The 288,358-nt window shown below is 46.3% G+C and overlaps 1 protein-coding gene across 2 annotated transcripts; it reads right to left on the bottom strand.

Annotated features, from left to right (window-relative positions):
- Positions 1-43,007: 43,007 nt before the first annotated feature.
- Positions 43,008-196,277, bottom strand: SPDYC (speedy/RINGO cell cycle regulator family member C). 2 transcript variants are annotated; one of them, XM_085627978.1, is made up of 7 exons: positions 196,137-196,277; positions 141,634-141,887; positions 140,918-140,976; positions 135,417-135,502; positions 85,481-85,652; positions 52,721-53,015; positions 43,008-43,365 (listed from the first exon to the last, which is right to left on the bottom strand). In XM_085627978.1, the coding sequence occupies exons 2-7, from the start codon at positions 141,848-141,850 to the stop codon at positions 43,304-43,306; spliced, it is 891 nt and encodes a 296-aa protein (XP_085484104.1). In that variant the 5' UTR covers positions 141,851-141,887; positions 196,137-196,277; the 3' UTR covers positions 43,008-43,303. The 2 variants fall into 2 exon arrangements, with proteins under 2 accessions (XP_085484104.1, XP_085484105.1); XM_085627979.1 differs by lacking the exon at positions 196,137-196,277 and adding an exon at positions 195,869-196,004.
- Positions 196,278-288,358: the final 92,081 nt, after the last annotated feature.

Here is a 288,358-nt window from a genome sequence, read left to right on the forward strand (position 1 = left end):
TATCATCAGCTCAGGCACCCTCCCAGTATCATCAGCTCAGGCAGCCTCCCTGTATCATCAGCTCAGGCACCCTCCCAGTATCATCAGCTCAGGCAGCCTCCCAGTATCATCATCTCATGCACGCTCCCAGTATCATCAGCTCAGGCAGCCTCCCAGTATCATCAGCTCAGGCACCCTCCCAGTATCATCAGCTCAGGCAGCCTCCCTGTATCATCAGCTCAGGCACCCTCCCAGTATCATCATCTCATGCACGCTCCCAGTATCATCAGCTCAGGCACCCTCCCAGTATCATCATCTCATGCACGCTCCCAGTATCATCATCTCAGGCACCCTCCCAGTATCATCAGCTCAGGCAGCCTCCCTGTATCATCAGCTCAGGCACCCTCCCAGTATCATCATCTCATGCACGCTCCCAGTATCATCAGCTCAGGCACCCTCCCAGTATCATCATCTCATGCACGCTCCCAGTATCATCAGCTCAGGCAGCCTCCCTGTATCATCAGCTCAGGCAGCCTCCCAGTATCATCAGCTCAGGCAGCCTCCCAGTATCATCAGCTCAGGCACCCTCCCAGTATCATCAGCTCAGGCAGCCTCCCAGTGTCATCAGCTCAGGCAGCCTCCCTGTGTCATCAGCTGAGGCACCCTCCCAGTATCATCAGCTCAGGCACCCTCCCAGTATCATCATCTCATGCACGCTCCCAGTATCATCAGCTCAGGCAGCCTCCCAGTATCATCAGCTCAGACAGCCTCCCAGTATCATCAGCTCAGGCACCCTCCCAGTATCATCAGCTCAGGCACCCTCCCAGTATCATCAGCTCAGGCACCCTCCCAGTGTCATCAGCTCAGGCACCCTCCCAGTATCATCAGCTCAGGCACCCTCCCAGTATCATCAGCTCAGGCACCCTCCCAGTATCATCAGCTCAGGCAGCCTCCCAGTATCATCAGCTCAGGCAGCCTCCCAGTATCATCAGCTCAGGCACCCTCCCAGTATCATCAGCTCAGGCACCCTCCCAGTATCATCAGCTCAGGCACCCTCCCAGTATCATCAGCTCAGGCACCCTCCCAGTATCATCAGCTCAGGCACCCTCCCAGTATCATCAGCTCAGGCACCCTCCCAGTATCATCAGCTCAGGCAGCCTCCCAGTATCATCAGCTCAGGCACCCTCCCAGTATCATCAGCTCAGGCACCCTCCCAGTATCATCAGCTCAGGCAGCCTCCCAGTATCATCACCTCAGGCACCCTCCCAGTATCATCAGCTCAGGCAGCCTCCCAGTATCATCAGCTCAGGCACCCTCCCAGTATCATCAGCTCAGGCAGCCTCCCAGTATCATCAGCTCAGGCACCCTCCCAGTATCATCAGCTCAGGCAGCCTCCCAGTATCATCAGCTCAGGCACCCTCCCAGTATCATCAGCTCAGGCAGCCTCCCTGTATCATCAGCTCAGGCAGCCTCCCAGTATCATCAGCTCAGGCAGCCTCCCTGTATCATCAGCTCAGGCACCCTCCCAGTATCATCAGCTCAGGCACCCTCCCAGTATCATCAGCTCAGGCACCCTCCCAGTATCATCAGCTCATGCACCATCAGCTCAGGCACCCTCCCAGTATCATCAGCTCAGGCAGCCTCCCAGTATCATCAGCTCAGGCACCCTCCCAGTATCATCAGCTCAGGCACCCTCCCAGTATCATCAGCTCAGGCAGCCTCCCAGTATCATCAGCTCAGGCACCCTCCCAGTATCATCAGCTCAGGCACCCTCCCAGTATCATCAGCTCAGGCACCCTCCCAGTATCATCAGCTCAGGCACCCTCCCAGTATCATCAGCTCAGGCACCCTCCCAGTATCATGAGCTCAGGCAGCCTCCCAGTATCATCAGCTCAGGCAGCCTCCCAGTATCATCAGCTCAGGCACCCTCCCACTATCATCAGCTCAGGCACCCTCCCAGTATCATCAGCTCAGGCACCCTCCCAGTATTATCAGCTCAGGCAGCCTCCCAGTATCATCAGCTCAGGCACCCTCCCAGTATCATCAGCTCAGGCAGCCTCCCAGTATCATCATTTCAAATCCCTTCAGTGATGCAACGGAGCAGGCAGCAAGTCAGCGCTTCCTCTTCAGGGAGTTCCTTATTCCAAGCAACTGTGCAATCAGCAATGTGGAACAGGCTATGTCTGTCAGCAGTCCAATGCCTTTCAGCTAGGTTAGCGCTATGTAAATATCAACATACATAAATATGTGTCAGAAAGTGGAAGAGCTGGGAAATGCCAAATCACTCCTGCGGTGAGCTGCACAAGGCACTACTCACATTTGAGCAAAGTGTGCACTTTTAGAGCTGGCCACTTCCACTGGGTTTGATTATGGCGGAGCCATAATCTTCAATACTCTGTCACTCCCCCCTAATTTCCTCACTCCTCCTCATACCCTTAACTCTTTCCTCAGCATCTCACACTCCCCTCACCATCTTCGCTTTCCACTTACCCCTTCACTCTGCAGTCACCATCACTCTCACCTCAACAGTGCCCACAGTGCCTCCCTCCCATGTGACCTTTTCAAAATATATTAATTCCAGTTGTGCCCATGTATACCTTCATCCACCTTCTTAGCACCACTTCAGATAAGATACCTCAACAGTAGCATACCTGAGATGATGATGGCTGACAATGGCCCTCTATTCTACAGAAAGAAGTACAGAATCTTGATCACTATACAGTTTACATCCTAGGAAGACTATACGGTTGTAGCCGCAACCAATGAATGCCCCGTTCACACAAAAGCCAGTTTCTCAAGTACATTCTAAACGATGAGAGACTAGCGAGACACACCAAATGGTACCACTGGCAAGTCCCCCACCAAACTGTTATTTGGGAGTTAAGTGAGGTGAAGATCCTGATCTTAGAAGGAAATCTTCCTCTACCACCCAGCTCCATGAAACCTGACCGGTGATCAAGCACTATATAAAACCCTGTAACATAACACTGTGACATAAATTGGAATGAGGCATGTAGGGATCAGGAACAATGCAGGGAATTAAAGTGTATGCGGACAAGAAGAAAATAAACAAACCATCAAGCTGTGACAAGTGAGCATGGTGACGGCCAGCGCAAAGGCTCATCCAAGGAGGAATCGCCATTTGATTTACAGCCATACTTGATCACTGATATCAAGGTGTTCAAACTTACTTTATGGCACACAGGATATAAAATGACAACAGACCCCTCACATTTTCACATGCGGAAAGGAGACCCATCTATACCCTGATTGGCAGGGAATGACACAATTAGTAATAATTTCCTGGAGGAAATGCCTCAGTCTAGTGATTACACCTTCCTAGACCAACTTTAATATCCCCAGTGCTACAGTCTCTTGTCTGTATTCCCACTTTCTCACTTTTCCAGTTCCCCATAGCACCTGACTCCCAATCTCAATGCCAGATCAAACCATCAGACCCCAGAAAAATGTAACAGATTGGGCTACAACAATATTTGACTTGTTAGCAAAGTAAGGAACGATGTAGCATCATAATTCATGAGCATCAGTGCTCCAATAAAAGCACATTAGGTCAAAGCACCTGCTGCAGAGATCTCAGTATATCCTCCAAGTCACATGCTCACAGTTCAGTAGGGTGGTCATATTGCTCTGTGTTATGAAGATGCTTTCATTTTTGGAATTTGCTTCCATAAATTAGTTTAACCTAGTGTGTTAATCTAGTTGAGTCCATGGAAGCAAGCAAAGAGTGAAAGAACTGGTTGGCTTTCATTTGTGAAACAAATGTGTGGGCACGAACACTTATTTTGCTTCATCAGACTTTGACTCACAACAAGAGAGAGAAAAACACAGAAGGAGCGAAACAATGAGGAAGAAAAGAGAAAGAAAACGATGGAAAAAGAGTGACAAATGAAAAAAAGAAGGGACGAAAAAGAATGGACAGGACTGAGATAAAGCAACAGGGTGTAGTGAATCAGCCACTTTTGTGGTCTGACACCCTATGATGACCCTCAACCACCACCATTCTGTACTGACTTAAGTGTGTTATGTTACCTTAGCCTTAATGTAGGATGGGTTTGCATATGCCTACTTTTCTTCTGTCTTTTAGTGGAATAGTCTTTCCAAGAATAGAAGGTATGGGATGTTGAGGTGCAGTGCTGTGGGTGGTGGTGCACACATGTGCTCAATGTTGTATACTGAGGGATTAAGTGTATAATGTTATTTAGGTTAGGTGAATTATGACTTTGATCTATTGGCTTTGACGTGGTCTAATGTCATTCTGCCTTCTGACTTGACCTTGAAGCAGGCTGGTACTGGCTCTCATGAGAACTAGGGGGCGTGGCTTGCTAGAAGCTTCGCTGTGTTTTGAATGTGTATTAAAAAGGGGAGTCTACACTGGCTCGGTGGAAGTTCATCCGTGAAGCAGACGTGTTGTCACGGAAAGTGGGGTCACCTCTGAGCTTTCGCCCGGTTCAAGCAATGGACTCCCCTTGAGCAAAGTGGGGTGAAATGATGAGGTCAGGTGTCTCTGCTACTAACTGTCTCTGAATTCTTTCCTTCTTATTTTCTGATTCTCAAATATATATATATATATATTTCTAAATATATATTTGTCTTGATTGAGTTTCAATCATACTATTGATATGTTAGAGTCTGCTATGTTAGGTGCATTCGGCTTACTGTGTGATGCTATTTACTAATAAATACATCCCAGATATACCAATTCGTCTTTTCCTTGTAGCAGGAGGTGTGGACTCTTCTTGGCCAAGTATTCTGTTGTAGAAGGATGGGTGAATTCCCTTCTAGCAGGTAATTGTGTTATAGGAAGTTGGCGCTACTCCTCACAAGTGATGCGCAAATTATTGTTTTCTTGCCTTGCCTTTGGGGGAGTGTTGAAAGTTTGCCCACCTTAGGAAGTGCTGTGCATAAGTTTGGAACTGATATTCTCGCCCTGGGAAAGTGACGGTACATTCCTTGGTCCAGGGGAGATCTAAGGTTTGTCATTACATTTTTGGAGTAGTCGGTTGCAGGATCTGAACATTGATTTAAAAGGGGAAGAAATATGTTTTTTTTAGAAATTGAAAGCAGACTCTTAGATATCAATTGATTTATTTGCATGGGGGTAGCCCATATGATGTGCTGGCTCGTGAAGTGAGCTAATTGTGCTGAGTTTGAATTGGTGTGTGTGTGTGTGTTTAAGTGTGTTTTGTAAAAAGTGCTTATAAATAGCTTGCTATGTTAGGCAGAAAGGGCTGGATCCCTTTCAAGTGTTTGTTAAGGAATGCATATCAAATGTTTTCAGTTGCAAAGTGAATGTAAGATGTCAGAGCATAACTCTGAAACGTGGGACTTCGAGATTACAAACTCCGGAGTTGCAATGAAGGGTGTTAATCAGCAGGAGATTAATGACATTTTAGACAGAGACAGCGGTGTTATTTTAAATGTGTTGGTTAATATGCATCAAACATGTGAGCATTTGCTAAAAGAACGTAATGAGTTGAAAACAGAGCTAGTTGATGCCCAGTTTGAAAATATATCTTTGAAGACAGAATTAAACGTGTACCAGGCTGTGAAGCGGTTTACTTTGACCAGCCAGAATGATTCAGATGTGATAAATGTTACAGAGAATGCAGTCAGTCTACGAGCTACACAGACAGTTTTAATTAATTCTTCTGATGAAGTTTTTCAGCTACAAAGGAATGTGCAGGAAGGTAAACAGACCAACGGTGAGTTCATTCAAGAGCAATGTGCCCTTTTTAGTTACAGGAAAGTGCAGGGAAATAACAGGTCACTTTTAAATTCAGATGCTGGACAAATGTTGTGCTTTTGCGCACCAACAGATACTGGACAGAACAGAGTTAGAGAAAATGTGGTTTGCCTATGGGAGATTGCAATGGTTATTAAGTGGCATGTACAGACAGAAAAACAGTTTGCACAGGATTTGATAGAAAGTCCTGAAGTGGAGTTTGAAACACGAGATTTTCAAAAGAAGGTGCCCCATGTTACAAAGGAAATTCATTTGGAACAGTACAGAATGCCAGATGGGCGTGAAGGGATCAGTGAGATCATTCAGGGCTTGACAGATTGAGGTGGTGACAATTCTTGGCGCATGACAGTTGATTATTGCGAATTGGACAAATATATACCTTCTTTGACTGATGCTGTCCCAGATATTGTTACAGAAGTAGCATGGGACTTGATATGTGACTTTTGATATTGCCAATACTTTTTTCTTTTTGATATGTCAAGAGCAGTTTAGTTTTTTGTTTTCATGAAGTTATAGACTAATGACAGTTAAGAATTTGCTTGAATTAGTTAGACAGAATGGGGGAGCATTTTCAGATTAAAGAATGTGAAGCCTTCCTGGAGGTAAGGAGAGGTTAAAGCTGTTTTTCCTCTCAGACATGTAAAGAGTTGTTCATTTGAAAGCGTCTTTCAGATTGATGTTTGGGAGGCTTGCAATGAGATCATCCAGCAACGCTGAGAAGAGCTCAGGCTTTCTGTGAAGACTGAGGAGGAATTCCTACGGGAGGGGTCATCCCAGCTCCTCTCCCCAGTAGACAGAGACAGCTTCTTGGAGATAGATGTCTGGGAGGCTTGCAAAGGCGCAGGTTCTCCCCCCCCCCCCGAGGAGAGTCGCAGAGCAGATAGGTACAGACGAAAGTTGGCAGCAGGAGTTCAGAGCACGTTGACCTTGAAGAGATAAGGTGTGAGCTAGAGACAGCAGAGACGTCTCTGCTTGTTATGTTTGGCGAGGGGCCATTTGGTGTCCGCAGAGATTTGTGAAGGGGGGCAGCACCTGTGACGGGTGCAGTGAGAGAAGTGAGAGAAGGAGACTGCCCCAGCCCTTCTTGCTGTGTATAGAAAAAGAGAGATTTTACCAAGAATTCAAAGGCTAAAGCGTTGGTAGTATTCTTAGACAATTCCCCAGAGCTGGAGGAGACCTATGTAGTAGAAATGCAAGACGGAAGAAGTGTACTTTTGAAAAATGTTTTTTGCAAGAAGAGTGTTGCTTGTTTCTTTTTCAGATTCGCCCAGTTCTCCGCCTATGAGTGGAACTCCCTTCTCCCGTGTGAGTGGGGCCCTCCCTCTTCCCCCCTCCCCCCTCCCCTCCCCCCCAAGCCTGGAGTGATCGCCAGACCAGACGGTGGCGGCTGATGCCTGTGGCCGACCAGAATGGATGGGGTCCTCCCTTGTCAAGGAGATACAGATATATACCAGAGAGCATGATGGACTGCTTCTTTCCAAGCAAAGAGGGATCAGCAAAGTGTGGAACTGTTTCCTTCACATGAGGCCAACTTTACATGCATGAAGGCTGTGTGTCTTTCACACAGGGTAACTCCTTATATAAAAGTGAAGAAGAGGGAACTACAGGATGTGCTTTGCCAGAACTGTTTTATCAACGTGAAGTTCAGATGCGATGGGAGACGGCTGTGTGTTTTTTCACACAGAAGGACTGTTTTTGTTTTTAGGACTGGAGACCTATAGAGACGCTTTGCTGCGATCGTTGTAGATATTTTCTGAGTTAGTGAACAGTAATAACCTGTAGCTGTTGCTACAATATATGAGTTTGGCAGTAGAGTTTCCAGTTTAACCATTAGAGGCATTAGGAGCATTCAAAAGCTTGATTGATTTATTTTGTGTATTCATTTAAACATGTATCCAGATATCTATGAGCTATTTCTAGATGCACCTGAGTTATTGCTTTTACATGTATTTAGAGAATGCAGAATTTATTTGCTCTAAAGTGATTATCATATACTTTTGATGAGTTTTTCAGTTTTGCAATGGAGCATTTCGATCATAGTTGCTTTTTAGTCATGATTTGTTTTGAATTATCTATTTTTGTGTAGCCACTTCAACACATGAGTTGCTGTTTCAACATGTGCTTTTTACTAGTTGTGACTTTTAATTTAGACATGTGGTTTTAAGTGGTTTTGCTTTCAATTGAGATATGCAGTGATTTAATGATAGTTTTGTTTTTCAGTTATGTATTTGCTAGATTTTGTTTTTGACATATGTGAATGGTGATGATCAAGGGTCATGGGGTGCAATGTAGTGAATCAGCCACTTTTGTGGTCTGACACCCTATGATGACCCTCAACCACCACCATTCTGTACTGACTTAAGTGTGTTATGTTACCTTAGCCTTAATGTAGGATGGGTTTGCATATGCCTGCTTTTCTTCTGTCTTTTAGTGGAATAGTCTTTCCAAGAATAGAAGGTATGGGATGTTGAGGTGCAGTGCTGTGGGTGGTGGTGCACACATGTGCTCAATGTTGTATACTGAGGGATTAAGTGTATAATGTTATTTAGGTTAGGTGAATTATGACTTTGACCTATTGGCTTTGACGTGGTCTAATGTCATTCTGCCTTCTGACTTTACCTTGCTGTAGTAATGTAGTCCAGACAGGTTGAAGTATTTCAAGAGGATTTATTGTAAGATGTTAAGTATCCTGGAATAAGCCCCACCAGGAGCAGCCAGCAGGCAGCTCAGCCCCATCACAACTGTGGTTTATCTTCAACCAGCACCCAACATTCCGTAGTACATCATAGTGCAGAAGCATTCCACTAGAAGGGCATTGAGTGGGTAAAAGCAAACATAGAAATATGCAATAGATAGAATATAACATACCTCCTTTCCTTCCACAACAGAAAACTAAACATAGAAACATAGAAACACCTGAAGGAGAAAGCGTACCAATCATTAGCCTCTATCACACCCACTGGCCAGACAGATGTGACAGAAGCCAATGCACAGCATGCAGAAAATAAAGAAAAGAAATGATAGAATAAAATCAGACACATTCCTTCTCTGAGAACACAATGCAAGACAAAATGCAGAAAATAGAACAATAAGACTTAAGTACTATTCTTCCCTACTCGAACGAATACACAAAAGGAACAGAAAGATAGAAAGACTAAGAGAAAACCACCAGAAGGTACAAACACAAATAAGTACTCTTATTCCCTTCTTCATTAAACAACAAGAAAGAGAATAGAAAGATATCAAACAGAGAGGCAGAGGAATATACCAAAAGATCCTTCACACCGCCCTGTAAAACAGCATTAAAAAATTAGATTGAATATTATTGAACATTTGAAAGAGATATAACCCATACAGAGACAACCTAATAAAATGGCTACACATTGAAAAAGCACGGCTCGATAGAAATTCCATTGTAACCTTGAGAGGGATAAACCCCAAATCGACAACCTCGAAAACATTGAATAGTTGAAAAGAAATAACCCAAATTGACAACCTCAAAAGGTCACAAATTGAAAAACATTGAAATATTGACCCTTTACAACTAGAATACATGCAAAATGATAAATCGATAGAGAAACACATTTCTTACCAAGAAATACTGGACGCATGCATATACCTTGATAATTGAGCAAATAAATTGATATGTGCAATTCCTACAGAGAATGCTGCACACATGTTAACGTTTACCATGCAAACTCTGTACAAGGAACTTTCCATGCACAAAATTGAAAACTGGAGAAAAATTGAGAAATTGAATTTTTGAAAACCTGCAAACCTGCAAACTGTAAATGGAATGTAAAACAGTGCGTTTAAATATCACAGTGAACCTGCAAGTAGATTGATACATTTAAAAGAAAATTGAAAAATCGATTTGTTGAGAGCATATCACTAGAGTCATAAAAAAAAATAAGTACCCTATTACTAAAATAGAAATCTGAATAGAAATCATGCTCAGCTAGACCTGTGATCAATAGCTTGAAAGTGCACCCAAAAGACATTGAAAAACAACAACACGCTCCTTAAGTTGACCTAGAGCTGGAGCTATCCTATTGGAAACAACCAAAATAAAAAAAAACAATTGAAATTAAGCATATTGAACGAACAAAACTTGCAGCTTCGTGATGCACTAGATGGTCAAACTGACAATCTCATACAACTCCATAAGTATTGACACAAGGCATACAAAAAACAACCACAAGATGGCAGACTTGTGAAGAAATAAAAAACCTAACTCGACTCGTTTGTGCTCGTTTCTGTTTTCATGTAGATTCCTGAAATCGATAAGTCTCCGTGTTTACAGATAATACCATTGAAAAAAAACATGTTCCGTGCACAGATTCAAAAATAGGTAGTGTTGGCTACCAAAATTATAAAACACTGTGTGTTATGCTTAGTTGAGCATGCGCTCGTTTCCCTCTAAGTTTTGAAAGATGACGCCAAATTGAGACGGGCATTAACAAGAAGTTAGAGTTGAGCTTACTTGCAGAACCCCAGACCGGCAGAAAACAGTTCCAATGAAAAACACCTCCTGTCCTGGCTTTAATAGCTCTACGTTGTGCTCCCGTAACCAATGAGAACACAATACAATAATGGCGGCTTGAACAGTACACGTCCCAACCTCGCTTTACTTGCTCTACGTTGCGCTCCCGTAACCATGGGAACACAGCACAAAATCAATGCTTGACGTTGAGTAAGCCTACGAGGTGACGTCCTCATAGTCCTTCAGAAATCGAAGGATGAAGACGCTAGATGCCAATGACGGATTTTTCCGCTGGTACACAAGAAGATTCGACGACGTCATCAGTCTAAGGATGACAGCGTGAACGAAGGATTGCTCAACTGACACCCGGTGAGTGAGAACACGAGCATAAATACAGACACACCAGCAATTGACTCACGGTTAAATCGGACGAGTTCGAATACCACAGCTCACATTGCCGATTTTCTCATAACAGCAAAACAGGAACACCGAATAGCAACAGCTGGGCTGAATATGATTCATTTGAGTTTCATTAGTCCGTTTGCAGCTTGATTAATGTCAATGTTCCTTGAGTCTTGAACATTTTACCGCGTTATTCAATGTAGGCAGCTGTAGTATCTGGGCATCCGCTGGGCATTGATTTACTTGTTTGCAGAATCCCCCTTAGATTTTCTTGAAAAGTTTCTTGGATGGCAAATATTTAAGTTGGTGAAGCGCAGCATTTGTAAATTGATATTTCATTTTGCGCTGGGAACCATTACTTAATATTGAAATATTGTAGATTCTCGTTGAAGGTGTTTAAAAACACAGAGATCGATGAAATTGAGGAAGAATCTGGCTTGAACCGGTAAGGGCGACTGGTGAGATGGTCACTGGTGGGGCTCTGAAGCCAGAGTCTTAGCTTGATGTTTGATGAGGTTTGAAATTTCTTGCCTTCTTGAAATATAGAGTTCTTGAATTGACGTGTAGATAAATTGAAGTAGATTTAAAATAACTTGCCTTCTTGAAACTTGACTATTTAGTTACCTTCTTGAAACAGCATCTTTAGTTGCCTTTTTGAAACTTGACTTCTTTGGTTGAGCACGTAGGTAAGATCAACTCTTCGCCAAAAAGATGTAGTAATGTAGTCCAGACAGGTTGAAGTATTTCAAGAGGATTTATTGTAAGATGTTAAGTATCCTGGAATAAGCCTCACCAGGAGCAGCCAGCAGGCAGCTCAGCCCCATCACAACTGTGGTTTATCTTCAACCAGCACCCAACATTCCGTAGTACATCATAGTGCAGAAGCATTCCACTAAAGGGCATTGAGTGGGTAAAAGCAAACATAGAAATATGCAATAGATAGAATACAACACTTGCTTCAAACTTTTCTGTGTGCACAGTGGTGCTTGTAAGTTTTGTGGAGGAGAATTGCGATTCTCATATTAGCATGACTAGAGAATCTGGATTTCATTAAAGACACGGAGGCTGACATTATGCATTATCTTTTAATGCAGTCTCCAAGCAGCCGCATTACATCATAGTAACAAGTATTCCAGAATAGAATATAAACAACACATAAAGGGCATGAGCCAAGACCAATCTGCCTCTGAAAATGCGGATAAGTAAGATAAAAGAACATGAAATAAACGTAAATATGAAATGTCCAAAAGGTTTTAGAGTGATCTTCAGGAGTACGTCTGGAGAAGAGATGAAGAGAAGAAGAAGAATCCAAATGCTTCGAAGTTATGAAGAATTACCTGAAAAGAGAGAGAGAAGCTGAGAAGACTATTCCAATAAAAAAGGAAATACATGCGATAATAAACAGCATACATAGTGAATTATTAGCACTCTAAAATATTTGGCATATATCAAAATCAGATTAGTCATCCCAGGGAGGGATGGGAGGGATAATGTCAGCCTCCGTGTCTTTAATGAAATCCAGATTCTCTAGTCATGCTAATATGAGAATCGCAATTTCATTACAAGAACGGAGGCTACATTATGCATGTTGGTAGCTTTGTAAGACTACGTCAGACATATGCTCGATAGGCTTGCAGTAGTGTCGAGCAAAAGTGCTAGCGTTAGACCAGTCTGCAGCTTTGAGAATGTCGTCTAATTTACCACCAGACCAGAGGGATTTACTGGCCATAGCACCTCTAAGTGAATGAGCTTGATATTTTTTAAGATCAATACCAGCTAGATTCATCACGGTTTTAACCCATCTAGCAATGGAGGTCGATGTTATAGCCTTATGGGGTTTAACAAATGAAATGAGTAGTTGATTAACGTTAAGTGCACGAAGAGTAGACATTCTGTAATCATATTCTCTCATACAATCAACTACACAAAGTTTAGGACATGAAACGAAGCGTGGATAGAATATAGAATCAGACATTGTTTTAGTTCTTCTGTAAATCTCAAAATTAACACCAAACATGTTATAGGATCTATTAGAAATATCTAAAGCTTTAACATCAGAAACTCTTCTACATGAAATTAGACATAAGAGTGTAGCAAGTTTGATAGAGAGGTATTTTCTGTTTAGGAGGGAATTCTCCGGCCAATTATTAAAAAGATCTAGAATTAAATTTACGTCCCATAGAGATTCGTATTTTGGTTTAGGGGGTCTTTTCAGATGGATGATTTTCATTACTCTGCAGATAATAACATTTTTACCAACAGTTTTGCCGTTAATAAGAGTATGGCCAGCTGAGATAGCTGATCTATAGCAATTGATGGTTCTATAGCTGAGGCCTTTATCAAATAGTTCGGCGAGGAAGTTTACTATGTCTACAATAGGAGCTTCCAAGGAATCCAGGTTCCTTTCCATGCACCAACGAACCCATGTTCTCCAGATGTTGTTGTATCGATAGTGAGTCCCTGGGGCCCAAGAGTCTTTAAGGAGATTTGTAGCTGATGACAAAAGTCCTGAGATTTCGTTAGATCTCCTGACACTTTCCAAGCAAGAAGGTTCAAACTCCCTGTTTGAGTTAGTGGGTGACTTCCGCCATCTATGTCTGTTAGGAGATGGTCTTGAGAAGGGATTAGGAAGGGGATCCTGTAGGATAGTTCTAGAGCAGTGGGGAACCATGCTTGAGACGTCCAAAATGGAGTTAATAGGACGATGGAACATTGATCCTGTCTCACCTTCTGTAGAACCCTTTGGATCATTGCAAAGGGGGGAAAGGCATAGGCCTTGAGACCTTTCCAAGGTTGAAGGAAGGCGTTTACTGCTAGAGCACCCGGATCGGGCATCCAGCTGAAATACTTGGGAAGTTGGAAGGTTAGTCTGCTTGCAAAAAGATCTATTTCTAAGGGTCCCCAAATGTTGTTCAGCGAGTTGAAGACTAAGGGGTTGAGTTTCCAATCGCTTCGATCTAAGAGAAACCTTGAATTCCAATCCGCGGAAATGTTTGATTTCCCGGGGAGATATTCTGCTTTCAAAGAGATTTTGTGTTCTAGACAAAACATCCAGAGTTTCTTGGCTAAATTGGATAGATCCGAGGATTTGGTACCGCCTAGACGGTTTATGTAGGCTACTGCCGAGATGTTGTCCATTTTTAGAATGACAGAGCTTCCCTGGAGAGAGTGTTTGAAACTCATCAGAGCGTAAAGACCGGCAGTCAGTTCCAAATAGTTTATATGATGAGAAGATTCTTGTTGGGACCAGAGACCGCCTGTGTTCTGGTTTAGGAGACAGGCTCCCCAGCCATGGAGACTCGCGTCCGATTCTAATACGAATTCTGGTTCCGAACCAAAGATCGCCTTGCCATTCCAAGCGTCTAGGTTCTCGAGCCACCATTTCAGTTCCATTTGAGCTTCTTGATCTAAACAGATTCGATCTTCGTACCATAGGCCAGATCTTAGGGCTTTTGCTTTTACCCTTTGGAGGGCTCGATAATTTAGAGGTCCCGGAAAAATTGCTTGGATTGAAGAGGAGAGGAGACCGAGTAGTCTCGCTAGATCTCTTAAAGGAAGGTCTTTTTGTTTCAAGACATGACGAATTTCCTTCCTGATTTTGGTAATCTTTTTGGAGGGGAGTAAGAGAAGGCATTGGGAGGTATCTACTGTGAAACCTAGGAACTCCAAGGACCTGGAGGGAGTTAGGACCGATTTTTCTTTGTTGATGATGAAACCTAGACCCTCTATTAGGTCCATCACTGTCTTCAGATTTTGATATATTTGAGAAAGCTCTTGAGACATTAGGAGGATATCATCTAGGTAGATGATCATACGGATGCCTCTTTCTACTAGATAGGAAGTGATTGCCCTCATGACTTTTGTAAAGCACCAAGGGGCAGATGATAGACCGAAAGGAAGTGCTTGGAATTGGTATAGATGATTTTTCCATAGGAACTGAAGGAAGGGTTGATGGATCTTGGCCATAGGGAGTGTGAAGTAGGCATCCTTTAGATCTAATTTTACCAACCAGTCTCCTTGTAAGAGAAGGTCTCTGAGAAGATGGATTCCTTCCATCTTGAAGTGTCTGTAAATCAAAAACTTGTTGAGTTGTCTTAGGTTTATAACAGGTCTCCACCCCTTGTCTTTTTTCTTTACGAGGAAGAGAGTGCTTATGAATCTGAGTTCTTCCAGGGGAACTTCTATTATTGCTCCTTTCTCTAGCATAGAGGAGATTTCTTCTTCTATTATCATTTGTTGATCTAGAGAAAGTGGAATGACTGAGGGGAGCGAGCTTTGTTTGGGTATTTCTGAGAAGTCTATAGTAAATCCCTTGACAGTATTTAAAACCCATGGATCTTGAGTAATTAGTTTCCATTTCTGGAAAAAGAATCTGAGTCTCCCTCCTACCTTTGGGGGGAAAGAAGGGGGTGTAGTAAGGTGAAGAACACTTACTTGTCTGGTTGTTGAAGGAGGTTCCACATGATCTATAGCCTCTGGAGCGCGTGCCTCTCCCTCTTTGGGGGTAGAATTGAGGATTGTTGGGTTGTTGGAAGCCTCTTCCGAACCCGCCACGTGATCTTGAAAAGGGCCTTTGGTTGAATCGGCCGGAAGGGAGGCCCCTTCTTCCGGCCCTGCCAAAAAGGTTGGGATTGAAGACCCTTCGCATGTTTTGTTGGGCCTTGTCTAAGGCAGTAAAAGTAGAGACATATTTGCCCAAGGATTTGATAAGGTCTTCCCCAAAGAGGAGTCCATTTGGGTTTACAGAAGTCTCTTTGTCAGCCATGTCGGAAAGTTTAGGGTTGATTTTGGTTAAGACAACTCTCCGTCTTTCGGCATTGAGGCTGGCATTGGCATTGCTAAGGAGGATTAAAGACCTTTGGCTCCAACCTCTGATTAAGTCAAGGTCGAGGGGGGCGCCATTAACATGGCTGTCCTCAGTAGCATCAATGATTCTAGATAGAGGGCCTAGAACGTCAAGAAGTCGGTCCTGGCAGCCTTTGAGGGATCTTTCCATTCCTTTTCTAGGATCCCGACCAAGCTTAAAGAGAAATTTAATAAGTTCAGGGTCTAGGTTTTGAGTTAGACAAGTCTTGTTTTCAATAGAGGGTCTAGAGCACTCCGCTCTTAGGATGTTGCGAGTATGAGGTTCAAGTGGGTACCTCAGCCATTTATTAATAAATTTGGCCATGTGTTCTTGAGGGCACCATTCGGAACTTCTAGGGTGTTTAAGGTTTAGAGGTGAGAACATTTCTTCACCTAGTGGGTTAGTAATAGTATCCTTGGAAGATGATGTGGCATCTTCGGGGTTAAAAAGGTCTTGATCATCTTCCTCATCTAAGTCAAGAATATATTCGTCCGGTGTATCGGAGGCATTGTCATCATTAAAGTCAGTAAATTCATTGTCTCCCATTAAGTCATGAGCACTCAGATATTTTGTGCCGCTAGGGACACCCGGATAATTTGTGCCGCTTGGGACACCTGAATATTTTGTGCCGCGAGGGACACCTTGGGAGTTTGAGGTGCATTGACCTCCGTTAGAAAGTGAGGTGCTAGGACCTCCCAAATTAGTTGAGGTGCTAGGACCTCCCGTTGTGCTCTTCGGGGTTAAGTTTTCTATATTTTTTGTCTTCTTTAATCTTTTACCCCTGGAATAAATAGTATCATCAATAATAATTTCATGTAACTGATGTGCCTCGGAAGGAAGAGACCTTTTGGAGGAGATGACCTTATTAATAGTGTCGAGCATACAGCTTTTCATTTCTGAATGTAAGATTTTTTTGAAGCTTTCATGGTCAAAATTAGCAGTAGGGGCGGAGCCATCATCTGAGTCTGAATCAGACATGATTTAAAAGGGTGGTAGTATTATTGAGAGAAGAGGCTCCAAAATGGACCGGTAAAGAAGGGGTTAATATTGGATATAGGGATTAAATAGCCTCAAATATATATATAATATAGATAAATAAATAATTAACATTCGGTTAGGCCTCTCTCTCTTTTTTTTTTTTTTTTGGCATGAAGTTTTAAGGAAGCCCTTTTTCCTTCTTTTTTTTTTTTTTTTGATAATTGTTAACTTGCCCAGTAGAAGGCGAAGCAGGAGCAGCCGATCGGGAGTTGTTATCGAGTAACTGACGTTAAATCTCCCGATCGGCTGTTGTCCCGCGTTGCTATGTAATTGTGTCACGCGCTTGGAGCGCGAGGGAATGTCGGCATTGTTGGTGAAGCAATAGAGGAAGGCACCTTGGCAACGCGAGTGTGCGACGTCGCTGTTGCCAAGGATCCTTCCTCTAAAGTCAGCGCTCGACGGATCGATTTGCAAAGAAGCGGAGCGAGCGCTATTACGGGCCAATGTTTATGAGGGAAATCATTTAGAGATTCGGTTAATTAAAGGTAAAGGTTTGTAACGACTAACTCGTTTACAACTAATAACTCGCTAGATAATGCGAGAAGCTGGCAAACTGAATGGGGATAATAATTGAAAGAAAGTAGGATACATAGTGAAATAATACTTACCGGTCCTGAAAAGGAAAGGTTAGAGTAATGCAAGCATCATTTCAATAACGAGGTGGATTGGGGAATTTCCGTAAATTGGAAATTGGTGTGGAGGCAGAGGGGGAAAGGAGGGGAATTAACCCATGATAAGATAAAATCAAGTGAGCAAACACCAAATGGCAAAGTCTAATAAGAACAATCCTCAGATGATGGTTTAGAGTAAGAAAAGTAGAGTACTTATCTGCTCAGAGCCGCATTTAAAAGAGGCAGATTGGTCTTGGCTCATGCCCTTTATGTGTTGTTTATATTCTATTCTGGAATACTTGTTACTATGATGTAATGCGGCTGCTTGGAGACTGCATTAACCCCTTGTATGCCCCGCCCTTTCCCCGCCCAGTGCCGGGCGTTGAATTAGCGGGCGGGGTTCATGACGAGATAGTCTCGTCATGGGCACAGCGCAACCGCGGCCCATGACGAGACTATCTCGTCATGGGCACTCAAGGGGTTAAAAGATAATGCATAATGTAGCCTCCGTTCTTGTAATGAAATTATAGGTGCTCCTTGCTTTTTTGATTCTATCTTGCTTTGGGCCTTTGTGTGCATGGCTTAACTAACTCTGAAGCCATTTTCTGTGAAGAAGAGGGCATGTTTTGCTTTCCTGCTGTTTTTCGCATTTTACTGACTAGAGAGAACTGGTTCTTATCAGAGGAATGTACATGGTTTGACTTTTAGTCATAACAGGGGCCTGATCAACCCTTGGTCTGACCTTGAAGCAGGGTGGTACTGGCTCTCATGAGAACTAGGGGGCGTGGCTTGCTAGAAGCTTCGCTGTGTTTTGAATGTGTATTAAAAAGGGGAGTCTACACTTGCTCGGTGGAAGTTCATCCGTGAAGCAGACGTGTTGTCACGGAAAGTGGGGTCACCTCTGAGCTTTCGCCCGGTTCAAGCAATGGACTCCCCTTGAGCAAAGTGGGGTGAAATGATGAGGTGAGGTGTCTCTGCTACTAACGGTCTCTGAATTCTTTCCTTTCCTTCTTATTTTCTGATTCTCAAATATATATATATTTATTTCTAAATATATATTTGTCTTGATTGAGTTTCAATCATACTATTGATATGTTAGAGTCTGCTATGTTAGGTGCATTTGGCTTACTGTGTGATGCTATTTACTAATAAACACATCCCAGATATACCAATTCGTCTTTTCCTTGTAGCAGGATGTGTGGACTCTTCTTGGCCAAGTATTCTATTATAGAAGGATGGGTGAATTCCCTTCTAGCAGGTAAGTGTGTTATAGGAAGTTGGCGCTACTCCTCACAAGTGATGCGCAAATTATTGTTTTCTTGCCTTGCCTTTGAGGGAATGTTGAAAGTTTGCCCACCTTAGGAAGTGCTGTGTATATGTTATATTCCATAAGTTTGGAACTGATATTCTCGCCCTGGGAAAGTGACGGTAAATTCCTTGGTCCAGGGGAGATCTAAGGTTTGTCATTACACAGGGAGTGCTTGGTGAGAGGTGGATTGAAGACTATGCAGCTTTGGGACTTGGCACCCCCTTATGCAGCGAGGGCAGCTTCTGGGCAAAAGTTTGGACCTGGCGCTTATTATTTTACAAATTAAGCACTGTATAGTACTTAGATATACTCTCCATAGTGGGCCAGATGGGCAGTTATTAAGGTCCCCTCATGAGATACTGTCAGCCTAGGCAACGCAAAGACTGCCCTGATGGTTTAAGTCCTCCACTGCAAACATTGTTCCACCTGCCTGGGAGATACCCTGACAGATGTGATGATTCTAAAGGGCTGGGAGGGGTGTGGCCAGAGTCAGTCCCATGCCAGCCTCAGCAACATTTGACTGTTTCTAAACCAGATCACAGACCTTTCAGGGACGCCTGGCTTTTGCGAAAAGTCATTATGTCGTAGGCCGACCGTCTCTGGAAACAAAATAAAATATCTCTGGGAAGGTTACAAGGATGTCGCATCTCCATCTGGGTACAGTTATACCAATTTAACAGAATTTTCTTTTTAAATTCGTGGCGCTGCGCCAACGAGCACTTTGCTTTTTTCGTATTCGCTTCATAAATATTGAATTTCTACAGCACTGGTTCATGCAGGTTGCAGGTCTCGTTTCACCTTATTCTATGCTTCGACTCGTGACCCCATTGCCTGCATTACTTTACAACTCTCTACAGGTGTGTCCTGTAACCGCATGTGCGGCAGGAGGAGAGTTTCACGAGGCTGTATGAGTAACAGTACTTAAAATGCACAGTACAGAAATCTAGTCGTACCAAATGTCTCCTTTAGGTCATCCCTCAACTGTACTTAATTAAGAAAATATATACAAAATAATAAATGCAGGGGCCGAAAGTTTTTCCTGGGACCCGCCCCCGTGGTGGCGAAAACCAAGGCTGTCTAGTCTTGATCCCAACTCAGGCCCCTTTTCCCCACGACACAAGACTTCTTGTCTCTTTATCTCACTTGAAGGTTCTTTTCCGCCCCACTCTTCGCCTTTCTCACTGCTTTCCTAGCCTTCGCTTCCTCCTCCTCTTTTTAGGTCTCGCCTGACCCAGCGCATGCGCTGGTCTGGCGAGACTTATTGAGAGGGCTCCAAAAAGTGCTACGAGGCCAGCCTAGAGCTACAGTGCATGTGCGCGGGCACGCGCGCCGCGCTTTACCGCAATAACTTTCACTTTCGGACGCACGGCCGCTTTGATGTTTGATCGCAATCACTTTCGCGGCCACACGGCATTGGTCTCGCTTTTGGGACCTTATAAGTATTTAGTTACGCAACTGTTGCATGGCTAAACACTTATATGGTCTCAAAGGCGAGACCTATTGGCTATGCCAATGCTTGTTCGATTCTGCCTCTTGCTCACTAGCTCTGGGTTAAAATCCAAATATGAAAAATAAGTCTTTGTCTCCAACAATGAGCTTCGGGGACCAGCGGCACAAACTGAGCACTGGATTTGTGTATTTTCCATCAAATAATGCTCATTTGTAGAGGCCTGTACATTTCACAAACCACATGTATACTTCAGCACAACACTAACATATTAACTCGTGAAAGCGCCAGGTTCAGTGCCTATTCCAGACATATCACATAATCATGTTCACTTTAGAAATAGGTTATTTGAGAAAGCATAGGCAAAGCCAATAGGTCTGCCGTTGGCCGCCAGCCTTTTGGCAATTCTTGCTTTGTGTTTTCATGGTTTTTGCAAAACTTTGTGTGCTAATCAATCTGAAAAAAATATTGGCTAAAGGCAAAAATGCTTTTGGGGTCTCAAAAAGCACACATTACCATAGTACCTCCTAGCTTTGAAGATAACTACTTTGTGTGTGGATGTGCTCCTTGTGAAAGAGCAGCATGACGTAACTTGTACTGAAGTCAGCCCATGGCTGAGGTGGGCTGACGTATAGCCCCTTAAAGCATGCGAGATTGGGTCAAATTGGCCGCTTATTAATTCACAACCTAGAACATTGAAGCTTTTGTTTAGTGTATCATATTGGAAAAGATATAAATATACTTCACTGCGTGCATAGTAAAAAGAGGATAAAAATACAGAACAGTTTCACATGGAAGTAATCTGGTATGCTTTGAAATAGCAGCAGTCAGATAAACAAACGTCTCCCCAAAAGCAATTTACCACAGCATTGGCAGGAGACAGGAACTGATAAAGCTGGAATGTGTCCTGTGCTCACATCAAAAGCGTCCTGCTATCACATCAGGCTTTAAACACAAAGGCAAAACTAAAGTAATTATAAAGTAAAAACATATACACTGGCCCTGAGGGATACAACCTTGTGTGCAGATGTGCTCATTATGAGAGAGGAAAATGCAGTCACTCAATGTAAAGCTACCCAGTGGCTGAAATAAGCTGACTCATTGCCCCATGCTGTATACTGTAGTGGGCAGAAGCCAAATGTGAATGACACGACAAAAGACCAATGGATAAACAGAGGTGGCTGAAAGCCCCTTCAAGTAACCATGTTGCATATAATTGTTTTAGTAAAATGAAAAGGTCTTGGCTAACGCCAGACCTAAAAAGACAATCTATACATGTTTCCAGATGCTTCTGTCACTTCAGCATATGTGCTGCTCCGACAGTCAAGTGAAACAAAAGATGCCCCAGACCAGTTGTTAACTCCATCTCATTTATGCACTATTATGTACGCAGGTATGTGTGCAACATATTTGGAGGCTTTCTCTTTTGTATTATAAGCAAGTTTTCATGTGAAACTACATGGTGGCATCACTGAATATGTTTAAAGTTCGATTCATGTGTCACTAGGGCAAATATGTAGGTCCTGTCTTTCCAGTCAAGCCCCTAAACCAATCTTCTGCCACCGCAAGTGTGGAAATAAAGTTGAAGTGGCAAGTGTGGGTTTTGTGTTTTGATACATGTATGGTGAATGACCTGAACTCACTCTCTCGTTCTGCCACTTATGGGACAATGATTCCTACCTCATAACTTGCAGATTTCTTGCTGAGGTAGTATTCGACAGGCAGTGTTTTACACATAAGTCGGAACACACTGTATCCTGTGGGACTAGATGTTTACTGCTACACATGCTTTCAATGTTGTTCATAGCAACAAAAGCCTCATCACAAGTAATAATGGGATCATTTTAAAGTTCTGTGACATTCTGAAGTCAATAATCTTACAATTAAGTAATTACATGTTTTCCTCAAACCCTGCAGTAAATTTGAAACTAAGAGAAACCATGCATAGCTGCCAAGAATTCAGTTTATGTGTGTGTGACCCTTCCATATTTTTGCTGTACTTTTGTGTGCCACTTCAATGCCTTGCCAAAGACACACTGAGTGACATGTTATCATCAGGGGCGTAACACAGGCCCCCGCGGTGCGGGGGGCCCCCGAGCTGCAGGGGGCCCCCTCAGCACAATACTCAGACCCAAGAGCTCCGGATTAGAGCCCCTCCTTATACGTAGCAGGGGGGCCCCCTCAACTTTCATTACGCCCCTGGTTATTATGAGTATATGAAGGCAGAATTATACCGAAGCCCTTTTTACTACAAAAAAATCAGAGGACAAGTCCTAAAAAAAGAAGTGGGGGGACTAACCTAGTTAAGCAGTATGCAAGTGACATCACGGTGCACGACATCACACATGGCATCACATGAACTGACATCATAGAAAGTGGCATCACAAGCAACGACGTTACATGAAGTGGCATCACAAGAAGTGACATCAGGTTTAAAACCCTCACATATATGTTTAGCAGGTCTATCATGTGTACGTTTGAGCGCATTGCAAGGATACTAGCACAGTGAGCTATGGAAGATGATATGTGACTTCTATACCTTGCAATACCCCAGTTTCATCTAACACATCCTGTATCTTCACTTACACACATATATAATTTATTGTACATGTAATATGCACGTGTTGATGTAAAGCGCTCTGACACCCTGCATTGGAATGAGTAGGGCTATACAAGAAACAATAGTGGTACTTAAATTATTTCAACGCCTCCTCAGGGGGAGTAAGCTCTATAAAAATGCAATTTGCTTTGCCTAAATACTGGGAAGACCAACACATCTGATATTCTCACAGTGCATGCATATCTCCTAAACAAGGACTGAACAAAGTGAAAAGCTGCCTGTCTTAAGTATGTGTGATATGCTAACAAGGTGTGAGCCTTTATTTTCCCTCTGCTTCATTTGCATCAGGTGTGAGGCTCCTTACTGCTCCCAGCCAGGGGACTCAAACAAAAGGAGACCTGATGACCCCTCAAATCCGGCCTTTGTTATGGGCCCAGCAGGAGTCTTAAATAAGAACGCCGAGTCCCCGCCTGCATGTCGTTGCTTGTTGCAGAAGGAAAGCAGACAACGTGAAGGCGACGGCGTTGCTGAAAGTGTCTAGGTGTTTGGAAATTACACCGGGACGTGTTCAGCACATTATTCAGTGGGGTCAAAATTCTTTGCAGGGTGGACGGCGTTCACCCTGTGAAAAAAGTGGGTGGACGCCGTCCACCAGCGTTTATCCCCGACTCGTGCCCTGAAAACAGTCCTGACTCAACCTATGCGACAGCCAGTGCTTAATTTGAGCCGTGGTTTCTAGTGCTTGGTACTGGCCCTTAGTCTGCCACAAGGTGGCGCTGTATGGCTAACTTAGGGATGTGCACAACAGTTAATTATGAATTGAATATACATTAAAAATTACTATTACCTGCACCCAAGCCAATCTTATAGCCTTGGGGGCTTGAAATAGTCCGATTGTCACACTTGTAGGAGTGTGATGGTTAGTAGTTATGTTGTTACTATCATTGCCAGCCTGGCAGGGGCCATGTGTGGTGCAAGCTGCAGTGGCCGCCTGACGAGCACTTTTTTTGTTTTGTTTACACATTAAGCACCACCAACTGCCAACCTTATAGCCTGATGAAAGGGAACCCACACACTCAAAACAGGATTGTTATCTACCTCAATTGCAACCTACACTAGAAACACTGCTTGTCATGTTGTTCTGAAAAATCAACCCTGAACTATTCCAATTAGACGGCCCCATCCACTTTGACCTGATACAAGGATGCACTTCCAACGGGAAACCGTCCCATCCATAAACAAAGTGAACTGGTGAATTTTTCTCACATTAAGTAAATGTAATATTTACTGAACTCAATGCATGCTTTTTTAATGCTTTTGCTTAGGTCTAAGTCCTTTATCTGCTTTCACTGTCTCCAGAGCCTATTGTGACATAATTTAACATAAAAAAACAACCTACCATGTCCATACAGAGCCGATTAACATACAATATTGTTTGTTCTTGTTTGTACAGAGCTCAGCTGTCACTAACAAGGGCTTCTTAGCTCTGGTACATAAATGGGTTTCAAACTAGGGGGCATATTCACAGGCCCCAGTTGCCATCACAACATCACTTTCAGTGACTTTGTGATGGCGATAGGGGCCTTGCCTTATTTACAAGGCAGCGTTAAGCAACTTAACGCTGCCTTGTAAAAAAGGCCCCTTTCAGGCTATTCTTTGCATGAAAGGGGAGGGCAATGGGTGTTGCTGTGGGTGTTCCACCGCAACACCCATTGATTCTGACCCTGCCTCGTATTTACAAGGGAGGCGTAAATAGGAGGCAGCGCCAGAAATAAGACTGGGGAAAACCTGGTCTTACCCTGGCGCAACGAGGAGAAATGAGTTGTGCAGCACACATGAAAACAGCAAAAATGCCAATGATTGTTTATGTACAGGACGGTCACCCTGTCTGCACTTTAAAAAATCATCTTTTTAAAATGCCATTTTGCAACTTCTGTGTGTGCTACATTAAGCAGCACACATAGAAGTTACAATGCGGCCTTTAAAAGTTGTTTATGTGCAGGAAGGGGGACCTTTATGCACATAAACGATCTTCCCGTGAACGCAGACACCTCTAGGCAGATAAAATTAGCGCCAGCGCACGGTTAAACGCAGGGCTGCAGCACATTCTTATAAATACAGTGCAGCCCTGCGTTACAGGAGTGGCGGAGCATGTTGTTAAGCCAAGGAGGCTAACGACACGCTCCACCACTTCTTTATAAATATGTCCCTAAGTATACAAAGTGAAGCGACATGAAAAACATTTTCAGCATTGTGATGGTTGGGTTGCAGGCTGTAATGGATGCAAGCCAGCCCTTGCACAGTCTATGCGTAACTGCCACCAATAATAGCTCAGTGAAGGCAGACGCGGCATTACTTATTTATATCCCCCCTTCTACTTTGGGAAGAAAAATTATGAACCAATGGGATCCAAACCCAGAAACTTAGTTAGAACTGATGTATCTCTGTATTAACACACAAACATAAGACCACAAACGGAGAAACAAAAGCGAACAGATAAAAGACCGAGATGAACACACAGACAAGAATACACAAAGGTACAAACATGCATGAACACATAAACAGTCAGACATGTGAACATGCGCAAACATAAACCAACACAGAAGCACAGGCCAGCGCACTCACAGCACGTACGCACAGCTATACGCTCACATACGTGCAGTGGTGCACACAATGCATTCATTACCAGTTGCACAAAATGTATCAGTATAGACCCTACACACGTGATGGCACACCTCCATAACACCACACACACACATAGAGATAAATACATCGGAAACAAAGTGCACACCAACATGCACGAATACCCACAGAAGGGGAGTAAGGTTGGAATTTATATGTGTCAAATCTTAGCGTAGACAGTCGGTGAGTGGCAGAGGCAGGCAGGGGAACCGGCGTGGCGCAGCAGCAAAAGTGAGGGCAGATGGCGCAAAGCATCGGCAGGGGAGGCTGAAGAACAATTGAACACGCTTTACACTTCAATAGACTCGCCTTGACAGTGACAGACAATACGGTTGAATTTTTATTCGTCAGAGGAGGACTCTGTAACAGGTCTATTTATCTGCTATTTGAACACTAGATGGCAGCCCTCCCTAAAGAAAACGCACAAGCCACATACCGAGCGGTCTGAGTGGAAAAGAAAGAACGCTGAGATCGAATTTTAAACCAGGACTAGAGGCTTCAGATTGTGTTTCGCTTACTTTACAGCAAAAACACAACAGCCAACCATATTACAATAAAATACTAAAACGTAATTTCCCATCACGTGATCAGGGCTTGGGAAGGCCTACAAGACCCCAAGTATCATTGTGCTCTCCTCACTCTTTCTTTGCTGCTCCAGCAGCCGTAACATAAAGATGAGTGTTTTCCTCGGTGATGTTTGAATGGTATATATAATGCTTTTGATAACGTGTTGAGCGCATTTCTGATGTATTGCACGTTTATCTCCCACTTTGTGTGCTGCACTGGTTATGACTGTTGGCACGTCGGTGTGCGCGCGATCCCTCGATCTGCACTCCCGACGGCCGCCACATTGATCTGTTTGACAGCGCTCTGTTTTTTTAATTGTTTTTTTTTAAATTTAATTTTATGAAACATAAGAAAAAAAACAGAAACATATACATCGTGACTAGGCATAACACCTTTTGAAACCAGTTAGATGGTAAGGCGAACATAAAAAATAAAAAAAGCAGCAAGTTAGTGTAATTTCCACCTGGAGCATATGAATAACCCTCATAATGTCCATAATCCAAGAATGTCTCTGTTGAGTGTAGCCGAAAACAGTCCCAACATAGACATTGCGCAGACCCACTTCCACATGGTGCATGCACCACCGAATTGCAGTGCCCCTTCACCACATTTGCTCAACAGCTGTCAATGCATTCTACCCCTGTGCCCCCACCTCAGAACTTTCAGCGTTGTCAGCAGTGGTCGAAGTGGGCGGGATCGGCAAGGCACGGCGTGCCCCCACTTTAATTTCAAAGATTCAGTTCCACTACTTTTTTAGGTCGATGGACCGTCCGGTCTGCCAAAGGCAGAACCGGAAGTCCAGAGATCTTATGATTCTTAGAGTGGCTATTTAGCCCGCCTCTCTTTTTGCCTCTCCTCCATTGGCTGACTTCCTAAACGGAGGCCAGCCATTGGAGGAGAGAGCCGTCCCTCCAAATAGGCTCCGTCTTTTTCAGATTCGGGGGCGTGTTCCGTGCTCTTCTTTCCACTTTTTAGCCACGCCCTTTTTTAGGCGTGTTTTTCTCTCCTCCAGCCAATGGCAAGAGGAGAGAAAAAGAAACACGCCCCCGAATCCGAAAACGCCACTGCGTTTCTCCGAGGCATTTCTGCTTCGCCTCGGAGAAAGGCAGTGGTGTGCTTATTCGAGTGTGTTCTAAAAGCACAGCACAAGTTTTTGGGGGTCATTTTGTCCGCTAAACATCCTTATTAGCACTCCATTATTTTGAAACTGGTGACTTCGGCACACCTTTAGGTCTCAAGGACTTAACGATGAGGAAATGGAATCCTTTGTGCCCTTTTATCGGGTAATATGATGTCTTTGCGAAGGGAAGACAGTGAGCGGCTGCCATGTTGCAGAATCGTCTTCGATGTTTGCAGCTTGCCCAGCTGTATTGATTCTCAGCTCTCGCTGACCCCGCGCTCAGCAGACGCACTATTAAATCTTGAATGACACTGGAGACGGCCGTCTTTTACTGCGCACTGTAGCTGCTGGGTGTGAGGGCGCCAGCTTCTTTTCCACCGCTGTCTTTAGCTGGTCGTGGAGAGCCACAACAGTATTAAATAAACAATTTGTCATATCCGGCAAATGAAGCTCTAGCTCTATCTTGGAATTTTATATTCTTCGTTTTGACTGAAGTTTCTAGTGAAAATACATTTTCACGCTAATCCAGGTTTAAAGTTACCATTGTGGCCCGTTTCACTTAATTGTGGTTTCTTTTTCTTTGATGGGAATTCCACTGTTTTAAATGAAAGGCTGATTTAAGATTTTTTGCCCCTGGCTTTGCGACTCAACTTATTAAAATTGAATATTGATTTTATTTACTATTTCTGTTGTAGATGGCACTATCTTTTCAGTCTGTCTTTTATTTTCACCGGATAGTTAATAAAGAAGTGCTAATTTACTCTGAGAGAAAACAAGTCAGACTGCTAAACGGCCCCCCTCCCCTGACTCACCGATCCCCCAGCCCCCCTCCCACCCTCACCTCACACCATGTAGCTGTGTGTGGGGGTGTGGCTCTGTGTGTGGGGGTGTGGCTCTGTGTGTGGGTGGCTCTGTGTGTGTGGGTGGCTCTGTGTGGGTGGGTGGCTCTGTGTGGGTGGGTGGCTCTGTGTGGGTGGGTGGCTCTGTGTGGGTGGGTGGCTCTGTGTGGGTGTGGGTGTGTGTGGGTGTGGGTGGGTGGCTCTGTGTGTGGGGGTGGCTTTTTTTGTAGGTGGCTCTATGCGTGGTGGGTCTGTCTGTGTGTGGGTAACTGTGTGTGTATGTGGCTCTGTATGTGGCTCTGTGGGTGGCTCTATTTGTGTGTGGGTTGCTCTATGTGAGTGGCTCTGTGGGTGGCTCTGTGTGTGTGGGTGGCTTTGGGTGTGTGGCTCTGCGTGTGGGTGCAAATGCAATAGGTCTCGCATTTGAGAGTGATTAAGCTATTGACATTGTAAATAACAATGCCGTTTCTTTAACCCCTTCGCTGCGGCGCGAATTCCGCCGCAGCGCTGGGGGGGGTTTGGGGTGAGCGCGGCAATGCTCATGTCGGAACCACGCCGTCATGAGTCACGGGCGAGCTGTGCTCATGACGGCGTGGTTCCGTCATGACGCCACCCACTTGCGCAGATCACCCGCACAGGCGGGGAAACAGCGCCGCGTGGGCGGAGCGGCCGCCAACAGCCGCAGCATGACTGAACCACTCCGTCATGAGCACACGGTGTTGTGGCTCATGACGGAGTGGTTCCGTCATTAGCATGCAAGGGGTTAAATGTTTTAAAAACAAAAACAAACAAAAATAATGTCATGAGCAATGCCAATAGCTTTAATTTTAACAATGCAGAGACCATTGCATTGTAAATGCTTGTTTTGTTAATGCGTCCCAGGAAGGCAGAAATAGCCAAGGCCCATAGATAAGCCTCGGCGTTCATAGCCGTCAGGCGAGGGGCGGTTGGGCAGAGAAGGAAATGGACTGTGTCTTTACCTTCTAGTCCAGAGAAGACAAGGACAGTGTCGACTTCTGCTCTGCCGCTGGCAGCTGCCCACCCCTCTTTCTTACTCTTATTCGCTCTCCTTCTGTCTAGCTCCTGCTCACTTACTTTAAGCTGGTTATCACACTCTCTTTCCTCCTGTTGTGACTTCAGCGTCCCCCCACTTCTTTTTTTAGGACTTGTGCCCTGGATATTAGCGATGGACACTGAAATGGGTCCCTTCCAGGCCCTGTAGCCATGTCCTTAACTTTTCAAGAAAAAGCACTCACTGATTTTGTGTATGGGTGAGTGATTCAAGTTGTGTGACTGCAGTGTGCTGTTTTTTGACCTGGATACGCAGGCACGTGACGTACCCCGATAGTGTGTGTCACTATTTCTTCAGTAGTGTGATTGCCAGTGTGTGACTAGTGGTGTGTGCCTGCGATGCACAGGCAAGTGACTTACTGTGCAACTACACCGTGTAGGTGTGAACCCATGCCATGCACAAGAGCCCTTTATGCAGGACTTCGACTCAAACACACAGAAATGTATCCAACATGCAGGTGTGTGTCGGGCACTGCACAAGTGGGGGGGGGACACAATGTAGTGTGGGCCTCTTGTGGGTGTCGGAAGATATGTACGGCCTGGTTACCTGAACATTGAGGCAAGTGGTGAGAATCACAATGTACTCTGCAGTGATGTGAGGGTGCAGGTCATGGGAATCAGGGATGCTCTGCAGTTATAGAAAAGTGTTGAAGGCTCTGCAGAAGGCCGGTCTCACTATCAAGTCCAGTAAGTGCCAGATAGGGCAGAGATCTAGGGTGCACTTATGGCACCAGGTAAAAAGTGACCAGGTGATGCCCTGTGGTGTTCTCCGGCTTCCGCAATTACGATGCGGGGAAGCGACCGCCGGGAAGTCGCGACTAGCGGCCTAGGCTCCGACACATAAAAACCCAGGAGACCAAGTATGGTGTTATAATGTCCGCCGTCGTAGCCCTAGTGGCGTACGTACGTGCACGACCGTCTTTTATTAATTGTGACTTGACGTGTACGCGCTAGGCGTATCGCGTCACTGTCACGACATTACATTCCTCCCCAACAAACATGAAGAAACAAATGAAACAAAACTGCAACCCTCCTCACGTTGGGCTCCCCGCCCAGCGTTCACCATTAGCAGAAAAATGCCACATCTCTAACAAACATAACATGGAACATTCTTACGTGAGGTAGTCCTTTAAACGACAGGATGGCTCAGGATTGTTCCTCAGGCTGTACTGCGACATACCCCGGCGTTGAGAGTCTCCGGTATCTCCACCTTGCACCTCAACAGGAGTCAAACTCTCTTGAGACGGTAGCCCCGGAATCATCGCTGTACTGGATGACGCTCTCCGCGGATATGACCTGGGAGTCTCAGATTCTCCCGAGTCTTCCCTGGCTGGTTCCATTTCTCCGCCACCAGTTCTGACGTCTTCCATCCGTCTTGTGTTGAAAGTGTCTTCCCCCTGGTTGGGGAGCATTTCGGCTCACTGTGGGTAATACGTGTTAAAATGCGACACGTTTCTGGTTATTCTCTCTCTCCCGCGAGTGGCGGCGACACAGGTTCCCCTGACGGACACCACTGTCCAAGGTTCCTTTTCAAAACTCAGGCAAAACTTGCTTCCCTGAACCCGGTTCTTGAGCAGAACAACGTCCCCTCGGCGGACTTTTGGTACAGCGGCCCTGCGGCGGAGACTAACATGACCGTGTGCTTTCCGGCGCCAGGCGTCAATGATGCTGTCCTCGGGCGTTTCCGGTTGCCACTCAGGGTGATGAGGGATGGTGTCAGTGACTATTCGTCCCATGAGTAGATGCGCCGGAGCCACACCAGTGGTCGTGTGAGGTGTCTGGCGATAGCTCCGGAGAAAAAGAGAATATAGCCAATTCTAAGGATTGAGATTTGTCATGTGCAATGCGTATTACTTTGTTAAGTGTCCGCAGAAATCTTTCAGCTTCTCCATTCGCCTACGGCCAGCAGGGGGGTGATACCGGCGATGATGGATGCCTAGCGCTTGCAGGTATGAGGCAAATTCTTGACTTTGGAAAGGGGACCCATTGTCAGTTCTTATCTCTTGCATGAGTCCATGGGCAGCCATGATCTTCTCGAGCTTTGGTATGACTTCAGTGGCGCTGAGGGCTGACAGTATTTCCACTTCAGGATATTTAGAGTGGTCATCGATAGCTACCAGGGTATGACGCCCATCTGGAAGACTGCCAAAATCTACACTCACTCGGGACCATGGGACCCTCGGCCGAGGTGCCACAATGATAGGGGCAGGTCGAGGCACCTCCCCGGTGACCTGGCACGATGGGCAAACCCAGACCGTGGCCTCTACAAGGTCGTCCATTAGTGGAAACCAGACTTTTTGTGAGAAGCCGCGACTTCGTTTTGACCATGCCCTGACGTCCTACATGGGCAAGGTCTACTACCCTCTGGGTTAGAGATGTCGGGATTACTAGCCTATGCCCTCTTAACAGGCACCCAGTATCATCCTCGGTGAGTTCGTCCCGGACATGGTGCAAGCTGTGCATTATTCTTTATGCCGTGGCTGTTAAAACTCTTCCACTCCTCCTTAGCTCTGTGCCAGCCATTGTTCCGGATAGCTCCCTTGGCGCGCTGCAGACAGTCATCTTGGTCCGTGGCCTCCCGTAGGCTTGTCATGGAGATGGGTATCGGGCATGATCGAGCGGTGACACACCTAACGTATTCTTCAGTGTCAGCTGCATCCTCCATTTCCTGAACCGTGGCTTTCCAAGGATGGCGGGACAGGTAATCGGCCGATTTTTGGACCCTGGTTGATACTCTACTTTACAGTTATAGTTCTGAAGTTGGAGCATCCACTTCTCAATCCGTGGCGGCGGCTTGGTCGAGGTTCCTGAAAAGAGTGCTTCCAGCAGCTTGTGATCTGTTGCGACTACAAACAGTTTTCCATACAAGTACAAATGGAAGTGGTGGCACCCCCAGTGGATGGCGATGGCTTCCTTTTCTATTTGTGAGTATCTCTGTTCAGTGGCGGTTAGGGACCGGCTGGCGAATGCTACGGGGGCACACTCTTCCTGAGGGTTCCTTCTTTGCAGGAGGACAGCTCCTAGTCCGACCGGACCAGCATCCACTGCGACCAGTGTCAGTTTTGTGGGGTCAAAGAACGCCAGGGTGGTGGCTTCGGAGAGAGCCTCCTTGATTTTCTCGAAGGGCTTGTTCACAGCCCCACTTCCAGGTGGTGGATTCTTTCTTTGATCAGCTCCCTCAGCGGTGACGTCAGGTTGGCCAAGTCTTGGATAAATCTCCCGCAGTAATTGACCATCCCAAGGAAGCTGCAGACTTCTGTGACGTTGGTGGGAGCGGCCGCTTCTTTAATGTCCCGAACTTTCTCAGGGTCCGGGTTAACCCCTTCCGTGGAGAAGGTATAGCCAAAGAATTGCAGCTTTTTAAATAGGAACTCGCATTTCTCTCGGTGAAGGGTGAGGCCTGCATCCTGCACCCTGCGTAGCACTTGAAGTCGCTCATTGTGCTCTTGGATGGTTTTCGCGTGTATCATGATGTCATCGCTGACAATGATAACCCCCGGGTTACCTGCGATTAACTCCTGTATCACATTTTGGAATACCTCTGCGGCACTGGATACTCCAAAGCTTAACCTGGTGTGCCTCCGGAGTCCCACTTGTGTGGAAAACGTGGTGATGTTGCGGGAGGCTTAGTCCAGCACCAGTTGGTGATATCCAGATCTCAGGTCCAGTTTTGAAAACCAACAGGCTCCTGCCATTTCCCCCGATGAGATCATCTATTGTGGGGGTGATGTGCCGTTCCCGCTTGATCGCGACGTTAGGAAGCCTCATGTCAACGCAGATTCTCACCGCGCCCGGCTGTTTGGGTTTCCAGGCGATAACGATGGGGGACACCCACGGTGTGGGACCGGACACTTTATCGATTATTCCTGCTGCCTCTAGCTTCTTGAGCTCCTCCTCCACCAGTGGCCTCAGGTGGAACGCTATTCGCCGATGTCGTAAAGCGACAGGCTGGACCGTTGGGTCAATGTGGAGGTGAATTTCTTTTCCTCTGAACTTCCCGATCCCCTGGAAGACTTCCTCGAACTCGGCCAGGATGTTCTGCAGGGACTCCTGGTGCACGCCAAAGGCAAAAGTTACGACTCCCAGGTCCTCGGCCGTTCGGCACCCTAGCAGCATCCCTTGGCCATCCTCTGTGATGTAGACGTTGGTGGTAACAGACTGCGTGCCGTGGGAGATTACCGTCCGGAACCGTCCGCGTATTTTCAAAGGAGCCTCCTGGCCATACGCAAACACCGTTATCATTGAGGGGTGTAGTGCTGGCTTCGGTTCATGGTGCTGTGTAGGGCGGCGGCCATGATGTTAATGGTGGCGCAGGTATCCACAACTGCGGTGACCTCCTGAGACGCTACTCGGCTACTGCATTGTGGTAGGCGTCTTGCCTTGCGGGTGGTGGTGCCAATCATGTGGATCTTGTGCACCACTCTCTCTTCCTCCTCATCATCGTCCATGTCGCTGGGTGCTGGGTCTTCCTCCTTGAGAGTGTTCGCCAAATGTCGGGGTTTGCGGTACCTTTTTGACCGGCATACTTTTTCAAAGTGATTGAACTTCCCGCACCCCGAGCACCTTTTACCTTTCGCAGGACATTCTGCTGCTGAATGCGGCGACCCTCCGCAGTACCCACACGACTTAGACTGTCCTTGGGAGGATGCACCCGTTCCTTTCTTGCCCCACCGCTGGGTGGGTCTGGTCGACACCGCGTTCACTGGTTCGGTTTTCACCGGCACTTGAAGAGCGGCTTCCATGTGCGCCGCCCGCGCTTTCGACAGCTCTTTGGTCCGACCCATGGTCAGGTTTTCCGCCAACGGCTTCCCCGACTCTTCTAGTATGCGCTCTCGCAGCTTGGCCGATGCACAGCCCTGGATGATCTGCCCCCTGATTTCTTCTGTCTCATCCCGGAAACCACACGTGGCCGCAAGGTTTTTCAGGCGAGCGTGGTACGTATCTAGCGATTCTTCCAGAAGCTGGCACGCTTGTCGGAAGATGAACCTCTCATAGTCTTGGTTGGCCATTGGTTAGAAGTGTTCATTGAGGGCGGCTATCAGTGTCAGGTGTGTTCTGGGAGTGGCCTCCGCTAGCGTCTTGACAATGTTGTGGATGTCTTTTCCACCCAGGTGTATGATCATTGCCCTTTTCTGGTCCCTATGGACCTTGGTGGCCTCGAAGAAGATTCGCACTCGATCTTCCCAGTCTTTCCATTTGGCCGCAATCGAAGAGGGTGGTCCCTCTACTATGAAGGACTCTATTGGTGGTATCGTGGCCATCATTATTTATTTATTTATTTTTGTTCAGCGCTGTGCGTGGTCCTCTCTGACCTCTGCGTTTATGTAGGCTGCCCGACTTGCCTCCAGACTTCGTGGGCCGTCCTTTTCCTGGGGGACTCTCCGCTCGCAGCGTCCCGATGCACTCCTTGATACAGGTGTTGCAGGGGCGTGTGGGCGACCCCTCCCCTTCGCCTTATGTGCGTGTGCTTGGGGTGATCTTCTGTTCGCTGGGCTTGCCCCTGACGGCTCAAACCTCCCTCCGGTGTACATTTAGGGAGGACAGGGCCTCTGCACTAAGTGATGGGCTTTTCCCCTCAGTCTATCCAGTGATTAGGGCTTTCCAGGAACTGCTTTCCCTTCTCAGCATGAGCAGCAGTCACCCTCGGGGCTCAGCGCGATGGGGCGCGTCACCCGGCACTCTTCTAGGCTCCGACCACGTGGCTGGCTGGCGCGCGAAGTTCAGCAGCACTTCAATCGGTTCGTGCGACCGCACCTCGAGGTGCGCACAGAACACCGCTCCGCGAGCTGGGGCACGAGCGCCGCGAGCCAGGAGGAGCACTCGCGGCGTGCCACACTAGCGCACCACACTTCGGCGAGGGCACGCCCGACCTCGTCGCCAGTTTATGTGGTGTTCTCCGGCTCCCGCAATTACGATGCGGGGAAGCGACCACCGGGAAGTCGCGACTAGCGGCCCAGGCTCCGACACATAAAAACCCAGGAGACCAGGTATGGTGTTATAAGGACACGCCGTCATAGCCCTAGTGGCGTACGTACAAGCGCGACCGTCTTTTATTAATTTTGACCACGTGACTTGACGCGTACGCGCTAGGCGTATTGCGTCACTGTCACGACATTACAGTGCCCCTACAACCTAAGATCAACCCCATTTTGGCTTGGGAACCCTCCCCAAGACCCAGACAGAGGTGAGAGTCATTTTAGGTCTCACTGCGCCTCATCCCTGGTGGCCAGTGGTAGGCCTTGGGTTGTATCACTGTCGCTGTCTGTCTGTCTTTCCCTGTACTGCTCATACTGTCTTCCGGTGTCTGTGACAGCTGTTGCCTGTCTCCCCCCTGTGCCTGCATTCTTTTCTGTGCCCGTTTGTGACCGCTGTTGCCTGTCTCCCCCCTGTGCCTGCATTCTATTCTGCGCCAGTTTCTGTGACCGCTGTTGCCCGTCTCCCCCCTGTGACTGCATTCTTTTCTGTGCCCGTTTCTGTGACCGCTGTTGCCTGTCTCCCACAAAGTGTTGATATCAAACATTCTCAGCATTGGCGAAGAGACTGAGCAGGGGTTCTCCCCACTGCTGGAAGACACCCTGCACCTCCCCAGGGTGTAACGGTCATTCTTAATCGGTTAGGCTCAACAGGTCGAGTTCTTCAGCCATGGCATTCAAAGACCCCATCAGGTGGTTCACAACCAGGGAAAGCCCTACAGCCCACCCATTTGCAGAGTTTCCTGGCACAGGACCCAGTACCTCACATAGTCCTGCTTGCTGCAGCACCACAAAGCAGTGGTGTTGTCCATGAGAACCTAAACCCTTGCTAAGACAGTCGGTAGGAAAACTATCAATAAAATGGTCCATAAATCAAACAAGGGGGTAGGTGGGGGGGGGAGGGAGGAGAAGAAGGAGTCCACTAGAGAACAGAGGCCTCTGATCTAAAACTATCACAGGTGGCCTTCTGAGTGGGGATCTTGGGGCAGCAAATGTGTCAGTCCAGTTACGTTCGAACAGAAATCACTGCAGGTCTTCTGAAGTCTCCTTCAAAACCTGGATGGAATTGGCACTTTCCTTGGTGCAGAGTCCACTAATAGTACAAATACCACATGTGCCATCTGGCACCGTCCACATGCAGGCAGCAGGAGTCCAGGAAGCTTCTAAACCACTCTCATTGAGTACACATGACAGCAGAGAGGCAGTTGGGGAAATCTGCACAGGTTATGTACAAACCTATTCAGTGACAATATTAGAACAAGTGTATATGCTCAAAAGGTTATTGTACAACGACCACCCCACGTTGTAAGAGATGTAGACCTAGGTCCACACCAACATATTAACCTAAAACCAATAACCTGAGCAAAAACTACTTAAGTAAAGCACATATGAATCCAAATAGTAGCCTTGGAATAAAGCAAAGAAGAATTCATCAAAGTCTTGATAAGTGTACATCCGTATTTCAGTCTTCATTACAACAGACTGAGCCACAAAGCATGCCAACACGTGTTTTGTTTAGAAGGCTTTAAACCATAGACTTCATCAGGGCACTTGTAACCATTATTTGTAGCTAATATAGTCGTGATTGTCACAAGACATCAAACTGTGCTGTCACAGAAAACCGCATATCCTTATTCTTCCATTTGGGTGACGGAGAATACTCCTCGTGTAGCCAGTGGAGTGTTGCCACTCTCATTGAGACCCAGGGCTGAAGCCAACACATCGGAACCACACCCAGAACGTTCAACTCATTGAACCGGAGGAAGGTTCAAAACTGAACCGTATCCAGAATGCCTGGAGGACAGTAAACTGAAAATACTTTCTGGGCCACCTTTAATCACAGCAGGTCCAGCTCTGGCATCCAGTCTCCAGAAACTAGGGCAGAGAGACCCTGAGTCAATGTGAGCATCTTGTATGTACTCTTTTTCAGGAAAGGTGTATGCTGGGGGTGGAGGCGCGTGTGTGTGTATAGGAGGGGGGGGGTGCAGGTGTAGAGGGGGGTGCAGGTGTAGAGGGGGGTGCAGGTGTAGAGGGGGGTGCAGGTGTAGAGGGGGGGGGGTGCAGGTGTAGAGGGGGGGGGTGCAGGTGTAGAGGGGGGGGGGGTGCAGGTGTAGAGGGGGGGGGGGTGCAGGTGTAGAGGGGGGGGGGTGCAGGTGTAGAGGGGGGTGCAGGTGTAGGGGGGGGTGCAGGTGTAGAGGGGGGGGGTGCAGGTGTAGAGGGGGTGCAGGTGTAGAGGGGGTGCAGGTGTAGAGGGGGTGCAGGTGTAGAGGGGGTGCAGGTGTAGAGGGGGTGCAGGTGTAGAGGGGGTGCAGGTGTAGAGGGGGTGCAGGTGTAGAGGGGGTGCAGGTGTAGAGGGGGTGCAGGTGTAGAGGGGGGTGCAGGTGTAGAGGGGGGTGCAGGTGTAGAGGGGGGTGCAGGTGTAGAGGGGGGTGCAGGTGTAGAGGGGGGTGCAGGTGTAGAGGGGGGTGCAGGTGTAGAGGGGGTGCAGGTGTAGAGGAGGTGTAGAGGGGGTGCAGGTGTAGAGGGGGGTGCAGGTGTAGAGGGGGTGCAGGTGTAGAGGGGGTGCAGGTGTAGAGGAGGTGTAGAGGGGGTGCAGGTGTAGAGGGGGTGCAGGTGTAGAGGGGGTGCAGGTGTAGAGGGGGTGCAGGTGTAGAGGGGGTGCAGGTGTAGAGGGGGTGCAGGTGTAGAGGGGGTGCAGGTGTAGAGGGGGTGCAGGTGTAGAGGGGGTGCAGGTGTAGAGGGGGTGCAGGTGTAGAGGGGGTGCAGGTGTAGGGGGGGTGCAGGTGTAGGGGGGTGTGGTTTGACAACCCAGTCTCCGAGGATGAATTCAAGCCACTGGCCTCTTGAACGTCAACACAAAAGATGGTCACAGCCATAGTAGGGAGGAGCATCAACCCCATTGTTGTCCTCCATATCAACTTCGGTATGGAGTGCTTAAAGGAGACTCCTTGGAAGTAGTAGTGTTTTGTCGGAGTTAGACAAGATTCTGGAGTCTTCCTCCAACGTTTGCATCAAAGCCAGCATCATGTTCCATGACGTGCAGTTTGGCTTTGCGCTACCAGATCGTCTTAATATTCCCCTTGGTGCAGTGTTCACAGGACGACTAATCCATGTGACAACCTGTCAGGCAGACACCAGTTCGAGGAGTCCAAACAAAGTTTAAACGCTGGGGTGCAGCAGGGACATGTCCCCGTACACTGGAAAAATAACTGAGGAGAGGGAGATTCTTTGCGAGTGAGCTCCAGACCTGCGCCCGAAAGTGCAGAAAGATAGAACCTGTTAGTACACAGGGGAGGTGTGTATGTGTGTCGCAAATGTCACCTACAGGGCGAGATAAAGCAGTCAGAGGTACACGATGACACCTGCTGGTGCACAGGAGCAATGCTGAGAAAAAATATCCAGATCCATTCTGGTGTATTCACAAGATGAGGAATCGAGCAGGAGGCATCTACTAGGATGTTTCTACAGGGGCTATGCTGCAGAACCTGTTTAGGTGGGTCTTCTTTCAAATGCCCCTCACAGCTGGGTAGTCTGTGCCTTTGTTGGGGATGCTCCAGGCTACAAAGGAGTGAGGTTTCAGCACTCCTGGGTCATCCGCATCAACCAAACCGAAAGATCGAGACAGCCAATAGGATGGGCCTTGCACAATAGAATCTCCTTTCAAAGTTAGCATCCGGCCGTTACTTTACACCTGCACCATCCCAGACCTGCTCTCCCCGCTGAATCAGTCCTATGGCAGCCCAGCGGCAGACGGTTTGCTTTACTGAGGCACCACCAGCTTACCCAATACAGCACTATGTCCACATGCAGATATTTGTCCACAGTCTTGCACTCTCTAATTGCACGCTCTCAAACATGTCCCATCTTGCACAGAACACTGATCTTGACTGAACGGTAGTAAAAAGCAACATTAAAAGTATAACGGTGAGATGGAAATCAGAGGCTTTAAGTAATGTGCATGCCTCTTTTCTGAGAACAACCGCTGAGCAACATGCAGGTGTGCCATCATCTCTATTAATGTATTTCCCCATAACTCATTTCCAAGATAACAGCCCTTCGTTTTTTGGGAAAGTGACACCGCCACAACCCAACACTACCTCATCCCCTCTAGCGCCTCTATTAACCCCATCAAACATTAGATAAAAACAAAGGGAGTTAGGTGTGCTCAGGGGAGGGAAACGTTCATGCTATTACAGAGAAACAGGGTGACCAAATGAAATGGTATGCTGGAGCAAACAACTATTCCCAATCGCCAACTGTAAGAAGTTGGGAGGGGAGGGGGGGGCGGGCGGGTTAGAGCAGTCCTTTCAAATAATCACTGTCCGACTGACTCACAAAAAGATAAATTACAAATTTGAAAATAAATAAAATCACTAAATAAACCTGCGCTTAACCCTCAGGTAGCTTGGAACAAAATCAGTCTGGCTTACCTTCGAGGCAATGTGAATATCTCTGTAGCGCTCAGTGTAATAAAGCAAATGCACACAAAAAAAATCCCAAACCAGTTTACAAAAAAAGTGTAACATTTAATAAATAAAATGCCACCAAAATGACAAATCCAATAAGTAGAAGCTGAATAGATAGGAAAAAAAAAACCGAACAGTACCACTCACAGGTATCTGGTCACATTCGAATGGGTCAAAGTTCAGGCCAACCTCAAAGGAGTGTGGGTCAGATGCAGGAAACCGGTTGTCCCAGTGAAGGTTTTACCTTCGTAAACTCGTGGTGGACACGAGCAGCCTCAGCAGGAGCTTCACATGTCTGTGAGGAGTTAGTTGTTGGTGCAAGGAGCAGTCACCGCTGAAACTTCATGTTGACAAGTGACTTAGTAAGTCACAGTTTGGGGCAAAGAGGAGGCTGCTGTAAGAACTTCGCATTGGAGACACCATGACCGTTGCGGACACAAGGAGCCCACTAGAGTCTGCAAAAAGCACCAAACATCTGGATTTCCACCTTTAACTTGGTTTCGGGTGAGAGAAAATACACAGATGCCAGCCAAGAATCCAGGATATTGGGGGTGTGGGGGGTTGGGATCAGTACTCACACTAGAGGCCAGCAGCAGGGCGCAGGTAGGTTTAGTTGGTGCAGTCTACTGTGTCTTGAAGCTTGTGTCCTATTACTCAAATAGGAGGAAAGCAAACTGACAGTTGACCACTTCTGGGGAGCTTGGGCTCAAGGCAAGCAGGTCCAGGCATCTTTCAGATGGCAAGCAGTCCTTCTGAATCTTCCACAGGTCCAGGAGCGTTCTTATGAGTTTCTGAAGGTGCCACTTTTATGATCAGTGCCAGCATTTGTGTGGAAGGCAATCCCCCTCATGTACTCCCAAACCGATTCTAGTAAGTTCTTCCCCTGGGTTTGGCTCCAAACTGAATAGGGTGTCGAAGCAGGCATGGTGTCCGTTTTTGTGTGTGCTGCAGGCAGTGTACTTTGTAGTATAATCAAAGCAGGACACAATTCCTCCACATTCATCTCATCAGGAAGTCCCACTCCCTCTACACCCAGTCCCAGTTTGTGAATAGGTCTCCTTTGGTGGGTTCTGTATACCTTCCAGTCATGTGTCCCAGGACACCTACAAAAAGACACGTTTGGTTTAGGTAGAAAAATGTCACATTTCCCCCCAAAAAAAGTCTTGAATGGTTATTTTAAAATGCCACTATCATATAGTACAAGAAGGTAGACCAGTGTTCAGTATGGGAGAGGGAGAGAAAACCTTACAGTGGAAAAGGACTATAGGACCTTTTTACTGCCAGGACATGTACTTTTTAAATGCCAATAACTCGGCCCCATGAGCCTTTAGGGCCAACCTTCGGGGTGATTTGTGTGTATTAAAAAAGAAGGTTTAGTTAGGCCTCGGTAAAAGGTTCAACTTGCCAGGTCAAAATGGTAGTTGAAAACTGCACTATAGGCTGTAGTGGGGAGGCCCGAGACATGCCTTCTTTGATGGGTGGCACTACGAGTGCTACAGCCCACCAGTAGTATTTAATTTATAGGCCCTGGGTATACGCAGTACTATAAACCAGTGACTTAAGTAAATTAGATGTACCAATCAGGTATATTCCAATTTGACCACATTTAGACTGGAGCGCACACACAATTTACCACTCAAGAGGAGTAAAGTGCACAGAGTCCTAAATGTCTACAAAAACTGGATCAGCAAAGGAAGGCAAGGCAAAAATTTGGAAGTAAAGGGTTTTCATACGTCGGGGTAGTAAGTTAAACATAATTGCAAATAAATTACATTGAAAGCAATCACCTTGCACAAAGCAGCGGAGAGCCTGGGGTGGTTTATTTTCATGACTTGGTTCTCCAAACATGCTCCTGATGTAGACAGTTTATTCACATTCCTAGTCTGCAACCTCAATATAAACTTTGGACCCAAATGTATCCAGTTGTTTCAGGTTCAGAGTGGATTCTCAGAACAAGGTAAACCAGAAAGTACTCTTAGCAGCTGTGATCAAAGGTTATAGCTGATAGCCAGCCACGCAGAGGAAAAAGGACACCACCTGAAATCTGCATATCTTGGAGAAGCTGTAGGTCTGCCTAACACCTGGGAACCTGCCTAGCAAGGAATGGTCTACCAGAGAATGAGAAGCCCCAGCTTTAGAGACTGGGAGAGGAGGGGACCAGAAAAAGCTTTTTGCACAAGCAAGTGGCCCAGATTCAACCTCTGTGGACCAAAGGGGCTCCTAAACTACCTGCTCAACCAAGAACTAAGTTTATCAAATATTCTCAGCACCTGCTTCTGCAACCACCACAGAGAACATGGAGAACCTCTGCTGACTGCCATCACCGTGCCAGAGGAATGCCTCTCAGCTCCCAGATCAGAGGAAAAGCATTATTCATGCCCAGTTGCTGTACAGGTCATCAACTGGCAGATGAGGAGGCTGGCAAGATAAGTCCCTTTCATCGAGGGTGCACATTCTCACCCCCATACAGAGCGCACTGTACAATGCATGCCACCACTTGGACGATCCAAGCCCACACCAGCACTTTATATACAGAAAATTAACCAGCTAAACAGAACTGCTTGACAGCACTTTGAGTAATATCTGAAGTGTATACCACAACTGTCTAGGCACGTCAAAGGACCGTTCTGTGTGTCAAGAACCAATCAACAGATCAGTCTACAGAAAGGAAATTTGCAGCAACATAGCAGAACAGGCCGTAGGCCATAGGCTATAAACAACCCCATGTCCAACCCTGAAGCACAGTAACTCCTGCATGCCCAGTGCCTCCTCCTACCCAACCGAACAGATTCCAACAAGGGAGGTTTATAAAATAAAAATTAAAAATAGAAAAATGATTAAAAAGAAAGTCAGATAGCCTGGTTAACAGTGCCACTGATAACTAGTTGACTTGATTGTCTTGGCCATCCGACAAAACTAGCAGAAAATTCAAAGGGCAAAACGAAATTCTGACACTCATTAGAAGTCACCAACTTTTGTTCCTGTAGAGGGAAGAATCTGGAGGTCTTTTATCTTGTCCTCTCCGGTCTATCTTAAGAGTGCTGTTGAACATTTTTGGAGACACAGCATTTAAACAGAAACCTTTTCAGAGCCAGCTCTGTGCAAGTATAAGCCGCCAGCTCTGTGCAAGTATAAGCCTTTTCTTCACTGTTTGAATGCATGTCATCCTTTGACCAGATGAGCAGGGTGTATGCAATAAGTGCAATGCAAGTAGGGGTCAAAAGCAGATTTTTTTTAAATCTCCGGTCAGGATTTGAAAAGGGACTTCATTGTCCTTTCCAACCTGGTGGAAACCCCTTACTAATGCAATGTGTAGCTTCCCCATGGTCCCTCTACCCAGAAGACAGGCACAGCGGTTATCTTTAAGACACGGTAGAAGGCAGTTAAGATTACTGGGACATGAAAAGCCTTTTTTTGCGGGAGGAAAGTAGTCCGTTTCTGAAAACGAAATCGTCCAAAGCAGATTAAGCAATTCTCGTTGGAAAGAGTTTCTCCTTGCACCAGAAAATGTAAGCAATGTTAGTCTCTGGTGCACTACACCTCCACCAAAATGGCTGTCCAGTAGCTACAACAATTACGCCGATAGGCTGCACACAGTACTATACAATCATTCCATTCTAAAACTGCGGGTCAACATTTCTACCAAGCATTCAAGACTGGGAAAAAGTAATTTAAAGCATGGCTTGATGAAAAATTCAGTGATGAGAATTTACCCAAGCATGCATTGCTAGGACAAAAAAAAACATTGGGGGAGGGGGGGGGGGGGGGGGTGCGAGGGCAAGTGGTAGATGAGCTGCAGTTCGCCAGGCAGGTTTAGTCCAAGATCACCTTTCAATTCGCATACTACACAATTGTGTTCCTGGATGTTTTATTCACAATCTTGCCATCCAATACAATATTAAATATACATCTATATACAGGAAGCAAAAATATGAGATCAGTAAACAATTTTAAATATTTAAACAATAACTTAAATAGCTTTATACAATTTCCATGTCGCCCTTCCATCCAAGAGCTTCAAAACTATGTAAAGTGCTTTCAATCCTGGTTCTCGTGAGCTGTGAACGTGTGCAAGGTCTGTGCCACCTTGCGCTGCAGCATGAAGCATGGCACCTCCGCCAGAATCTCAGGTTTTCGCAGGTCATTGTTACATGGGCCACTCGATGGCCGTTCCTCCAGGTTCTAGTCCAACCAATGGTTCTTGAAGTACTACAAAAAAAGAAAATATATTTATAAAATAAAATCAAAACTCACCATTCAAGTGTTCACTTTTTCACAGGAGACACCAGGGGCCGCATTATACACGCAGTGCATATTCCTTCATTGAGCTGGGCACACCATTAAAAAGGTGCGCCCAGCCAAATGAAGGAAAAGTCACCATATTATGATGAATGCACTGCCCCAGGACAACCTGTGAACTTATGCTGCCCCCAGGGCAGTGCATTCATGTGAAGAAACGGAGCAGCTGCTTTGACGCCGCTCCGTGTTTTCACAGTGCAGGCAGCAAACCGTCTGCACTTAAAAGGGATTAGAGATCTCCTTGCAAGCGAGTGCAATCAGTGACTGCACCCACTCGAAAGGGATGTCAAGCGGTGGGGGGAGTCCATGGGCCCCCATTTCCACCCCTCAAGAAGGTTGCTCTCAGGAGGTGCACTGTCAGTGCGCCTCTTGAGAGCTTCTTTGCCTCTGCGCCCAAGTCTGTAATACGGCGTGGGAGTACAGGTAAAGGGATTCCCTCATTTGCATGGCTATCGCTATTACAGAAGGCATCTCCCAAGCATCTGCAGCCCCTTCTGTATTAACAAAGTTGCCAAGGAGCGCACAAAGCGGGCGAAAACGCCCATTGCGACCCCAAGGCACTGTTGTAATACGGCCCTAGGTGCTGTACAAGCATATTCCATCTTCAGCATTTCCTCCAGGGCCGAACTGGTTGTAGTGTTGGGGTTGTTGGTGGTGGTGGCAGTTTGTTACAGGGGGCTGGCAATATTGGCCCCCCTGTACCAAAGTCAGCCGAAACCATCCCTACCAAGAAGCTCGGCCAAAACCCCTCAGGGGGGCTGGCCAAGCATTTTACCTGGGCCAGTTTTGGTTCCCAGTCTGGCCCCGATTGCCTCCCGCCAGCAACCCCACGTCTCTAACCCCCCCAAACCCCCATTGTTTACTCGCACGCAAGGGTAAAATGAGTTTGTCCAAAAACAGGAAAGCTTGCAACATAAAATCAATGCTTTCTGCCAAAATGTTTAGTTTTAGTCTGAAGCAAAAAAGGAACGCTTATCAGCCATACTTACCGGAAAAACGTGAAGACCAAGTTAACACAACTCCGGAAGCGGAGGTTTAGAATTCAAAACAGTCTAGAAGCGCGCATGTGAGGAATGGAGTTTCAGGGAGGATTGCAAGTGTGTCCAATCCGTGGGTTAAGATGGATGTGTTGCCTCAGTAAGCACACTTAATGATTAGAATAGCGGGGCAGAATTAGGTGTAGCAATGGATTTGGGCCTAAGCAGCAGACTGAAGTGAACATGCTGATTAATAAAGATGCCACTTGTTACTATGGACAGGGATGGAAAACAATGACCATTCCCTAGAAAGGAGGCCAAACTAAGGACATTTCAACTAAATACAACTCGAATCCTCATTACCACTCCAATACTACGTCCAAACAACATACCTTGAGTGCATGAATGACTGGAATCCGCCTCCACACTCTGATCCCACAGTACTAAACTGTCAGCCCAGTGGTTTAAACAAGGACCTTCGGACTGGTAAGAAACAAACGCTTTGTGCGGAAGTGGCAGAAAAGCTAGAATTCAGTTGACAAAATTACCTATAAATTATCACTAAAAAAAAAAGTATCACTTCGAGATCTGCCCAGCCAAAAGCGCTTATTTTGAGGTAAGAATAGCCGAGTGAGACTATACATCCAAAGTTTTTTTTAAAATTATAAAAACCTTTACAAATCCTGACAAAGTTACTAGTGGCCTAAGCCGAACAGTGCGAACTGCTGGCATCATATTTTCATGATGAAATTTCAAGCATTCAAGCAATCTGCTCGTTGACAGTCAGATAACAGCAAATCCGAGTTAGCAAATTATAGTAAGACCATTCCCGGGATGCCATCTCTTTCCAACTTCCTACCCACTTCCTTGGAGGAATCACTGGCTGCCATTAAGAGCCTTAAAACAGGGTGTCCCTCTGGCCTATGCTCTCCCAACATACTTTGTCAAAGCGGTACAAGTCATCAATCCCATTTCCAGCACCATTTTGAATACCTCCGTCATCAGGAACTGTACCAAGTGCAATTGCAAAGGGCCAAAATTCTACCTTTGCTTAAAAAGCAAATGGCTGATCCCAAAGTTTCAGCGAATAATAGGCCTATTTACCTTCTCCCTGCTTTTTTTTGGAAAGTTTAAGAAAAAACGTGTGAATTCACAACTCAATATTTTGATATGAATGATCTGCACCAGAGTCAGTCTGGATTTACACTGCACATTAATACTGAGACAGCCCTGTTAAGAGTTTGTCAGAGCATATCAAGGGCACCCTACACAAAGGAGGGAAGGCAGTCTTCATCATGTTGGATTGATCAGCGGCCAGCGATACGGTTCCCTACTTAAACTCCTTGCCCGCCTCTAATCTATTGGGATTGGTGGCCTAGCCCTGAAGTGGCTCATTTCTTTCTAGGATGAAAAAGAAAAAAAAATGTTTGGAATGCCCATTTCTCTTCCACAGTTCGTGAGCTAACAGTTGGAGTGCCTCAGGGTTTGGCACTCAGCCCCACCTTATTCAATGTTCTTGGCCTTTAGTAATCAGCTGAGACCTGGGGGCTAAGGTAATCTCATATGTTGACACCCAGCTTTTTACCGGTGGAATGTGAGAAGAGTTAGTCAGTCAGAGAGGCCATGAAAAACTGTGTCGCTATACTTTGGTTTTAGAGATTATCTTCTTAACAGCCTTAAAGTGGTGCAGAACTTGGCAGCAGGAGTCCTTCATAACTTTCCCTAAGAAATCCTTTTTCCTAGCATTTGAAGACACTTTACGGGCCTCCTTTTTTAAAAAAGGATACTTTTTAAACCGCTAACCCTTGTTCATAAAGTTCTGCCCAAGACTGGAGCTGGCTATCTGAGAGAAAGAATTTGTGACTATGTTCTCCCAGAAACCTACGGTCCGTCGATCGAATGGCTAGCGTTCCAAAAAAGGTGGCAGGTCCTTCACCCATCTTGGACCGGTAGCCAGGAACAAAGATCCTCTGGAGCCATGTACCACAACCAAGCAATTAATCTTTATAAAAAAATTAAAACACGACTTAAGTTTAATACAATCTGCGTTTTGTAGGTAAACTCTAATCCAGCACCAAGACACTCCAGGGAGTATCGGTGCGCTTTCTAAATCTTCTGAAACGAATTACTACCTTCACTATTTTTTATAACTGGGAATGGAAACTACTTCATGATTACTTGGGATGAGGTATGTATTGTGGAACACAGCATGGTTTAGATACAAGTATCAGTACAAATGTGAAATTTTCTTTATTAAATCATTCTGTTGGCCAGGCTATACAACTAGCCAGGAATCAAACTTAAGTCATAAAAAGCATCTGCCTTATGTAGAAAAGTGCAATTTTTGTATGGCCACACCACACACACACTTTTTGCTCCAATGCTTGAGGGCAGCGGACGCGGCAGAACCCTGACTCCAGGTGATGCTGCTAGCTGTGCTGTTGCTCTACTAACTCGTTCATTCTTTAAAAAAAAAAAAAAAAAAAAGTAAAACGTTCTCAAACGTGCAACTACTGGCACGGATCGCTCTTGCTGCCATCTGTTAATACTTGTATTATTGCACAATCGTTGCTGCCGTTTAAAATACTTGTACTTTGCACATTTAATTCTTACCTACATTAGATTACTCCTTCGCCCTGGTCCGACGCAGCAAGTGCTGTTGTGCGGAGGGCTTCTTGGGAGTTTCAGTAAGGGCAGGCACTTCCGGTAGTGGTCAGCATGCTAGTCTTCCGTGCCCCACCACTACTTAGATCGATGCCGCAGCGGGCGCGCCACTGGGCGCCAAAGGCAAGCCAGTCTGCACCCGTCCGGGGCTAGGGGTGACCCACTATGCCCATTTTATGTCCTACACAGCAACTGAGTTGACACAAGATAATTGGCCCATTAATTCCTGTACAAAGGCTCATCTGCATACTACAGGGATTCTCAATCCCAGGAACTTTCTCCCTGAACTCTCTGCCCTACCGTCTGAGCAGAGTCTTCCTGCTAAATTTAAAGACTCACATGAATCGATCACTCCCCTGCCCCAGGAAAATAACCCTGGTAATTAGCTATTTAAAAACCCGTTCGCTGGCTAAACAGCAACTAGAAATATTCCAGCTACTCAACTCCCGACAAACCAGATCTTCTGTCTGAAACATTGCTCACTACCTAATCCGTACCCAACAGCCTGGCAGCAGTGCCCACGGGTTACTATATACTTCAGGCCAACAGACCTTCAGGGAAGCCTGGAGGCGGGGTTGCAGTCATCATCCACCACAAACTCAGATTTACCGCTATTGAAGTCGCTGGCATACCCTCAGTTGAGAGCCTCATTTTAAAATTTGATTCTCCACATTCCCCTTTTATCTGCGCCCTCTTTTACAGACCACCCCCACGACATGCCCTCTTTTCCTCAACTGTTAAGCGAAATGATCTCCCAACTAGTTATCAATAATGCCAAAATCATCATCATAGGAGACTTTAATTACTGGCCCACCGACGTAAGGGAGAGCACCAGTTCGCTAGAATTTACAGACCTGTCTGCACCCAGCATGTGCACGTCGCTACCCACATTAAGGGACATATCTTGGACCAAGTCTGGACCTCCAACTTTGAAATTACACAACCCCTAATCTCACCATGGTCAGACCATCAGATTATCCCATTTTACATGGACTGCACCCCCCCTAACAAAACCTCCACTTCTGGGCAACCACCTGGCTAGAAACTGGAACCAGGCTAACATCGACGAGTTATGCGCTTTATTAAAAGATTTTGGAAGCTCATGTAGCTAACTGCCTTAGCTCTTTTATCGAACACTCAATTCCTCGGCCCCCAGCAGGCAGGATTTATACCAGCACACTCTACGGAGTTAGTCATCCTAACAGTTATGGACGAGGTTAGGAAGGGGGCTGATCAAGGTATCACCCAGGCCCTGGTACTTTTGGACAGGTCGGTGCCCTTTGACACAGCCGATCATGATCTCCTGATCGCCCGTGTCAGTCGTGCTGGCATCCAGGGTCTGGCTCTGAGATGGATCTCCTCCTTCCTAAACAAAATCGATTCTAGGCAGTCCGCCTAGCCAGCTTCTCAGCTGAGAAAGTTAGGCTGACCTGTGGGGTTCCTCAGGGGTCTTCTCTTTCACCCCTTCTTTTTAACCTATACATGTCACCCCGATACACTCCTTACGCAACAGTGAAGTTGCTGCTTTTAACTACGCCCACTACCTTCAGCTGATGTTCAAAGTGGACTCCTCTGCCACCTCAGCCTCCAACTTTCAGTCCACCATGAACCTCATTAGTAACTGGATGTACGCCAATCAATTGAAGCTCAACCCTGACAAGACTGAGCTGATCTTGACCGGCGGCACCTTCAATCCTTGGAACTTTAACTTCTGGCCTCCTCTCCTAGGCAACCCTCGTCACCCAGCAGAATCCGTAAAAAGCCTAGGGGTCATAATAAGCAAAGATCTGTCCATGAAATCCCAGATCGGCGCGGTGGTATCGTCCTGCTTCTTCCACTTACGAAGAATCCGGAAAATGTGCAGATTCCTAACCACCGAGGCTCTAACTAGTTCTCCTGGCTCTGGTCATCTCCCGTATTGACTACGCCAACTCACTATGTTGGCATCCCAGCTTACCAGCTCCATCGCCTAAAAATGGTTCAGAACAAAGCAGCTAGCCTCATCTTCCATCAACATGTCCGCCCCTTGATGAAGAGCCTCCACTGGCTCCCGGTGGCCAAACGCTGCGCATTCAAATTGGGTTGCACCATCTTCAAAGCCCTGGTCGGTCAAGGCCCGGCGTGTATCTCCTCTATGATACATCACTATACACCCTCACGTGAACTTCCCTCCTCCCACTTGAACTTGCTCACTATCCCCTCCTCCAAGCCAAAAAAACAGTGGTCTTAGATTCTCACTCCTGGTCCCTCAATTCTGGAACTCCCTTCCCACGGAGTTCAGATCAGTAACCTCATAACAGATTTAGAACACTCCTTAAAACCCTTGTGTTTTCCCAGGCATACAAGTAAGCGTCTGTCACTACACTACTGCCGCATCCCTTCCTCAGCACCATGAAACCGCTTGGTGTAAGCGCGCTCTACAAATAACTAACATTACATTAACATAACAATGCTGATGATGGACTCTGAAAGTACACTGAAGTCCGCTGCCCAGGCCCCAGTGCTCTCTCCCTAAAACGGATACATGGGAATTGGATGCGATGTTAACCGCCTAATAAGTCACCAATATGAGGTAACAGTGGTACCTAGGGCATGTCTGTTAAAGGGGTCACCAGGGTAAGAAGCACCGTTTGCGCCACCCTAGGTGACCCAAGTAAGCGTGTGACAGCAGTCCTGCCATTGCAGACTGCAGGAGCATTGCAAACTGCTTGAAGTCCACTTTGGCCTCACCATGTGTGGCAAAGTCAATACACTATTTGTAATATACGTCTGCCACCCCAAAGGAAGCCCCAAGCCCAGGAGGCAGGGTGCATTATATTAAAGAGGAGGGCATAAGTACAAAATGATATGTACCTATAGTGGCCTGTTCTATTAAGGCTATAAGTGCCCTGGTGCCAGCCCAGGCAGGGCTCGACAAATCCACTCGACCACTCGCATTTGCGAGGTACATTTGAGGTCGAGCTATTTTTAGGTCCTACTCGCCCTTTCTGGTGAGTAGGAAAACATACTGACTTTTGTCCTCTGTCTTTGAAAACAGAGCAAATGTGACAAGATAACAAGATTTAAAGGCCTTTTTATTGCGCACAAACGAAATGAGCAATAAAGATGCCTTTAAATCTTGTTATCTTGTCACATTTGCTCCGCTTTCAGAGACGGAGGTCAAGTAGGTTACTGTTAGGTCGAGGAGATTTTTCAAGGTACTAGTCCTGCAGGACTAGTACAGTTTCAGATTGAGAGCCCTGCCAGGTTATCCTATGGACTGTTCATCAAACTCTAGGTTGCCGGCTCCATTATGGTACCGACAAAATGTGTCATTTTTGGTATCAAACAATGCGCCTCATCACTCCTGACGATGTGGCATGCACCCTGGAGGCTACCTTAGTCCAACTAGTTGCCCCAGCCTTTCTGTGCTCTGGCTGCCAGCCCGCTTGCGCCATGATGGGAATATAACACCCCTGCTAGGAGATGTGAACTCTCCCCGACGTCAAACAATGGCCTGGGCGGGAAGGAGGTTCCACCACCCTCCCCGACAGTCAGTAAAGGCGAAACTCAGTCTTTATGTGACACTTCAATGGCAATCATGACATGCAACCAGGCTGCCTCCCAAAGGAGGAAACAGCCTTCCCCTGCCCCATTTTCACCTGGGTAAGCGAGAGAAAAGGGTGTATTTAGAAGGTGCACTCTCTCAGAAGGCTAGCCACACCTCTTGGGTCAGCTACCTGGTCTGTACAGTTAAAGGTTTGCCATTTTTAAAAGTGGCAGAAGAGGGTTCTGGGTAGACCCACAGCCCCAGATGTGGGACCTGCATCACTTTTACCCTTCTTGGGTTCCACGCAATTCTACATGCAAGTGACATGGTCACAAGTGCTTTTTTCCCCATTGAACGCAATAAAAGTTTTGCACATAATTGCTTTTAAAATCTTTAACTCTGGTTATACTTCTACAATGAACCTTTTTGGGGTCTAAATCTATATAAAAATCCACTTTATTTGTATAAATTGGTGCCGGATCTCTTTCGAGTCGTGTCATTTACTGATCAGCCCTGTTGGCACTCTGAAATGTTTAACCCATGTTCCTCTAGTAAAGCCGGACTGCTCTTTGCCACTCTACGAGGACTGGAGCGAAGGATTTATTATTGTGAATCCAAGGACCATCTCTGGGGTACGGAAAGCATTGCATAGTGAAGCCTAACCAGCATCACCACATAGTACTCCTACACCTGCCAAGCATTCAAGTAAAACATGTACCTCCTAAACAAAAGCTGCACCTTTCGAAAGAGAGATCAACTTCATCATACTGGCCAATGCATAAATCGTTGGCGAAGAAGTTAAGGCATTTTTCCTTCATTAGCAAAACATTCTACTGGAGGACAGCCTTACAGAGGGAATACAGTTTAGGTGTTTGGTTTTTCATTTGTGCATGCCTGATCCATGAGTAGGTTGTGCTCCTAGTAAAAGTTGGGCAATCAACAGACAATGGGCTAATCAGAAAGTATTGAGTGAAAAGCTCTTTAGTGGAAAAAAAATTAATTCTTTTTTATTCAGATATCCATCTCTTAGGTAGTGCATTTAGCATCTGGAATGGCCCTAGATTTCAATAGAAGCAGCTGCATCCAATTTATGATGCAGACTGAAAGGTCCCAAGAAAGGCAAGATAGTCCCCAACTTCATAACCAGGACTTCCTGAACCAGATTCAACACAAGGCTGCGGACCTAGACAACTATACTGAAAAGGGAGAAGTTGCAGCCTCCCTTATAAAGTAATTATTTGCATGAAGTACCTGTTAAGTTAGGCACAGTCCTCAGATCTATACAGCACACTGAAAGCTCCGGGGTCTGCACACAAGTTAGAAATACGGTGCCAGCTAAGGGTATCGCAACAATTAGGAGTGTTAACGAAAAAGCAGGATATCCAAGGCGGGCCTGGTACAAAAGCACATACCAGTGCACAGGAACGGCCCTAAATTCCTCTGCAGTAAGAACTACTCTAAGGTGGTGCATTGAAGGCCTCACCTCAACGGGCAGCATATGGTATTTAATAAAAGGGGTTGGGAAACTCATTAACAAGAAGTTGTGCAAAGAACTGCAGCCTCTTTATCCAATTTTGTCAGACTTACAAAGTCAAGGGCTTTGTACTAATCTTGGGGTTACTTCTTAACAGGGAAGACAAATCAAATAAGAATGTGATTAAAGAATGTTACCCATTCCAGAAAGAGGGTCCAGAAACCAATGCTAAGGCACCACTTAAACTGCAAGGCGTCTCCCTGTACTCTATCTACCCCGAAGCAGAGAAAAGGCATCTGGCAGGAACAATTTGCACAGCTTGGGTGTGTGGTGAAGGCTGGGCCCCATATGGATAAAGGGGCAGTAGCTCTACACAGGGCCTACTAAACAGTTTTTCTTCATTCACTGCTCTGGTTCCAACTCTGGAACATCTAATCAACTGGGAATGAGTGGCAGCAGGTACAACAAGTACACAACAAATCTTACCTTAAACACTTTAAAATCCCAACTTTGAATTAAACCCACCAGAATGATTCGTGACTTTCATCAAACAATGAAGAAAGAAAGCAAAAAATTGAAAATCAAGGTAAGATCTAGATATGCCAAGTAGGCAGTACTCACTGTGTATATCGTATGTTGCCCCCGGATCCAAAACAAGGTCTGGCGGTAGAATGAGAAGGTCTTGGGGCCATTTATCTGAAATCTGAAAAGGATCACTCTCTGGGGAGGTAGTATTTACAGTGCCCTCTGTACTGAAGCTCCCGGCCCGCCTGCAGAGCTTGCAGCTCACTGGGGTAAAGCCTGGTCCTCGGGGGAAAGAATCCTCATCACTCTTTAGGTAGCTGCGGATCGCTCCGCTGTGGTGTGGAGGACGCTCGCGCAGCCAGGCCCAGTGAGTTGGGTCCTTGGATATGACCTAATGAATATACACCAATGGTAAAGTTTTAAAAGATAGTTTGTGCATCAGTGACAAATATTTGCAAGTTTCAGTCAAACTATCCCCATTCAACAGACTAAACTTCATGCTTTTGGATTAGGATGCACTTATGACAAAGGTTGAGCATTAGAACTTTCCTTTCCAACTGGCAAGGGAACTATTCCCTCAGTGAAGGAGAGGTTTAAAGTGCAGTGAATAGTTCACAAGGACAAAGTCAGTCAGAAACACTTGATGACCGGCAATTGCCCTAGAATGAAACCAAGAATTTTGCTTCATCTCCACTAGGCCAATGACTCCGTTATGGGAGTGTGTGCATCTGGAAGGATAGAAGAGAGGAAGGAAGCATAGTATACAAATAATTTGCCTTGAGACTGCCGGATATGAGTGTATACGTATGTTCACTTATTTACAAACTCAATCTGCAGATTTGACAAGAGTTAAAATCAGACTTCACTTTAATCACATGAAGACTGCATTGAGTCAAGAGTCTTAACGTGGGAGCCCCAAACCTCACAGTCACTTCTCGGAACGTGGCAGTGCGGAGGTCAATACTCGCATGCAATCCTGCAGTGACCTACCTGAATAAAAGCGACATCTGCATCCAGGAGACCTGGGCTCCAACTCTAACGGTTCTATACAGTTACTATGAGCTCTTTAAACCAGCAAAACGGACCTCTCTTTGGGCGCCCAAGAGGAGGCCTTTCAATTTCTATCAAACACTCCTGCAAAATTAAGGCAGTATTCCTCCACCGAAACTTCCCAGCCTGGCAAGCAGCTCTAATATTCAGGATCTCAAACTTAAGCCTCCGCACTACTTCTAATAAACTTATCACAACGCAACCAAAACACTCAAACTGCCTGCCACCAAACACTCTTACGACTGCTTGGAAAATCTCCCACTAGAGTTACATATATTGAATGCTAAAAGAGACAAGCATTTACAATGCAATGGTCTCGGCAATATTATAGGTAGAGCTATTGGTATTGCTCATTTTTTTATCATTTTTGTATCCCTAAATAAATGGCATTGTCATTAGTTTTTTTGCATAGGTGATACCTATTGCATTAACAGAGAGATTGAGGTATTGAAATAGAGTGAGGTAGTGAAAGAGTGAGTTAGTGAGTGAGGTATTTTCTGACGTAGTGAGATAGAAACAGTGAGTGAGGTAGTGAGATAGAGAAAGATTGAGGTAGTGAAAGAGTGAGGTAGTGAGGGATGTTGTGAGGTATTAAGATAGAAACAGAGTGATGTAGTGAGGTAGTGAAAGAGTGTAAGTGACTTAGTGTATTTGAGAGAGAGAGTGAGGTAGTGAGATAGAGAGTGAATTTGCGAGGTAGTGAGAGAGGGAGGTACTGAAGTTTTGAGAGAGTGTGTTGTGATAGTGAAGTAGTGACAGTGAGATAGAAATAGATAGTGATGTAGTGATAGAGAGTGAGGTAGTGAGAGAGAGAGAGAGAGAGAGTGCATATAATGTATTTTAACCTGCGTGATTGTTGGGAAATCTGACGTACATACACAACCCCCCCCCCCCCCAAATCTTCCTGAAGAAGCTGCCCCCTGTGCATTATGCAAGGCCGACTGCAAATAATCGAGTCCTGCATTTCACAAGAACCATTGACCAATAACCACTGACAAGAAGAGCTTGTGCCCCAAAAACTTGCCCAGGGCTGTCTGCCTTGCAGAAATAGCAGAATACCTGGGTTATTGTGGATATTGATTATTGGTATAAGATTTTCTTATATAGTTTGTATTTTCTGAATATTCATAGGGTTTCAGAGACTTTATCAGTAGGCGATTTGGGCATGCGGTATTGATGTATTTTCTGTTTTTGTCATAGTACTAGAGTGCATGGCAGCTTCTGTTAATAGATTATTGTTCCTGAATATTGATAGAGTGCCTGTGAATTTTAACTAATGGGTTACTGTTTCTGAATATTGATTGTGTACGAGGCCTTGTATTGATAGGTCTGTTTCTGGATGTGGTGTTTGGGACATTGTATGAAAAGATTATGGCTTTGTTCCTTACAGGTCTGTTCCTTCATGGAATCCTTAGATCAGGGGACACCAGATTGGGCGAGACCACCCGTGGTATTCACTGGGAGTGAACCAATGTAAAAGGCCTGCACATGGCCTAGTCATTTGTATATTGTTACTGTTGTGGCATCTTGAATGCTTAGAACCAACCACGCACAAAGGTTTTCTCCTTAAGCCACTCACTGGTATAAAACTGGGAGTGGGGGATCCGAGAAGTGGCATGTTCACCCCCCTCTTCTGGGCGCTACATCTGATGCCGTTTGATTGAAGTACTGGATCTTACCCAGGAAGAGTGGCATAACTAAGGCCCCCCGCAGTGCGGGTGGCCCCCTCCGCACAGTAGCCTGGCCTGAGAGCCCCTGAGTGAGGGGGTGGGGCTTCAAGTTTTGGGACACCACTCCCCATGAATACTTCTGTAGCCTGGCCCGTGCAAGACCAGGAGAGACAGGCCCTCTGCAAGAAGGAAGCGGTGGGAGGTGGGGAAGGGCGGTCTGTGTGTGTGTGGCCTGTTAGCCACCGAGCCCAAAGTTGAGGCTCCCAAGAGGCAGAACTTCAGATGGTCGTTAAAACATAAAAGGAAGATACTCGTGAACATGTGTGACGCAGGTCTCGGAAGTGAACGAGAGACTGCGGAACTGTGGGGATAAAATCACCCTAACCAGGCTCGGGGTGTTTTGTTTTAGGAAAGGAACAATGTCGGCGGATATGGTCGCTCCTGGTGACACGAGGGAGCACCTGAGACACACAGCAAAGGGCGCGTGCAGCTCTCTGCACACAGGCCACACACAGCAGCCTCTAAACACTGTTCTTCTGCATGAACTGCCAGTGTCGTATTCAACCCTAGCTTTTAACCAACTTATCAGTCAGGGGCTTGTAAAGCACTACTACTCACCCATGAGGGTCTTAAAGCACGGGGGGGAGGGGTAATCTTTGCTTTAAAGACTCGTGGGGGGTATGTAGGATGTATGACACTCTCGGACTCAAAACAAACAGAGCTGAAACAGGCGGTGCTAGGAATTTTTTTTACAGAAGGCGCTGGTGCCAAATTTGGTTTTGCCCTTGGCGCTATTTACACGAAGCCCCCCATGTGTTTGTATGCTTGTTGGGGTGGTTGTACGCAAGGCGGATTCTAGTATGCCAATGGTTGCGAATTAAGAGCTGGCAGCTGATGTATTAAAGCAACCTTCCACACAGCACTTAGCAGCGCTGGCGTAACTCAAAATACCCCCCTCCCCCACCGCAAGATGTGATGGGGGGGCTGAGTCTCCCACGTCACAAATATTCAGATGTCTGGGGCTGAAAGGGGCCCTTAGAGATTGGGGGTGGCTGCGTTTGGCCCCTGACACTCCGAGGATCACTGTGCCGTTCCTCTCAGGCGCTGTGCACACATGGGTGACTCCACCTCCCTCGAATCCACACAAAGGCGGCCGGGCCCGCTAGATAACAAAAACGTGTCCGGGAGGGCCTGCGCCCTTCCACGCAGGGCTGAGAGCCGAACCCCGGGGGTCAACACTGTGGAGCTGCGAGGATATCAGCGAGATTCCAGGGAGGGGGGCGGGGCAAGGGGCATACACGAGCACACAAGCTTCTCTAAATAAAAAAAAAAACACATACTACTCAGGCAGTTTCAAACCCAGCAATCGCACACACGGTAACCAAACAGGAAGAAGCAGCCACCACGGAGGCAGACACACAAACTACTGCAGAAACAGCCATACAAACAGACAGCACATGCATAGACATTCCTGATATCACCTGCATGACTTGGCTCAAAATGACAGGGACGCTCCCTTGGCTCACAGCTGACACCCCGCCAGCGACAGATGCCACCGCGAGGCAGTGGTGCATAACTGGGGAGCGAACTGGTTCCGGGACAAGAGGCTAGAGAAGTCTGAAGAGAGCGCACTGAAAAGGAGATGACGGAGCGAGAAGGGAGCGAAAGAAAGGGAAGAGAAAACGAGAGAGGGGAAACGCACGTGGGCAACTGAGTTTTATGGCTCCGGCGGCCATGTTAATGTGACAACCCAAACAAGGCAGAGCAAAAGGCAAGCACACCACTGCCTTTCTCCGAGGCAAAGCAGAAATGCCTCGGAGAAACGCAGTGGCGTTTTCGGATTCGGGGGCGTGTTTCTTTTTCTCTCCTCTTGCCATTGGCTGGAGGAGAGAAAAACACGCCTAAAAAGGGCGTGGCTAAAAAGTGGAAAGAACAGCACGGAACACGCCCCCGAATCTGAAAAAGACGGAGCCTATTTGGAGGGACAGCTCTCCTCCAATGGCTGGCCTCCGTTTAGGAAGCCAGCCAATGGAGGAGAAGCAAAAAGAGGCGGGCTAAATAGCCACTAAGAAACATAAGATCTCCGGACTTCCAGTTCTGCCTTCGGCAGACCGGACGGTCCTCGACCTAAAAAGCATGGCCCACTTCTGAAACTATATTAAACCTCGATCCTCCAAAACCACTACAAGGAACGCACTACAGGAAGACTCCTGGGTGCGACATGTCAAAACGATACAGCAGTAAGCCTTTAGGCTCTAGCAACACCATCAGCGGGGGCGGAAGACAACATGCCAGGGGAAACAAACTCTGGCCACACCCGCCCAGATCTGCAGATATTTAAAAAACTGGAGCCCCAATTCACAATGGCATCCCTGCAGGCATATTTAAATGTGCTAAGGAGGACTGGGCTAAGATGCTACCCCCCTTTTCAATCAAGCCTACACTGCACCATAGATCCCACTCATGGAGGGGCTCGAGCCTATGCCCAATCTTCATAAAAGGAGGCCCAATCATCACTTCAACTAACGACTTATAACCCTACGAGATCTAGAGGCCAAAGTCAATGCCTGGTACCGTCTCAAATTGCTAGAGGCATGGGCAGCAGAAATGAACATCTTACCTTTCTTCCAAACTGGGTTTTGCGCGCCGCCTCCACAATAGACATCACAGCAATTGCCATTTGAGTCACAAAGCAGCCCAAAAAAGTCAACCCCCTCCCTACTGCAGTTTCATCGACTACAGTGGCACTTTCGAAAAAGTGGTCTGCAACACCCTATGGAGAAAACTAAATTACTTGGGGATACCCCGGCAGCTGCCTTGAGCCTTTATCCTTCTGCACTCCAACACATTGGTACGGGGTGAGACCAGGCCCCTCTAACGTATCCTCAAAAATTTCTACCAACGACAGCCTGAAGCAAGGGTGCGTCCTCACCCCACTCCTTTTCAACCTCTACACAGCAGACCTTGGGCGATTCCTGGAGCACAGCTGCGAGCTTCCACCCTACCTGGACCATTCCAAATTGCACATTTTACAATATGCGGACGACAATGTCATAATGGACTACACCAAAATCAGAATCTGATGCGCCTTGATCAGGTTATAGCAATAGAACTACACCAACTCTCTCAAATTCAATCAGAACAAGACCCAAGTCCTGATTTCTGGCCACCACAGAAAAAAGAATCTCAACCTGGAGCATGGGAGCGGCATCCAGCCAAAAACTCTAAAGTAGAACTATCTTGGGGTAAGGTTTAGTGAGTCCTCCAGACCCTCGGTCCACCTAGCCGCCCTGAAATAGAAAGCTGGAGTCATAATACAGCCTGACAAGTCTCCACAAGATCATAAACGCCACCTCAGCCAACCCCATATTAAAGGTTATGAAAGCCACTCTTCAGGCCTTTCACTATTTATAAAGTTTTTTATAGCGCGAACAAGATCCAGAGGGATAACAGAGCGCTTTACAATGGGCAAAAGGCTTTTCCAGAGGTATGCGGGGCAAGCCCAGATCATACCCAATGCTGGCCCTACAAGCGAGTACTAACTCCCCAAATACATACGTAGGGATAGACTACAGCTGGAGCTGGGCCTTCCAAGACAATCACTCACCTGAAAGGCCAATATCCTGAAATTCTACATAAGTGCTTTAAAAGCTCCTGAAAACACTCTTAAAGCCTGCCTAAAAGAAATATGTTTGAGAGCCCATGGAATCCTTGGTACCGACAAATTCAAAAATCTGTTAACTCACTAGAAATTGAAGGCCCAGCGCTAAAAATCGAATCATTCCCTACACAGCCTGGAAAAGAGTCATAAACAGGCAGCTGAAACTAGCCTCCCATCTGCTGGATACCCGATCTTTAATTAAGGGGGATAAGATGGTTGAGGCTTTTACTCTTATTTACCGGGGGAAGTCACAACCATACCTTTCAGACAGCCTAAACGGTTTGGCCTATAGAAATGTACTGTTTATGCACCTGTTAGGCCTGCAGGTAGCAGACTAACCAATGGGCTCCACAGGGAAGGATGGTGGCCTACAGATTATGAAATTATACGACCGAATCATGACAACACCTCCTGTGCTGCTGGACTCCTTAAGATCTCTAAGCCACTATAAAAAAAATAAAAACAACACAGACATCCCCCCCCCCCCCCCTTATGCCTGGAGGCACCGGCTTACTGCTTTTCCCCACACCTACACAAAAACCCTATCGCGATGTGACAAATACGTCAAGAAGCTTGAAGACCTACTCCATCCCTGCCCCCCTCACTCCGCCACCGCTGTTAAAAAATATCCATTTTAAGGTACGACTTTGCACTCTTCCTTGCCACCAAGTCCCCTCACCGACGGGGACATCAACAACCGCACGATATCAGTTTTAATTACGGCCCAAGAAGGAATATAAACATAAGGTACATTTCAGCATAAAAGGAATTCGTAACTGGATTCTTGGCCGGTGTAACCACCTTTGTGGCTGAAGATCTCCACAGAGTGCGGCTGTTTCCAGGCCCATAAAGTCCACTCAAGGGACAATACTGTAGGAGGTAGGACACTCGTGCCAGTGCCATAAAATTCTAATATTTAAAAGAGCATAAAGGGGTGTAGAGGGGAGTCCCCAGAGTGGCCAAAGTGCTCAACTATAGAGACTGGGTCCACATCATGTAGGAGTTTCGCCGGGCTAGGAACCTGGTCCATGGCCCACAAGGGATTAGGATTTTCCGCCCTTTAGGTAGGTAGGTGGATGCATCAGGTTTGCTACCTAAAAGGGTTCGGTGGGTGGGATAAGATTAGGATTTTCAAGGTGGGCGACATCCACAAGGGAGGGCACCTTAAGTCCCATCAGGTGCTGCAGAAAGAGTTTGGCCTGCACAGTTATCAGTTCTTTTGGTACCTGCTGTTGTGCCATGCCCTGGAGAAACACTTGTTCCTTGGAGAATGTTGGTGTAGCACCTTTGCGTCTCAGATTCTTAAGGGATCCATCGGAGGAGGATTTCAAGAATTTACAAATCCTTATAGTCCATTCCCAGTAGGGGTGGGGGTCTGTGAGAGTCTGTTCCTCAAGGCCCATTGGGAGCAGCGGGTGGGGCCCCTGGAAGATTCGGATGGCACCTAGAGTGTGTGTTCCCTTCACAGTTCCGGCTCATCCTTCTCAATGACCTGAATGACCTGAATGACCTACAAAAACACCAGTGCTGCCGTGAAGGAGTCGCTGGCATGTTGGCCCTGCTCAGGGTCACCATTATCATAAGGTATGGGAATGTCCACTGCTAAATACTCTGTAGGATCATTGAAATCCTATCTACAGTACTGGGAAAGCCTATTAACAACTATTCGATACCCATCCTACTGGGAGTCCTGGAGGGGGATGTGAGATGTTAACACAGATTAGAGGGGGCTGGATTAGTGCACAAGGCAAGAGAAGGCTATATACACGGTTAGAGGATATGGTCCGATTGGGAATCACAATTAAGCCCAGGCACTCCCAAAAAAGTGGCGCACATTCGCAGATAGGGATCACCATCTTAGTCTCATTGGAATCTGGCCTTTTTTTATTTTTAATATGTTGTGAGCTTACCCCCAAGGCATTGGAGCAATGAACATTAGCACCACTTATAACACAATTCATTTCTATTTTAGGTATGAGATTAAGTGGATTTGCTCAGGATCACAGGCTGTTGATCTTACGCTGGGACTTGAACCTAGTTCCAACATTGGCAGTTCTAACCACAGTGCCACATGCAATTTTATGCAACCCCCCTCCCCAACAAAGCCTAAAATACACTGAGGCGACAACACCTGGCCCCTAGAGAGACCACTTCTTACTCGCCCCCTCCCCAGCTGACTATAGCCTCAGGGCTATGACCCAGGAAGGGGGGCCCTCAAGAAAAGCACACGGCCCCTGCCGCTCAAGGATGACTTAGGCCAGAATGGCCCAATAGTGCAAAGTCACCTGGTCACCACCAGAGAGGCTCCAGCATACTACTACCCTTCCCACACCCAAATAGCCTAAACGTTATGACCCCAGCAGGGTTTAGCATGGTTTCTGGCAGGGCAGGATGCAGAGGTGAGAATGCCCCAAAGGCCAAAGCAACTCCTGGACCCCAGCCTCAGTTTACAGCAAGGCAGAGGAGTGACCAAGATACTGGCACCACATTAAAAAGGCCTGGCGTGGACTGGGGAAGAAATTACTTCTCTGGGGCCAGTTTACAGAGGCCCAAAAAATAGCCTCCAGCTGATCACAAGGCACCGGCCCATCACCCAATGCCAGATTGGCCGCCATCCCAACCCAACCCTGCTAAGGGGTGCCCCAAAAAACACGTGCAAAGGTATGGGGGGGGGGGAGGGGGTGGAAAGAGTATCGTGGATTGCTTTGAAATGCAAACTCTAGTGGGATGTGATTTGTGTACAACCGGGGTGGGGGGGGTTGGGGTATTGAATGGGTCTATATTTTTCTGGAAAGTGTGTGGATTGTTAAATGTTCCAAAAATCAATAAAATTCCGATTCTTTAAAAAACAATTAAAAGTCTGCAAGTGGTGCTAAATGATGGATGTTGGGAATAAGGGGTGCTAGAGTATGAACCAGATTCGTTCTAGCCATCAGGTTAGGTCATCCATACAGTTTGTTGTAGAGTTGTTTCCACTGGGTTTGAGGATGGCGCAAGTTTCAAAGTAACAATTGCCAATACTGGAGCAGCATTCAGAGGTGCCTAATACTTGTAAGATTTTTTTTTTTTTAAGTTTGATTTTTTCAGAAAGCTAGATAAAAAAAATATATACACACACACTAAAGCCATCCATTCCAACTGAACTCTATGGTCGGAACTACCAGGGATTGCAATGGTCCTGAATCTCAAAAGCAGATTTTTTTTTTTTTTTTTTTTTAACTTCATGTAGGTCTGGAGAGCAAACCGTGTTTAGCATATGGTCCATCCGGGGTTCCCAGGAGGTTTCAAACTATTGTCAGATGTCCCATGGATCGTAATTTATCTTTCCATTGCCACAATCGACCAAAGTCGCCTAGAACTCTTAATGTCCGATGCTGGAGATTTTTTTCCAGTTGGTCATGCAATTCAGATCTTGCGGCTAGCGGTGTATGAAAAATAACTGACCAAGTATGCCACTTGAGGCCTTCCTATTGTGAGGGTCGCATAACCAGAATCATAAACAGGTATTACTCTGGTATGTGGAATCCCCTACCACATACCCGAAGTAACGCAGAATTTCTTCCCAGAAAAGGAGTTATTTTTGGACATGTCCACTGTGCATGCAACGTTGTCACTTCTTTGCAGCAGTCTTTTCAATCAAGACCATCACAATCTGAGAACATGTTTGTTTACTAGGAGTCCTAATATCAGTTTATAGCAAGTTTCTCTATTCTACATAGTTTGTGTGGTCGGGGGAACAGGGTGGGGTGGGGGGGAAATCTAACTGAGAAATTGGGTTGTTGGTTGACTGGGGTGTGTCTCCTGGTCAAGCAACTGCCTCAGTCCTAAACCACAAAAGTCACCAAATTAACCAGTGCTTGGCACAAAAAGCAGTCAGGCAGGCTTAAATTGGAGGAACTGTTTAAAGTATTTATGCAGCACAGAAACAGTAATACATTGAAAAACAATGAGAAAATTCCAAACCCATTTAGAAAAATAGAGTACATTTTTTAAATTGAGACACCAAAATTACAAAAAATCCAATCAGTAGAATCAGTTATTTAAGTATTTTAGTAAAAATAGCACCAAAAAGCACAAAGCGTGAACAATGGTTATCTGCTCGAGCTGAACTGGGTCAGAGTCACAAGTTCAGACTGACTGCGATGTAGTGCAGGTTGGCTACAGTCACTAGACTAGCCCTGCTTAAGGGTTCTCTGCAAAAATCAGTGCCAAGAGTCCTGTTCACAGTGGAGGGGGCTGCAAGGAACAGGGAGAGTATCGCAATAGGATCCCTGAGTAGAGCAAAGAGCAGGTCAGGCATTGCAGATTGACGTTGCATTGGTGGCCCCCTCGAGCAGTCAATGCTGTAGCACAAAGTAGTACCTGCCAGAGCTGCATGCTGAATGGCGGCACGGGTGGCAAGATATTGGCGCGAGCGGGCAAATATGCGGTTGCTAAGAGCCCAAAATCTTCACTACAGCTTAGGCCACACCAAGTTTCCAGGACCTGAGGGGGAACTACTTGGGGGTCAGGAATTCGCTTCAGCTGGGTCTAGGGGGTGGCGCTGGATGTTGGGGAAACTTTTAAGCTCCTGAGGCTCCAAACAGGAGGCCAGTAGACAAGTCCTTAGAGTTACTCTGGTAGCCCTGGGTTCAGGGTAAATTTGCAGGTCCAGATCTCATTTCCCAGGCAAGAGGGCAGCAGTCATATCAGCAGCACAGCAGTCCTTACTGGCAGAGTCCACAGGTCCAGAACTGTACTGAAGCGTTTGTGTCCGAGTCCCCGTTTTTACACTCGTGCCCTATTTCTGTAAGGTGGAAGAAGCTTTTAGATAGTGGTTTTGAAGTGAACGGAATTCCCCGACTCCCCTACCCTGGGTCCAAGCTGGCTGCAGTGACAATGTGGAGGCAATAGGCCTTTGGGTAAGGGAAGAACACTCCCTATTCAGTTGTAAGTGAGACTATGCTCTGTTCTGGCCCCTCATTCTGCTAGCAGATTACCTATTCAGGCACACCTAATCTCCATTGTGTGACTGTCTGGGAGGCATTCACAAATTCTGTCAGTCACATCCACTCAGATGACCCAAGACCGGCTAAAGGCACAAAAGGGCCAAGGGCAGAAAATTGGCAATTTTTTCTACAGGCAAATCAGACACGGAGAAGGACCTTCAAATCAAAATACAAGACATTTTTTTTTTTTAGGGTGAGGCCAACAAAGTTCAAGAAGATACAGAGCTACAAATCAACCGTGCACACAAGACAGTACTTTAAAAACCAATAAAATAATACATTGTTAATTTGTCACCAAGGATCCTTACGGCTGAGAAAACTTATTTTGTAACTTGGGCTCTCATTTGTCCCTTCAGATTTCTGCACCCAAGCAAGCTCAGGTTTTAGGTGGTGGTTTATAATGGGTCACAATGGAGAGCTCTGAAGTGGAGGCCAATGGAGGTGTGGGATTCGCACAATGCCCGTCAATGGGTCCAAATGTTGTTCAGAATACTATGCATCCAATTGTTGATTCCCTCTGCAGAGCGCACAAAGAAATGGTACCATTGTAAATGGGATTATATGCAAAGGTACGTGTGATGGAGATACAAAACACCTTAAACAGCTAAAGTAAATGAAAATGCATTTTACAGGTAAGGGGATGATTTCACTACACCTTTTACATGCCCCAGCAGCAGTGACACTTCTGTTTGCCATGCATCTTTTAGAGACTATTTTTTTCATCCCACGTAAAGCCATGGTGACATGTACAACTTCTCCTTTCGCTGGCAGCACACTTGAGACATCATAAAATAGCTGACCCTTTGTCATGGAAGGGGAGGGAACACAAATTATCTACTGGCTGCAGCCCACAGCAAAGTGGCGAGTAAGAGGAGGTTCGCAGGCCAACCGATTAACAGGGAGAGCTGAACCAAGTGCCAGCTCTGGCTCTAACATCTAATTCGCAAGCAGAGTTCTGAAAATATTTGACATCTAAATATTGCAACAAACATCTCATTAGAATACAAGTTTTCTTCAAGATAGCTTATATTTTTTAACACACAGAACCATCTCACCTTGGCATAACAGTTTATTTCAAAAGTGAATCTTAACATGAACTGAGAAACCTTCCTACCCGTACCTGGCGACAATGCTTTAAATGAACAAAGAGGCACATCAGTGGTCATGCATGCAGAGTACACGACCTAAATTCTTATAAATGGAGCAACTTTATAAGCCAAATAATCAAGCAAAAGAGAAGTGTTTTGTGCCCTGTACATCCCTAACTCAAGTATTTGAAGATGCTCTCATATGGTTTTTCTTCAACTGTTTGAGGTGTTCTTATCTTATACGTGATAAACAAAAGGGATGCTCCGTAAAATAATGTATTTGCCTAGGATATCACAATTTGGCCAAGAATGGATTTTCTAGTTTCACACTATACAATTCAGCCTTTAGAAATGTATTTATTTATGCCAAAGGTTAATGCTTACTTAATGTGAATAGATTTTGGCGACAGATCGAATCCTCATTTCAATTTGTGCTATTTTATTCATCACAAACCTGGGCAGTTTTATCACGCGCATTACAAAAGACTCCATTTATTAAGCTCAGTGTCATTGTCAAAAATACATCAGTTTCTGAACTCTGTAGCTGCTAAATACGGACAGGACCCCCCACACTAATAGAGCAAGCAGCATGTGTAACAGCTGACTGCTGAGTTCTCTCATCTGTGACAAATTACGTGTAGACAAGAGGAAGACTGCCTTTCACACGTATTCTGCACCTCCATCCGACCTTCTAAACTCGTTGCTAATGCACTTGGTTCCTCAGATTCGACGAACCAAAGACTGAAGACCGCTGCTAGGCCAGGAACTGAACCACTGTAGACTGAACATTGCAAGAACCCCACCACATGTAGCCGGTTTCACAACCGGACCTGCTGTCCTTCCAGAAACCCTGCCAGGCCTCCAAGAAACCCTGGAGACCTTTCACCAAATCGCCAAGAACCTCCCTTTGGGCTAGAGGCTCTAGTCCCCCAGGGTCCGCCAGTACAAGAACTGCAGCAGTAGAGGACCACTATATCTGTCGATGCGGCTCACTACTGCTAAAGAACCCCAAGACACCAGCGGTTGAGGACGGACACTTGTGTCTATGTAACTCTGCCCTGCCGAAAGAAAGCACTATAGCTGGACGGCTAACAAACTAAAGGGATCCTCTCGGCCCAACAACCCAAGCTGTTCATAGCTCTGTTCGAGAGCCTGTACCCTCCTGCAAGTGGTGCTGTGTGCCTCCTCCTGTGTCGCCTGCACGACCACTGCTTCTCTGTGACGGCCCTACGACGACACAACTCCATTTGATTTACAGTAAATTGCTAGCGATGACCGCAACAGTAACGGTGCTGGCGGTTTACTGAATCCTATCCATCTCCATTGCTCTCCGCCATGGTAAATATAATTTGCCAGTATCTACCACTGCGGCGTAGATACTGAATCCAGCCCTCTTCGGGTGCCCCCAGTCTCAACTGACTAACCTTGGGCTCTGTGACCTCTGCCCCAGTGCAGTACCTACCTTAAACTGAGCTTTGCTCAGTGTTGGTCTTAACCTTCAGAGACTGGAAGAGAGCAAGTCAGATTGCCAGTACAAAAGTATTTCCAAGACTATAAAACATTTCTACTGCATGTTGAAAGTATTACCTTTGTGAAAAGTCGACTTACCTGTAACTTAGTTTGAATTAGTTCCTACAATAAAAGAAACTAAAGTAATATTTTCGCAAAACATTGGTCTGGAGTTAATCATTGAGTAAGTGTTCCTGTCTTGTACGAGTGTGTACAATAAATGCATTCACACTACCCTCTAATAAGCCTAAATGCCGAGCGCAGCTACCTCTAAAATGGAGTGTAAGGCATGATCTACTTTATCCTCTGCTACACCTCTGGGGACTCCCTGGACTCTGTATATACACTATACTAAAAGGAGGTATAGTGTGCAGAGCCACCTTCCTACAGACAGCACTTTTTCCAACTGTAGAACAAAGAAATTGTATACGGAATCTTGCGTCCCAGCCAACAACTATACATTGGAAAATTTAGACAGGAGATCACACAAAGAAAGGCAATTACAGCACTAATTGTCAGTCACTTAACAGGAGACAGCGAAAAGGATTTTAAACCAACAGTCTTGATGGTAATACAGCACAATTTAAGAGGGTAAGATCTAGAGGTAGTTCAACAGAAGCAAGCAGATCTAATCTTCCGTTTTAATACCACAGTTACGGGATTAAATGAAAAGTTTGAATTATCATTGACCGTAAAGTGGACCAGAAGGAACAAACATAGGTTATACAAATATACCAGGCATCAGCTAGGATCAGACACCATTGTCACAGATGGTAAAATGAACATTAAGTGAAATTCGTGGAAAGACCATAACCAGGGGTGCAGAATTCCTACAGCCAGACTCCCAGGACATAGTTTGGGGTCAAGAATAACGGAGTTTATTTTGTCCTTGGGACAAGCAGGCCCAACCCCCTGCAGCACAAACCCTTTGGCTGCCAGTTTACAGCACCAAAGTATGGGTCAGAGAAGGGCACTGTCTACAGTTAGGGTAATTTCTGTGTCCAAATGTTAATGTTGTTCGAACTCTTAATTATGGTTCATTAATACAAAGTCTTTTTTTAGAACGAGTGCTCTAAGGAAGTGTTGTAAGCTCAGACTGAACTACTGCCAGTGGTTTGTGTAAAAACGTGTACACATTGCACAGTTTAACAATGAGGCTACATCCAATGCGCACAGAATGCTCTAATTAGTTGTAATAAAAAAACGATTGGCTAAACTACTGTGAAATTGTAGGTGACATTTCTTTGAAGTATAATTTAGTAAAATGTGTTGATGCACGATAATATTTCCAAAATATATTAATAATGGAAAATCAGTGCAACCAGTTTCAACAAGCTTATGGAAAACATGGAAATAACAAGTATCAGCAATGCCAATAGGTCTGATGTCGGTGGTAAACATTTTGGTTTGACAATGCGTGCATTTTATATTGTTTTTTGTAAATTTTGGGAGCCCTATTAGCACCAACATTAGCAAAAAGTAATATCATTTGGTCTAAAAAAGCACACATTGCCACAGTAGTACCTGGCATTGATCAAAACTACTTTGTGTGCCAATATGCTACTTGTGAAAGAGCGAAAGCCAGTCGATGGATAGAAAGATAGAATTGTAATTAGATTTTTTCTTTTTCTTTTTTTTTTAAAAAGCTTTGTTAACTCGAGACCTAATTAGAAGCTCAAAAATTAAAGGAAGTCACAAAATTGCACCCATGGTATACTTCCTTGCATTAGTGCAAATTTACAACTTTCATAAATTCACAAGAATTTACAGAAGTAGTCCAGAAGTAGTACTCCTAGAAAATATTTGTCTGCTTTTTAGAAAGAGCAAATATGCAGGTACAGATTTACTCAAGCGAAAACCTGTTGAGGGTTTTCCAGTTCACTTTCTGTCCAACCACTTATTTCCTAGGAAGAAGTTTTGCTTCTGCCATGGTCGGGAGTAAATTTCCAACCTTACTCAGTACAGGGAAATATTAAAGAGCTGGTGAAAACCCCTAAAACATGCAATTTAGTAATGCTGCACACACTTGAAAGGGCATTTCAACCCCGCAACTATTGCATAACGCCACCTCAAGCCTTAACATGTAGAGCTGCGGAAAGGTGGCAAAATAAGGAAATTGTTAGGATTCAAGCCCTACTGTAGTACGAGCCCTGGCATAGTCAAAGGCTAATACAGCTTTTATATAATTAGATTGCCACTATAATTGGTCGCTGCACTACGTGGCACCAAAGGGACAAGTGGATTATTTTACGGGACAAGTAGATTTATAAAGCAAATTAATCAAATATTTACTTGTCCATGGGATAAATTCCACACCACTGAATGTCACATTGTCCCAAGATTTAAGGACTAAATGCAAAATGTAGAAGTGGAGGTCTAAAGGGCAAAAATCATACAAAGCACTACAAACTCCAGAATGCCCTGGCATAATCAATAAATCAACTACTAAGGTCTAGCCCAAAGATCAACATTGTGATTGTAATTGTAATTAACAACTTGACCACTTGGCAGGGAACACTGCAGCTAAGGAGCTCAACAACTGGAGAGAAGACGAGAAACTTAATTAAATGAAAATAAATAAACAAAGGCAAGGAGATTTGTATGTTGAAAAAGCATTTTTTAAACTCTGAAAGTTGAGATTTATTGCAACAATTTAGCAGGATTTCCGGATTGATATACTGAAACACTGGTTTAAAGATTAGAAGGAAAGAAATACTTTCACTTCTTACCTTTCATCTCAGCACAGAGCTACAGACTGAAGTCTGTAAATGCTGCACTTAACCAGAGGCATTGGAATCAAGTTGGAAAATGAACAATTAACACAGTGGCATGGCAAAGCTTAAAGTAAACTTAAAATAAGATGGGATTACATTTTTATCTCTTCATGAAAAGAACGGTGGCTGCATACTAAAATTCAAAACTAAATACAAAGAAACTAAGAAAAACAAAGCACACGGATGGCTTGAAGTGCTCAATGCAATCTTTGGACATACAACCCCTTTTAAAGAGGGAAAAATGAGAAGTAAATGTCAACAAATTAAAAAGGTAAAGAGAACATATAGCCTCTTCCTTTGAAATAACAGTCTACAAGAGTGTTTTTCTAGATCAACAGCCGGCATCAGTCTAGAAACCAGTCTTGTGCCGGAGCATATCCCATAAGGAGAATTTGAAACATGCTGAGCGTGCTGCACAAGGGAGTTGGCGATAATTAATAACCACATCAAGGCAATCTAAAAATGAACATTGGATGCCTTGCTCTATCCAAACAAAACAGTGGTACAACCCCGTTAATTGCGTAAAAATAAGGATTTAAAAATAGGGCAGAATAGGACAACTCATTCTATTCTTGAATTAATCACTGGTGTAATTGTGTTTATAGTACTATATTTTGTTATTCATTTGATGGTTGATCTAGGATTCATGTACTTTGTTTTGAGTTTGTGGGCTTAAAATATTGTCAAAAGTGCAGCATTGGTCTTAAGACTAACACAAAAGTATAAATATGTTTAAAACAACAAGGTTTAACTACATGGTCAAGAAAATTAAAAACTTGATCACTTTCAAAAAATGCATGGACAAAATAATCAGCAAAGGTATCTATTGCTTGATTTATAAGTGGCTCAACCTTGCTGAGAAAATAGGCCCAATCCCCCTATTCCGTAACTTTCTAAAAGTGCAATTTTCAAAATTGTAATAAAATTTTTAAAAAATAGACCATTAAATAGGGTTTTTCATCAGAAATCAAAAGACACCAAACAGGACATAACTATCTGCTACCCATTGGCATTTACAGCTTATTACATGTAATAAGGAATCCCCAATGTTAACCTATGGGAGGGGTAGGCCTCTGTAGTGAAAAACAAAGTTGAGCACTACCAGGACATGTAAATCTTAACCGGGCATGTCCAATCTTTTAACAGCACCAGCTCTATGGGCTACCTAGGGCCTATCTTAACAGTTACTCATATGAAACAAGGGAGGAGGGGCTTGGTAAGGGGATTGATTGTCAAGCCAACAGTTTAAATCTGCATTGGGACTGCAGTGGCATGCCTGGGGCATGTTTTACAGGGCTACTTAAGTGAACGACAATTAGTGCTGCAGGACAACTGGTAGCATTTAATTTACAGGTCCTGGGTATATAGCATACCACTCACTATAAGGGACACAAGTAAATTATATATGCTTATTGGGTCAAAACCAATGAATGTAACCATGTTTCAGGGAAGTGAGCACAAGCACTTTACCACCGTTAGTCAGTGCTAGAGCCCTAAGGCGTACAAAACAAAAACTTAGCAAAATGTGGAGGGGAAAGGGCAAAACGTTTGAGTGACCATGCAGAGGGCCAGATCCAAAACAAAGCATATGGTTTCCCATGGTTTGAGGTGTTTCCTTCCCTGCTAGCCACCCCTATTGCTTCAATGTATGGTCAAATGCAATTAATTATAAATAGCAGATATCGGACCATTAGTAGCTTTGTAGTGAGGGCAGAGAGCTTTTAAAATTGTGAGGTTGCGAGGGCCACCCTTAATTTGAGGGTTCAGTACCCAGTGTTGCAGTAGGAACCATCTAGCTCTCGTGTTTTCCACCCTAATGTCTTTGCTACTATTTTGAAACAATGTTTAAAGACAAAAAAACAAAAACAAAAAAAGTTTGTTAGCATTAAGCAATCTCCCTTCCTTCACGTGGCAAACTGTCATCCGGGGTGGAACTAAAAACCATATTAACATGCAGACACAAATGTGGAAGGGAAGGATGTCACTAGCTCAGTCACAGAGTCTCATATCTCTAGGGTCAGTCGAAGAATGCCTGAAACATACCGCTGCCAGTCGAGGCCACTTAGGCAACCAGAAAAGACTTCCTTTTGGACCTGCTCTGGATACCCCTCAATCGCTACACATTTTTGGCCCTTCCCCGTTGCAGGCATGTGGCCCACCCACACAAGTGAAGTATCATTTTTATTGGGAGACCAAGGGGAATGCTGGGTGGTAGGATATTTGTGCCAGCACAGTGATCCCACACAAAAAATTTTTTTTTAAAGCAAAATGAGGTTTGCAGAGGATTCTGGGTAAGAAAATGTTGGGGACCAGACAAGCCACTTTTTGGGTCCCTCGGTCACGGGCAGTAGGCTACCCACACCATTTTTTATCAGGAGACTGGGAAAAGCTGGGTGGATGAAAGTTTGCGCCTCCCCACAGATTGCAGAACTGTCACAGGTATGTGAGGAAAATGGGCTTTTTAACATCAAAGTTTGAGGATTGCAAGGGATTCTGGGTTAAAAATAAAAAGGTGAGAGCCATGCAAATCAGCCCACCCAGGATACCCCTAGGTGTCTAGTTTGAGAACGTGCACAGGTTGGCTAGGTTTCCCTAGTTGGCTGATGAGCTTGGGTCCAAAATCTAGAGCTACCCACATTGGGGGAAAAAAAGGCTTAGTTTTCATTGGAAAAATAAAATGAATCCATGTTGCATTTTGGGAAGATTAAGGTTGTGGGCAGTGGGCCTACCCACACAAGTGAAGTACCATTTTTTATCAGGAGACATTTTGGACCATAGAACAGTAGAACATTTATTAATACATTGGAATTTGCTGTACTTTTGCCTTTCAAATGTAAGCCAGTGTATAAAAAAAAAAAAAAAACGACTTTCAGAAAAATACCCCCTAAATCCTGTGCAGGTACCTACAAATTCAGAGATGTACAAATAACCACTGCTCCTAAACTCCGCATCTTGTGCCCATTTTAGAAATACATGGGTTACCTACAGAACCATTTTTCACTCTGCCTATTGCACTATATGAATTGGTCTAGAAGCTGTACTCCATGCAAAACCACTGGAACACGCAAGTCAGTTGTTGGCTAGGGTACCGTGGTTTCTTGGAAAGCCTACAAACCCCATATATCCACGCAAACAGATGGGTCTGACCAATGTAATGGTATATTGTTTTTGTAAATCATCCATCATGACAAAGTTACAGATGAAAATGTCAAATGCCTGTTTTTTCCTACTCATTTTCAATATTTATTATTTCAACAGTTCTTTTCCTTGTGTAAAGCCTTGAAGGGAATAGGCGTCCTCTTAGACAAATGCCAAAACTGTGATACAAATTTAAGTTTTCCGATTCAGCTCTGCAGTTTAAGGGGCTAAGAAATTAACAGCACTCCACAACATGCCCAAAGAGAGGAAGGAGTCGAGATGTTTCATGTAGGTTGATTAATTTATCTGGTTTCTTCTCCCTTGTTCATATAGCCTATCTTTCCTGATCGTAGGCCTGAACTACCAGGCTTGTATATGTCCAAGCCCCTGTCACTCCCACAACAGAATTTGAATTCCCAGATAAGTGGTGCATGATACAATACTGTGATTAGTCCAAGGTCTATCTACCCTCTGTTTCAGCGGAAGTACCTCCTCTACTAATCTATCGGGATGCTCATCTTTCATAATCGAAAGCAGCCTAGTGATGTAAGCATAGATTAGTAATGTTACGCATAGATTAGAGATGTTATGGCTATGCAGATAGGCCTGTCATCGTGTGGATTAAGATAGTGATTACGTTTGTAGGTAGCTCGAAACGAGACCCTGTCATGATGTTCAGGGCGTTGCAATAAAGTTTTATGAAGCTAGATGCAAAAACAAGTCTAGTTTCAGAGAACCTCATCCACCATTGTCGTGTGCGCAAATGGATGCAAAAGGTCACAGCTGGAAATGTTATTTGTGAGGACAATGTAAGAAATACGCTGCTTCGCTACATGGGCTTAACTTGGGAATATAACATTCAAGCATTGGGGGAATTGAATTATGTACACTTGTGTCACCAGTGGGTGAGAAAGCAAACCTTCGGGCTGAGGCAGACCGTTTATGCAACAAGCTTAGTTTCATTACAATGCATCTTGGATGTTCCCCAGTTCAGATAGTGGCAGGCCTTCTCGGTGCACTCTTGCGGTCTGTTAGGGACCGCATTCTGCTAGGATGTATTCCGAGCAGTTCACTGAAGTCTTAAACATTCTGTCCCTCCATGGTTTCTCTGGCATGGTGAATCTGCATATTGTTATGCAGAAGGCAATCTTCTAGATTTTCATACTTTAATCAGAGGTCTTCGACCTCTGTCAACATATTCCATATGGTAGTTTGGGCTTCTTCCATGCTGGACTACAGTGTTGCAAGTACTCCCTCGTTGCTGCTTAGTACCTATTCCCAGTGCAAATTGATTTTGCTACTTACCAGTATGCATCTGTTCTTGGCATGTAGGGCTGCTGACATTCATCTGTGCATAGATCGCCGCCTAGTGTTGGGTCCGGATGATTGCACATTGTTGTCCTGGAAGAGTCTTAGAAGTATCACGAGATAGGTGGCTCTTCCCCTGGACTACAGTGCGCATGGGCATCCTCTCCATCCTTAAATTGTTTTTCGCCATTGTGGCAGTGATGGAGTAGATACAGTAAGTGATGACCATGCTATACAGAAAATACTGAGTGCTGCAGCCGAGACAGGCGCCGGGGAGGAGGGTGGGAGATATGAATGTCAGCAGCCCTACATGCCAAGAACAGATGCATACTGGTAAGTAGCAAAATCAGTTCGAGGCATGTGGGCTGCTGAATTCATATCTGTGCATAGAATATATAGCAGTACCTCCCCTAGAGGCGGCTACCTGTGCCAGCTGCAGCGGTCTGAAAAAGTTGAGAACAGCCTGTCCTACAGCTGCTTGCTGTTTTGAGTGTACATCTACGCAGTAGTGTTTGGTAAATGTATGTATAGTGGACCATGTGGCTGCTCTACAAATTTCGTGTAAAGGGATGTTTCCTAGGAAAGCCATGGATGCCCCTAACTTTCGTGTTGAGTGGGCTCATGGGGGAACCGTTAATGTGCGTTTAGCTTTGTGATAGCAAATCTGAATGCATTTAACGATCCATCTGGCTATTCCTGCTTTGGAAATGGCGTTGCCTTTGTGTTGTGGAGAGAAGGCAACGAAGAGTTGTTTAGTTTTTCTAAAATCCTTTGTCCTATCAATATAGTACATGAGAGCCCGCTTTACATCTAGTGTATGGAGCATTCTTTCCGCGACATTTTGCGGATTTTGGAAGAAAACTGGCAGTTCGATAGTTTGATTAATGTGGAACTGTGATATGACTTTGGCCATGAACTTGGGGTTGGTGCGTAGGACAACCCTGTTTGCGTGGACCTGAACGAATGGCTCCTGAATGGTTAGTGCCTGGAGTTCACTAACTCTTCTTAACGAAGTGATGGCCACCAGGAAAGCCACTTTCCAGGTGAGAAATTGAATCTCACATGAATGGAGAGGTTCAAAGGGCGGACCCATCAGTCTGGTGAGGACCAAGTTGAGGTTCCACACTGGTGCTGGTGGGTGTCTTGGGGGAATTACTCGTTTAAGTCCCTCTAAGAAAGCTTTGATGGCAGGTACCTTGAATAAGGAGAGGTGCTGCCTGTTGGAGGTAGGCTGCTATCGCGGTCAAATGGATGCGTATTGAGTTGTATGCTAGATTACAGCGGTATAGGTGTAAGAGGTAGCATATGAGCTTTTGAATAGATGCGTCCAGTGGGTTAATGTCATTGTTGTTGCAGTAAATGACAAACCTTTTCCATTTGGCCGCATAGCAGGCTCTGGTAGTGGGTCTTCTGGCTTCTTTGATAGTCATACAGTCAGGTGGTAAGTTTAGGTAGCCAAATTCTAAGACCTCAGGAGCCAGATTGCCAGGTTCAGTTGCTGGGGATCTGGGTGTTGAATTTCGCCATGGTTCTGCGTTAAAAATGCTGGTTTTATCCGCAGTCGATGAGGCACCACGGAAAGTTCCAGAAAGGTGGTGTACCACAGCTGGCGTGCCCACGTTGGAGCAACTAGGATCAGGGTTAGTGAGTGTTGCCGTAGTTTGCGCACCACCAGCGGTATTAATGGTGCTGGGGGAAAAGCGTACGCAAATCTGCCGGACCAGTTCATCCATATCGCATTGCCCTGCGACTGGGTGTGGGAACCTGGCGGCAAAGCTTTGGCATTTTGCGTTTTCTTTTGTGGCGAATAGGTCGATCTCTGGATGACCCCACCGCTGGAAGTACGGTTGGAGAACTGATGGGTGTAGCTCCCACTCGTGCATCTGGTGGCTGTGTCTGCTGAGCAGATCCGCCATCTGGTTGTCCTTGCCCGGGAGGTGTTCTGCCATGAGGAATATGTTCCTCTGAATGGCCCACTTCCACATGCTCGGAGCCAGATGAGACAACTGTGGAGAGTGTGTTCCTCCCTGCTTCTGTATGTAGTACATGGCAGTCATGTTGTCCGTCCGGATCAACACGACTTTGTTGCACAAGTGTACTTTGAATGCCTTCATGGCTAGGAAGATTGCCATCAGTTCCAGAAGGTTGATGTGCATCCTCTTTTGCTGTGTCGTCCATAGTCCCTGCACTGTGTAATTGAGTACATGAGCTCCCCATCCCTGGAGAGACGCGTCCGCTGTCAGTATGATTTGTGGAACAGGCTCTTGGAACGGTCGGCCCTTGCAAAGGTTTTGTGGATTCCACCAATGCAGAGAGTTGTATGCCCGACCGCTCACCAACACTAGGTCTTTTAGTTGCCTGTGAGCCTGATTCCATGGACGTGCTAAGCACTCCTGAAGCGGGCGCATATGTAGTCTCGCGTGTGGGACTATGAAAATGCAGGAGGCCATCATGCCTATCAACTGCATGAACACTCGCGCCGGAAGGGAGTGTTGAGGTTTGAATTTTGAGATCAGCAGTTGCATGCTGTTGATTCTCACTAAAGTTGGCTGAGCTGTGGCAGCCAGTGTGTTGATAGTACTTAGGCGCAACAGTTGTACGTGCGCAGGTTGGAGACTTGATTTTGGGTAATTTAGTGAGAATCCCAGATCGTGAAGAAGGTGAATGGTGTGGGACATGTGGGTGGCACATTGTTGTGCTGACTTGGCCTGAACTAGCCAGTCATCCAGATAAGGGAAGACGCGAATGTTTTGTCTTCGCAGATGCGCGGCCACTGTAGCCAGGCACTTGGTAAAGACCCTGGGTGCTGTTACTCCGAAGGGGAGAACTTTGAACGGATAGTGATTCCCTTGAATAGTGAATCTGAGGTATTTCCTGTGTGAAGGGTGTATGGGTATGTGGAAGTATGCATCCTTCAGGTCTAGCGTAGCTAGGAAATCCCCCTGACCGAGTAGTGGGAGAACCTGCTGGAGGGTGAGCATATGGAAATGCTCCGACAGAATATATAGGTTTAGGGGTCGCAGGTCTAGAATAGGTCTGAGCGAGCCGTCCTTTTTGGGGATTAAGAAGTACAGAGAGTACACCCCTGCGCCCTGCTCGTCGATGGGCACTACTTCTATTGCCCCTTTTGCGAGCATAGCAAGCACTTCCTGCTGGAGTAAACCTAAGTGTTCGGCTGACATAGGACGGTGCTTTGGTGGTATGTTGGGTGGAGTGGAAGTTAGTTCTAGACAGTACCCGTGCTGGATGATGTCCCTGACCCACCTGTCCGGGTGATGTTCTTCCACGTGGACAGGAACAGCTGGAGTCGTCCCGACAGGTGTTATGTGGTCGGGGGGTAAGGAGAGGGCGTCACGGTTTGTTCTTTGGGGAGGACCTGGTGTTGCCATAGCCACGTCCCCTGCCCTTGGTGCTGGATCCACGATATCCACCCCTGTTTTTTTGTCATAGGTGCTTTGTGTGCCACTTTTAGCATACTGCTGTTGTGACCCCTGAACCCTTGTTGTTCCCCTATTTCCGGTGCGACAAAAGGAGCCACTACAAAATTGTTGCGTTTGTAGAGCCCCCATTGATTTCGCAGTGTCAGTGTCTTTCTTTATTTTTTCTAGGGTAGTGTCAACGTCTGGGCCAAATAAGAATTCTGTGTTAACTGGTAAGTTCAGAATATTGTTTTGGATCTCGGGTTTGAAGCCGGAGATGCGTAACCAGGCGTGGCGTCGCAGCATGACACTTATGTTTATTGCCCTGGCCGCTGTGTCAGCTGCGTCAAGGGCGCATTTTATGGATGCATTAGTGAGGAGTTGTCCTTCTCTAATGAGGAGTTCCGCTGACTCTTTATACTCTTCTGGTAGATGTTGGAGCAGTGACTCCAGCGTGTCGTAATGTGACCCGTCATAACGTTCCAGGAGTGCCTGTGTATTGGCAATGCGCAGGATATTCGCTGCTTGCGCTGCAATGCGTTTGCCCGATGTTTCTAGTACTTTTGACTCTGTATGGGGGAGGAGCATCACCAGTCGTTTGTGAGTGGGCTCTTTTGCGAGCGTTGGCAACCACCATAGAGTCTAATGGCAACTGACCCCTAATGTATTTAGGGTCACCGGGTGCAGGCTTATATTTCTTTTCAATCCTGGGGTTTAACACTCGGGCTCTTGTGGTGTCCTTGAAAATGTCTTTGGCAGGTTTTAGAACCCCTTTTAGCATGGGCAGAGTTTTGACAGTTCTTTCTGAAGATGCGAAAGTGTCAAGCAGGAAGTCTTCCTCAATGGCGTCAGAATGGAGCTCCACCCCATGATGAGCAGAAGCCTGTTCGATGAGGGCATTAAATGCAGCCGTGTCCTCTGTAGGAGACGTTTTTACGTTGTAGAGTTGCGCATCTTGAGTATGTGGCGCGACACTTTGGTCTGTGGGATCATCCCACGCCTGATCAGGGTCTTGTAGTTGTTCATCGGGATCTACGTCCCCGGGGTAGATGGTATCCTCCCTGCCATAGTCCTGCATTGCGTCCGATTCGGAAGGGGTAGGAGAAAAGGACTGTGGATCTGAGTGGAAGGGTTGGAAGTGTTCTTGTAGCACTGGTTCCTGCTTCGCTGGCAGCTTGCGTTTAAGAGGAATTTTGTATGGCTCCTCTTCCCTGACTGGCGTTATTTTGCGCTTATGAGCATTAACCTGCCAGTGTCGGCGTCGATAAATTGTGGCCCCGAAGAGTCTTTTTCTGTTAGGCCAGAGGTGGTGGACTGTGTGTGGAGGACACGTGTCCGAATTTGAAATAGTTTCGGTGCCGATGTTGGTGGCAGCCCAAATGTAATGTTGGTGGGCTCCGAGTGCACTCTACAAGGTGAGGTAGTGTCGGGACCCGAGATAGAGTGGAGGGTTGCCCGGTCACGGATGCGTTATAAAGATGCAGAGACCTGCTGCACAGTGAACGCAGATGGCGGTTTGATGGGCACCTTGGTAGTAGACGTCAAGGCCGGCCCCGACTTTGTCGGAGGGGGGCCACTGGCCTGAAGGGCTGCATCTACAGTCGACGTAGTCGAGGACTTATTCGGCATCGGTGCTTTAGGCGTCGACGTAGCCGGGGCGGCCATTTTGACTGCGGAGGTTACGGCCTTCGGTGTCGGCGCCGAAGGTCGGTGCCTTGTGGTGCCCGAGGGTGTGCTTTTTCTGTGTGTCGACCGCATCTGCTGCGGTGAGCTCGGCGCTGAAGTCCCTTTGTACGCGGTCGGAGCCGACGACTTTTTTCGGCGTCTGGGCAGTGGATTGTTTCGACGTCTTCGATCCGACCACCACCAGTTTCACTTTCGATTTTGAAGGGACTGGAGCGATGGATGGTTTTGGGTTTAATAACCCGGTCGTCTTCGGTAATAGTGGCTCATGCAGAGTGTTCGAGGCCGGACCGGAAGGTGGGGCCGAGGAACCATGTATTTGATCTTGGGTAAGGCCCGAAGGCGATCCCTCGACCGGAGCCTGATGACGACATACAGTTTCGGCCTCCGTTTCGACGGTTTGGCCTAGGTCTTCGGGAGAGCGGTCTTCTTCGGCCCAGTAGGCCTCGAAGTCTCCTACCTCGTCGACGGTTTCTTCACGTCGAAAGATCACTTCATAGTCGTCGTCCAATCGGGAATCATGTTCTGAAGCAGGGCTAGAGACTTCTTCCATGCTCTCGACGTCCTCGGTGCTGAATATGTTGGTGGGAGCGGGCGCTGCTTGCTGCGCCTCGAGCCCCGCTGCCCGTCGATTCCGCAGAGTCTTCTTAGATCAGAACCGTGCACAGGCCATGCATTTCGATTCGTCGTGATCCGGCGAGAGACATTTATTACAGACTGGGTGGACGTCGATATGAAGGTACTTGGCGTGGCATAACGGACACCTCTTGAACGGAGTCCTCGATTCCATCGTCTTTCATGCTTCGAAGTTTGGACCAATTCGGTACGAAAGTCGGAAGAGGGTGTGGAGCACTAAAGCTAGTAGTCGACACCGAACGGTAACTGTACCGACGACAACTAAAGGCCTTTTGGCCTAACACTAAGTATTCCTAAGTTGAGCTAAGATAGTCACATCCGAACCCAATGGCGGAAAAAAACAATCTAAGGATGGAGAGGATGCCCATGCGCACTGTAGTCCAGGGGAGGAGCCACCTATCTCGTGATACTTCGAAGACTCTTCCAGGACAACAATGTGCAATCATCCGGACCCAACACTAGGCGGCGATCTATGCACAGATATGAATTCAGCAGCCCACATGCCTCGAACATTGTAGCTTGCATCTCTGTCTTCATGGCCTATAATTGCGAGGTAAGGGAGCAGGTCAGAGTGTCTTGCATGTCTGCCAGACATTAAATCAAACAGTACTTGTTAAAGCTTGATGGCTCTCTTTTTTGGCTTCCCAGGTAAGTCCGCTTCTGAAGAACTCGGATAATAGTGGTAACATCTGTACTAAAGTGGTCTTTCATCTGAGGAGACAGATTGGTGTTACCAGTGGGGTCTAGTGGAACCATATAAATACACAACCCCGCAATATTGCCTCACATGGTGTTCATAGAGCAGAGCAATCGGGGGTGCGATATCTAAAATCTGAGAATCTTATCTGTGCGTCTTCCCCCCAGTGTGTTGGGTAAATTTCTAAAATTGTGGATAGCTTTACTGTAATGTTCCAGCATCACTATTGTAGGGTCTGTATGAACCATGGTACCTAGGTACCGGGTTGACTCGGTTTTCCATTATAGGGGGAATTCCAAATCTGGTTGTGCAGTAGAAGGGGTCATGGGGAAGATGGTAGATTTAGGTCTCTGGATAAACTGGAGCAAAAGGGCCCAAACCAAACAACTGCCACAAGAATAGGGGGCAGGTTGTTCTTGTGGTCACAAACCAATATCAAGGTGCAGGGGCTAAGCTACAATGGCATATCACAAGGGAGATGGGGCATCCCTGCCGGGTTCCTCGCTCTCTCGAGAGAAGGGCTGTGACATGATTTTTTACCTGTACTTTGGCTGATGGAGCCTTGTAGAGTTACACAATTGGGCACAAGAACACTTCACCCATCCCAATTTTGCATAGTACAGCTTTCATGAATACCCAATCAAGCCGAAAGCTTTTTCGGCATCTAAAAGAGCCGTGGCTTCCACATCAGGGTCCACCTGTTGGAGCGAGCCAAACATGCAAAGGTTATAGGTGATGCTCCTGCCAGGGACAAAGTTCGCCTGTTCGGGCGGACTATACCTGGTACGGGCAACTGGGGCCCACCGCACAGCTTCACGCCGCCGCAGGTCATTTGCAGTTATCCCCGGCCCTTCGGAGGTCCGGTGGCAGAGCTGGGGACCTGTTGCAGGGCAAAACTGCAGCAAACAGAGCGGATGGGACCCTGGAGGCGAGGGCAACAAGTGGTGGCTGCCATCTTGCTGTGGAGGGCCGCCAAGTCCTTTGGTTTCGCAGCGGCGCAGAGACCCCTGCCAAGGCCTGCTGCACCTTCGCTGTCGGCGCCTGGGATGTTCCTGGGGCTGCGATGGCGCATACTGCTGAGAGCGGCCTTACCGGGACTTTGATCCGGAAACTGCAAACAGCGCCTGCCATTTTGGACGCAAGGGGCTGACCCGCTTGAGCAACCTGGAGCGGTGCATCTGCGGGAGTTCACCCAGTGCTGGGAGGGAGTACATGGAGCCACTCTGGGTCTAGAGGACTGTTTGGGACCAATCGGCCAGGTGCTGTGAGGCGGCAGAAGCTGTGTGCCTGACTTTAAGATGGCACCCGGCCAAGACGCTCCATAGATAAAGGAGCAAGCAACAATTACCACAGTAACTCTGGGGCATTAATAGGGGCAACAAAAATACCAATAAACCTTTTGGGCTCCTACCCAACCACCCACACCAGGGAAATAGCGGCGACCCCCCGACAGCACAGCAGGTTGACCCCAGGACTAATGGCAGACCCTTCGTGAAGTGGTGAGGGGAAACTGAGCACTGTGGCAACAAGGGAGAAAAACCATACTGCACAACAGGAGGATGGATGCCGAGACAGGCCCCAGAACGACTCCACCCCACTAAAAAAAAAAAAATCACCCGGTAGGTGGAAAAGATGTGAGGGTGCTAGGTCCCTACACCACTGAACTCGGGGAGACTCTGGACACTAGAGAGACTGGTACTGATATAGAGCTTGTCTATGCAGCCAAAAACACAGTAAAATAGAGTTTCCTCCTACTTCGCCATCACAGCCGCCAAAGACTCACAGGTGCTGACAACAGGGGAACACATGGCGAACTGAGCATCATCCTCTGCACCCAAGAACTTAATATGATAACATCTGGATTGCTGATGTGCAGCTTACTATAAACTTCTGTGAATCATGAAAAAAATTAGAATTACTAACTGCGCTTCATGTCCTGGATGGCAAAGCTTCTGGAATGGCCTGGGGTAGGCTTTTACCTTAGAGATGGTGCAAACCCCTGGCCAGAGAGAAAACAGTCCGTCCCCCAAATTGATGCGGTTTGTTCCCATTTAGTACACTCACCTCTCGCAACAGATGGGGAAATGATACCACTTCCCCATGGACCACCGGACTTTGGACGCAGCTTTGACTCGTCTACCGGTTTGGGTCCTGTCTCCCTCCCCTTCTCTTTCCATGCTGTGTCTCACCCTCCCCTCCTCGTTCCCTCCTCCATACTCTACTTTCCCTGCTCCTACCCCCCTCCCCTGAATCTCTCTCCTTGACTGCTTTTTCTCTTACGTATATGTCCTTCTTGTTGGTCGCGACCTTACATGTAACTATGTTGACATGCTCTAATAACTGTGTAACCTTTGTAACGATGTAACCTGCAACTATGGTCTGATACTCATGTAAAGCGCTCTGATATCTCTGGGTCTAGCCAGCACTATATAAAACCTTTAACATAAATAAATACGATGGACACAAGGCTATTAGCAAGTATCTTGGCCTGAAAGTACAGTAGCAAGAGTGGCCTATAAGATGCACAGTTTTGGGGGGGGGGGGGGGGGGGGGGGGGGGAGGTGAGGCGGCTTATCCGGTCTCAAAAGGGTTACTAAGCACCTCCCTCATGGAAGGTGGCATGACCTTCTCTGTCATTTCCCCAAAAAGGGTAACCAGGTGGGGAACCAATAGAGCCTGGTAGGCCTTATAGAATGCAACAGAGTCCATCCGAACCAGGGGGGAGCCAAAGGTGTGCATTCCCAGATTGCAGTGCGGATATATGAGGATGTCAGGGGGGCCAGGAGGTGTTCCCCGTGTTCTAATGTAAGCCAGGGCATGTGAATATGTTCTAAGTAATCCTTCACGGCTCCCACATCAGGTGTAATGCAGAATCGATAAAGTTAGTAGCTACAAAACTGTTCACCTAGGTTTTCCAAGTCATGTATTGCTTGATTGTTCTCATTCAGTATTTCAGTAATAATCCCAGTTTCTCGTCTAGGACGCGCTCTTGCAGCTAGACTGGCACACAGGCGTTTACCTTCCCCCATGTACTCTAGCCGAAGCAGATTCATAGCTTGGCTATATTCAAAGTTCAGTTCTCATAGCTTTTTTTTTTATTTGGTTAAATTGTCGACTGTCTTCTTGTACTTGTTGCCTGAAGTCAGGCTACAGAGACAAATCCATGTCTTCATAACGTAGCACCTTCAGCTCTATCTTTTCGGAGGGCAGCATCTCAGGCGCTGTAGTTCATTAGATGGCCAATAATGGGGCGCAGACTAGAGCCAGGGATGGGTCTTGGCATTAGAGCGAGGTGTACTCGTTATACCACAAGAACTTACAAGTATGTATCTCTCCCAAGGGCGGTCACTAGTAGTTGCTCCACAAAGCATATCACGCTTTCAATATTAGTTCTTTCCCCCACACCAATTATGCGAATATTTTTGCGCCTTGAAGGAGCTTCCAAGTCTTCGACCTTGGCTAGTAGGGTGCTGAGAGTTTTGTCTAGCTTAGGGTGGGCAGTTGCATTCGCTATCAGTGTCTTCCGCATCCGAGAGTCTTTTCAACGGCATCCAGTCTCTCGGTATGCTTGTCAAGTCTCTCGGTCATGCAGTCCATTCTATAAGTTATGGCATCTATATTACCATCAATTATGTTTAGGCTAGTGGAGACCTTTGGGGGGCTGCGCAACGCAACCGCCACAGTACGCCAGCATCTAAATCTAGCAGCTTGGAGCGAACACTGCAAGGCACTGGCAGGATCACAGCCCAGAATGTCACCCTGGTATTAACAGTAGGCCAAAGGAGTTTCTGGGTGCCATTCGCCGCTTGCAGGGTGGGCCTGGGGCCCGTGAAACCAGAGCTTGCGTTTTCCAGTACAGGATTATCCCAGTTGCTTTCAGAGTGCTGGGACACTGTAGGGCTGTAGGATTACGTCAGAATAATGATGTGGCTCACAGAGCTCTGCCAGTCTGGGGCCGTCTTCGAGCCAGGCAAGCTCTGCCTCCCCATAAAAACAAAAGATTATAAAGTAATAGAAGAGCACTATGCAGTAAATAGCTGAACTAGACCTGGTCTACGTTAAGAGCCAATGAATTCCAAATAGTACAAGTCACAGCTCTGCAGCATTACGAAATAACCCACTGGTCCCATCCCATCAGGTAACATCCCAAAACGCAGTACTGAGTTATGTGCATTAGACTACAAGTTAAGAGTCTTGAGTTAGGTTAAATAGATCTGTGCCTGAAATGTTTCCAGAACCGGTTTAGATGGAGGTCCAGCTGGGTTTTTTTTGTTTTTAAAAATGGCCAAACTGAACAAGAACTGAAACCGAAGCAAAACCATAATATTGCTTGCTACAATAAAGTGGGACTGCTTTTACAAGCAATTCAACCACTATTTAAGAGAGACAATCCTAACAGCAATCTGCAAGATCATGAACTCCTTGCTGCCCTCCCACATAGTGCAAGGAGCCAGCAAATCAGCACAAAATAGCTAGGACCTCAAATGTCCCCTACAGAAGCAGTTAACCTTTTGAATTCTGTAGACCCACCCACCGCCACCATGAATAATTACTGAAAGCTGGGGTGCCGGGGCTCAAATTTAACAATTCACAAATAAGTATCTAGCAAACGAATACATTTGGCAAAATTTACAAATGTTTATTTTTTTATTTTAATGGGAAAGTTGGGGCTTTAATATCGTTTTATACCCATGAGGGAGAGATATGCTAGAATCGAACAGAATATGCTGTAGTTTATTTTTGCACACAATGTCTACTTTTTGAAAGACACATACCAGTGCTTCTATTGAAGCCATCAATTTCCCACACTAGATAGTTTGCTGCACTTGCACTGCTCACATGAATAAAGCTAAAGATGCAAATTTAATTTCAGATAATTTTAAAACATTTTAAAAAACTTTCAATTTTGTTTTCTGATGTATACTTTATTAATCTGTTAATCTTTGATTTTCTAAACCGGTGCAGAATGCCCCAGTAGGCATTGCAGGCCAAAAAGGGTGAGCAGAGGTCAGTTGGAAAAGTTGGCTTGACCGTCAAAATTCAGCAAGCAGCCCATTAACCAACTAACCGTTAGACCATTCTTCTTCCTTAGATCTCATTTGCCTTCAGGAGGCAAGAGCAGTTTAGTGATAAGAGTTCAGACTAATTATGGATTGCAATAAAAAAAAAAAATACTGATACTGTGGGAACCGGTCTGAACCAGACCCCCCCCCCCCCAATCAAACAGATGCTTACCTCTTCACAGCACCTCCGGCTGACCACAGCTCGATAGTTCAGTTTAGCCCAAAAACTATCTCTCAACCTCAGGAATTGAGGGAAGAGCTCCCGCCAGTTCTCACCAAGTGCCCATGGAAAGATCTCATACTTGTACTCTTCCTCATCCTCCTCCATGTCATTAGCCAGGTACCTAAGAATAACAAGAGATTCAAGACTGAGGTCAGTTATGCAATGAAAGAATAATAAGAGGGAATCAAAATGCAAAAGGAAATACAACACCGAATGGAAAGAGGTTGACTGAATCTTGAGCCACTGAAACTGTACAAGATCTAGCATTTTCAGCAGAAATGCTCGAGGTCACACTAAGGCATTGGGGAACTGGTAGTTGAGTATAGTTCAGAGTAGTGGAATGGGTTGTGAACATTTTATAGAGCATAAACTTTCAGACCATGTGAATTATAGCAACCCCCTTGCAAAAGCGGTAGAATAGATCCACAAGACTAGAACAAAGGGTGGAGTACTGGAACATGAGGAAAAGGAGCATCAAGATGAGCTTAAAATTAGTATACATTGTATGGGCTTCGTTTTAGACCATTTTCCACCTTTAAGAAGGTACCCTAGGTATCCAACCGCCAAGATGTAGCCGAGATTTAGTCAAGGCTTTATTACACCCAGATCAATTTCAACTTTAAGCTGATTGTACAGTACCAAAAAAAGCTAGTTGCTTGGACAAAGTTGAGTAGCGGATCCCCTATGAATAAGGATCTAAACTGCAAACATCATTCACACACACCATTTTATTGGAGTCCAGGACTAAAAAGTCAAACAGTATGTCATTGCAGTGCTCCACAACTCAGAAATACAGCTCCATGTACTTGGATGAATTCCAAAAATTTCCAGTAATATGCAGACACTATTACCTCATTTTTCTTTTCCCCCCACTTTGCCTTGTTCCCATTTTTCTAGTTAAGACTGCCCGCAGCTAATCTGTTCGGAATAAGCATCCCAATGTAGCAACATTTGTCTAAGGGTTATTGGGGTTTTATATACCGAATATCAACCTAGGCTATTTTGTAGAGTTTATGAATTATTGCAGGTCTGCCTTAAGAGACCAACATAATTATGACAACACATTGATAAGTATGATGGGTTATGAATTGGTATATTGAACGTCAAAATAGGTTTTAAAATAACAGTTCTTCCATTTATTTATTTTAAGTCCCCAATGATCAATAGGCAGACTAGATTGATCAATTTTGACACAAAGGCATTCACAATTCCATTAAAACGTTGGCAAGACCGTTTTATCTTCCCATCAGATTAGGAAACCTATGGATTTATCGAACTAGTAGCACAAAACAGTGGTTTCAAATTTTGCACATACCCGACTAGCTCATTTGATAGATGAGATCAGTGGATTAACCCATTCATCTGGACTCCTCAATATGGCTTTAAGTAGAGAACTAGGTTTCTGGTAGGATTGTTTTCAAAAATATTTTCACTCAATTGACTGAAAAAATGGCTCATTAAGACGCGATAGTGATCTGAGAATATAAAAATCCAAATGCCTCAACTTTCAATGATTGCAGAATCCAACCTCTTCCACATGTCTGTCAAGTGGACACACGAATCCCACCAATATATTTTGTAAACAAAAGATGGCAGCTACGGGTGAATCACCGTGCCCAAGATGCCAGTCATTCTTTGGAGAGTGGCTGCATAAGGCTTGGGCTTGTCCCAAGCAAAGTCTTTTTGGCATAACAAAACTAAGTAGTAACTGGTTTAGTAAAGGACTACTACCTGACTCAATAAGGGTTCTGCTGAGATGGCCCCCATTTGAACGAGACTGAGCTAGCACTGAATTTAAACTAATATTCATGAACACAGCAACAGATTGGTCAATAGTTACTTGCACTGGGAGTCATCCAACTCCTCTCCCACCACAGTATAAGGAGATGGAAAAGGAAAATATTAGAGCCATAGTAAATTGGGAATTTCACTAACTAGTTATACCCTGAAAAAAAATATTCAAATCTGCAGATACTGACAGAACACAGAATGGACACTTCAACTTTTAGATACTTTTATTCTTTAATTGCGCAAACATAATTCTGTCTAATCTAAAAAGTCCCCCTGCACCAATTCAGACTCTCTCATGCGGGTATAAACCAGCATAAGAGAAGTGTAGGGATTTGGCGCAGTAGGTGGATTCCACGCTCCAGCAGGGACTAGGAGCCTGTGCTCCTGAGCCATGCCGATATCTCCAAGCAATAGCCTGGAGATATCCAAGTGAGCATGTCGGTTTGGCCACCCTAGGACAGCGGACCAAACCTATGTGTGCACTAGCAGTGCCCTGAGCCCACTCCTCTGGCTACTGATCGCCCTGCCCTCAATATTTGGCATCGGCTGTAGAGCAAAAAAAAATAAAGCAGCTTTATTTTACATGTGTCTGCTGGTTCCAGCAGTGTGGAGACACTCCTCTACTAGAACGGAGGAGCTGTGCCTGGCCAGTGTTTATCCATTACAGTACCAGGTTATTAGTATAATGGATTAAAAGTTCCAAAGGAGATTGATGCTACCCGCGGTCGGATCGCCCACCGGGAACCGGAGTTATGCATGGCGGAAGATTGAGGCCTATCTCCGAGGGATGCCAGGGGCTAGAGTTGGCAGGATGCCCGACCTCTAATTGAACAACAGCGGCCAGGCGAGGTGTGAACTACCGGACGGAGGTCCCTATCCTTTCACTTTCTCGCCCTTTGTTGGTCCTGCCCAGGGAGTGCTCTCGGCTGCTTTATTATCATTTGGACGCTCTGCACGCTACTCTGGCGGCCCATCGCAGGACTGCGCACTCCTGCCTCCTTTCGCTGAGAGAGGGTCGTCCTGTTTGAACCGACCTGCTTGAGCCAACCATGTCGGGCAAAGCAGAGGTGGATCAGCTGAAGCCTAAGGCCACCAAGCGGGGAGCCTATACTCAGGCCAATAATATGGACCGCTACGCCCAGCAGAAGGGGTCACCGGGTGGACCAAGCCAGTCGCCGGATGCACAGAAGACTGCCTCACCCTTGGCCCCGGAGCTCTCGCTCCAGGATGTCATGGGCGCGCTCGAAGGGCTGCAGAATTCAATTGGGAGACAGTTTGATGCCCTGGCGCACAAAGTGGATGCCGTCTTGGTGGACGTTAATCTGATCCGCGCGGATTTGGGCAAAACGAACGAACGAGTTAAAACCCTGGACCTCAAGACCACGGGCCTCGCTGATGTCTCGGAACTACAGACCGAGGTCCGTAAGTTGCGGACCGAGAGTGATCTCGCCACCCGTCGGCTGGAGGACTTTGAGAGCCGGGCCAGGCGCAACAACGTGCGCGTTATCGGGGTCCCGGAGTCCTCGGACGAGACTTCTGTAGACCTGCTAGTGGAGGACTTGGTGCTTAACCATCTGCAGCCTAAGGGTCTTGGAAAGTTTTTCGCAGTTGAGAGGGCCCATAGGGTGCCGGGTGGTAGGCCCAAGGTGGGAGCCCCACCGAGGCCGATTGTCGCCCGGCTCTTTCATTCGAGATCGGGACGCTATCCTGCAAGCATCGAGGGTGACGGGCCCGGTCCCCTTCCAGAACGCGTCGGTGAATTTCTATCCTGACTTCACCCAGCAGGTGCAGAGGCAGAGGCAGGGCTTCCTGGGGGTGAAGAGGCGGCTTCGGGAGAGGGAACTGAAATATGCCATGCTCTTCCCTGCCAGACTACGTGTGGTGTACGAAGACCGAACATTCTTTTTTGAGTCGCCTGTCATGGCCGATGAATGGCTGGACGCTCTGCCCCGACGACGGACGGGAGAGGACACTGCCGCAGACGGGGACAGTGGCCGGGATGAACAAGGTTGATGTCTTCGGAACCGGACTGACTCGATTTGACTCTAGCTAATGACTTGCACAGAATGCAGTAAATACGGAGGGTTGTGGGAGGACGAGTGGAGCTCTTTCCTCCCTTAGGGTACTTTTTGTAGATTTTGGGTTTGGTAGGGCGACAGGCACACTGCAAGTTTGGGGGGGGCTTTGTAAGCTGCAGCAGGGGTGCAGGGTGGGGGGGATAGTTGGGATTTTGGGTTTGTTGTTGGGGGGTTTGTTTCTGCAAGGCGTATTGATTATTTTCAGGACTGTTCCATGGTGGCTCTTCGGGTGTGGGGTGGGCCTCCTTACGTTTGGGGATGGGGGGTAGGGGTTTAAGTGTTATTAGCTGGAATGTTAATGGTTTGGGGGATCGCATGAAGCGCGGGATTGTTTTGCAATTCTTGAAACGGTCATTGCCGGATGTCGCCCTACTGCAGGAGACGCACCTTATAGGTAACACGTGCTATGCTCTTAATAGGAAGGGTTATAAATTCATAGCTCATTCGGGATTTTCCTCTGGGTCCAGGGGTGTGGGCTTCCTAGTCAGAGCCTCGCTACCATTTGAGGTGGACTCCACCATTGTTGGGGGAGGTTTGTGGCGGTGGCGGGGCGGTGGGAAGGAAGAACTTTGGTTTTAGTTTCGGTTTATGTCCCGCCGGCCCTGCAGGCCTCCACGTTTACAGATCTGGGTAGGGCCTTGCTGGATCTCCCGGGGGGTATGCTTGTGGTGGGGGGTGATTTCAATGCTGTCGGCTCTGGGCTGCTGGATAGATACCTGCCCAGAGACACAGGGGGGGCTCAGAAGTGGCTTCCAGACTTTGACACACTTGGCCTGATAGACTGCTGGAGGCTCCGGCACCCCACACAGAGCCAATACACCTTCCACTCCGGAGCACATGGTAGCCTCTCTAGGATTGATTACCTGCTCACTCTGGCTGCGCACGCCTCAATGGTGTCCGAGGCCAGGCACATGGCGCGTGGTATATTGGACCATTCGCCAGTGTGGGTCAGGCTGGATGTTGGCCGTGAGGGAGGGGGAAGGGTGGCTCCTATTAACCCTTGGTACTTCCGAGACCCCAAGATGCGCAGCGCACTGGTGAAGACAGTTGATAATTTTTTCAAGGACAATCAGGGATCCGTGGACTCGGCAGTGTCGCTGTGGGAAGCATTTAAGACCGGCCAAGCGGCGGAGAGATGGCGAGGTTATGCAGGTTGAGGAGGAGATCGTGGCTTTGGAGGGAGCGCTAGAGGAGGAGGTTACAGAGGCCCCACTGCATGAGCTGAGCTTGAAGCAAGCCGAGTATAAGGACCTGGTGACGAATGCCGCTAAGACCCTCAGTAGGGAACAGCAGGGCCGCTTGTATGATGTTGGTGACAAGGCCGGGAAACTCCTAGCTTGGCTGGACAAAAAAGAACGGGTTAATAGAGTAGTGCCGGAGTTGACGGGAGAGGGGGGAGAGGTGATTGTGGAACCTGAGAGGATTGTACAGTGCTTCACGGACTATTTCCGTATGGTTTATGCCTCACTGTCGGATAGGCCGCTCGAGGACTCGCGTGACCTCTTGCGTGATATCGCTTTGCCCTGTCTTTCCGACGTAGATAGGGACGATCTGGATGGAGACATAACGGTCGATGAGGTGGCGGGAGCTATCCGCGCGCTGAACTCGGGCAAGGCCTCGGGCCCGAATGGCTTGCCAATTGACCTGTATAAGCTGTTTCCGGATAGGGTTGCCCCTCACCTGCGCGCCATGTTCGTGGAGGCGCGGGGGAGTGGGACCCTCCCGTTGGATCAGCGACTGGCGACAATTGTTGTTATACACAAAGATGGTAAACCCCGAGATAAGTGTGCCTCATATAGGCCTATCTCACTCCTTAACGCCGAGCCGAAGATTCTGGCTAAAGTCCTTGCGGCCCGATTGATCAGGGTACTTGGAGACCTGATCCATCCGGATCAATCCGGTTTTATTCCGCATCGTAACACTGCGTTAAACCTTCGGCGCCTTCATGGTGTAATTGCCAGGGCGGGCACGCTGCGTGAACCAGCTGTTGTGGCGTCTCTCGATGCCACGATGGCCTTTGATACGGTGGAATGGGCATATTTGTGGGCTGTGCTGGCCAAGTTCGGCTTTGGACATGGTTTTGTGAGTTGGGTGAGGTTGCTGTATGAGGGACCCCTTGCGAGTGTGGTGGTAAATGGCCGGGCGTCGACTCCGTTTCAGCTTGGGAGGGGCACTCGGCAAGGTTGCCCCCTGTCGCCATTGTTGTTCGCCCTCGCCCTTGAGCCACTGGCGGCGTGGATACGCTGGAATCCGGATATACGGGTACTTCGATGGTCGCCCGAAAACGAGGACCGCATTTCGCTATATGCTGATGACATCCTGTTGTATCTTGCCTCGCCCAAGAAATCACTGATAGTGGTCTGCGACGTTCTTACATCTTTCGGTAGGAATTCGGGTCTCGTCATCAACTGGAGTAAATCGTATCTATATGTTCTGAGTGGCGAGGTTCCACCGATCCGGCAAACTTGTTCGATCCAGATCGCTCAGCAGGGCTTCATGTATCTGGGGATCTTTATCTCCACGGACTCCGCTTTGCGGTATGAGAGGAACCTGCTCCCCCCCCCCTAGCGTGCCTGCGGCAGGATGTAGAGGGCTGGCGGAGGCTGCCGCTCTCCCTCGTTGGGCGCGCTGCCTTGTTCAAAATGATGTCTCTTCCCCGGTTCCTCTACGCATTGCAGAATACTCTAGATTGGGTACCGGCCAAATACTTTCGGGAGATCGAAAGCCTCCAACGAACGTTGTTGTGGGACGGGCGGCCGCGAATAGCAATTGCTAAGTTGACGCTTCCATCGTATGATGGGGGTATTGCGCTTCCAGACATCCGACGCTACTATTGGGCCACCCAGCTGAGCGCGATTAATCATGGTCTCTATGGCCCTGCCCTCAGCCCTGGTTATGCCATGGATAGGTGGTTGCTGCGTGGTGGTAACTATCACAGGGCGTTGTACTCGCGGTCCCTGGACTCGTCCCTCACGGGGCCCACTGGGGTGGCGGTGCGTGTGTGGAAGATGGCAACTGACTCGTTGGGCTGGAAGGATAGGCACACCCTCGCTACCCCGCTGTTTGACTCTGAAAGATTGGGTAGGCTTTGGCATACAAAAGGTTTTGATAAATGGGACCTGATCGGCATCTCCAGGGTCGGAGATGTGCTGATTAAGGGGAGGGTGAAGTCCTTTGAAGAGTTGCAGAAGGAGTATGAGCTGGGGACTTCGAGTTTTTCCGCTATGTTCAGGTGCGTCATGCCCTCCGGTCAGTCCTCGTGGAGGGTGAGAAGGTGCCCGAGTCCTCCCCTTTGGAGGACCGGATCCTTGATGGCCATATGCCTGAGAGCACGATCTCGCTCATCTACAAGAAATTGATAAACGTCCGGGCGGATACGCTTCTGGGGCTGCGGGACCAGTGGACTAGGGATGGACTCGAGTTGGATGACGAGGATTGGCAGTCTGCTGTTTCCTCTCCCAAGGAGGTTGCGATCCCGTCGCGTCTGAGGCTGGTGCAGCTCAAAATACTGCATCGAGTGTATGTGACAGGGCCAAGGCTGGTTCATATGGGATTCTCTGAGGAAGGCCTATGTAGGAGGGGATGTGGTATGGTGGGTACTTTCCTGCATATCACCTGGGAATGTGGTGTCATCACGGAATTCTGGAGGAGAGTCCATGCAGTGATGGGGGAGGTGACGGGCATTGCTATGCAGCCGGAAGCGCGGTGTTGTCTCCTGAATGTCTGGGGGCCCACTGATCACGATGCTGCACAGGCCCAATGGGTGACTCTGGGTAACATGGTCGCTAAGAGAGACATCGCGCGATTGTGGGGCTCCCCACATTGACCGCGGGGAAAGAAAATATGGATTGGAGTATGCTCAGGGAAAAGACAGTATATTGCGCTAGAGGCCGCCCTCGGAAGTGGCACGCCATCTGGGGGCGGTGGAATCAATACAGGGGGGGAATTTGTCTTGCCCCTGATTTGGATCCCCCCGAGGAACAGCTTTCTTCTTGACATTCTTTCCAGCCCAGTATATAAGATGTGATGATTAATTGACTTCTTGGGCCTCTGCTGTCCCCCTTCTTCCTCTTATCACAGTACTGTGACTGTTAGATGATTGGGGTCCGGCCTCCCCTGGGGGGCTATCACCATGGGCATTCAGTGTTCTTGCCTTGCTGGGGTTTGTTGTGTGTTTGTGTTTACTTAAAAATGGAATCTTTTCACTGCTCCTTTAATGCAATGTGGACGCTTCTTTGTCCTTCTCTATCGAAGCTGCCGAACCTCCGGGTTGTCGGCTGAATAGCTGTGTCCAGACTCTTGGAGAAATAAAGGTTTTAAAAAATTAAAAAATAAAAAGTTCCAAAGGAGTAGTTTCTTACCCGCAACTCCAGTAGGGGTATCGGTGTATAGTCAAATTCTCTGACTAGTCCCCGCCCATGTGCGTGGACCCCGGAGCAATCAAAATAGTCTTTTAAGGTGTCCTCTTCTGCAGTCCTGCATGACACTTAAGAGAAAATCAAAGACAAATAATGCAGCCTGACATTAACAAGGCTACACTGGCCAGCACTTCATCCTGAAGTGACAAAAAGGATAGCCAAATAAAAATTTAATTTACACATTTAGCTAAGTTTCACACCAAGAGAAACTACCCTTCACAAAACTCCTTTGTCATGATAGAGAGGAAGGGTTGGACAAACAAGCCCCATAGGATGCCATTATGTGTCTGGAAAAAGGATACCGTGCCTATAAGGAACCCTTTAGAGATCCTCAGTATCCCATGATGCACAGCCAAAGGCCAATTACTTTCAGTTCTTTTTGAAGGTGTATAAAGCCAGGCCTGTAGCATCCAGGTCGTCGACGTTTCATCCACCGGGGAGGAGGGCGGGTCGCTTAGGACTATAACAGATACCCCTACTACAGAACTGGAGTTACAGGTAAGAAACTACTCCTTCTGTAGTAGGGGATCTCTGTGTATAGTCATAATCTGTGAATAGAATGGCAAGCCCGTCCCAAACAATCTAAACCCAGCGGTGGAAGAAACAGAATCACTACTGTGCAAATAAATTCCTCAGCAAAGCCTGCCCAACCTGCGCATCTGTCCTGGCATCAGAGTCCAAGCAGTAATGCTTAGCAAAAGGTATGGGCGGACTTCCAAGTGGCAGCCCTACAGATGTCTGCAATGGGAACATTACGTAGCAAAGCAGTCGTAGCCGCTTAGCACCAGGTAGAGAGAGCCTTAGGTTTACCCCCTAAAGTCTTATTAGCTTTCTGATAACATCATTTGATACAGGACACAATCAACCTAGAAATGGACTGTTTGGAGGTGGCAAGACCAGTCCTGACCGACTCATAATTAACAAATAACTGATCCGATCTACGAATCTCCTTGGTCTTATCCAAGGATAAATTTTAATACCCGCCTCACATCCAGTGAATGCAGGGATCTCTCCGCTGGAGAGGAAGGCTGTGGAAAAAATGTTGGCAAGGTGATAGTTTGAGTGACATGGCAATCAGATATCACCTTGGGGAGAAACTTCGGGTGAGTCCTCTCGACAACCTTAGATGCATGAAATACAGTATAGGGCTCTTGGCAACACAGGGCCTGAATCTCTCACCCTGCGAGCCGATGTTATAGCTACAAGGAAAGCCGCCTTCCAGGATAGATGCTGTAACAAAGCCTTACGAATAGACTCAAATGGCTCCTTCATCAATCTAGACAGCACGACATTAAGCTCCCACGGAGGCGAAGGACGCCTAATGGGAGGAAACACATTCCTCAAACCTTCCAGAAAATCTTTGATGACAGGGATTTGGAAAAAGTAAGTTTGTGAAGGGCATTTCCTATACGCAGTCAACGCTGCGAGGTGAACCTTAATAGGATGAAAATTAAGGCCAGATTGAGCCAAATGGAGCAAGTACGGAAGGAGGACATCCTCCCTGCAGGAAGTAGGATCAGCATCTTTAGAAGCGCACCAAACACAGAATCTTCCATTTGTATGCATAGGAGGTCCTCGTAGACTGTCTTTCAGTATCATCATGCAGTTTTCTGGAAGATTTAAATGTCCATACTGCACTAGCTCAGGAGCCATGCTGCCAAACTCAACGACGAGAGGTCGGGGTGCACCATCTGCCCTTCGAACTTTGGGCAGTTCATGGAAGCCGAAGATGCGGCAGGAGAGACCGGTGTAGTAGGTTGGTGAACCACCACTGCAGAGGCCATTTCGGAGCAATGACGATCATCATGGCCCGCGACAGACAGTTTGATCAACACGGTCTGGATCAGGGGAATGGTTGGAAAAGCGTAAAGAAAGCTGTTCGACCAGTTGATCCACAGTGCATTCCCCAGGGTCCCCGGTTGGTAAAACCTGGAGGTGAAGTCTCGGCATTTGCTGTTTTCCGCAGTGGCCAACAGATCGAGGTCTGGAGTGCCCCACCTTACGAAGACGTCACCCAATACCTAATCGTTTAAGACCCACTCGTGGTTTTCTTGGACAAGCCTGCTGAGAGCATCTGCCTGAACATTCTGCACACCTGGGTCACCATTATTGTCAATCCCCTGGCCATCAGCCATTTCCAGATCGCTTGCGCTTCCAGAGATAGTGTGCGCGATCTTGAGCCTCCCTGCTTGTTGAGGTAATACATGGTTGTTGCTTTGTCCGTCTGTACAAGCAGGGAATTGGTCCGAAAGGACGGGTGGAAGGCTTTAAGCACCAGATGAACAGCTCTGAGTTCCAGAAAATTGATGTGATACGTGGATTCAGTCCGAGACCACGTGCTTTGGATCTGAAGGTGGTCCGAATGCGCTCCCCTGCCCGAGAGATGCATCTGTTACTATGGTCTGAGTCGGTATCTCCTTGTGGAATGGAATCCCCTTGAGGAGATTCTCCGGTGACCACCACCACTTCACGGATTGTAGTGCGTGTTGAGACAGTTGGATCCTGTCCTCCCAGCTCCCTCATCTCTGGTTCCACCGATCTTCCAGACATTCCTGCAACGGCCTCACCGTCGGCGTTGGAATGGACACGAGTCTGAGCTTTCCGAAGGATCGATAGAAGTCGCTCCTCCGAAGGACACACGCTTGCCTCGAGAGTATCTATGGAGGCTCCCATACACTGAACAGGAGTCGTGACAGATTTGGAAATGTTGATGTGTAGGCCCAATTGGTTCAACAGAGCAGCTGTCCTGTTGAAATGCAGCTGCGCCTCCTGGAACGTGGATGCTTTGATCAGCCAACCAGGTACGGATAAACAAACACCTTGCTCTTTTAGGTGTGCTGCCACCACGGCCATGCACTTCGAAAAAGTCCTGGGAGCAAACTTCAGGCCGAATGGAAGTACTGTATACCGATCGTGGTTGGTGCTGACAAGGAAACGCAGGAGCTTCCAATGTTTGTGGGCAATGGGGACATGGAAGTAGGCGTCCTGCATATCTATGGCGTAGAGCCAGTCTCCTTGATGCAGCTGAGGATAAATCTGGTGCAGGGACAGCATACCGAACTTCTCTGCGAATCCATTTGTTTGCTTGCTGCAAATCCAGAAGGGGCCTGAACTTATTTTTGTCCTTTTTTCGCACAAGAAAGAACCTGGAGTATAGACCCTTTCCTCTTTGAGGTGTAGGAACAGGTTCTATCGCCCATTTCCTTAACAGGGTATCGGCCTCCGCTTGGAGTTCGCGTAGCAGGTATTGTGAGCAAACTGGTGGAATAGCTGGAGGAGGGCTGATGAAGCATAGACTATACATTGCAAACAATATTCCGCACCCAATTGTCCGGAGTAATTTTTCTCCCCTCTACCAGATAGTTTTGAATGCTTAACCCCACCGGAGTGGGTAACAGAAGAGAGGGAAGTAATCCCTCAGGGTTTAGACCCAGCCAGGCCCTTGTTCCCCGATGTGGACTGTTGGTTGCCTCTACCCCTTTGACGTCTCTGGAAAGGCTGCCTCTGAAACTGCTGTTGCTGTCCAGCCTGATGACCCTGCCCGCACTGGGAAGTATAGAGTCATTGGTAGGGACGGAAAGTCTCACGCTGCTCCTTGGGCTTCTCCAAGCCAACAGCCTTAAGAGTCTCAACTTCCGCCTTAATGCGAGCCATTTCCTTGTCTGCATGTGCACCAAAGAGCGTAGCACCCGAAAAGGGCAGATTAGCAATTCGGTGCTGTGCCTCCGGCTTCAGGGAGGTAAGCCGCAACCAGGCGTGTCGCCTCAAAGTCACACTGACCGTATTCATGGGCTGCCAGGAGAGGCATCTGCAGCCGTGCTGATTTGGTTTGACACCATCATGCCTTCATTAAGAACCTCCTGGAAGTCCTCACGCTTGTCCCTAGGGAGGAGCTCAATGAATTGTTGGAGACTCCCATAAGGAGCGGTCATAGCAGCCCAAGATGGCAGTCGAGCTTGCTGCCTTCATGGCAGTGGCTGCTGTACTGCAGACCTTCCTCCTGCCAAGTCCAGTCTGCGGCTTTCTTTGTCCGGTGGTACAGTTGATGATTGAGCCGTAGAGTGCTGCTCCTTAGCCGCCACAACTATAACCGAATCCGGAGGAGGATCCGTTTGCAGGAATGCAGGGTCCTGGGGCCTGTACTTCTTTTGAAGCCGTGATTGGGCAGACTTCATAGAGGCAGGCGTAAGGAAGAACTCCATAGCCAGTTCCTCCAAACCGGGCACTAGAGGAAGCAGAAGACGAGAGAGTTGCTTTCGCTGCAGCATCTCGAATAGGACCGAAGTGGACGGGGTAGGCACAGTCAGCTTAATCGATCCTCTCAACAGCGCGTCTTGAAACGTGGCGATGTCATCAACCGGTGATACCCTCGTAGGAGGAGAGTGACAAGATCGGCGAGTATCTTCCACCACTAGAAGAATCTGTGCCCCTGGTGTACTCTGAACGTGACTGCTCCCTGTGGTGACTATGCCGAGACCTGGTAGAAGATCTGTGCCGGCTACGAGAATGATGTCTGGATCGACATCTCGGCCTTCCGGGCACAGCTGGAATCACCGGCACAGGTGGCTGAGGCGGTGGTGGCGGAGGCGGCGTCGCCGTTCAAGGTCTTGGAGGCTACCGACGAGGTCCACAGACTAGCCTGTTTCTGGAGACCTAGATGGTGAACAGGTCCTGGAGTATTCAGAGTCCGAGGTAGGAACCACTCTCCTCCTACGAGCCGGTCTGGAAGCGGGCGCTCTGGAAACTATATCCCCTGATGGAGAACGCCGGTGCCGCCTTGACCGGTGCCGCCTTGACCTAGCGCGGTCAGATGTGGAAATGCTAACCACAGAATGTGACAGGCTCCGCGACGTCAATCTATCCCTCGCGACGTCAATCTATCCCTCGCGACGTCAATCTATCCCTCGCGACGTCAATCTATCCCTCGCGACAGCGACCAGCGTGTCGACATGGACGGCGAGCGACGGGGTCACCTAGACGGCGAGCGCCGAAGCCTTCGTGACTCAGATCGACGCCGATGTGTCGACGTAGTCTGATGTCCAACGTCGACCTCGTCAGAGGTCTCAACGTCCTTCCCGTCTAAGTCGTTGAGACCCAGAGGCCTGGGTCGACAAGGAGCATATGGTCGTCATACTTTGACGTCGTAGCTATCGACGTCGACCGGGACCAGTGCAGTTTCTGGGCCTTCTTGAGAGGCCGAAGCACGGGAAGTGGAAGATGACAAGTTCCCTCCATGCCCAGAGGTCCCACCTGCATCCTGATGGGTCTTCTCTGCTCCTGGCCTTAAAGACAAATCTTCTCCTTGTCACGCAGGGTCCTCCTGGAGAATGACTTGCAGAGGAGTCAGGTACAGGAGAAGATGGAAGACAGAGTATGCAAACCCTGTGAGTCTGACTTGGCCTTCTTCCTGCCACACTCCGGGCACTTGTCAAATACGGCTGGCATTTTGACAAAAAGGAAGTGGTTTAGCTGGCCAAAAAGGACAGCAAAGGAAAGATTAAGGCCCCAGACATCAAATGAAAACACAAACTTTCAAAAAAGCTCCAAAAATTGAAGAAATACCAATAAAGGTAGAGCTCAATGCTCCAGGGTCCTACTAGCAGGAGCTGGAAAAAAGAATTGAAAGTAACTTGCCTTTGGCTGTGCATCATGGGATACAGAGTATCTCTAGAGGGTTCCTTAAAAGCATGGTATCCCTTTTCCAGACACATAATGGCTGCCTATGGGGCTGGTCTGCCAACCCTTCCTCTCTATCATGACAAAGGAGTTTTGTGAAAGGTAGTTTCTCCTGGTGTTAAACTTAGCTAAATGTGTAAATTTAATTATTATTTGGCTATCCTTTGTCACTTGAGGATGAAGTGCTAGCCAGTGTAGCCTTGTTAATGTCAGGCTGCATTATTTGTCTTTGATTTTCTCTTAAGTGTCTATGTAGGACTGCAGAAGAGGACACCTTAAGAGACTATTTCAATTGCTCCGGGGTCCACGCACATGGGCGTGACTATTCACAGATCAGGACTATACACAGATCCCCTACTACAGAAATGGGTTTCTCAAAACTACAACTACAGTTGCAGCTAGAAAATAACCCAGCATTCAGGGACATTACAAACCAGTCAGATTGAAAGCTTCCAATGTATGAACTAATGGCACAGGATAATATTTAGGCCATTAGCCTGGACCTTTTACCACACTGAAAATGAAGAAATGTTACTTACCTGTAACAGAGTTCTCCAGTACTGGAATCTTTCATAGATTCACATGCTTCAATAATTCGCTGTCAAGATGTGAGTCTCACAGTACATTGGAATAGCAATGTTAGACTACAAAGGCCCCATCCATTTTTTAGGACATACCAGTCATTTAAATAAAAAAAACACCAAACATAGGTTTCAACCAATCAGATTGCGTTTCCCCTTTAGAACACTGTGAGAAGTTGGCCTGATATAGGATGTCACTAGTTCTAGTGTACACCTTGTATCAGTCCAAAACACCCTTATGGCGATTGGTTGTAAAGTCAACCTTATAGACCAGCTATCCTAGTGGTAGCATGGACAAGACCAGTCTTAGGCTAAACTCTGTATGGCATGTGAAGCCAGCTGTTATACCATTTGTAATCCCTTGAATACCAAATGAAAGGACACCACACCAGGTATATATAAAATTAGAATGTGTTTATTCTAACATATACCCTCAGCACTCTTTATGAGTTCAGAGGTCTAAGCACAACAATTTCTTAAAAGTAGCATACGTTCAGTTACACAGGAAAAATACAGTTAGGCCCAGGGGCCACGCAAACCATATACTAAGAAAGTTGTATAAGTACCACGTCACGAACAGGGAGTAGGCCTAGGGAATCGCTGGGGCTACACTACCCTACCAATGGTTAGGAAGTGGGAGGCCCACGGGAAGCGTGTGCAGTGTGGAAACACACACGCTGGTTACATTAAAGTCAATGGGAATGTAGCAGTTAGAAATAGGAAGAAGAAGGACACTTCCGAAGTAACTAGGAGGAAGCAACTAAAGACTTAGACACTTGGATAGTCAATATCCACTGGAGCACCGGAGTACTCGCGTTACCTCACCCACAGGAGACGGGTGCATAGGTGTGAAGATGTGTCGGGTGTAGTCGCTGGATCCTATGGATGCCTGAAGAACAGATGCTGGCAGGTGGAAAGGAGGAAGATGTCTGGTGGATCCAAGGATGGATCTTGAAGGAAGAACACCTGCAAGCAGAGGGGACAAAGTCTGGGTCACTAGCCAGTGACCGTGTGGAACCAGGAAGGAACCAGGCGATGTCGTGCAGAACACAGGTGATGTCTTGAAGCTAGTCTCTACACTGCGTGGACCAGGAGGCGTCGAGGACGACCAGAACCAGGGTACGAGCTGTCCCACGAAGGATCTTGCTGATGGCGGAGTCGACGTCCCGATTGGAGTCAACAAGCCTTGGCAAAGGCACCCCACGCGGAAAGGGAAATTCGCTTCAGGTGCAGACCAGGAAGGTCTGAGGTGCTCTCTTTCACAGGGAAGCAAGGGCCAGTCTGGAGGAACCAAACCAGCGGTGAAAAGTCATGGGTTCGTCGTCACTGAGGCTACTAGCCAAAGGGCAAGCAACCGGACAGACGCGTGAAGCAGGAAAATGCAGAAGGGCCCCACGCAGAACTCGTGGAGTGTGGAGGGCTGATCTTCGGTGCAGATTGTGCTCGGGGTTGGGGCTTCTCAATCCCCAGAGCACAACTTCGAGGATACCTCAGATGCTGCGCTGGAAGCTACTCTCCAATTTTCCCAGGTAGCCGGTCCCACGTCTCTCGTTGCCTCCACGGATCTCAGCTTGGCTGTGGATCAGGGTCAGAGAAGTTTGGAGGTCAAGGCACTGGTTGGGCTCTGCAGTCAGTTCCTCGTAGAACTTAGGCAAAGCAAACAGCAGGTCGCTTGTTGGTGCCTGTTTGCACAGGGTGGCCACTCCTTGGCCACAAGGGAGATTCTTCAGTCTTCTTGTCGTCAAATGTCGAAGGTCCAGAGTTTCGTGTCTAGTTTCAGTTCAGGATAATCCAAAGTCCTAGGGACTCAGCTCCCACTCTTATACTAATCTGGGGGGCTGGGTTACCTGCTAGGTCCCTCCTATGGGTGGAACCAGGGAGGGGGTGGTTACACCCCCTTCCCTTTGTCCAGTTTCGCGCCAGGACTGGGGCTGGAGTGCCCCAGCACCAGTTTGAACCGGACTATGCATGGGACACCTTGTGTGCCCCAGGCAGTGTCTCGTTTCTTTCATCCCTCCCTGCCCCAATACACTAAGGCATGTCTGGGGCGGTGCTAGCACCTCCCAAGGCAGGAAACCTATTGTCCAAGCCTCCCTCGCTGGAAGGACTCCCAGGAGCAGGAGGTCAGACTTGTGTCCGTGGCAGCAGCATCCATTTTGTGATGCTGGGGCTCTGGTTAACTTTAACCGGGTAGTAGGTTAACATTTCTTCTCCCTCTAGAAGGGGGGGGGGGGAGGGGGGGGGGAATACTTTCCTCATCGCCAGAAATGGGATGGGGGTATTATTCCAAAGTGTTAGACACCTTACACGACATGTTTTGATAAAGCCAAACCATAGTTACCATAACCGTTTAAGATTATAAGGCACTTTAAAAGTATATGGTAGGCTATATCATAGAACAGCTATAAGGACATGGTTCCGAAAACTGCAGACAGGCTCAGCTCATGCTAGAGCACCATCTCACATGTTACCAAGCACTCTACCTTCAGGATTGTTAAGGCCTGCCATAGGAGTGGCTGAAAGGTTACCCATGTGTCTATATACAAGGTAGGTATAGGAATACTATACCTAAGCAAGGGGTGATTACACAACCTTGCCCCAGCTGAGTGATCAGCCAGTTGTGTCATGATGGGAGGCCAGCCAGGGGTGGCATAATGCATGCTGCAGCCCCTGGTAGGCCTAGGGTACACCCATGCCCTGGGTACCCAAGGTACACTGTACAGGGCCCTATAAGGGGATCCTTACCAATTGGGTTATGTACCTAAAGTACATAGTATGAATTTAGAGAGAGAACAGCTGGGCTGTGGGTCTGATTAGCAGGCCCACAGCCACATCTAAGTCGAAAACCAGTGAAGCAAAAGCAAAAAGTGGGGGTGACCATAGGAAGCAGACCCTACTCTCCTACACACTCCTGTGAGAAACTCCAGTCCCATAGACTTTCAAAGCACGAGTGTATGAGATACAGTTAGAAAAAAAAAAGGGGGGGGGGAGGAGCTTCCCAGGGGAGGAGGGTGGGTCGCATGTGAATCTATGAGAGATATCAATACTGGACAACTACAGTTACAGGCAAGTATGAAAGTTCCAATACTGGAGTAAGAAAATAAGTTGCTTACCTGTAACTTTAGTTCTCCAGTAATGGAATCATTCATAGATTCACATGCTATAATCCGATTAAATAGTCGTTGAGCAATTGTTTTCTGTTTTCAAAAGTAAGTTACTTAACAGTAACTCCAATATTGGAGCTTTCAAAGATTCACATGCCTGAATCATTCCCCGTCGTCGAGACAGGAGTCTCCACTACATAAAAAAGCATTGCTTAGTAGTATAGCAAACTGAAAAAGGGCCTGGACCCATTTTTTTTTTTGCAACCCATAACCTTTGTTATGTAAAACAGGACTAAACTTGTCTCTGAACCAATCAGAGCCTCTCACCCCAACACTGAGAGAACCTTCTGCCCCTCAGATTTTTGTGCACTTGTGCAATAACACTCCTAGTGCTAAATCCAAGGTGAGCCTCTCAGGGGAGAAGGGTGGGTTGCATGTGAATCTATGAAAGTTCCAATACTGGTGAACTACAGTTAGTTAAGTAACTTGTTTTCTTACTCCAGTATTGGAGCTTTCATAGATTCACATGCCTGAATCAGAATAGCGAGCAGTAAATAAATGAACATTTTTTTGTTACTCGAGACCTGGAACAAGGGAACATAAGTAGTGTGATAAAAGCTGTATCCCTATACCAAAACACACATCCAAAAATGCTTTGCAAAATGACATCCAAAACAATAAATAAAATGTGCAAATGTAAGTAATAAAGGAAGGAGGGAAGGTAAAGAGGGCTCACCGTTACTGGATAAGGTTCCTCAGCACCGGCCTGGTGAAGGTGTGCGTACTCGTCCAGGTCACTGCCCTGCAGATACCCTGGATCGGTACTCCCGCAAACAAAGCAGTAGAGGTGGACACTGCTCTCGTCTAATGGGCACGGACTCGTGCATTCAGAGGACATCCCACGGCCTGATGACAATACTCTATCGCACTGGAAATCCATCTGGCAATTAACCTTTTTGACAAAGGGAAATCCTTCCTGGGTGCGCTGAAGGAGACAAAACGTTGTGAAGACTTGCGGGAAGGTTTAGTTTTTTGCAAATAGAACTTTAGACAGCGTTGGACATCCAGCGAGTGGAGAGCTCTTTCCGCCGCCGTTGCTGGTTGAGGAAAGAATAGTTTGAGAATTAGTGGTTCCTTTAAATGAAAATCAGTTGGTACTTTTGGAATGAATTTTGGATTAGTCCTGAGTATCATTCTATCCTCCTTGAATTGTAAGAAAGGGTCTTGGACCGTGAGAGCCTGTATGTCCTCCACTCTCCTGGCTGAAGTGAGCACGATGAGAAGTGCCACTTTCCACGACAGGAATTTAAGATCTGCCCTGTGTATTGGCTCGAAGGGCTGCTTCATTAACTGGGAAAGAACAATGTTCAATTGCCAGAGAGGTGGTGGAGGCTTTACTGGAGGAAAAACCTGGAACAATCCCTTCATGAATTGTCTGATGACTCATGCGGACCACAGAGACGGTCCAGAGGAAGTCCTTCTTGTAGCGTGATATTGCGGCTAGGTGCACCTTTATAGATGCATGCGCCAAATCAGACTTTGCCAACAGTAAAATGTATGGAATAATATCATGTGCTGCCGAGTTCAGAGGATGAATGTTACATCTTTTGCACCATAAACAGAATCTCTTCCACTTCATCCTGTACGTTTTGTTCATACTATCTGCTCTGGCTCTAGATAAGATCTCTCTGCACTCCGATGGGATGTTTAGATGCTGAAATTCGCAGTATTCAGGAGCCAGGCCCCTAAGTGCAGTGATATTGGATCCGGATGAAGTACTTCCCCCTGGAACATCGTCAGGAGTGATGGTATTGGCTGGAAGCTAATCTGGCGTTCGTCAGACAGTAGTAGAAGCTCCGCGAACCAGTGTTGCATGGGCCACCATGGAGCTATCAGGATTACCGTGCAAGGTTCTTTTTTGATCTTCATAAGAACCCGCAGCAGGAGGTGAATTGGAGGAAAGAGGTAGGCAAAGATGCCTGACCAAGCCATCAAAAACGCATCCCCCCCCCCCCCCCCCCCCCCCCCCCAAGAGCCCCGTTGGGGAAGCCAGCTTGCGAAGAACTGGCATTTTTTGTTCTCCACGGTTGCGAAGAGGTCTACTGTCGATTTTCCCCATCTTTGGAAGATGTTGTCTAGACTCCCTTGGTCGATCTCCTATTCGTGGCAGGTGGATTTGAGCCTGCTGAGAGTATCCGCCTTGATGTTCTGATCTCCTGGAAGATGTTCCGCTGTTATGGATATTCTGTGTTGAAGTGCCCATTCCCATATCCATTGGGCTTCTTGAGACAGGGAGAATGATCTTGTTCCTCCCGGTTTGTTTCAATAGTGCATTGCTGTTGTGTTGTCTGTTTTTATCAACAAGGCTGATCCTTGAATCCTTGGTAGGAAAGCTAACCATGCTAAGCGGACGGCTCTGAGTTCCAAGAGGTTGATGTGCATTTGCTGTTCGTGCAACTTCCAGCGACCGCCGACTTGGAGGTCCTGAAGGAACGCTCCCCAACCTTCCAAGGACGCATCTGTAATCACTAGTGGGGCTGGTTGAGTAAGGAATGAAAGACCTTGCAAGATGTTCCGTTTTCGGGTCCACCATGTTGCCGCGTGGACCATGGTCGGCGTTACCCTGAGTAGATCGTCGAAGGATCCTTTCGCCTGATGCCATTGAAGATCCAGCTGCTCTTGCAACGGACACATCCTTAGCCTGCAGAAAGGTACGAGGGGAATGCAAGATGACATTGTTCACAGCAATGATTTATACTTGCATACTGAAAGACTTTTTTTTATAAAAGCCTGGGATAGAGATATTATTCCCAGCTGTCTTTCCTTGGAGGGGAACGCTTTGTTTACCTCTGTATCTAGACTTGCTCCCAAGAAGGTGATGTTTGTCGGCTGAAGAGATTATTTTTCTCAGTTTAAAGTCAGACCTAATCTGGCAAACAGTTCCACGCAAGCCGTTGACTATGACCGGGCCGACGCTGCTGATGGTGGTTTGACTAACCAGTCGTTGGGGTAAGGAAATACTTGGTGTTTCTGCTTCCTTAAAACTGCTGCCACTGGAGCCAGGCATTTCGTAAAAATTCTCGGGGCAGACTTCAGGCCAAAAGGCAGTACCTTGAATTGGTTGTGTGCTCTGGCCACCATGAAACGAAGGTACTGCCTGTGGAAAGGATAGATGGGGATGTGAAAGTACGCATCCTGTAGGTCCAATTTGGTCATATGATCCCCTGGGTTTAATAGCAGCAGAATATCTTGGAGGGAAATCATTCTGAAGGATTGCTTCTTCAGGCAAGTGTTTAGGGACCTGAGGTCCAAAATAGGGCGCCATTGGAGAACGTTTTTCTTGACTAGGAAAAACCGGGAATAAATTCCCCTTCCTCTGGGAATTCGGTACCTGTTCTATTGCTCCCTTTCGGAGCATTGTCCGAATTTTGACGCATCTGATGAAAGTATTTGACCTCTTGGTGCTTTGGCGGTGTACAAGGGGGCGTTTGTAGAAGCTCTACAGTGTCCGAATTGTATTATGTTGAGTAGTTATTTGCTGCCAATTTTGAAGATGATAAATTCTTCCACCCAGGGGGAACATGCGACATTAGAGGAATAGGTGTAGCCGGATTCAGAACATAGTCATTGTTGACGGGTATTGTCCTTCCACCCCCCCTCCCCCCCACCCCACCCCATACAACCTTCTCGACCGCTAGGAGTAGATTGTGTAACCTCCTGCATGAGGTGGAGTAAGATGTGTATCTGCCGGGTTGGTAACCTCTATAGGACGATTGGCCCCTACCTCCTGAGCTTCGAAAAGGAACCTTCCTATATTGTAGCGTTCCTAGTGATTTCGCAGTGTCTATCTTTTGATACTCTGCAAGGCCTCGTCAATGGGCTTCCCGAACAAATCCTCTCCATTGAAGGGAAGGTCCAAGATTTTATTTTGGACTTCAGGACTAAACGCTGTTGCTCTCAGCCATCCTTGTCGGCGTAAGACTGCCGCTCCCCCCAAAGATCTGAAGGCCGTGGTAGCAATGTCCATTGCGCAATCTATGACTTCAGCTGAAGTCCTTTCTCCTTCTTGGAGGATCTTTCTGGCTTCCTGTCTATCAGCCTCAGGAATGCGGTCTATGTAAGGCAAGAGGTCGCACCACATTAGCCTATCATACCTGCCCAGGATGGCCAGGGCATTAGCCGCCTTAACTAGAAGGGCAGACATGGAAGAAAACCTCTTCTACGCATTGTCCAAGCGCCTGCCCTGTCGGGAGGAGACGTGATTGGAGCCGATGGATTCCTTGATTTTTGCTGAGCCACCTGGGTTATAATGGAGTCCGGCTTGGGGTGGTCTAGTAGACAAGCTGGAGCATCTGAGGGCGCTTTATATTTCTTGTTCATGGCTGGAGAGTACTGGAGTAACCGTTGCCGGTGTCTCCATGACCTCGATACCTTCCCATAAATGACTGACAATCGGGAGAGATCGAACTGTCTTGCGATATGGCTCATTGAAATCATACAAGAAACATTCCGGCCTATCAGGCAACATGGTGAGCGCAAATCTGTGCAGCTCTCTCCATTTGATTATGGAACAACCCCCCCCCCCCCCCCCCCCCCCCCCGATGTCCTCCGGAGGAGTCGACAGGTCTCGATGAAGGGCACAGAAGGAGATGATCGTCCCATTCTTTACTAGGGTCTGTTATCTCTCCCTCTTCCTGTTCAGAGGTCACTGGATCTTGTTGGGGTAGCAGTGATATAGGCAAGGACTCCGCTAAAACATCTTGCCGTCATACTGGCGTACATGGAATAGAGCATGGCTGGGATGTAGTCACCGGAATTCTTTGAGAAGTCTGGGGTATAGGATGCCTTTTATAATCATCCAACATAAACTGCAGATCCGTTAACAGTGAAGATGGAATGCTCACCATTTCTTCCTGGCATTCCCTACGATAGGGTTGCTGGGGACGATCCTGAACCCCCCCCCATATTTTTCTTCCCAGTCATCCTCTTGGCACTTTACATGCAATTGCGAGGGGCTACTGACATAGCCAAAAGTTCCATCATCATCTTCCTCCTCTGACTCTTCCTCTAACAGGTGGGATGGTAATAGAGGGGTCACCTTGCTTGGAGAAGTAAGATCAGGGGTAATTCTCCTCTTCCTTGCAAAATGGGGGGGGGGGGGTCGCTGCCGTCGTAGTTGTTGCTGAACCGGTTGCTGTCGACGATCCCATCGACAATATAATCGTGGTCGTCGATGCTGAAAGTCTCGTCGACACGGTCGTCGACGACGCAGTCGATGGAGATTTAGCTTTAACAGCAAGTTTTACCTCACTTTTCTTAATCGACGACGCTACTTTCTTCGTCGACGCTCTCATATACGATGTAGATTACTCCAATTTCTCTTCAGGAGGTGTGGAGGCTGGCTTCTTGAGAGAATATTTAACTTTAGGGGGTGTTTGAGGGCTCAGAGCTTGTCCTCCTAGTATGTTTTACCCCTGAAGCATGACCCTTGCTCTCTTTTCCCACACATGGAGGAGATTTAGGGACTGCACCCTGAAGACCCAATGGTGGTCTTTTTTAGAGCCTTCTCAGGTCTTTTCCCTGAGGTATTAGCCTGAGGAGATCTGTCTCTTTTCTGAGATCTCCTAGAAGTTGTTGACGCTTCCTCACAGTCACTAGACACGACGTCTTTCGTTTCTGAAGCCACAGTAAAAGCCTCCCTTCACGATCCCTCAGCGTTTCATTAGAAAAGGTACGACATACCTTACATGCTTTTGCCTGATGGTGTGGGTAAAGACAGTATATGCAATCCTTATGAGGGTCGTCTGTATATAGCCTTTTCTTTGAACAGGTGGCACAGGCTCTAAATAATCCCCTCTTTTCCTTGTCAGCCATCCTCAGGAGTTGGTGAAGAAAAAAGCAGTTGAATCAACTATTCAATCTAGAATGAAGTAGAACCAAACTGTAGAATTTGAGCAGAGCTCAAAGGAGACTCCCTAGCACAACGTGCGGTAGAAAATCTGAGGGGCAGAAGGTTCTCTCAGGAGTGTTCTAGAGGGTGAGAGGCTCTGATTGGTTCAGAGACAAGTCAAGTCCTTTTTTACATAACGAAGGTTATGGGTTGCAAAAGGAAAATGGGCCTAGGCCCTTTTCAGTTTGCTATTCTACTAAGCAATGCTTTTTTATGTACCGGAGACTCCCGTCGCAACGGCGGGGAAGGATTCAGGCATGTGAATCTATGAAAGCTCCAATACTGGAGTAAACATCATAATATAAAAACACACACACACAAGAATACAGTACCAAAAAAAAATGTGCATAACTAGTAATACATGGTTGGAAGAAGCAGAAGAAAGCTCACCGTTACTGGAAAAGATGTTGAAGCAATGCTTGACCCGCTGCTGTGTGTGCTGCGAATGGAAGAGTCAAAGCAGTAATGCTTGGTAAAGGAGGGGGGGGGGGGGGGGGGGGGCAATAGCGCATGGCATGTGATAGCAATCTTTTGCTAAGAAAGAAAGAATAACCCTTCCGGGGTGCACTGTAGGCCACAAGGTGGTGTTATTTCTTGCAAAAATCTTTTGTCCTGTCTTTATAGAATTTTAGACATCTAAACAATTAAGGGCTCTCAGCTGGTGCTGGAGCTAGAAAAAATAAAAAGTTCCGAGGATGAGAGGCTCATGTAAATGAAAGTCTGAAGGGACTTAAGGAATAAGCATTGGGTTTGCACTAAGAACCACGTGATAGTCCGGAAATTGCAGGAAAAGTTTCTAAATGGGGAGGGCTTGAATGTCATTAACTCTCATGGCATACGTTAAAGTTATGATGAGGGGCTACTTTCCAAGAAATTAACTTCTGATCAGCTGTGAATGGGTTCAAACAAGTGCTTCATAAGCTGTAAGAGGACAATATTGAGCTGCCAGGAGCGGTGGAGATCTTACTGGTGAAACAAAACGTAAACAACTCTGAGAAATTGCTTAGTAATTCTAGTGGAATATAAGAATGGCAAGGTAGATGATCTAAAGCAGGAGATAGCTGCCAAGTGGACCTTGATGGATGCCGGAGCCCATCCTGATCTTGTTAAGTGCAGGAGACGATGGGATGATTTGAGGCAAAGTAGAGTGCAGATGCACTTTAGTTTGCTAGCACCAAATGCAAAAATCTACCCAAGGCAATAGGTTTTGTTAGTACTTTCGGCACCGGCTAGTAGTTCCCTGCAGTCAGAAGAAAAGTTCAGATGGGCAAACTCATTATGCTCAGGAGTCAGGCCAATAAATGGAGGGATTTGGGATCTGGATGCATGACATGGCCCCAGGACATTATTTAGAGATGACATCGGTTTTAAAGGGATGTGGGGTTTCTCCAAGAGAAGGAGCTCTGTAAGTTAGTGCTGGCGTGGCTAGGAGGATCATCCTGCATAGTTTGGCCTTCATCTTCAGGACTCTTAGGAGGGGAGGAATGGTAGGAAAGGCGTAGGCAAAGATGCCTGACCATGCCATCAAACATCCATTCCCACAAGATCTCTGAAGGGGATTCCAACTTGGGAAGAACTTGCTTGTCCTACTGAAAAAAGATGCAGTCGAGTTTTCTGAACCAGTTCCCATTTGTTACAAGATGACCTTTGTGTGTCTGCTATTGCGCTTTGCTTTTGGGGACATGTTATTCTCTTAGGGACAGTGTTGCCAATTGCCCACTCCCAGATGCACTGCACCTGTTGAGAAAAGAGGCATGATCCTTTGCAGCCTTGCTTGTTGATTTAGTGCATCAAGGTTGTATTGTCCATTCGAAGGAGTACGGCAGAGTTACGTATTCTTGGAAGGAAAGCCTGTAATGCAATATGAACTGCCTTGAGCTCCCAACAAATTGATATGAAGGAGATGAGGCTTTTACCACATGCCACTGACATAAAGGTCCTCAAGGTACGCTCCTTATCCTTCCAGGAAGGAGGAGTCAGTAGTTATGACAAGCAGAAGAGGTATACTCAGGAAAGAGATCAACTGATCGATATTTGATGTATTCACCAGGATAGGACATGGATCATGGCCGGAGTGATGGGAAGTAGATCTCCGAAAGATCCCATTGTCTGCAGTCACGGTTTGTCTACTTCCTCCTGGAGAGGACGCATCCTTACACGGCAGAATGGAACATGGGAGATGCACGATGGCATCATCCACAATAGGGATTCATAAAGGCAGACTGAAAGACCATTTTCCCCGTATCAATTCTACTAAGGATGTTAGTTTCAATGGTCTCCCCACTGAAGGATATGCTTTGAGCATGGTCTCAAGCATCGCCCCTTGGAAGAAAGAAAGACTTACTTTTGGAATCATGGCCAGGTCGTTGAACAGTGTTGTACAAGCTGGCGTGGATGCCTGTGCTATGAGAATGGACGGTGCCTTGACTAACAAATCGCCAAAATACAGGAACACTTGCCTTTGTTTTCTTAGGAAAGCTGCTACCGGTGTCAAGCACTTTGTAAATGTGAGAGGAGCAGATTTAAACCCAAAAGGAAGTACTCTGAACTGGAGTATTGTAAACCGTAGGAACTTTGTGGGTTGGGGATATGGAAATCAGCAGCCTAAAGGTCAAGGGTTGTCATATAACTCCTGGATTTAAGATCAAAAGAAAGTCCTGTAAAGTCACCATGTGGAAGGACTGTTTCCTGAAAATCAGTGTTGGGAGTTCAGGTCTAAAACGGGTTGACATTGACATTTTTGTGGACCAAAGAAAAAACGGGAATAGAGTCCCCCTCCCTCACTGTGATGCGGAAACTGGTTTGATTGTTCCTTTGTTCAGCATTGTAATGACCTAACATGAGAAAATATAGATGCTTTGGAACAGAGGGTTGGTGTGGGGGGAGGTGTTTGAATACATTTTTGAGTATAGACAAATGAAATAAAGTTTAGCACCCATTGGACTGTAGTTGTATCCTGCCAGCGATGGAGGTAAGCAGATATTTTGCTCCTTACCGGTTAATTAAGGATGACTAGCCAGAGCCTGTAGGTGGTCAATGGCAACTAGCTACGTTCTTGCCTCGACAACCAGCTCCATCTCTTGGTGCAGATCAATTTTAAGCCACTGGTGGCGGTTGGCATTAGTGTAGGAGAGTAGGGTCTGCTTTCTATGTTCACCCCCACTTTTTGCTTTTGCTTTACTGGTTTTCGACTTAGATGTGGCTGTGGGCCTGCTAATCAGACCCACAGCCCTGCTGTTCTCTCTCTAAATTAATACTATGTACTTTAGGTGCATAACCCAATTGGATAGGATCACCTTATTGGCCCCTGTACAGTGTACCTTAGGTACCCAGGGCATAGGTGTACCCTAGGCCTACCAGGGGCTGCAGCATGTATTATGCCACCCCTGGCCTGGCCTTCCATTATGACACAACTGGCTGATCACTCAGCTAGGGCAAGGTCGTGTAATCACCCCTTGCTTAGGTGTAGTATTCCTATACCTACCATTATAGACACATGTGTACCTATCAGTCACTCCTATGGCAGGCCTTAACAATCCTGGAGGCAGAGTGCTTGGTAACATGTGAGATGGTGCTCTAGCATGAGCTGAGCCTGTCTGCAGCTTTCGGAACCATGTCCTTATAGCCGTTCTATGATATAGCCTACCATATACTTTTAAAGTGCCTTATAATCTTAAACGGTTATGGTAACTATGGTTTGGCTTTATCGAAACAGGTCGTGTAAGGTGTCTAACACTGTGGAATAATACCCCCATCCCATTTCTGGGGATGAGGATATTATCCCTCCTAGAGGGAGAAGACATGTTGTAACCTACTTACCCGGTTAAAGTTAACCAGAGCCCCAGCATCACAAAATGGATGCTGCTGCCACAGACACGAGTCTGACCTCCTGCTGCTGGGAGTGATCCCGGCAAGGGAGGCTTGGACAATAGGTTTCCTGCCTTGGGAGGTGCTAGCACCACCCCAGACAGGCAGTGTATTGGGGCAGGGAGGGATGAATAGAATGAGACATGCCTGGGGCACACAAGGTGTCCCGTGCATAGTCCAGTTCAAACCGGTGCTGGGGCACTCCAGCCCCAGTCCTGGCGCGAAACTGGACAAAGGGAAGGGGGTGTAACCACCCCCCTCCCGGGTCCCACCCTTAAGGCGTGACCTAGCAGGTATCCCAGCCCCCCAGATTAGCAGGTATCCCAGCCCCCCAGATTAGTATAAGAGTGGGAGTTGGGCCTCAAGACTTTAGATTATCCTGAACCTGCAACTTGAACAGAAACTCCGGACCTTCGACATTCGACGAAAGAAGAAGACTGAAGAATCTCCCTTGTGGCCAAGGAGTGGCTACCCTGTGCAAACAGGCACCATCAAGAGACTACCCTTTGCGCCAGTTCTACGAGGGACCGACTGCAGAGCCCGACCAGAGCCTTGACTTCCAGACTTCTCCGACCCTGATCCACATCCACAGCCGTGCTGAGATCCGTGGAGGCGACGAGAGACGTGGGACCGGCTACCTGGGAAAAGTGGATAGTATCTTTAAGCGCAGCTTCTGAGGCACCCTCGAAGTTGTGCACCAGGGATTGAGAAGCCCCAACCCCAAGCACCATCTGCATCGAAGATCAGCCCCCCACACTCCACGAGTCCTGCGTGGGGCCCTTCTGCATTTTCCTGCTTGCCGCGTCTGTCCGGTTGCTTGCCCGCTGGCTAGTGGCCTTTGTGACGACGCACCCTGAAATCTTCAGCGCTGGTTTGGCTCCTCCAGACTGGCTCCCGCTTCTCTGCAAAGAAGAAGCACCCCAGACCTTCCTGGTCTGCACCAGAAGCAAGTCCTCCGTTCTTCGTGGGTTCCGCTTGCCAAGGCTTGGTGAGTCCTAGTCCAACTTCGACGCCGCCGACAGCAAGAGCCTTCGTGGGACAGCTCGCCTCCTGGTCCTGGTCGTCCTAGACGTTCCCTGGTCCTCGTGGCTGCAGCGAAAAGCTTCACCTTCACCTGTAATCTTCACGACATCGCCTGGTTCCTTCCTGGTTCCACGTGGTCACTGGCTAGTGACTTTGACTCTGTCCCCTTTGCTTGCAGGTATCCTTTCTTCCTGATCCCAGCCTTGGGATCCACCGGACACTCTTCACTGACTGCCTGTCAGCATCTTTCTTCAGGCATCCATAGGAGTCGACGACGAAACCCGACGCAACTTCACCCCTATGCACCCGCAGCCTGTGGGCTAGGTAACTTGGGTACTCCGGTGCTCATCAGGATAGTGACTATCCTAGTGTCTAGTTTGCCAGTCTCGACTTCCTAGCTACTCCGGAAGTGTCCTAAATCTATTTAATTCAAAACTGTACTATTTCTATCGATTATACGCATGACGCGGGAGTGTTTCCACTCTGCACCTGAATCCCGTGGGCCTCCCACTTCCTAACCTTTGGTAGTATAGTGTAGCCCCAGCGACTCCCTAGGCCTAGGCCTATCCTATTTCCGTGACAGTGGCCCTTATACCACTTACTTAGTATATGGTTTGCGTGGCCCCTAGGGCCTAACTGTATTACTTACCTGTGTGACTTAATGTATGCTTAAATAAGACTGTGTTGTACTTACCTCTAATCTCATAAAGAGTGCTGAGGGTTTGTCTAGAATAAATACACTTTATTTTATTTATATATATATATATATCTGTTGTGGTGTCCTTTCATTTGGTATTCAAGGGATTATATATGGTATCACAGCTAGCTTCACATGCCATTCAGAGTTTAGCCTAAGACTGCTCTTGTCCATGCTACCACTAGGATAGCTGGTCTAGAAGGTTGACTTTACAACCAATCACCATAAGGGTATTTGGACTGATATAAGGTATACACTAGAACTAGTGACATCATACATCAGGCCAACTTCTCACAATTAGGAGTACTGGAACAAAATTGCTGTGAGCAAGATGTATAAGCGGCGTAACGATATTGTTGGTAACCTTACCAGTAAAATGGAAGAAGAGGTCACAGAACTCACCCTCTTCCTGGTCATCGGAAGTTGCAGGTTCGTGAAAAGTGGGTTGTGGCGTATGGTGAACTGAAGTAGGCAATGATATGTGTTTGTTGCAGAATAGATGAAGGTATAGGTAGAGATTTTGCTGGTGGAGAGACTGGCACTGTGGTAGTATGCACTGGAGAAAAACTCGTCCTATAATCTGAAAGCATACATTTTAAGTCTGTAACTAGGGAGGAAGGTAGGAGTATCATTTCCTCCAGCTATTGTTTATTATATTGCTCCACAGGCGAGCAGTCTTTACCCTCATATTCCTCATCAGAATTATCCTCTTGGCACTCAACATGGAGTTCTGAAGGGCTTTGTGCATACAAAAAAGGACCTTTTGCCAGACCTCCTCCAACAGCTGGAATGGAAGCAGTGGGGACACCTTTCTGGGAGAGGTCAAATGCCTTTTTCCTCCTGTTACACCTTAGTCTACGGCATTGTCAATCAGGATGTGAGTAACTTCAGTGAAACAATGGTGCCAGTCGCCATATGGGGCATTGAAGCTGTCAAAGTTGTCACTTCTGCTGACGTCCTCGTCGATGGAGCTACGGTCTTCGAAGACCAGGCCGGAGTCATCTTGAGTGTCCACAGTTTAGGCAGTTGGGTCGTAGACAAGGATGTCCTTGAGGAACCAGCTGAAGGCAGAGACCGCATGATGCAAAGCCAGCGGCAGCTGCAGTTGACGATGCTGTGGATTTTGGTCAATGACTGCAATCTCGTCGACGGTAAGTCGGGTATTTTAAGGAATGTCACTTGAAGGGTTAGAATAGACGGCTCAGACCTAGTTAGCGCTGGTCTGAGGAAGTATATTCTTCCCTCTCCTTTTGCGCTTTGAGATTTAGAAGGGCTGGACCTTATGAGGGTCATCTGAATTTAGCCTCTTTTTAGAAAGGGTACCACTGGCCCTGAACACTTTCTTTATCTGACATGACAAGGTTAGAGTAAAAGTAAAACAATACAGCCCCAATATTTAGTTAGAGCAATCTGTATATATACTGAAGCAATAAGGGTTTTGAATCCTTGGAAAAACTGCAGAGCAAGATGACTAATAAGAGATCAGGGGAGACTCCATCGGACGATGCGCAGGAGAATATCTGAGGGAGTGGAGCTTCTCACATGAGCGTTCTAGAGGGCAAAGCAATCGGATTGGTTGAAACCTATGTTTGGTCTCTTCAAAATGACTATAGTATTTAACAATAGAACAAGTTACTTACCTTCGGTAACGCTTTCTGGTGGATACAGTATCTGCCTGTGGATTCCTCACCTTGTGAATATCCCCTGCGCCAGCATTCCACTGAACTTTTTTCCCCAGCTCTCTGCGCATACTTGGAAGTCATAATACCTCGGCTCCGCATGCAACTCCGTATGATGTCACCGGAGCCATAAGAGCCACGTCGGCGTGATGAAGTCAGTTCCACCCATTTTTTCAGTGCCTCCGAGGCGAACAGGTGGACCAATGACAGATTCAAAGTATACACAGGATACAACACTCGTTCAAAATATACATAGTACATATACAAAAGGAAAGCTAAAGATCCTAAGCATTTCCTACCAATGTACCAGATAGAAAGAATCCACAAAGTATAACAACATCTCAAGCAAGATATCCTTTAAGGTATACAAAGGTGGACAACGGGGAGGCGGGCGGGCCAGTGATGAATCCACAGGCAGATACTGTATCCACCAGAAAAAGCGTTACCGAAGGTAAGTAACTGGTTCTTCTGATGGATACATCTGCCAGTGGATTCCTCACCTTGTGAATAGATTCCACAGCAGTCCCACTCCCGGAGGAGGGTGTCCACCTTCCTATAACAGAAAGTCTTGCAAGAGAGCGCGCGAAGTGGCACTCCCTCCTCATCTCAAGAGTCTAAGCAATAATGCTTTGCGAAGGTAAGGAGGGAGGCCCCAAGTCACGGCTTTACAAATGTCTGCCACAGGAACACCCCTGGCCAAAGCAGAGGTAGAATACTTCGCTCTAGTTGAATGAGCTCTAATACCCTCAGGAGGAACCTTACCAGCCAGGGCATAGCAGATCTTGATTGTCAGGATGATCCATCTGGACAGAGTGTGCTTGTGCACAGCTTTTCCTTTTGAATGTCCAACATAGCCCACGAAGAGCTGATCGTCCAAACGAAAGTCTTTTGTGCTGTCCAAGTAAAAGCTCACAGCTCTTTTTGGGTCCAGACGATGAAGTCTTTCCTCCTCCTTGGAGGGATGAGGAGGTGGATAAAAAACAGGGAGTAATAGACTGCCCCAAATGAAACGGAGTAACAACTTTAGGTAGGAAAGCAGCCCTGATCTAGAGTACCATCCTTTCACCATGTAATGTTAAAAATGGGGGTTTAGAACTAAGAGCTTGAAGCGCTCACCCTCCTTGCCGAGGTTATGGCTACAAGAAAGACCACCTTAAGGGACAACAGCCTCAGAGGACAACTATGAAGAGGCTCAAACGGGGACCCCATCAAAAAAGTTAGAACAAGATTAAGGTCCCACTGCGGCATTACAAAAGGAGTAGGTGGAAACCCGTATGTAAGGCCTTTGATAAACCTTAGTACAATAGGAGATTTAAATATGACGGTTGATCAGGAAGACCAAGAAAAGCCGATAAGTCCAATAGATAGCCCTTGACCGTGGCCACAGCACAGCCCTGCTGAGCAAAGGAAAGAGCAAACTGAAGCACATCAGAAAGATGAGCTTTTAAAGGGTCAATGGATCTCTCTCCACACCATTTAACAAACAGACCACCTATATGAGTAAATGGACTTGGTGGAGTGTCGCCTGGTCGATAAAATAACATCCACCACATCAGGCGGGAGAGAGAAGGAACTCAGGTTGCCCAGTTCAATCTCCAGGCATGAAGGTGTAAGCTCTGGAGGTGGGGGTGTAGAACCTGCCCCTCCGACTGCGAGAGGAGGTCTGCCCTCAGAGGGAGACGGAGCGGAGGGCACGAGGAGAGGTGGAGAATATCTGTGCACCACACCCTTCTTGGCCAATCCGGGGCGACCAAATTAACTTGGGCCTGGTCTTGGCGAGTCTTCCTCAGAACCCGATGAATCAAGGGAATGGGAGGAAATGCATAAAGGAGATGTGAGCTCCAACTCAACTGAAATGCGTCCCCCAATGCCCCCTGCAACGGAAACTGGAGACTGCAGAATAACGGGCAATGCGCATTCTCGCGAGTGGCAAACAGGTCTGAGGAGTCCCCCACGTCTGGAAGACGCGACGAACCACCTCCGGATTAAGCCTCCACTCGTGGTCGGCGGAGAACTGTCGACTGAGACTGTCCGCACGTACGTTCAGCAACCCGGCCAGATGATTCACCATCACGCAAATCCAATGGACCCGAGTCCAGGACCAGAGTCACAACGCTTCTCCGCAGACAGTACGACCCTACCCCTCCCTGCTTGTTGACATACCACATCGCGGTAGTGTCCGTCAGGACTTGAACCGACGGACCGCGAAGGGAAGGGAGGAAGGCCTTGAGCGCCAAACGAATCACTCGCAATTCCAGAAGGTTGATGTGAAGCAACCTTTCCTCTGGAGACCAAAGACCCTTGATCTCCAGATCCCCAAGATGAGCACCCCACCCTAGGGTGGAGGCATCAGTTATCACTGTAGCCACCGATGGAGGCAGATGGAAGGGCTTCCCTTGAGACAGATTGCCCCCCACGCTCCACCAAGATAGATCCGCCGCAGCTTCTCTGGAGATCTTGATAGACTCCCTGAGATCTCCGTTGTGCGGATACCACTGCCTACGGAGGCACCACTGGAGCGCCCTCATGTGCCAGCGTGCATGGTTGACCAACAGAATGCAGGAAGTGAACAGACCGAGCAGACGAAGGACCTTCAGAACTGGAACTACCGCTCCATTGTGGAATAAAGGGATCATCTCCTGAATGTCGAGAATTCTTTGTGGAGGAGGAAATGCTCGACACACAGTAGTGTCCAGTACCGCCCCTATGAACAGGCTGCGTTGAGAGGGCACCAGGTGAGATTTGGGCACATTGATCGAAAAACCCAAGTCGAATAACAGCGGAGATGTTACCTGCAGATGATGTTGCACCATCTCTGGGGACTCTGCCTTCAGAAGCCAGTCGTCCAGGTAGGGGAAACCAGAATCCCCGACCTCCTGAGATGAGCAGCCACCACTGCCATCACCTTCGTGAAGACTCGAGGTGCGGTAGTAAGACCAAAACGGGAGGACCGCAAACTGATAGTGTTGCGACCCAACCGTAAAACGGAGATACTTCCTGTGCGACTTCAGGATTGGGACATGGAATTACGCGTCCTGCAAGTCGATCGACACCATCCAGTCTCCTTGCTGCAACACTTGAAGAACCTGCGCAAAAGTCAGCATCTTGAATTTCTCCTGTTTCAGGTAAAAATTCAAGACTGAGGTCCAGGATTGGACGCAATCTGCCATCCTTCTTGGGTATCAGGAAATACCGGGAGTAGCATCCCTGACCCCTTTCTTGCTCTGGAACCACCTCTATCACACCTTTTTGAAGCAAAGCTAGTAACTCCTTCTGCAGAAGAAGCAGATGGTCTTCTGAGCAGTAACCCTGGCAAGGAGGGTAAGGGGGAGGAAACTCCCGAAAGGGAAGGGCGTACCCATTCTCCACGAGGTTTAAAACCCAAAGGTCTGTCGTAACAGATTTCCAACCTCGCAGAAAGTGGGACACCCGACCCCCCACAGGTCTCACATGATCTAGGATGGGGGATCTAGGGCTGCTTCCCTGAAGCAGCATTGGGAGCAGAGGAGGCAGAAGATAGATGGGTTGCGGCCAGAACCTCTCCGTCCCCTTTGCCTTCTCCTATACGACCTATAGAGGGGATTCTGCTGCTGCTGTGGTTGCCGGAAGGAACGAAATGAGGATCTCCCAAAGCCTCTGAATTTCCCAAGACCAAATCCCTTAGCAGGAGTCTGTAATCCTAAAGATTGCGCCGTTACCCTGCTATCTTTAAATCTTTGCTAGGCGGAATCAGCCTTCTCGCCAAAACGTTTCTCTCCATCAAAAGGCAAGTCTACCAAAGTGGCTTGAACATCAGAAGAGAAGCCACGCTTGCCTCCTAGTGGCTATCAAAGATCCCATTATCCTTGCCACAGAATCAGCAGTGTCAAGCCCCGACTGAATAACCTGCCTTGCAGCAGCCTGAGTGTCAGTGACAACCTCCATAAAAGAAGCTCTCTCCTTCCGGCAGCTTAGGGGCTAACAATTTCATGGAATCCATCAAGGCGTGAACATAGCGCCCCAGCAAACAAGTGGCATTGGTCGATTTAAGCGCCATGCTTCCTGAAAAAAAGACCTTTCTGGCTGCTTGATCAGTCTTTTTAGAATCCCTATCCGCAGGAGTCGGAGGGAAAGCGCCTGAAGCATGCTTCGAGCATGAAGCCTGCACCACAAGGTCTTCTGGAGAAGGATGGGAAGAAAGAAAACCTGGATCCCCAGGGGCAACCCTATATCTCCTTGCCACCTGTCTGGAGACTGCAGGCGAAGAGTGGCTTAAGCCAAACGTCCATAACAGGCTCCAAGATAGCCTCATTAAAAGGCAACAAGGGTTCAACATTTGAAGTTGGCGAATGTAGGACTTCAGTAAGGAGGTTCGGCTTATATTCAGCAGAGGGTAACTGCAAGTCCAGGAACTCTGCAGCCTTCTTAATAACTAAATGATAGAGGGCCAGTTCCTGTGGCGGTGAAGATCTAGTAGATGAATGCTCACACTCCGGAGTAGTAGCAAGACCACTAGCATCTTGAATGCCTTCAAAGTCGTCAGAGGATGCATTCACCTCACCTTCTTCCACTGCCTCCTTATAACGCTCCTCTTCCAAGACTCTCTGGGCCTCTCTCCTGGATAGGATCCAAGGAACTGGCGTCGGCAGCGCCGTACGCGGAGTCGGTGGAACCGAACATGGAGTCGGCGGCGCCGGACGTGGAGCCGAGGGAGTCAGCAACTGCGTCGAGGAGGGCTCCGAAGAAGGCTGATCCAAACGAAGCCAAGATGGATCACCAGACGGCGCCGGAGACGGCCACAAAGGAGCCATCGGCAGAAAGGGCATAAATGGGGCCTGAGCATAATGCTGCGGCACTCTCAAGGTGTATGCCATAGGACCCACGGGACCAGATGGTGCGCCGGATGGGAAGGGAGCACGTTGAAAAATCCCATACATTGCATTAAGGAAATGCGTCGATACCGCACCTGGACTCGGGAACTGCGGATAAGGGATTGATCCTGAATCCGGCCGAGGAGTACCTGGAACCGGAGCCGAAGTGTCCTCAACAGGCGCCACAGGATCAGCCGGCTCTGGAGAAAGCTCTAGTTCCTGCTCGACGTCAGAAGCAGAACACTGCGCCAGGGTCCGCTTCGGCGAAGGTGACCTCTCTGGAGACTTCCTAGGAGATGGAGAAACAACATCCTTACTTTGGCGTCGAGGCGACGGCGATCTCGAAGTCCTACTTTTCGAAGACCGGCGCCGAGAGCTATGCTTTTTCTTGTGATGCTTCTTCGATGCGTGTGAAGTCGCCGACTCCGGCCTCGATTTCTCCTTCTTTCTACCTCTCCTTGGCCATGAAGAGTTTCGCCTCTCTCTCCTTCAAGGCCTGGGGGTTAATTCTTCTGCAACTGGAACAGTCCTCCACGTCATGGTCTGAAGAAAGGCACCACAAACAATCCTCATGGGGGTCAGTCATTGACATGTGGCCCCCACATTACCTACAAGGTTTGAAACCAGACTTAGTCGAAGACCTGGTGAATCCAGAAACAACCACTACAAGACGACAAAGTAGCAGGAGTGTGCTGGAAAACAGTTACGCATCGACAGTGCGGAAAAAAGGGAACTGACGTAATCACGCCGACGTGGCTCTTATGGCTCCGGTGAAATCATACGGAGTTGAAGCAGAGCTGAGGTATTATGACGTCCACGTCGGCGCAGCGAGCTGGGGAAAAAAGTTCTGTGGAATGCTGGCGCAGGGGATATTCACAAGGTGAGGAATCCACTGGCAGATGTATCCATCAGAATTAAAGGGCCTAGGGACTTCGTAACCTGTTTCACATTGCATTGCTAATATAATGTACAGTGGGCCACCCATATTGACGACACGGAATGATTCAAGCATGTGAATCTATGAAAGATCCAATACTGGAGTAACTTGAAAACCCTTCAACTGAGCAAGTTGTATGCCCCCAAAGTTAGTTGCCAAGAGCATCAGCCAGCAGCTATCTCTGCTCTGTAAAATCGTCCCTTTTCTCCAGACAACAGGCTTGAGAATGAGAATTATGGTTAAGGCATGAACATACTATTTCAACATCAACAGATTCAAATCTCACTGTTAGATGACAAAGGCTGCTAGAAGGATTAGTTACTTACCTGTAATCCTAGTTCTCATCCAGGGGTATACTCATCAAAGTCATAATCTATGAATAATCCCTGCCCATGTGCGGGATCCCGGAGCATATAGAAAAAATAAATAAATAAATAAATAAATAAATAAATATATATATATATATATATATATCAAACAAGGGAACACACAAGGTCGTGGAAGAGGAACCAGAGGCGCAAGAGGAGGAAACAAATCGAGACCAAGAGAATCGGAAAGCCCAGTGGGAAGTCGTACAAGGGGCCAAAGCAAAATGAAATAATGGATAAAAAAACACAGTCATCAACCTATCAGATCGTGTGTTAAATGACTACGAGTTAGAACTACTTTCCCTTGGATTAACCTTTTGTCCGTCAAATAACTTTAATTACACGCAAAGTCGCATTGATCTTTTCTATTTCACAAGAAAATTGCGCATCAAGAAATGGTATGCAACAAAAATTAGATCCGAAGTGCGAACTGAAAGAGCAACACCCAGCGTTGTAAGTATTAACGATCTTGAATTATTGCACACCGCTAATGTATTAGCAGGAGTATCAACAGATGATGACAATCCATTTTCTGATGCATGTATTGATAACATTGCCCTGAATTTAAATGTTAACAATCCTTTCAAGCCTAAATCCATTTTTTTGCCACAAATAAAAAATGATGCCATTGAGGTATTTGAAAAAGGTGTTACACAAGAACTTATGAAGCTTTCTAAGAAAAAGTGGAATGGATGGAATAACATTACAAATGTGCAAAGAGAAGCAATCAATAGCTTAAAAAAATGACAATACCATCGTCATAAAAAAGTCAGATAAGGGAGGAAATGTCGTTGTGAAATCTCGACACAACTACATTAAAGAAGGTATGCTACAACTGTCTGACTCTGAAAAATACCAACGCAGCAATAGGATGGAGTATGAACACGCAATAAAACTGTTCCAGTCAAGCCTTTTTAAATGGAAAACAGAGGGCTTACTTGAACAGATTGAATATGATTTTTTATTGTGTAAACATCCCAAATTACCAGCGTTATACCTACTCCCCAAAATTCACAAAAATCCAGCAGCACCCCCAGGAAGACCCATTGTGTCTTCTAACGGTAGCTGCATGGAGAATACTTCTAAATACGTTGATTACTTCCTACAAACTTGTGACTAAATTGCCATCTTACATTAAAGATACAGGCCATTTTTTGAGAGAGCTAGAAAAACTCGAATGGAGGAAGGAATTCTCCCTTCTTTCATTAGATGTAACAAGCCTTTACACCTGCATTCCGCATGATTTGGGTATTGCAGCTTGTAAACATTTTCTTAAAGAAAGATCCATCTCATATCTCCACCATACTGAAATGTTGGTCGAAATGATGACTTTTTGTCTTAAACAAAACTTCCTTTATTTTTGACGGAAAAATCTACAAACAATCTCTCGGTACTTCAATGGGGACCTGTTTTGCTCCTTGCTTTGCAGGTCTTTATTTGGGGTACTGGGAGGAAAAAGTAGTTAACGAACATGAGGCATTCAGAAACAAAGTCATCAAATGGTGGAGATACATAGATGACATTTTTTGTGTATGGAACGGTACTGAATTGGAGGCCAACCTGTTCATTGAGAATCTCAATGTTAATAGTTTTAACCTTCACTTCACAAGCCAGTGGTCTAATACTACCATTGAATTTTTAGACCTGTCCCTCATCATCGAAAGTGACGGTCTAAAAAGCAATCTTTTTCGAAAGAAAACAGCTGGCAATAGCCTTCTCCATGCCCGTAGTTGTCACCCAAAACCATTGCTCAATAGTATTCCTCTAGGAGAACTATTAAGAGCAAAGCGCAATTGTAGTTCAGTTGAAAGTTTTAAAAAAGAAGAAACCGTGATGACTCAAAGATTCAGAGAAAGAGGATACTCTGAATCAGTGATAACGAAAGCTCAAGTTGAGGTGGCCAAAAGATCAAGAGAGTCACTATTAGCTGACAAAGCTAACAAAAGTGATGAACTGGATAAAATCAGGTTCATCACTACTTTCAATAACCAAGCCCATGAATTACGCAAGAGCCTAAATAAATTCTGGCCAGTTTTGCATACTGATAAAGATATATCGAGCAACATTGAGACTTTCCCACAAATCACTTTTAGGAAAGCTGCTTCATTAAAAAATACACTGTGCAAAGCAATTGAATCTACACGAGCAAACACTTTAGGAATACAAGGTTTCTACACATGTAGAAAATGTAAAGCTTGTAAACACAGTAAAAACTGTAAAGAATGTGTGTTGTCACCTCTTGAAAAACCTTATAAAATTCTTAAACATACAACATGTAACACTGATTTTGCAGTCTATGCTCTGTCCTGTCCCTGCCAAAAAATGTACATTGGAAGTACAATTCACAAAGCGAAAATTAGAATCCTTGAACATCTACACGCCATCAAGCATGGCGACAAACAATATCCAATGGCACGCCATTTTGTAAGTCACCACAATCAGAACAGTAATCTTTTAAGTTTTTGTGTTCTGGATTCAGTGAAAGCAAATGAAAGAGGAGGAAATAGAGTCCAAGAGTTAAGACGTCTTGAATCCAAACTTATTATCCAATATGGTACTCTGGTGCCTACTGGACACAATTGTGACGAGGAATTAGCTGTACACTTAGGGTAGTTTTATACGCACAACTTTTTCCAGCAATTCAGAGAGTTCATTGAGTCTCACATAGGACCAGCTGCTTCGAATTCATATTTTAAAGTAATTAAAGTTTATCATTAGGTTTTAGTGGTTTGAGTCAGGTAGTATTTTTTGGTATTTTTTGGTGTGGTTAATTATGTTGTAATTGAAATCTCTATTTTCTTCTTTTTTGTTCACAGAATAAAAAGGAGTATGGCTAAAATTTGAAAGAAACGCAAAAATCAAAGTATTTTTTCTAAGAGAATATCCTTTATTAAGCAAAAATTGCCAGTATGGCATTTTGTTGTATTATTATATGTCCATTGTAGCTTTAGACTAAAGGTTTTTTGGATATTATGCTTAATGTATATTCTTTTCTCTTTGGCCCACTGTACTTCTTAATGAATTCAAAATCTGTCATTAGTCTGTATATATTTTTTTACACCATTGGTTAATTTTTCAGATATTGGCCCACTTGGGCATGAAGCGAATTAGTATATAAACAGTATTGTTTGTATTATTGTCACATTAGTGACTTTCGATGCGTTTTGTGACAGCCAACTGTAAAAATTTATATCACTCCCACTGAGGCAGTTCGGGTGCATGTATCAATCAAACTTGCCATTAGGCAGACTCAATTCATTTATTCATTGTAAATGTGCCAATTGCGATGAATTATGTGTCTGTCAAAGCAGCACAATTTTTTTTTTTTTTTTTTTTTTTTGGTATTATTGGGTAAATTTAAAGTTTTTGTTGAAAAACAGAGTGATACCGTAAACCACCACTTAGTATTTTCTCTCTTTCAATGAATCTGTAAACCACGTGATGTTTGTTGTTTAAAATACTGCCTGTGCTCAGGACACTTCACTCGTGAGCAAGGGATTTTCATCCCGAAACGCGGAGTCGGTCGTTTGGTAAATTGCTCCCAATAAAAGAACTGTGGTGAAGCTAAAGAGTGTTCGTGGTTGCCAAGTTTGTCCAGGTACGAAGTACGGAAGGATAACGGCGTTTTTGCAATTTTAGAGGATTGCCACCTCGCCACGAACCGCCATCGAAAGTGAGTGAGGGGGGAGGCTAACAACAGCAGATGCTGTTTCTTGCGGTATATATATATATATATATTACCTACTGGCGGTCGCCAGTAGGTAGTTATAGTTAGGACCACGTTTCCATAGGAAATCCGCAACATTCTATTTTGAATAACTTTGGCGCCGGTCAACGAATCCTCGCGAATTTTTCAAAATAGGTGGGGCGCTACGCTCCGCTCCTACCCTGAAAGTCTCGGGGGGATTCGTCAAGCGGGGGCTGAGATAAAAGGGGGGTCCCAAAACGCGTTTTTCCCATGCATTTTTCCATAGGACCTTTAGACAGGGCTACAGCCCGAACGGCTGAACAGAATTTAATGAAATTTGGCAGAGAGGTAGTCCCCAGGTCAAGGAAGTGCCTTTTGTAGGTTTGGTGTAAATCTGTTCAGTAGAATCTGAGAAAATAGCCTTTAAATCAATATATATATCTGTGGCAGCTTACGGTGCGCTTACGGTGCGCTTACCGTGCGCGTACGGTGGCGTGCGCGAGCGCGATTCTGATTGGCTGTTAGATCTTAGTAAACATTCGAATCGGTCGAAACCAGGAAGCGGCGGCCGCCATTTTCTCTCTCGCACTCTGAGGGGGGAGCTGATAAACAAATGTCAAAAACATATAAAGGGGCTGTTTAGACAGCGCCCATGCACATAACCATGTTAGTTGAGTCTTCAAAGATCCCCCAAGGCAAAAAACGGTAATTTTTTATTTTTCGAAAATTTCGCCGATTACGCTTACTGTACGCTTACCGTACGCGTACGGTAAAAAAATATAATAAAAAAAAAATCCACTCTCTCTCCACCCTGTGTGTAAATGGTGTCCGAAGGCCACCATTTGTGCATGGCATATATAACTCCAGCATTTCCCCAAAAAATTTCAACAGATTACCTATCACAAGGAAGCGCATAATATGTCCTCCATGTGCGCACGGTGCGCGAAGCGCATCGTGCGTACATGGCCCATCTAGCTTAACGTGGGCACGCGGTGCGCGAAGCGCACCGTGCGCGCACGGAACGAACTGCGTTAAGTGGGCGCGCACGCCACGAATGGCGTAAAGTAACTTAGCATTTAAAAAACCGTACAAATTCACTGAAAAAACCATAGGTTTCACAAACGTTATAGTTAGGAATTAGCATTTAAAAAACCTTGCAAATTCACTGAAAAAACCATAGGTTTCACACATGTTATAGTTAGCTGGAAATTTTACTGATAAAAAACCAATGAAATTCCCCCGTTATAGTTACTGTAGGCAACTATAACTCACGCGACCGTAATCCTGTGCTGATGACATATGTGTCTTTATGAAAAAAAAATATTTGTAATATATGTATAGCTAAAATTTAATGGAAGAAGACATGGGCAAATAAGTGTCTAAATACAGTATTAGCATCAGCAGAGGATTACGGTCGCGTGAGTTATAGTTGCCTACAGTAACTATAACGGGGGAATTTCATTGGTTTTTTATCAGTAAAATTTCCAGCTAACTATAACATGTGTGAAACCTATGGTTTTTTCAGTGAATATATATATATATATATATACACATACACATATATATACATATATACACACATATATATATACACACACACACGTGAAAACATAAATGCAGCCTAATAATGTTCAAAACATGGCAATGCTGTAAATTACATATTTTTGCATAGTAGTGCCCCCGTAACCCGTAAGGAAAAAAGGAAGCATCAGGCAAATTATAACACAGCACTGCTTTATTGCCATAAAGCAACATGTAATTGTAGGCATTCGCCAGTAGGCTGCAGTAGAGTATCAAGTAAACAAGAAAACTGACACCCTGCCTTTAAGGCATTAGAGTAGGGGGACCGTGCCTTTAAGGCCTGCCTGTGACCCCCTGCTCCCACGATGCACTACAGGTGGCAGTTGGGCCAGTTCTTTTTGGCGGTGCCTCCGCACCTGAGTAGATCTGCCTTCCATACATTACTTATTTAAAGAGAAAACATTGCTCGTCCGGGGAGGTGGGTGGGTCGCTTATGACTTTGATGAGTATACCCCTGGATGAGAACTAGGATTACAGGTAAGTAACTAATCCTTCTCATCCAGGGGATACTCATCAATAGTCATAATCTATGAATAGAGTAGCAAGCCCATACCCAAAGTCTCGCGGACGAGCAAAAAACAGTTAAAAAACAAACCGCAAAACACATTTTGCATTTACAGTTATGCAAACAGGTTCCTCAGAGAAGCCTGCCCCACCTGGGCGTCGGCCTGCACGTCTGAATCTAGGCAGTAATGGCGCGTAAATGTATGGACTGAGCGCCATGTAGCTGCTTTGCAGATCTCAGACATGGGAACGTTGCGAAGGAGTGCTACAGTAGAAGCTTTCCCTCGAGTAGAGTGTGCTCTAGGTTTACCCTGTAGAACTTTGTGGGACAGTTGGTAAGCCAAAGCTATACAAGAGACAATCCATCTAGAGATAGACCTCTTGGCCGCAGCCAGCCCGGTATTAGTGGGCCCATAGTTAACAAAGAGCCTGTCTGACTTTCTAAGAGTAAGGGTCTTAGCTAGATAGAATTTCAAAACCCTCCGGAGGTCAAGAGAGTGTAGAGCTCTCTCCGGGGGAGTGGTCGGCTGAGGAAAGAAGGTGGGCAACGTGATCACCTGATTAATATGGAAGTCCGAATCCACCTTGGGCAGGAAGCTCGGATGAGTACGGAGCACCACCCTATTAGCATGAAACACAGTGTAAGGTTCCTTGCAGCAAAGGGCCTGAATTTCACTAACCCTACGGGCCGAAGTGATGGCTACTAAGAAGGCAGCCTTCCAGGTCAAATGTTGCAAGGAGGCCTTATGAATCGGCTCAAAAGGAGCTCCCATCAGCTTCGAGAGAACGATATTAAGTTCCCAGGAAGGGGAAGGAGACCTCACAGGTGGGTAAACTTTCTTAAGCCCTTCTAAGAAATCCTTTACCACTGGCATCTGAAAGAATGAGGTCTGGGTAGGAGACTTCCTATAGGCTGTAATAGCAGCTAAGTGTACTTTGATGGACGAGTACTTTAACCCAGACTTCGCCAAGTACAGTAAGTAGGGGAGAATAACCTGTTCTTGACCCCGGATCGGATCAAGGGTGTTATCTCTACGCCAGAAGCAGAATCTTTTCCATTTAAAGCCATACGACTTCCTCGTGGAGGGCCTCTTTGCCTCCCGAAGAATGCTCATACAGTCCGGTGGAAGATCTAGATGTCCGTACTGGATGAATTCAGGAGCCATGCCGTCAAGCGGAGGGAGGGGAGATTGGGGTGGAACACTCTCCTTGTCCTTGGTCAGCAAGTTCGGCAGGTATGGCAACCTCATCTGTGGTACCTCCGACAGCTGGAGTAGATCTGGGTACCACCACTGCCGGGGCCACTCCGGTGCTATTAGGATCATCCGAGTTCTGGCCCTGTAGAACTTCTGAATCACAGCCGGGATGAGAGGGAGAGGAGGAAAAGCGTAAAGCAATGTCCTCGACCAGCTGATCAAAAGCGCGTTCCCCTGCGACCCTCGTTGAGGGAACCTGGAGGCGAAGACGGGGCATTTCTTGTTGTCCGCGTCTGCGAACAGATCGATGTCCGGAATGCCCCACAAGCGGAAGATGTCTTGAGCGACGTCTTCATTGAGCACCCAGTCGTGCGCTTCGACGAAGTCTCTGCTGAGGCCGTCCGCCTGCACGTTCAGGGTCCCTGGCAGGTGAACAGCGACGATCGTCAGGTTTCTCGCCAGAAGCCATCTCCAGATTGACTGGGCCTCCAGAGACAGGACCCATGATCTGGTCCCTCCTTGCTTGTTCAGATAGAACATAGTTGTGGTGTTGTCCGTCTGAACCTGAACATAGTCGGTCTGCAGGGATGGGTACAGGGACGAGAGCGAGATGGACTGCTCGGAGCTCCAAGAAGTTGATGTGATAGCTCTGTTCGGTAGCGGACCAGAGACCTTGTACTTGAAGCCGGCCCATATGAGCCCCCCAGCCCTGCATGGAGGCGTCTGTGACCACTGTCTGTGTCGGAGGCGCCTGATGGAAAGGGACGCCGTGAAGCAGATGGGAGCGCTTCATCCACCACCGGATGGAATCTTTGGCGGCTTGATGAAGGGTAATGTGATCTTCCCAGCGGTCGGACCTCTGCGACCACTGATCCTCTAGGTCTTGTTGCAGAGGACGCATGTGCAGACGTGCGTTGGGCACGATGTAGATGCACGAGGCCATAGATGCCAGGAGAGATGACACTTGTCTGGCTGTGGGATATTCCGTGCTTAGAAGCGTGCGGCTTTTTTGCAGCATGGAGGATAACTTCTCCTCCGAAGGACACACGCTTGCGCTTGAGGAGTCTAGAGAGGTGCCCAGGTAGTGGATCCGCTGAGTTGGATTGAGGATCGACTTCCTGTAGTTGACCTGAAGGCCCAACGAGTGTAGAAGGTTTAGGCAGAACGAGAGATGACTCTGGAGTCGAGCCGGAGTGGAACTTTTTTTGTAATAGCCAGTCGTCTAGATAGGGATAGACGAATATCTTCCGTTTGCGGAGAAATGCAGCCACCACCGCCATGCACTTTGAGAATGTTCGTGGCGCGGACTTGAGGCCGAATGGCAGGACCTTGTATTGATAATGTTGGCTAAAGATGCGAAATCTGAGAAACTTCCGATGTTTCGCAGACAGGAATGTGGAAGTATGCATCCTGTAAGTCGATGGCACACATCCAGTCCCCCTGGTGTAGATGTGGGAAGATCTGGTGCAGTGCTAGCATCCTGAATTTTTCTCTTCTGAGAAATCTGTGGAGTAGGCGGAGATCGAGGATGGGTCTGTAGTCTCCGATCGCTCCTCTTTTCTGAACAAGAAAATACCGGGAATACACTCCGATTTCTCTGCCTGTTTGGAACTTCCTCTATGGCGTTTTTGGAGAGGAGAGTGGCAACTTCGTCCTTTAAAAGCTTGTTTTGGCTGGGAGGGAGTGGCTGTTTCCGTGGGGGTACCTGCGGAGGGGGAGATTTGAACCTCAGCAAGTAGCCACGCTCTACAATACTCAGCACCCATCTGTTGTTTGTAATTGCATTCCACTCTGCCAGGTGAGCGGTGATACTTCCTCCTACCGGAGTGGCGAACGAGCGCGGAGGAAGTACGTTTTCACTGTTTGGGAGGTTGCTTGTTAGAGGACTGCTGCTGTTTAGCATTTCCTCTTCCTCTGCCCCGGCCCCTTTGCTGGAACTGGGACCTCTGTTGGTTTTGAGAGGACCATTGGGGCGTTTGAACGCGCTGGTGAAAGGCACGTTTGTCGCCCTGGCGAAAGCGCTTGCGAAACTTTTCGTTTTTCCAGTCCCATAGCCTTTACGGTGTCCAATTCCGTTTTCATCTTGCTCATTTGGTCGTCCGCATGAGCTCCAAATAGCGATGATCCATTAAACGGCAGGTTAAGAATTCTTTTCTGCGCATCTGGTTTGAGGCCCGTTAATCTGAGCCAGGCCGAACGGCGGGAGCAGATGCCATGGGAGTAGCCATGCGCGGCTAGGTCTGATGCATCCGCCGCTGCGCTTATTACTTGGTTGGCCACCAGTCCGCCTTCATGGAGGATCTCCGTGAAGTCCTGCCTGTCCTCCCTAGGCAATTTCTCCACGAATCTGGCCAGGGAATCCCATAGGGAACGATCATACCTCCCCAGCAGGGCTGAAGCGCTAGCGACCTTCATGTGCGAGGCAGGTGTTGCACATTCTCCTGCCGTAGGAGTCCATCAGCTTGCTGTCCTTCTCAGGGGGGACAGAAGCAGATACGGAGGCTGAGTGAGACTTCATGGCCGCCGCCACGATCACCGAATCCGCTGGCGGGTCCGCCCTCAAGAATAAAGGGTCCTCGGTCGGAGCCTTGTACTTCTTTGCTATTCTCGAAGGAACCGAGCCCGCTGTAGCCGGTGTAAGGAACGTGGCCATAGCTGGTTCTAACAATCCTGGCACCAACGGGAGCAGAGGTCTGGGAGCTGACCGATGGTGTAAAGTGTCAAAGATCACAGAAGTGGGTGCCTGAGGGACGTGCAGTGCGATGTTCAACTTCTGCGCCCCTCTACCCAGGACGTCCGAGAAAGTTATAATGTCATCCACCAGGGACACTTGCGATGGAGGCGTGGATGAAAAAGTAGGAGAGTAGTCCCGGACTGAGGATCTTGTGGATGAAGTCCCAGTGGATGACCTGGTGCGTCGCCTCTTGTGGGAGCGTTCGCTATGGTGAGCCCTTGATCCTGATCTGCGCTTGGACGGAGATCTTGGACGCTTTGGCGCGGTGCGACGGTCCCTGGAACGAGACCGACGTGGTGAAATTTGCCTTGGATCCCTCGGAAGCGATTTACTCCTGCGCGGTGGGGAATACATGCGGGAGTAGTCCGATTCCGGACTCCGAGATGCGCCAGCGCCCACATCTCGTAACCAGCGCGGTGACAGTCCAAACCGCTCTGGAGCCTCGGGTGATCCTTCCGGAGATATTTGCACGAAGTGCAGTCCCGGAGATGATGACTGTTCTCCTGGGGACCTCTCCGCGGGCGGTCCAGTTTTCGCCCTCGACGTCGAATCCCTTGACGTCTACTACGTCAAGGTCACCATCGGCAAGTGTGAGGTATGCCGTTCTGGTCTTGACGGCGGTCTCGACGCCGATCGCGGAGACCTAGACGTCGATCTCCTCTTCTCTGGCACCTGACGTCGGCTAGATGACAGACGTCGGCCGTGTCTTCGACGTCGACCTCTCTCGACGTCGACTGGGCGACTTCGACGTCGACCTCTCCTGCCGTCGACCAAGCGACTTCGACGTCCTCTCCTGCCGTCGACCAAGCGACTTCGACGTCGACCTCTCTCGACGTCGACTGGGCGACTTCGCCGTCGACTGGGCGACTTAGACGTCGACCTCTCTCGACGTCGACGTGGTGATCTTGACGTCGATCTTCCTCTCGACGTCGACCTATGTCGCCGAGTGGGGGTAACCATCGACGGCGACCGGCCCACTCGCGGCGGAATGTACGTCGCCGCATCTCTCGACGTCGACCCCCTCAAGGGTGGTGGAGAGTGTCTCGACGTCGACGGAAGCCTCGACGTCGACGGAGACAGTCCAGATGTCACCAGACTAGCAGCCTTCGAGCCCGAAGGGCCGCCTCTCGACGCCGACTTACTTTTGCGCGGCGGAGACTCTTGATGGTGGGATGAATCCCTCGACGCCGAAGTTCTCTGCCTTTTCGCCGGCATCCTCAACGTAGACGGCGAACCTCTTGGACTTCTGGTCTTCTTGGAGCCCGGGGAGCTGGTATGTCGCCGTTTCTGTACTTGCGTAACTGAAGAAGGTGGTCTTGATGAGGAATGCTCGCCTTCACGACGGCTTTGTTCCTTCTCCAGTCTTGCATGCAGTTTAATGCGCTCTGTCCCTCAAGAGTGCGCTTTGAGAACTTCTGGCAGTGGGGACACTGGTCAGGATCGTGTTTTGATGGTAAACACACAATACACACCGAGTGTGGATCCGCCAGTGCCATTTTATTACCACAAGAAGGGCATTTCCTAAATAAAGGAGACATTCTGACTGGAAAAAATTGGAAAATTCACTGGAAACCAGCAGAATCAGCCCGTAAAAGCCAGAAAACGTCGAAAAAAGCTTGAAAAAGCTGTAATTCAAAATTGCAGTCAAAAAACTGAAGAGCTCAAGCTCCAGGATCCTCACAGAAGGAGCCGGAAAAAAGAACTGGCCCAACTGCCACCTGTAGTGCTTCATGGGAGCAGGGGGTCACAGGCAGGCCTTAAAGGCACGGCCCCCCTACTCTAATGCCTTAAAGGCAGGGTGTCAGTTTTCTTGGTTTCTTGATACTCTACTGCAGCCTACTGGCGAATGCCTACAATTACATGTTGCTTTATGGCAATAAAGCAGTGCTGTGTTATAATTTGCCTGATGCTTCCTTTTTTCCTTACGGGTTACGGGGGCACTACTATGCAAAAATAGGTAATTTACAGCATTGCCATGTTTTGAACATTATTAGGCTGCATTTATATGTTTTCACATATGTATATATATGTATTTTCTATATGCTCCGGGATCCCGCACATGGGCGGGGATTATTCATAGATTATGACTGATGAGTATCCCCTGGTTGAGAACATGCCTAAACCTACTGAGAAGACCACATAAAACCTGAGCCTAGAGATGGACGCTCATAAAGTGACGAATCAATGCAAGATTTTGGTACATTACACAGCGTATCTATGCAATAGTACACACCAACGTAAATACGGAGTTAAACAGGTCAGCATAAAGTAAAGAACGTTAAGAAGAACACAGCACACCTACCCATCCTTAATGTCTACCAGACAAGTCCATGGTCTAAACTACATGCGCTTCAAGAACCTGAAACCAATTCGGTTATAGGTGAGCTGAAATAGTTCAAACTCACTGGGCTTACAAAGAAAAAAATAAGCTGGATTCCACCTTCAAATGTTCAGTTATACTTTTTCCTAAAGCAAACATTAAGTAATAAAGGAAATCTGTAGTACTCTCCTAAAATCTTAAATGAGCTTGTACCGTTTCCAGGCCTTCTGCTGTTGACCACTTTTCCTCTATTTAGCAACTATGGAGGGACAAAAAAAGCTTTCAAATTTTATAGAAAAGCTGAACTGGTTTTGACCCCTTCACGTCGTACATGTGGCTTTACCAGATTACTAAAACCTGCCCTCTGAGCACTTGAAAGGTTGCAGAATCATCGGTTTCAGTTCAGTTTCCCAAAATCTTTGTTGTACTGGCTCAATCTCCAAGTTGCAGTAGTGGAGGCGGGCTTTACTAGCTGAAGCTAAGCCAGAGGAAGGGGGATGAGTTACCACATGGGAAACCGGCGATTATGAACCAAGTATTTTGGGTTAAGGCAGGGAATCTTCAGACTAAGTAGAACCCTGTGCCTATCTTGAATGATTCGGAGGCTCACGTTCCTCCAAGATAGTGGAAGTTTTCAAACGGAATGTGCATCCCAAGACTTTGCAGGGAGGCGAAAAAAGGCTCCGTGTAAGGACATTTGGAAAGAAGCAATCTTACCTAGGAGATCAGTTTAGTTAGGCATTTAAATTATGCTTTAAGCAGGGGGTTAACCTTGGCAAACTACTACTTCACTCCTGGAGTCTCCACATTCCCAAGAAGATACAAAAATCTTTAAGTACTTACAATGCCAGGAAGAAATTCATCCTCGAGTAGTCAGCAGGTCTCAAGGCAGCGCGTTTGAAGTAAGTCAAAACCATGGCTAGAAGATACTGCACACAAAATAAATATATAGTATTTAAAATATTGTTTGGCCAATCTAGTCAGTCTTTCACAGAGGTAGCGACATTACCACCCACTTTGAATCACAGAAAACTGCACTATATCATAGGAAACACCATCACTAGGCAATCAGTAACAAATGGATTTTTTTTTAATCTCCCCAAAAAGAATAGTTGGGGAGTGTCTAGGATGACCACCTCACTCCATGTCATTAAGGACATTGTTCCCTGTCCTGGAGGTAATAACTAGTATTGTATGAGGCTTTTTAACTCCATAGAAAGCACAACACCTCAAATCCATTCTGTCTACTTGAAAGCCCCGGACAGAAAACAGTCAACGATGATACAAAATGAGGTGGTCACCCTAGGAGAGACTGCATAGATACTACTTCAGCCAGGTGCCAAACTTAAGACTCTAAAATTAGCTGCTTAAACTACCTTCAGAGTACTTTAGGAAATTGGAAAATACGAAAAAGCAAAAGACAACTGAATATTTGTTAAAATTAATATAATTTACTTCAAAAAAAAAAAATGGAAAGAAAGCTGCAAAAAAAAAAAAATGTCAAGCAGGTAAAAGACTGCAATGTGAAAAATGCAGAATGAGAGGATAAAACAATCTGTGTGGTGTTCATAAGGAGAACAGCAAAAGTGCAAGTCAAGCTGTAAAACTAACCAAGGACTCGAGGAGGGGCATTCTACCATGCGTTTCCCACCCTCTACCAAGAGCTCGGAGCATCGTGGGAGATCACACTAAAATGTCCCCAAAAAGTTAATTTGCACAAACTTTTGGTCCATTTTTCAAATAAACAAACCCTGGAACACTAACCAAGTAAAATTTCTGAAAGTTGGGAGTCTGGCAATATTAGGTGTATGGTTTCTCCAAGGGAATGTTATTTGCACAATCTATTCTCTAATATAGGGCCAGACTGCGAAATTGTGGTGAAACATTTGAGGAGCTGAAACTCGGGGTATATGCAAAGTATAATACTATCTTATCTAATTATGTCCAGGTTAAGTAATCTATTTGTGCAAGCCATGTCTCCCCAGCTCCGGCTGGCCAGGAGAACACTGAACAGGATGATTCCTATCTTTAGCAACCCTCACCCCATAGTAATTCCCTCCACTTTCCCTTATTTAGGAACATCCTCCTGTTAAGGCTGCGCCTCCCCCCCCAAAAAAAAATATGGTCGTTTAGGTCAGAATGGGGGCTACTAGACAATGCTTTATGGTTTCAAGGTGCTTAGAGGCAAATTAAGTGGTGTGCATTTTGGAATGCACCTGCAAATTAAATGCCAGTTTAGGTTACCCATCCTATATGGGTACAGTTATCGCTCGTGGACTCTGAAAATATAGCACCACCATTTTTTTAATAATTGGTCATCATAAAGGCTTCTATTGCTGGGGTATAACCATCCTGGCTCCGAATGGCCGGCCAGGACACTGCGCCAAGCAAGACATTACTCAGAATTGCACACCTTCCCCCTAAAGCATTGTAGGATCTGCATAAGGATGACTGACAAACTATCCCCATCTCATTAAAAGGCTTGAGCCAAATGCGCATTCCTAGGTCTTTTGTTAGGGTTTTACATGGGATCTACAAACTAGAATCAAAGGTATGCTTCTGAATCAAGAGATTCCTTGGGGTAAGTTATTTGTGCCAAGGGTCATCCTAAACCCAGTGGAACCTACCAACCACAGACATTTCTGAAAACTAGAGACATATGCTGATTCATGGTGATATGGTCTGCAGGACTCTAAACACATTACCCAAAATCCTCGGCAAAGTTTAAAGGAGGGGTTATAAAAAAAATAAAAACCCATTACTTCTTTTGACAGAAAGCTCCAGGCAAAAGACATGCCTGCTGCCACACATCTGCTGAGAACTACACCCCTAATGTGGTTGGGACTCCTGCATGCGGCAGGAAGGCGACAAACGACCATGTGAAGACCATATTTTTTTCACATTAATATTTGGCCTTTTCCTGTCAGTTATGAAAGGTCCACCCATGTGTGTGGTACAGTATTAATTGGTAGAAATGTGGAAACAATGGGGAGATTTGCTGTACCCCACACATTTAAGAACGTGTCACAGAAACGAGGAAATTGTTTTTAAACTGATGCTTGAACTGTGCAGAGAATTCTAAGCAAGAAAAACAAGCATTTGCAATGCAATAGGTCTCGCATTTACGTGAGTTTAAGGTATTGGCATTGCAAATGACAAGTTTTATATATATTTCAAAAACCAAAACCTAAATAAAAGGCATTGTCATTTACAATGCCAATATCTTAAACTCGCGTAAATGCGAGACCTATTGCATTGCAAATGCTTGTCTGTGGTGTTCAGAGGCTTTCTCCCGCCCTTTTATGCTGCGCTCCGTGTACCATGACTGAAGTCTGCTGTGTCCTATCCCTCTGCTGAACAATAAGGTATAGGTGCACTATACACTATGCTATCTTTCGTCACCCTCTGCTCGCGCTTGTTATGTATGATGTGCTCTTTAGTCTCGTGCTCGCTCTGCTGGTATATGCTGTGCTCAAGTTATTCTGCACGTTCCTCGTCTGTTAGCCCCCGCCCAGCTGCATTAAAGTGTTTATTTTGTTCGTTGAGCGGGAATAGCAGCCGAGCAGAAGCGGGAAAAGGGTAACGAGGAAGAAGCATCTGGTGGTGGATTAACAAGGCAAGAGGTTAAAGCAGGACTACAGATTTGTAAGCAAATCTTTGGGCCTTGGCTTTTATCGCCGCCCCCACTCTTTTATTACTATATTATATTATGCAGCCAATGGAACGAAACGGTAAATTTACCAAGAAGGGCAGTATATTTGGATTAAGTTGTTTTCACCAAAAAAGGTGTGGTCTCTATTAATTGCTGGAGTGGTTGCCGTGGGTGGTTGTGACACGAATGGGAGAAGATGTGGTTAGAGTTGCCGACTTTGAAACTGGGGAGACAAGTTCGAGGTAAGCCGTCAGCGCAACATCCAGTGGGCACCTTACTTAACCCCACTGTGATTAAAAAATGAATGTGCTACTCCCCGCGCCTAAAAATCTTGCATGTGACCTTGTGCAATGTACCTGATACTCATGTAAAGCGCTCCAGTACCTTCAGGTTGAGTTCGCTTTATATAAAACTGCACACACACAAAACAAGCATTGGCCGCGCGGCCATAAAAGCGAAAGTCATCGCGATCGCTCTGAAAGCGGTCGCGATGACACGCTAAAGCACAGTTTACAAAGTGCTGCTGGCGGCCGGCTGCGCGCGTACACGATCGCGTGAACGCAAGCGCTAGGCCAGCCAGCAGCACTTTGAAAATCCCACATACAAAATGTCTCTCCGAGCCAGCGCATGCGCTGAGCTCAGCGAGACCTAAAAATCAGTGGCGTCCTCACAAGCCACGCCACGCCACCTAGAACTCGTAATAAGTGTCGGATGTTGACAGATTTCTCTAGTATCCAGCTGGCCCCTTGCACAAGTGTGGGTCTGTGTCTCTGCTCTAAATTTTTTGTGACTAGCTCGATTTCCTAATGGACCTTGGAGGGGAGATCAAATCCGTCCTAGTCCCAAACATTGTGAGAGAACACACAATGAAGCAGTTTGAAAGTGCACTAGGCTGCTTCGTTAAGATGTTTGATAGTACCCAGAAAGTAAACAGTAATTTCCCCGACCACCCCCCCCCCAACCCCCTGTACTGAAGGTTGCTTCCTATCAGGTGACAAAAAGAAAAGGTTCCCGGGCGTTTTCAATGTCTCGATTGGTATTTATACATAAGCGAGTCAGTCTACACACTATCATGATGCGTAAATAGAGCAGCAAACTGGTTAATCAAATGGCAAGCTAACTCAATTGAAAACCTACAAGTGACAGTCTTTGCTACTGTAGACAACACAAAAAGTACGGAATGCTGAACATATTAAACCCACCCCCAGTCACAGATCTGGGTTAAACCCATTTTTTGCTCTCCATGCCGCCCTAGTTTATGCAAATCAGTCTTGACCCTGCTCCCAGTTGACACATTCCAGCCTGAACTGCCAAGCCAGGTCATCCCTGGACCGGAAACAGGCATCCTGGGACCTAGCCAGGCGGATTAGGGGCGATACCCTGAAACCGGTGCCGGGATGCACAGTGGAGACACAGAAAAAGCGACTGAGAAAAAAAAAATTCTATGTAAATAAAAACAAACTTAAATGTGCTCACATCGTTGAGGCAGGAACTGCTCAGCATAAGTAGGTTACAAGTAGCCCATACTAGCAGTAATAATTGCAGGCAAAAATGACAAGCACATGGGTTGTGGAATGCAGACAGGACCGGGGATTTTTGAGGCAGTAACACCTGTTAGTACTGTAAGATGGTCGGCTACTAGCTGCACCGAGAGAACCCATTAGCCTGCATAAAAGGCTCCAGCACTCATAGCATTACTAAAACAGGCCTCTGCTGTTATAATAGTTATCAGCAAATCCTATTCTCTCTCCACTAAAAAGTCTCTGCTGAACAAATTTTGATTTCTTCATATCAGCAGTTTTAAAGTCAATTACTACTAATTGGAAAGATTCCTCATAATCAGTTCATGCGTGGTGGGCTCAGATCATTTTTACGAGAAGAGGCACTAATTTTACATTATCTGGTATAATTCATAATACTCCGAATTATCAAAAAGTTTGGAAACCAATTGATTAATATTTAGGTTTGAATTGTAAGTGTTAGTATTGTATAATTTCCTATGGTTGGGCTTAATACTTTAACTTAGCAGCTCTATATAGATTTGTTGTCCTTTTCATTTATTTTACAATATGATTTTTGCGTTATAGGTAATTGAAAAATATTCTTGATGCTCATTTATAATTTACAATGTATCTACTAACGTATTATTTTACTGTATGAACGTTTGTTCCTTTTCGGAGATTTTTTTTGTAGGCTCTTATCGAAAATTTAATTAAATATTTTGAACATTAACCCATCACACACTTTAGTCCTAGCTTGCCTTAGGGTAACCTTCGAAAACACACTGGTGCTTGTATAGTCAGTTTGTTTAGCTGTTAAAATGGCGTAAGCAAAATCTGTTCCAATACACTCCGATCAAGAAATGTAACCCCAAATTATGAAACCTCGTCTAGAGTCCTACCTAGTGGCTACCACTCTGCTCTACCCTTACGTTACTGGTGAATGGGGGAGGGGCAACAAGCAGGATAAAGATGTGAGGATTTGTGCCATAAAAGGCAGGGGACTTATTTCACTTGGCAGATATTTATCTTAAAGGACTATCAAAACGTGCAGGGCTATACCTCACAGGTCCCCACCAGGAAATATGAACGAGATATGCTAATTGGGAGCAGGGCTTATGGATCACTAACTATTCAAAGCAAATTGCAAGTCCATTTAAGAAGCACAGCACGTAGCATGCAAAAAGTAGTACCTTATCAGAAATCTTGTGGCAGGCATCCATAGACAGGAACTCCTGTATCAAGTCATTTTCTGCAATGAAAATAAAAAAATAAAATGCCCGACAGAACACTACTTAAAATGAGGTTCTTGTGTCACATGGGCGCAATTATAGTGTTACCATTTAGCCACCGCCAGCAACACTTCCAGACACCAACATGCAGCATATTGTGAGCTACAATGCAGACAAAGTTTTGAACTAACTCAGTAGCCCCAGTTTTATGAAAATCCTACCCAACATTTCAAGTCACTGATTAGACTGTAGTTAACCCCAAACAGTTAGTTTGAGCTCCCGCAACTGGCGAGATCAGTCTTTGGCTCAACCAGTTCTACACACCCACACCTTAAGCATGCACTTGGCTGCCAGGAAAACTTTCAGGGGCTGCGATTGTTATTTTAAAAATAAAGAAACACTACACCGCGAGCTTAGTGGCCTTGTCGTCAAACTACTATGAAGCAGATATTCTTGCGCACTGAACACATTTCATTCAGCAAGGCAAAGGATCCCAGCCTGCTGATACTGTTAAGTAATCATGTTATGCTCCAACAGCGCTTCCTAGGCACATGTCAGCATCAACAGGCTATCCAATCTGAAGGGCAGCACACACACCTTACATGCCTCCCCCCCCAAACCAAGATAATGCAGGTGGGCAAGGAAGAGTACACTGAATTCCAATGCAAATGACTCACCCAGGAGCATGAAGAAGGCCTGGCGCTCCTCTGGCTGCAAGTTCAAGTGGGTGTGGTGCACACTCTTGTGCTGGATAGCTGGGGCATCCCCTCTCTCAGGGATTCGCGAGATCCGCGCTCCAACAACCCGTGCATGCTGTTGCTGCCGTACAATTCCAGGCTTTACCCCACTCGGGACCGCAGCCTGCGCCCGCATGCTGTTCTGGGTATGCCTCATAGTCCGAACTGTGTGCAGCGAAGCCTTAGGGGATGATCTAAAAAGATTTAAAGGCATGTAATCATTTGTTTTTCAACATCAGGAGAGGACAACATTTTGACTGCTCAGAGATACAAAATGGAACCCAACCCTCTCTCCAAATACTAATCCACATTTCTACTCTACAGCTCAAAAATTGGACAACTGACGATCCCAACTCCACCAAGCCCACTCACCACATGTAATACATATTTGTTTAAATCCTATAACACAGTAATGTCATGGATGTGTTCATAATATTAAACCATAAAAACACTGCAAGTGGGGGATTCGAATTACAATTTTCAAAGTGAAAGTCAATTAGTAAGGTGCTTCTACTTTAAAAATGTGTAAGCCAATTAAAATATATATAGTCAAGAGACTGAGAACACTTCGCAAACAGACAATGTTCTAATATGAAAACTGACACGGCCCCTTTAATTCCAGAAGCTGTACCGGTCACGTTCATGTACAGCTGGATGTAGAAGGCAAAAATCCCAGCCCAAAGAGGCCATTCCAAGAGCTCAAGCTTTGAAACTTCTTTGAATGGGAACTATCATTTGAGATCACAGAACTATCAAACTGACAACATAAGAATAGACATCAATTGAATGAAAAAACATTAAAGTATAAGTTAAGATAACTTGGCCGATAGCTGAATGACTTGCACTCGAAGCAAAGTGTGTCCTCCAGTTAAACCAATGAGTCTTTAGGACGGTTCCTACAGAATTGGCGTAGCTCCCTGGAACTCCTATACACAAAGCGCTCTGAACAGAGATCAAGTTCTAATCTAGCCATCATCAGCAAGCTTTACACCAAGGGGCCGATATATGATGCTGTCGAAAAGGCTCAGACCATTGGTCTTTTGGGGGTGGTGTGGGAGACCTTTAAGTCTACAATACGGGGTATACATATAGCTAAAGCTAGTGGTAACCGGAAATTACTTTGAACGCACTTGACTAGACTACAAAATTAACTCAAAACATTGGAGGAATCTAGATCGTTGATAGACCAATACTTGATGAAACACAATAAAAACCATATGTGGTATGACCCATAGCGGAAAAGCATGACAAGCCTTGTCTGGGGGGGGGGGGGGGGGGGATTAATTAGTTGTTGGATGTTTAATAGTTAGGAGACCAGAAGTATGGCTAAGTTACTAGTACCAATAGACTGGCAAGTAAGCAGAAAGATCCTCCAAAGACACACCAATAGCCAAGGAGAGGGAGGAAGAGGCGTGAATTTTGTTGGAGTAACATGCATGTCTAAATGATAATGTAATGGCTAGCAGCTTTAGAGGTCCATTAATTGAAGTAAAGTAGTAGATCTGTAAGTATTCATGAGAGACAGAGGAACCTAGGCAGCAGCAGATAATACCTCCTACTTTGCAGTAAGCAATAATAGCTGCCCTGTTAAAGTCAAGAAAACAATAATTGCGATTCATATCTATTCTTGTCTCCCCTAAATTGTGACGCAATGTTTTTTCCAAATTAATTGCAAACAGTCTCAGCCCCTTACTACCGGACCTGGATCGTCTGGATCAGTATGGGTTAGTTCCAGGCTGTTCAACTGCCTATAATCTGCATACCTTTGCGCTCATGCAGGACCTAAAGCCTGATTTTGATTTAGTCCTTAGTGCCTCGCGAGCATTTGATTCTCTAGAATGGAGTTACGAGTTTACCACACAACTTACAATAGGTCTGCCCCAGACATAACCTGGAATAGACTGCTTTACTCCTCCTCAGTGAGAATCCGTATAAATGGCGAGTAGTCACCCACCATCTGCTTCGCCAGAGGTACAAGAGAGGGAAGTCCACCCCTCACACCATCTCGGATTCTATTTGCATTGGTTCTGGAGCCACTAGTGGTGATGCTGACAATATTATTCAGAATAAGTGACGCGCTATACCAGTAGACAAAACCTCAATTATAGCAGACGATATAACCCTATATTTAAGACACCCTACAGAGTGCCTGAATAGGATTCCTAAAGAAAAACTTTTGGCTCTGCATCAGGAATGATCACTAAGTGGAGAAAGTCTGATTTTCCCTCGGACAGCACCAAGAAATACAAATCAGAAATCCCTTTGTAGTGACTATCAAGTACTTTGGTACTTGGATGAATAGAAGTATGGTCCTGAAAGGAGATTATAGGCAGGGACAGCATAAAATGACTGAACTGATTTCTAGATGGGTAACTCCTCCTTGTCGCTGGCTGGAAGATGGCAGCTCAAAGACTGTATTGCTCCCGAAACTACTTTACCTTTATGTTAACATCTCATTACCTAAAGCCTCCCCCATCAGGTTCATGCAGTTTATTAGACTTACATGGGCAGCAAAACAGTAAACCAGCATTAAACGCGACCCTCTCATTGCAATCCCAATTGGGGGAATTTGAGGTGCCAGAGCTATACTATCTATACGCACAAACATTTCTGCACATTATTGGGTTCACCCAATCTTCATTAAAACACCTAGTGGAGGAGGTGGGTGTGTCCAACCCTGCCAAGCTATAAACAGCAACTTGAACCCCAGTTCTACATTGTTAGGATGGTGCCGGTTGCATGCAGTTCCAGGGCCTGGGGTGAGGTAGGCAAACAAATGGGCAAAGAGCATCTCTACTCATCCTCACAGTCATCAACATTCACTACTGCCAGTAACGCATGAGCCAAAGTGATTTCGCAAATGTCAACACAAAGATTTAGTACATAGGGAAGTCTGTATGAAAATAAGCAATTTATCTCAAACTTCACTGGGAACAAGCCAAGCTCTCCCTTAGAGGACTCCCTATACCACAGGCTAACAAGGGCAACAGGTACTGCCACTGCTGCCTTTCCATTAGAACCTACAGCCAGTCCCACTCTGGAAGGAAGAAAAAGAGGGGGGGGGGGGGGGGGGGAACAATAGCAACAAATACAAAGCCATTCATTTCTATACTGTACTGGGTAGCATTTGGAGAGAGCTCAGTGTCCATACAAGCTGGCAAATCTGAGAAAAAGAGGGCTATTGGCTCTAATCCAATGTCCAATAAGTCCCAGTTCCATCAAAGTGAATCTACTGGCTATGGATAGTCCCAGACTAGGTTAAAGCCCTCTAATCCAGGGGACTGAACAGTATAGAGACAGATATTACCACAAGTTTTGGCAACAGGTATATAAACTTATTTTCCGTCACTAAACACCTTCAAGCATAAAACCACTTTATTTTTTTAAAAACCTCAATTACCACCTAGGAATACTATGGACGTTCAACAGCAGTTATGTTGGACCTGGAGGCAGAATTTTGCTAGTATACACAGAAATAGAAAGCTACCTCAAAACATGAGCACAACAGAGAAAAGAGATCAACATATATAATTATATGAGGCTAAAGTGTTTGAAAACTGTGCGCCTACACTCGATAATCCAGGTCCTTTAGTTGGTAATAGGCTTGCACAATGTAATGAGAAACTCTAGAACAATCTGATGGATAATATCCAGATAAAACTAAACTTCTGGCAATAGGAAGGACTGCCTACCCTGAAGAAGAAAAACAACTTCCCTTTACACAACACATCCAACCATGGCCACACAACCTCCTACTAAAAATCCACAAGAAAGGATAGCCACCAAAGGGACATCCTATTGCAGGTATTAATTAATTCAATCTGCTCATGCCTTGCTGAATTTGGGGACAATCACATAAGAAACTCATGCCATCTTACATCAGGGATACAGCAACTAGGTTTCAGAAATTACAGGACCTGGATTCGCTGGAGGACTACCTCTTGGTCACAACTGATGTGGCTAGCCAACACAAATCTAACACAAACTGAACATAAGCAGCGAGACGAGCATTATCGGCAAGGCCAGCCCACTTCTGGAAAACAACCAAATGATCTTGAATATGTTGGAATTCTGTCTCACTGTCTCTTGCTTTAATCGAGAATTCTACATTTAAAAACAGGGAGCACTGATGGTAGCAAAATGTGCTTCATCATGCACTTGTATATTTATGGGTTAAGTAGAAAATACTGGCTGTGGGATGAACAATTTAACCATCTCCAGGTAAGTGATCTTATGGGGTCGCTACATCAATAATATCCTCATGATAAGGGAATGACAAATATTGGAAAACTGTTACTGAAATTAATTCCAATATTAAAATTACAAACATTTCAAACTTAGAGGTTGAATTCTGGATCACAATATAGGCAGTAAAATACAGACCAGAATGCACAGGAATTAGACCGTGGCAAACTTCATACATAATGCAGAAAGTGGTCATACAGAGCATCATTAAGATTATCCATAAAGGATAAGAGCACGAAGAAATTGCAGTATTAATGAACGCTACAGCCATGCCAGTCGGGCAATAAAGAACAGTCTTAAAAAGAAGGGTACAATCCTCAGAAGATGGATAAGACAGATCAGACAAAATAGGCAAAATCAATTGTGCCACTCTACTACAAACCACCGAGAAAAATGGGAAAGAACCAATTTGCTTTATAACCAATTTCCAATGGCCATCCCAATATCAGGAAAATTCTCAAAAACCATTGGCACCTACTAGAAAGCCATCCTGCCCTTAGGAAGATACAAGTAATCACCCACAAATGGGCTTTGGGACAGCATGCAATCTTATACAAATCCTTACGCACCTCACATTTGCATCATAAACATAATGACCTGATATAATGACCAAGGAATCCATATAGGGCTTTTTCACAAGCAGGGACTGTTCAATTTGTAATGGGCATGAACAAGGGAAAAGATCAGTTATCAATGGTACCTGCAACAGTACCATTATTTATTCAATCAAATGCCCCTGTCAAAAGGTTTATATAGTCTGTACAATATGTGCACTAAAGACCCACGTACAAAAACACTAAGGAAAATTCATATGTCCGATACTAAACAAGGTCCAATAGAACATATTTTAAGAGAACATGAACACAGCGATAATTTAAAGTTCTTGGGAAATGAGCATACCCCACCACACACCCAAGGGGTTGTAACCAAATAGTAAAGCAAAGACAGAAAGCCAATGGATCCTGCAAACAGATTCAGTTTAAGACTGGCCTAAACCAGGATGCAGAAATCCATTACCGAGTTATCTAGGTCACAGATTACATATACTCAAACAAACTACTTTCTCTAGATACACCATTGAAATGCGTAAAAACACCGCTCAAGACCAAAGAATTGTGTAACCTTTTTCTTTGAGGAATGCTAGTCTTGTTCACCATAGCACCAATTTGAGAAATCTGAGCCCCACAAGACAATTGTTAACTGAAATGTATTAATAACTCAAGTAGCTTTTTCCTTACTTGATTCAACTATGCGCTAACAAAATATGGTTACAATATGCCATTTGAATTGCACGACACATTGTTCAGAAACTCTACAAGATAAAGATACATCTAATGCTCTTTCTGGATGAATTGCGAGCAAGATACTATATGCATTTGTATGATTTTCTGCCCACTTTTCCTAACTTGCTCTTAGTCTGTACAGATGTACAAATAGAATACGGTTACCCTAGGCTTTCTTACCTTCTGCCTACGCTAAAAATGCATTGTTCAGAAAACATATATACTACAAGGACAAGTAGAATAAGGTCTTGTCAGCATGGTGGATTGTTAGCAAGCTACTGTGTGCACTCCTGCACACCAAGTACCCACTTTACCTGCTTGCTCATAATAAGTGTAGATGTACAAGTAGTATATTGGTTACCATGTGTTCCTCTAACTCGTTAGCCTTAAGTACAGTTCAGAAAAAATGCATGATACAATGATATGCATACTGATACTTCATACTTCCGAACAAAACATCTGAACGGATTGAATGGGGACGAAGAACTTCATGTCCACCTGTAAATACTCACAAGAAATACTGTTGCCGTAAATGAGAAATGACATGTGAATGAAAGAAATGGCACTTAGCAGGAATATGAATGGAGACATTGTTCAACAAAGACGCACTTGCAAAGTACTCTTATTAACAGTATTGGTCTCAATTGAAAAAGGAAACCAATGGCACTAAGCCGGTAAATGAAAGAAGTGTTAGCAAAAATAGCTAACATTAAGGTGAACACACAATGTCTCAGGCACTAAGCCATTACTAATTGAACCTGTATAGTAAACATTGATACACAAAAAAAAGAATATGCACTGTAAATACAGTCACTTTTTACATAGTAGAACCACATTTCCCATAATGCATCATAATGGCCACATGGTCAATTGTGTATATATAGACCTTAAATGTGGCCTATATAACAAACATGAATTCACAAAACGAATTTGTAGCCAAAGACTGCACTTTAAATAATGTCACTGTTTGCATAGTAGAACCACATTTCCCATAATGCATCATAATGGCCATATGGGCAGTTGCGTATATATAGACCATAAATGTGGATTACCGCTAACCGTGATCAAGACCAGAGTGGTCGAAACACGTTGGTTAGGAGAGGACTTGATGGTGTTGGCTGTACCATACTGAAGTAAAAAGTCTTGATACAAAACTCATGGAGTGAGAGTAATTCTTTCTGCTTGGTGAAAATATACATCTCCACATAGCAGGTGCTCTACTATAAAAACTGATTTTTTCTTTTGGGTTCAAGTCTCGCATTGATTTACATAGTTCAAAAAACATTTTACAATTAGCGAAACACGCAGTGGTGTGCGACTCATTCTAAAGTTCTATACTGTTCAAATAGGTTATCTGCTTTTAAAGTTTAGGGTTGTTTACAAAATGATTCAGTCACATTTTTATAACTGCAGAAGCACAGACATCACAGCTAGACGACATACTTACTGCATGGAGCCAACTGTTACCGTTAACACTCCTCCTCTCCCCCCCCCCCCCCCCCCCCGGCCTACACTTTAGGACATGCTCTGCAGATGGACAAGTCCCAACCCTGGATGTCTAGATGTTCTCTGCCTTAAAAACTCCCTTACAATTTCTGGTAGCCTCTTTCATGGACCGGGTTTGAATAAACCTGATCTCATGTAGTAATGGATAATTCAGCCTTTCAGGGCTACAACTAACAATTCTCTTTCAAGTTGTAGCACTCTATTCTAACATCCTTCCCCCCCCCCCCCCCAAGATAAGGACTATATGAAAAATACAAATAAGAGTAGAATGGTTATATAACATGACTACCTAGCCTCCAGCCTTGATCCATCACTTACTCTTTCAGTTCCAAACTTTTTTCCACAAAGGGTATTCCTGTGGGAATCGTAACTTGATCACATGTGTATCATGATCATAGGACAAAACACATGTTGGCAGAGTGCTAGCTATCTAACAGCTTTGCCATATTGAAAACTGTGCATTGAAAGAAAATGCTTCTTGTTTTAATTGCTTCCAAAGGGGACCTACAAACTCAGAGTGCCTGGATACCTTTTCTGCCAAACAAGTCCTGTCGGTGGTGGCATCAACATTTACTTCTGGTTCCCCGATATCCAACCAGAAGGAGTTTGCAGCCTACACGATATCCAGCAAACATACCATTCCTCGCCGAGCTGGATCAGTGGTTTTTAACTACCTGCAGCACAGGCTTTTCAGAATGACCACCTCAACATCTTGAAGAGCTTTAGAGATCAGATCTTAAAGGAGCACTGTTTTGAACCAAAAAAAATACGCAGAGCCAACTTGTGATTTGCTAACCACCGTGCTGCTCATGCAGGGCTTCAATCCATGAAACAGGTCATAGCCAGATAATGCCCGCCCCCCCAATCCAGAGTAGTATGATGAAAAATAGGGCACCTCTGTTATTCAAGTTCATCCACTGTAGTAGACAGCAGCAACAGTAAAGGGTATAATGTGTGTCCTACGCCCGGTGTGGAGGAAGTTTGCTGCTCCATTTAACTGCAGGCATTTCAAAGATATCTGATCCAAAGTGGTGTTCTCAGTCTATTATGCCTCATTTTGTCTAACTGGAGTTGTAAGCATATGCAAAGAAAAAAAAACAAAAGTTTAGCAACTTGGTGTATGCTTTTCAGTTCCTTAAGTGTTTCATGGCCGCACAAGTGCCATTTACCTACTGAATGAACCTATTCTGCGATACCCAATAATAGATAACTTCGTTTACAATTAATTTTTCCTAAAGACACTTAGCATGCCTTGTCCACCAAGACTGCGGCAAGAAATTAAATGCTCACTGAATTTTACAGAGATGGCTGAGATACAAGCAAATAAAAACCCTTTAGACAAATAGGCGATCTAAAACTTTAATACCAATCCAACTAGAAAACATGAATGGCAAACCTCAAATACAGTGTTACTAACCCGGTCCAAATAAACTAGTATACAGTAAAAGGACTACACTTTGCCTGTGACTTGATGCTTCTGAAGGCTGCAAGATAGGCAAAGCTGCACCACCAAACCTAGATATCCCCTCTCCGAGCAGTTCACATCAACTACATCATGCAATGTCAACCCACTAGCACACACCCCCACCTGCATTTTTCAGTTTACTACAGAGCAACTTGAATAGGAGCCACACCAGTGGTGCCTCCTCCACTATGGCAGAGGAGGTTCACCCCAGTGCTTTCTCACAGTGCGAAAAACAAAAAACAAAATGGTAACAGTCATTACCATTTTATGTTTTTGTGGGTGGGAGGGAGGGCGGGGCTGCTTTGCTTACGGAGCAGGGCAGGGGAGGAGTGGTTTGCCCACTCCTGAGTATGCAATGACTGTTTGGTCAACCCGCTCTACCCTTCTCCATGCAGGCTGCATTGCAGCCTGCATGGAGAACATGCTTACCCCAAAACACACAAGATGGACAGAATATTGCACATTGGCAAAACATTCACCCCCAGTCACAGATCTGGGTTTAATCCATCTTTATTTTGCTCACCAAACCACCCCAGTTAGACATGGCCATATGCAATTCAGTCTTGACCCTGTGCCTCATGGGAACAGTCCAGCCCGAACTGCCAAGTCATGTCTTCCAAACCGGAATCAAGCATCCTAGGACCGGTTTCACCTCTCTTCAGCCAGGATAGCTGGACTCAAGTGGCGTGGAGAGCACGGGACTCGCGTCTGAGCATACCCGTCCCACTCCCAGACCCGTCCCAGATTATGAACCCCCCCACCGCAACCTCCGCCCCCACAACACCCCTCCACCCTGCGCCCCGCACAAGAGCCACACATACATTTACCTAGGTTGAGCCATAACATCTCCATAACTGGCCTGTTCGAAGCAGAAGAGATGGCTTAGATTTCAGAAGACAGCATGCATTGACTGACCATTAACAACAAAAACAGAAGGTCAATGCAGCACCTCCATCTGCTAACACTGTGGATTGAATATCAAGTCTTGCAAGTATCACGGGCACAGTTAACTCTTGCAAAGGGTTAACCTTCTTCCAAATAGCTTGTGCCGAAAAGGAAGTTACACAGAACTTTTCAACGAGTGTGCAACTGCGAGAGAGCGTGCGCTCAATCGCGTGAGTGCGAGCACGTCCCGATTCATAACTAGTGCAACTAGTCTATGCAGGTAATGAGACCCAGCAGTATAATAATGTGGCAATGCTTCATTTACGCGCCCCCCCCCCCCAAAAAAAAAAAAAACAGCACACTAGTTGGGCACTACTCGGGTGAGAAAGTCAAGTGGGTCTTGGGCAAGGCTAGTTTTAAGTGATACCCGAATCAGGATGATCATTTCTACTCTCCTTGTAAACTCTTAACAATGGTACCTCCATTTTCGGATTAATAAAAAAAAGTTTAACTTTGTGCAATAAAGTGTATATATATATATATATATATATATATATATATATAAAAAATTTAAAGACCTCTTACCAAGCACTTTTTCCTAGCACATGTTGGCAGCCTGACTGAGCAAATGGACGAATGGCTGGGCCCAAGTTAAGCTGAAAGAAATCAAATACTCCCCAGTGCAACAGACAGCCAGCATGTTCCGTCTATGCATCTAGGTCATGTGCATATTTTGAAATGAACATTGAAGAAACCAGACCAAAATAAGTGACCTAAAGCCTCACTGCATAAAGTGTTCAATTTTGTGTGTAGACATTTTCTACACGGACCTGTACAACTGGTACTACAACCTCAAATACAATCCTTCTGGTCAACTACATCACTTACTCCATCGTTTAGGATCCTTGAGTCAAAAGAACAAGTTACTTACCTTCGGTAACGCTTTTTCTGGTGGATACAGTATCTGCCTGTGGATTCCTCACCCTAGGAATATCCCCTGCGCCAGCATTCCACGGAATTTTTTCTCCAGCTCTCCACGCCGACGTGGACGTCATAATACCTCGGCTCTGCTCGCGACTCCGTATGTCGTCACCGGAGCCATAAGAGCCACGTCGGCGTAATGACGTCAGTTCCACCCATTTTTTCCGTGCCTCCGAGGCAAACAGGTGGACCGACAGATTCAAAGTATACACAATATACAACATTCGAACAAATATACATAGTACATATACAAAAGGAAAGCTAAAGAACATAAATATTTCCTATAAGTGTACCAGATAGAAAGAAGATACAATGTAAAACATGTCAAGCAAGGCATCCTTTAAGGTATACAAAGGTGGACAACGGGGAGGCGGGTGGGCCAGTGAGGAATCCCCAGGTAGATACTGTATCCATCAGAAAAAGCGTTACCGAAGGTAAGTAACTTGTTCTTCTGATGGATACATCTGCCAGTGGATTCCTCACCTTGTGAATAGATTCCCACAGCAGTCCCACTCCTGGAGAGGGTGTCCACCTTCCTATACCAAAAAATCTTTCAAGACAGAGGGCGCAAAGTAGCCCTCCCTCCTCATCTCAGTGTCTAAGCAATAATGCTTTGCAAAAGTATGGAGGGAGGCCCAAGTCGCGGCTTTACAAATGTCTGCAACAGGAACACCCCTGGCCAAAGCAGAGGTTGAAGACAGCTCTAGTTGAATGAGCTTTAACACCCTCAGGAGGAACCTTACCAGCAAGGGCGTAGCAGATCTTGATGGCTAGGATGATCCACCTGGACAGAGAGCGCTTGTGCACAGCCTTGCCTTTAGAGTGTCCAATATAGCCTACGAAGAGCTGATCATCCAAACGAAAACCCGTCGTTCTGTCCAAATAAAAGCTGACAGCTCTTTTAGGGTCCAATCAGTGAAGTCTCTCCTCCTCCTTGGAAGGGCGAGGGGGGAGGATAAAACACGGAGATTAATGGACTGCCCCAGATGAAAGGGAGTAACTACCTTAGGTAAGAAAGCAGCCCTGGTCCTGAGGACTATCCTTTCAGCATGTAAGGATAAAAACGGGGGTTTAGAGGTAAGAGCTTGAAGCTCACTCACCCTCCTTGCCGAGGTTATGGCTACAAGAAAAGACTGTTTTAAAGGACAACAGGCTCAAAGGACCGCTATGAAGGGGCTCAAAAGGGGACCCCATCAAAAAAGTTAAAACAAGATTAAGGTCCCACTGTGGCATTACAAAGGGAGTAGGTGGAAACCTATTAGTAAGACTGTTGATAAATCTTAAAATAGGAGACTTAAATAACTACAGCTGATCTGAAAGACACAGAAAAGCCGATAAAGCTGATAAAATAGCCCTTAACCGTGGCCACAGCACAACCTTGCTGAGCCAAGGAAAGAGCAAACTGAAGCACATTGGAAAGATGGGCTTTTAAAGGGTCAATGGATCTCTCTCTCCACACCATTTTACAAACTTAAACCACCTGTAGGAGTAAATAGACTTGGTGGAGTGTCGCCTGGCCGATAAAATAACATCCACCACATCAGGCGGTAGAGAGAAAGAACTCAGGTTGCCCCGTTCAATCTCCAGGCATGAAGGTGCAGGCTCTGGAGGTGGAGCGAGGGGGGGGGGGGGGGGGGGGGGGGGGGGGGGAAGACGGGGGAAGAGCCTGCCCCTCCGACTGCGAGAGGAGGTCTGCCCTCAGAGGGAGACATAGCGGAGGGTGCGAAGAAAGGTGAAGTAGATCTGTGTACCACACCCTTCTTGGCCAATCCGGGGCGATCTATACAACTTAGGCCCAGTCTTGGCGAATCTCTCTCAAAACCCAAGGAATCAAGGGTATGGGAGGAAACGCGTAAAGGAGCTGTGAGCCCCAACTCATCTGAAACGAGTCGCCCAACACCCCCTGCATCGGACACTGGAGTGTGCAGAATGACGGGCAATGTGTGTTCGAGAGTGCCAAAAAGGTCCACCCGAGGAGTCCCCCACGTCCGGAAGATGTGCTGAACTACCTCTGGATGAAGCGTCCAGTCGTGGTCGGCGGAAAGCTGTCGACTGAGACTGTCCGCACGTCTGTTCAGCACCCCGGCCAGAGGATTCACCATCAAGCAAATCGGACCAGAGCCGCAACACCTCTCTGCAGAGACGGTACGACCCTACTCCTCCCTGCTTGTTGACATACCACATCGCGGTAGTGTTGTCAGTCAGGACTTGTAACGACTGACCGCGAAGGGAAAGGAGGAAGGCCTTGCGCGCCAAACGTATCGCCCACTATTCTAAAAGATTGATCTAAGACAATCTTTCCTCTGGAGACCAAAGACACTTGATCCCCCAGATGAGCACTCCACCCTAGGGTGGAGGCACCCGTTATCACTGTGGCCACCGTTGGAGGAAGATGAAAGGGCTTTCATCGAGACAGGTTGCCCTCCACGCAACACCAACACAGATCCGCTGCAGCTTCTCTGGAGATCCTGATCGACTCCCCGAGATCTCCGTTGTGCTGATACCACTGCCTGCGGAGACACCACTGGAGTGCCCTCATGTGCCAGCGTGCATGGTTGACCAACAGAATGCAGGAGGCGAACAGACCGAGCAGGCGAAGGACCTTCAGAACTGGAACAACCGCTCCATTGTGGAATAAAGGGATCATCTCCTGAATGTCGAGAATTCTTTGTGGAGGAGGAAATGCTAGACACACAGTAGTGTCCAGTGCCGCCCCTATGAACAGGCTGCGTTGAGAGGGCACCAGGTGAGATTTGGGCACATTGATTGAAAACCCCAAGTCGAATAACAGCTGAGATGTTACCTGCAGATGACGTTGCACCATCTCCGGGGACTCTGCTTTCAGAAGCCAGTCATCCAGGTAGGGAAAAACCAGAATTCCCGACCTTCTGAGATGGGCAGCCACCAACGCCATTACCTTGGTGAAGACTTGAGGTGCAGTAGTAAGACCAAAACGGGAGGACCACAAACTGGTAGTGTTGCGACCCAACCATAAGATACTTCGTGTGCGACTTCAAGATTGGGATGTGGAAATACGCATCCTGCAAGTCGATTGACACCATCCAGTCTTCTTGCTGCTACGCTTGAAGAACCTGTGCAAGGGTTAGCATCTTGAATTTCTGCTGTTTCAGGTAAAAATTCAAGACTGAGGTCCAGGATTGGACGCAATCTGCCGTCCTTTTTGGGAATCAGAAAATACCAGAAGTAGCATCCCTGACTTCTTTCCTGCTCTGGAACCACCTCTATCGCACCTTTTTGTAGAAATGCAAGAAGCTCCTTCTACAGAAGAAGCAGATGGTCCTCTGAGCAAAAACCTTGGCAAGGAGGGTAAGGGGGAGGAAATTCCCGAAAGGGAAGGGCGTACCCATTCTCCACAAGGTTTAAAACCCAAAGGTCCGTTGTGACGGATTTCCAACCTCGCAGAAAGTGGGACACCCAACCCCCAACAGGCCTCACATGATCCAGGATGGGGAATCTAGGGCTGCTTCCCTGAAGCTTCATTGGGAGCAGAGGAGGAGGGATTGCAGCCAGAACCACGCCAACCCCTTTATCTTCCTCTATAGGATCTATAGAGAGGATTTTGCTGCCGCTGAGGTTGACGGAAGGAACGAAAAGGATGACCTCCCAAATCCTCTATACTTCCTGAAGCCAAACCCTTTTGACTGCGTCTGCAAACCTAAAGATGTCGCAGTAGCCCTGCTATCTTTAAATCTTTGCAGGGTGGAATCCGCTTTTTCCCGGTTAGAAATGGGATTTCTGGTTGGCTAGGGCTTGCGCCAAAGCCAACAGAAACCACCACTCTAGTCAGGGCTGGGGAGTTACACGCCAAAGATAACCCCTGCTCACCCCCTTGGTAGCTTGGCACGAGCAGACAGGCTTATCCCTGAGGCGATGTGTAAAGCGTTTGCGCGCGCACCCAGCAACAACACCCAAGGACCACCACAAAGGAAACTCCACACAAGGTATTCTATAAAAATAGCCTTTGTATTATACACAACACATTAGATAAAAAAACTCTACAATGTGCCAACAGGCACGGGCAGAATTTACAAGGGATTATATATACAGGGGACAGGGCCACATGGACCACTGTCAGGAATTAGCACTTAGAACATAGCACCAATCACCAATAAAGAGCAAAAAGTTCAGGGGTGAACCTGCCAGAAGGGCCAAGTCCAACACAACCCCCTTCCAGCCAAAACGCAGGGCAGACCAATCACCACCGTGATGGTCTTCCCTGCTTGGGGCGATAGAACACGGACGCAGGCCCGCACTGCAGGGACACTCCTGTTCTACGCCATTCTCAATCAACATGGTTCCATCTGGAAAAAAAAAAAAAACCGAAAAGAACTCAGGCCCAACTAGGCTACCCCACTGGTACTACCTAGTTGTCCATGGCCAGGACCAGGCCCTAGGCCACCCAGATACCACTGGTCCTTGCCAAACCCAGGGTGGGGGGTAGTAACCCCTGGCGTACAAGCCATTCTCCACTCTCCCTCTCAGTGTAGTTCCCAACTACCACTGATCCTTCAACCTAGGGTCCGCACCCTCAGGCTGACCAGAGGTCACGGGCAAGAATGCCCCACCCTACCTCTACTTCTGGGGTTCCGCACCCTCCCAGGGAAGCACCCACCAGAACACAACTCTCCCACCAGTTTAGGACCTCTCTCCACCAACTGGTCTACCACCTGGGATCCAAGGGGTCAGAGGCGAGGACTCCCTCCCTCTGCACCCCCTTCCACTGTAGAGCAGGGTCTCTTCACCTAAGATGAGCCCCACCTGCCCTCAGGACTACAGCTGCCCTTACGTCCAGATCGGGAAACACCGACTACTGGCTCCCCAACCGAGGGACGTACCCTTTGGTCAGATGCCTGGCGAACGAGGACTTAACGAGGGTGACACATAACTAATGGGTCGTGTGACAGTCTGCCTGGCGCTGATCTCACTACCTCCTGTCCATCTGACAGTGCGTGCAGACCCCCCAGGACAGAAGTGGCGACACCACGGTCACTCAGTGGCGACACAGCCCTCCCGGCTGGTCCCTGACCTACTGGTTCCCACTGGGGAATCCCTCCCCCTCTCACCCCTCCCTCTGGACTTCTGCACCCTCCCAACTGGAGCGGTACCGCCAGACACCAGGACTACTGGAGCTCTGATTACAGACGCTCCACGTCCTCTAGACACTGGGAGATCCTCCTCAAGTGACCTATTGGTACAGCCTAGGCCCCCGACCTGATGTTCCCTAAAGAACCCATCCAGGCCCTGACACTGGGTTTCGGGCACCTGGAGACACGCAGTCCACCCACTCCTTCTCCGCAGAGACAGGCCGTGAGCCCCTACACCGAGACCTAGCTGGGCTACTCTGAACCTCTTCCACCACGCTGGGCTGGAAGACACCTCAGCCACTACTTTTGGAATCACTCCCCAATGCAAGTTCCCTATCCCAGAGAACTCACACCCAATCAACCAGCAAGCTCCTTATTTCAGAGAACTCACATCCTTCATCCACATACACACACCCCCCAGACTAGTAAGACAGTTTCTACCGCCCCTGATTTCTCAACCTGACCACCACGTGACACAGGTACTATTACTCTGGGAACTGGGAATGGGACATTCACATTCATCCAGCGCATTACACATTCATCCCCACCCCTCCCAAGACTGGTAAGACAGTTTCTACCGCCCCTGATTTCTCAACCTGACCACCACGTGACACAGGTACCACTACCCCGGGAACTGGGAATGGGAATACATGCACTGGACACACATCTGCTGCCACCACTGGATCCCACCCTCTGGTGAATCCAGAAAACACAATGCACTAAGGGGGATGATCTACCCTCCCGAGCTAGGGACACCTAACTCACAGTGCACAAGAAACACATTTCCACAGAAATGACATTTAAAAACAATAATCCCTATACCATGTGATTTATCTAAATGCAGAGTTTTGTAGTGCGGCCAGTTGCTGCTGCGGTACAGCGCAAACGCAAGTCCAAATCCCACCGCTGATCACCAATGTTAGAAATGGGATTTCTGGTTGGCTAGGGCTTGCGCCAAAGCCAGACAGAAACCACCACTCTAGTCAGGGCTGGGGAGTTACACGCCAAAGATAACCCCTGCTCACCCCCTTGGTAGCTTGGCACGAGCAGACAGGCTTATCCCTGAGGCGATGTGTAAAGCTTTTGCGCGCGCACCCAGCAACAACACCCAAGGCCCACCACAAAGGAAACTCCACACAAGGTATTCTATAAAAATAGCCTTTGTGTTATACACAACACATTAGATAAAAACACACACTCTACAATGTGCCAACAGGCACGGGCAGAATTTACAAGGGATTATATATACAGGGGACAGGGCCACATGGACCACTGTCAGGAATTAGCACTTAGAACATAGCACCAATCACCAATAAAGAGCAAAAAGTTCAGGGGTGAACCTGCCAGAAGGGCCAAGTCCAACATTCCCCAAAAATATTTTCCCCATCAAAGGGTAAGTCAGCCAAGGTAGCCTGAACATCAGCAGAGAAGCCGGAAGAACGAAGCCAAGCCTGCCTTCTAGTGGCTATATATAATCCTAGCCACGGAATCAGCCGTATCTAGTCCCGACTGAATAACTTGCCTAGCGGCAACTTGAGTGTCTGCAACAACCTCCATAAAAGAGCCCTTCTCCTCATCAGGCAGTTTAGGGGCTATCTGCTTCACAGAGTCAAAGCATGAACGTAGCGTCCCAGTAAGCAAGTGGCATTTGTTGACTTAAGTGCCATACTTCCAGAAGAGAAGACCTTTTTAGAGTCCCTGTCAGCTGGAGCCTGTGGAAAAGCACCTGAAGATTGTTTCGAACAGGAAGCCTGCACTACAAGACTCTCTGGAGAAGGGGGAGAGGAAAGGAAGCTCGGATCCCCCGGAGCCACTCTATACCTCCTTGCCACAGTTCTGGAAACCGCAGGTGAAGAAAGTGGCTTGCGCCAAACGTCCATAACAGGCTCTAAGATAGCCTCATTAAAGGGCAACAAAGGCTCACCGATGGAAGGCGGCGAAATGAAGGACTTCAGTCAAAAGGTTTGGCATGTATTCTGCAGAAGGCAACTGTAAATCCAACAACTCCGCAGCCTTCCTGATGACCAAATGGTATGGAGCCAACTCTTGAGGAGGAGAAGACCTGGAGGAAGAATGCTCCCATTCAGGTGGAGTGTCCAACCCACTTGCCTCCTGAACGGCCTCAAATTAGTCCGTGGAGTCACCCACTTCACCTTCCTCTGCCCGCTATTGCTCCTCCTCTACAACCCTATGAGCTTCTCTTCGAGAATAGATCCGAGGGCACGGCATCGGCGGCGCTGTACGCGGAGTCGCAGACGCCGAATGCTGCGGCACGCCCAAACTAAACGCTATTGGACCCACGGGACCTGAAGGTGCGCCGGATGGGAAGGCTGCTCTTCGAAAAACACCACACATTGCATTAAGGAAAAGCGTCGGATCCGCACCCGGAGTCAGGAAATGCGGGTATGGGTTATAAGCTGAATCCGGCCGAGTAGTAGCCAGAGCATCCTCTACTGGAGTCGCAGGTTCACCTTCTGGCACTGGCGATAGATCTACCACCTGCTCCGGCTCGGCGTTGGAAGCTGGAGAGTCCACCGGCACCGGAGACTGCGCCGGAGTTAACTTGGGCGAAGGCGACTTCTCCGGAGAAACACGAGGAGAAGGGGAAGGCGAGACGAATTCCTTACTTGGACGTCGAGGCGACAGCGAAGCCTTACTCTTCCGACGATCAGCGCCGAGAGCTACATTTCCTCTTCTTTTTGTGCCTTCTCGACTTCGAGGAGTGCTAAGTCGACGACTCTGGCTTCGACCTCTTTTCCTACCTCTGGCCTCCTTTTTCACCTTGGCCCGGAAAAGCTTCGCCTCTCTTTCAGTGCTTTAGGATTCATTTTCCTACAGCAGGAACAGTCTTCCACATCATGGTCCGATGAAAGACACCATAAGCAGTCTTCGTGGGGGTCAGTGATGGACATGTGACCCCCAACATTCCCTACACTGTTTGAATCCTGACTTCCTCGTCGAAGACATGATAAATCCAGAAACAGTAACTCACAAGGAGACTACAAAGTAACAGGAAAGTGCTGGAAAACAGTTATGCGTCGACAGTGCGGAAAAAAGTGAACTGACGTCATGACGCCGACGTGGCTCCTATGGGTCCAGTGACGTCATACGGAGTCGCGAGCGGAGCCGAGGTATTATGACGTTGGCGTGGAGTGCTGGGGAAAAAATTTCGTGGAATGCTGGTGCAGGGGATATTCACAAGGTGAGGAATCCATTGGCAGATGTATCCATCAGAATAGGACTTTCTCTTGAGGTTGAACAAACCCAAACTTCAGTAAGATATTAAAACAATACCTGTAACTACATAAGCAAAAACTAAAGTAGTAAACAAACAGGTCAGAAGGTCCTAGCATCTCTCAGGGAAGACACATCCGGTTTGTAACAAAAGAAAGTATGCTACTACAATTCAAACATGGCATCTGCTATGCCTTTATGTAATGCACTATCAAAAAGGTCATGGATGTGGGCATTTAGAAGATTGGGATAAATGTATAGAGAGGAATAAATGTAAAATACACATTTTTAAGTAACATGGGGAGAAGGGTGAAAAAGCCAGAACAAACCATAACTGAAGATCTCTCATTAAATACCAGTACGGGTGATAAAACAGCAAACTTCTCAAAGAGCTTGCGCTGGTGGAGGCAAATAGTTTGACAAATCAAAAACTAGGGTGATGGTGGGTTTAAAGGACGTTGTGAATTGGAGGTAGGGGTTTCCTAATTTTCAATGGAACAGCTGAGTGTACTAGAGTATGAGCTCTATGCACAAAAAGATCAATCACATTTCTTTATTTGCTGGGTAGTTGGCAGAACCCCTGTAACCAGAGACTTCTGGCTGATAGGGGGGAAAAAGGTCTAGCAAGGTAATTTGACAAATGACCAAGTAGTGTTGTGTGGACTAGGTAGGTTATCCCAACTACATTGATGAAATATTTCACAATATAATGTATGAATAATCAATATTAAAAATACATAGGAGTTTAACCTTAGGACAGTCCTTGATCAAGCAGATGTAATAAAAAGCGGCCGCTTGGCCTTAGGGAGAGAGAACTAATATTCATTCAGTTCAATATACAAAAAAACCCACAAAGAAATAGCTTTAAAGATTGTTCCACAGCCATGGTCAAATATCGAGGTAATAACTCACTTCTTAAATCAAGTAAAGCTGGCAGGGCTCATCTGAGTTGAGGGCTCCATGCTCCAACCACTCACACTACCAGCCCAGAACGGCTTAACGGAGTAGGGAAGGAGGCTTTTGCGGCCAGAGATACGGGAACTCTACAATGGTGCGCCCACTACTATCCAGTGCCCCGTCGAGCCGGTGGATTTTTAATTGCTCCTTTACACCTGGCAGGAGCTGAATGGCAGATGCCATCAGAACTACTTTTGAGGAATGACTCTTGCAGAGAGCAAGGCCTGCTGGGTCAACCGAGCGATCGCATGAGGTTTTGAGCTTTTGGTGGGCGAGCGATTGTTCTACACAAGATACCTGGATTGCGCAACTGGTTAATGGAGAACTACTGCTGCAGCGCGGGTGGCTGCCCACACTGATATCGCTGCCTTCACACTCACCGGTTCGACACTCGCAGACCAACCTACACAAATCTTCGACATCGGGCAGACATACTCTTCGAAGACACAACATCGAGGCTGCACAGCTCACGTAACCCTCCTCAGGTTGGACTCCCGATACTCAGCAAGTTGCAGGAACGTTATACCTTATTAGTTCTACCTTCAGCCTTGCAAAGAGCTCATGCATGTTTGATATTGCCAAGGGACTCTCCTCCTGGTATTACCCAAATACCACTGAGGCCATTTTAAAGGGCCTTTGCTTAGTCCCACAAAGTACACCGCAAACTTGAAAAAGCTGTACTCCCTCTGTAAACTCACACTACAAATAATTCCCTATTTCGCCGACAGCTGCGACATACTATAATGGCTAACCATACAAGTAAAGAAGCCAAAGACCACAAAGACGCTAAAGCTAGACTGAAACGAGTCCAGGTGGATCTGCCATTACCAGATTCCCCAATTAAACCTAAAACAGAGACAACTTCTAACACTGATATTATACAGTGTCAGTGCACTCCACGATTTGGCTGAAGAAATTAAAGCAAACACGGATGCTATGCATAATGATTTTACAGGGCTAGAAGTAGAATCAGAGGTACTGTAAACAATTAAAGCCATGGAAGACTCAAACATGTCAGGAACGAAACTAATGAACACAGCAACCCCCAAGATAAAGGTGCTGGCAAAAGAATAATCAGAGCTGGGGGATCGCAACCGTAGGGGCGACCTGCAAATCTTTCGCCTACTTGAGAATGCGGAACAGGATGTGAACTGTGCTGAATTTCTAGAATCTTGGATACCACGCTCTTGGGCTCACATTTGATTTAGACTTTGAAATAGAAAGAGCACAGAATTTCACCACGCAATCCGCTGACCAACTCTAACAATCCTTGGACATGCCACAGAATGATTTTCGGACCACTGCAATATCGTACTGACCTGATCCAATCTCATATGGAGAAGAAAAAAGTTAGCACATACTGTGGAATGGTGCCAAGATACCTATTGCACAGTATTACTGCAAGGAAACCACAGGGAAAGGTTTTCTAGCACTCTGTCAACCACAGAGACCTCGATCCATTCCCTTCACGTTTGTTGGTCTAGCCAAGTTTTGCATTGTGTTTAAAGATAAACCAATGCTTTTCAGAGATCCCATGGACCCATCATCTTTTCGCTCTACTTATGCCACATCAGATATGGTAACCTGAAGGAATATATATTGAGGATTGAGATCGCTTTAGAAAGACAGTCCTATTTTCTGCTCTTGTAACGACAATCGGTACTCTGTATTTTTTTGTTTTACCCTACGCGACGGGTGCAGGCTTTAAGTGACCAAAGGATGGAGACTCACAAAACATTCTAACATTAAACAGTATGTTCAACCAATGATTCAACTGTTACACACTTGTTAGTCTGGTTTGTACCAGACGGTCTACTACTCAACGGTCCAAGGAACCCCAAACATCTATCCGTCTGGCTTGAACTACCTTACACCCCATTATGCTCCGATGAAGATCTCACTTAGATTTATACGCAAGAGGCTTCTTGGCAGGCTCTCGAGGGACTGACTCCTTAGGGCAAAAGTTGCTGATATACTTTCTATTCATACTTCTGAGAGATATACACACACACACTTCCACTATGTTGAAGGATTGTGGTAGGACCTACGGTGTTTGGTAGGCCTACTCATGGCTTACCCAGTCCCAAAGTGTGGAGAGCTGTGGTATTTCCACATTTATGGGTGGGGTGTGTTCTTGGGATTACTTTTTGCACTTCTGATGCTTGTTAGTAGTGTCCCCTTTTTTCCCCTCCCAGTCCTCATCTCCTTTCTTCCCTCTCTCCCAACATGATCAGGACTAGTCTGCCTTACCATACAACCCCATTAGATAGTCTTCTGCACCACACGGTTGCAATGTAGTTCCCCCGCGATCACTTAGAAACCCTGCATGAAACTGGACATCAACTGAACCATTGGATACCCTGGTCAATGCACACTCATACAGCCATTTGGGCTGCAAAGCTTTGGTATTGTGCATGCTTCCTTCCAGACTCCGGGAAGACTATTAAGCACATTAACTTCATAAATGAGAACATGATTACCACATCAATTAAGATGCTTGGCCCTTGGTGTTTAATTAAACATTAAACACCAAGGGCCTGAAACACCCAGACGCAAAACAATTGGAGACTACCTCGGGGGGGGGGGGGGAAGGGGGTTGGGGTGGAATGTTCTACTGCAAGAAACAGGTCTCATCTCCCTCAAAGACTTTAAGTTCTACTGCTTATGGATAGCGTAGACTATGCTCGCCTCAGCAAGACACAAAACATTACTATCCTATCTAAAACAATCTGAAATCCCTGTGCGGTCTTACTCACATGACCATCAAAGATGGATTAGAACTGGAGCTAAGAAACATGATGAGGAATTGTTCATTGTGAATATTTTTGCTACACCATCTGCTGTTTGGAGCCCCAAGCTTGCCCATGCCCCCCCTGCAAGGGACGATATTCCAGGGTGTGGCAGGCCTCTGAGACTTTCCACCAAGGCTTGCCAGACTGGGCTCCCTACTTCGGAGCCTGGCTGACGGGCAACCATTTCCCCCCACCACCCAGCAGTAATATATTTAGTTGATTGCCTGCGCAGTACCCCCGCTACCAAGCGCCCTAACCCATTATCAGGATAATGGGCAAGCACGAGGCCAGACAATCTAGACTTACCTTCGAGGATAAACGCTTCACCCACCATGCAGAGCAAGGATCGCAGCCCGATGCTTCCCCGGATTGTTCTGGGAGGGACAGGAAAGTAATTGATCCAGAACTTCTTGTTGATGTGAAGACCAGTTTAAAAGTTTCTGCTGTGAAACTAGACACTTACTGGTCACCTGGATCACATAAAACACAGACAAGCATGAAAACAGACTTGATTAGCTGGAGAACAGGGTCTCAGATGGGGACGGGACATGTGGACTCCAAAGAACATCTTTTACGGATGGGCAAAATCCTTGAACTTACAGCTAAAAATGAAGACCTGAAAGCAAGATATAGACAACAATTGACAAAATTGAATACTTTGTGGAGACCATGCTCTGCGACCAAATTGGGGAAGCCTGGTCTGCAGTCTTCCATTTGGAGTGGGCTCACCGCTCGTTGGGTCAGACCTCCCTCCAAGGTATGCCGGCTTACCCCCATAGTTACATGGCTTTTGACCTATAGATACTGATGTGGTCCTACGAATGGACTTGCACATTAGTGTAGATCCTTTTTACCCAGTATTAGGTAAACAACCTTTTTACACAGACTTAACCTTGTCAGTCCAGGTGCCCATCAGGAATTCTAGTCTACCAAAAGACTACTTAAACAAATTTCATATGCACCATTAAATCAGGCCAAACTACGCATCTCCTTTGAAAGTAAACCTCATTTTTTCAAGGAAGTGAAATAGGTCCTTAAACTCAAACACCAAAAGGGAGCCAACACCTAGGAACTCACTGCGCACCTCTGAAACAAACCCTCAGCGATAATGACTAACGGCATGACACACTAATGGTATTAAATACCAGAGTCTTCCCCTACAGAACCAAAGGGCCGCCACTGGTGCACTTTATGCACCCTTCGCAGTGTAGGGCACCTGGAGACCAAGCCCCCTGCTGGAGCTATCACGACTCTTGGCGTAAAGGAGAGCCACAGAGCACCTGCGATGTCACCCCTGGGGTTTCCCCTGTTTGACCACTCATCCGTTCCTGGCAGGGTTGTATGTCCAGATAATCTCCCCCTCCAGATAGGATTCCCAAATGAACCAGTAAGTTAAGAATGGGTTGTGTGGGGGGGGGGGGGGGGGGGGGGGGGGGTATTATTCTCAACCATGTGTTTTTAGGTCTCGCCTACGCAGCGCGCATGTGCTGCATAGGAGGAGACCTTTAGGAATCGATTTCGTTTTTGGCCCAAAAACTTGCACGTCTTGCATTGCTTTCAATGGCAACGCGTGCATATTTTGTGCTTCCTTTGCGGGAGCGAGCATTGAAACCATCTGTTTGTAATTAACAGATGGTTCCTGCTCGCTCCCGCAAGGGAAACAGGCACAGGCCCCCTCCACTCCCCCTGCTGCCTCACCTCTCCCCGTCCAACTTTTGTTTGTTTTTTTATTTCTGCACGAGGCGCGCGTGCTTGTCTATCATTCTCTCTGCCCTGCTCTCAGTTGTTCCGGTCTCCGCCCCTCTCCTGTCACCTCTTCCTCCTTGCTGCCCTCACTCCCTCTACTATCACCACCCTCTACCTCTTTCCTTGTTCTGTACTCCTCGCCCTGCCCCACCACCCCAACGCGGTTGACCATCTTCTAACGTTCCCATGTTACCCTTCTCTGCTAGCATATGCGCCCCTCCCCCTTCCTGTCATTTCTTCCCCTTATCTCTTTATTTCTTCTCACTCTTCTTCATACGAATATTTTCCCTTCCAAGGTCTTGTCTTACACCCCAAACGCTCGAGCACTTCTGTGTCTGACTTAATTCCACAGTCTCTCTTCCCCTGCTCTCTCCACTCCGGCTGACTCTACCCGGTGTCACTGCCCCCGTCCCCTTTCACGGCCACAGCAGCGCATGTCTTGGCCTATTCAGTCTAGCTATGCGTGCTGTGGGTCTGTGCACATTACCTATGCACAGTCTAGCGCTGTGTGTTCTGGGTCTATGAACAATCCCTATGCAATGTTTAGTGATGCATGCTGTTGGTCTATGCACATTCCATATGAACAGCCTAGTGCGGTGCGCAGTCGGTCTATGCACATTACCTCTGCAAAGTCTAGTGATGCGTGCTTACGGTCTATGCACATTTCCTATGCACAGTCTAGCGTTGCATGCTGTGGGTCTATGCATATTCCCTATGCACAGTCTAGCACTATGTGCAGTGGGTCTAGGCACATTTCCTACGAACAGTCTAGCTGTGCATGCTGTGGGTTTGTGCACACTCAATGCACAGTCTAGCGCTGTGTGCTCTTGGTCTATGCACGGTCTAGCAACGCATGCTGTGGATCTATGCACATTCCCTAGGCAAAGTCCAGTGCTGCGTGCTGGGGTCTATTCATATTCCCTATGCACAATCTTGTTCTGCGATCAGTGGGTCCATGCACATTCCCTCTTCACAGTCTAACACTGCGTTCAGTGAGTCTCGGCTCATTCCATAAGCCCAGTCTAGCGCTGAGTGCTGGGGTCTATTCATATTCCCTATGCACAATATAGCTCTGCCTGCTGTGGGTGTATGCACATTCCATAAGCACAGCCTGGTGCTGCGTTCTATGCACATTCCCAATGCGCTGTCTAGCGCTGCGTTCAGCGGGTCTACGCACATTCTCTATTGTTTATGAGGTATGGATTTCCTGAAACGAGGAAATATGACAGACAAGAAAGGAGCAATACTGAAGCCGCTGCTCAGCATCGTCCAGTTCTCTAGTCCCAGAGGGTGCCTAGTTAGCCGCCACATTGTTTAAGCGCTAATCAGTGTCAGGCGCCGCCAGCGCAGATCGCAGTGAAAACAGAGCGCTTGGGAGGTGGGGCGGGGTTTGACGCAACAGCCTCTGCGGCGACCCCGAAACTTTAATTGCATCCTAAGCCCGGTTATTCCGGAGCTGAAGCGCCTTGCAATGGACACTGGTAAAGTCCGCTAAGCAGCCTCCTGCAATAGCCTGGATTTAATTTATTTACCGCCGATGTGCTCGCACTGTAAACACAGACGCGGGCCCTCGCAGCGCTGCTCCACAGACTGAGGCTGGAACGCCATATATGACAGAAAATATAACATTGGTGACCCAGAAATATCCACTTCTATTTGAATCCGTCTGTAAAAATAATTTATACAGAGTTACTTTAGGTAATAAAGCTTCATTCATATTGGATTGTGCAATAACGCTGAAATGACTTGGGTAGAGTCACGACAATAACTCCTTTATACGTTTATACACTTTTCTTTCGCAGAAATAAACATCTCATCTGTCTTCTGAGCTTTATCGTCTATTGGGGGCTCTATCAACGAAGTAGACAGCAGATGGCATGATGAAATGCGATACGAATATATATCAGTCGACGCGTCATGATGACAAAGATTGAAGGGGGCGTGGGCAGCTCTGATAATATCAGATTTCGGTTGCAAACACTTCAATGTGGCATTTGTCAGCTCACTGCAGCCTGAGTGTCACGTGACCCTAAGTAAAGCATGCAAGGCCTTGGTATAAGAATCAACTGCTGTGGTTACAGATGTGTTCTCACAGCTAGACTTCCGACTTTGGAGCTGGGAAACCAAGGTTTGAGCCTCCGGGTCGACTCCACATCCTGTGACTCTGGGCAAATCACTTAATCTCCCCATGCCTACCAATGAAATGAATTTTCCCTTCTGTAACGTAACTGGTGCTCATAAGCCCTCCCATACCTTTGGGTCACGTTTGCGCTATTAAAAAAATACAAGCATTGGCATAGCCAATAGGTCTCGCCTTTGGGACCTTATAAGTGTTTAGCCATGAAACAGTTGATGTTGCACCAAGGATATTGTGCTGCATAACTAAACACTTGTAAGGTCCCAAAGGCGAGACCTATTAGCTATGCCAATCCTGGTTTGGGTTGGAGAGGGAGGGGGAGGAATGGGGTTGTGCACTCTGTTAGTAACTGAGGTTCTCTTTCCTCTCCTGGTTCCAATCACAGTACACCAACTCTTCCATCCATTTGCACTTCACAAGCTGTACTGTACAGCTTCGTCCTCATCAACTTCCCTTATACTCAGGCAACATGACCGCCACAACATGCCTTTGTTAGAACATCTGGGGTCTTAATGACCACAGGAAAGCCCACTTGGTCCGACGCATAGCTCCCTAGATAGAATTTAGATATGCTTTTTTTTTATAGGAGCTTCACCTCACAAGCTAGTCTGCCACAGGACTGCACACCAGGTGGTGCGAGTAGACCCACATTTAACTTAACACCGATTTCTCCAGAGGAGTTGCAATTCTGTTCTGCAGAGCCCCCCCATCTCCCCCCCCCCCCCCCCCCCCCCGGCACATACCATTGACAGTGATGAGCATTGTGCAATCATAGCAGGCGCACTGCATGGACAACTGGTGGTTCTGGCACCTGTATATGTCCCAAACACAGAATACTCACACTCACTGTGATCTGGAGGCAGATTACCGGCCTGGACAGCACTACAATATTGGGTAGTGACTTCAATGTGGCATTGGACGACTAGCTGGATCGGTCCGAGATCTCCAAACGTCCACTCCTTGATGCTGCATTAATACTAAACCCGATTATCCAAGACCACTTTTTACAACATATATGGAGGTGCACACAAGCTGATACCTTGGAGGGCGTTGGTCTCATACCACACTTTCACGCATAGTCCACAACAGACAACTAGTTAGTATAGAGATGACCAGACATGGACCACTAGAGTGACATTCACCCTGCACACTCTCGGATCACACCCCGGTCCTGTTGGAATTGTTGATCTACCAGGCAGCCCCCCCCCATGCCTTGACCTGCCACCAGGGGCACTGAAAGACACGGCATTCCGGGAGGAGATCCACAGTGAGCTAGCAGACTACTTGGCACATAAGGACTCCATGCAATCTCCTTCCACGTTGTGTAGTAATACGCGATGCATGTATTGCAAAACACTCAGGTGTACTATAAGTCGTACGTGGGAGGCTCACACAGCAACAGCAGGACATTCGCACTCTGGAGAAAGTGTACTTCAGTTTTAAAGATGCAGGCTTACTAGCCAACATGCAGGACAAGTTGTTGGAGTTCACAGAGCAAACCATTAGAGAGACCCATTACCTAAACGGGACACGCAAGCTCTACGCTTTGAGGAGGGGGACTGGCATGACATCTGCAAAACTGCTCTGTATGCCGCGAATGTACTATGTGGCAGAATTGATTTATGAAGATTCCACCCTAGTGTTCACCTCCTGAGCTCGAGCAGGATGTCCTCCTTTTATTTTCAATTGTATATTGCCACCCCTATCCTAGGCTAGTCTGATTTGACCACATAGCAACAGCAACTGGCAAGTGTAGGTAAGTCAGGCCCATCGTGCTCACCTATAACCACAGAGGAAATAGTGCAGGTCATTCAGAGCCTACCCGGGGATAAAGCACCTGGGATGGACAGCCTAATCACCAACTTCATTTTATAAGGAATACACCTCCTTGATAGCACCACACCTCTTCACATTGTTTGAGGACTCCCTTGAAACTGGCTCCAGATCTCTGCAGTCGCTGCCCTACTAGACGCCACAAAGGCGCTCTCATTAGAATGGGCATACCTCCTTCGCCTTCTTGAAAGCCTTGGCTTCAGCCCACTGTTTATCTACTAAATACAACTTCTCCACAGCCTCTAAAGTGCGATTAACTCAGCCATTCGACCCCTTTCCTATTACACGCAAAATACATCAGGGATGCCCGCGGTCACCGATTCTTTTTGTGATCGCAATGGAGGGAGGCACTGGCGGAAAGACTCCAGCAGCACCATGCAAACCAGAGCATTGGCTTCACTACAAGGGGACTGGCAGTCTTGATGTAGGTGGACGACATTACACGCCTGTGACCCTCATGAAAACCTTGCACCCATAACGCGCAAAGTGGTACGATTACATTGATTTTCAGGCATTTGGTTCAATGGTTCCAAATCTATACTATTTTCCCTTGCAGACATTACACTTCCATTTAACATAAAATAAAAACTTAAATGGGTGGTATATCCAGTACGATACTTAAGTATCTGGCTCAGTCGCGATCCTAAAGAAAGTTTGCATGACAACTATGGCAGAGCTGTTGCATGGTTGGCTGATAGAATACAGACAGTCCGAACTGCCCAGTCTCTTGAGGGACGCAAAGCAATAACGAAGATTATAATTCTGCCCACTTTCCTTCATCTTTCTTAACATACCTATTCCACTGACGTTAAAGGAACTGAGCTGTAAGCCAACCTGGTAACACTTATCTGGGCTGAACAACCACGAGTGACGTGGGAATCCCTTACATTGCCATTTCCTCAAGGTGGTCTCCGAGCACCAAACATGACATTATATGCCTTATTTGCCCAATACCTACATTACTGGATCTACCCAACACCATTCAAGCCCCACACAGCCATAAAAACAGACCGAGCCGCCCCATGGCCATTGACGGCACGTTATGTACTTTTCAGGGCCCCAAGGGTGGAACACACACTGTCGAATGTGTGTGCTGTGCATGGGAGGGTTTGAGAAAGCACGCAAGACTACCCTACTTTTACACCCTCCATCGCATTTGGTAATAACCCTCAGATCCCACTGCTACAGGGCACCAGACTAAATGTGAAGCCGAAACAAACCAAAAAAAACTTTCACAGACCTGTATCTTGAGGACAAATTAATCAGGCCCTTCAAGACCACAGCATCCGCGACTCCCACCACACTAGAAAACTTTTTAAATTACCAACTCAAGTCAACCTGACGTGCACCACATGACCCATTTCCAACACCTGATCTGCCACTCTGTGCATTAGAACACATACTCACCTTCCCCTTGCCACAAGCGGATAACTTGCCTTTTATACCATTATGCAGTCCTCTGCGCCACTCACTGCACCGGTAGCACACATGTCGTGGGAAGCAGACAAATACCCCATAACGGATAAACAATGGTTATTCTGCTGCAGTCAGCGGAGCAACTTTCCCCAAAGTACAGCCTGTGCTTAATACATTTCCAATTCAATCACTCGATCACACCCCACTGAAGCTCTTCTAAATGGACCGTGTCCAGACTCACTCTGCCTCCGATGCACTTCACCCCAGGCTTCCTTTGTTCAGCTCACATGGCAATGCCCAAGTGGCAGCCTTCTGGGAGGAAGTGTTTTCAACTACACACACAACAAGGCAGCGACCCACCCTTAAACCCTCTTGGTGGGACTGTTTGGCCTAGGTCAAGGACACCAGCCAACGACCACCAACTCACATGCATGCTGCTCACTGGCATGCTGCTCCTTCTGGACAAACATAGGGTGGCTATGCACCGGAATCCTGCTCCCATCATACAGACATGGCTGTGGGACATAACTTTTTGCCAAGATCAGCCGTCCAACTTCTGGGAGCTGAAAACTCTGCACTCACGCCCCAAGGACGTATGGGAACCTTTTCTCTCCATTCTCTGCTAAAGAAACTCCCCATTATCAGAGATGGGAGGAACATGTCCCGGTGATCACTCTGAACAAGAGGGTTATCAAACGACCATTCCACCGACCTGAGTGGCTGTGTCTTCTGTTGATCGCAGACCAGGGAGTGTGGAGTTGCCTGTGTTACAGTCACATGCTGTTTATTGGTGGGTATCTCAAGCCAACAGCTCATGCTGCTCATACGATTACCTACTGTTTGGTCCATCCCTCCTTTGGAAACATCGCAAATGGGAATGCCAGGCACCATTTATTCACTGTCAAGCTTTGATAAATACTGTGATCCTTTCCACTGCCCATCTCCCATGCCGTCCCTCCTCATCTCCCTTTGCCCCCCCTCAACCCAAACCACCCCCCCCCCCCAATCCTCCTTTTATACTGTTACGGTTGTTGTATTGTTCTATACAGCTATAAATGCAAATAAAATGTAATAAAACCTGGATCTTTGGAGATTATACAGTTAGGCACCTATTACACATTTTACTCTTTCCCCACATCACTCCTTCTCGAGAAGGGACTATATTATGGTTAGTAACAGCTACTGTGTCATCCAATCCCAAAGTAAAACCAATATTAATTTCGATCCATGCCCCTATATATTTAGACCCTGATTTAAGCGATCTTTCTCCCACCCCCTGTGAGATGGCAACTCAATGGTTATCTCCTCAAAGACATCACCACAAGAAATCAAATTGCTGTAGCGATTGTACAATTCCTGAAGACAAACGCAGGTGAGGATGCCTCTGCTATCATTAGATGGGTCTCACTGAATGTCACCCTCAGAGCCCTCCGGATAAACTTAATGTCTATCAAAAATGAGGCATTTTCCAAACAATGTACCTAGAATCTGAAATTACATTTCTAGACAATAAAATTAGACCTATGAAGAGCAGATTTGGCAAAACTATCTTTACCTGCAATTTGATAACACAATCACAAGCAAAAGGGGCCAGAAATGGCTAGATCTCTGTACCCGAGAATACGTTTACCAGACAAAGTTGGGAAAACACCGGCAAATTACTTGAAATATACTCAAAACTCCTTCATATTGATCATTAGTAATGCCATGGGGAAAGTTGCTACTTCAGCCCAGGGTATTCTGGATACCTTTCGAGTCTTCTACTCCAACCTTTGTAATGTTAATAAACTAGTCCCTCAAAAATGTGCACTGAATACTTAAACTCATGTCTTCTGGCACAAGACGAGAGGATCAAATCTCAAAGCACCCTTTGAAAGAAGTTCTGAAAGCCATCCAAAACCTTCGATCCAGGAATGCCCCAGGACCCAAGGTAAATTCTACAAATCCTTTGCAGATCTAGTAGTAGACCTTCTGAAGGCAGTCTCCCACCAACACGCTGACTCCGGGTCAGTCTCAGGCTCAACCTCTGAAGTCACAATAGTGGTCATTCTGAAGGAGGAGAATGACCACTTAGATGTAAAGAACTTTAGTTGGATAGCGATAATTAACCCTGGATTGCAAAATAAATGCTAAAAATTATCGCACTCAGAATGAAGATAGTTATATTAAAACTTCACCTTCCCACACTGAATTCCTAAAGGGTAGACTGGCTGCCAACAACATTTGACTCCTCAGCCATGTACCCGATATGGCTAATCTCATCCGGTCCTCTACAGCCGCATTGGCCTGGATGCAGAAAGGGCCTATGATGAAGTCTCCTGGAAGTTTCTACATTCAGCCTTGCACAAATACCAACAGGGGACTTTATTCGCACAGTTATGGCGCTCTCCTATTGCGAAAGTGAGAGTTAATGGTCACTTGTCCCACCCATTTCTGTTATCCTAAGGCTGCACTCACTCACCACTCTTTTCACTAGTCATTGAGCCACCATTAGACATTCAAATGTAATCAAAACATTAAGTGTATCCCTTTTAGCTCTGGAAGATAGCGGATGGCAGTTTATGCCGATTGTGTTATTTACAGAGGAAGCTGATCAGACCATACCACACAGGCATGAATTAGAAAGGTATTCATCCGTCTCAAGTCTTATCTCGGTGACGACAGTAACCTACGTGTTTCCACTCCATGTTCCCTGCACTGCATCAGAGATTGTCAATTCGTGCTTGAAATGGCAATCAAATACTTGGGTATCTGGTTTAGTAAAGATCTGAAAAACGTTCTAGCCATTATGAAAACAAAATGTCAACAACTAAAGAGTTGCTGACTGCTGGTCATCCAAACATGTTACCCGGTGGGGACGGACTGAGACTGCCAAAATGAAAGCTCAACTTGTTAACTTTGAGTAGGTTACCAGTCTCACTGACCTTTGCTTTAAGCTCACTTTCGGTTTGTATGCCATGGGTTTCACTTTTCTTTTCTTGGCATTGTGCACTTTCGTTTGAGATACCAGACTAGTCTACCCATCGGGGAATATTCTCACCTGCCTCAGGATATGTGCGGCAACAGGTTGCTCTAATATTCTTCAAATATCTGTCACCTATACTGCACTACATACTAGTATGCATGAGGAATTTTGCATTACGAGATTAGTTCTTCGCCCCTCTCTCTCCCGCCCCCACCACCATCCTACTCAGGATTGATTTCCCTTTCAGAAGTGGATTGTACATTTCTTCTTTTGTTTGGATATAAAGCATAATAAAATAAAATAAAAAACACAAGTAAAGCTAGACATACAAATTATATGTTTAAATGAATACATAGATAAGTTCCACAAGCAGCAAGATTTAAATTCTGACCTCTGTTCACCATGAACCGTGAAACGAAGAAAAAAATGCATCGTAAAAATTTGTGTTTTTACTTCAAAATAAATTAGCATCAAGATAAAACTGCATTTTTTTTTATAACTTGCATGCAGTGACATTACCAAAAGCAAATAAACACAATAGTTTCTCATGCACAAAGCAGTTAACGTTTGCATTAAAAAAAAAAAAAAACACTTTAAAATAATGTTTTTCAAGTAGGTTGATCAGCTTTCACAGTTTCAAAAGTAACAAAGTATCTAAATATTATGTAGCGATAAAGGTAAATCCAATTCAAAATGCAATGTAAAATAGGGAGTTGAATATCTGTACGGGCTGATTTCACAAGAACGTCTGGAGTGGCAATCCTGCGAAGAGAAATAACAATGGGCCTATAACATAGCACAGAAGCAAGTTTTAATTGATTCTGTGCCCACTATATAATAATTTTGCACATGACTATTACTCACCTGTAACTTGTCCGGTGCCACTTCCTGCTGACGCGGTCCCTGTCCAGGTCAGCATTGTACCCCCCCGTAGCAATTCCACGCCACATATCCTTGCACATAATTTTTCAAGTGAAAACTCCACTTATGTTAATTGCATGGTCTTTATTTCCCCCTTTACATCACAGGGCCCAAAGAAATTAGCCTCTGCATCCCTCTGAAGGCTAACACTGTGCCCCGCTTCAGCATATTCCACGCAGTTTCGTTCTCCTAAGGACCACCATTGGCTTCCTTCATTGTCAGTTTGTCATATTTCCCTCACTGACACCTCCCTGGGCTTCTACAGTCTGCTCCCACCCACTTTTGTCACATAATTGTCCTCACTTTTTCCAATTTCCCTCTAGATTTGTGCCATCAGAACTTTTGAGCATGCTTTTATAGATTCACTCTGACCGCAATCAATAGAGGATTTCTGATGTGTGTAGCTACATGTATGGTTGGACCTAGACACGGACTCTTCGGTTGGGCGTATGGCTGTAGTGCTCTTGCTTAAATCGTGGCAACTAATGTAAATTCTCCTTTTGCTCTACCGTCCTTTTGTAATTTCTCTTAGCTGGCATAGGGTTACAACATGTGTAACACAAATACTGTCTCAGGCATAACCTTGCATGTCCCGATGATCCCTATATCTCACTAGGTGACCAAAAAGTAGACTGTTAACTTGACTCAATTGTTAAAAACTGTTCATTATTATACGTGAGCATTGGTTCTTGCAGTTTGCGACCAAACCATTGTTTTCTCATTTTTGCCAACTTGATATGCCAGAGTTTGGAATATTTATCAGTTAGCCTACTACTGCAATGTAGTTATTTTGTAGTAATAAATATTTGTGATTAATCCATTCTGAACATCATACGTAAACTTAATTGTATTTCTATGTAAATTTGGTTTTTTACATTCTTCACGCAAGGGACCCTTTTTCCTTTTGAAACACTTGCTGTCGATAGCAATGCTGTAATTGTATTAATTGACAAATCCGGTCCTTAAGAAACCCCAGACTTTAAATGAGTCCAAAGTTCCTTAACCTACTGCATCCATGATCAGTCTGTCAAATCTGTTTTGTTTAGAGTCTTCAACTTATAATTGATTATCAAGTTCAGCGGCAATTAGTAAACAAACATCTGAATAAAATTATTCCAAATTTGGCAGGCATCCTTTTTAGCAGTTATAGCAGAATTAATTGAACACATTTTTCATAAAAACAAAAGATTGTGAAAGGGCAAGTCGTTTGGTTAAAACAATTCCATCTAGTTCTCTTATCTATCATGGCAAGAGTACATTTATAGGGTGGCGAAGATGAACCATTTATATGGCTGGATGTGCTTTCACTTCTAGGGGTAAATTCACAATAATCTTAGACATACAATAATAGTGGTGAAATATATACAAAAAAAAACCCTGCATGTGATCTCTCGCTCCCGAATACGGAATGTAAAATTCTAGCAAAGATACTGGCGAGGAGGGTGAATAAGTTAATTAACTCACTTAAAAATTGGGACAACATAGGTTTACACACTGGGCGAAGTCATAGTTGGCAGGAGTTGAAAACATAGGAAAGACTACAGGAGGAATATGAACTGATGTATACCAAACAACAAAGTCATGCAACTTAAACATGCCCCGATAGCAGAAGAATAGACTGGACAGAGATACCAGAGTCCATTAGAAAATATGGTGTTCCTGAAAGAAATATCAAAAACCAGTGTCAGGCATATGTCATCCCAATTATAAACTTGACAAACTCCATAGACTTCGAGATATGAAAACAAGACGTGGGACTGCAAGAAGACATTGACTGGGAGGCTGCCCTAAATTCACCCACAAGTAGTAGTAGTAATCAAATTCTGACTAAGGCGAAGTCAGAAAAATCTCACTATAAGAGCAAACTTCACATAAAGGAAAGGGCACCTACTCCCATGTGTTTAAAATGCAGCGTGGGGGTGTGGCCAAGATGGCAGCGTGGTAGGACGCACTGTTCTCGGCTCCTGCCCGTCGCCCGCACCAGCACAGCACGGCTCCCTTGGGGTCCGAATAGCCTGAGGAGACCCGGTGGAGTCCTGCAGTGGGCACTGGACTCGGTTTGTGCCCGAAACCCTGACTGAAACAGCCGCGAGTCCCTGGCGGGAGTCGTGGGAGACAGCACCTGCCGTCACGGGGCGGCCTCACCAACGAGGTGGTTGGCGGACTTAACCACCAAGGCCAGCTCCCTGTCTCCCCCATTAACAGCTTCCAGACCTGCTGATCCTCCCGGTGCTGGGACCGCCGTTCATCGGGCGACTCACCAGAAGGGCTGCACCCAACGCCACCAGGGGGAGGTCGACCGGCGGCCCGCGCTGCAGGAGGGAGTCGCTGCAACACTGCCCTTAGCGCCTCCAGACGCCACAGGAGTGAATCGTGGGGCCCCCGCTGAACACGAACGACAGGCAGAGAGCGGACTTCGGGTCTTGCAGGTGCCCTAGGCCGCAGAGATCCCCGACCCAGAGTTCAGTCAGGCCCACAGACGACACGCAAGCCCTGGCGGCGATGTACGCGAGCCCGCAGCCTCGAGGGTGCTCGGGCAGGCCAGGAGGCCCCGCACTGCCCTCCGGGAGGCCATCCATCGGAACATACAGCCTGCGGCACCGCCGAAGGGGAGCCCCCAGGGGCCATCGAGGATTAAGAACGCAAGCGTGGCGGCCCGGGATTGCCTGCAGGACACACGGTGAGAGACCCTAGCATCACTGTTCAGCGATAGTGGGGCCTAGCCACGTGGACTCCTAGGCCCGGCCTGTGCGGCCCGAGGGCAGAGAGGGGGCAAATCCTGGGATCCCCCTAGCACACCCACACCAACACCTGCCCAGACCCGAGGGGCTGTTAAGATATCTGGGGGTGCCCCTAGACTTGACGGCGTGGCCTTCCATCCACAGGATCCGGCTGGGACTCTGGCCTGCAGACGCCAGAGGTGAGGATCTCCTACCAGAGCGGGAAGCGGCAAGGCATTGGCTTCTTGGGGCATTGAGGAAGAGGAGGCGCAGAGGAACACGACACGCACCGATGCGAACCCCCCTCTAGCAGACACAAAAGCTTGAGTGCATACACGGATGGTAGTATAGAATAGGGCAGCTCGTGGCCTGAAGGGAATCTGACCAAAAAATGCACTAAAGGCTATAATGCATGAAAAAGGCCACAACAGTCTGTACATGCAACATTAGTCCACTTTTATCAGCCTCAGACAGTGTAACAGCAGAGTCCAGTCGATACTACACTCCCCCTCGCACCCAGACATGAATACGTGCCCCCCCCCCCCCCCCCAACAAGGAACCTCTCCTTCACCCTGATGCACAACCTGTACAGAGAACAGTGTGCTCCACCCACACCTAGCTCGCAAACCCTTCAGATCAGCGCCCTACTTCGACCTCAGTAGGTTGTTCTGTTCATCATGGTGGTCATAAGTATGTGTTAATGCAAGGATATATTCTGCCTACAATACGGTAGATCATAACATCTTGCAGCACAGGTCAGAACATCAGAGTGTGAAAGGCTCTGACGCAAGTTGGCTGGGCTTTTTCCTTGAGACATAAGCAGGTGGTTTGGATGAACCCATATGCCTCAAGAGGAAGAAAAAAAATTGAAGTGGGGAGTGCCACAAGGCTGCCCGCACCTCCCAACCCACTCACCCTTCGGTGAGAATGTCAAATCAGTGGTCCTTGCCTCCGGTCCACTCTGAGTCACCTAAACAGTGCCAGGACACTTGAATAGCCATGCGCTACAGAAGAAACCATCAATCATTCATATGGAATAATGCTTGCTAGCTGAGCCACCTATGCAAGGATTATATGACTTAACTTTTTCGCATTAGGAAATACCTGAACTAAAGATTTATCTCCTACTGCATGACTTTACCTGTAATGGTACACTGATTGAGCAATGATGGGGACGGCAAAGAATGCTACAAATCAACTCCATTTGTAAGCATTTACACAAAATGCAAATACAAGAATATATGTCTGCTCCAAGAAACCTGGATGAGGGAAGATCTTACCAGCACTGGCTTCGCCGTTTTCTCTAAGAATGCTAAATGGAGTGGCAAAGGCCGCCCTTCTGGTGGTCTTGCAATCTGGATAGCCACAGAATTAGGTTGTAGGGCTGCCCCTTTGCTAGTAAATGCAGAGGATATTTTGGCTGTATTACTGGAGTGGCCAGGTTCGCATCGCCTCTTGGTAATAAATGTCTATTCGAGGCCAGTTAGTATCTCGAAAGAATCTTGTACTATCGATGAGCTCGATCTTGCCCTTAATACAATTCCTGAGGGCACCCCTTATATAATGGGTGGAGATCTGAACTGTCATTTCGAGCCACTCATGGGTCCATTGGATGGTTTGACCAAGGAGGAGGATCTTGCCTGGTCTATACCACCCTCCCAGCTACCGGCCCCAAGTGTGGTCTCCTCTGGCGGTGCAAATCACATCTCTTACTCTTAAACACGGACTCAGGGCCTGTAATGGAAGGCTACCATTAGATATTCCTCCAAAATGCACCTTCCACAGAGAGGGCAAAACATCAAGTCTTGATTACATTCTGGTCCCACTGGCCCTGTGGTCACACTTAAGTGATTTTCGCATACTGCCAAGAGAAGATAGTGACCATCATGCTTTGGAGCTTGAGCTACACTGCTCCGGTCTGGAACCTAGGGAAAAGAATAGGGAGCCTCCTGTTGTGGGGCTATCTCTCTCAAATAATAGACGCAGAATAAAATGGGAGAACTTAGTAGCCAAACAAGGGCTGTTACCTAAGCTATACACCCTACTTACTCCCATGCTAGAGAAGGCCCAAGTCCTAAACACCCAATCTAACATGCTGGGATTATTTACTAAGTTGGGCCAGCTGCATGCAGATCTTATCACATCTATATCAGGAATTTTAACCAGTAAATCCAAAAAGGCCTGTGGGTTCACTCCCGGTCCCTCCTGGTATAATTCTGCATGTAGGAAGGCTAAAAGCGATCTTCTCTTTACAATTAAGACAGGACAAGGCCGGATAGAAATTAGCGAACGAAGACTGGCATACAAATCCCTAATCAAGAATGCAAAACTTGAATGGGAACATGAAAAATGGGAGAAACTAACGAAATTCTTGGCATGCAGAGACTCACGAAAATTCTGGCGTTGTGTAAACACAGGTTCAGAGGAGTTGGTCTCTGCAGTTGAACCTAACATCTCAGCCAAGACCTGGCAGGACCATTTTCAGTCCCTATATATGTCACCTGAGGGGACTGGAGCGGATCCTGTCCAGGTAGAAACAGACATACCATCGGCTTTGTCTCTCTTTTTCATTCAAAGAAGTCAAAATAGCTATCATGGGTCTGGCGTCAGGAAAGGCACCGGGTTTGGATGGCCTGCCGGGAGACCTATTCAAACAGGAACCCGAAGTCTGGGCACCCTATTTTTTGCTTTTATTTAATTCTATTCTAAAGGGCATGGAGCTGCCCGACACTTGGCTGGGCGCAGAGATTGACCCAATTTATAAATGGGTTCGCCTCTGCTCCCAGCCAATTACAGACCAATCAGTCTTATTGATGTCTCCCAAAAACTATTTGGCAGACTCATTCTCAATCACCTACAAGACTGGATCGAGGAATCGAACATTATGAGCACATACCAGGCTGGTTTTAGAAGAAAAGTCTCTACCATTGACCAGATTTTTCGTTTAAATTGCATTCACTGGAAGACCGTTTTAATAGAGGGCGGCACTCTATATACGATTTTTGTTGATTTACGTGCCGCGTTTGATTTAGTGCCCAGGGATAAATTGTGGGTCGTCCTGGACGATCTTGGTGTCCCAAATGATATATTAGATATTTTAAGAAGATTGCACCTGGGTAATTTCGCAAGGGTGAGGTTTGGAAGGGGGGGCACCCTTACTGATAGTTTCCCCGTTGACAGGGGGGTTAGACAGGGTTGTGTGCTGGCACCGACTCTTTTCTGCCTTTTTGTCAACGGGGTGATCAGCCATTTGAATGCACTGGAAAATATCGATGCTCCTAGGCTTGGAGGCACGGGGGTACCTGCTATTCTTTTTGCAGATGATACCCTGTTGCTCTCCAAGTCCCCTATGGGCATCCAACGGATCCTCGACGGATTCGCAAATTTCTGTGCGATTTGGGGGTTGAAGATCAATGCTTCAAAAACCAAGTACATGATCTTCAACCCCCCCCCCCCAAAAACACGCGCAAATCCTACTCTTGGGCCCTCTAGGCTGGAGAGGGTCTTTACATTTGAGTACTTAGGGATAACATTAAATGAGTCTATGACCTGGGATTCGCATCGCACCAGGGCGAGACTTAAATTAACTCAAATGACAGGAGGATTGGCAAGGATGTCCCGTGGATTGTCTTACCAGCCGTTTTCCCCTCGTTTACAAATCTATAGAATGCAGGCAAAAGGGGCAGTGACCTATGGAGCTGAACTCTGGGGGCATTCTGCCACCCAGACCATGCAGGTCACGGAGAATAATTTTATCAGGCAACTAACGGGCCTTCCGCCTAGTGCCCCACTTTTACCACTGAGATTGGATTTAGGCCTTAGACCAATCACAGAAGAATTGGGCCTTAAACCCCTATTGTATTGGCGGAAACTATGGTCGGTACCAGAATTGTCTAATTACAGATCTGAGCTTCAGGAAATCATGAGACTATGTAATCCTGCACGGTTCCCTTGGCTCAGACATATTAAACTAACATGTGAGGCAATAGGCAGACAGAATCTATGGTCTGATCCAGAAAATACCTGCCGTAGAACTTCACGACAGTCCCTATCAAAATCCTACTATGAATATCATTTGTGCAATCACATTAATAACACTGAGGAGAGGTCCCCAACGGGTAAATTCTTGGGGACAAAAGACTCATATCTCCAGGAGCTTGTATATGATAACATTGGCCCCCCGCTTACTAGGAAGCTTTTTATGCAATGGCGGTATGGCACCCTTCCTCTCAAAGTGCACACTGCTCGCTGGACAAATTTTGAGACTTCACTACAATGCCCAGCCTGCGCGAGGGAGTGGGACTTGCACATAATATTCTTCTGTCCAGCATACAGAAGAGCAAGAAACTACTGGCTCGTTCCAATACTTAAAAATCTGGGTTTCAGGCGCTATCTTCCTGCTTATAGGATTCTGAAAAGAGATTTGTCGGCCCCAATTGTATTTGCAGTTGCAAAATTCTTAACATCAATGTGGCACAGCCGTAATCAATGCATTAAGTCATCAAACGAATGATTGTTTTATATTCTGGTCAATTGATTGTAAATTACAAATGTATTTTATCTTCATGAGTTGTTTTATGTTGTAACCCTTTTATGGTCCTTGTGACCGAAATAAAGAATAAATGAATGAAAATGCAATAAAAATGTGCTAAAAAAGCTACAACTATCAATTAATTCTTAGTTAGTATAGTAGATACTCAACAGCCGATTAATAGCTACCAACATGTCAAAGCACAAGAAAGTTTAAACACGAGTCCCATTCCCCCAAAGTGAAGAGCGATTTTTACCACAGAAATTATTTCAGTCGTACAAAATAAATGGCCTGAAGTCAAAGTAAATATCGAATTAACGGAGCTATCAAACTCAAACGGTGTGCAACATGAAGGCACTGGACACATTTCAACAATAGCCCATTTACTGCTCTATCTGAGCTCTAAAAGTCAGTCGCTAAAAAGACATTCCAGGATTGGAAAACAGATAGCACCCATAGCAGTCCTCCACAAGTACCAAACCTAAGGGGCCCAAACTCGCAAACAGCTGACGTGTTCACAGATGCAAACAGTTAAAAAACATAAAAACCATTTATAATTCAGTTGAGCGGGTTACTATCGCATATCATTAGTTGTAACAGAGGAATGATGTTCAGGATTGGGGTTCAGTCAGCTTTTTAAGATCATACTAGTTAGAGTCACTTCTGGGATGAGGCTTGCCAGCCACCACCAAAAGCACTTTTCTTTAGGACAGTACAAAATAACAGGAACTAACTCAGAGACTGATACTGGATGGATCAGTACAAAACAGTCTCACCACAAGCAGTCTTGAGATGCCTCCTTCAACGAGGCAACCTCCAAGCCTACTTCGTAACCCACCTGGCATAGTACCAGCTCCTCTTGTGATCATACAAGCTCCTCTCCACACACCGATGCAAGGCTGTGTATTCAAAGAAAGATCTCGGCAACAAAACTGTGAGCCCTAGGCTGAACCCAAGCCTAAGATGAAAACAGCAACTTAGAGTGTTAACTGTCTAGCCTAACTATTTCGGGTCCTGTGGTGGACTGGACATCCAAATGCCGTGCAACAGTATTGGCAGCACTGGGAAGCAGCGGTAAATTGAGTACCCACAAGTGCTACTGCCCATTAACTGCTAACTGTCAAGGACTTTCCTCTTGAGCAAATTAATAATGGGCTTCCCACAGGCCACAACTTCCAAGTTTTACAGGAGTATGAGAAGAAGTAGTTGATGGTGCAGGAAACAAAACCTGCCCGGGACTCCAAGCACCAACACAATTTGTTGGGTGCTGTTTTGTTGGTCTGCAAGTATGGTTGATAAGCCTGAAGAAATAATAAAGGAATGCAAGGGGACAAAGTAGTAATGTACCACTGTTAGTGAAGGTTAACAAAGATGGACATTTAGTGTAATAAGAGAAATATGACCCTCTGAACAACCGTGCTTAACTGAACTTAACATCAACTGCCACACCTCAAAAGCGAGGCTCTATATATTCTACATGCAACAGGAGTATGAGAAGAAGTAGTTGATGGTGCAGGAAACAACCTGCCCGGGACTCCTCCAAGCACCAACACAATTTGTTGGGTGCTGTTTTGTTGGTCTGCAAGTATGGTTGATAAGCCTGAAGAAATAATAAAGGAATGCAAGGGGACAAAGTCGTAATGTACCACTGTTAGTGAAGGTTAACAAAGATGGACATTTAGTGTAAGAGAAATATGACCCTCTGAACAACTGTGCTTAACTGAACTTTACATCAACTGCCACACCTCAAAAGCGAGGCTCTATATATTCTACATGCATACAGAGCTTGCAGGAGTACATCTGATGTTTGAAGAGCGTCAAAAGCATTATCATACAACTATGTGGACCCAATTTAAAAAAAGGAAAATTGACACCAACCCTGGCTCACAATACTTTAGTATCATGCACTGTACCCTTTACAGCTATGCTGTCATAAAGCAAGACACGAAGAGACAAACAAAACCATTTATGACCCGCTAGGTGTCACGGTTGACAAGGAAGCTGAGCAGGACTCACAAGAAACCAGTATTGGTGGGCCAAATTTATCTACTCTGCAACTAGCAGAAAATTAGGCAAATCAGCCAAGATACCGGTCATTTAGTAACAAAACCAGCATTATTAACTACTAGAATCCAACAAATGATACCTACAAGTAGAATGTTGTCGATCCACAAAAAGCAAAGAACAAGCTTAAAGCAGAGTATGAACGAATATTAACTCCAAAGCTCCATCTTTACATAGGCAAGCCTAGCTGCCACTCAGTACAACCCTTGAGAGGCAGTCTCGGTAGAACTGACAACTCTGACCAGTAGACAAAATCTAGTCATTAAGTGATTTAACTCCAGAGCTACTCTGAAATGGGCAAACTTCGAGAACCTAAGCAGTTATACTGTTCATCTAGATTCACATCACTGGTGAGATATGCAAACTATTCAAATATTGGTCCTATTGAACGAAAAGTGTCAAGGTTCGAGTTGCAACAGAAAAACATTCATGATTTTATCCAATTTCACTGCGTGTTACGCAAGTTTTTATTTTTAGGCAAGGTTTTAAAACTCAGCGTTTTACATCAGGATTAGGATGAAAGCTTAATCTTAGGGTCTTAGTACTACTAGCTTGCAAGTCTTCATTACTATTCTCATTTAATGACGCCTATAGATTTGGATGGAATACCTCATGCAAAACAAGGTAAAAACGCTTTGACATTCATTCTCACAACCGAAGCAGAATACTTTCTCATTCCCAACACCACCAGACTTACCACTACTACTCACAGCTAGTTGTGTCATGGTAACATCACCAATACATCCACGTTAGACCATCACTACAGAGACACTGTATAGCGCACTAGCCTGCATTCAAGGGGCAGGTAAGCCCCTAGATCCATCTCAAACTAAGAAACCTGTCACAAACCACATTGCCCCTTGGCCAATACCAAATTTAAATTCAACGTTTTTCAACTTGCCAGCAAAACTCAACCTGCTATGTGTGCACCTGGTACTTCAGTAAGTCAATCAAAGGCTTTCTTTAAGGTGAAATACTACTCCCTTTATTACCCAAACGAAATTTAAGAAACTGTATTTAAAGGAGGAACCCAAAGCCCCATCATTATCTAGGCAAAACGGAGACTCATCCACAGAAGTAAACAATGCACAGACTAACACAAATGGCTATAAATGCACCAAATTGGATTCAGGTAAGATGCAGGTCTACTACACTAATTCATCCCTTTTCTTAAGGAGTTTCCCTAGATAGATTTTGTACAAGGTGCCAGGAAGTAGATACAACCAAACAAGTTGATAATTTGAAAAACTACTACCTTTGATCTGGAATACTCGCCAACTGCCCTGAAAGTACTCCACAAGTCTTCAGAATACACTGCTGTGTCATTTGTCAGAGGACTTTCACAACAGCCTTCAGTCTACAGGACTATGTGACCACACACCAGCCTCAAGCACAGCATGCATACCTCAGGCCCTAGGTGCATGAATCACAGGTAATGTAACAATGGACAATTAAGGGCACACCAAAAGCCTGCGAGGCAAGGGGGAGGCAAGTTACTTTTAGTTGGTTATCACAAACCTCTGTTGTAAAGCAGAGACGGGTGGTTAAACCGCTATACATGTTTAGTTGTCAATTACATATAAAAGCATTTTTATAATCCATTTTCTTTATAGAGCTAATGTGAAACCATTTCAGTTTTACATTTGACAACTATTACCTTCGATTGTGCAACATTTATAAGGATACAATTTCCAAGTCTAACATCAAGCACAGGGAATTGTTGGGTAAGTTTGACCCTGAAACTAGTTCGCTACTTGAATTGTTTCCCCTTACTGCCGTCTTCAAAGAAGTACACTTCAGAGCTGCCCTTTATCATTACTCAATTTATTGAGGCAAGACAATGTTCATAATAAAGGTTTGAGTTAACGAGAAAGAAAAATAATATTCACTAAATGCTGATTAAGTCATGTCTCCGATTCAGTAACTTGTTAGCCAGCATTTTTTTTAAAGAATATTCCAAATCTCTTCCACTATAAATTTGTTTGATTTAATCTAGTCCGCAACAGTTGTAAAATTAAATATTTGGCTGTCGCTGAAGTTAAAGATAGTCTCCAGTTTATTTTGGATTGTATTAGGAGTAAAATATAGTCTCCAGTTTATTTTGGATTGTATTAGGAGTAAAATATTCATATTTTTTAAGAGAAATGTCACCTTTATTTCTATCCTGGGTAGGTTAGATAAGATCAAATTAATGTGTGTTTAACTTATTTCATAGTCCAAGTTGAGGTTGGCAAAAACATATGCAAGTAATTACATATATTCTCACCATTATCAAAATTTAAAAAGTAACCATTAAAACGTTCTAAAGCAATAGAGGTCAAGTTTGACGATTTACCCTTTATCATTTAAAATTTTCTTTTAATGAAACATGGCATTGGTTACAAGATCATGTTAATGGAGAACCCCCATTTGAGTCAACAAGCAAGTAGTTCTTAAAATGAGCCATCTTCTAGAGAATGAATAACCATGTAAAAAAAAAAAAAAAAAAAAAAAAAAAGAAAACCACAAACTTCTTTGCCCATTTAAATATTTCAAGATTTCTGAATCCAATAAGAACGAGTCATTTAGTTGATAAAGACACCATAATCTTCTCTTAGGCATAATATATTACGAATAGGGGTATTTTGTTGGGAAAATGGAAGAGAAAACGTATCAACTAGGCTTATCAATTGATGGATGAAAATTGCTCAGCTTGCCATAAGCCAATGGAATATACTAGATTCCTTTTCTACTTTTAGTAAGACTCCTCCTAATTTGGGTGACCTTTCTAAATTTTGGTGGTATTGCAATACAAAAAGATCTACCCAACGCTGAGTAATGTCAAACACTCACCCACAGTCAGAAATCTGGGCCTAAATCAATTTTTGTTTGCTCACCACATCATTCCAGTTTGGACTCCGCATATGCAAATCAGTCTTGACCCTCCTCCGTATGGAAAAAGGCCAGCCGACTGCCAGGCCAGGGCCTCCCTGGATCAGAAGACAAGCACCTTGGGACATGTTGTTTCGGAGTACCCCCCCACAGCCACTCTAGCTTGAAACCAGTGGCGTAGAGCGCAAGGGACCCACCCTTTCCAATTAGGGAGAAATAGCAACACAAGAAGATGATGGAATGGTGAACATTGTCAAACATTCACTTCCCGTCACAGATCTGGGTTTATTCTATTGTTATTTTGTTCGACATGCCATTCCAGTTTGGACAAAGCCATATATAGTCTGCCTTGACCCTGCTCCTCATGGGAACAGTCGATCTTGAACTGCCAGGCCCTCCATGGACCGGAAAATAAGCATAACGAGACAGCTTTCGGGGTATCACTGATCAGCCAGGATAGCTTGAAACCAGTGGCGTTGCGAGTAACGGGCCCGCGTCAGGGCCTACCCTTGCCACAGAGGGCGTAAGTGCAACACAAAAAGACGGATAGAATGCTGAACATTGTAAAACATTCACCCAGAGTCACAGATCTAGGTTTCATCCATGGTTATTTTGCTGGCCAAGCCATTCCAGTTTGAACCATGGGGAGCACGGTCATGGCTGATTTGCATAAAGCTGGGTCTAAACTGGGGTGGCATAGGGGGCAAAATAATGATAGATTTAACCCAGATAACTTGATTGGGGGGCATGTGGTTGGAATGTTTTAGCACTCCGTCCATCATCTTGTTGCGTTTGCTAGATTTAGGTGGTGCCTGTATCCCCCTCTAGAACTATATATATCTGGGTATGGGGGAGATTACACTCGGGCCTCTAAAACATTTGCTTACAACAACTACAGAGCAGGATATAAGCAGCAAACCCAAGGTGGAATTAGATCAGGAAGAAAATATCCCCAATAACAATGCTAAATGAGATGGCAAAACATTCTGAAGTAAAAATGTATACTTCCAGAGCTGCAAGCTTAACAGTTTTCTACAACAGATGATAAACTACATTCTAACAAGGTTTGTTTGCTAAATGTTAATACTTACTAAAAGCATGTTCTCCCTAAGGTTTCTTTAAGTGATAAGTAACAATAATACCACCAGGCTAAGTACTTTGCATGTTGCGGTACCTAAATTACAAAGTTTTGAGCTATTTCCTCAATCTCAAAAAATTCATGAGGTTTAGGGCAGGAGGGGGGGGGGGTAGAGAATTCTAGATTATATATAGGGAAGAACAGAAAACCTGACTCCATCAATTTGTTTATTATTAAACCTAGGAATAGGAAATACATTTGATGACAAAGAACAAAATCTGACTAGGAACATGTTTTTTAATTCTGGTTCGAAGGGATTGAGGGCACAAGTCAAAAATGGCCTAAAAGGTGGTGCAACAGAAGTTAAATATAATCTGTGCCAATGAAGGTAAATTTATAGGGAACTAACATGACAATATCTGGGTTGATTAAAATAAACCCATCTGCCTGATTCTGAATGAAAACTCAAAGTCTAGAACACCCAGGCTTTTTACAGACTTTATTGGGAAGAGGAAAAGCCCCCCAAATCCGACGGCCAGAAGGAAGGATTCCATAAGTAAATGTGCGGGAACAAGTTTCACAGGGTTTTGATTTCCCCGAAATTAAAATTTTCTGATCATAATAAGGTCAAATATTAAAGCTGCTCTTTGTGCCAATATACTCTGCTACCTCACAATATTACGGCATACTGCTTGGCTGAAGAATGGCCTCTCATACCCCTTGAAGGGAATAACTGGGAACATGAATTGGTATTGCACGTTAAATTACTAGTGTACAGTTAAAACATAAGCAACCAATTAAGTCACTAAACCCAAGCAATTGCTATACTTAATTTTGAGAATTATCTGCAGTGCTGGTTAATGCCAATTTGAAGCTCTACAAACTACTTAATTGAATTACCGGTCCTTGTGTATTTAGTCATACAATATTTTGCACATCTAGTGCAAAACGGAAACCTTATTTGCTTTGTCACTTTTTGTACACAAGTGTAGTTGGCCAGGTTTGACAAATATTGAAAAGCTGTTACCAAGGAAATCTGTGGCTGTATCAGTTTATTTATAGATTGCCATTTCTGCATGCACACTGACAACTTGTTACGTTTAGATTCAACAGAATATCTCAACAGAGCTATGAAAACTGCTAGAGTAGAAGTATGTTGCGTATGCTGCAAAATGATAAATTCAGCATTGATATGAAAGGAAACGTGACCAACTCAACCAATTACACAAGATGTGTGTCAGACAGCTTCAAAACAAGGAATTTGTTGCTGCATTCAAGACAGTCTTTAGCATTACAACTGCTGCAGCAAAAGTTGTCCTTACTAACCTTTCAACAATAATACTGCAAGAAATGTGCCCTTTTTACAGGGTCACCTCATTTTTTTTTACATTTGCTGGAGCTTATATTTTGCTGGCTGTGTAACAGTGCACTTTACTGCTGTGGACTAGTGATAAAAGTGTCCGTAATCCCCTTTCAACATTGTGAAATTGGAACACCACTGTCATGTTTAGCTTACCTACAAGTTCCTAGCACAGGTTACAAAGTGCACTCGGGCAAGCAAGTTAAATGTCACTAGAGGACTGCAGCACCCAATCCATTACAGTGCAAACATGACTGTAGGCCTACCATTTGTAGCCTTGTTTGTGCACAAATTCTGCCTGTCAAAATTACCTCATTTGAGAAGTCAAAACAATCCTTTTTACACATTTAGAAGTCACTCTAATGTAGATCTTATTACCAGGACCGGACTGACCGTAGCGGGTACCGGGCATTCCCTCGGTGGGTTTTGTGGCAGATTTTCTTACAGGAGGTCAGTTATGCAGCAGTGCTGCAATATCAGCCCCCTGTAAGAAAACTGGGAGCGGTGCTTCTTGCTAGCATCCCCCCCTCCCTCCACTTCCAGGGCCAGTCAAGCAGCAATCTCCGAGGGCCAGTTGCTGTTCCCAGTTCGGCCCTGCTTATTACCCACAAGGCAAGGTATGTGGCATTTAAAAAGGTAAGACACTTAGGAATTAAATGTTAAAAGTCCTTGCAGTGAGATGCCCCAAAAGTTATTTTCATTGTAGGAGAGCAGGCAGTCTCATGGGAAAATACTGGGTTACATTATTACATTTAATAATGCGAATATAGATTATGGAACATATAGAAAAGTAAACTAATTTTTAATACTTATTCAAATATTAATTAAAAGTTGAAATGCCTCCAAAGAGTCAAACAATAGGTTGACCTGAAAGGGAAGAGAACCCCTCTGAACCAGACAGAATATGCAGGGTGGGGTGTGAGCATCCTTTGACATTAATGTAAAATCTTGCTGCAGTGTCAAATCCTGCTGGACTGGCCTGCACAAGTTTTACATATCACTTGGGGTGCACGTCTAAGGGTAAAAAACAGATGCCAAAACAATTAGTGTATTCACCGTACGCCTGCAGGAAAACCCTGCTTTGTTCTACAAGAGTTCTGGCTTATGGGTTTATTGGGAGCACAACAGCTGCCCCAAACTATATTTTAGAGTTAGATGTGGGAGGACACTAGGACTACTATACTACATTACCCACACCCACCCCAGCCTTCAGAGCCTACGTTTAGTATGAGCTAAGATTACCACCATATGGAACATGCCTTAAGTCGGTAGTCTTGCCCCCAGGAACTTTTACTCTATTGGTCAAGGTGTGCCTATGAGTCATCCCCACCCACTAGCCCAGGTCAGTTATGAATGTGGCATCTCCAGACAATCACTTAAGAACACTTATTGAACCTGCAGAAGATCAGAGAATTGAACCCGCTGAGAAAACACCCTGAAAGGACCGGACCTTATCTTTTGTACCCAGGACAAAGAAGTGGGAATCCAAGGGTCATAAGGCTGGTGTCCTGTTTAAGGTACAAAGACAACAAGCTACAAGTGGCCTTTTACTGCAAATGCCCATTGGCAACTGAACCCAGAATACAACCTGTTTAGCCTCTGCCCAACACCCTCCAAGTGCCTCCCCGAGGAGCTTTAAAAGTGTACTGCTGTGCTGTATTGGGACTTAAAGTACTAAAGTTAGACAGTAAAACCAGACCATGACAAACTTGATTGGAGCTCTGACCTTGGTAGTCAGCCTCAAAATTGGACCTTGGTCCTGGTCTACCGCAACCATTGACACATGGGCAGCTTATGCTACCTGGTGCTCTTCCTACTTAGATGTTTAAAATCACCCCGTTTTCCCCTTATTGGATTTGTCATTTTGGTATTTTGTTTATGAATCTATTTTGGTTTGAAATTTGTGTTTTGCATTTTTACTTTATTGCTGCTTTGGTTCTCAAATACTTTACATACTTAACCCCTTCAGCGCTGGGCGAATTCCGCCGCGGTGCTGAAGGGTTCGAGCGCGGGCGGGCTCATGACGGAACGGTTCCGTCATGAGCACAGCCCAACCGTGGCTCATGACGGAACCGTTCCGTCATGAGCATGGAAGGGGTTAAGCCTTTTTGCTCTGTGGCACAGCTAACAAGGGGCAGAGTGCAGGTTAATTTAGTTACTGAGGGTTCTCCCCACAAGGGTTAGGATTATTCCTTGAGAAGGGTAGTAAGCCACCCCAAATAATCCAATTTCTTACAAAAACGACTTAAAGATTTGAAGGACTCAATGGGTGGGGATATGGTTCATCAGTAAACAAAAGGTTTATCTGTACTCCTAAAAATAAATGCATCTACAGAGAGTACAGGGAGTCTAGTTTCAAATAATTAAATCCACTTTTGCGGTGCCAAAGTAACTCAGAAGTAGATTAGGTATGCCCAGAAATAGGTCATGATATAACAGTACCCGGTTATTCAACCTGCACCTCACTAATGAGGCGCAATAAAGCTTTAACATCTTGCGTTTCTAGTTGCAGGGAGCTACGTATAAAACTTGACAGTTCTTTGAACTGGGCAAAGGCAGATTTGCCTGACAGGTTCCAGGCTGCAAAGGCACACCACGTGAGCCAACAACGAAATGCACCTACAGTAATTACAAGTGGGTCAAATTGATTTAATCCTTCCTGCGTGAATACTAGGCGAAATCAGTTTCATGGGGGATTGGAGCAACCTAGGACTACAGTAAGTAAGTCAAAATCTCAACTGAAGCCACCACCATCCAGCCAGTGTGTGTGTGTGTGTGTGGGAGGGAGGGGGTACTTTATTTGATTGAAAGTATAATCATAAAAGCAGTACATCCACAAAACAGAGATTAAAAAGACCAGAATGTGGTAAAACTCCGTATTTTAAAACCACATAGCAGCTGGATACCACTAAATAAGATTAATAATACAGAGTATTGCCGCTAAAAACTACAAGTAAAGCACTGAGTTGCAGAGAGACCCAAAGGATAAGAACAGTAGAGTGAAGCAGCTATCAGTTGTCTATGGTCAGTATCAAGTCATCGGGATCACATTCCATAGTATTGCAGAGGCAGAGAACAGGAGTTTCATACAGAGTCACCTGCGCACTTCCTCGAGATTGTTACCAGGCCTGCAATTTGCTGGTTAAATTTACAGTATGCACGGTGAATAAAGATTGTGAAGCTTATATTTAAAATCAGTGTTCTCTGGATTCAATGCCGCAATGATTGCCTGCAGGACCGGACTCCCAGTCTGTTCCACTCTGATCTCACTTTTAATCTGCGCTGGGCAAGCAGTGCAGGGCAGAGGAATACAACATGCTCCAAGGACTCCTCCAAGCCCCTGCAACCCCTACACTGTAGCTCATCTGATGTACGAGGCCAAAGCGGTAGATGTTTTAAAAAAATACCACTCCCCCCAATCTAAGTGCCATAAACCTCAATTTTAAGTACAGAGCAGGTATGATGGAAGAGAAGTCAGCTTGTAAGCGTGTATTACTGCCCATGCGTGTTTGCGTTTGGCAGAAAGAGCTTTGTCAGTGTTACGAGACCACATACGGATACGCTTCTTGATACTGGTTTTAAAGACTGATACTGGGTTGAGATTCCAGAGCTCACTTGCTGTACACATTCATTAAAGAACTGACTATAGGACCCACCTGGGTTGTTAAAGAGTAATATCGGACCACAAACGTGACCCAAAGGACCCAGCTACAGGCTGCCTTAAATTATGGCACAATTTTAGGTAAGCACCTGCGCTTATAGCCATTGGAGAGCGCTACAAAACATGAATCTCATTCTCCATGAAAGATGGGTCTTAATTCTGAACCATAGAAATAAGGACCACTTTAAATAGATTCAGGATAAAAAGTGCAGTGAACATTTAATTCAACCCTTTGACCCAAAGCCTATCACATGCCTACAATAAGTATGCAGTCTAACTAGCTACAAAAAGAGCAGCCTTTAATAATTTCGCAAACTGCCCTGTGCTCATCACATCCCTTTTGAAGGTAGTGAAAGGGTAGGGTCCTCGAACAATAAATATAACTAACACAAAACCTTGTCTCTTATGCCTCTACTGCAGTCATGGTCCTTCCAAGCACACTAGGCTGGGTCCTTGGGTGCCAATTTAAGTGGGGCACCAAATTCGATGCAGGGAAATAATATTTATAGTGAGCAAGCCAGCCTCACCATTAGCGTGCGGCACCATTAGCTCGCTGGAAACTAGCCTGCTGCCGTCTGACTGAAAGCCAAATATTTAAAATAGCTGAAAATCAACTATATACGTACATCTTTGCATTCTTAAGTTAGTAATTACTTGCTAGGCACCAATTAGGGGATGGCGCACTCCGCACAATTGTGTTTCCTTGAGGAAAACAAATTGGAGTTTCCTTTAAGAATTTATCACAAATGTTGCACTTTTAAGAGTATGGCAAAAATTACAACCCAACCATCAAGACCGATGTGGGCCTCGTAATGGAGCAGTTAATTAAAAACTGTAATAATAAAATAGTACGATAACCAAGTACGTTTTGGATCCATTTAAAAACAACTCTGCACAAGGAGCCTCATGAAGCCGCCAATTGTCTATTGCCCAAATGGTACAACGTTTTCCAGGTTAACTGGTTACCTGCTATTATAGGCCTGGGGGATACCAGACTGTGGGTCAGTTCACAACATGAAGTGAGCCTAAGTACCAGGGGGCATAAGTAATGACGTTTTGCAACGGTGACTCAAGGGCCGAGATGAGCGGCCGTTTCCCCGCTACAGGTGAGAAATACTCGGACACACTGCCCCCTTCCCCCTGTGGTATTCCACTCGCTGCTTCTGAAGTCTCCATCCGCCGCATCAAGTTAAATAAAAAAGAAGAACGTCGGTTACAGACAGACGAGATCGGAGGCAAGCAGGCGAGGGGTGAAGGAGAAAAAAAGTTGTTAGAGGCAAAAAATGCAAGTAACCAATGGGCCAAAAAAAAAAAAAGGGAAGAAGGACGGCCAGTGAGCGAGACGGGACGTGATACACGAATAAAAATGCTGTAAAACATTCATAGGTGAAACATTCTCCATGTTAGAGAACCGTCGAGGAATAAGACTAATGAGTGAAAAAGATTTACAAGATAACGAGGGCTGAGGCTAAAGTGGTACAGTGGTAACAGTGAAAAGGGGATGAGGATTTATTAAATGTGCACGAAAAATGGGAAAGAGTTTAGAAATGGAATGCACGAATGAAAGGGAACAGTCAAATGACTGGGTTAAGAAATAAAATATTGAAAAACGGACGTAGTAAATAGTGGAAGATTAAAAATTAACGAGAAGGGCAGAAACTAAGAAAGCCACGCTATTGATTAACTCCAAACGGTGGAACAAAACAAAAAAAACCTAAATAAAATAATTCTGGATTATTGAATGATGAGAAAAACAGAAGCAATACGACGTAAACAGGATCGCAATGTCTCGAAAAACTGAAGATTCGGCCAGCAGACTGCTGTGTTCAAAATAGTGCAAGAGCCCCGCTGGGTCTCTGCATGATGTCCGAGAAGAGTGCAAAGTTCCCCGGGATATCACCAAGACCTCAGGGAATCGCAAAGCATTTTTAGAAACGGAACAGTGTTCCAGCAACACTAGAGTGATTTACAATATCATAAATATATAAACACCCAGGTGATTGTGAGACTCGGAATAAGAGACCCGTTTAGGACCTTTTCACTTTAAATATGCCCCTATTAAACTTCCCAAGCTGTCATCTTATCACGATCCACATACAAACCGGTGGATCCAACAACCTTCGCATCCAAAAAATCCACTACACTCCCGCATTACACGTAACACAGTGCCCTTGACCCACCTATATCCCAACGAACTAAGTTTCACTGTTACGGCTTCGCCTTTAAACAGATATCGATCTTTGAAGATAAAAGTCCCTTTCCAGAATACCCAGTTACATAACTATTAAACGACTAGTACCCTCCCCCCCTTCCATTCGTAACCTATACAGAACCAACTCGCTGACCCTTATATGACCCCCTTAAACGATCACTATTCCATTTCAACATGGCTCTATCCTCCGCGGCTTTCACGTCCTACCTTCAAGTAGGCTATATCCTAAAGAAAAGTCCAGGACCTCTCGCCTCCAAACCACGAACTCTAAGAGTACGTGTCCCATCCTAAATCCTCCGCAGTATCCTCTGTGAACCTCAAACCCTGCTTCATACCTCTCCTCTTCGCCCCTCCCTGAGTGCACGTGCCCCCCCTCTTCCCTGCATTCCTCCCCAGCTACGCGCGCTCCCGTCGTCTTTCCTCTTTCCCGCGCTCTGGGGCCGGATATGCGCGAGTTCGCGCAGAGTTCCTTCACCTGAGCAGAGGACGCCGTCAGCACGCGCACACTCTTAGCCAGTGGCAGCGTTCGATCGCTGCGCGCAAAGACACGTGACTTTAGGTCGCTCTTTGCCCGTTCCCTTTATAGCCTGGAACCACCTTATAGTGACTACACCACTTTATAACACCCAGAAATTCGCCGACATCTGGGTGCTTCTGTAGCGCCTATTGGCCTACAGCGCAGGACGACTGTGTTGCCATTGGCTATTTCCTGTACTCGGGCCATGTTGTTGGGCGCAAAGGAAGGACTTTGGTTTCGTTCTGCCACGCCCCCTCGCTACTGGTCAGCCAATCGTAGAAGGGGAATTACGTTTCTTAGGTTTCTTTACGTACCTACGCTAAACTCAACTGTACCAATATTTGGTTCTGCTTCGTCATGATTTCCCTTAACCATTAAAAGAAAGTGAGGATATACGTTTGAAAGGATTGTGGTGACCCAGTAAAGTGAGTGCAGAAAAAACATATGTTGGACTGTAATGCTGATGTAAGTCTACGGAGGTTTGTTGCTTTTTAGGAGGTTATAATATATAATCAAAAACAGAATAGCACCTTCCAGATGGATTCAAGGAGGGCTTCTGCCTGATAACCAGGCACACTGAAAAGGGTTGATTAAACTGTCCAAGAAGGGACACACCCGGGGTGTAGTGCTGAAACCGTATTTCTTAGTAGCATACATGCCAACATTTTAGAAAAGGGAAGTGGGATATTTTAAAAAAGGAGTTGGAAGAATCAAGAATGTATTTCTCACATTGACCTCAATTGAGGCCTGAATCGGGTCTAATGGCATGTATGGGACTTGCAAGTGTGCTGCTGCGGGATCAGCTAACTGAAATGCAGACATATGTTTTTTGCCCTACCTGTCAGGAACAGAGAAAGTGCTAGGGCAGACAGAGAGAGCGTGACAAACATGTAGTGCACTGGCCCGCAGGAGCAGATTACTGACACTGCATACTCAAATTCACACAAGACCATTACCTGTCGGCTGTAGCCCACAGAGGAATCAGGAGGCAGTAGACAGCCTTGAAATAGGTAGTCTCCCTCCTGAATCGGGAGGGTTGGCATGTATGTAGTAGGAAAACCTGCATTCAGTTGTACTTGCATTCCATTCAGTTGTATTTGTAAAGCGCATGTTTACTTAAATGGGCCTCCCAGCGCTTGATGCTAAACAACGCCGCCACAAACCTGAGATGAACCATTTCCTCAAGCCACATTTAAACAAGCATTTACAATGCAATGGTCTCGTTAATATTATAGGTAGAGCTATTGGTATTGCTCATTATTTTTTTATCATTTTTGTATCCCTAAATAAATGACATTGTCATCTCTATTGGCATTAGCTTTTTTTTGCATATGTGATACCTATTGCATTAGCAGAGAGATAGAGAGAGAGAGAGTGAGGTATTGAAATAGAGAGTGAGGTAGTGAGAGAGAGTGAGGTAGATAGAGAGTGAGGTAGTGAGATAGAGAGTGAGGTAGATAGAGAGTGAGGTAGTGAGAGAGTGAGGTAGTGAGGGAGAGGGATGTTGTGAGGTAGTGATATATAAGCATAGAGTGATGTTGTGATATAGAGAGGTAGTGAAAGTGAGTTAGTGAGATAGAAAGAGTGAGGTAGTGAGATAGAGAGTGATTGAGGTAGTGAGTGAGAGAGAGTGAAGTTGTGAGCTAGAGAGTGAGGTAGTGATGTTTTGAAAGAGAGAAGTTGTGAGATAGTGAGGTAGTGAGATAGAGTGGAGTAGTGAGGTAGAGAGAGTTATGGAAAACACAAATTATCTAAGGTGAAGATAAATATAAACGGGACCTGCAGCGTGGACTTAGATGGCCATAAGGATTTTTAACGTAGTTGTTGACGACTTAATCAGTATTGTAGAGCACGTCATCTGAGTTCACGTATCTGCATGTAAAGCGCCAAAGAACATTCTTGAAGTGTTCGCAGAGAACAGCGCTTCTTCGTTCAAGACCTCTTCAGTTTAAAGTTATTTATGTGGCAGCCGGGAACAGAGGGCCACAGTTCCACAAGCTCCCAACGAAAAGCGCGCACAAGACACAAACGACTTCAAGATAACAAATACAATACATTGTGCGGGATTACCATAGCTCCTATGACCAGAGACTGCAACTCCTAAGCGCTGTACATAAAAGGCGTCACCTAGTACACCAATGTAATGGAGCTCAACTAACGACTTCGGGAGAATGAAGAGCTGCGTCGGCCCTGCTGGGACTCGACCTTGTGACCGAGGTCGCTTCACACTCCTGAGCCATCCCATAGGCTCACCCATTAAACACGATGACAACATTTCAGCTGTAACCAGACACGCGTGAGGGGGTAACGTTGCGAAACATAACAGCAAAACACAAGCTTTAACAGTGAAACCTAATTGCAATTAAAACCAAGCAGAAAAATCACTGTAATAAGATACATATCAGAACGTACCCCTTTGGCGCAACATGAAGCTCCAGAAGGGAGTGCCACTACTTTCTTTTTGTTCAAATTTTCTCCCCTGCACTGAGACAGTGAGCCTCTAAATCTAAGTATACTCACGGCGGAGGCAAGTCGTATACTCACGGTGGAGGCAAGTCGTATACTCACGGCGGAGGCAAGTCGTGACCAACATCTCGGTGAGCATGACGAGTTAAACAAGCTACCACTTTTTGTACTTGAAATCGGGGGACAGTTGCAGTTAAATAGATTATTTTTTAGGTCCCCCTCTCGTGAATCTGCAGTCCAACACGGGAGCCGACAGCAGGGGGAGAGGACGCCATTAACACCGGCGGTTTCAGATACGGGGGCGTGTTTTTCTTTTCTCTCCTCTTGCCATTGGCTGGAGGAGAGAAAAACACGCCTAATAAAGGGCGTGGCTAAAAAGTGGAAAGAACAGCACGGAACACGCCCCTGAATCTGAAAAAGACGGAGCCTATTTGGAGGGACGGCTCTCTCCTCCAATGGCTGGCCTCCGTTTAGGAAGCCAGCCAATGGAGGAGAGAGCGGACGGTCCCTCGACCTAAAAAGCGGTGGCAGGGCTAAACCATGCTCATACCAGTCAGCAAAATGACAAGGTGCATAAAACAATATGGACATGGAAATTGAAATGCCTGCGATTGGAGAGTCCAATATATATCAAGCTTTGCGCATTCCCTTGTCAGCGCATTCCCAATGTATCCTGTTAATCAAGCAATCTATAATGTATAGTCTAGAGGAGTTTCCTAATACGGATCCTACATAGCACTTCTAACCATCACGTCACAAGAGCCCCAGAATGCTTGTGCCACAACCCACGCTTGCACATACAAAGCCGCACTCGTGATCTCCAAAAAAAGCTTTACAGCAGCTGTCAAAAAGTTCACAGGGAGCTCCGACGCAGCACACACTGGTACCAGTCATCTGGCGGAAGCTGCTGCTCTCAGAAGGGGAAGTAAACAAAGGGGGCATTCTCGGCATCTCACTTGAAACTACTATGGGATCGCACCCACTATCCACCCATGCTGCATGATACACATCTGCTTGACTCGCAAGATTGTCAGGACTCTGATCGACAAGGAAGTTTTACTTTTATTACACGTCACGGAAACATATGCTACTACAGCTAATTAACAGTGCGGGTCGCGGTACTGAGGGGCAGCATCTCTGCCTTGTCAGCACAGGGTAGACCGCACTGACAGCTATAATGCCCCCTCGTGACACTACAAATCACCGATCAGCCAATTGCAACGTAGCCGGGGGCAATGACAAACTGAAAGTACATAGATATCTGTCTGTACCGGAGGGGGGGTGCTAACATGGTAGCAAGCACCAAATACAGCTGCAGTCCCGACGGAGGCTAACAAGAGCGTTAAATACGGAGTCCAAATCCAAGCACTGATGTATTGTGTTGTAGCTGCATTTGTGCATCTCCAGCCAAAGACTTACTTACTGTGCGCAGCGGATCAGGCGGCTTCTCGCGGTCCAGCGCTCCCGCCGATCTCCGATGCACCCTCTTCTCCCCAGCCACTCCGTGCCGCGGCCTGGAGCATTAGCAGGCCGCTTCTCCTCCCTTCTCGGCTCGCAGAGGACTCCAGCGTTCAGCGGTTTGAAAATGGCACGGCAGGAAGCCGGGAAACAGAGCCGAGGCAGCGGCAGAGCTTCCACCGCTCCCTGTGTAATCCATAGCAACCCCGGTAGACCAGCCCTGGGGCTGCAGACAAGAGAGCAGCGCCGCCACCAGGAGACCGAGGGATACACACCGGAACGAAGCCGCAGTGTACACACCAATTCAGATTGCTTGGTTTAAATACACATTCACAGTAAGCCCCCAGGACACATCACGGCTGCTGGAAATGGAAAGCAACACCAGGGGAGCCCACAGATTTGGAGGCTTCGGCGACAGAAAAGGAGCTAGGACTCTTGAGAGTCAGAGTTACGGAGAGTCCCCCATATAATTCTAAATCCCGAACTCTGCATAGTTGTCAAGTTTGTAGATTGCTTATGTGTGACTGTCATCTTGGTCTCAGTATACTTATGAGCCACCGATATAATGCATAGCTGCCACGTTTTCAGTCTACTATGAGTGACATTTACCTGTTTTCAGCGTGTTTATGTGTGGTATTTCAGTGTACTGCTGGCATTGAGAGGAAGACTCGAGTCCACGTCACAGAAAAGATGCGAGAGGAGGACGAATTAACAAAATGGAGGCAGGGTGGCACCGTTCACAATACCACAAGGGGTTTCTGACACAAAGGAAACAAGTCTTTCAAAGGGGAAGTAGGTAGGAGACACCACCGCCTTTCTCCGAGGCGAAGCAGAAATGCCTCGGAGAAACGCAGCAGCGGTTTTAGATTCGGGGGCGTGTTTTTCTTTTCTCTCCTCTTGCCATTGGCTGGAGGAGAGAAAAACACGCCTAAAAAAGGGCGTGGCTAAAAAGTGGAAAGAACAGCACGGAACACGCCCCCGAATCTGAAAAAGATGGAGCCTATTTGGAGGGACGGCTCTCTCCTTCAATGGCTGGCCTCCGTTTAGGAAGCCAGCCAATGGAGGAGAAGCAAAAAGAGAGGCGGGCTAAATAGCCACTCTAAGAAACATTAAATCTCCGGACTTCCGGTTCTGCCTTCGGCAGACCGGACGGTCCCTCGACCTAAAAAGGTGGGTTTTTAGCATTTTCCTGAAACAGGCTTCCGATGGCTGACTTCTAAGGGAAGCTGGAAGAGCATTCCAGAGCCTGGTGATGAGGAAAATAAAAGAGCAGCATTCACTCCTTGCTCTTTTGATCTTGGGCACCACCAGAAGTCCCTGGTTGCTAGAGCAAAGGGCCCTTCCTGGAGCGTAGGAGGTAAGCAGGGATCAAATAATAAGTAAGCCTTTTCCATAAATGGCCCGATGTGCCATACAGAGAGTCTTGAAGTGAATTCTTTTTTGAACTGGAAGCCAGTGCAGGGCTATGAGGGTTGGCCAGGCTGATTGATGCTTTAGTAGTTTTTGAAGCATTCTTGTGGCAGCATTTTGTACCACTTGGAACTTTTTGATCAAATATTTCGGGCTCTCAAGATACAGGGAGTTGCCATAATCAAGGCAAGAGTTCATAAGACTCTACACAACTATCCATCTAGTAGGGAAAGGTATCATCTGTAAGAATTTCCTTAGAGAACTTGAAATGCCAAAGTATGAACCTGCCATTTTATGTAAATGTATCTCCATCGTGATCTTGTCAGCTATCCAGACGTCAAGGCTTTTTACAGCTTGGGCTGGCTTAGGGCTATTGCCCAGATAGTCTGGCCATGAGAGTACCTGCTACCTAGCAGTATCATTGCCTACCCCCAGAACCTCGGTTTTCTTGCTGTTAAGCTTAACCTACTGCTGGTCATGCAATTTGTGACCTCCCTGAGGCAGGAGTTTATTTGGGCGGGAAGTTTGAGTGGTGTTGGGTATAAGGGCTAGGATAATCTGACTGTCATCACCATATGACACTAGGGCACGCCCGTGTGAGTGGACAATTTCAGCCGGGGGGCATACATACAAGTGAAACAATGTGGGGCTAAGCGAGGAGCCCTGGGGGACCCCCACACGACAGAGGACGGATAGAGGAAGCAAAGGAGTCTTCACATACTTGGAACTCCTGTCTGCTAGAAAGGCTTCTAGCCATTTAATGGCAATCTCTGTGATGCCAACATCCAGCATCCTCTGAAGGAGGATGGCGTGTGACACAGTATCGAAGGCTGCACTTAAGTCCAGAGAGATCATTGCTGCTGAGCCACCCTGGTCTAGAAAGGAGGAGAGTTCTTTGGTGGCTACCAGCAGTGCTGTCTCCATACCGAGGCCAGTCTTAAAGCCAGTCTGAGTGGGATGGTAAATGTCTTGCAGTTCCAAAAAACTGGACAAATGTTGATTAACACGTTTTTCCAGTAATTTGCTTACTACCAGGAGCAGGGAAATAAGTTTAGCAGTCTGCTAGCTCAGGGGTTGTCGTTGGTTTCTTTAATAGTGGCTTCACTATATAAAGCAATCCCTCCTGTTTTGAGTCAGTGGTTGAGGATATTCCTGATAGTGTCTAATATGAACAAGCTACCTTGGCCAAGAGTATCCGGCGGTGCCGGGTCCAGAGGAGAGCCTGATTTTATTGACTTGAGGGTAAGTTTCAAAGTTTCACTATTTAATGTGGGAGAGGTAGACTGGATTGTGTCGGCATGTTGCTTTTATTGGTCATAGGTAGTGGGATTGGTAACTGATGGGAGGAGGGTCAACATTTTATTGTTTTTGTTAGTAAAATGATTGACAAGCGTTTTGCAGAGTTCTGTAGAGGGCGGGGGTTCCTATTGCGCATGACGGAGGAGTCGTAAAATTGTTGACTATTTAAAATAGTTCCCTTGATGCATTTGGGCGGTTTCTATTTTCTTTCGGAGGTAGGTGATGCTGGCCTGCCTGATCACCTGTTAGTAACTTTTTATGGCTGTTGTGTAGCCTCTTTTGCAGTCATCACTAAACGCCTTCCTCTACTCTCTCTCCTTTTTAGCTTTTCTTTTTAATTGAGGTAGCTCTGGTGTGTACCAGGGTGCCCTGCCTTTGGACTGGTTCTATTTTGTGGATTGAAGGGAGCTCTATGCTTTAGTGAGTCATTGAGCCATTTCTCGAAGATGTTGTACCTCTCTGTAGTGTCAGCCTTTGGAGCAGGGCAGATTCACCAAGAACATGCTTCCAGTCGCATATATTATGTTTGGACCATGCTCATCTGGGCTTTTGTGTGCATGGGTGTTTGGCCATTATCTCTGATATTTCAAGGTAGAAGGGGACTAGATGATGATCAGATCACAGTATAGGAAGAGAGTCTTCAGTAAGTATATTGCTCAAGTGAGTGAAAACGGGGTCTAAAAGATGGCCCCTATTATGGCAGAAGAGTAGGGCTTCTAGATCGTGGGGGAAAAACTCTTGCTGTTTCGGATCCATTGGATTCAAAGTGCATATTCAAATCTCCTAACAAGGAAAGATTTGCTTTTTGTAAACTACATTCAGCTACAATATCTGGTAGAGCTTTGGCGAATTGTGAGGTTGTCTCAGGGGGGCTGTACATAGCAAAACCAAAGAACATAAAAGCTGGGGGTGAATTCTAGCAAAAATTAGAGGCTTTCACAGCCCAATTTGCGATGAAATATAATGGCCATCCCTCCTCTGCATCTGTCTTCTCTATTTCTGTTAGCTATTGAATAGCCAGCGGGGGGGGGGGGGGGGGGGGGGGGACTAAAGCCAAATCTGGGGTTGAGTTGGCGGATCGCCATGTTTCAGTAAGGGACATGGCATCCAGACGCTGTTCCTCGAAAAGGCTAACGGCTCAAGACTGTGTTCTGGGAGGGATGTACAATTCAGTAAATACATTTGTAGTTTGTGGGGGAGTGCATTTCTACAGGGTGTTTAGTACTAGTGGCTGGTAATGGATCGAAACCCAGCGTCAGACCACATGAATTACCAACTGTTGGGGTCTTAAGCATAGCCAGAACCTTTATACAACAATTTACTTGCTGGCTGTTGATTTTGTGAAGCGCATCTGATGTGTAGGATAGCCACATTTCTACAAGCGGAGTTTCTGGCCCCTGTCGGACGCAGACGGTTGCAGACAGGCTTGCCTTCGACATGCTTGCGGCACACCCACTGCACATCCGTGCTGCGGTGTGCCTTTTGTAACAGGGCAAACTACTCGAGAAAGACTAGACTGCATTTAAAAATAGCGGCTATAGTTTGAAAAGGTGACAACCAGGAAGTGACTTTGAACACGGCCAACTCTGGTTCAATACACAGACCCAACTGAGGCTAAATGACAAAGATCCCCACAGTATTAACCCAATTCAATAGCAGCACTAGAAATGAATAATGTATTGTGATGCGAGGGAAGTGCATTGGAGTACATGGGCTGTGACTCAAGTCAAATGTCTTTGTATCAAATCCTAGAGTCCCAGAGAATGGACTAGTCTCAGTTATCAAATTTATCAAAAGATTTGAATTAATGTCTGAAGATTGAAAATGTACATAGCATACATGCCAACCAGTACTTGAATGAACGTGAGGTGAGACTAGATGCATAACAGGGTGGCCACATTGAAAGTGAATAGAGAAAACACTTTTTCAGAGGGTGACACAGGTTTGCACAGAGGGTGACTATATGGAAGTCCTGTGGGGGCAGGTTATCCTTTAGGAAGGAAGGTGTAACTTGTTGGAAAGAAGGCAACACATGCTAAATGACGTTGAGTTGATAGGTATTACAGTATGTTTCCGTGTGACCTACCGGCATTTCAAGTAATTTATAATACAATGGAGTCTGCAATGCATATGTAAATGCCTGAGTCTAATTTCCTTATTACAGGTGATTTGTGACGTCGGCAATCACCTGCAATAAAGAAATGATGTAGCTGCTCAACTGCAATAACTTACTACAGTTGGGTTTTGACGTCTTAATGCCTACTGCTAGAGACAGCAGCCAACGGGAAAGCCAGGACACAGAACATAATTAAAGATGCAGTTGAAACAGCATGAACAAAACCTCAGTTTCTACTTTGTTTTTCTAGATGAACAGTGAAAGGCAGAACATGATATTTATGGAATCATGATTATTTTTTGAGGCCTTAGGTAATTATAGGAAAAATAGGATTTCTCTGCATGTTTCTACACATTCTGATCTGCAGCATTTTTTAAAATCTGACTTGCGTTAAACTGATTCTAATATCTTTTGCAACAAATATCTAAATGCTTTTTGGTATGTATAACGTTGCACTAGACTAGAGATCCTTTTATTCTTCATGTTAGCAGACATCCTATCTCTTGTATATGAAAGAGCAACACACCAAGGATTTAAGTGGTTTGTGGGAAGGATGATGGTGTGTCCATGTATTAAAAGCAATAAAGTTATCCCTGTTGTTCATTAGAAGAACATTGCAAGTCACCTCGGAGTTCCATGACTTATAAACAAACTCCTCTGTGACTTGCAATATCGTTCTAATGTACGACGGGAGGTACTTTATCCCATATTTGTTCTACTAAAAGGTAGAATGAGGGAGAGGAATAGGGTGTTGTTTTGATGTTACTATAGCAAAGTGGAGGAATTAAGGGTATTGATCTCTTCAGGCAGTCAAGCCTGACTACACCATTTCACTTTTGTGAAATCACACCCACTGACAAAATTCTGGTTGAGACAAATCTAAAAGGATCCACATGAGCAGGGAGGGAACCCCTTAATTGCCAAATAGTGCTCGAATCCTCTACCTTTATGTGGCATTCATAATGTACATTGCCCAAACAGTCTTTACTATCAACCCTAAATTATACTTCACTCGGGGAGGGGGCGTTGTTGAACTGTCCACCAACATGGCTGCTTAAGCTAGTCTCATTTATGTATCATGACACTGGCGGCGCCAGTGTGTTAACGTATGTGGAGCAGCCCAGCTGCAAATTGCAGCTGCCGGGCCCCAGTATTGAAGTGGCCTTAAAAACATAATGTTTTGGGGAGGATGATAGCAATAGTGTAGCAGGTTGGTGCGGTGAGGGGAGTAAATACCAACAAGCGCCAGCAGGGGCTGGCAGCAACACAGGTGTACGGTTGGGTGGAGGTTCATGGATTACAAAAATAATCGCTGATCGGGAGGGGTGGCGGAGGCCACTGATTTGCGCAGGGAGTAACATGGAGAGCGCAGGTGGCAGGGATGTTGGGGTGGAAGCAGCACCCTGGAGTGAGAGCAAGACAAACCCATATTATCTCACGGAGTACTGGACAAAAGAAAAACAAGGTAGTTCTCTGTTGTTGGGTGGGAAAGGATACAAGTCATCCAGCCAAACAGATGAAAAAGAAACAATGCTTCAGGGCAGGGACAACCATAAGAAGAAAGAAATAAAGCCATCAAACACAATGCAAACAAATTAGATTGTCAAGAATGGCAATCAGTGGTAAGCAATGGGCTGTCCCAAAGACCACAGTCACAAATGGCATTGGTTATTGCCATAATGCTAAACTATAGAGACCGAGGCACAGCACGGAGGCTGCCTAGAGATAAACAAACATTGGAAAACCAAGGTAATATCTAGGCCTTATTTGCAGAATTTACAGCTGGGGTACCAGAGACAGACCTAGATGTTAAGGAAATGGTATGAGCTACAGAGGTAAAGTATGCCATGCTGTACCTGGTTCGGTAGGAAATTAGCTGTAAAGGCAGATCTTACTTCTTTTTCATACCTGGAGAACTATCTACATTTGGTTAGGTATGTTAGAAAGAACAGAATGGCTGGAGAATCTTCTTTCCCAACCGAGGCCCTGGTTCATAGGACAAAACACAAATGATAGTGAATGAAACACCATTGGTCTTGTATATTGCAATTACTACAGAACAGTGCCCGGATAATGCAGTTTATAGCTGATCTAAGATTTCACACTTGCAGCTGAAACTGTGTTCTATATCATTACAATCAGGGTATTTATGCTGTGCATGTGATGTAATCCATAGAATCTAACCTTACTTGATTTCTACAATAGTCCTGAAACTGAATGTAGGTTCCAGATTGTGGGTGGAAGGGTGTGTCGCACACCTCTGTATCACCTGGCTTCATTGTTGTTTTGTTACTGCTTTTTTTGTTTTGGAATTATGGACTGGTAGTTGGAGTGATTAATGTAGATGGAAGGGTGGGGATGAGGACAGTTGATCCTTTATCAGAGTTTCCGGTAAACAATATGATACTTTGGGGAAATTTCTTACCCTTGTATTATGCGTATACTATTTGACTGCACTGTACTTAAAATAGTGCTTGCTGTCGCCAAAGGTTTAAAACACTTTATAACGTTATTTTCGTGGAATGCCAGGGAGCTAAACAACACCAAGAAAGCTTGACTAGTGATGGTTTTACCTTGATAGACCCAGGCTTCTAGTTGACATTTTCCAGGAGCCGCAGCTTGACCCAGGGCACACCCAAACCTCGATTCTTGGTGAGGGCAGTACAGATGCTTCCTTTTATTTAGCACATACTTTAGGGAATAACAATACTAATACACAACTTGTTATATATGAAATCACAGTACATACATTTAGACCTAAATGGAAGATTGATATTGGTCATTGGGTTGAATATATGACACTCTTCTCATTAATGTAAACACTCATAATATTGTCTCACCTATGTTTTTTCACAACATTGTGGTTCTCTGTAAGAAGTGCAGCATATTGACCATATTATGGAAGGGGACTTCAACCTAAAGAATATATTATGGGAGAGGACTTCCTCCTACCACTTGATCCTTCTTCAGATAGATCAAGGCAACCTGAATTATCATCTCCAAGAGCCACAGTGGCGGTAGATCAGATTTGGGATATTTATAATATTGTATCTACTGTTAGAAATCGGGTATCTAGTTGGCAGAGGTATTCACCCTGTCCAAGCAGGGACCACGATCCTAGTCAGGGTAAGTCACACCACAGTCCTAAATTATCTTGTGCTCATTCCTTGGTAGCTTGCCACAGTTCAGGCTTAACTTAGAAGGCAAGGTAAAAAGTACTTGTGCAATAACTCATACCACCACACAGTAAATACAGCACCACAAAGACTCCACAACAGTTTAGAAAAATACAGAATATTTATCTGAGTAAATCAAGTGCAAAACGATAAAAATCCATCAAGTAGAAGTCGAGTTATTGAATGTTGCGTGGAAGCAGGTAGCGCTAAAAAGGTTACTTCAGATCGCAAAGGATACGTGGAAATGCAAAGTTCAGGCTGACCTTAATGGAGCGCGGGCAGACTACTGGGATCCACTTGGGCCTTGGATCCTGGGGTGCAGTCTGCACGACGGGGCTTTGCGTCCTCTGGCGTCGGTTCCAAGAGGCTGTTGGGTGAGGCTTTGCAAGGCTTCGCGCCGTCAGGCATCGGTTCCAAGAACTATCAGCTGTGCGGCAAGGGTTTGCAGGGCTTCATGCTGCTTGTTGTCAGATTTGGCAGAAACACAGCTGCAGAGCCCACTTCTGAGGCTCAGAACTTGAAGTAGGCACCTCAGGCAAAGGTAGAACTCACAGGAGGCAGAGTCCGGCAGCACCAGCAGAACTGCAGGAAGGCTTTATTGTCCCTGAGACTTCAAAAACAGCAGGCCAGCTAGCAATCTCTTGGAGAACACTTTGGAGGGAAGGCAGAGTCCGGCTCTCCTTCCAGCAGAGTCAGAGAGCAGCAGGGCAACAAACAGAAAACCCAGTCATTCCAGGAAAACAGTCCAGTTGAGTCCTTTGTACAGCGCTGCAGCTTCTATGACAGAGATTCGTTGTAGGTTCAGAAGTGTCTGATTTGATGGGGCCAGAGACCCGGCACTTACACCCAAATGGGCCTTTGATGTGAGGGAAACTTCAAAGAGTGGTTTTGAAGTGCACCAGTATCCCTTTCAATCCCAACCCTCACTCAAGACTACCAGTGAGGGGTTATCTGTCCTTTGTATGGGGTCAGGCCACTGCCCTTTGAAGGGTAAGCGACTTCCTCCCATCTGCCCAAGAAGACACATCAGAATGCAGATGAATGTAAGTTGGGTGCTTAATTACACCTAGCCCTTTCCTATGGCTGTCTTAAAGGAATGCACAGATGTGTATTAGAGACCGGCTGTAAGACACATAGAGCAGCAAGAGCAGAGAAATGTCCACTCTCTAAAAGTGGCATTTCTAAAATAGTATTGTTAAAGCCAACCTTACCAGTAAAGAGGTTTCACCATTACCACTCCAAAGATAGGAAATATGAAAACGCTACTCCTTTTTGATTAGGAATTACAGCTTGAAGGCATTTTAAGTAAGTTCCAATTCTAGTTTACAAGAGGAGTAGGCCTCACAGCAGTAAAAAAACAGAATGTAGCTGTTTGCCACTACCAGGACATGTAAACCACAGAGGTACATGTCCTGCCTTTTACTTACATAGAGCCCTTCCCTTTGGGTTACCAAGGGCCTTTCTTGGGGTGACATATATTTAATAAAAGGGGAGTTTAAGGCTTGGCAAGTCGTTTTAAATACACAAGATGATGTACGGAATGTTGCACATTGGCAAAACATTCACCACCAGTCACAGATCTTGGTTTAATCCATCGTTATTTTGCTCACCACCCCAGTTCAGACATGGCCATATGCAAATCAGTCTTGACCCTGTGCCTCATGGGAACAGTCCAGCCCGAACTGCCAAGCCATGTCTTCCCTGGACCGGAATCAGTCATCCTATGACCGGTTTTGGGGTTTCACCCCTCTTCAGCCAGGATAGCTTGACTCCAATGGCGTAGTGAGCACGGGACCCACGTCTGGGCATACCCTTCCCACATAGGGCGAACAGCAAAACACACAAGATGATGGACGGAATGTTGCACATTGGCAAAACATTCACCCCCAGCCACAGATCTGGGTTTAATCCATTGTTATTTTGCTCACCAAGCCACCCCAGTTCAGACATGGCCATATGCAAATTAGTCTTGACCCTGTGCCTCATGGGAACAGTCCAGCCCGAACTGCCAAGCCATGTCTTCTCTGGACCGGAATCAGGAATCCTAGGACCGGTTTCGGGGTTTCACCCCTCTTCAGCCAGGATAGCTTGACTCCAGTGGCGTAGTGAGCACGGGACCCATGTCTGGGCATACCCTTCCCACATAGGGCGAACAGCAAAACACACAAGATGATGGACGGAATGTTGCACATTGGCAAAACATTCACCCCCAGTCACAGATCTGGGTTTAATCCATCTTTATTTTGCTCACCACGCCACCCCAGTTCAGACATGGCCATATGCAAATCAGTCTTGACCCTGTGCCTCATGGGAACAGTCCAGCCCGAACTGCCAAGCCATGTCTTCCCTGGACCGGAATCAAGCATCCTAGGACCGGTTTCGGGGTTTCACCCCTCTCAGCCAGGATAGCGTGACTCCAGTGGCGTAGTGAGCACGGGTCCCACGTCTGGGCATACCCTTCCCACATAGGGCGAACAGCAAAACACACAAGATGATGGACGGAATGTTGCACATTGGCAAAACATTCACCCCCAGTCACAGATCTGGTTTTAATCCATCGTTATTTTGCTCACCACCCCACCCCAGTTCAGACATGGCCATATGCAAATCAGTCTTGACCCTGTGCCTCATGGGAACAGTCCAGCCCGAACTGCCAAGCCATGTCTTCCCTGGACCGGAATCAGTCATCCTACGACCGGTTTTGGGGTTTCACCCCTCTTCAGCCAGGATAGCTTGACTCCAATGGCGTAGTGAGCACGGGACCCACGTCTGGGCATACCCTTCCCACATAGGGCGAACAGCAAAACACACAAGATGATGGACGGAATGTTGCACATTGGCAAAACATTCACCCCCAGCCACAGATCTGGGTTTAATCCATCGTTATTTTGCTCACCAAGCCACCCCAGTTCAGACATGGCCATATGCAAATTAGTCTTGACCCTGTGCCTCATGGGACCAGTCCAGCCCGAACTGCCAAGCCATGTCTTCTCTGGACCGGAATCAGGAATCCTAGGACCGGTTTCGGGGTTTCACCCCTCTTCAGCCAGGATAGCTTGACTCCAGTGGCGTAGTGAGCACGGGACCCCTGTCTGGGCATACCCTTCCCACATAGGGCGAACAGCAAAACACACAAGATGATGGACGGAATGTTGCACATTGGCAAAACATTCACCCCCAGTCACAGATCTGGGTTTAATCCATCTTTATTTTGCTCACCACGCCACCCCAGTTCAGACATGGCCATATGCAAATCAGTCTTGACCCTGTGCCTCATGGGAACAGTCCAGCCCGAACTGCCAAGCCATGTCTTCCCTGGACCGGAATCAAGCATCCTAGGACCGGTTTCGGGGTTTCACCCCTCTTCAGCCAGGATAGCGTGACTCCAGTGGCGTAGTGAGCACGGGTCCCACGTCTGGGCATACCCTTCCCACATAGGGCGAACAGCAAAACACACAAGATGATGGACGGAATGTTGCACATTGGCAAAACATTCACCCCCAGTCACAGATCTGGTTTTAATCCATCGTTATTTTGCTCACCACGCCACCCCAGTTCAGACATGGCCATATGCAAATCAGTCTTGACCCTGTGCCTCATGGGAACAGTCAAGCCCGAACTGCCAAGCCATGTCTTCCCTGGACCCGAATCAAGCATCCTAGGACCGGTTTCGGGGTTTCACCCCTCTTCAGCCAGGATAGCTTGACTCCAGTGGCGTAGTGAGCACGGGACCCACGTCTGGGCATACCCTTCCCACATAGGGCAAACAGCAAAACACACAAGATGATGGACGGAATGTTGCACATTGGCAAAACATTCACCCCCAGTCACAGATCTGGTTTTAATCCATCGTTATTTTGCTCACCACGCCACCCCAGTTCAGACATGGCCATATGCAAATTAGTCTTGACCCTGTGCCTCATGGGAACAGTCCAGCCCGAACTGCCAAGCCATGTCTTCCCTGGACCGGAACCAAGCATCCTAGGACCGGTTTCAGGGTTTCACCCCTCTTCAGCCAGGATAGCTTGACTCCAGTAGCGTAGTGAGCACGGGACCCACATCTGGGCATACCTTTCCCACATAGGGCGAACAGCAAAACACACAAGATGATGGACGGAATGTTGCACATTGCCAAAACATTCACCCCCTGTCACAGATCTGGGTTTAATCCATCGTTATTTTGCTCACCACACCACCCCAGTTCAGACATGGCCATATGCAAATCAGTCATGACCCTGTGCCTCATGGGAACAGTCCAGCCCGAACTGCCAAGCCATGTCTTCCCTGGGTCGGAATCAAGCATCCTGGGACCGGTTTCGGGGTTTCACCCCTCTTCAGCCAGGATAGCTTGACTCCAGTGGCGTAGTGAGCACGGGACCCTTGTCTGGGCATACCCTTCCCACTCGGGGTGACAAATGCAAAAACAACAGTTGATGGACGGGATGGTGAGCAAAAAAACGATGGATTTAGGCCCAGATCTCTGTACTGGGGTGAATGTATGACATTGTTCTGCATTCTGCCCATCAAATGTTGTTTTTGCAAGTAGTTTTAAATGCCAAGTCAAAGTGGTAGTAACCTGCACACACACACACAGGCACTGCAGTGGCAAGCCTGATACTTGGTTAAGGGACTACATATGTGGGTGGCACAATCAGTGCGGCAGGCATAAGACTTGGTTAAGGGACTACATATGTGGGTGGCACAATCAGTGCTACAGGCCCACTAGTAGCATTCAATTTACAGGCCCAGGGCACATGTAGTGCACTGCACTCGGGACTTATAAACAAATTAAATATGCCAATTGAGTTTGAGCTAGTGTTACCATGTTTAGGGGAGCGAACACAATCACTTTAGTTCTGATTAGCAGTGGTAATGTACGCAGAGTCCAAATCCAGCAAAGACAAGTACAGAAAAATGGTGTGAGGCAGGCAAAAAGTTGGAGGAAGAGCACCTATAGGCTGTCAGGTCTAACATGTGTACCCCCCAGCTGAAAGAAGGGAGAACTACCCAACCTCTTGGAAGCTTTCTTCACTAAGGCGGAAGACTCAGGAGACACCATCAGCATTGGCATGGTCATCTCCCGGGAAATGCTACACCGTGCGTCCATTCCTTGTAGGGAGATGGACCACCTCAAGAGTTTAGGATTTTTACCCCTCTTCTGCATGAGCCATTTGAGGGGCCGGTGGTTTGTTTGAACCCGGAAGTGAGTCCCAAACAGGTATGGTCTCAGCTTCTTCAGTGCCCAGACCACAGCAAAAGCTTCTCTTTCAATGGCGCTCCACCTCTGTTCCAGTGGAAGTAACTCCTACTGAGGAAGGCCACCGGTTTTTCTAGGCCCTCCTAATTCAGCTGTGCTGAGACTGCTCATATGCCATGCTCTGAAGCGTCCATCTGCACAATGAATTCCTTGGAGAAATCAGAGGCCCTGAGTACAGGTGCTGTGCTCATGGCTTCCTTGAGAGAATTAAAGGCTTTCTGACAAGCCTGTCAAGATAAGCAACCTGAGCTGCTATTTGGAAGTCAGCTCAGTTAAGAGGGCAGCAATGGTGCTGTATCACCAGTTGGCGGTAATAGCCAGTGAGGCCTAGGAAGGTTCTCACTTTTGGTAATGTCTTAGGTGGATCTCAGGCCATGATGGTTTCAAACTTTGGCCTGGAGGGGCTGCACCTTGAGACTGTCTCCTATGTCAATATCCTGGACACACAAATGTGTGAGCCCAGGGGTGAGAGAGAACAGTGGAGCAAACTGCCCCACCAATTGGTAACAGTCACCCTTCTGCTCTGGGGTCAGGGTGGCAGAGAGGTTGACACCCTCCACTGACCCATCATATTCCTGTGCAGAGAGAAGGTCAGGGAGAGGTTGACTCTCCTCTTCCACCCCCTCATCTCTCACTAGGTGCATGCTCACTTTGGACCTCTCGAAGTGTGGCTTCAGCCTGTTCCCATGGAGCACCCTCAGGGGGTTCCTGGAGGTCTGGAGGTAGGTGCACCCCCCCATTTGCTACTTGATCTCATAGTGGCCAGTCCAGCGGACCTGGCTCCACTGGCTTCATGACCCATACCTTTTGGCCAGGCTGAAACTCTACTGGTGTGGCCTTCTGGTCATATCAGAGTTTCATCACCTCTTGGCTGGCCTCAAGGTTACTTTTTTTCTGCTTCCAGAAGTGGTACCTCTGGTTCCGGAGGGCCAACATGTAGCTGTCCACATCCTGGGGTGGGGAGGGGTGGGGGGTTCCTGGGAGCTTGTTCCCACCCCTCTGAGACAATGCCTAAAGGTCCCCTCAGCATGTAGCTGACCACATCCTGGGGCGGGGGTTCCTGGGAGCTTGTTCCCACCCCTCTGAGACAATGCTTAGAGGTTCCCTAACACGTTGTCCATAGAAGAGTTCAAAGGGGCTAAACCGAACTCATTTATGCTGCACCTCCCTGTAGGCAAAGAGAAGGCATGGCAAAAGGATGTCTCACTTCCACGTCATGGACTCTGGTAAACCCATAATCATTCCTTTCAAGGTCTTGTTGAATCTCTCAACCAGATCACTCATTTGAGGGTGATAGGGGGTGGTGAACTTGTAAGTCACACCACACTCCTCCCACAGGTGCTTCATGTATGCAGGTATGAAGTTCGTGCATTGGTAAGACACAACCTCCTTGGGGAACACCACATGGGTAAAGACCCCCATCAGAGCTCAGGCCACCACGGGTGCAGTCATCGTCCTCAGAGGGATGGCCTCTGGATAGCGAATGGCATGGTACACCAAGACCTGGATAAACCGGTTGCCCAGGGCTGTCTTGGAGTCCAGAGGTCCAATGACGTCGATGCCCAGCCTCTCAAAGGGGGTGCCAATGACAGGAAGTGGAATCAGGGGAGCCTTGTGCTTTTGTCCTGATTTCCCACTGGCTTGGCATGTGCGACAGGAGCTTCAGAAAGAATCTGAGGCTGTCTTCATCCGGGGCCAATAAAAGTGGGAGACAAGCCTGGCGAAGGTCTTGTCTTGCTCCAAATGCCCTGCCAAGGGAAAGTCATGAGTCAGTACCAGTAGGAAGGCCTGGTAACACTGGGACACCACCAGCACATGGCTGCCCCAGCACCAGGAACCTTAGGCTCACTATAAAGGAGATTGTTCTCCTCGTAGATAAGGTGATCCCAGGAGGCGTCACCTTCTGCATGGGCTGAAGCCTACCGCCTGAAGTCCTCAAGAGTGGAACACTTTCTCCCTGGTGGGCTCACCCTCAACCTTCCAGCCAGCAAGCTAATCCTAAATTATCCTCTGCTCACCCCCTGGTAGTTTGGCACAGAGCAGGCAGGCTTAACTAAGAAGGCAGTGTGAAAAGTGTGTAATAACACATACCACAACACAGTAAATACACCACCAAAAAAACTCCACAACAGTTTAGAAAAATAGAGAATACTCATCTAAATGAAACAAGTCCAAAACGATCAAAATCCATCAAGTAGAAATCGAGTTATTGAATGTTGAAGTAATAAATGCAATAAAGCGCTTAGAGCAGGTAGTGCTTAAAAAGGTTACTTTATGTTGCGAGGGAACAGTGCAATCAAAAGTTCAGGCCGACTGCGATGGAGCACGGGCTGGCTATTGGGACCTACTTGGACATACTGAACACAGTACCTTGGATCCTGGGGTGCCTTCTGCATGTCGTGGCTTTGCGTCATCCGGCGTCAGTTCTGAGAGCTGTCAGCTGTGCGGTGAGGCTTTGCTGGGCTTTGTGCTGGTTGACGTTGGACTTGGCAGAAACTCAGCAGCAGAACCCACATCTGAGGCCCAGAACTTGGAGTAGGCACCTCAGGCAAGGGTAGGACTCACAGAAGGCAGAGTCGGGCAGTACCAGGAGAACTGCAGAAAGTCTTTTGTGTCCCTGAGACTTCAGAAACAGGAGGCAAGCTAACAAGTCCTTGGAGATCACTTTGGAGGGAAGGCAGAGTCAGTCTCTCCTTTCAGCAGAGTCAGGGAGCAGGAGGCCACAGGGCAACAAGCAGGAAACACACTCCTTCCAGGAAAAACAGCCCAGTTGAGTTATTTGCACAGCATTCTTCTGACAGAGTTCGGTGTAGGTCCAGAAGTGTCTAATTTGATGGTGCCAGAGACCCAGCCTTATACCCAAATGGACCTTTGATGTGAGGGAAACTTCAAAGAGTGGTTTTGAAGTGCACCAGTATCCCTTTCAATCCCAGCTCTCACTCTAGACTACCAGTGGGTTATCAGTCCTTTGTATGGGATCAGGCCACTACCCATTGAAGAGTAAGGGTGAACCCTTTCCTCCCATCTGCCCAGGAAGACCCATCAGAATGCAGATGGGTGTTAAATCACACCCAGCCCTTTCCTGTGTCTGTGGCTGTCTAGAAGGAATGCACAAAGGGTTCTGTCACCTAGCCCAAACCACTAAGCCACACAGAGCAGTATGAGCAGAGAATTGTCCACTTTCTAAAAGTGGCATTTCTCAAATAGTAATTTTAAATCCGACCTTACCAGTGAAGAGGATTTATCATTATCTTTCCAAAGATAGGAAACTTGAACAAGCAACTCCTTTCTGATCAGGAATTACAGCTTAAAGGTATTTTAGGGAATTCCCAGTTCTAGCTTATGAGAGGAGTAGGCCTCACAGCAGTGAAAAATGAATGTAGCTGTTTGGCACTTCCACGACATTTAAAACACAGATGTACATGTCCTGCCTTTACTTATATAGCGCCTTGCTTTTTGGGTTACCAAGGGCCTTCCTTAGGGGTGACTTATTTGTAATAAAAGGGGAGTTTAAGGCTTCGCAAGTAATTTTAAATGCCAAGTCGAAGTAGAAGTAACCTGCACACACACAAGCACTGCAGTGGCAGATCTGAGACATGGTTAAGGGACTACATATATGGGTGGCACAATCAGTGCTGCAGGCCCACTAGTAGCAGCATTTAATTTACAGGCCCTGGACACATGTAGTGCACTTTACTAGTGCACTTTACTGCTACTACTAAATTAAACTTTACTACTATATTAAATATGCCAGTTAGTTGGCTATGAGCCAATGTTACCATGTTTCGGGGAGAGAGAGCACAAGCACTTTATCACTGATTAGCAGTGTTAAGGTGAGCAGAGTCCTAAAGCCAGCAAAAACGAGTACAGAAAAATCAAGGGAGGCAGGCAAAAAGTTGGGGGAAGACCTCCCTATAGCTGTCAGGTCTAATAGACACCAGAAGAGTCGATAACGAGAATGTGTAATCCTTCCAACCAGTGGTGCTCATTTCATATTTTTGTATTGATAACTGGCCTTTGTCCAGAAAAACTGTGTCTTGGGCCTCTGCCCTGAATTACTAGCCCTGTACTGTTTCAGCTTGTTAATATGAATATCGATGCGTTTATCGACAAAAATGATCATCCTTATTATTAGAATCACATGTCCCGAACTCCACATCTACCCGACACACAAGTATGTAGTTCAGCCAGACTCTGTGCCCTAAGCCTGAGATTACTGATTAATTGGTCACAGGTGGGACGGTTATAGCAGGCTGACAGGCAAACACGCGGGCAGGAAACCTCTTGATCAATCCCACAGATAGGTGCAGAAACATCACAATGGTCAGGAGAGATTGCCCCCAATAAAGCACACATGTCCCAAGGGGGTACACACGCTTCAGGAAACACCATAAAGTTAGATGCAACATGAGTTAGGAACACATAACCAATCAGGACTTAGCACATGTAGTGATCACGTGCTCCCAATGCCGGACATCTGGACACATTCACCACAGGCTATGCTGTGTCCATGCAAGTTCGAGGCCCACCTGCAGTAACCATTGACCAATAATTTATGACTCCAAGGCACTACCAACATTCCTCACCATATATGGTATGCTGGATACGTTTTTTGGCTTGATGTAACATTGTATATGAGACCAATGCGAACCCAATGTAAACTGAGACAGTCCTCTGACCTAATGCCTGTAACTGTCTTGTGGCCGAATTGTTTAATTAAACGAAACTGTTCCTGTTGTGCCAAATGCCTCTTGTCTTCTGTTTTTTAAGAAATTCAAACATGAGGAACAATTTGGGGAGCCAGCCAGGAGTATTGGGACCTCGTAGCCGAAGGAAAGTATCCCCACCCGGACGGATTCATGTTGTACAACGACAGAGGTGTGTGACACCGCAATTGTTTGGAAGTTCTGCTGAATCAACGGGGAGGAGGTCCGTCCTGAAGCTGCCGTCACAAAGGGTAAAAGACCTCTTCCAAACCTGAAACATTGTCTTTTTAAAGTATTTGGCCTATGACAACCTAGGAAGAAGCATAAAAAGACAATCTGAATGCCCTACTACTGACAGGGTCTGATATATTACCTATTTTTATATGTCCGAACTGTATCAGTCGTAAGGTGACCTCTGAGGCAATCCCACAGAAGTCACCTTTTTCGATAGTCACACTAGCAAAGGTGAATAGTTATTGCATAGCCCTTTATGGCTCCCAATATGCTATTTTTGTGGTACAGCTTTCCTGTATGGGTGCAGTTGGTACCTTAGTCTCATAGCTTTTTAGTTAAAAAGGATTTCTCACTGCTAACAGGTTTCCTAACACCATTAGTATCTGAAAGGAGTGAGAGGTGTTGGTGGCTTGGACCTCTGGGCATGACACAGAGCGTACCCTTGGCCCCTGGGTGTGACACAGGGTGTAATTCAGACTTTTAGGGAAACTTGGAGCCAGGAAACTGGGTGTAACTTGTGTGGGCCAAGAGGGGATGGTGATTCCCAAGTTATTAATAAATGGTGTGTGTGACTACCACCTTTGTCTAGGAGCGGATAGTGGCAGACTATCTGGCTCACTTTGGAACGTGGTCCACTGAAATCTTCTTTTTGTAAAGGATAAATTGCAATGAACAACTAACTTCTTTTTTTGACAAAGTAATTTTTTTCTGTCGATCTTGGATTAAATGTATTGTATATAAATAGGCATGGGGCAACCAAGTCAAGCCTAATAGAAGGGATTGTGCCCTTACCCAAAGACTTCATGGATACTCCGGGATGCCCAGGCACAGTGATGAGGGTCCCATTTACAAAGCCCCTAGAATTGAAAGTAGGAGGCAGCTACGTGAAAGGACAACTGTTATATAATCCCTTGTCTCAAACAAATCTCCTTGTACAAGATTTAATGGCCAAACTAAGCATGACCATCCACTTCTCTGATGATGGAACAATGACATGCTCCATCCCTGGTGTTTCAGTCCTAAGAATCAAATACCTAAGATGCACCCACAGCACAGATGAACCAATGAGGGCATCTCCCACCGACCCAACTGCCTTCACTAATGCAGTACTCACGATTGTCGCTAACATACCGGAATTGCTGGGGCACAAGTTGCAATTGCCGAACGAATTCATATTTGCCGGAAGGGACACCATGACTGGGTACCCCAAGATGAAGTGTAGTTCTGCTTAGAGGCAGTTGAAATAGGGTCTGCCTATGGGGTCTTGCTGGCCTCCGACTAAGCAAATGTAATATGGGTGTGTATCATCTTTGTAAAACCTGGCCTCAGTGTACGGGAGGCAGCAGATGACCATCTGTTTGGTGAGTGCCAAGGAGCCTCAAAAATGAATTTCACAGACTCGATTGAGGTTACAGTAGAGCTGCGAAATGGGGCCCTGGGGCCCATGGTGGTACTGACAGCATTCCAGGAGCAGAACTTGTCAAAAATTCTGTTGCAACTGTGGGCAAAAGAGCCATATGACGTGGGTCTCATTAATACCATCAAACCTGTAAAGATAACTTTGAGAGAAGAGGCCGCCTTACCCAGAGTGTGCCAATACCCACATTCTATGGAAGCAGACGAGGGTATAGCAGCCACCATTCAGACACTGGTTGATCAGGGAGTCATCAACGTGGGAGTATCCCTCTGCAATACACCGATCTCCCCAGTCAAAAAGAGTAAGATGGGAACGTGGAGCCTGTTACAGGACCTATGCCCTCTCAATGACATTGTGGTTCCAGAATTCCCCATAGTACCGGTAGAAAGCTGGCTCTGTATATACTGTACCAAAATGAGGTATAGTGTGCACAGAACCCCAAAGGTAGGCAGAGGTAAAAGTAGATAGAACCTTACTCTCTATTTGTGGTAGTGTGGGCAAGCAGTAAGGCTTTATCAGAGGGTAGTGTTAAACATTTGTTGTTCACACTCAATCAGTAAATGATGTCACACACTCAAAAACTGAACCCAGGCCAATTTGATTTGTATAAAAATATTATACAGTTATATTTATTTTCTAGAACCGAGCAAGCCTGGTACAGGTAAGTGTAAATGGTAATTTTCAAGGCAAGTTGAAAAATACAAGCCAGCTGAATGAAAATTACTTTGTTGCAGGTTTGTAAACACTTTGAATACAGTTAAAATTACTGTTAGATTACTTTGAATTACTTTGCAGATCACTTTCTGGATTACTTTTTCTACTCAGTGTGATAGGCCTGGAAATAAAACTGGGACATATGCTACAGAAAAGGTAAGCAAGCAATTTTTAGTCCATTGCAGTTTTTCAAAGTTCAATACAAAAACCAACTCCACACTTAGAACATTTTGTAAGGAAAAACAGTCAATGTATTCCCATGGAGAGAAATTAAGTTATTGGTTAACAGGTAAGTACTTTGCTGTGGGAGTTGGTAATCTGGGGTTAGAACCAGGATTCCCCCAGGGTCAAGGATGCACTCTCAAAACACCCTCATCGGCACTAGGGTGGCCATGTGCAGAGTGCTGAGGCCCAATGTTATCCAATGGGGGTTAGGGGGCCTCCGGTCGGTGGCTGCTCACGAGCAGGTCACAAGGTTGTGGGAGCAAAGCTTCTGTGGTTTAGCTCAGGGCAAAGGGGAATCCGTTTCAGCACCCAAAGTACACCCGCTGCGGAGCAGGGGCTGCCTGGTGCTGGTTTGGTGTCGGGTGCCCTGTTGATTTCAATATGGATTATCTGGTTTCAACAAAGACTGCAGGCTCGGGGGCGAAGATCTTCTGGAGTTGACCACTGGTTGGAGAGGTAAGTTGAAATGTCTGGGGATGCTGGGACACTGTTGATTGGGCCACCCAAGGCCGTGGGACTTCGGGTGCAGGGGTGTCTTTAGGCGTCGGGTTTTCTTACCAGTTCCAGACGCGGTCGGGGGGATGCTCCAGAAAGAGGCTGAAGGCTTTGCTGGGAGATTCTAGGTAGGTCAGAGATCACCATATCTCAGGTCAGGATCGCCGGGGGGACCTCATCGTGGTGTTAGGACACTTGAACTCGGGCCGTGGGCGTTGGGTGCTGAGTGGTGCAGACTCGCATATTTGGCCGGAGCCAGAGTCTGTGGGTGAGCAAATCTGTTGCTCACGGGAGACAGAGTCTTTTCTGTAGAAGGCAGGGCAGGTCCTCGGGTTCTTGAGGTTGCTGGCTGCAGGACACACCAGGATTTCGCTTCTGCAGGTTCGAGGTGGGGACAGGCCGGTAGGGCTGGGGCTAAGTCAGTGGGCATCCTGCTTTTCTTAGCTTTGGCTCGGCTTCTTCGGTCCTTCTTCTTTTCTTCTTAGTCGGTTCATGTCTGAGAAGGCATGGTTTAGGGTTGCCTCTCAATACTAGATTTAGGGGTATTACAGGTAGGTAAAGGCTGAGACCAATGGGTCCCTTCCTTGGGGTGGGTACACCCCTATTATGCCACCCTCCAGTGGGAGGGGGGCATATGCCTCACTCTGGTTGGCTGGGTCCCCCATCTGCAAGATGGCAGAGACTGAGAGTTATGCATCACCTTGCCTCCCCCGCCTGGGGGGTGGGGTTGGCAAAGGTGGACACACCTTCCTTCCTCATTTGGTTTCCCCGCTGATTCTCCTGCCCTAAGTGGTGGTCAGAACCAGTGGGGGCCGGTTGCTAGAAGCACCAAAGGCCTGGGTAATGTCACAAACGCAGCAAGCCTTTGATTCTTCCCCTTCGTGGACCATGCCCATTCTGGGGGAGGAGGCATGGCACCTCGTTCCAGGATGTGCATTGTTTCAGACCCCCGAGAGCAGCAGTCCCTCGACCCAGGGGTCCAGAAACATGTCTGGTGGTAGCAGCTGGCGAGCAGGCACTCAGCCTGGACACTAGTGTTAGGTCGTTTTTCAGGGGGCATCTCTAAGATACCCTCTGTGTGCATTTTTCATTAAATCCCATGCTGGCATCAGTGTACGTCTAATGTGCTGAGAAGTGTGATACCAAACCTCCCAGTTTTCAGTAAAGCCATTATGGTACTGTGGAGTTCGTATTGACAAACTCCCAGCACCATATACTCTTAATGGCATTACTGCACTTACAATGTCTAAGAATTGACTTAGACACTGTAGGGGTACAGGGCTCATGCACCTGTACCCCTCACCACTGGTATAGTGCACCCAGCTAGGGGGTGGCTGACCTATGCCAGGGCAGTGGGTTGTAGGCATGGCACACAGGGATGTGTGCCATGTCGACTCTCCACTTTTTTCTGCACCAAAACAGGCAGCCTGCAAAGGCAGGGTGTGTATGTAAAGGTACAGGGCCTCTAAGGGTGGCACAATAAGTGCTGCAGCCCTTAGAGACCTTACCTGGCCACAGTGCCCTTGGTACCTGTGGTACCATATACAAGGGACTGACCTGTGGCCAAAGAGTGCCAATTGAGTTTTGTTTTCAATGCAGTTTAGGGAAAGAACATAGGCCCTGGGTACCTGGTTGGCAGGAACCCAGGGCACACTCAGTCACAGCACATCATCAGTGTAGCAGAAAGTGGGGGCGACCATGCAAAAATAGGGCACTTTCTTACAGTGCCAGACCTAGTCTACATCTTAACTAATGTACCGGTGGGCGCAAGCCTTTTTTCCAAAATAGACATTAAAAAACATCTTCTTTAGCATCCTGCTGCACCATGACAGTAATTAACCTGACCACATTTACATTTTGAGGGTTTCAGCTGCTATTACGGAGGTTACCACAGTGGTACTGCGAGTCCCCAAGCATCTTCAGTCGAATACTGAGGAGGGATCGCGCTAACTTCCAGTTGAGTAGCACCCTGATACAATAAACCAATGACATTTTGGCATGCAGCTCCTCTGAAGCAATATATCTTCAGGACACAATAGCTCTCCTCATTACACTCACAGAGAATGGTTACAAAGTGGAGAAGGGCAAGGTGTAGCAGGAGGTTAATTTTGTAGGCCAACTGATTTCAGGGGCTGGCCGACGGGTCACGCCAGAACGTGCAAACTCCATTAGAGCTATGCTACCACCACAAACAAAAAGGAGCATGAAAAAGTTCTTGGGACTTTTGCGGGAAAGTGCCCCTTTTTACATGGTTACCCCCTAACTTTTTGCCGGATACCAGTTGCCAACTTGACTGAGTGTGTGCTGGGACCCTGCTAACCAGGCCCCAGCACCAGTGTTTTTTCCCAAAACTGTACTTTTGTTTCCACAATTGGCAGACCTCTGGGCCACATGTAAGTCCTTTGTAAAAGTTACCCACAAGTACCAAGGGTCTTGTTTCCAGAGAGGGCCTCTGAGGGCTGCAGCATGTACTGGGCCAGCCTCAGAGACACCTCACCTTAACAACACCACACTGTCATCGCAGTCTGCATGTTTTGGTGCAGACCAAATTGAAGAGTCAACATGGCACACATCCTAATGTGCCATGCCCACCAACACTGCATGTGGCATGGGTAAGTCACCCCTCTAGCAGGCCTTACCGCCCTAAGGCAGGGTGCCCCATCCACAGGTGAAGGCACAGCAGCATGAGCAATATGCCCCTACAGTGTTTGTGCCATTCACACACATTGTAAGTGCAGTGACGCCATTTTGAGTACATGGGCTGGGAGTTTGTCATTACAAACTCCACAGCTCCATGATGGCTTTACTAAAAAACTGTGAAGTTTTGTATCAAACTGCTCAGCATAATAAACCCACACTGATCCCAGTGTTGGATTTATTATAAAATGCACTCAAAGGGCATCTTAGAGATGCCCGCTGAAAATCGACCAACTTCTAGTCTATTGGCTGACTGGTCCCCACCAGCCAGCAACCACCGGACAGGTTTCTGACCTCATGGGGTGAGAGCCTTTGTGCTCTTGGATGTGAGGAACAAAGACTGCTCCGGGTGGAGGTGCCTTACACTGCCCCCTGGCAGGAACAGCAACACTTGGCAGTGAGCCTCAACAGCTCTCACCTAGTGATGTGCTGATTTGGGCAGCTCGAACTAGTGGAGATGCCCACCCCCCGTCCAGGGCCCACTTTTGGAGGCAGGGCAGGCAGGAAAATTGGTAAGCAGAGTAGGGGTGTTCACCTCAGCCTGGCACACCCCTAGGGTCTCCAGGAGCTGAGCTGAACCCTCTCTTAGGAATTCTCCATCTTGAATTGGAGAATTAGGCCTGATAGGAACAGGGGTGTGCCCCTCTCCCAAAAGGGAGGGGGGAACCAAAGGGACAGTAGCCATTGGCTACTGCCCCAACCTCAGTAACTCCCTTAAAATGTAGTATTTAAGGGCCCCCCTGAATCTTGTTCCCCAGATTCGACGGACCAAAGAAGAAGACCGCTACTCGACCAGGAACGGAACCGCTCCAGACAGACCGTGGCAAGAACCCTGAAACCTGTAACTGGTTCAACAACTGAACCTGCTGTCCTTCCAGAGATCTTGCAAGGCGTCCCAAGAACCCCTGGAGACCTTTCGGCCTTCACCAAATTGCCAAGAGCCTCCCTTTGGGTTAGAGACTTTAGTCCCCGGTGCCTGCCAGCACCCAAACGTAGTGGGTGAGTAAGTGACTGTGAGAGAGGTTGTATGGGAAAGTATGTGGTTCTCTGTGACTGTATAGGTGAGTGAGTATATATATGAGTATATGTATAAGTAACTGAGTGGCTGTGTGAGTAATTGTATGAGTGAGTTAGTGGCTGTGTGAGTGACTCTATGGGTGAGTGAGTAGGTGTATGGTTAACTCATTTACTGTGTCAGTAGCTGTATAGGTGTATGAGTGGTTGTGTAAGTGTGTCTATGGCTCTATGACTGAATCTGTGACTGGCTGTATGGGTAAGTGAGTAGGTGCATGAGTGGCTGTATATGTTAGTGGTTCTTTTAGTGGCTCAATGGGTGAGTTGATGTGTTATTGGCTGTATGGATGATTGACGAGATGTGTGAGTGTTTTTATGGGTTCTGTGAATTAGTTTGTTAGTGATTGTGTGGGAGCGGGTGTATTACATGTTTTATGGGGGTGTAAGTGGGTGTTTTAGTGTTTCTCTAGATGATGTAATCAGTGATGTAATTGACCTTCCCATGAGTAACGTAATATGTGAGGTCATAAGCAGTGCATTGCGGGGGTGCAACTTATAATTAGCTCAGCTAGCTATAACCTCTGAATTTCTCTGGTTTTGTACGAGTAAAATGTCAGCCTAACTATAATGTACCTGTAACCCTTGTTTTTTCCAGTAAATATACACACATATATATATATTTATTTATATATATATTTATTTTTTTTCACTAAAAAAACAAAGGTTACAAGGATGTTAGAGGTAGGAAATAGATTTAAAAAACCTTAGAAATTCACTAAAAACCAAACGTTAGAAGGAGGTTATAGTTAGGTTCAGATTTTGTACACAAAAATCCATAGAAATTCAGCAGTTTTAGTTATAGATATCTCAAGAAACTATAACTAATGCCCTAAGGGAACTATAACTCGCGCCACCGCCATGCACAGAGTTTTATTACAGATATTGCAATGATATTATCAATGATGTCATAGAAGATGTCATGACTGATGTAATATGTGAGTTAGTTAGCAGTGCATAGCGAGGAGACAAGTTATAGTTTCTTAAGATAACTATAACTGCTGAATTTCTATGGTTTTATATGTGTAAAATCTGAACCCAACTATAATCTCCCTGTAACGTAAAGTTATATTTAATTACCATATGTTAAACCAACTGTCACTGCTCATAGCGGTTGGCGTGGCGGGTTGTTGGCCTGTGGCCAGGCCCTGCATCGAACCCCTGCATGCAGCCAATCACACAATGGCCATGCTCGGTGGAGGGTGGCCAGACTCTTTGGCCAACCCCTCCAAAGGCAGCTAACCTGCGGACCCCCTTTCAGGTCCACCTTTAGCCCTGGGGATCCCAACCCCCAGGGCCCAGTACATTTTTTAGGGGGAGGGCGGCACAAGGCCCCCAGGCCTCTTTTGGCCCCTGGGACCCCATCCCCCAGGGCCCGGCACCATATTTAATGGGGAGGGGGGCACGTAGCCCTCCCTCCAAATGCCAATATAGGCCTTGGGGCCCCCAGGCCCAGGAGACCCTATCCCCTGGGTCTCAGCACATTTTGTGGTGCAGGGGAGCATGTGTCCCGTCCTCGGGGACGGGGCTGCATGCCCCTCCCTCTTTTTTAATAAGGCCTGGCCCCAGGGTTCCTGGGGTCAAAATCAGCCAGAGAAGGGGGGGCGCACACCCACTCCCCCCTTCTGAAAATTATGCCTCATGGGAAGAGTCTAGCCCAAACTGCCAAGCCAGGTCCTCCCTGGACCGGAGGCACAGCGTCAAGACTGATTTGCATATGGCCAGGTCTAAACTGGGGTGGCATGGTGAGCAAAAAAATTATGTATTTAACCCAGATCTCTTGACTGGGGGTTAATGTTTTAATTTGTTCTGCATTCCGTCCATCAATTGTGTGTCTATTGCTTTCTCGCCCTAACTGTGCTGGGTATACCCAGACGTGGGTCCCGGGCTCACTGTGCCACTGGAGTCAAGCTATCCTGGCTGATGAGCGGCAAAACCCCGAAACCGATTCTAGGATGCTTGTTTCCGGTCCAGGCAGGACCTGGATTGGCATTTCAGACTGGACTGTTCCCATGAGGCACAGGGTCAAGACTGATTTGCATATGGCCAGGTCTAAACTGGGGTGGCATGGTGAGCAAAAGAATGATGGATTTAACCCAGATCTCTGGACTAGGGGTGAATGTTTTGATTTGTTCTGCATTCCGTCAATCAATTGTGTGTCTTTTTCTTTCTTACAACCAGCATACCTGAACCAACGCCTCTCATTCCAAGTACCCACCAGACACACTGCTCAGCCCAGCTGGCACTTGCCACCGTCTCTCGGATCCACAAGACTAGAACCGTAGGAAGGTCCGCCCCCCACTTTGTCACCAAGACCTGGATTACCATGCCTCTCAATTTCAGACAATCCCCGTCGCTGACCCAATTCAGGAAGGATCTCAAGACCTGACACTTCTACTGAAACCCAGTGCTCAGACGGATCAGCAGCCCCCCACTCCCCCCCCCCCCCACCCAGTGCCTTGAGACCCTCCCAGGTGAGTAGCCGCGCTTTACAAACCGTGATTGATTGATTGATTGATTGAGAGTGTTTCAAAGGTCTAGTTTGTGCAACCTGTAGGTAGGGGAAAGAGGACATACGAGGCATTACAATAAACTCTTCCTTCCACCTGCTTAATTTATGCCACAATCCTCCCACCTCCAAAACTCACTCATGCAAACACACATAGGCAGATAGGCTGTGATATCAGAAAACAGGATTTGGGTACATCACTCCTGCATCAAACATATGAGAACTAGCAGTAAGGATCCTCCTCAATAATAAAGGGTTTTGAGGGGCTGCAATTCCATAGGAACTGGTGAAAGCCACATATAATATAATTCCAATATCCAAGAACATAGCCCTACATTCCAGAGATATGCTCTCTCTAGATATGTAGATGTTATTATGAGTCTCACAATATGCTTCGAAGATAGGTGAAAGGCGTGCATGCATGAATGAAGGAAGACTGAAAATATGAGGTGCCGCACCGTCTCTTGAGAGTGTTCTCGATAGCCAGGTTAATGGTAATAGATAAGGTGGCCAAGGATTGTTCTAACAAAAACACAATGTCACAGAACAAAAGAAAGTCAGAAGGTAAAAGGGGAAGTACACCTTTTCAAGAGTTTGCAGCACCTACTGAGTGTCGCTTGAGTCTGCGACAGGGCTTAGTCAACCTTCGCAGATACCTGGAAAGAGAACAATTGCCAGCGGTTCCATCAGCTGCACTGTGAACTACAGAACAACGTGGGAAGAAGCGGCTAGCGGGAGATTCCTTTGCAATCTCAACAGTGGATTGAGGAAAAGACACGCGCACTGCAGGATGTCATGCCTGCACATATGGGATAGCCTGCCTTCAGATGCAGGAACTGCGAGAAGCAGGACAGCCTTCCTAGTTTTGTGCTAAGTTTGTCACGCAGTGAGCATTTTGGGAAGAAAGGTATATGTAGCCACGGTAATCAACATTGCTTTCAGGGAATGTCAACACATCATTTGATAAAGTACTGTAAGGCTGCTGGTGCATTGCAAAGCCCATAAGGCTTGACCTGATATTCGAAAATGCCGTACCTAGTCCTAAGGGCAGTTCTCCATTCATCCCATCATTGATTCTGATTAGGTGATAAGCCCATATTAAGTCAAGTTTTCTGTAGATCTGTGCTCCTTTTACTTGATCCAGTAGAGCTGAGATTAAGGGTAAGGGATAACAAGTCTTTACTGTAATTTGATTGATGGCTCTGTGTTCTCAATTCTCCATCTTTCCAAGGACCGAAAAATAATGGTGAGAAGACTGGTGACTAGGATGGTCTGATAAACCCATCAGTCAGATACTTTTGAATATAATCCTTAGGATCTGTTTTTCGGTTTTGGTTAGTGCATAGATCTTGCTACACAGTGAATTGGAACCTGGTTCCAATTCTATTTTACAGTCATAAGAGAGATAGGGAGGGAGCTTTTTGCCTTCTGCCTCATTGAACAGATCTAGAAAATCTCCATATTCAGGAGGAACTTCTTTTGTGTGAATTATACATACTGAAATTCCTCCAGCACATAACATAGTTTCTGGTTTATGTGCCCGAATTCACTTCTCAAAACAATTCTCTTTGCAATAATTTTCAATTCATGGCTATGGTTCTTTTTCCCCAGTTGATTTTCAGATTGTCCTCAGTTACCCAGGGAACCCCAAGATGATTTGGAACTGAGGAGCATCAATTAGATTGAACTGAATGATCTCATAATGGCCTTTTGAGAGATTAGTTACACTTGTTCTGTGTGGCTAACAATTGGTCCTGAAGAGAGTTTGGTCCCATCCACAGCCCTTACTGCTTCATTCTTGAGTTTACGTATTGCATTTAAACCAATTTCTTCCCCAAATCCTAAATCACAAAACTTTCCTGTGGCCCCTGAGTCGATCATTAAAGAAATCTCTGGTAAAGATATGCCGAGACTTAAGTGTCATAGATTGAGTTAGACGAGGGGCTGATTATTGTAGTGTGTTTGCTTGTTGATGGGTCTTTGGAGTTGTGTCTTCTTTAGCACTCACCAGTCCAATGACCTCCACCTGATGGTGCCACAAATGTTCCTTCTGCGATATCTTGGTTTTTTTTCGGGCAGATCTTTACAAAATGTCCACTTCCTCCACAAATATAAACATAAATTGTTGTGTCTTCTCTTCTCCTTTTCTTCCTTAAGTTGATGTCCTCTAGATGGTACCTATCTGAATGGGTTCCACTCCCTGATGATTATCTAACCCTTTGGAATGTTCCCGTCTTACTCAATCAAATCTTGCTATGCTCAGGCGAAAGTCTCTTTTCTTTTATCCTCTTCTTTCAGTTTTCTGATAATCTATCTCCAAGACGAGGTCAATCAATGCTGAAACTTCTGTAGATCTGTTGGGTATTTGAGCCGAGGCGTCCTTTAGTTAATCTTTTTGACCGATAAAGTATGCTGCTCTCTTACTTTCCGGCCATTCCATCTCCACAATTAATCTATTAAATTGCAGATCTCGATTACCTAGTCTAATTTCCAATAGTTTATTATCTGTAACTTGGGAGACCTTTCTCATGTCAATAATTCTCAGAAATTCTTTTTAAAATTTTTCAGAATTGTATAAAATGGGATACTCTCTGGATACCTGTGGCTTTTACCAAGATACTTTGTCTCCGTTAAGGTAGGACAAAATAAAGGCCACTCGATAGTGTACATCAGGGAGAATCGAATATAGGCACATAAAATGAAGGGAGCATTGAGTTAGTAAAAGTTGTGCCTTTTGAGGATCGCCTGTTAAAACGTTCAGGGAGAACAAGGTGAATCGCCGGGAGCAAAAACTGAACTACCTGGGTGGTCACTCCAGGTATCAGATTTGATGTAGAACTAGAGGCCTCATCTAAATGGATGAAGGGGCAAAAAAACACCTGTCATATTTTATGTCTTAAACCTTTATTTTCTTCTGTAACTGCTACTAATTCGTTTTGGATTACTTCTAGCTTCTCTCCCAAATTCTTAAAGTTATATCACTCTGCCATTCTGCTCAGGTGTAGTAATTAATGTGGGCACTTCACTCTGTTGAGGCGGACACTGTAAAAATACCAAACTTACACAGGAGCAGAATAAAGACGAGATCCCAATGCCGCTTCCGGATCCCCTCAACTCTCCAAGTAGTATGACTGGAAGTTAGAGGTGCCCCAGGGGTGTGTGTAAGATGAAAATTACAATTCTTTTTTGTTTATAAATCTTTTTATTTAAACATACATCAGTTCAATTTAGACATTACAGAGGAATCCACACATCTGTAACAGCCAAGACATAGGGTAGGAATTGGTATCTCATTACATGGAAAAGGAATGCTACGGAAAAAGGGGGTCGTCATGTTCAATACAACGAGGTGGTGAATATATTTCTCCGTGATAGGTGTTCCAAGGTCCCCATATTCGAGACCACTTTTTGGGGCAGCCCCTGGCCAAGTAAACCGTCTTCTCCCTATACATACACCAGTCAAGGTCTTTCTCCCATGCATCTATTGTGGGTGGGTGAGAGGCACCCCATAGCTGTGCAATGTTCCTTTTTTGCGATCATGAGCCCTAATGTGGTCCATTGTGTCTGGTGAGTGTTGAGATCAGTAGGCTCCCAGATGTTTAGGAGACACCTTCGCGCCTCTGGTTGGAGATTGACTGTAAGTACTATGTTGATAATGTTGTGGACCTTGAGCCAGAATGAGCTTATAGCAGCACACTCACAGATTATGTGCATAAATGTACCCATGTGTCCACATGTCCTCCTGCAGTCCCCTCCATCAGCTCTCCCCATAGACATCAAACGGGGCCCCGTAATGTATACCCTGTGGAGAATTTTGAGCTGCACTAATCTAAGTCGTGCCAGAATAGCGACTACTCTGGGAGAGGACACCACTTCCCGCCAGTCCTCATCATCCAGTTCCACTCCGTCCCCCACCCATTTCTCCCGCAATTTCTGGAGGGTGTCTTCCACGTTATTTATTAGTTTCTTATCTATTAGGGAAATAGTTTTTTCTGGAAGGTGACCGTCCAATATTCTATCTTCCAGCGGTGAGTCAGGAGGAGTAGTGCCCTGCAGTATATGAGATTGAAGGGAGTGTTGCACCTGTGCATACTGGAAATACTCCGAGTCTGCCAACTCATATTCACTTTGGAGCGCGGGAAAGGACTTACCCCACCCTCTCCCCAAATATCTTTGATACGGGAAATCCCGATGAGGTTCCATCTGTCAAACCCTTTTGATCTCCACAAACTGCCTAGCTTCTCGGAGCCCCAAAGAGGAGTCGCTAGTGTCAATCTCTGACCCCACCCAAGCGAGTTAGCAGCGTCATGCCAAATTTGAACAGTGTGTCTGGTGGGGCCTGTTAGTGTGTATCGGTTAGGCTGTGAGTATAAAGCCCTGTCATAATTCCCTCCAGGGAGGAGCCATTTATCCATGGCGTAGCCAGGATCATCAGGGCGACCATAGGTGCCATGATTGACAGCTGCTAGATGAGATGCCCAGTAATATTTTTTGATATCAGGGAGACTAATGCCTCCATCATAGCAGTTTAATGTTTATTTAGGGCAATGCGTGGCCTTCCTTCCCATAGCAGGTCTCTCTGGAGGCTCTCAACTTCCTCAAAGTATCGCGCCGGGACAAGATCTAGAGTGTTCTGAAGAGCATATAGGAATCTAGGAAGGGACATCATTTTAAACAGGGCAGCCCTACCCAATAGTGCAAGGGGGAGTGTTTTCCAGCTGGCAATGTCCCTTCTCAGCCTATGCAAGGCAGAAGAAGATTTTGGGCGTACCAAAGAGAGGGGTCGAGGGAGATAAAGATCCCTAAATACTTGAATCCCACACTGTTGATCTGTATTGGGCAGTTCTTTTGGGGGATGGGAGGGTCCTTCAGAGGACATACAAAAGGGACTTACCCCAGTTGACGGTAAAGCCAGAAAACCTACCAGATATAGCCAGGATATCTAGAACTACAATCAGGGATTTCTTGGGGGAGGCCAGATACAGTAATATATCGTAGAGTGAGATACGGTCTTCCCACTCGGGGGACTATCTCAGCCCCCGTATCAGTGGGTCTCTACGGATCCAGGCCTCTAGAGGTTCAAGGGCAAGGGCAAAAAGTAACGGCGAGAGTGGGCACCCCTGACGTGTTCCCCGACTAAGTAGGAACGTGGCTGATAGTTTATTGTTAACCACCACCTGAGCCAAAGGCTCACTGTACAAGAGACGGACCCCCTGGATGTATTTGGGGCCAAAGCCCATCTTAGCCAACACAGCCCAGAGGTAGGTCCACTCGATAGTATCGAACGCCATGGTCGCGTCCAAGGACACGATTACGGCTCTTGAATGGTAGATGCTCTACTCACAACTCCGTGAACTCTGCGCAATTTAGGGCTGTGTTTCTGCGAGGCATAAAGCCAGATTGGTCCGGATGGACCAGAGTATTGACTATTTTGACCAGGCGAGTAGCCAAGAGTTTGGCCAAGATTTTGGGTTTAGCGTTAAGGAGGGAAATGGGTCTGTATGAGGCACAGTCTGTCTTGGGTTTACCTTCTTTATGTATAGTGATTATGGTGACAGTTCTCTGCTCCCTGGGCAGTGTCCCACTCTCCCTAGATTCCTCAAACATGGCTTTCAGGTAGGCTGCCAATTTGTCAGGCCAGAGTATGTACAGTTCGATGGGAAGTCCAATAGGACCAAGGGCCTTCCCAGAGTTTAGGGCGCGGATTGCTTGTGCTATCCCATCCGTCGTCAAATCACTGTCCATATATGTACGGTCAGCTAAGGTGAGCTGGGGGAGCTTGATATCTCGTAACAACTCCTCAGAGTCATCTTCAGAGTGTGATGTTACGGTTGTATACACTTTGCCAAAATGGTTAGCGAATCTATCCACTATGTCCTGCGGCTCTGTGAGGGAGATATCTCCATCAACTTTAAGTTCCGGAACTAGCCTTCTTGCCCATTCCTTTCTGTCGAGCCACGCTATAAGTTTCCCTGCTTTGTCTCCCAAGTCGTATATCCTGCCTAATCGCTCCCTACCGAGCGCTTTGGCACTGTCCGCCACCAAGGCCTTATATTTGTGCTGCTTCAGCTTCTGCAAATGAAGCTTCTCCGGTGTCACACCTGCTTCAAGGTCGCCCTCTAACCTGAGAATTTCAGCCTCTATATTTATCAATCAATCAATCAATCAATCAATCATTGACACTTATAAAGCGCGCTACATACCCGTAGGGTCTCAAGGCGCTGGGGGGGGGGGGGGGGTGCCGCTACTGCTCGAACAGCCAGGTCTTCAGCTTCTTCCTGAAGGAGAGGTGGTCTTGGGTCAGGCGCAGGTCGGTCGGGAGGGAGTTCCAGGTCTTGGCGGCCAGGTAGGAGAAGGACCTTCCTCCTGTAGTCGCTCTTCGGATGCGGGGGACGGTGGCGAGGGCGTGGTTGGCTGATCGGAGGTGGCGTTTGGGAGCGTAGAAGTTGACTCGGCTGTTGAGGTAGCTCGGGCCTTGGTCGTGTAGGGCTTTGTGTGCGTGGGTGAGGAGGCGGAAGGTGATTCTTTTGTTGACGGGGAGCCAGTGAAGGTCTTTCAGATGTCCGGAGATGTGACTGGTTCGTGGGATGTCGAGGATGAGTCTGGCTGAGGCGTTCTGGATCCGCTGGAGTCTCTTCTGGAGCTTGGCGGTGGTACCGGCGTAGAGGGCGTTGCCGTAGTCCAGTCGGCTGGTGACCAGGGCCTGGGTGACGGTCTTCCTGGTCTCGGTGGGGATCCACCAGAAGATCTTCCGTAGCATGCGAAGGATGTTGAAGCACGCCGAGGAGACGTTGTTGACTTGCCTGGTCATGGAGAGGGAGGAGTCCAGGATGACGCCCAGGTTTCGTGCATGGTCTGTCGGTTTGGGTGCGGTGCCCAGGGCAGGAGGCCACCAGGAGTCGTCCCAGGCGGAGGGTGAGGAGCCCAGGATGAGGACCTCCGTCTTGTCCGAGTTCAGTTTCAGGCGGCTGGTCGTCATCCACTCGGCTACCTCTTTCATCCCTTCGTGCAGGTTGGCTCTGGCGGCGGCGGGGTCGTTGGTCAGGGAGAGGATCAGCTGGGTGTCGTCGGCGTAGGAGATTATGCTGAGGTTGTGTTTGCGTACGATGGCCGCGAGGGGGCTCATGTAGACGTTGAAGAGGGTGGGGCTCAGAGATGATCCTTGGGGGACGCCGCAGATGACTTCGGAGGCCTCTGACTTGTACGGTGGTAGGCGGACTCTCTGTGTTCTTCCGTCGAGGAAGGAGATGATCCATTCCAGCGCCTTGTCCTGGATGCCGATGTTGCTGAGGCGCCGTACTAGGGTGCGGTGGCAGACCGTGTCGAATGCCGCGGAGAGGTCTAGGAGGATGAGGGCCGCTGTTTCTCCATTGTCCATCAGGGCTCGGATGTCATCGGTGGCGGCGATGAGGGCGGTCTCGGTGCTGTGGTTGGCTCGGAAGCCGGACTGTGAGGGGTCGAGGGATCCGTTCGTCTCGAGGAAGGCGGCCATCTGCTTGTTGACGGTCTTCTCGATGACTTTGGCTGGAAACGGGAGGAGCGAGATGGGGCGGTAATTCTTGAGTTCGGTGGGGTCCGCTGTGGGTTTCTTGAGAAGAGCGCTGAGTTCGGCGTGCTTCCAGCTCTCGGGGAAGGTGGCGGTGTCGAAGGATGTGTTGATGATGTCTCGCAGGTGGGGTGCGATGACAGCGTCGGCCTTGTTGAAGACGTGGTGAGGGCAGGGGTCGGTCGGTGATCCGGAGTGGATGGAGTTCATCGTGCGGATGGTGTCTTCGGTGCTGATCGGGGTCCAGGCGTGGAGGGTGGTGGTAGGGGGTGGTTGTTCGGTCATGGTGTGCGTTGGTTGGTTGTTGAAGCTGTTGTGTATGTCGGCGATCTTGTTGTGGAAGTATGAAGCGAGGGAGTTGCAGAGGTCTTGCGATGGGGTGATGTCGTTGTTTCCTGCGCTGGGGTTGGAAAGCTCTTTCACGATGTTGAAGAGTTCCTTGCAGTTGTGTGCGTTGTTGTCCAACCGGTCCTTGAAAGCTGTTTTCTTGGCGGCGCGGATCAGCTGGTGGTGTTTCCGGGTGGCAAGTTTGAAGGAGGTCCTGTTGTCCGGTGTCGGTTCCCTTCTCCAGACTTTCTCGAGGGCTCGGCAGTACTTCTTGGAGCTCTTGAGTTCGTCGGTGAACCATGGGGCCTTCTTGCTGCCGGGTCTGCTGGGCGGGGTCCTCAGTGGGGCGAGTTCGTCCGCGCAGTTGTTGATCCACTTCGTGAGGTTGTCTGCGGCCTGGCTGGGGTTCGCTGAGCTGGCAGGAGGGTGCTGGCTCAGGGAGGTGGCGAGCTGGTCTGCTGTGATCTTGTTCCAGCTTCTGCGGGCGGCCTGTTTCTGGTGGTGGTGGGACGTCGTTCTCTTGAAGGTGAAGTGGACGCAGCTGTGGTCCGTCCATTGAAGCTCTGTGGCGTGGCTGAAGTTGATGTCTGTGCTGGAAGAGAAGACTGCGTCGAGTGTGTGTCCGGCGAGGTGGGTGGGGGTGGACACCAGTTGCTTGAGTCCCAGGTTGGCGAGGTTGTCGAGCAGGGTGCTGGTGTTGCGGTCGTTGTTGTTCTCCAGATGGAAGTTGAGGTCTCCCAGGAGGATGTAGTCGGCGGAGGGGAGGGCATGCGGGCTGACGAAGTCGGCGATGTCCTCGCTGAATTGCGTGCGTGGTCCAGGGGGTCGGTAGATCAGGGTGCCTCTGAGGGTGGTGTTCGGGTTGGTGTGGATCTGGAAATGCAGGTGTTCGGCGCTGGTCAGGGTGTTGTCGGTGCTGGTCGTGAGACGGATGGTGCTCCTGTGGACGATGGCGATGCCTCCTCCCATCTGGTTGGCGTTTCGGTCCCTCCGGACGATCTTGTAGCCCTCTGGGATAGCGATGGCGATGTCGGGAGCTGAAGAGGCGTTCATCCAGGTCTCCGTGAGGAAGGCAACGTCCGGGGCTGTGGCGTCTAGAAGGTTCCAGAGTTCGATGGCGTGTCTGTGGACGGAGCGGGTGTTGAGCAGGATGCACTTGAGGTGGGTGCTGCTGGTGTTCGTCTTGGCGGGTGCTGGTGTGAGGCTGGTCCGGATGCAGGAGAACTTGCAGGCGTGGCAGCTGAAAGGTCCGTGGGTACCTCGTGGAGCGGCTAGGTGGCATTCTGGGAGTCGGCCGGTGTTGAGTGCGGTGAGGGTGGCGGCGGAGTACGTCAGGCGGGTCGGTCGGGCTCTTCGGGGGCCAGGGGTCCTGGCACTGGGCGCGGTCCAGGCGCGGACGGGCGTAGACGGGCTTACCTTTGGCGCACCTTCGGCGCTCAGGCGGCGCGCCCGCTGCGCGAGACCGCTGCGCGTTCGCACGGTCGCCATTTAAGGCCAAGTGCGCGGGTGGGCGGAGCAGCTGGGAGGCGGGAGCGGGGAGGGTATTTAGGACTTCTTTATGTTTTTCTTTCTTGGCTCTAGAAATCGAAGACAGGGCCTGGCCCCGAATGACAGTCTTAAAGGTTTCCCATAACAACTGGGAAGAGCCCACGGACCCCTCATTATCCAGGAAGTCATTATCTATGGCTTTAACGAGGTCTTCACGGATCTTCGGATCCCGGAGATACCATGGGTTAATGGGGGCTGTTCGTCCCACTGCAATGTGATTGAGGACAACATGTATCCACACCGGTGAATGGTCAGATTTTCCCCCAGCCAAGTGTTTGATTTTGTGTATGTGTGTGACTTGCGCTGCGGGAACAAGGCAGTAATCTAAACGAGAGTGGCTGTGGTGAGCACCAGAATTAAAGGTGTATTGCATCTGATCTGGATGATATGTTCTCCACCCATCCGCTAAACCCATTGTATCGAGAAAGTCGGGTAGCCAGAGAGAAGAGGGACCCACCTCCCTCGCGGGGAATCGATCTAATGTTCCCAAGACCACTGCATTAAAGTCTCCTCCAAGGAACAGCAGGCCATCTGGAAGGGTGAATAGCATAGAGCCCAGGTCCGCAAAGGTGGCACCCTGCAGTCCTGGTGGAACGTATATAGCCATAAGTGTAATGGAGCGTCCCTCCCACGTACCCGACACCCCAATGTATCTGCCCCGATCATCTATCCACGTGCAGCTCACCGCAAGGGGGAAAGAGTTCTTAGTCATGATACCCACGGCCGCTAACTGGAGGTAAATGCTGCATGTGCCACCATTGTGTACCCACATCTGTGCATCGCCCTACATCAATTGCCAATCAGATGTGTCTCTTGTAAGAGGACAACTTCTGGGGCCAGCCGCTTAATATATTGGAGCACCACGCTACGTTTAATCTTGTCCCCCAAGCCGTTAACATTCCAACTCAGTATCTTAACATTTTTGTTTCCCTGTGTACCCATTTGTCAAAGCAAAGATTGCAGCATCCTCTTCTTGAAAGTGAAGATCAATTGCCGATGTGAAAAATTTAACAACATAAAAACGTAAACCCCCATGCCAACAACCCCCCACCCTGCTGCCCTGCACTCCGGGCGTGGAACTGCCCATCAAAAACTATGCAGAGTGCCTGTCGCCCTGTTACTGAACTAAAAGTAGAAAATGTAAGGACGTGACCCACCGTGTCCCTGTCACCCGCACCCTCAGAATACCATAAAGTTCCCCAAGAAAGTCCCGCACAGTAGATCTGGGAGGCGGCCACCATGCCGCCCGTTACCTGTCCCGGCCCGCCACCGGGATGCGCACCACCAGTGGAGCCATTTCGTCTATTCGGACACCTGTGACCGGGAGGCAGTGTCCCCTCCAGCAGAGCGATCACGTGCGGCTCAGTCCGCGTGTTGCTCAAGCCAGTCAGCTGCATCCTCAGGCCGCTCGAAGAACCAGGTTCTTCCCTCTGCTTCCACACGAAGACGTGCAGGGAATAACATGGAGTACTTAAGTCCCTTGTCTCTGAGAGTCTGCTTTAGAGCCATGAATGACCGTCTCTGCTTCTGCACTCGTTGTGTGAAGTCCGTAAAAAATGAGATGTCAGCATTCTCGTGACGGAGGGCAGCCCCTGTCCTAGCATTCTGGTGGATAACATCCCTATCCCGGAAATTGAGCACTCTGGCCAGTATCGGGCGCGGGGGGCCCCCAGCTTGGAACGACCCCCGGGGACCCTATGCGCCCTCTCGATGATGTAGAACTTGCTGAGACCCTTAGGCTGTAAGTGTTTAAGGATAAGGTCCTCCACGAAGAGATCAGGGGACCGCTCCTCTGCCTTTTCCGGTACCCCCAAGATGCGTAGGTTATTACGACGCAGGCACCCTTCATATTCATCTAGTTTGAGTTCGGCAAAGGTACGAAAAGAGCGCATGTCCTGCATTTCCCCTTGAAGCTGGGCTACATCTCCCACAAGGCTAGAAGTGGTAAGTTCCACTTGTTTGACTTTTTCATTGAGCTTGGTGAGGTCTGCCCGTATCAAGGTGACGTCAATAGCCATTGTGTCTATTTTGTGTTCCAAGGAGGTCTTGACGCTGGCTAGCGCATCCATGACGTCCTTAAGGGACAGCTCCTGATCTTCTCCTCCTTGCTCACTAGTAGAACTACCCCTGGGCTGGCGGCTCTGGAGCACGTCTTTTGGGAGGGTATAGCGGTCCAGCCTATTAGATTGCACAGACTTAGGTCCCTTCGCTCCCGCTGACTTGCCCTTCTCCATTGCTACCACAAGTTGCCTATGGGTCCCAGTTATTCACCTTCCGCCAATTCCGGTCCCTGCTACAGTTCACTCCAGCACAGTGTCAGCCCTCAGCACCCAGCTGCCAGATAGCAGGGGGATCAAGTAGGAGAGACAGTGTCACCGCAACGTGGGCTAGTAGCTTGCAACCTTACCTATGGCCTGTGAACCCGGAGTTGAGCGCCAATCAATCGCCGTCTTGTGGAGTTCTGCTCACCACCCTCTGGTGCACCACTATTCTGTAGGCTATAAAAGTCTTGAGCCAGCTATACAAGGAGCTCCAGCTCCCCACAAAGCGATTGCAGTGGCGAGGCCCCGTGTGCGGCCTCCGCGCTCGTCGCAATGCCCCCGTGCCTCCCGGAAGATGGAGGAGGGACGAGCCCCGTACTGCTGATCAGTTCTTTTAACTTGATGATCTTTGGCTTAGCTATAGAATTGGAGATGCTTGGCAGTAGAGATTGGGATTCTGAGCTGTAGCAACGAGTGTGCATATCATCAACATGAGTGGCTTGCATTGATAGAAGACTTGCATTTCACATGAACTGCTTGAAAATGGAGATCCTGGACTGCGGTTAGCTGTAGATTACACAAAACAGGAAGAAAATGGAGCAACGTAGTGGGCCCTGGGAGGGGGGAGGGACCCACAACTCTACCACCACCGTGTTGGCCCCCGTCACCACACCTCACCCCCGAAGTAGCTGGTGGTGCAGAGCGAGGCCGACGTCAGTCACGCCACTCAGGCCGATTGCCGAGTTGGCTGGGGCGTGTGGGCAGCCAACAGCTCATCGCGACTCCAGGCGATCCCTCACGAAGTAAGTGGTTGCACGCTAAACGTGTGGCACTGTATGGGGGCAAGGGGGAGAATTCCGCAGCCCTGCTCATAAACTTGGGGACCCCCTTCCTCCTCACCTCGCCTCCAATGTGCCGCGTGTAGTAGCGAGAGGCCGCAGCTGGTCATGCCCCCGACTCCGCGCGCCGATCCCAGCCGCAAGCACGGATTACTTCCGGCCTCCCGCTTCACTCACGAAGGACCTCAGGGCCCGAAAGGAAATCCGCAGCTCTCCACCGGGCTGGGCTGCGATCCAGGCGGCGACAAAGTGCAGGTATGTCCCCGAGCACTTAGGCGGCTGATGCCATCACCGAGGCTCCTACATCGGCAGGGTGTCGAACTTAGGTCCCCAGCCACACAGTGGCCACAGGCCGCGAGTCTTCAAGGCTTGCGGGTGACGGAGCCGGCCAATTTCAGCTGCAGCTGGCAATGCCAGCCGTTGTGCCCGCCTTCCTGTGCGTTTCCCCACCTCAGGGAACCGGATTAATGTAACAGATCGATGAGGGGAGAACAGAAATCACGGAGCTAGTGGTTTAAGCAACCATCTCGCTCCGGGTCTTGGCCACGCCTCCTCGAAAATTACAATTCTTGTTGATAGATCTGTTGAACACTCTTAGTATGTCTTTCTTTTTGTTTCTTCCCATTAATTTTTCTCATATTAGTTTTTTATCTTTTCAATATATTGAATTCACTACAGCCTCTAATATTTTCCTTCACAGGTCTATGATAACATTCCAACTCTAAGTTTAATGTCCCAATTGTATACTTGCGTAGCGAGGAGCAGTTTGCATGCTGAAGTTGTTTCTGGAGTGAGCTGACTATTTCTGTCAGGAACCACCCAAGTAAGTTCACAAACAATAGCTTTTTTTTATTGTTAAATTATTCTCTTATTCTTCTTAATTCTGAATGCCGAATTGGATTTGGGTGCATGCGGCAGTGTTGGCCAAAGGCCGTGCGTGGCGCTGGTTATATTAACGTGCATGCTAAAAAAACATAAAAATTCACTGAAAAACGAAGACGTCTGAGTTAGGTTCTGAATTTACTTGCACAAAACCATAGAAATTCAGCAGTCTTAGTTATGGTTAAATCAAGTAACTATAACCTGTGCCCTAAGGTAACTATAACTCACGCCCTAGCCATGCACAGCTATTTACTCCATATATTAAATCATTGATAACTTTTGTGGTATAATTACTATTATCACTGTAACATTTGCAATAAAATTATTGATGAGAAAACTGTGCATGACGGGGGGGCTCAAATTATAGTTACCTTAGGGCGCAAGTTATAGTCACGTCAGTAAACCATAACTATAACTTCTGATTTTCAATGGTTTTGTGTCAGTAACGTCCCTGTAACCTTTGTTTCTTTCATAGCTTTACGGCTAGAGCGGTCGACCTTGAAGCTGGGGAACTGTGTTCGAGTCTCAGCAATGACGCTCAACATCCAGTGATTCTGGAAAAATCCCTTAATCTCCCCGTGCCTAAAAAATTAATGTGTCCATCTGTAACGAACTGGTGCTCGTGTAAAGCGCTCTGATACCTGATATATTCAGGTCAAGTTTGCGCTATATAAAACTCTAAACAAATATATATATATATATATATATATATATATATATATATATATATATATATATATATATATATATATATATATATATTTCTCAAAAGGATTGCCACATGCCACATGTGGCAATCCTTTTGAGAAATATATATATATATATATATATATATATATATATATATATATATATATATATATATTCCAATCGCAAACGCTCACACGTGTGAAGACGCCACACCCAACGTCAAGTTTTAACCCTTTTTATTCAGTTGGCAGCAGCAAATCTGGAACCAGCTTACACAGTTGAAAAATAACGCCAATGTCTGCCAAACGCGTTTCAGAAGAGTTCCTTGTTCACTGGCTTGGCGTATTCTGGAGGCAGGAACAAGGTGCAATGTTCGTTTCTTGATTTCAGGTGTTTCTAATCCCGCCCCACAGGGCGTGTACTTGCTATGCACGGTGGTACTCGTAGTTCGTGTTACGGTGATATTCAGGATCAGGTAGGTGTTCTTGATTCGAAATGCTGTTCCGCTCTGCCTTCCACTCAATAACATCCGTTGGGCCACTGTGGTCTGCGGGGTCAGATGGCTGCTTTATTTGCGCCTCGCTGAATGGGTGCGTTGTTCCTTACGGTGCCTCTCCAACGAAGCACACGGACCTGCACTGCTGCAGGGGGGCATCTTCGTGGCCAGAGCGGGCCACATATATTCCAATCGCAAACGCTCACACGTGTGAAGACGCCACACCCAACGTCAAGTTTTAACCCTTTTTATTCAGTTGGCAGCAGCAAATCTGGAACCAGCTTACACAGTTGAAAAATAACGCCAATGTCTGCCAAACGCGTTTCAGAAGAGTTCCTTGTTCACTGGCTTGGCGTATTCTGGAGGCAGGAACAAGGTGCAATGTTCGTTTCTTGATTTCAGGTGTTTCTAATCCCGCCCCACTGGGCGTGTACTTGCTATGCACGGTGGTACTCGTAGTTCGTGTTACGGTGATATTCAGGATCAGGTAGGTGTTCTTGATTCGAAATGCTGTTCCGCTCTGCCTTCCACTCAATAACATCCGTTGGGCCACTGTGGTCTGCGGGGTCAGATGGCTGCTTTATTTGCGCCTCGCTGAATGGGTGCGTTGTTCCTTACGGTGCCTCTCCAACGAAGCACACGGACCTGCACTGCTGCAGGGGGGCATCTTCGTGGCCAGAGCGGGCCACATATATTCCAATCGCAAACGCTCACACGTGTGAAGACGCCACACCCAACGTCAAGTTTTAACCCTTTTTATTCAGTTGGCAGCAGCAAATCTGGAACCAGCTTACACAGTTGAAAAATAACGCCAATGTCTGCCAAACGCGTTTCAGAAGAGTTCCTTGTTCACTGGCTTGGCGTATTCTGGAGGCAGGAACAAGGTGCAATGTTCGTTTCTTGATTTCAGGTGTTTCTAATCCCGCCCCACTGGGCGTGTACTTGCTATGCACGGTGGTACTCGTAGTTCGTGTTACGGTGATATTCAGGATCAGGTAGGTGTTCTTGATTCGAAATGCTGTTCCGCTCTGCCTTCCACTCAATAACATCCGTTGGGCCACTGTGGTCTGCGGGGTCAGATGGCTGCTTTAATTGCGCCTCGCTGAATGGGTGCGTTGTTCCTTACGGTGCCTCTCCAACGAAGCACACGGACCTGCACTGCTGCAGGGGGGCATCTTCGTGGCCAGAGCGGGCCACATATATTCCAATCGCAAACGCTCACACGTGTGAAGACGCCACACCCAACGTCAAGTTTTAACCCTTTTTATTCAGTTGGCAGCAGCAAATCTGGAACCAGCTTACACAGTTGAAAAATAACGCCAATGTCTGCCAAACGCGTTTCAGAAGAGTTCCTTGTTCACTGGCTTGGCGTATTCTGGAGGCAGGAACAAGGTGCAATGTTCGTTTCTTGATTTCAGGTGTTTCTAATCCCGCCCCACTGGGCGTGTACTTGCTATGCACGGTGGTACTCGTAGTTCGTGTTACGGTGATATTCAGGATCAGGTAGGTGTTCTTGATTCGAAATGCTGTTCCGCTCTGCCTTCCACTCAATAACATCCGTTGGGCCACTGTGGTCTGCGGGGTCAGATGGCTGCTTTATTTGCGCCTCGCTGAATGGGTGCGTTGTTCCTTACGGTGCCTCTCCAACGAAGCACACGGACCTGCACTGCTGCAGGGGGGCATCTTCGTGGCCAGAGCGGGCCACATATATTCCAATCGCAAACGCTCACACGTGTGAAGACGCCACACCCAACGTCAAGTTTTAACCCTTTTTATTCAGTTGGCAGCAGCAAATCTGGAACCAGCTTACACAGTTGAAAAATAACGCCAATGTCTGCCAAACGCGTTTCAGAAGAGTTCCTTGTTCACTGGCTTGGCGTATTCTGGAGGCAGGAACAAGGTGCAATGTTCGTTTCTTGATTTCAGGTGTTTCTAATCCCGCCCCACTGGGCGTGTACTTGCTATGCACGGTGGTACTCGTAGTTCGTGTTACGGTGATATTCAGGATCAGGTAGGTGTTCTTGATTCGAAATGCTGTTCCGCTCTGCCTTCCACTCAATAACATCCGTTGGGCCACTGTGGTCTGCGGGGTCAGATGGCTGCTTTATTTGCGCCTCGCTGAATGGGTGCGTTGTTCCTTACGGTGCCTCTCCAACGAAGCACACGGACCTGCACTGCTGCAGGGGGGCATCTTCGTGGCCAGAGCGGGCCACATATATTCCAATCGCAAACGCTCACACGTGTGAAGACGCCACACCCAACGTCAAGTTTTAACCCTTTTTATTCAGTTGGCAGCAGCAAATCTGGAACCAGCTTACACAGTTGAAAAATAACGCCAATGTCTGCCAAACGCGTTTCAGAAGAGTTCCTTGTTCACTGGCTTGGCGTATTCTGGAGGCAGGAACAAGGTGCAATGTTCGTTTCTTGATTTCAGGTGTTTCTAATCCCGCCCCACTGGGCGTGTACTTGCTATGCACGGTGGTACTCGTAGTTCGTGTTACGGTGATATTCAGGATCAGGTAGGTGTTCTTGATTCGAAATGCTGTTCCGCTCTGCCTTCCACTCAATAACATCCGTTGGGCCACTGTGGTCTGCGGGGTCAGATGGCTGCTTTATTTGCGCCTCGCTGAATGGGTGCGTTGTTCCTTACGGTGCCTCTCCAACGAAGCACACGGACCTGCACTGCTGCAGGGGGGCATCTTCGTGGCCAGAGCGGGCCACATATATTCCAATCGCAAACGCTCACACGTGTGAAGACGCCACACCCAACGTCAAGTTTAACCCTTTTTATTCAGTTGGCAGCAGCAAATCTGGAACCAGCTTACACAGTTGAAAAATAACGCCAATGTCTGCCAAACGCGTTTCAGAAGAGTTCCTTGTTCACTGGCTTGGCGTATTCTGGAGGCAGGAACAAGGTGCAATGTTCGTTTCTTGATTTCAGGTGTTTCTAATCCCGCCCCACTGGGCGTGTACTTGCTATGCACGGTGGTACTCGTAGTTCGTGTTACGGTGATATTCAGGATCAGGTAGGTGTTCTTGATTCGAAATGCTGTTCCGCTCTGCCTTCCACTCAATAACATCCGTTGGGCCACTGTGGTCTGCGGGGTCAGATGGCTGCTTTATTTGCGCCTCGCTGAATGGGTGCGTTGTTCCTTACGGTGCCTCTCCAACGAAGCACACGGACCTGCACTGCTGCAGGGGGGCATCTTCGTGGCCAGAGCGGGCCACATATATTCCAATCGCAAACGCTCACACGTGTGAAGACGCCACACCCAACCGCTCTGGCCACGAAGATGCCCCCCTGCAGCAGTGCAGGTCCGTGTGCTTCGTTGGAGAGGCACCGTAAGGAACAACGCACCCATTCAGCGAGGCGCAAATAAAGCAGCCATCTGACCCCGCAGACCACAGTGGCCCAACGGATGTTATTGAGTGGAAGGCAGAGCGGAACAGCATTTCGAATCAAGAACACCTACCTGATCCTGAATATCACCGTAACACGAACTACGAGTACCACCGTGCATAGCAAGTACACGCCCAGTGGGGCGGGATTAGAAACACCTGAAATCAAGAAACGAACATTGCACCTTGTTCCTGCCTCCAGAATACGCCAAGCCAGTGAACAAGGAACTCTTCTGAAACGCGTTTGGCAGACATTGGCGTTATTTTTCAACTGTGTAAGCTGGTTCCAGATTTGCTGCTGCCAACTGAATAAAAAGGGTTAAAACTTGACGTTGGGTGTGGCGTCTTCACACGTGTGAGCGTTTGCGATTGGAATATATGTGGCCCGCTCTGGCCACGAAGATGCCCCCCTGCAGCAGTGCAGGTCCGTGTGCTTCGTTGGAGAGGCACCGTAAGGAACAACGCACCCATTCAGCGAGGCGCAAATAAAGCAGCCATCTGACCCCGCAGACCACAGTGGCCCAACGGATGTTATTGAGTGGAAGGCAGAGCGGAACAGCATTTCGAATCATATATATGTAAATAGTGTTTCAGAGTGGCGTTAGCCACTCAGTAGTTATAGTTAGGATTTCCATATATAGGAATTCCTTGTTTTATTTGCTCGCTTATAACTTTGCCACAGTTTGACAAATCTACACAAAACTTTGCAGACCTATTGATTTTTCTACATTGGTGGATGGTGCAAAGTTTTGCAGTGATTCGTTTGGGGTGGCAAAGAAAAAAGAGGGGTCCCAAAACATGGTTTTCTATCAATGCATTTTCCATGGGACATTGTACTCTGCTGTAGTGGAAAAATGGCTGAACAGATTTTGATGAAAATTGGCAGAATTATAGATTATGGTATGTAGATGATCCTTTTTAGTATTATATGTAATTTTGTTAAGTCTTTTTAAAGTTACATGGCACTAAAACGTAGTGATGTATTGGGCTGTGGTATACTGCTGTAATTTTGCAGTATACTGCAGTACTTGCTGATGACAGAGCAGTATATGATTAACTAATGATTGAGTATACAAAAGTAAAAGACAGCCATGTTGTTAACTCATGCTTAGTCTGCGGTTTAGGTTTTAGGGTGAAATATAGTGTACTACTGGTTAATAAGAACATAGGAAGGCTTGAGGCACTTTAGATATGTTTGTAAAGGTAGGTAAAAATAGTTTTATTACTTTATATATTTTTAAAAAAAATTATGGAGTACAGCTGTTCTACCTCAAAAGTACAGCGGTGGTTAAAAAAATTTAAAATATATATTATTTGTAAAATAATTAAAAATACAATCTACTACACTATAGCACTATATTTCAAAAATATAGTGTACTACAGCGAATTTATTATTATTTACATAGTTAATTTAGTACTACCTAGCACTTACAGTGTCACTTAAAATTAATGAATAGATTTGCAAAAAAAAACACTGTACTACATTATACTTCACAAATATAGTGTACTGAGGTGTATTTTTAATTTGTTAAATATTACATTTTTTTTAAATAAATTTCGGAGTACCACGTTACTACCTAGAAAGTACCACACTACTAACACAAATAAAAAAATGGACAAAAATAAAAATATTGTCCTATCTATATTTCACAAATATAGCATACTACAGCATATTTTTTTTACATACTTCAGTGTTTTTCATTCTTTTAGTAACTACCAAGGTACTTTCTAGGTACTATGTAACCATGTTTAAAAAAAATATTAAGCTACAATAAACAAATGTATTAAAAAATATATATATATTAAGCAATACAACTACTTTTCCCTCCATTTATAGACTTACCTACTCTGCTTCATTCTTTCCTGTGCACTTATATTACAGTAGTATACTATATTTCTGCTTAAAAGCCAAAATGCAGAGTAACTGAGGTTTGAAAAGAATAGCTGCCTTTTATTTTTGTAAAGGCAGTCATTAGCCGATTGTATACTGCTTTTTCATTGGCATGAACCGTGGTATACCACACAATTCCCACGGTATATCATGGAACAATATAACACTAACTTTTGTGTCATAACTTTAACACTACCAAACCAATTTTGATCTACTAACAAAAAGGACCCTTACCACCCTCAAGATGTAATCTACTTCTGTTCACACGTTTTCTTGCTAGGTCTGATTAAACTACACTTAACAATACGACATACCACTCCACTCCACTCCAGTGTTTAACATGCAGCTCCACTCTATGACTCACCACTCCATCTGCAACAGTTCACTCCACTTTATAACATTCCACTCCACTTCACTCCACTCTACGACACACCACTCCATTCTGACACATGCCACTCCACTCTACGACATGCCACATGACTCTATGGCATTCCAATCCACTCTACGACACGCCTCTCCACTCTACACTATTCCACTCTGCGCCTCTCCACTCTGTGCCACTACACTCTACACCATTCTACTGGCCGCCACTCCACTGTATACCACTCAACTCTATGCCACATCATTCTACACTATTCCAATCTGTGCTACTCCACTCTACACCACTTTGCTATTCCATTCTATGCTACTCCACTCTAGTCTACGCCACTACACTCTATGGCACTCCACTCTACACCATTCTACTCTATGCTATTTCACTCTACGACACTCTGCTCTACGCCTCGCCACTTTACGCCACTACACTCAACTACACTCTACGCCACTCTTCTCATTGCCACTCTACTCTATGGCACTCCACTCTAAGACACTCCATTCTACGTTCTTGCAATATACGCCACTCCACCCTATACCCCTTTACTCAATGTCACTCCACTCTACGCCACTCCAGTCTACGCCACTGCAGTCTACGCTATTCTACTCTACGCCACTTCACTCTATGCCACTCTGCGCTATTCCACTCTATGCCACTCCACTGTATGCCACTCCACTCTATGCTATTTTGCCTATGCCACTACACTTTAGGCTTCTCCACTGTATGCCACTCTACTCAGTGCTATTCCACTCTGTGCCACTCCACTGTACACTATTCCACTCTAAGCCACTCCACTCTACGCTACTCAACTCTACACCGCCCAACTGTATGTCCCTCCACTCCATGCTGTTCCACTCTACACCACTTCACTCTACACCACTCCACTCTATGCCATTCCACACCATGCTATTCCACTGTACGCCTGTGGTACTTTTAGGCGGCTCAGCCAGATGTAAAGGCGGGAAGGCTTAAGTGGTTTTTCAATGGTGTCTTCAAAGCATTTACGATATTTATGTATGCACTTGAAAACAAAAATCTCTTCTAATGGAAATTCATGTACTCTTTTGTTCTTCTTCTAGGGCTTCGGGTGTCGTTAGGTCTCCCCGGATTCTCGGTGGAAAAGAAAAGTGAGCGGTAAGTATTGGGTTCTATAATAATGCCTCGAAGTCTCCTCCACCAAGACCTCTGATGATTAGTAAGGGTGGGCGGACAACTCCGCTGTGCTAGTGGAGTTTGCGGAGTTTTTAGCACTCCGCACAGAGCGCAACATTTTGCAAAAACTCTGGCACTAGCCGCGGAATGGAGTTTACCCGTACCATCCCCGATAAAATGAAATTTGCCTGACCCTATTATGGGATCTCCTCAGGACAGGCTCTTCCTGCTCGCAGTTTGACATGCGCACTAGTTGTTCTCCTTATAGTTCTTGCTGTCCTTGCCATTAGCTGACTTCCAGAGTGATTCAGAAAAGATGGAGTGGACAGTGGAGGCTTCCTCTCAGCATCAGCGTGCAACAGCCAGGATGAAAGAGGAGGCTTGAGTCTAGTGGGCTGCACCACAGTAGATAACCCCCACATGAATGTAAGGTGCCGGTCCTGTTGGGATTGGGAGGGAATGTAATGCTTTAACTGGGGGGGTGGGAGTTTACACTTGTTCTGACCGGCACAACCTATTTGCACACAAGCAGCTGCTTCTAGCTGCACTCATATCTGGGCCCGGAGTTTCTCATATGCAGAATTGTGCATGACGGTGTGCCACCATTACATTGAATCAGGTAAAAATTAAAGGAGCTTCAAGTTCTCACAGGCACCTGTGACATACGCTACAGCTGAGCAAACCACCGTTGAGTTTAAAACGCGAAAGTATTCAATTTCTGTCTGTGTTTTCCTCTACTGTGAGTCATTCAACAGTCACACGAGACATTAACCCCTTCCCCACTCATGACGGAACCACTCCGTCATGAGCCACGGTCGCCGTGTGCTCATGACGGAGTGGTTCCGTCATGCTGCGGCCGTTGGCGGCCGCGCCGCCCACGCGGCGCTAATTCCCCGCCTGTGCGGGCGATTAGCGCAGTGGGCGGAGTCATGACGGAACCACTCCGTCATGAGCACAGCTCAACCGCGGCTCATGACGGAGTGGTTCCGTCATGAGCGCCGCACCACCGCGCTGCCCCCAAACCCCCCCCAGCGCTGCGGCGGAATTCCCGCCGCAGCGAAAGGGTTAAAGCTATGTGTGTTATGAAGCTGCTGTGTATCTTTCAGTCCCATCGGGTGCAATGCAAGGAGTGTGGTGTGGTTGTGTGGGAATGTTTCTAGTTCTAGAAAGGAAAGTAGTTAATCACAGCTCAGAGTACCCATTTCATAATATTTTACTTTCAGGGCTATTTTGATAACTTTATACAGGTGGTATTTTTGATGGGGGGGCGGGGGGGAATATACAGACGATCGCTTTTTAAGAATAATTTTTAAATTCCTTTATAGCTTAATAGCACTATCTACTGGCAACAGGGAGTGTAGAATAGCTCTTATTGACAGCGTGAAATATTTTACGAGCAAGGACTGCATTCAAATCAAGATCTCGGTTCAAGTTACTTCACCAGGTTGCGAACTCTGCGGAATCTCGCGGAGTTTGTGAAACTCCGCCCAGGAGTCATCATAGCACTTACATCCTGTACTCGCACTAGAAAAATTGGGAGGGTTTCAGTGGAGACAACCGAAGGTTATTGGGTTTGTCTATGTCATACCTACGTACAAGTTTAGTTGTGTCCAGAAGAAAAAGAAAGGGAAATAATATATGCCCCTATTCTTGGGACTATCCAGGGAAGTACCACTCTGGGCGGTTTTCAATATAATATCCCTTTTGTTTTAGTCTGCCAGAAAGGCCTTAGGGAACTTGTAGTCTGTATGGGTAGGTATTTGGCTGGTATTTATACGCATGCGGTTCAGTTTATTTTGAATTCATGCCTTCATTTTAAACCATTGGTGAAGCCCTTCACTAATCACCAATAGTGTCCCACATCTGCCCTGTTACCCCTCCTTCCCTCCCTCAAAAGATTTTAGTCCCAGACACCTACCCGCTATGCAGCAACTCTCCAGGGTTGTGGCAGCTAGTCGGCATCCTCCAGGGCTGTCCACCATTCCTTGAGAAGTGCCAACTTGGCGTCCTCGTCCTCTTGACTGTGTCCATCGTAGCTCTGGTGCTTGGCGGCTTCTGATGCGGTCCTCCTTTGGGTCCAGAACTCCTTCCAACTGGCAGGGATGTTCCTGGCAGGCCATCCTCTCTCTGGCTCCGTTTTGTCCTCTTGGAGTCTTGCGTATTCTCTCTCCTCTTACGTTTGTCGGCTTTCCTTCCTATTTGGTCCGACATCTTCTGATTGGTTTCCTCTGTGTTCCTGTTTAAAGAGACAGGTTCTTTATTATGGTGTCTGTTTGTTTCATACATTTTCCTTTCTTTTCTCAGGTTCTACAGTGGCAAAGTGTTCCAGTGGCAGGCCTTCACGACAGTGAATTAGAGGAAAAGGACTCCCAGGTAGGTAAATCCTCACAACGCCACTCCACCCTACGCCACTACACTTTACGCCATTCCACTCTATTCTATTCCACTCTACGCCACGCCAGTCTACACCACTCCACCCTTCGCCACTCCACTCTCCTCTGTTCCACTCTAACCAACTTGACTCTACGCAACTAAATTCTACGGTATTCTACTCTACACTACTCCACTCTATGCCACTCCACTCTATGCCACTCTATGCCACGCTACTACATGCCACTCCACGCCTCTGAACTCTACACCACTACACTTTATGCTGTCTGACTCTATGCCACTCTTCTGTATGCCAATCACTCCACTCTACCTCACTCCACCCTATGCTATTACACTGTACACCACTCCACTGTTTGCCATTCTACTCTAATTCACTCCACTCTAAGAAAGTCCACTCAACGCTATTCAACTCTACACCACTCCACTTTACTGTATGCCACCTCACTCTACACCACTCCACTATGCACTATTCCAGTCTACGCCACTCAACTCTACTTCACTCTATGCTACTCCACTCAATGGTATCCCACTCCACTCCACTCCACTCAATGGCACTCTACTGTACGCCACTCCACTCTACAGAATTCCACTCTACACCATTCAACTCTATGCCACCTAATGCTACTCCACTCAACGGTATTCCACTCCAAACCACTCCACTCTCTGCCACTCCACTCTACTCTACAACACTCCACTGTACGAATCAACACTTCACGACAATTTCCTCCACTGTACTCTATGACATTCGTCTCTAAAAAACTCCAATCTACAATTTGAAACACTTCATTATTAAAAAAATAAAGAACATTGAAATTCTATACAACCAAACAAACTACACAAAATTCTAAAGTTATAGTTATACCTTAAATTTATAATTTACGCACCACCTTCAAATTACTATAACTCACGCACCTCCGTACACAGTGTTGTAAACTCACTAGCCACATTACATTAACTATAACCTCCCACGATGAGTACAGCACCTCGTAGCAGTAGGCAAATGCACTGTTTATATAATTCTGTGTGTTTTCATGTTTATCATCTAATTCCCATGATGGGGGCTCCTCTCTTGTATGGATTTGCTCTCCGTTTTGTCTTGTTCCTCATGTGTTCCATCAAGGTGTGCTTTGTAGTCAACACAGCCAAGCCGCTCTACTAAGTGTGCCATTTTTCCTTTCTCTTCTACTAACCTTGCCTGCACTTCTGGATCTTCCATCCTCCTTATCGCCAGATCCCTCAGTAGCCCTTCCTGTTTTTCAATATTGCGCAGCAGTGTTGGCCTGACCCATACTATTATTTTAATACTGTGACCCCATTCCACTATTTTGAAGGCATTACAGTTCAATTCAACTAATATTGATGAGGTCAGGTCTATGTTTTCATGGAAAAACCTGAACAACTGGTCCTCCAGTGCTTCCATATTCATTTTCAGTTAGGGATAGTTGTTCAGTAGTTATGGGTTGTGGCCTTATAGCATTATAGGCAGGTGTTGTGCTCACAGGACCAGTTGGTGTGTCTGGGGGCACCATAAAAATATACTATGTCAGCTGTGAAGGTCGGACATGCCTGAATGATACAAATATTTTCTGATGTGTGGATGAAGTGTTCACCATGTGTCTATCAATTACCATCTAGTCAATCACAGAGTATATGCTCTGGTGGCCCTAACAGGTGATGATACCTGTAATGAGGGGTTGAGGCCTGTCCATTCTTAAATCTGCGCACAGTTAAAATTTCCTCCCACACTATAATAAACACTACTTATTATAAATTAGCACAGCGAAATATTTAGCTCAAACATATCTGCAAGACGCGGGAATTAAGATGATACACAGGAATTAAGACGATAAGCCCGGATGCGGTGGAAGCACCGTGGGAGGATATCACTGAAAACAACGTCCAAGTAGGGGTCGGAAACATGGCTAAGGAGAATAGCCAGGTATGAACTTTGTGTGCTGCACTTTAAGTAACCTAGATGGGTCAGCTACACACTGTTCCAGCTAGAGGTATATAACACAGCCAAAAGACTGCTTACTCACACCAATGACCTTCACGGGGAAGAGATATGGAAGAATAAGCATCATAAAAACCCTTATCAATGTTTAATACTGATTATAAAGTGCTCAGCAACATTTTAGCAACTAGACTGTGCCCACTGATGCAAGGGCTGATCCACTGTGACCAAAGCCAATTTATACCTGAGCGTAACACCATGTTTAATATTAGGCGATTGATACAAATGCTAGTGACAACTACAGATGCTCTCCCTAACATTCTGAAACTCTTTATATACACCACAAAAGCCTTCGACAAACTACATAGGAACTACCTGTATGCAGTGATGGACGAGATGGCTTTGGCAAAGAGTTCACTGCCTGGACCACTGTATTATACCTGGACCTCAAGGCCAGCGTCTGCATAGGTCAAATCATATCTAAATTAATGCTGGGGCAGAGGAATGGACCAGAGGTGCATGGTATCCTCACTGCTCCTTGCTATTGCGGAGGTACCACTGGCAACCTGGGTGAGATGGAGGAATTTACAGAGGTACCACAGCAGTGGTGACTACTCATTCCAAATCTCTCTACCCGCATGTAGGAAATCTGCCTTTTCTGTGTGGTCACCCCTGATTTTTTCTTTTTGCTGGACCCCATACTTCTGCTGGATTTAGAACTCTGTGCTATCGAGTTGTAAAGTGCCTGTGCTCCCTCTTTTAACATGGTCAAATTGACATATTAATTGGTACGTTTAACTTACCTATAAGTCTCTAGCATATGGTATACATTGTTTTCTGAGCCTGGAAATTAAATGTCACTGGTGGACTGCCAATGTAAAGCAATGGGGTAACCCGGTTATGTGCAGAACCTGGGGATTCGTACATTAAGTGAACAGGGGTTCTGCCACCTATTAGCTTTAGAAAGCGTCTATATTATTTGTATACTTGGTCCCTCTACTAAGATGAGACTATCATTTGATGAAATATGTCCAATTTTAAGTCCAAACAAAAGAAACTCATGTAATTCTGAAATATATGATTTTATAACAAATTAGGTGAAAGTTGTGTACTCATAAATGAGAACAAAACATATATATGCACACACAGATATACAATATACAATTACACTTATCAACAGATTGGTGACGTGAAGTGAAAACAAAGAAATGTATTTACACATCACAGCACAATATATAGATCACAAATGAACATATATCCAAGACATACATTTAAACACAGTGTGAGGTAAGTGAAAATATGTTTCAACCCAACTAGCAATGATTCTAGTTATTCCTGATTGTTCTGGGTGAACATTAACACTTGATAATTATGCGTCGACGTTTCGACCCCTGGAGATTAACGCAATTGTGTGATCGTCTGAGGAGGTTCTTCTTCAGGACTATATATAGAGTCTGTGTGTGGCCTTAAATAAGGTTCCACCTTGATACCAGATTTAATGGTGTTGACAGCAGGGCAGCTTGTACAAAATAAGTATTTGACCTGAAATAAAAGCAGCTCTCCTTATCAGCTAGTGGTTTAAAGGTCAGTGGCACAACGTGCCTTCAATTCTCCGGCGTCTGGCGCTCCGAGTGAACTACTTGAGTACATTTAATGCCCGAGTGAATTCTGAGGCATTAATTAGCCCTGAGCCAAAGGAGAAAGTTTAGTCTGGAGGCGACGGCCTGACAAACCACTGCCCCATGAGAAGTTGGAATATTAATTAGAAGACCCCAAGCGCCAGACTTTCTTTACAGTCAAAAGATTTAACATTAAAATATTACCATTCCTGACCATCTGGAGAAGGTTCGTCAGGTCCGGTGTTATCGTTTTTAATCAGAAAATTGATTTTTTGGACTGTTCAAAAAATGATTCAAAATGTCAATTGGATTGTGCCTCATGTTGTATAACCACCTTTTAAAGTCTCACAGTGACCAAACTTGCCAATTTTACAGACCTTCCCCCCTAGTTAGAAGCTTCAATTTTGACAGATTTCGGGCAGGAAAATGAATCTAAACACACTTATTTTAGTTTAGTTTGAAAAGTGATATTTCTCACGCAACAGTCAAAAGATTAAACAATTAAAAAATCACCAGCAGCCTTGTCTAGACAGCGGGCAGCCTTGTCTAGTACCGCGTCTAATAGGGAACGGGACAGAAACCACCCCTGCCACATGTACCGAAGCTGTCACGTCTGTATATAGTAGCTGGATGTAAGATAGAAATTTCGGCCCTGTGTTAAGGTGACAGAGAAGGACAAACAAATACTTCTAGCTCACAGAATCAAAGGCCTTTTTGATGTCAGCTAGGAATACCAACTAATCTACAAGAGCCAGGACATTATAGGTGCAGCGTATGTTATGATGAGTGGCACGATGTCGCTTAAAACCAGCCTGGTCCGGATGTACCAGGTCTAGCATATGCACTATCAGTCTGTTTCCTAGGGCCTTCACGTGGAGCTTGGCCTCGATGTTTATGAGATAGATCAAGCGATAGGAGGAGTCAGCCTCGGGCAGATGTCCTGGCCTAGAAAACATAGGAATCTCAGCATGTCGACAGTCCGAGGGCATATGCATCCCTTTAAGTGCAGTCTGAATCAGCGCCTCCAAATGTGGCTCAATCTGTGGCATAAATGCCATGAAGAATTCAGAAGGAACCCATTGGGTCCAGAGGCCTTCCTGGGACGTAGCTCTGCCAAGGCGGCAGTTAATTCTTCAGTGGTAAACGGCTCTTCTAGCTGTTCCTTTGGCGATGCTGAGAGGAATTTAGGGGGTATGTCAGTGATGAAGTCCTCAATCTGGGCTACTTTCACTACCTCATTTTCAGTGTAGAGGACCCTATAGAATTCTGCAAAGCATTGAACTACCGCCGGGCTGCTAGAGAATAGATCACCCCGTTTGTCACGTATTACGGGAACTGGTGTGGTCGCCAGTGATGACTGGCAAAGTCTATTTAGCATTTTACTGGATTTGTCATCAGATTGACATATATGGCTTAGGGACGACATCCAAGCAGATTTAGCTCCCTCCAGATGTACCTGTTGAAACATTTGTTGTGTCAAGCCCAGCTGTCAGTGTGCTCCTGTCCCCTCAGCACCACGTCCAAGCTACTCCAGATCGGACAATTGTGCCTCCAGTCGGGACAACTCTCTAGTTCTACGGCTGCGTTCGGCTATTCAAAAGCTTATGTATGTGCCTCCATTTCACTATCTGCGTAGAAGCAGGCTCGAGCTTAAGGGAGAAGTATTCCACATTGGTGCGATACATGTGTTCTTTATATGATGGGATCCTTAGGTGCAAGGGTGACAGCAGCCGTCGAAATGGGGGATGTCGTTGACCCATATGGAGCCACAGCGCCACTGGGGAATGATATGACAACCCTCTAGGCAATATGTCTATACCCGATACTCTGTGTATGGAACCTGCAGGCACCATCAGGTAGTATAGCCGAGAGAAAGAGGCACGTGCCTTGGAATAATAAGTACATCCAACCTCCGGTGGGTGATAAGCCCTCCATGTGTCCATACACCCCACCGCCCCTACCAACGACCGCCGACGAGATGTTCATGTGTCCATACCATCCCCGTCTGCCTGCCATCTATCTCTCTCTGGGTACAGAACATCATTCCAATCGCCGCCTATTACGGCCAGGTAGGTCTCCCCAGAAGCCTATGGTGCGGTCCACAAATGGCTGCCCAAGCGGCGGGGGACATACACACAACCCACAAGCAGGGGCTCCCCATAGACCGTCCCTGCCACAAAAACATATCTACCATGTGTATCAACCCATGTCCTACGGGCTGAAATAGGATCCTGCAGTGAATGAGTAGGGCAGTACCTCATGACCCCCTCACGAAACCATAGTGGAATACCTGAGTGAAACCAAATCGAGCCAAACATGGGACCCTGAACCCTAGAAGGCGTGCCTCCTGCAAGAGGAGAATATCAGCTTGCATTCTTTCAGCCTGTCGAAGCACCGCTCCTCACTTAACCTTATCTAGTATGCCATGGATATTCTATGTTATAGCAAAGAACTGTCCTATAGACACAGCGGCGTCTGCATTAGCCATCCATATCCGAGGTAAACTCATATAAGACAACCATGGGTGGAATCGTGATCAAGCGTGTGCTGGGTCTGTGCACAGTGAACTGTAGCCCAACTTTCGAACAAACCACCCACCCCCCAATACCTCACAACAGTGGAAGTATCTGTTGCGGCATGAGATCAGCTTCGACACCAACGAGGGACAGGAGTTGGCTCAGTCCAACGGATCAATGTACAGTTTTAAGGCAACCATTCAATAAACAATAATATATTACTAATGACTAAGCAAGTAAGGTCAGAAAGAACCAAAGACAACAAATTATTTATTAAAAATACAAAATGAGCATTTATTAGGTTTTAAACAATTGAAAACATTATAATAATCATACATTCCCTTTCATGTCCATCATACAAATTTACATGCACACTGAATGCAAATTTAGAAACATTGTTGGGATGATAATATTTTGTTCATCAATGGTAAATTGACATAGTATATGGAAAACAGATTCAGTTGGAAACTAGGTGGCACAAATTCAAGAGACTGGTGGTATTCTAGGCACGTTTCGGCACTGCAGAGGTGCCTTCATCAGGAAGAGGGCCACAGTAGGAACAAATGGTGAATTCTCGATGGTGTAGAGGAGACCAGGCAAGATAAACGGTCATTAGAGACAATGCGGATCTTGATGTATAATCTCAATTGCCAAGGACAGAAATATGCTGTGCATATGTCATGCTTTGATAAAATATATAAGTCCTCTGGTATTTCATAAAAATTTGCTGTATGCCAACTTAGCAATAGAGATAAGGGTTGAGTAACACTTGATGAAAAACAGGGTGGCGCAGTGATGAAATATAATAACTGAATATCACTTCTTTGTTTCCAGAGTTTGATGTAATGCGATGCAGGTAATAGGGCTCGATACAATTCTGTTTTATGTGTTCAAAGATTATTTTCAGACAAGTGGAGACCTCCGAATATGGAGTTCCTTCATCCTTCAATGAATACACCTGGAAACTCCTCTACCATGTGTATCAACCCATGTCCTACAGGGCTGAAATAGGACCCTGCAGTGAATGAGTAGGGCAGTACCTTATGACCCCCTCATGAAACCAGAGTGGAATACCTGAGTGAAACCAAATCGAGCCAAACATGGGACACTGGACCCTAGGAGGCATGCCTCCTGCAAGAGAAAAATATAAGCTTGCATTCTTTCAGCCTGTTGAAGCACCGCTCCTCGCTTAACCTTATCTAGTATGCCACGGATATTCCATGTTATAACAAAGAACTGTCCTATAGACACAGCGGCGTCTGCATTAGCCATCCATGCCTGAGGTAAACTCATCTAAGACAACCATGGGTGGAATCGTGTTCATGCGTGTGCTGGGTCTGTGCATAGTGAACTGTAACCCAACTTTCGAACAAACCACCCATCCCCCAATACCTCACAACGGTGGAAGTATCTGTCGTGGCTTTAGACCAGCTTCGACACCAACGAGGGACAGGAGTTGGCTCAGTCCAATGAATCCCCATGTACCCAACAGTCGGTGCTTGTTTTTGGAAAACTTTTATCCATGGCAAACCACATGTGCAGCCCTGACTGTGTGCCATTCCCGCGTCTGATAGAGAGGTTTAAGGGTGTCCCAGCCAGAGCAGCGGCGGCCGCAAGCCGTAGGACTAGGCCAGGATCAAGTCTCCACTACACTGGACCCACTCAGTGTTAATCACCCTGATGCTTGGACCGCCACAACAAGCATGATCTATGTCAGTGTTTCTCTTTGGGGTTGGCCTGCTGCGAGGGACGATCGCTTAGTGATGAGTCAAAGTCGAAGTGCAGCGGAGTATGAGGCTTTGCAGAGATGGTCTCATCCGTTCATGCAAAGATTTCTTCTGGGGTATCTAAGAATAACGTTTGAGAGTTATACACTGCATGCATGTAAGCAGGGAAGAGAAGCATGTACTGGATCTTGAGCTCTGGAAGATGTTTTTTTGCTGCAATGTAGGACTGGCCCTGTTGCTGAACCATCTTGGTATAGTCTGGAAAAATCATATGGTGAGACTCGTAGAGCAGTGTGTCCTGACTCTAGGCGAATTTCAGGATAGCGTCCCTGTCATGAAAGTTAAGTATTTTGGCGATGGCAGGTCGTGGTTAGGCTCCCAGGGGAGGTTTCTTGACCAGGGCCCTATGGGCATGCTCTATAATGAATCAGGAGTAGAGGAAATTCCGAGGGCATAAGTGTGGTGATCCTTTAGGCCAGGAACTGTCTCATGTTCTCATCTTCGCAGCCCTCCTGGGAAGCCTCTTCAACATGAGCCGCCAACTGTTTAGTCATAGAAGTGAGCGTGGTGACCTTCTACTGTAGGGATGCAGGTTGCACAGCAGGCCCCACAGAGCCGCACTTTCACCTCCTCCTGCGGAGCTGGGGGGAACTCCACCCTATCAGTCCCCCGGGCATGGACGGCTTCCTTCAACAAGGGCCCACCACAGGAGCTGTGCACAAGTTCTGACTTGGATCAACCCAGTTAGGCCCTCGATTGCCGTTCCCAGGCCGCACCTCTGCGCTGGTCCAGCATGGCCACCTCACCACACTCCAGAGCCTCCGTTGCTCACGATCCCTCTTGGAGGATCAGGACGAAAGTCGGGGTATAGGCCTGTATGGGCAGCGCCCCCATCGCCCCCCGGCCGCCGATCCAGCTGGAGGCAGCTTGCTGGCGCTGGGGCCTCACCGCCAGGCCACACCGAGGGCTCCCGCTCCGCTCATCACCCTTCACTCCCCCATCTGTGGAGTACAAGTGTGAAATGCTTCCCAGGAGCAAAGAATAGGCAGACCTGAACAATAGGCTGACCAGTAAATTAAGTTGAGAGAGGAAGAGGGCACCAAGCAACAACATGCTTGGGAATGTCTGAATCTGGCAGACAACACTGAGACCTCCCTGTTAATAGCTCATAGTATTTGGCATCATAATCAGTCTAACACAATATTTTTATCAATAGATATATGCAAGGTAGTATCCTGAGCAATAATGTGAATGGAAGGAGGTAAAATCTGAAAATGATAATGTAACAATGATTTTGCCAGTGGCTCACATTATAACTCAATAAAATAAAATATTTTTTTAAAGGTTTTTATCTTCTAAACTTATTCAAATCACATGAATAATAATTATCATCATTATTAAAAGCTCAATAAATGTTTTTATAGTAAATAAAATATGTATGTACCTCAAACATGGTTCATCAGACATCCCTAATTAGTTATCATAAAATTATGTTGTTTCTTTGGGCCACAATTTTATTATGAATCTTGTTGCTGAGCCTTGTAATATTCCCACATACTTGCCTCCAAGAGGGTCCTGAGTTTAGTTTCTCAAAAACCAGTCTTTTTCTGTGTGTGTGTGTGTGTCTCTCTCTCTCTCTCTCTCTCTCTCTCTCTCTCTCTCTCTCTCTCTCTCTCTCTATATATATATATATATATATATATATATATATATATATATATATATATATATATATATATATATATATATATATATATATATATATATATATATATATATTATCTGTGCCCCTCTCAAATTAGAGGGAGTTCAAATACCTTTTTCTTTATAATCTTTCTATGGGGCAGGTGGAGTACTTAGGAACCTCATATTTGCTATACCAAGCTGACAACAATGTTTTCATTTAAAACTTATCAGAAGTGTGGAAATATTGCTGTTTGTTAGTTTTTTTTCACCCTTAGCACAGAACGAGGTTGGCTTGTAGAGACGTTTTACTCTGCAATGATTGCTAGCATTCAGCAGGAAAATGAACCCCCGCCCCATTTTAGCTGAATTAACATAGAAAAGACACCATCTAGCAATTGTGCACACACAAAACATCCTGACAGCAGAAAAAAACAAAGAAAAACTCACTTTCCTTTACGGAAAACAGATTGCTTTGTTTAAAAGCAATGAAAAACATGGTGATCTGCTGACCCCAGCATGCCACCACCCCTGTGATTGCCTACATTTTTTATTTTTCCTAAAAGATTAAAGAAATTAAACTAACAAGTTTCCAGAACAACAGGAGTTCCGTTAAAATAGGAGGCAAGAATATCATTCCATCTTTCAAAGTAAAGTAGGTTGCGACCTCATGAACATTCAGTAAATTAATTTTCCAAAAGTAAGTCCAACAGAAGGCATTCCCATTTGTCATAGTTATCTTTTCAAACAGGTAAACCCCCTGGAGAGACGTTTGACCAGTAAAAATCACCAGTCGATGACTGCGACCCAATCTTGGCAATGAAGTCCCCAGCAATAATGGGTGAATAATCCCAAATGAGGGGATCGATGTGATGATTGAGATCAATGTCTCCAAGTTTGACCAAAGTGACCAAATTATCAACATTATTCTATCAAAATTATTTGTTTAAAACTTGAATGCCACAATGTTAAAACATTTGTCTCTTTTTAGTGTTGGACCCTCATATTCATAGACTCGGTAGGAAAACCTGACCCTTGGCAGTTAAGTAACATCACAATACAAGTCAAAAGATCACCCGTAACGCTTCCTGATAAAGAAGGAACAGCAGGTACAAAAAAAGGTGGTATAACCATCTAAATAATAGGGGATGGTATACCAGGTTTCTTGAAGCAAAATGTTGAATAATTTAATAAAATATAACTCATAAAAAGGTTAGATATTTCAATATTTAATCCATGAAAGTATATTCAGATTACTCAATAGCACTACTAATGTACTACGAAATGCTATTCACAAACCTACATGTGGAGGTCTACCCTTCTGCCTCCACTATCTTTTATTTGCGGAGATCTCTGCCTGACTGCCGAAATCTTCGCATATATAAGTATACTAAGTGGTAAATGTAGACGGGATGGAGGAGTGGTGTGAAAATGTGTAATACTCACAATGAAATGGGAGGGATTAAGGGAGCAGTAAAGAGGTGTTTGGGAAGGGCTAGGGAGGGGTTAAGATGAGGCATATACGCACTCACAAGAGTAAGTCCTTTGCTTCTCAGACTGCACTTCTAAAATTACTACAGCCGTAAAGGATCCAAATTAGTTCCGAAAATGTATTCAGGCTCAAAGCCTAAGCAGTAAAGTTACTCAAAGGATTAATAATAAACTTACATGTGTAGATTTCCTCATGTGTAGTTGTACCTTTGTGAAAAGCCCTCAAAGAGAATGTGTGAAGAGTGTTTGCTATCCAATAAACCTTAGAAAATTGACACTCCTTTATTGCCAGTATAATTTACTGCAAATGTTTGGGACAAGGTTGCTTTGTATTTTGCTGGATAGATTTTTGTGTTGCTGCTGTTATGCCTTATCTGACAGTGTTCATTGACTGCTTTTTAAAGTGGGTGCCTTATGATTTTGTGGAAGCCATGAATATTGAGGTGGAAATCAAGTCTTTATCTAAACTTTGTGCTTTGGAGAGATCACCTAAGCAGTTAGTTACTGATAATATGGTTCAATTAGTGTCGGATAGAAAGAAGATATTTTTGAAAAGGGTATTAAACATTATACTTTCTCTCTTTACAGCCACAGTCTAGCAGTGAAGTGGAAAGTGCAAATAAGTTATTAAAAGAAGGGATTCAGTTTGCGGTAAACTGTGGTGTTGATGTTGATTTTATCAGAAAGAAAGTATGGGTGTTTCATAAAAACCTGCATAGCACTACAGGTGTGTTTCCGTTCAGTACGATAAGGTGAAGAAGACCTCGTTGGGGCCTGTTTGTTATAAATGTAGAGGGAAGAGGTATCATTCTCAACTGGTGTAGATACTATGTGTGAAAATGTGTTGTAGAGAGTCAAAGAAAGTCAGAGATAGATGAAGACATACCATGACAACACTCACCATTTATGGTCTAAGAATGTGTGCTTGGGTTCTTGAGTCATGTTGAGGAAAATTAACTCAAAGAAAGAAAATTCTGATTTCAACTTTGTTGATCTGTTTCTGATTTTCATTGTTCCTTATAACTCTGTCAAGCTCGCTGATGGCAGGTGGTATGCTCTTCACAATCTGGTGTTACCATATGATTTTCAAACAGAAGAGTTTGCAAAGCGTGTGCATATCCCCGGTGAACAAGTTCTGATGTTTGGTCCGACAAGGTTAACATTAAGTGTAGGAGCTATGAGTGATGCTACTGTATATGTGTATGTCCGGCTAAATCTGCTCATACTTCGCTGATGAAAGATCATTCTGTTTTTTCTGTTTTTCATGAGTGAGCGTTAGTATCGATGCAACTTCTTCTGGGGCTGAGCGTAGTGAAAGTTGTTGTAACAGGCATGGCAACATGAGTGTAAATGGCATTGGCCAATCTTCCTAAGTCATCCGCAACATTCAGACCTGCAGCCGTCGTCTGTCTAATAGAGCAAGGTATTTGCAAGAATATGAGGCATAATGCTGGCCTATCCATTGTTGAGGAAAGGGAGGTGTTGTATTCTCATTTCACTGACATTGTGACACATGTTCATTCATAATTATGTTGACTATATTGTTTGTACAAATTGATGATTGATTGAGCTGCGTCTTTGCATATTTTGCCTTTCACTTGCTTCTGGCTGTGGTTCTAGAACTCCAAATGTTGTCGCAGTGCGATGCTGGAGCCAGTCACTGCAGGGCTCTTTTCCTGCACTTATTAAACAACGTATCTTACTTGTTTGTTGCTGATTCTTGCTGCACATTACACCAACGAGTAATCATTACCCAGCTTTAATAATAAACACACATTCAGATTTTTTTTCTCCACAGAACAGCGAAATTGACAAAAAAAAACATTGCTTATTGCCTCACATATTGGATGTATCAAATACAGTAACTGTATGCAAAGAATCAGGTCCTTGATACATCAACATTAGGACATGCGATTTCCAAATTGTGATTTTTACAGAATCTCAATTTGAAAATCACAATTCCTAATGTATGACAGTTTTATTTTTAACATAGCGATCCTAGTGGGTAGCAAATCGATCTACTGCATGAATATTAATGAGGTAGGTCACAAATTGCGACCCACAAGGAATAGTAGCCATCACAGGGATGGTGGGGTCAGCAGGCCACCATGTCTCTGATTGCTTTTTAATAATTCAACCTTTTTTTTTTTTTTCAAACATAGTCCATTTTCCTTAAAAAATATGTTGTTTAACATTCTATAAGGGGATGGGAACCCCTACCCATTTGCAAATGGGTTACCAAGAGTTTTGAATTTGTGGTAAAGTATTACTGTTTTGCGACCGGAATTCAGTCGTAAATATTAATACATACCACTGCGATTCGGTATTGTGAAGGGACGCCCTATTCATGCCCCTTCCAGATACTGAATCGGAATTGGGTCAAAAACGCAATTTGCCCTTTGTACATTGAAAAAAACGTTTTGGGAATCACAAATGGCCCGGTTCTGCAAGGGGGGGGACAGTGGAATCATGAACAAAATGAGAGCAGAGGGACAACATGTATCCACCGAAACTGATAATAATGCCTTGCGGCAACTACAGACTGATCTTACATGGCTTACTAGAGCTTAGGGCTCATTAGGGGGTGAGAAACTAGCTCATTTACGCCCCATAATGTCTCAGTAAGAAGCGCACAGTGACATTTTTTCTAGTTCTTAGTCCAATTGTGAAGTTGTGAGGACAGGTGCCGAGTTGCCCAGGCATTCTCCTGATCCTCAGCCAATTCCTCCCTCTTGGGCACACTAAAGGTCTCACAGTGATCACAGAGTATGGTGCCGCAACATGTGGGCTTCAAAGGCTGTCGCAGGTCAGACCAGGTCATCCACCATCTGAAGGGTTACGCCTGGACTCTTCACCAGAGGGCCAGATTGCAGAGGAGTCATCATCACTTAGGCAGTGCTCAGTTGAGGCATCTGGATTCTGCCTCCTGATGTGGTTGTGTATTGTCGCAGCTGCCTGTGACTCCTGCCGTCGCTCCTGTATAAACTGCTCTAGATTTGGAGCAGTGCATGGCTGGGAGGGTGGATGTGAACTTTGCCAGCGCTTTCTCCTGCGGTTAGCCCCGCACGCAGTGTCAGTCTGGTCAAGCTCCCTGCGCCCATGCCGTGGCATCTGGTGGTCCTTAGATTCTAAGCAGGTCCAGACCTCCTCCGTCAAAGAAACGAGCGCTGCCATCAGATACTGATCGGAGCCGAGCCAGGAAGAGAAGAGAGTACCTAATGTTCAGCTCACGTAGGTGCCGTTTGACTGCCAAAAACAAAGCTTTCTGCCTCTGCATTTCCATGGCATAGTCTGGGAAAAAGAGTACTGTGGCATTGTCCAGTTCACCTCCCCCAGTTTGCTTATTTCCCTGAGCACAGCGTCATGTTCTCTGTAGTTTAGGATGCGAAAAAGAAAAGGCCTTGGTCTCGCACCTGGCAGCGGGCGGCCTGCCGGCACATATCGGGCCCTCTCAACTGTGAAGAAGGAGGAGAGCACACCATTTGTTGTCAGATCCCGCAACCACATTTCAGTATACGATAAGGCGTCCGCTCCTTCCACTCCTTTGGGTAGTTCCACTACCCATATATTTTTCCGCCTGGAGCGGCCTTCTCTGTCCTCCGCTCGCCTTTCTAGTAGCTGCACTTGCACCATTTGGTCCTGTACTTCTGTCGACTTGGGGCGGGCGACAGGGCAGATCTCAGCCAGTTCACGTTCAACATCTCGCACCTTGTCTGCCAGCTTGAGATGGTCAGCATGGAGCAGGGTAAAGTCCACCGTGACTTCATCAATGTGGCCCTCTAATGAGGCACGTGTTTGCTCCAGGGAAATGCTTAGTTTCTTCACTGCTTGAAAGACAGTGTCCAATTTGGAGCCAAGAGCAAGGACGGTTGCCGGTTCCAGCGGCCTTTGATTCCCCACCACCTGGGCTGTAGTTTTGGAAGGCTTCGCAGACATTGGCGCCGTCCCCATGCGTAGTCGGACGATGGCTGCACCAGGTGTCTAGGTGAAAGGAAGGGCAAGCGTTGTGGGCTGCCGCCCCTTAGGGCCTACTCCACTAGGACCGTCAGGCTCCACCCAGGCACACACCAGCTAGGTGCCTTCAGTCGAGAATCACAAGTGTGGGGTCCTTCACGTCAGATGTCACCTCGCCAGTGAGATGAGCAAAGTCGTTCCCGCTTCCTTGCACTGCAGCGCCACAGCAGCGTACAGAAGGGGCCTGCTTCAAGCACAGGGCCTGGGCCCGATCTGACCCCTGGGCCCCCATTACTCGCCACCGCCTACACCAAAGCCAATGGGGAGCAACAGCAACCAAGGGCAGCCAGTAATGCTCTCCCTTCCCTTCGTTCCTTCACCGGGGGTGTAGGAGAGCCCCGTGACAGTGTCTGCCCCAGCCTCTATGTGCACAGTACGCAGGCTTTAGGCCTGGGTCCAATGTGACCCCAAGCCCCACCAGGTTCACTCTTCACCCTCCTCCTCACCTGTGCTCAAGGACTGGCCCTCGGTCTGGTGTACACTACCCAGTGCGAGCATACAGCCGGCAGACGTCGCCCCTAGCCTGGCCCCACAAGTCCAGGCACTACGACCACCATTGGGCCCGCCGGTCGTCGCCCAGCGTCAGCAGCATGTCGAGGCCTCTCCAGGCGCGTTGGGCACAGCACCTTCACCGCAGCGTGCAGGCCAGCCCAGGCTCATTGCAGCCCCGGGCCTCGCCTGCCGTAGCACATATTCAGTGCCTTCGTTTCTTGGCCTCAGGGCGGGGGTAGCAGGCTCCTTGCCACCGTCTTCGCCTTGCCCTGCAGTTCAGCAATTGTGCAGCTTAGTCGCATCCCGTGGGCCTACCTTTAATCCTCCGGTGCGTCACATATGGCGCTGACCCTCCTGTGCTCTCAGCAGGTGACTCCACAGTCGATCGGGCCCTCACTGGACTCTGCTTATTCATCTGCTGCATCATGTTTCTCAGCCGCTACAAGCATTGCTTTCTCTTCCAGGCCCTGGCAGATGCCGTGGCCCCCAGCGCAACTGCGTCAGGCCTGGCACAGCCCTCAGGGCTCCAGTCACCAGCAGCATCCCCAGCTGCGTTCACTTGGACGCGCATCTTCACCACCCTGGCTCCGGACCTGCACAGTGCACAAGACCTTCGCCCGCCACTCAGCCAGGACACCTCCTCCGCTCAGCGCAGCCCAGCGTCATTCTCCTGCTGTAGCGGCCCACCGTTCACTTGCCACACGGATCTGTGCTTTTGAATAGAGTCAAACTAATCCCCTGGTTTAATTATATTAGACTTACCCGTCGGGAACTGGGTTGTCCTGAACTGTTTGACCATCCAGAAAGCATAAAAAGTGGGTAATTGACCTGGGTTAAAAAACATTTTTGTGCCAGAGCTCAGGCCTCTGGGAGTGTAGGGAGCTAGCTAAACCCTCAGTCCGTGCACACGTGATAATTTGTACCCATGAGCTTAGGGAACCATATCTTTCCTTTGTCACTAATCCCCATCATCTCTTTCTGTTGACCCCACTCAGGTTGAACCAAATGCATTGGTTTCTAGCGGATCCATTAGGTTGGAATAAAGTTGACAATTTAGCCCCATGTGTATGTGATAACTGTTCGGACCAGGACACCTTACATTTCGTCCTGTTCTGTGATTTTATTGTGCTCCCCGTAGGCAAATTATTCTTCCATTATTAACAGGAAAGCAATTTACTCAAGAAAGACCAGCTCTCATCCTTTTGCAAATGCCACCTAATGAATATCTTTGATTTAATGTATCAAGGTGTTTAACAATTTCATTCAGGATCAGAAAAAGAAGGATGTTGCCTGCTATATTGTCCACTATAAGCACTTCTGGTCTTTTTCTAATGCCCTTTTCACCATTGTGTCTGTGTCATGTTTTTAAATATACTTTTACAACATTTAAAAAAAAATCTTTTTTATTGAAAGAATCAACATAAAGACATTACAGCAAAAAACAAATGCAGTGAGGTGCAGTCATCAACATATCCAGGTAGTCACCATATATCTGTACAAATAAAATATTTACACGCATTAAATGTCCTCATTATCAATCACCAATGAGGGGGGATCACTGAACGGGGTATATAACAAACGCCCACTCTCATTCCATGGGCCCCAAATTATCGTCCATTTATGGGGGCATCCCCTGCTTTCATAGATAACCCTCTCTGCTTGCATACCCCAATCCATATCTGACTTCAGTCAGTGTATCGTAGTTGAACCCCTCCCTTTCATGTTCTGGCGATATTGCGTTTCGCTACCTTACAGCCCAAAGAGACCCATAGCCTTTCCGATTGTGACAAATCCGTGGCTTCCCAGATATTTAAAAGACAAAGTCGGGGGGAGATGTCAATAGGTGCCTTACTAATCCGGGACATGACCGATATAACCTTCTCCCAGTACTTCTGGAGGATCGGGCATTTCCACCATTGGTGTATGTAGGTACCGGTGAGACCGCATCCTCGGGTCAGACCTGGGAATCTAGTACCCCCATTTTGACAAGTACTGAGCTAGTGTGGTGGGCTCGGTGGAGCAGTTTGTGTTGAATGAGTTTGAAACGAGAATGGATCGCCACCTCGTGAGGTGAGGCCAGGGCCTCCCGCCAGTCGTCGTCGTCTATGTCTCCTATGTCGTCTACCCATTTTTATCCTGGGTGTCCGGCTTGTTGTTCAGGATTTTACGGTAGGTCAATAAGATAGCTTTCTCCTGGAGATAATCGTCCAATAGCCTATCTTCTAGGGGCGAGGAGACCGTCAAGTCCGTCCCTTTAGGGATCGCTCTGTGTAGAGCATTGCGGGCCTGGAGGTAACAAAAGGTCTCTCCTCCCTGCAACAACTGATAGTCTTTCTGCAGGTGGCTAAATGGAATAACCCCATCCATTCTCCACATATCTCCGACCTTCAAGAGGCCGATCAGATCCCATTTATCGAACCCTGGTTGCTTGGACAGCATGCCCAGTCGACAAGAGTCAAGCAACACAGTGACTTGCGTAATTCTATCTTTCCATCCGAGTGCAGCTGTAGCCTTATGCCATAAAGCGACTGTAGTGGAAGTTGGGCTGAATCTGGGTGTGTGCTTCATGCCACCCTAAAGTGCCCTGAAGTAAGTACCCGGAAGCATATTATGTCTATCCATCCTATAGGCTGGATCAACACTGGGTCGATGCATCCAGTGGTTCAGGACCACTAACTGTGAGGCCCAATAGTAGGATTTGATAGCAGGCAGGGTGATACCTCAGTCGTACCAGCTTTTTGTGAGCTTGGTGAGGGCAATACGGGGAGTACCATGGTTCCAGAGCAAGGCACGCACCTCAGAGTCAATGGACTGAAAATAGTAAGATGGAACCAAGTGGGGCGTGTTCTGTAGGACATCAAGAAAACATGGAAGCACCATCATCTTGTATAGGGCAGCTTTTCCCAGCAGCGTAAGGGGCAGTGTTTTCCAGTGCTGCACGTCTGCCCGAAGGCAGTGCAGGGGGGGCACAAGATTCCGATCATGAAAAACAGAGAAGTCAAGTGTGATATATATTCCTAGGTATTGAAAGCCATCTGTGACTGTTTTTGCTTTGCAGCTTGCGGGGAGCATCGGGGGGTTTCCGCTTAAGACGTAAACCAGTGATTTACACCAATTAATAGTGTAACCGGAGTATTTTTTGGAAGAGAGTGAAAATATGTAGTACTTTGTGGATAGAACAATGGGGTTTGGCTAAATAGAGCAAGATATCATCGGCGTAGAGGGAAATCTTGTCCATCCAATCCACCCACCAATTGAGACCCCTAATGAGGGGATCCCCCCTTATCCAGATAGCCAATGGTTCAATACACCCCGAGTAGCGCTTTCTTCATACATTCGTACTAGGAAAGGGGCAATCGTAGAGGCATTGGTTTTGTAAAGTTCAATTGGTAGGCCACCGGGGCCCATGGCCTTTCCGGACTGCAGAGCGCCAATCGCAGTCGACACCTCTTTGGTTGTCAGGGCGGTATCAAGATCAGTAACATCCTGAGGATCCAAGACAGGCAGAGGTAGAGTGGCTAGCAATTCCGTCGCCTCAAAATGGGTGGATGACTGCGTAGTGGTATAAACCCGCTCGAAGTGGTCGGCGAATGCCCTCGCAATCCCAGCTCTATCATGAATTTTCGCTCCTCTTTGGTCTGTAATCTGCACCACCCATCTGTTAGCCATCTCCCTCCTGTCAAGCCACGCTAGCAGTGTGCTGGTCTTGTCGCCTATATCGAAAACACAATGTTGAGTAGCTCGATATTGGGCCCTTGCAGAGTCCTCCGCAATGTCCCTATACTCGTTTTATTCTATAGCTAACCAATGCGTGGCATCCGGTGTGCCCGATGCCACCAAACCGCCCCCGAGAAGGGCAATCTGTTTCTCCACCTCCTCTAGTTGTTTCTGTTTTTCTTTTTTATGACCCGCTATCGTGGCGACCCCACAGCCCCTGATCACAGTCTTGTAAGCCTCCCATAGTGTTACATCTGAGTCAACAGAACCGTAATTTTCGGCAAAGTAATTTTTGGTGGCCTCCACCAGTTTATCTCTTATCATCGGCACCTTGAGGTACCAAGGATTAAGTGCCATTTCGTGACGAGAGGGAGTTGGAACGCCTCCATAACATGCCATAATTGGGGAATGGTCCGAAATACCCCTGGAAAAGAAGGAGGTGTCGCCAAACATGGGGAGCTGGGAGGCTTTACCAAAGAGATAATCCATGTGAGAGAGGCTCCTGTCCACCCCAGAGTGGAAGCTGTATTGTTTGGTCGTAGGGTTGCAGGTTCTCCAAATATCTATCAGACCTAGTGCCCCCAGGAAGTCTGCCAGTAATTTCCCTGGGGGGTTGCCCCGTCTGGGCGGCAAGCGGTTGAGATCTCCGCCAAAAGCAGCATTACAGTCTCCCCCACCAATACGTCTCCCTCAGGTAAATTCAACATATGCGGACCCAGGTCAGTCAAAGTGGGGGAGTAAAGTCTGGGGAGCACGTATAAGGAAGTCACATTAAGGGGCCTATCTTCCCACTGCCCGAGACAGTGACAAACCTACCTAATGGATCCCGCGTGACCTTTTGAATTTGGAAGGGGATGGAGTTACGTACCAGAATACCCACCCCTCCGGACCCCCTAGCATAGCCCGCGTGACCCACCTACTTATATCCCCAGCTATTGACTGCGCAATAGGAAGTTACCTGGATATGTGTTTCTTGGAGTAATACAAGGTCAGGGGCGTGTTGTTTCAGATATTGCAATACTATTCCCCACTTAATACGGTCACCCTATCCGTTCACATTCCAATAGAGTAATTTAAGGCGCCCCAAAAGTGGAGCCACATCCTGGTCAGTGCTCATTGACACTTAGGGCAAGGGGCCCTTCCTCCTGAAGGACAACAAATATGCAGTAATGTAGGTTTATCATACTTACCCGATAAATAATAGCATTTGAAAAAAAACATATATAGTCTGCCGGAAACTCTTAATTACATTACTGATGACCCAGAGCGCATTAAAGAAAGTACCATCTACTAGACTGCACTGAACACACATAAAACAAGCATTGGCATAGCCAATAGGTCTCGCCTTTGGGATCTTATAAGTATTTTGTTATGCAGTACAATATCCTTGGTGCAACAACATCAACTGCTGCATGGCTAAACACTTATAAGGTCCCACAGGCGAGACCTATTGGCTAGGCCAATGCTTGTTCTGACATATTGCACAGCAAAGTAACATGGCTTAAATAAAAAAAGAACCCCATAAAAAGAAATTAAAAGACAAAAACAACAATCATCCTGGGGCAAACAATGGCGTCGAGAGACTTTCAGTATTTGCCCTGCAGTGAAATGTCTGCAAATCTGTTTTACACATAAGGTACTGAATTGTGACACATAAGCACATTGTAAAGAGGGAAATGTCACACATAAGCAAAGCAAAAACTTGTCATGGCGCTTCTAGGCACCATGGACAATGACCTGCAAGCAGGTTTGTAAAATATATATTTTTTTAAGTGATGGCTTCACAGAAAGCCATACGGTCCCATAGAAATGATAGCAAATGCTATGCTTTTTCCATATAACGTAACTTCAAGAAGCCTCCATCTTGTCGGTAAATGTAGACACCGTAATGTGATGACTTAACCGGAAGAACTAATGTTGGAAGAGATTACAACAACACTGATACCAAATCTCTAACCGCAATAAATGTATCAGATATACATTGTAGTATGCTGTTCTAATGTAATATGTATAACTCCCATTGCCCTCGGAGTAGTGTAAGCTTTACTGAAAATCAATAAAAACAATTTGGAAAGAAAAAAAACAGGAAGAACTAATGTGACTTATGAAATGCATGAGTCAGCATTTGACTGCTGAAGGATTTTCGTGGTTACTTGACCCTTGATAGCAGTGCTGACATACTAAAGAAATACATTACAAAATGCTGATTACTTTACATTAAAGTCTGAATGGCAATGGGGCAATTATATTTTATGAAAGATATATTGCCTTCTCCCCGAAGCCGTAAAATAAATATGTTTTTAAGACTGGAAAAAAATTGCAAGCAAATAATTATAGTCTATTACTTGTGTCTTATAATAATAATCAGATCGTGTTGTGGGGGTTTTGAGCAGAATAAGTGAAAACCCTCCCCCTACGAGTTAATCACAGTGGTTCATCTTCTGCCAGAGGTTCTAAAGGCCTGGTTACACATGCATGTACATCAAAAGGGAGGTACTACTTGTAACCTGCAACATGATCAGCTACATCTAAAATAGCTGCAGCGATAACCTCGTAACCCAGTAAATGTAATCGGTCCATGGGCTTCTTATTACCCGCCTCATTTTTCTGTGAAAGCCTTCGCAAGTACAAGAAATCCGTTTAACGATGGTGTAAATGCTTTTTGAACCGTGTTTATTTTACTTCCAGCATACAGGCTAATGTTTCTACGTAGGAAAAAAAAACGACGGCCCGCAAACTAATGCACCATAGAAACCATCTAAAACAAGAGTGTAACGCAACACAGTATAACACGCCATGTATTCTGCTGGTTACTGTGTAATCTTATCGCAACTGTCATTTTTGTTGAATTTCTGTGAAACCTGTAACTTCAAGATTGTAATATGTTTCACTTACTTTCAGGTGACGTTCTTTGAGAAATGTCCCATGCTTCTTTCGATTGACACTGTTTTTTTTGTGGTTTCCCATAGCCAGTAACAAATTCTATAATCTCCCTTCACTCTAGCATTTGCCTGAATTTCTTATTATATTATAGTTCATCGTTTGTTTCGTGGCTGGTCTGCAAATATGGTGGGTACACGTTTTGATTGCATCGGCGCCTGAGCTCCATAGACCCTTCATGCTGGGATGCTGCCAGTGAAACCCTTCTCAGCTGACCGTGAACTGCTGAGCCCCGATCTGCACGCCGCGTGCAAGTGTTTTTGCACCACGGACAGCACGGGGATTTTTGCAGCTGATTACCCACTGTACATAATTAGCTCTGGCATTTCTTGAACACCAAAAACAAAAACTTCGCATAATTTGTTTTTGGAGCTAAAATGTGTCTGATTAAATTCGGACTACGTAAAATGGTGCGCTGCATGCACAAGGCAACATCGGTGATAATGTATTTTCTCTGACCAGGGAATTGCCCAATAACCCTTTACAAGAAGGACTGAGCCTGGCTTCTAATGGCAGTGCTGGAAAATGCGTTTACACTATCCCCATATTACACTGATGAGCGGGCATAGCAAGCCGTCCGGCCCCTTCAGGAGACATCGGAGCAGAGGCCTCTTCACCTCCAGGATTTATCTTAAAATTAATGATTATATTTAACTGCATTGGCTAAAAAGCTATAGGGTTCACACCACGGACTGTTCTGTGTAGAAAATATTCCATAGTTCTGTGTCTGTGGACTTCTTCCAAAACAGCAGTCATTGGGCCATACAGGGCAGGTTCGGATTTCCGTGCACTGCACACAGCCAGCTCCCTCCTGAGAGATCTGTGTCCCGTCTTCATCTGGAAGGTCAGGACAGGAACTGAAGATGTTGCGCGTGCGTGCACTGTTTAAAGTGAAAGCACGCCGTAGCCAGAGTTGAAGGAAGCCGGCGTGAACAAGATGGCGGCGGACTGTCCACTGTCCCACGGACACGCGCATGCTGTCTGCTTTGGACAGATGGTGAGAGCAGCCATCTTTGTCCATGCAGGCGCGTGCATGAGCCCACGGGGAGAATCGATTCCAAAAGGTCCTCTCTGGCAAGAGCAGCGCATGCGCTGCTTTCGCCAGGCGAGACCTAAAAACTACAACAAAACCCGTTGAAACACCCTGGAACCCACCCCCAGCCTGCCTCCCTGCAACGTGGACGTTAAACTGCCCACCCCCAATTTTGCAGGGCACCTGTGTACCCAAAACAAGTAAACTGTGTAAAGGGGAATGCTACACAGCCGAAGCTACCCAAGAATATAGCCCTCTTCCCCCATGAGGACAACTATGTGAGCCCAGAATATAGCACGTTAGGAACAATAAACTATATCTGAGGTGGAACATATATAACCACAGTTGGCAGCCCCACCCTCCACAGAGGACATTGCAGTGGGTCAAGTACCCAGATAGCGATTGGCTGTTCAACACAAATACTATATGTGAAAGGAAGGTGCAAACATCAAACATTCTTTCTTAAATTATGGTTACCCCTGCCCCCATGAGGCCAGCCACTGCACATAATCTCTGCAACATATCAAGGTTCCCCACTGTTCAAAAGAGTTAGGGCGGACCACAACTGTAGGCTGAATTCGACAGATGATCAAACACCTTCACCTCGGTCGATCCTCTCCGGGCGGCCTTCTTGTCTTTGCATTCGACTGGGAGAGGAATGTCTCTGTGTTCTGGAGGATCGACAACCTTCCAGCCAGTCCCAGGTGTCCTCCAGAGTCTGGAAAAACCACGACTTCTGGCCAGCAGTCTTGGCGCCGATATTTTGGAACATGGCTGTCGGATTATTCTTGTGCTTCGACCGCTGGAGCTGAGGTATTCTGGAGGCCGAACACAGGTGGGAGCGCTCAATGGAGACACACTCCAGGTCCTTCGGACCCGCGTCTAAACTGCCGAGATGGCGTAGCAGGGTGCCGGGCGGCATCACGCCCGGAACCCTCTCCTCCTCAGGGCCAGCAGTCTCGGCACCGATATTTCGGGACAGGGATATCGGATTATTCTCGTTCTTCGACCGTGTGATTCCTGGGTTCAAGGAGCCCCAGGTCCGTGGATATGGCGGGCTAAACGGATATTTGTAACGGATGTGGGGGAAATTCAATTAACTGGCAATTGGAGCTCTATTCCATTGCGGCCATCTTGGGTGTTGGCTAGCCACGCCCCCTACTTTTACAGTTTTTTTAACTTTGGTTGTTTTAGTTGTCATAGTGTTTAGGTTTGTGAATTTTGACTAGTACTTTGATTTTAGCATCAACGTATTGTTTATGTGCCAGCTGCTATTGTGGATTTTAACTTCAGGTATGATTTGTTTTTATTGTGCTGTTTGTATCTTTTATGGTTTTAATTAACCAATTAAAGATTATTTTGACTGACATGCATCGGTGTATGCCTGGGAGTGTCAGTGAATGTATAGGTGTCTACGTAGTTGTGTCAGTGTATGAGTCTCTGCTTGGGTCTGTTAGTGTCTGTATTGCTGTATGCCTGGGTGTGTCAGTGGCTGTATCAATTTTCTTCAATGATTATTTTATCTATACTTGCACTACAAATTTGTGAAATCTTAAACTAAAAAAGAAACCCTCATTAACAGAACTACTAATAGAGATATAAGGCATACAAGCATATAGTAAGCCTTAAAAAGACATCACCCCTGGTAAGGCAAATTATATAATAAGTACTGACAATGCATCTAGGCCCAATACACTGTACCACTTTTCTAACAGTAATCCTTCTTAGAACTTTGGTTGGAGAAACAAAATATAAGAATTAGATAGCTTAAAAGGTAGTTTTTGCTTAAATTTGAGGTTGTTGTCATTGTATTACGTCTATTCACGTTCAGTTTTTAAATAGACAGTATAGTATCCAAATGTTACACTAAGTCTTTTGTGAAAGATGGTAGCCTTTGTAGTAAAAGTTCTTCCAGAAATAGATATTTGTCCAGCTTTGAAGTTTGTATTCTCTATAGACAATTTACTTCCATCAGCCCTGCATCACTGCAGCATTATTTTAAGATACTTTTTACTTCTTCGTTTATGTAATGTTGACAAAAGATCTGATCGACATTTTGGCATGTATTGTTTTGGTCAGATTTTGTGAGCAATCTGTCAAAAGACACAGTTTTGCAATCCAGTAGTGTTGAATACAGAAATCACTCCGAATCTTTTTGTGTACTCAACTTCAAAGAGCAGTCTTCACACTCATGGTTCCATGAGTAACTCAGTCCAAATAATTTATTGATACTTATTTCTTCCTCTAAAACTTCAAGGATAACCATTATAAACTCCTGTTCATCTTGTTAAGTGTTTTGAGTAAATTGTTCTGATGGACTACATATATCTCTAATGCCTGAAGTACAATGTGTTATAGTCCTGTCACTGATTAAACGTTACAACAAAGCACACAGTGTGGCACACAATCTCTTCTATGGTTTCTGTTCACTTGCATATACAAGATGAGGTAATGGAAAGAACAAACACTAGGAGATGATGGATGGAGCACTGAAACTTTTCAGACACTCACCTCTAGTCACAGATCTGGGTTGAATCCATCATCGTTCTTTAGCTCACTTTGCCACCTCAGTACAGACCCAGCTATATGCAACTCAGTCATAACCCTGCGCCTCATGGGAACAGTCCAGCCCGAACTGCCAACCCAGGTCTTCCCTGGACCGGAAACAAGCATCCTGGGACAAATTTCGGGGTAACATCATCAGCCAGGCTACCTTGAATCCAGTGGCTAAGTGAGCAAGGGGCCCACGCCTGGGCATTCCCTGCCAAAGTAGGGCGAACAAAGCAAACACAAGGAAATGATGGACGTATCGCTGAAACTTTTTAGACAGTCACCAAGAGTCACAGATCTGGGTTGAATCCATCATCATTCTTTAGCTCACTTCGCCACCCCAGTTCAGACCCAGCCATATGCAAATCAGTCATGACCCTGTTCCTCATGGGAACAATCCAGCCCGAACTGCGATGCAGGTCTTCGCTGGACCGGAAACAAGTATCCTGGGATTGGTTTTGGGGTAATACCCCTCATCAGTCAGGCTACCTTGAATCCAGTGGCAAATTGAGCAAGGGACCCACGTCTGGCCATACCCTGCCAACTTAGGGCGAACAAAGCAAACACAAGGAGCTGATGGACAGAGCGCTGAAACTTTTCAGACACTCACCCCCAGTGAGAGATCTGGGTTGAATCCGTCATCGTTCTTCAGCTTACGTTGTCACCCTAGTTCAAACCCAGCCATATGCAAATCAGAGATGACCATGTTCCTCATGGGAACAGCCCATCCCGAACTGTCAAGCCAGGTCTTCCCTGGACCAGAAACAAGCATCATGGGACCAGTTTTGGGGTAACACCCCTCATCACCCAGGCTATCTTGAATCCAATGACAAAGTGAGCAAGTGACTCACGTCTGGGCATACCGTGCCAACTTAGGGCGAACAAGGCATGGGGAGCAAACAAAATTTGGTTTTAGGCCCAGATCTCTGTACTGGGGTGAATGTTTGACATTGTGCAGCATTCTGTCCATCAATTGTTCGTTTTGTAATTGAAAGAGTACACTGTGAACAACATTTGCATAGCAGTTGACACCAGAAGAGTTTTACAGCTGGTATCCTAGAATATACCCCTCATTGTTCATTTTTTTCTTCTTAACAGGTTCCTTCTTCTGAATCATTTCTTTCTTTTCATCAGCATCACTACACTCCTTCTTAACTGATTGTGCTCTTTGACACAAATTGGATTAGCACTTACTTTGCTGTAATCAACTTCAATAAAAAACAACTGACAATATTGTAATTCAATATAACACTACATATGGCATACTTTCTTTAAACACAGTACTACCACTATTAATGATAATGAATCCAGTTTTGCTTTAGTTTTTCATTTAGGAGTACTGTCACACCCGGATGTTCCATTATGTCGATTGCTGTAAGTTGCAAAATATCATCTTTCTCTAATTTTTGCAATACTTCATAGAAAAAAGCTCACTACTGAAGTGTAGGCATTAGGCACACTATGGATTTTTCCTTTAAAGTTGTGTGCAGCCAATCCAGTGGGTGTTGTTACTACACACTACAAATTATAGTCTGTAGTCCTCTGGTGAAAAGCAGGGTGAACTTCAGTTAAAAAGCTTTTCCCGATGCCAGCTTGACCACTGACATATAATAGTATTGGCTTAAATGATGTGCTTGTACAGTGTTTCTTCCCATGAAGGAATCCATGCTCTATTCTCTCTTTTACTTTCATGTATATTTCTTTTTGCTCGACATTCAGTCGTCTAACTAACTGCTCCAAATCAACACTTTCCCGTCTTGCTTACTTGCACTTTCCACTCATTCATGGCAATGGCAGCATCATTTTTAATACTTTGTTGTCCAAGAGGATCTTGACTCATAGGTCCTGAACTTTGGCTGCTTTCTGAACTCTCCTTAGCCATCTCAGCAGCAATTGTTTCTTCCTGTTCAATCTCATCATTTTACACTCAAATAGTTCGGAAACACTGAATACAGTCTTTCACAACTTGAAAGAATCTTCGTAGCAGTCAAAGTCTTCGAGTAATTCCGATTCAGAACGCCAAGGCTTGAAGAGTTGTCGAAGTGCCAAACAGAAAAGCTCTCTTTTATCAGGAGTTTGGCAACCAAGTTTTTTGTAGTTAATCAGACTTCCTTTTGTGTGTCGGAACAAACAACCGTCACAACCACCTACTGCATATTTCCCTTCATCTACGTTTTATATCACATTGTTTATATATCAGTATTTTTGTAGTATTTAATAAAGACATACATTTTTAAGATGTGGACTCCCTTTTGGATAGTAGGTGACCAGCATTTTTGTTTTGACAATATCTGTACTTTCTAGCTTAAATTCTGCAAGGTACTGAATTTCAGGAAAATATTTCAAAACTCTATTTCACGTGCATGCTAGGCCTAGACTCACCCAATCAATTCCTCTCGACTTAGAGTACATACTAGCTGAACTCAACCAATCACAGTATTCATAGGATGCCATTTCCCTATGTGAAAGCATCTTCAAATTGAAGCTCTACAGTTTCTTTGTTGAAGACTTTTTAGCCGATATCTTTTTCTCCATCTCAATCTTTTCAGATATCGCTATGTATTAAGTAAAATAACAAGCAACAGCTATGGAGTTGTTCTCACATTTTCAGAAAGATAGGATTGCAGTCAATATATTTTGAAGCTTCTATTCTCTTCAGATTGTAGGTGTTTGTGAGTGATATTCGAGTAATCGTATGTCTGACTGCAGACAAAAAACAGTTGATTCTTCCCTTGCAAATAACAGGATTTGGAAATCCAAAACCACATGTAGTGTTAAATTTTCCTTTCGCTCTGTACTTCCGCCGACAGTCCTTCCCACATCTATGTAAACGCAAACATGGCTTGAAATTGGTGGTTAAAATACCTACAAATATGTGCAGGACCCAAAGAGCAAAGTTCTCCTGGTGTCTTCAGATTGATGTTCTTAATATTATAGTTTGCTTCTCTCAAAAAGCCATGTGAGTCATCCCACGCATACTCTGCACAGCTGAGGGTCACAAATATCGTTGGTGCACCTACATTTTGTAACATACATTTCAGTTCACCATGTCTACGATACCAAAATTCATTGGTGCTATGTTGGCATGTCATCAAATTGCTCAAATTATATTCCAACTTCTCATCCTTTCCATGAATTTAGTCAACAAAGTCTCTTGCAGATATACTTTGTAGATTATCACCTGTCTTAAGAATGTGGTTAAACATACAATAGTCCAGACAAATCACTTTCAAATAGCAGATGGAATATGTACAGAATACTTTGAAAAAATCTTGGGTCCTCAGAATATAATCTTTTCGATCTATACTCAGCTGCTGGTATTTGTACTGGACGATCATCATACCGTCGGACTACTCCAATTGGAAATAGTTGAGGAAAACAGCAAGCCACAAAAATGTTCTCCCAGGCACTCACTGGAGTTCCTTTAGCTTGTTTCATCTGGTATAGTTCATTGGCATTTCCCATAAAGTCTTTCAAATGCAGTGGATGGATGCTCTAGTGCTCATATATTTCTTCATTTTTTGTTCTATCCACTTTTTTAATCTGTCCACTTGAAGGTAACATTTCTTCCTCCATGTGTTAATATTGGAAAATACAATATCAATGCACATCACAATATGTATGTATAATAATGAACTTGCATCACCGTTGTTGAAATCATCCGATGTGGCCTCCCCCTCAATCCCGAGTCACAAGTGCGTGGTCAGGCAGGTTCTGTGACCTAGGCCTGATGCAACTGATTGACAGATCACAGGTGGGGTGGCACGTAACACTTAGATGAATGCGTGAACAGGAAAACACAGATCGATCCCACAGTTAGGCAGCGACACCACAATGGTCTTAAGAGATTGGCCCCAATAAAACACATTTGGCTGGAGAGGCGCGGGTTCCCAAAACACCATAAAGTCAGATGCCACACTGAGTTAGGAAAACTCAGGTAATCAGAAACCAGCATGCGCACTACACACTGTGATCATGTGCTCCCCATACCTGACGTCTGGACACGAACCCACTAGACCCACATTGTGTCCACGCAAGGTCTAGACTCACCTGCCCTTCTTATCAAATAACCAGATTAATAGCCCGCGACTAGGTCCAGATTCCTGTACAAATTGCTTTATTAGACTTTGTGAAATGTATAGTTTGACAGCTAAAACCAATGTACTTTGAGATAGTTTTCAGACCCCGATTCTGTTGCTACTCTCTCAGCCACTGGGTTTATTTAAACCAACTGTTCCTATTTTGCAAAACACCTCTTGTCTTTCATTTTTTCAAGGTAAATTCATATTTGAGGAACATTTTGGTGAGCCAGCCAGGAGAGATTGGTTCTTCGAGCCTGACTGCAGCCAAAAGAACTGGGACCCCGCCGTATGGATTCACATCTGCACAGCAAGAACGGTGAGTAGACGCTGCAATTGATTAGAAGTTCTGCTGATTCCGCGGCAGGGAACCGATATTGACATACTAACGTACTCACTTAGCCCTGTGTACCGCACAGAGCCTCCCCTCATCATTGAGCAGCATGCTCTAGTTAGACACGGGATGAGGGACCGAAAGCTGGAAGCACTCGTATTGGTTTGCAACAGGAGATTTAATTACAAAGGTTAAATTGCTCACATGATGCTTCGACACCGTAACTGTGTATTCTACTATGCTGTCTGAGACTGTATGTCATTATGCCACGTATGATTATGATATTGTATCATGTTTTGTTGTTTATTTGATTGGTTGTGTAAAATCAATAAAAAACAGATCTAAAAAAAAAAAAGAGCAGCATGCTCTAGGAGCGTGCCAAGATTTTTTGGACAAAGTCATAATTCTTTCCTCTTGGTCTGCTCTTTTCTCTTTGCTTTTGCTTCTATTATGGTTTTCGATTGATTTAATTTTTTTAATGTTGGAGTGTTGATAAATGATTGCAACTGTGTTCTTTGTTGAATGTTATGTTCAGTTAACGATTCTATGTAAGTATGAACAAGTCGTCATTTGTTCACAGGTTGTTCTGTTCCACTGCTAAAAACCAATTCATAATGTTTTGAATTAACCATTGCACTTTCTTACAGGCTGTTATTTATGATATATGTTGTTTTATGTGCTACGTTTATTTGATGCATCTTTTGTCTAAGCCGTGCTCCTAATAAAGTAGTTATTGCTGGCCTAATCCCTTGCACTTATTTACCCCACGATCAGAGTAGAATTTAGGATTATCTGAAAAGCCTTGGGAAGTTAGAAGTGTACTAGTCCCTGAAAATGTTCCCAGCCCATCATGGAGTCGCCGTTAAACCACATGAAAACTAGGTTCCCCACGCAGGCTAAAAAGCTAGATAAATGTTGCCGTGAATGGCACACACAGACGAAGACACATGCATTCCCCTGGCCAGAGGGGCAAACCTTCAACACCAACATAGTAGAACACACAAGGTTACACATTCGGGCCAAGAATGTAGGGCAGAAGAAGGCTAAAAGAGAGGCACTGTTAGAACTTTGGGCCACCTTTAAGGTGGCCCCGATCCACAATCCTGTTCCAGGGGCCGCAAGCAAGATGTCTGCACCTACCCCACCATACACAGAGGTGCTCTCTCTGATGCCTGCCATCCCTGCCGTTCCTGCAAAGAGTTACACCACTCCGCCAGTCGAGGGAGTCGGAGGGCCTCCCACCGGGCAGCGAGCCACTAGATGTAGGGTTGGGAGGTTGCCAAATCAGCAAACCCAGGTGATTCCAGTCTCATCCCAGTTCAGTACTAAAATTCCCCGAAGTTCGGTCCCCCCATCCATCGTACATGACCCATCAAGTCCCAGGGATCATACACTCCAACCCATCCAGTAGAATGCTCTCAGGTAACTGGGAGGTTCATAGCGGTCTGGATAGTGACACTACCAGTGGAAGGGGTGGATCCCAGTACTCTGGGGTCCAATATCAAGGGGGGAGCCGCAGGGTATACTCCCCAGGGTATGCTCAGGCAGCGGGATATGTGACAGGAAGTCAGCTGAAGGACAATTTCATACCAAGGAGAACCGGACGCAGCACCGATCAAAGGAGGCAGCCCAGGTGAGAGTTGTAAGAGAGGCATGGGTTGAGAATGGAGAGAGAATGAGCTCTCGCCTGGAAAGCACAGAGGGAGAGCAGAGCGACGCACCCTTTCTCTGAGGCCAGGCCTTAGATTCCCCATGACAAAGAGCTCAAAATAGAACCAGAGGGGAAGCCCCTAATCGGAATGCCACCAGATCATCAGCGTAAGAGAGGGGCCAACCAAGAAATAAGAGATCGGGGAAGCCTAGCCCAAACTCAATTAAGACATAGAAACACAGAATGACAGCTCTGCACGCGCACAAGGAGAGCAGTGATGAGGACGTCTGTTGCTCCACCCGAATGCGTTGGTCAAACAAGCTGACCCCTAGAGAGATAGTGTCGAGAGAAGAAGGCACGGTCTTTGCATGCCCATTCTTCCATCTACTAGCCTGCAGGACCAAAAAACGAATTCCCAGAAATTAATCAAGAAGACATCTACGTTTGGCACCCTTGTGTGCTAACTATGTCCCCAGAATTCCTGTCCTGAAGAGAGCCTGTATCACGAGAGGGGCGAACCTTCGTTGGCTAGTAGAAAGAGAGAGCCTGAGAAAAACAAAAGACAATTAACTATATTACTTCTGTAAAGAGCTCCTCTCTGTGTAACTACCCATAACCGATACCTCCCCTTTCTTTCACATTATATTTATATCACTGTTAGGTTATGGTCACTTTACTGGGGTTCAGAAAATCACGTAGAAATTGTATATAGTGTAAATAATTAATGTAAAATTTTTTGCTATGACTTTATGGTACTTATGATTATTATAATTGTAAAATCAATTAAACTCATTTCGGCTGAAGTGAGTACAGCTTTGATAAAGTGTCTTGTGGGCTTCTAAATCAAATTTTAAGCAATATTGAGTGACTGAATTGAATTAAGGTCCTATTCTATATGTTTGTTATTTTTTGATTAACTCATGCAAGTCATACCTTCCTTACAGGAACTGTATTCTTTGAAAAATGAGTTTCTTGTGAACACTGTTTTTTGCTTATTAGGACCGAAAGGGAGGGCCAGTATGATAGACCCTGGCCGGAGGAGGGATTGTGTGAATCAGAGGACATGGCCATTATGAAAGACTGCATCTGGCACGGGGGATTTCCCAGGTGGAAGTAGGAATGCCGGAGAAGCTGGGAGCGCTACGTTGGAGAAAAGCCAGCGGAGCAGCTTCAAGACAAAATATGCCCATTGATACAGAAAGGCACGTCAAGGACCATCTATGTGCCATGGCCTCAGATGGACAAAGAAGGGCTCAAGACCAAACTGCCTTCATTGATGGATGGGGAGGGAAAAGGGATCTCTTGTTTTGAGAAAATCACCACGGGGATAAACCTAGCAATAGCCAATGTTAAGAGCCTGATCAGCAGCCTCATCGGAGAGCAGACTAACATGGTGCTTTTCCGAGCCTGCATCCCAGCCGTCACGCTGACCAACACTGAGCATGATGGGCCGCATTCAATTAATTTAGACACCAGCTATGAACGGCCCGGAGAGAAATTTTCCCTGACCACCCAAATAAAGGAGAATTGATGGCAGAAAGCATGAAACCTGGACAAACCATGACCAACTTTCTAGACAGAATGAGGGAGTGATGGGGACAGAGACAGTACAGCCATGGACCGACACGGGCCCCCAGGTTGCATTCTTCTACAACATCTTAAAAAGGGACTACCCACCGAAATAAAGAGTGGACTGGATAGTGTAGTATGGTTAGACACCAAACCTTGGTGGGAAATACAGGCCCATATATTACATTACTCCAGAAAGAAGCAGGGAAGGACAGGGAAAAGGAGAAGCAAGTCCAAAGAGACACCACTAAGCTGGTCCAACATAAATTAAAAAAAGTCCTCCCTTGATGTGGCCGTGTTTTTTGGTTGTGAGCATGAGCACCAGTCTTGAAGGGAGCTCCGCTGCCGAACCCCAAATGGTATCCACCCAGTCCTAGCGCAGAGGTCAGGGGGCCTGGCAGCAGCCAGACCTCAGAGAGTGCAACTACTGTCACCGAATGGGCCACATGGCTGCTTGATGCTGCCTGAAGGCATACCATGAGCAAAGATCGATAGGCCTGGGCCAGTCTTGCAAAATCCCCATCCACAAAACCAAGCTCAGAACAACCCGAGCGCACAGCACATTCAGCTACAAGGAAATCAGTCAGCAAACACACTTCCGCAACAAGGACATGTGGTTGGCCAAACACATTGTAGCAGCAGCATGGAGGGAACCCAGCCCAGCAAGCACTGGGGCCACAGCCACGGCAGGGAGGGGTGACAGTCTGAGGATGCAATGCACATCATCGAGTCCAAATACACAGTAAATCCAAACCCCCAATATGACACTACTCTACTTCACACCAACTTCAGAAAACTCACCACAACAATGAAGACTAATGATACAGCATTAGTAGAAAACTCAAGCCTTTACTTGCGTTCAGGAAATCTCAGGGCTGCTGTGTGTTCGGTCGATCTGGGATCTGCACTAAAATCCACCATTTAGTTGGCCGCAGGGGCCTAGGCCCCACTCTGCTTTTAGTCCCCCAGGGTGGGGTTGGCTGGCCACGCCCCGGGAGGAGGGCAGTTTGATGAGGGGGCAGGGCAAGTCCCGACCAGTGCATAAAACAGGCACCCAGGTCCCTTCATCCAAGTACAATTGGGACTGGTTCCTATTACGAGATCAAAAGGTCCCCATTTTTAGACCTCCAGCTAGTGGAGGCCCCCTTCCAGTTCCAAAACGAGGAGGCGCTCTGCTGCCGGAATCCAGGTTTTCCATGCACTTGGGATAATGGTGCCCCCCCCATAGAACTCCGTAGTCCATGTACAGATAAGTAACAATTTGGCACCAAGTCAGTAGGGAAATTTACCTGGGCAATCAGCCATCTCAGTTCTTTACGTGTAATTCCCAGCCGTGCACTTACCTCCTGTTGTAAGCAAGATATCTTGCCTCCTCTTCTTCCCTAATGCTTCCACAAATCCAAAGTCTGCTCAGCGTGTCATAGGATAAGGATTCCACGGCCCCCACCGAGAGCGGCAGATCCAAAGCATCCTGGATACGAGGAAGAGAGGGGCGACGGGAGGGAAAGGGGTTTCTGTAGATGACCATCGCAGCCCCCACACGTGGTGCATGGATACGCTCACCAATGCACCCAGTGTGTCGATTTAAATAACACAGGGCCTCACGAACATCGTCCAAGGGAGCAATTGGCCCGATCCCAGACAATGCCACATCTGAATCACACGTGTGCCACGGATCAGCTTCTCAACCCCCACCGGTATGCCACAATAATACCAGCACTACAGGAGACCTTAGGAAGACACTCAATGACCTGTAGGAAGCAGCCCAAAAACGAAGCTTCCAGAAAATGTGCGTAATCAAGATACCCAACTCCATTAGGGAAAGCCTTGTTCAACACCGTGTGCAGGGACCAGAGGGCATACACGTGTCCTTAGGACACATTGCAATCACCCACAAACCCCAAATTGCAACATGCCCCCTTCCTTTCACAGCATATCAGGCATGGTTACGTCAAAAGGTACCATCCACATCGATAAAACTACACATACACACATAAGCAAAAGTAGGGTATTAGAGGGCTTACAATGCCCATAAAACTATAGTTAGGTAAGTAAAAAGAGTCATCCACACAACCACGAAGATCACCCCACTAAAACATTCACCTCCGTCATGGCAAGAGGGGAGGACCAAATGACCCACAAAATAAAACCCAGGCGACCCATGACCAAAAACTCACCAATTCCAAAAATGACGCCCAAACTGGAGCCCTCCATCAAGTACCTCGCCAAAGATTGCACAAAACGGATGCACAGAAATGCCTCAAAAAGGACAGGCACAGGAATTTCCTAGACTGAATAATGATGCATGTTCATGTTTCTGCTGCTCAGTGCTACCCCACAGACAGACTTTACTTATCCCAAGAAATAACTAGATGAGAAAGCACATTGTCTCATCCACCTATACCTTTATAGGATTAGGGGCAAGATACAACCTAGTAGAGTAGAACCCCATAGAGTAGTTGTAAACGTTACCTGGTATGAGACCAACCCCACCTCACTGTACTTTCTCACCAGTGGCAACTTGCACAGGTAAATGCAGTGGGGTGGTGAGGCGGGGGCGGGCGGCGGTGATGCGGCGAGCTCAAGGTAAGTGGTTTATTTATGTATTTCTTTACTTTCACCATTCACCCCGATCCTGCCCGTCCTCACCGCCCCACAACATTTACCTGTGCGAGCCGCCACTGTTTCTCACCAAGCCTAGTTATATTCAAAATGAGCTTGACAGAATGCGCAGGTGGGGCTTGTAAATAAATTAAATCTACTAATTGTGGATAAGTCAATGAAACCATATCTAGGGGACAAAAACATTCACTTGACCGCTATATACCATTCATTGTCCAAATGGCTATATAATAGTCTCTACACATGCATATATTGTTTGCGTTTGATAAGCTTTATTCAACATATAGTCATAAAAGCATATAAAACAATGTACAAAGGATACAATCGAGTAAAAGAGCCAAGTCATCACAGCATACAAGGATTCATTTTCTTAAAACAATAAATCATCAAATTTAAAGCCCCCAATAAGTGAAGAAAATATAGATGCAAATTGAGCTAAAAACCCTCCACAGCATTAAACATATGACACAATGCATTAAAACGACAAAACCTCTGTCGCTCCACAGTTGAACTAGCATACTATTTTAAATAAGGAAGGGTCTACTTATAGGGATCAAACAACTCTTGGGGATACAGCAATGTGATTGTGATCCAGTAGATGCGATTAGTTTCAGGGTAATGAAGAATCATACAAGCATCTAATATCGTGTAAGCAGCTAAAACACTGACATTCCTTAAGGCATATCAATGGTCTTAGCTGTGATGACCCACATCCATCCCAGAAACTTTGTAACAGCACATACATATGTGAGGTTTGGGTCTGAACTAAGGATTCTGAGTGCAAAACTACTACTTTGGGTCCCCATTAATCTATACACTGGTTTAATCCATTTCTGACAGGGAGTGGCATAACCCAGACAGACAAAAAAAACATGGACAAACCGATTCTGTAGCTACCATGCAGGTTTGACACAAGAACACCGTTTGGAGGCCATTATTTCGTAAATGTTTTTACAGGAAGGGTGCTGACAGTGAATTGAAAATATAGTTTCATGTCGAAAGGAACAGTAATGCCCTCCCCAATAGTGCTCCAGGAAGCAACTAGATTTGAAATCAAGGAATTTTCCCATTAGAGATGAGTTGTCAGCACATTGAACCTCTTTTTGACCAACCCACAACCAATACTATTCCTTTAGCTTTGCCT

This window comes from Triturus cristatus, chromosome 9 (genome assembly GCF_964204655.1).
Source record: "Triturus cristatus chromosome 9, aTriCri1.1, whole genome shotgun sequence".
Taxonomy (NCBI): domain Eukaryota; kingdom Metazoa; phylum Chordata; class Amphibia; order Caudata; family Salamandridae; genus Triturus; species Triturus cristatus.

Coding starts and splice junctions, on each gene's coding strand:
- SPDYC (XM_085627978.1), bottom strand. CDS start 141,850: ATGAGGCATACCCAGAACAGCATGCGGGCGCAGGCTGCGGTCCCGAGT. Junction 135,503..140,917: donor GCCACAAGATTTCTGATAAG/GTACTACTTTTT, acceptor TTTTGTGTGCAG/TATCTTCTAGCCATGGTTTT. Junction 43,366..52,720: donor GGCAACATACGATATACACA/GTGAGTACTGCC, acceptor CTTTTTTTGTAG/TACTTCAAGAACCATTGGTT.